Source organism: Lichenostomus cassidix, chromosome 4, assembly GCF_008360975.1.
Source record: "Lichenostomus cassidix isolate B80296 chromosome 4, HeHo_3.0, whole genome shotgun sequence".
NCBI lineage: Eukaryota > Metazoa > Chordata > Aves > Passeriformes > Meliphagidae > Lichenostomus > Lichenostomus cassidix.
In genome coordinates, this window is record NC_139484.1 from 37,914,827 (window position 1) to 38,203,184 (window position 288,358).

Below are 288,358 nucleotides of genomic sequence, written 5' to 3' on the forward strand. Positions count from 1 at the left end.
AATTAATTTAAAAGAAAAAATAAAACATAAAAATACTTGTTTATTTCCAGTGTTATGGTCCCAAGACTACGTTTCTCTGAGATTCCTTTTATATCTTTAATTCACAACCCTTTTTCAGCTTTTAATAGGTATTGCCTCAAAGTTGTTTATGCTCAATGTTACTAGAATTCTTATCCAGAGCAGGATTTGGGTGATGTGCAGTGTACATGTAGGTCTTCACAAAGAAATTGTATTTTTGTTACATTATATAGTAAGCATGAATTTCCCAGCTTTCATCTTCACTTTCTAGAACTTATCAAGATCCTACTTACACAAGAATAATTCTATCATCTATAGGGATGTAATTCCAGCCTTCAGTGACTATTTTGTCACTTCAGTTTCTACCAAGAAAAGAGAAAGCTACAAAGTTTTATTTGTGGGCATACTTTTGGCCAGTCTACCATTCCACATTGCTGATGTATAATAGTCATAATAATTATGTTAGCACATTTGCAATAATTTTAATTTATTCATAGCTAGACATTGCTATCCACAAACAAAACTTTCATGTCTAATGAACTCAGCTTGTTTACTCCCCATTAGCAAAACACATTTCAATCTCATTTGAAAGTTAAAAAGTTCTTTCCATTTTTTTAGGGAAAATAGGAAAACACCTCTAAAATAAATATTAATTGCAGAATTCCCTTCTAAAAATATTGATTCTTCTGTCTTCTGTACATTTCAGAATAATTAGTATCACACCTACAGAACAATGTATAACATTAATGCATAACATTAAAAGATGATTCCTTAACATGATTTAGGCCTAGAGTATGGAATCTACTAGCTTCATGGGTGTGTATATATATAATGGATAACGGTTTCATTGCTAAATGAAACAAACATATTTACTCTTCATATATAAAGATTTTCACTGAGTATATTAACTTTCTAATGACAATTTCAACTAAATTATTGTTTCATAATTCTACTCTGATGTCGCTGTTGAGCAGCTAGCAGAGTAATGAAAGCACCAGTTCTCAGTGGCAAGAAGGAATGACCTTTATTGTTTTGATTTCATCATATATATAGAGTTCTCAAAAGTCACCCAGATTGGTCAGTCAGAAGCCTTCCCCCAGGCCTGATTGGCCAGGCCTACACTGTCCAAGTTCTGGGACACTGTTCCAATAACATCCAAACTTTATCTTTATTTATAAAACACAAGAAGAATTCTCGTGGGAAAAACCTGTGCTAGCCACACTCTTATTTCTGTCAGATGAGTAGTTGGCCAACCTTTTTATCTTCTTTAGAAGTGCTTCCATTAGTGTGAGGTATCTTTGTATTAGTGTGAGGTATTTTTGTAATTTATTAAATTGAGATAAATTATTAAATTTTATTTAAATATTAAATACAGCTTGTAGCTCATTAGGATAGTAAATGTGAGCTTACATTATATCTGTGTGTCTGTGCTTTTTAAATAAAGCAATTCCATCTTCTTTGTAAACCTTGATGTTTTATGGACCATTCTGTTTCTTCCAGGAGTAAGCACACAAATACAACCAATATAAAAACATAATTAAAGATTAATTGTGTGAGATATCACTAATTGTGTATTTAAGACCATATCCCATAGGAAAACTGTCAGTAAAAGACTAGGCTTTCTGTCTTTACAGCTATCCTAGTGTACTGAAAAACTTGCAACATGATTTCCAAGGGGTTTTTTTCTGTGCTGTTAAAATTGCTTTAAGTCACCTCCCTGGGTGATGCTGGATCAGTGCAAATGCTGTAAATAGATCAGTTATTTTTGCTGTGTGTTAAAAAAATATAGTGGATCTTCTGTTTGATTCATAATTCATATAGTTCATGAAAGGGAAGATGGCAAAATTCAAATTTCCACGCTGGTTCTGATGGAGGTAGTGGCCTTGGATAGGCTTTGAAGGTTACTCATCTTTTAAGTGATTTGAACTTCCCTAAGGAAGTAGAAAATAGAGGAGAGAAACCTTTCAGTTTCTCATGCAGAGGGATACTACTCAGTGGGACTCTGGCATCCATACCTACTTAAATGATGAGCAAGTTCTTTATGCAGCTCACTTTCTGGGTATTTACATTATAAGCACAGCCTACCACTTACTTGAACCCACCTCTTCCTCCACATTAGAATCACAGAAACATAGGATAATTTAAGCCAGAAGGGGACTTTGATGGAGACATTATTGAAAGCAGAGCCAATGGCAATATTTGGTCAAGTAGCTCAAGGTCTTTCCCAATAAAGTTTGTCAGTGTCCAAGAGGGGATATGGCAAAGCCTCTAGGACACCCTGTTCAATCCATACTTAAGGACCCTTACACATATGTTTTGTTTCCTTTTATCTAGTCATGTTTTCCTTTGGTCTTGAGCTGCCGAAATTGGACTTCTGGATATTACTCTCAAGATGCTTCCCTGAATTTTAAGTAAAGGTGATGAGAGTTGCTTTTCAAATCTCATAAAACTCAGACTTTGTCTTATTAAAAGCACTATTCTTGCAGTATTTGTTTCTCAGATATTATCCGGTACTTTCCAGGTGTTATTTGACATTCTTGATTGAAAATAAAAAATATTGCTTATTATTTTGGTGTGTTCTCGCTAATCTTATTCCTTCAAATCATAACTCTGAGACCCTTCGCCCTTCGCGTAACAAAACAGTGTCAGTTTTTACACTGATGATAAAATAACTTCAGAGAGCAAGGACATGTGTATGTATGAGGGGAAAATTATATATGAAAAAATCACATATAAGTATTACGTTATTGTAATCTATTCTGTTAATTGTTGTCTATAGATAAGTAAAGTAATCTGTACATCAGACAGAAGTAAGTTCTGAGAGAAATAATGGAGAGCTATCTCTATTTGTGAAAGATACAACTCATAGACAGGAAAATGTAGAAGAATCAATGTGAATGTTCTATTTATGATCCAGGAAGACATTTCTTGTTTGGCTTTTACTGGTTTGTTTACTTATCAGAAATATTGTTGGCCAAGTCTGAGCCTTAAAGGGTTGTAAATTGGTATAAGCACAACTTTATAGATCTAGGCTATTTCTCTAACAACACTGACACTAGTTGCAGCTTATACTAGTAGTCTTAGAAACTGATTTCCGCTAATCTTAGTACCTCTGTGAGATTCTAGTTAGAATCAGTGGGTCCTGAGTTTCCCATAACACCTGAGCTGGTGCAGACAAGAATGTTCCTTGTCAGGGGAGATAAACTGGCTTTTTAGAAGATGTTACCCAGGCCAGTTTGTCTTGTTAACAAGTATAATGCCTGGATGACCCCAAAAACACTGAGCTTTAAAAATAAGAGAGACTTAACTATGTTGCCAAAGAAAGCCAGAGACACTCTGAGAGTAAAGTGAAACGTGAAGCTTTTCTTCATATGAATTTGTAGCATTTTAGTAATATAATTTCCATGATCCACAGCACACTAATAGCTGGGGAAAGATTATGCAGCACAATATTGCATGATCTGTCTAATGTTCTGAATCCCTCTTATTGGAGAAAACAGGGATTTAAACTACAGCTCATGCAAGTCAATCCAAGTGCAAGCTAAGGAATGTGTTGTATGGGTTTAAAAACTACACTGTTTTAGGCCAAGCAGATTTAAAAAGTATGTATTCCATTGTCCTGATGAAAACACTAACATTTCTGAAGAATCAAGGTTTTATTTTTAGAATCTGTGCATCATTCTAACAATAGATAATAGCAAAAGAAAGATTTGTATATGAAAATTGAAGAAGAAAAGAACTAATTTAAGAACTATGGTCAGAGTGTCATACTGCCCTGCAAGTATGAAGCCTCCATTCTAGTTTAACACAGGTAAAACCTAAATAGGAGAGTATGTTGTACAACAGTGAAGTTATTTACAGTCCCCAGTGATTAAACTGTACTGTGTTAAAACTCTACAAAAGCGATGATGAGGCAAGTATCTGCAATAAAAAATTAAAGGAATTTTACCAGCCTGACATTCCTACTGCCTACACATCTCTTCAATAAAAGATGAGTTAAAAAAAAACTTTCTAGTTCTCAGATCACAGTTGTATAATTCTCTGGATGAGAACTTTCTGCAACAATTTTTACTACCTTGACTCTTCCTACGTCTTGACTTGCTTCAAGAGAGAAAGTCCATGCAAAGTTAGGTGTTTCTGATGGGTTATGGCTTCCATATTAAAAAAAAACCAAAACCTTCAAGTTCCTTAATTTCTTTATAGCAATTCCAATATGGTTTCTCTTTCTAATGGTGGAAATTACCATCAGCTATCCTTCATGCAGTTGAATCACTGCTGGAACTGAGTATTTTAACTCATTACAGTGTGCACAGCGTCCTTAAATCTCTTTCTGTTCTCCTTACCTCGTTACTGGTCTCTGTATCAGACATCCCCTAAAACACCTGATGCAATTTTATGAACAGGAGGAACTGTTTCTGTATGTCTGCCTGAAATTGAATTACATGTATGAGATATCATATGGTAACAAGATAACATACTTGATGTCTTAGATATTTTTTATATCCAACCCTGCCATGGGTAGGGACAGCTTCCATAAGTCCAGGTTGCTTAAAGCTCCATCCAACCTGACACTTCCAGTGAGAAATCCACAACTTCTCTGGGCAGTCCTTGACGTCCTTCTCAAAAGTGCTACACACTTGAGCAAAGATTTTCACTGAACTGAGAAATATAGATGAAGACCATAAGCATAGCTATGTCATGTCCTATGTTTCATTCTCCTTTGGAGAAAGACAAGTTTTGATCTGGAAGGAGAAGTGGAGTTGTGTGTGCACTCATATTGCATGTGAATCTTATCAGAATGTTTTGAATCCTGGTTTTTAAAAGTTTGGTTTGAGAAATAGGAAAGACATGGCATGTTCATTTTCTCTGAAGAACTGAAATGGGAGAGGTGTCAGTATTTTTGTTAGTTCAGTTTTGTTTGAAATTGAAAAGGAAAAGGGAAAAGAGCTTTGTTGCTTTGTTTTCGCAAGGAAAAGTCAGAACTGAGCACATCTGACATGGTGAGAGATCTGCATATCCATACTTCATTGTTTTTCTTGTCTAGCTTATGTTTGCTGGTTTCCATCCAGACACACCTTTAGGGCTGAAAATCTTCCAAATCAGGTTTATGCAAATGCATTTCATTAGTTTTGGACAACAGCTCGGATACTTGTATTTTTCATTGTATTTCAAGATAATTAATTTTAAAACTTACGGGAAATAACTTCAGAAGTTATCACTGTGTACATTAAAATCAGAAGGTTGTTTTTTAAAATTATTATTTTTATTTTTTAATATCCCTCACAGTAGCATTTTACTATTGTGAAAAAATTCAGCAGATGCTTTTTCAACTCTTATCTGCAGGTAGAACCCGATAGCAGGTATTAGACTGTCAGCACATCTCTAAATTTACTTTGATGCAGGCTGGCAGAAGCAATAGGTACAGCAAAACTAATCTTTCCAATAACATATGTCTCCTAGAAAGAGACAGGACTGTATGTATTAAAAATAACTTGACTGAAGGAAAAAATATATTGACTAGGATTTTCTTATCTGATATTTACTTTTATGTACTGGCAACCTACCTTCTTTCTCTCTTCTCTTGTCCCATGAGGAATAAAAAGAGGCCTGTGCTCCTAGTAGATCTTCTTTTATTTTTTATTAATAGTATAAATATGATGTTTTGAAAAAGGAAAAAGAAAGAATTTTTGTTTTTGCTACCCTCTTCTAGTTTTGGAGAACAAAAAGTGAGCTATACTTAATTTTGAAACAATCACACCTCTTTCCTCCTCACTGTTAAATAGTATCTATGTCCAGGGTAATATGGTGAATAGCTCTGTAGAACAAATATTTGATTTACTGTATGTTGTTTTTAATAATTTATTAAATATGTAGTTTAACTTCCAGTTATTGTAATATCCAATTATTTTTCTCCTTTATTAATACGAATAAAGATCTATTTGTGATTATATTTTTAAATAGGCAAATCTTTCTTATATATAGAGGAGGAATTTCCTGGATCAGTTTTTTTTTTTTTTTAAAATACGAAATTTGGCTTCACTAGAAGGGATTTATAAATAAAACGTTGATTGTAATGTAATTATGGAGACAAGTAAAATTTTGGGTTATTAGGGGGACAAAACTTTACTATTTAGGAGTCATCCATTCAATTATATTGTTGAGTTGTGGTGATCTATACTGTAAGCAGGATACTCTTATGAATGTTTCATGTTCAGATACAGATCTTCCAGATTTCCATACCACCCACATCCTGAGCTGTCTGGGTAGGAAGGCATCTCTCTCCTTGATAGTATTTCTGCTATCCAGGTTCCCTTTTAGCTATTAAAAACCAGGGACTCACACACTGAAGGCAGACAGCTGTTTGCCACCCCCTGCAACTCTACCTGTGTTTCCTCCAAAGCTCAGCAAGTCTGATTGTATTTCTTTATGTGTCAGATGGCTCTTGCCTGCTCCAGTTATACTGTCAGCTGAGATTCCCATTTCCATCAAAACAGAAAACATATTAAGTACATGAGACTGGCACTTACTTCTTAAAAATTACTTTCAGAATTTGTTTAATTACTTCTGTGCTTTTGCATCTATTATATATGCTGTAGATGTTGCTGCTGGTGCAGTTGCTGCTGATTCTGCTTTTTTCTTGCTCTGAAGCAATGTAACAAAGTTAAACAATGACAGGCTACTCCGAATGAGTGACCACATTAATTCAACTTCTAAAAATGTTTGTGAAGTAGCAAAATATTTTTCACATATTTAGAGACAAGCACAAGAGAGATAAAGTGACTTGTAATAACATTTGAAACAGGAAAGACACAAGCTCCTGTAATATGTTTCTTGTTTTGTGTGAATAGTTTTTAAGCTCAACTGTTCCCCTTTATGCTGAAGAATTATTCCTATTTTAAAGCAAGTGTCTGTCAGGTGCAGACATCTGTTTAACTTCTTTGCTAGGTAAAACTAAAGAGAAAAGATTGTCTCTCCATTCACGGGTTCTCCAAAGTTGACTGCTTCTCCAAATTAGAAAACAAACTTGGAGAAAATATTATCTTGGAATTCAATTTAAAAAGTGCATTTTGCCCCACTCATGTCTGTACCAGTATGTTAAAGGATTAGCTAAAATATGGAAGAGCATTATGCATACTTCAGGGGGAGGCTGATTGAAAGTTGAGAATAAAAGCCAACACAGTTCTCAATGCTTAGGTCATGAGTATAATTTTCTTAAAATGCCTCCTTTTTATTGCACTCAGTGGAAGCGTCAGTACAAGTATATTCTAGGCTTGTATGTACCTCTGATGGTTGGAATACTTTCCCTGTAACTCAGGCAATGCTTCACTGGAGCATCAGGACTAGGGTCAGATGTTCCTGACATAGGGTATAAAGGCAGTACACACAGTGTGAAGTCTGCTTAAACTCCTCATCTAGTTAATGCTGCAGAGAACAGACCCCTAAAACCCGAGGTTATCAGAGGAATTGAGTCCACCCAAATGCTTTCCTTCTCTAATTTATGCTTGAGTGAGATACTGCCAAGGAGTCTTCTACTGAAAATAGATGGAAGTAACAGGAGTTGTCACTCTCATCTGTCTTCATTTAGATATCCTCTGGGACTGCAACAGGTGTTTTGTTCACTTCATTTTCAGACTAACCTAGCAGCTGGAGCAGAATAACCTGGCATGGGGACCTGAGCTCTGAATGCTTCACAGCCAAGAGCAGACTGAATCCAAATTGCAAGGGAATTCCAAGGAGTGTTACGATTAAAAGCATTTCTGTCCCCTTGCTGAAGCTGAGGCAGGGTAACAAATTTATGGGTCAGGAAGAGAGCAAGCAATTTGGATCCTGATTCTCACTTAACTCAGCTGGAAAGAGAACAAATATCTGTATTTCTTTTAGAAGGGTTTGTTTTTGTGTGTACCTACTTGGTTAACTTCAATGGTAGTGTACTGCAGAGTGTACCAGAAAGCTGAGGCTGAAGCCTCAATTTTACTGCCCCTTGGTTAACACATCTTTGACAGCAGGGAGCAGCCACCATCAGGTCCTCACCAGCAGCTGAGCTCTACCATGATGGAGAGTTACAAGGAGCTTATCCTGGACATGCTGGCCGATATTTATGAGAGGCTTTCAGGCTGAAACCGGGCTCTAGCAGTGGGCAACACATGGTTGACTTTTCACAGGATCAGCCTAAAATCATCTGGTTCATTTTGAGGCTTATATGACCTGCCCACAGTAATGTCCTGGCTTAAATCTTAGCCAGCAAGGTACAGAAGGTGAGTAGTCGCTGGCCATTGCTGTGCCTCAGCTGCGGGACCAGCAGGCTGGTTTAAGGCAGAATTGCTGTGATACCATGGTCATCATCAGCCTGCTGCATTTTGCCACACAAGAACCTGTTCCAGTGATATTATCAGTCCTGGCAGCTGTACAATACTGAATGCAAAGCTCAGAGAGAGAAGTCCCAGGTTAATGCTGAAGGACATGGGGAAGCTTCAGCAGCTGGCCAGCTGTCCTGGTTTCAGGTGGGATGGAGTTAATTTCTTCTCTGTAGGTGTTACAGTGTCATGTTTTGGATTCAGAATGAGAATCATGTTGATAACACACCACTGTTTTGATTTTTTGCTAAGTAGTATTTATCCTAAGTCAAGGATATTTTGTTTTCTTTGTCTCATGCTTCGCCAGAAAGGAGGTACACAAAAGAAGCTGGAAGGGAGTGTGGCTGGGACAGTGATCCAAACTGACCAAAGGGATATTCCACACCAAAGAATGTCATGTCCAGTGTATAAACTCGGGGGAGTTACCTGGAAGGGTGGTCAATCTGGGTTTGGGAAGGGGGTCTGGTATTGGTCAGTGGGTGGTGAGAAATTGTACTCTGCATTACTTGAGCTTTTTCCCCATATTATAATTATTATTATTATTACCCTTATTATTATTATTATTAAATATGATTATTGTTGCTTTTTCAATTATTAAACTGTTCTCATCTCAAAATACACGTTTTACTTCAGTTCCCCTCCCCATTCCACCAGGATGGGTGGGAAAGGAATAGTGGGAGGTTGAGCAAGATGTTACATGGTGTTTCATCTCCAGCTGGGGTTAAAACCATGACACCAGTCATAATTCACTGTTCCTCTACTATGTGCTGTGGATGCCAGAATACACTAAATCACAATCAGAAATTATGTCCCAGATTCCTTGGAGAAGGAATAAAGGCAGCCAAAGAGTACAGGTTTGATCATTGTGCTTGCAACTTATGTATGTTTTAGAAAATATGAGAACTGAACAACAGGATACATTCATGAGGAGTTTTTCTACACAAATTGTCTTAGCAACACTGTTTGGTAGTATACAGCACAGAAAGTTCAGGATAGATAAGTCCCTTATCTTCTGAATACTGTGTTTTAGGATAAAGTTCAATGATTGTGCCAAAAACCTGCCTCAGCACTGTTCATTTAGAGTTTGAGAATGAAGCAGAATTCAGTGATTTGAACACTAGGGCTGGATAGGGATTTTTCACCTAAGCGACACAGAATAAGGAGGTTATTTAGCTTGGATGTTTTTACCTGCTTCTCTGAGACAATGAGCTTCCAAAATACAGGGAATACTTAGGATTTTATAAACTAATGTTTGTAATTGAGTTTGTAAAATGTGTGTTTTAAATATATTTTCTGTTACTAAATATATATAAAAGCCGATACAGATTTGATAGTATGCAAATATTTTCTAGCAAAAAGTAATTGTACCTTCAGCTAGTTGAAAATTACTTATTTTGATGGACAGATTATATATTTAAATATTTTTATATTCTCAATTAAAAAATAACTTCTGTGCATGAATATAGGTGGCAATCTAGTAGAGATGTAATGTCATACTCTCCTGTGCTAGTAACACTGTATACAATATTGAGGCATGTTTATAAAATCACAAAATGGAGTAAGGAAAATTCCTTATATTCAAGTATGTTTTTTTCAAGTCAGTTCTTGTGGTGCTCAAACGTGATTAATTTCATACATTCACAGTTAGCAAGTTGTCTTCTCAGAAGGCAAACACTGGTGTTGGCACAAAGCCCTTCTGACCTCATTACTTAGGCCTGGACTGAAAAACCCAGTTCTCCTCTCTCCCTCCTCTCCCTTCAGGAGGCTTTAGAGCATGTAAAAGGAACACTTTTATGGATGTTTTTTGGCTCAGTTGATGCAGCAATATATTATTAGCTTAGTGTAACTCTCTCAAAATTTTATGAGGCTTCACAGAGTAGTTGAAATGAACATAAGTTTTATGTTCCATACCTAACAGATCATGCAAGTTTCTGTCATTATCAGTTAGGATATGCTTGATCAAGTTCTGACAGTTGACAAACTATGAGGTATTTTTTCTTCACTGTGATATATCTGAAAGTCAATAGATTATTAAGAGGACTGGTTCCCAGTTTAAAAATACAGAGTGATTATTGTTACCAAAGCTAGATACAGTTAAATAGTAGAAAAAAACAATGTGGAAATTCAGAAAGGTATTCAAAACCCAAGTCACGTGATGCAAGAAAACATCCTTAGCGCATTCGCTACTCACAGCTGGCAGGTATGGTGCCTTCAAAGCTAAGTTTTGCATCTTACTACCCATTTTGAGTCTCATTCTGAAATCTGAAGGCACTGAAGTATGTTTTGAATAAACATGCTCATCAACTTTCCTTTTATTTTCTTTTTCTTAGAACTCCTATCCTCAAAAGAGGTAAATGGTATCACTGGAGCATAGGAGGAAGGACCTTGATCCTAGTAAGTGAGATTAGACTAGATTTTTCCAGAGGGAAATTTATGCAAATAAAATAGGTCATGGTGTAATTATTTTGCTTATCATACATCAGTGTGTTTATTTTTAATTCATAAAAATGTTTCTGAATTTTTGATACCCTACATTAGCATTGATTTTTGGGGTGATAGGGTGATAGCTAGCTAGGGAATAAGCTAATCCAGTCCAAGCCAGGTGAGTTGCAAGCTTTAGCAAACTATACTTCTGTACATCCATGTTGCTTTGTGGCTTACTGACAGGAGAGAATGGTTAATTTTTGTTTGGCTGGTCTGTTCCAGAAGATGAAATAGTTCTTTTTTTTTAATAGAAATCAGGAAAGGGACACGTAGGGAATATTAGGTCATAAGATGCTATTTGCATACTAAGATCTTAATTATAGGTAAGTGCAGATTTCAAAAGGGACGTTAATTTCAATTATATGCTCCACTTGGTCCACTTAAGACCCCATTACTTTGTTCACTCAGTTATCACCATCATGAGGATAAAATGAGGTTGTCTTGTGTTGAAGAAACAACTGTAATATGTTCTAGTTTTCTGTGAAGGGATGGAGGAGACCCACTGCCACTTTTGTCATGGAGACTGTAACAGTGGCAGCACTTTGTTCTGTGTTGAAAGTGGAAGTACTCAACTGTGCAACATGAAACAGTGCTAAAACTGTGGTCCCATGTTCTTTTTACACTAAAGCACCATTTTCCACTAGGTGAGTGTACACTAAGGTGGGACTTGCTCACACTACAGGAACTGTACAAGACAGAATGTTATTTACTGAGGATAATTTTTTTTCTTATTGCCTATTCTATATGCCTATTGTTAGTAAAATATAGTAACTAAAAAAACCCTCCCTCTTTTTAATTTCCCTGAGGTTTAAATGCATAATAATGTAATATGAATTAATATATTTAGATTAGTTTGATTGAAGGTAGAATTATTATCTTTTTTTTCAGTCTAGAGCTGGGTTTATACTAAACTTCAGCATAAATGACCTTCCCAAATGTATTAAACATCTGAAGGACTGAAAACAAAATTAATTTTGTCTTGAAAATCTGACTACTTGCATGTCAGTGGCAAACATACCTAAGGCAAATTTATTATGAAAAAGGAAACTCTTATGCCCTTCAGACAAGGTACCCTCCACTACATGCATTTACATGAAGTAAAGCATCCCATGAGGCTTAGGAAACATCCAAGGTAATAATCTTAGTTGTCCTGGCCAATGTATTATTTCTGAGTAAAATAGGAACAAGTAGTTGAGATCTCTTAGTGAATAATATGACCTTCTTTGTTTGTCTACATAATGAATTGCCAAGACATATTTAACTTGGTGAAGTACATGGCAATACTGCAGTAAGCCCAATGTAAAAATGTTTTTTAAGATTCTTCATTTCTTGTGCATTTTAATCAAGACTGCAAAATAATCTTAAAAATTCATTCATAATTTGGTGTTATTTTTCCTTGCTAATATTTTAACAAATATAATTATGGTGTAATGAATTACGGTTTTAAGAGGATAATATTTACAATTTTACACATAAAGGATAATATCATTTCCCTGATAAGCAGTTAAATAGATAGCTTTCTTTTTAATAGCACAATGATACAATCAAATGATGGGTAATTTCTATTACCCTTATAAATAGATAAGAAGTATATAGATGTGAAAGAAGCATTGATGTGGAAAATGTTAAAATAACAAATCTTATTAGATGAAAGAATTTAGAAATAACTTGTCAAGAGGGTAATGACCTCAATTAAATTTTATGTGCAATTATAATTGGCATTTTTAATAAAGGAATGCCATTGCAAATTGCATATTTGATATAATATTACAGGGCATCTTATTTCCTTTGGCTTCCATTTATATTAAATAAAAATCTTTGAGATAATCAAGGAAGATTCATAATTTAGAGTTTTGAGAATCTGCTCAGATGATGGGTTTCAAATAGTTTCAATACAAACAAGAAGTGAGAAAGTTATCTGAGTGTGATCCTTTTGTTCTTTTTACCTAAAAAGTGCTGCTACTCAACATCTTCTGTTGATGTGGTGTATTGTTAGATGTAGTCAAGGTTGTAGCATCTTCAAGAGGTAGTAAAATAGAATCTTTTATTTGAGTCTAGAAAATCTAATTTGAGTCAAGAAAATGTGTGCAAAACTATCTGTATAAGATCCTGAGAAAGTTCTAAAAATGACCCAGTTTTCATCTTTTATGAATGCAGTTACAAGGGAAGTATAATGCCTTACATTATCATTCTGGTCATGTTCTAATTTCTAACCCTCAAAACTAATACTAAAATAGTAACTTCTAAGTAGTTGTGCAAATATAATCAAACTATATGTGTTGTGGAAGAAGAGGGGCTGCCTGTGGAGTCCTCCCTCCAAAACACTACTCAGTATGAGCTTCTTACTGATCTGTATTGTCATGTGGTTTTGTTAATATTCAACCAAGATATAGTTAGTAATACTGGAATAGTGCAAGCTTCAAATCTGGGAAAATACTACAAAGAGAAAAGTCATTTTAAAACATCTCTCAATGTTTAATATTTCTCCTTTGGTTACATATAATGGTAGAAGAGTTGCAGTTATAAATGTAACAGTAGAAGGGATGAATTTAACTGGTGCAAGAAAAAGCAACAAATAAGGAATATTGGCTTGGGGATGACATAGCAAAAAATAAGCTATAATAGTTGTTAGAAAAGTACTTAATAGAAATTCTAAGCAAAAATAAATGAATAAATGGTGTCTGTAGCATTTGCAAATAAGCAGCTGGTACCATTCACAGTCTACCCCAATTACCTTCTGTTAATCTGGCACATCTTTAAAATGAAACACTGTGCATAATTTTTCATGGTTCAAATACTGCAGACTTTTCTTCAGGCACACCAAGAAAAGCCACTATCACAAGTGACCTGTGTAATTGAATGTGAGTTATTTTAGAAACAGATTTCCACAGAGGGAAGGAGAACTGTGGCCATGGGGAATCCTCAGCATTTACTTTTTAAATTCTGAGTTGATACATGAATGTAAAAAGAGATAAACTCATACTGTTGAAAAACAAATGGCTATTCTTTAATGAAAAGTGTCTCATTTGCATACTGTCATATGTATGTAGATATGTTTGTAGATACGCTTGGGATTTCCTGTAACCCAAGGACTAGATGCTGATGTAGTTTTGAAGATGAAATGTTTTATGGATGAAGAGGAGAGTACTGCTCCATCAAAACACATTTCAACAGACAACTCTGGGGAAGGGCTGCCGTAAGTACTTCACAGATTAGGTGAAATTTCGACATTTAAGACCAAAAGCAACCCATAACTCATATGTCTCATCTAGCTTTGAAGCAGTCTAAATTGATCTTAAATCCACATTTTGGACTCCAATTTTTAATTCATCTAAACTTAAGATCCTTTCAATTCTTGAAGTTAATGCTTAGTTCTCATAAAACACACTTGGGATCCAATATGACATTGAGAGCTACCTGGCTTTAGAGTGACCTTCTGATAAAGTCATGAAAGCCACTTGTAACAAGGATGAAATTTATACCAGCCAATCTTGCAGCTGAGTATTCAGTTGGTTTACCTTTTTTCATAAATAGTAATTATATTTAATTCCTTTTCAGAAAGAAGTAATCACTTTTCTCAAAATATTGTCAAAGGGATTAGGTTGTGTTAGCAATCCAGAGGTCTGAACTGATCACCACAGTCCACTGGAAAGTGTATTCTTAAAATTTTACCAGGAGTTTTGTTCCTTCTTTTTTTTCAAGATTGTCCCTGGAGTCCCATTTGAAGTTTTCATGTATTAAACACAGTGTTTGAGACTAAACGTACACTTTTTGCAGCCTATGTTTTTGACAGGTTGTTCTGTTGTGTGGAGTGGTTTTTTTTGTTTGGTTGGTTTTGGGTTTGGTTTTTGCTTTGTTTTGTTTGGGGTTTTTTTTGCTGTGCAAAATTTTCTGAACTTGTCTAGAACAAGCAATCTGTAGAAATCAGTGTTTCTGGAGACAAGTAGTGCTTGAAGTTGCAGGAGACTGAGATTAATAAGACACTTTGAAAGCTGTTCTGTTGCTCAGGGAAACTTTTCTCAGAGCAACAGCAAGCACTTAGTTTTGTGCAAACACAGAACACTGAAAAACTGAGAAGTACCCTTTAAGTTAATATGTTGTGATGTTAATTCAAAAGTATACTTTATCATCAGTTTTTCATATTCAAAATACCTCATGGCAATATTTACTGACTTACTCCATTTTGAAGTTATTTTCATCCAATATATATCTAGGCAGCTTATCACCAAAAAGAGATGTAATATATCCATGTCAGTCAATGCTTGCCTACTTGATTTATGGTATTGTAAAATTAATTATCGCATAACATCAAATAGCACAAGAGAAATAGAGTCAATATTCTAAGTTACATTTGGAAAATTATTCCTCTCCTATATCACCCTCTTTTGTGTCTTAGTGCATTACTGTTAGGTTTTTAAAATACTTTTAATATGACTTGGAATATGAAGCTTACTATAAAAGCCATTTTACAGCCTCATGAGAAACCTGGGATGATGCACTCATGCTGAGTCCCATATGGGAAGAACCAAAGGAAGATACTATTATTGCTCTTAGTCTGGGGTTCTGGGACATTGGTCAATGAGGCCACTGCTTTCTACTAGTCCAGTAAAATACTTGTTTGATGGGTTTAGTGCTTAGAGCAATACATGCTGCTACGACAATTTTGACTGCCCAACAAAATCCTGACAGATGTTACTATAACTGGGAACTCATGGAAGACGATTTAGAATCATCTGAAAGCCAAAAAAAACATTTCAGGCTGAGAAAAGGCCAAAAATTGAAGGGTAGAATTCTAAATCAAGGAGTCTCTTCTTATGTCGTGTTGATCACCAGATTTCAGTTATAATGTAAAAAATTGTTGGGGGAGAGGAAAGTTTGATGATACAAGAACAGTAACATAATTGTACCTCTGTTTATGTGAAAATAATCTGATTTCCAAGTTGCTAAAGTATAAGACCATGGGCTAAGTACTGTAGAACAACACAGTAGCCATGATAGCCAATGTACTTCTAAAATAAATATAATTATTTCATAATAAACAAACTTCTTTTTCATACCCAGATAAAAAGCCCTAAACTCTTGGCCTTTTCTATAGTAACTGCAGTAGACCAGAAATAACTTTTAAACTCTTGACTATTTCATATCCCTGGAGTGTAGACTTTTCATTTTAAGTTTATTGTTAAAAAATATTGCTTCAACCAAAAGAGTACATAATGCTGCCATACCTGGGGATTTTTTCATATACCCCCTCACTTAAATGAAATTCCTCAAGAGAGAATGATTGCCATGATCCACTTATATCCCTAAAACATAATGACCTGGGAGTCATCTTCTAAACAAAGGCCTTTGAGATGATGTACTAAAGGTCAAGTCACTGGCAAGTATGCAGTGCCACAACATTGATGTGCTCTATGGAGAGCCTGAGTGAAGTCTCTAAATTCTTTTCAGTATTCATTACTATTTTAGGTTGTTCTTTTTTCTGTTCTTTCCAATAACATGCTTAGAAATTATACTTGGGGCTTTCTTATTTAATTTTTTTCTGTTGTGTGGTACTCTGTTTTTTCAAGTCTGCAAGGAAACTATGCTAGCAGGACATACACATTATCTAGCCGCGACTAACAAACCTGTAGGATAAGCATTAATATGCTTGCCCCATGTGAGACCTAATGGCTTTGTTTACTATAGGCTGATATTTGAAGCTTCTGAATTTTTGCATTTCTACTCTTTCAGTTCATTTCAGGATTTCATATCTTGTTATATTGGTATTTTTCTTTAATTTTCAGGCAGCTAGACCTGTCTCAACAGTCTAAGTCTCTGCTTGCTATTACCTTTCTTACCCTCTGTGGCTGTTTTCTGTGGACTTTGATAAAGTCCCTCTGCTTAACTAAGTAATTTTCTCAGCCGAGTCTAGAAAAAGTTGGACTATATCAAAAAGACTTAGAATCAGACAGTAAAACCTCTTGGAGGAGAGTTAGAACTAAACTTGTGAATGAACAGTAGCTGGGAGGGGGTAGGAATAGAAATGCTGCTAGAAATAAGAAACCGAGTAATATTTCATAATGAATTTAATGAAGTCATTATGTGAGCTCCACCCAATGCTCAGCTGCAATTGAGCACAGAAAAAAAAAATATTTATAAGACCCTTTGGATTCTCTAGTTAACAAAAAATATGGAGAGGATAGGGGCCACATAAAGAACTTCCTGTACTTAATTCTGTAAAAGTAAATTATAATTTTTGCTATCATAGAGGAGAAAGACAGAATCTATTTCCTTTGTGCTGCTTGAGAATTTATAAAGTAAAAACAGGAAAAGCTTTCCATGGGGAAAAGCCATAAGCTCCACCTTCTATTGTTATTTCATGATCTTCAAACTTGAAGAAGCCCATCTTAAAATTCAGACTTAATGCTAAGTCAAGCTAAACAACCGATTCAGTTTTTATTCCTAATGTGATTTTTTTTTCTCTTCATTGAGTATTTTGCAAAAATATGTCTTGATTTTGTTACTTTGCTTTGTATAATCTTGACCAGTATATATTTCATATGTTCATTCATCACAGTCAAAGGCAACCTTCATGAATCACCTATGGTGTCAATGATGATCACTTATTTTGTAGGCAAGAAGAAATTGGCTACTTTTTCAAGGTAGACATTTCATTAACACTTTATCCTCTGAAACTCTGGATCATTCTCAACACTCTTTAGAATATGTTCCAAAATGTATACCCTCCACAGATTAATTTTCTTTGCAAATTAGAAAAGGTTTTAGTTTTAGAGGTACGCTAACTTTATAACAACAAAGTAATCTTTGCTGCTTTATATAAAAGATTCATATGTTTACGAACAAACCTATTTCTATAGCTGGTTTTGGTAAAGGTTTTATGTTTTGATTACATTTATGTGAAAAAGGTATGCCAGATATCATACTGAAGTTGTGTTGAAAGTAATCTAAGGTTTAGATAGGGCAGAGCTGAGTACAAAGAGTTGATGAGTTAAACAGCATTACGATACGCAGCTATAAAGAAATCATTTATAAGATTGCTGGTTATACTTCAATAAAATATTAAGGGTTCATTTTAATATCAGCTATCTTTCATCCAATCAGAAAATAACAGTCAAGTGTTTGTGAAGAAGTTCTCAGTCAAAACAGAATAGAAAGTGTGGGAGGGAAATTATTATTTAAATGTCTTCTCTTACAATTACCTCTAGGATTATTGCTAAGGTACATTTCAGGCATAAGAAAAGTCAGTTTGATAGAGCTAAAGCATCATATTAACATTAGTAATTTTTCACATTGTCTCTGAACGTATCCTTGGGCTGCTCTTTAACAACTACTTCTCTACTTTTTCTGCAGCTCATAAGCTGTGGTCTGAGATCTGGTTTGTGATCCTTAAAAAAATTGATGTTAGTGAACCACTCAAGATAGAAGGCAGGTATTAAACTATACCTTATGGTATTATCCATCTTCAAAGTCTGACATGGTTGTCATTGATCCACTGATAGACTCCCACTGTCAAATCAGTGTCTATAAATATGGTAGAAGAATTGGTAGTGCAAGTTTCCACACTCTTAATACTGTGTTCCAGTTTTTCAAGGATCAATTAGAAGAATAATCTAGTGGTTTAGTTTTCATCCTTATTCTGCCATTTCTATTCACTAAGGCTACTTGTAAGGAAGAGAATTGCTTTTCCTTGTTCCTTGCCTTTAGGAGCTTAAACTGAGATGATAATCTCCTTTCATCTAATTTTATGACCAATTAGAAAATTTATTTGTTTGGCAGGGTGGGATGGAATTGCTGACTTCTATCCCTGACAATGAAGAACGGTACTGAACTGTCCTTCATACTAAATTGGTCTTTGTTCATGTCTTGTTTCACATTTAATGTGCTATGTGAAAAGAAACACCAAATTTCAGACAATTTAGTTTTTCAATTTGTAACATTTTTTATATTGTGTCTAATTTAAAATGCCTGAGAAATATATAAATAAACAAACAAAATTTGTAGGCCCTTATTCAGTGCATAAGGGTGAAGTACTTTTTTATTCTGCTCAGTTGATTCTGAGACTGGCTCAGGGATGTCAAGAAAATTATCATATTCATGGAGTCACACATACTAGAGCAAAGTTGAGATTTCCTCCCACGCCCCCTTTCCCAGAAAGAAAAAAAGCAAACCCAAACAATTTTTCTTTGTTTGTAACAGGAGAAATACATAGAAAAGTTTTCACAACTTAATTGGTAGAAGATGCTGACTTACACAGAAATGCACATATGTGTATATATCTATATTTTTTTTCTTTTTAAACATTGTTGTAAACCCATAGACTTGAATGAAACTGCTGACATAAATCCATGTTCAATACTTTGATGAATGAGGAGCATAGTAGTATCTTTATTTATGCTGCGCCCTAAAGCTGAGCTTAAATTTATAAAAGACAGAAGATAAAAGAGTTTGAAAATAAAAAATCTTTTTCTTTAGTCACTAGAGAAGCAAGAAATAATATAGTTTGTGAATTATTTTTCTCCAGCTGTTACATAATGTATTTATTTTGTTGTCTGAATCCAACTTTATGTCTGCTGACATATTGAGTGACGTATTTAAACAAAAGTAACATTAGGAGATGTTAAGTTAAAAATGCTTTACTTGAACATACCAAAAAGTTCCACTGTGTCAACAATCCTATCAACAGTGCAGTGTTGGGGCAGAATGTCTGGAAAGCTGCCCAGTAGAATAAAGCCTGGAGGGGCTAGTTGACAGCAGCTGAACATGATCCAGCAGTGTGCCCAGGTGGCCAAGAAGGCCAATGGCTTCCTGGCCTGTATCAAACATAACGTGGCAGCAGGACCAGGGAAGGATCTTCCCTCTGTACTCGACACTGGTGAGGCCACACCTTGAGTGCTGTATTCAGCTCCGGGCCCCTCACTGCAAGGAGGACATTGAGGTGCTGGAGCAGATCCAGAGAAGGGCAGTGGAGCTAATGAAGGGTCTGGAGCACAAGCCTTATGAGGAGTGGCTGAGGGAGCGAGCTGGGGTTGTTTGGCCTGGAGAAAAAAAGATCTTATGGCTCTCTACAACTACCTGAAAGGAGGCTGTAGCCAGGTGGGAGTTGGTCTCTTCTTCCAGGTAACAAGCGATAGCACAAGAGGAAATGGCCTCAAGTTGCACCACAGAAAGTTTAAGCTGGATATTATGAAAAAATTTATTCACTGAAAGAGTTGTCAATCATTGGAACAGTCTGCCCAGGGGAGTGGAGCAATCACCATCCCTGAAAATGTTCAAAAAACATGTAGAGCTGCTATTAAGGGACATCATTTAGTGGTGGGATTGGTGGTGCTGGGTTAAAAGTTGGACTTGATGATCTTAGAGATCTTTTCCAACCATGATGATTCTATGATTCTGTTTTTTTCAAATATCTTTGTTATGTTTGACTGTGACATTTTCAAGATTCCCTGGTTAAAATTAGTATGTTGGTTAGTGTTAGGTAATAGCTTCAAACCTGAAATCCAATAAAAGCTTTTCATATGCCCTTGTGCTGAGTGAAAAAACCCACCCAAAAAACCAAAACAACCCAAAACAAAAAACAAAAAAAACCCACCAAACCAGAAACATTCATAGGAGGTGAATTTGGACATAATCATGTGTAGATCATATTTAGTATGTAATTTTTGCATTATGATCTGCATGATATTTACCAGTAGCCTACATTTCTGAATCATATTTTTCTATGGATGCTTTTTGTTTGGATACTTGTTTTAAGCTAGATGAGCAAATCCTATCTTCTCTGCCCCCATAATAATTTTCTGCATGTTAGTGCTATAGACAGGAATTTATACATACTGTAGCAACTCTCAGTGTAGGTTTTGCCTCTTTGGATATCCTAAAAGATCCATGAATTTTAAAATATGAATCATAAAATAAATATATATACACACATAGATGCATGAAATCGCACTTGCATGTTTTTCATACCTGAATTCTGTGATATTTACCAGTTGTTTTGGTTTATGTTCTGCCATAAAACCACTGAAATGAGAGGCGTGTGAAATACAGTTTTAGAATGAAAAAGAATAATGCTTTCAGCTATATCTATGTTTAGACCTGGAGACCCATCAATAAATTGCAATAAAATGAAATTATGCACACATCTGTATACACAACATTTATTTGAAACAATTTCTAGATGGGACAAAGCAGATAGATCTTTTCAATCCAGTCTTGTACATTTATTGTAGTAATGCCTCATTGAACACAATGAAAGTGTTTGCTGATAGAAAATTAGTCAACATGCAAGTTAAAGCAACTAATATGGATAAAATTTTGAGAAAAAGAAAGGGTGAGGGTACACTCTGGACTTCTATCTTGCTCTGAAGAGAAGTTAACCAGCAGACTATCTAACCATTTTAATGGTTGATTAATATTTTCAGGAAGGATGACACAAAAGGTAGAAGCAAGCTGATAATATTTTATAATAGCACAAATTTGAAGATCTTCCTTGATAAGGAACAGGATTAAAATAATATGCAGGGACAAATGAATGAGTTGAAGAGTTGGATTAACATCTGTGAGAACATAGTAGTTTAGAGTGCACCCTCATGTATATAGGGAAATAAAGGAAGAATTTCTACAGTTTAATAGGTTTTCAACATGTATAAATAAAATAATAGAGAAAAATGTGTATGCTAAGTATAGTCAAGCCATCATGCCATTTTTAGCTAAGAAAAAATAACTGCAGACAAAATATTCCTAGGACAAATGAACAAATGGCCAAGCATTCTTTATAACACTGTCTTGAACAGAAATGTTGGTTATAACAGATGTGAAAGTCTGAACCATTTTTTCAACAGAGGATGTGGAAATATAAAAATCTAGTTACACCTATGGTACAATTTGGCATCAGGGTTGTCAGAGAAGATGCCGTCTGTCTTTTTTCCCCTCCTCTAGTTCAACAGTAACCCTGTGTTACAAGTATGTTTTCTTTCTCAGCTGCAGTTAGAGGGCTGCTATCAGTGTCTGACACCTTCATCCCTGGTTCTCAGTCAAACACTGACAAAAAGTCATTCTGAGTCAGCATGTCAAGAATATTCTGACAAAGACTCAAGTAAGTAAAAGTTACAGGGGAACTGGGAGACAGATTTACAATTGCAGCAAATGGATCTTGTGGATATTTGGTACAAGTATATTTCAATTGAACTAGAAACAGTGCTGGGAACAATGAGGAGAACTGTGAGTGGGTAGGCACAGCTTTTAGGTAGAGACAGTTTAGATCAAAAGAGAAGACATTCATGTGCACAGGAAGGAAAGAGGACTCATAAACTAAATTAGAGCAATTCAGGCATGCTGCTTCCAGGCTGAAGCAGCTTTTCAGCAGAGGATGTGGAAATACCATCCTCCAGCTAACTCACTAACTGTGCTAACTAACAAGACCAGTGAGAACTGAAGGATCTCAAGTAGACACTTTTTGTAAGAGTACAAAAAATAAATACTGTGTTATGATACCAGCTTCTATAGCCTTCTTGTTACATTTTCAAACTATCAAGTCCATGCTTTCTTGCATGGGGGAACTTTCCTATAAATATCCCCACTATATTTACTTGACAATAATTAGGCTGCTAATGTAAAATAATGTATATTAATATCATTTTTTCCCCTCAGACTTCCGGTCTTCCTTTGCACTTTTCCTTGCCTTGTCATATAAAAATTATAATAAAATGCTTTCAAGCCAGCTATTTTTACTCTCTATTGGTCTAGTGCTTGCCAAAGTACAGTTTAGATCCATACTCCAAAATTAAGGTGGGTGCTACTGGGTAAAAAGCACTCATACACATGCAGGCTTAGTTGTTTTGGAGGTTCTGAATTCAGTCTTCAGTGTAGTAATTTTTTATCTTTTCTACAGAATATTTAATACTGCAGAATTTAAATTGAATGTTCTTTCATAAATTAAAGTTTTCCAGAAAAAAAGACTGGTTATTAAAAGAGGTATGCTGAGCAGAGGGCAAAAAATGTGCACTCTTGCAATTTTTGTAATTTCTCCTTTTTCCCATTTTTCTTACTTTTTCTTAACTGGCTTTTTTTTTTTTTTCCAATAGGGATCAAAATGTGTACCACTTGTTTTACCTATGCAAGACTACATTCTGTATCTTTCACTTTAAACACTTGCAGAATTTTTTTAACAATTCTTCATTTTCTAAAATCTAATAGTATTTTAGTGATTTAAGTCACATGTAGAATCAAAACCCTCATATTAAAAAAACTCATAATGTCCATTTGATGCTGTAAATCTTGGAATCAGTAATATTTTACTCTCCTGTATGTATGGTCTCTGACAAATACATAATGTGTTAAGTCTCTTTATTTCAAAATATCATTATATAATATTTCTTACTTAGTTTCCCCTGAAAATGTCCAGCAGAACTTAATTTCATTTACTTATTGACAGCATGTGCAACAGCTTATTTTTTGCTGTTTCCTTAAGACTCTTAGAATGAAATTGGATCCTTTGCAAAGGACTGCACTTGGGCAAGGCAAAGGCATGTGCCTCATCTACGATCTGAAACAAATGATTTAAATAGGTTTTTAGAGGAGTCATAATTACTCTACAAGCTTTCTGCACATAAATGAATATGATTTAGCTGCATATATTTACTTAGAATGTAATTACTTGCCAATCTATTACTGCTCAGCTTTGCTGAGTCTATTTTTAGAATTAAATCGTTATGTTTGATTTTCCTCTCACCGCATGGATCCCATACTAGGATCTCCATGCTACTGAACCACAAAAGACAGCACTCTTGTACAAGGCCTCTGAAGGAAGATGAGCTGGCCACAAGACAGGCTTTAGAATAACTGGAGTGATTTTATACATAAATTGTGTTTTAAGAAATCCTGAGCAAGTATGTTTTGATTACTGAAAGACATATCAGTGTACTAAATAGAGTCTCTAAGAGAAGCTTCCTTAGAAATCAACACGCCAGAATGATGGAGCAGGAAGAACCTTGTATTGGCTCTGTGTAGGTGAAGCCCTTGGCTATGAGATGAGCCATCCCTGTCCTCACTTCAGGCATTTTTTTTTTTTTTTTACTTGTGGAATAACCTATTCACATTCCTAATTTCTAAAAGCAACATATCTTTCAAAATTTTTTGTCTTTAATTTGAGATAATGAAATGTTCAAAATATTTCATGTTTTCGTCTTCACTGCCCTTCTTAAGCTGTAGAAGGTTTCTGTTTGCTTTTGTGCAGCAGTTGATATATTAGCCCACAAGAACAAAATTTTCCTTGCTATAAACACTTGCATTTGTCATTTGACCAACTTAGATTGACACAACTGAGAACATCTTAGGTATCAACATCCCTCTGCTGTATCACTTACTATGAAATTTTTACCATAGTCCTGTCTGCACACTGATTCATCTTCCTCCGTCCCACCATAGATTTTCTGATTATCCAGTCTCAATCCTCCCATATTATTTCAACAATGCTGTTTCTCTCTCTTTTCTTTTTCTTTTCCTAACAACTAAGTTGGAAATCACTTTTTCTTCTCCTTTTTTTTTCCCAGTTTCAGAAACTATATGAAATAACATATTAACCTCAGAAATTCAATGAAAGGGGAACACTACATCTTGTCTAATTCCTTCAGTCTGCTGTGAACAATAAACTATTACTTGTTCAAGCTTTAGTTTTTATTTGGGCAGCTGCCTCAATATGACTGGCTGAAGCATGCATGTTTCATTTTATTGCAATATACTATTTGGGATGTGCCCCAAACCATTCCTTAGCATTTGCCTTGAGAAGCAAAAGTCCAGATATCTGAAAGCTACTGATAACCTCTAGCCAAATGAATAAATCTATGTTTATGAATTTTCTCTGCATATGAATTGCTAAAGAAGAGCACAGCAATTCCAGTTGCTGTCTGCTATAAATGAATAAAGTTAGTGAGTGAATTATTCACAATCTGGTAGGATATCCTGGAAAAGTCTTCATTAACTAATACTTTTCTCCAGTAGAATAACTTAAACTCTGTTTGGAGTCTAGCATAATCAAAATGGATTCTGGTACTTCCCGACTAGGCAAGTATGAAGCCCATTTTTTTTTCAGTATTTCAAAAATAAAAGATGAGAAAAACTTAGGGCAAGGTATATGTAAAGTGACTACATACACCTCTGAGATTAAAGTGACATTCAGTGTTAAATTTTGACATCAAGTGAACTTTGACATAGGAAGTGTATGGTTGATGAAGAAAAATAACAGTTTGGAGGAGATGGTAGAACAGTTTAGAATTGTGAATTCTAAGTCCAGTTGTCTCCCAGAGTGAGATTTTTTTTTTAATAGCTGCTGATTTGGTTTGCTAATTTAATGTGTATGACTTTTAGTCAATTTTCTACCTATACAGAGACTTTGATTTTATAATTTTTTCTCCCCTTTGTCGAGGTGTTGATGTGTGACAATGTTCTCTTGATTAGAAGTATGACTGAGTGTACTTCAGGAAGAAGCAGTGCTTTATGGGAACGATGGAATAATAATATATGCATGCATCTTACAAAAGATGGATTTAAACAGGTGGGAGCCTTATTTTCTGAAGCTGTGAAAGGGTTTAGGTTTTGTTTTTTAATGAGGCCTGATAACTGGAAAAGTCAAGGGCCAGCCATTCCAGTGCCAGTGGTTGCTTCTGTCTGGTAAGGCTGTGCATTCCAATTTCTTTTTTGGTTGTAAATAATGTGCATGAGTGGAATATGCTATAGCCTAGCATTATGTCCTGGGGACCCAAATGTGCTGCAAGATTAGAAAAGCCATTCAGTGGACTTTTTTTATCAGTGTGGTCACCTTAGAAGACCCCAATAGCAGTCCAGGTTGCTTGCTTTTCATTTGTATTGTTCTTTTGATTTCCTTCCTTGTCACTATTCATAAGCCTCCAGGAGGAGTTCCCTGGCTGCCTGCTGGCTCTGAAACTCCCATAATAAGAGCTCAGGGAATTCCTCACCACTCACACTGCGAGCACACAGTGAGCTGCAGTTGTTGAGCTCAGTACTGCTGCCTGTTTATGAGCTGGAGCTGCTCACGTTGCTGTCTGCCTGACACTGCTGGAGCAGAGAATAGCTGTCAAAGAGTGGGGAAAAGGGGGTTGCTTTACATTTGGCCAAATCACAGCAACTGCTTTTTGAGGTTTTGAAATGTGTTTTTCTTTTTGGAGACATGAACAGCATCTTTTGAACATGTTGCAAATCGTGTGTGCAAATGCTGCTTTTAAGTCAAATATATCTCATTTCTGAAGCAGAATGCAGAGTAATCTTTAGCCCTGTCTCTGAGTATTTCAGGTCCCATTGAGATGCTTTTCATATAGATACCAATATTATGATAATATTTTAAAAATAAAGTCAGAAAAATATTTTTTCTGAATAGGATTTCTGTGTGAGTTTTAGATAATACATTTAATTTTTCAGCGTTTGGCACATGGCATGAAAACAAATAGTCTAAAATATTCCAGACAAGGAAAGTTTTCATCAGCTGTATTTAAATATTTTAAGAGGAGGCAATGGATTGGCTACAGGTGCATTCTATGACTGCATTCTTTTCTTTTATATCCTCTTACCTCAAACTTCAATCTGCCTTTTTCTGAATGCTGCAAAAAAACTATATCATGTGAAGCTGTCACTAAGAAAAATTACCTGAGGGCATTCTGACTTTCTGCTTAAGCTTTATTTTGTCATTTATTTCTATTAACAATCATTAAGGAATTTAATAATTATAAGCCTCATTAGCATTTTAATGAGACCAGTGGCCATTGCTAAGTGTAATTAAATTAGTTTTATTTTATGATATTTTGAAGCTGTGATTAAGTTTTACTGTGCTTTGAAGACTAAACCTATAGAGATCACTTTTCAGTAACAATCTTGTTAACTTGTGAGGAGTCTGCAAAATAGACATAGCCAGGAAAAAAGGCAAAATATTTCCCACTGAAGTTAATAATAAAAATAGAGAAATGAAATGTTCCTGCTGCTGCCAGCTCTAAGATTACCAATACATCCTTAGTGACAATAGTAGCTTGTTAAATACCATTCACTGTGAGTAGCTTTTTATAATCTATTTTTAATTTTTCAAAATAGCATCTAAATGATCTGACTAATTGTTCTTTATAAATCAGGGAGACAGCCCTGTAGTTCTTGCTCAGATGAAACTTCTATTGTGTTCAAATGGAATTTCACCTCATTAAGAACTGCAGAGTGTGTAAAACCAAAGTATTATTGATGTTTGTTGTAGTTAACATAGTTTCAGAGAAATAAATTTGCTAGTGAGGAAAGACAGTGAGAAAAGAGATACTACAATCAGAATTGGTTAAATACGTGTGGTCTGTCTATCTGTTAAAATCCTATGTATGGACAAACAAACATAAGATCAGGCATATATCGGTCCATGCCCCACCTCTGTGAAATCTTTAATCGAGCTCACTGTACTAGAACGGGGGAAGCACTGTGGAAACACTGCAAGGTAGTTTGTTCTCACCTATCAACAGCTGCTGTCTGCCTTCCAGCAGTGAGTTCTCATCTTCTCTTGTCATCATGATTGTACCTAAATGTGCTGCCCCATTTAGCTGGACTTCAATATGCATAAAGTTTGTTAACAAGTAAGTTTACATTTGCCCAATTAAGGTTTGATATGTTAAGTATATTTATCATTGCACAACTTTTATCCGTTCTGGAACTATTCAGTCCAAGGCTTAACAAAGTTGAATGCACTGTCTGTCTTAAGATTGGGGTTTTTTTTCTTTTAATTTAGATAATCTGCAGTGGAAGAAATTAGTTTCTCTGTTAAAACAGACAGCTGGGCCTTGCTAACCTTCATGCCTGAATGTTTCAGAGTGGTGTCTTAATTTTGGCCAAGTTTCCTCATGCTAATGTCCTTGAGGTTTGGAATTTCATAAAAATTTCTATATTTTTTTCAGTTTGGAAAAGACCTTTGCATACCTATATAGAATAGCACTTTGTTCCTCTTTGATTATTGCCAAAATTGATGTGTCAAAGGTGTGTTTCAGTTCTTCATAGCTTCAACATCTTAACTTGTATGCCATGTTTCTAGAATGAGGTGGTCTTGTAAAGACCTGCAGTTTCTTCCAGCAATATTATGATGTCATCCCAGAGAGCAGGAGAGAGAACAGCGACATGAAGCAGTGGAAAAATAGCTGGGATAGGGCAAAGAAAACACAAAGCAAAGAACCCAGAGTCGAGCAGAAATAGGTATAGGGCAGAGTCCATGGACTGGATTTTTGAGTAGTAGAGTCTGTAACTCTTAAAGACCATTCCTTGTGTAGGAATCAAATTCAGGGTTCCCGCTAGTTTCATAATTTTTGTTGGAATTATGTTCCCTCTGCCAGTAGTGATTGATTCATATTAAAAAAAAAAAAAAAAGAAAAAGGTCTTTGCAGTGTTAATATGTTAGTTCAAATAGCAGCAGGCAGGGACTCAAATCTAAAGATTCATATATTCTTTATCATCAGTAAGTGTTAAGCACAGTCAAAAGGTTACATTTCTAGGGCATTTTCTTATTTTTCTGATTCAATAGTACTTTATTTATTTTTATTTGATTTTACCCTTGCAAAGCTGAGAACTTAAGGGATTCAGGTCACCCACATGTATGTGTTAGTTGAGGTCAAGACAGTGCTTAGGGTAGTGTGGACAGAGGAAACATAAACAAAGTTGTTATCAGATCAGAGAATTGCAAACTGTAGAAAATTGTAGCAGGAAAGTGACCAAAGAAAAACTGTGCTCGATTGTAATACTAGAAAATTGTTGCCACTTTCAACCTCATTTGCTTTCCTAAAGCAGGTGTATTACATATCTTTTTGTATTTTAACTTATCTGTGTTTAAAGAACTGTTTAGCATCTTTAAATCCTTTTAATGTTGTGATAGCTGAGAGCATATAGACCACAGAGAGGAGTTCTGCCAGTAAGGCAAATGGCTGACTAAATCACAGACCAAACCTAAAAACCATTACATTATAAACCATGAGAAAGCCTTCAGCTTAGAAACATGGGTCCTGGTTACATGAAAATACTCATTTGTGGCTAGTCTCACACATTTAGAGGGTTTTATCCGGGCCTGGAAGAATGATTTCTGTGCTACTTCCATTGGCACTTGTAAGCCAACAGATAAGTCCTCATTCTCTTCCTGTGTCTCTTCTCTTAATGTGCCCTGAAGCTAGTCAGGCTTGTGAATTTAAGTAGAGAAGTGCTTCAGCATTCAGCTCACATGTTAAGGATAAAACATAGTACTCCATTTTTAGCTACATTGTAACTTCTGATGAACTGCAGTTCATCAAAATTAGGGGTACTGCAGTGAGTCTTTTTATAATCACTAGACTGTTCCAGCAGTATTTTTATAATAAAGTAATAGTTCATAGTATATAAAACCACTAAATGTCCTTGGTACCTGTGAGAAGAATATGGGAGATGGAAAGATTTTGCATTGAGAGAAAATGTCTGGATCATTTGTTACTCTTCTCTGACACTGTAAGCTTATTCTCAGAAGGGTGTTATCTAGATATTTCTGTAGTTTTTAATGGCATGAGAAACCATCTTCCGTTTCCTTGGGAGATGTATCCATAAGCCATCCATCAGCACTGAGTGCAGAGGGAATTCCTCCCACTGCAAACTCCAAGCATTCCCTGTAGAATGTTTTTTTCTTTTCCTTTTAGTTACAGATAGTACAGGGTTTAGGAGTTCCATTCCTGTGAAGTTCATTTAGTGTATTCAGCTGCCTGAAGAGGGAACTGCCTCAGCTCCTGATTGCTGTTGTTTGCTCTTAGACCTTGTTTTAACTGATACTGCTGGTATTACAGAATGAAGTTTTGAAATACCCTCAAAAGCATAACAAGGTGGTTGTGTTTTCTGATTAATTGCTTTACAGAGATTGTAAACATGCATTTTACAGGATAGCTATTTTTATACCACAGAAAGCACATGTTTACTTGTGGGAATTGTGTGGTTTTTCTGTAATTATTACAACCTATTGATTGTCTTCCATTATGTTAATGTTTCCAAATTAAGCAATATGAAGCAATTTTCTACCATGTTGTATCTCAGAAGCCTTAGGGAGATTATCTGCAACTTTTACTGCAAGTCTAGAGACCTCTGTGAATAAAACGAATAATTTACTTCATTGTAAATTTTTCTTCTGATTGTAATCAATGAACCTTGTCCTATGGAATAATAATGAGGTGACAAATGAGGAAATAACCCTTCTAAGGTAGGAAAAGGGTGATGATAAAAGGCACAATGAGCGTTCAATTGACTTCTTAAACAATAATACTTTTGCCCTTTCTTTTGAAGACTGGCTACTTTCAGATAATCATAAGCTGTTTGCAGCTCTGACCACCAAAAAAGAATAATTTTAATGATGAGCCATTATCGTAATTGCTTCAGCATTTCCAGAACTAGGTAAGAGAGCTTATTTCTGGCCATATAGTACTTTATTGGCTTTTGATATGCTGTATCATCTGTTCAATTTGTGGAAAACTATCAGAGGTGAATGACTGAATGTTAGAGGTGGAAGAACCAAAAGATTTTTTTCCAATTATTGCCAAGTTCAGCTGCAGTCAAGTTGTCCTGATTTTACTTCTTCAAAACTTACTTCAGAAATATATTCAAGTATAATCTTCTTTCAGATTTGGTTCTAATCTCTTGTAGGATAATTCCTGCCACTTACCATTCCTGTTTTATAGATTAGTATCTTATTGTCATATTTTGTATTATTTAATCCATTCTCAAAATCTTCCAGTTGATTCCACAACTTTTACTTCTTTTTCTATCTTATGTATCTCTACTTTTATTTATGTTTCTTCTTCTCTTTTCTTCCTCGATTTCCTCTTTTCCTTACCATTCTCACAGTTTTATTTTTCTGCTTCTCATTATTCTCTTTTGTTACGTTTTCCATTTCTGCTTTTGTGTACATTTCCTATTTGCTCACAGGAGGTACTTCATATAAGAAAGAATGAAGGTCACAGACATAATTATGAGATGTAAAGGTGGCTTTACATTTCTGCATGACCCTATGTGCTTGGAAAGTTAATGAAATAGAAACATTCAAAGGGGTGTGTGCGTTGGGTTTATTGTTTCTAAATGCAGGTATAAACACATACACCACTATTGCATATTGCTTTTGACAAGGGAAAGAATTATCTCAGCTTCTTAAAGTAGTCAGAGGATAAGTTATAAATGTATTGGTAAATTTGTGGATGTACAAGTCTCTAATTTTACACCAGTTATTCTTAAAGAAGAAAGGTAATGAAAATTTTTGTGCATTCTGAGCCCTTTCTATCAGGTACTTCAAAACCGATAGTTTGCTGAGATGTCAGGAAAAATACGATTTCTTTGTCTTTTTTTCCCAAAGTGATACAAGAGCAAAGGTCATACTCAGAATTCAGAGAATATCCATGTCCTTGGTTTAAGAAATGTAGTAGTAGAAATGTGATTTTATTTATTAAATGAGGTAGTTAGATACCAGTTTCTCCCTTGATTTCTTTTCAGGTGGTAATTGTGGTATTTTTGTTCTCTTTGTTTTTATTTTGCTAACAGATTTTACACATCATCCTTGAGGTTTATTTGTTATGTTTGAACTGAAATGCTCTTTCCCAGTCCAAAGTGAGCTAGGTTTGACAGAAACATGTACCATCAAACTAAGTGGAAAAGGCTGACTCATAGAGATGCACAGGAATATTTTTGCTGCACAGTGGATGTTAGCTCATATGCCTTGGATAGGAGACTTACTTCCCTTAGCTGCTTCTGTGTTTGAAATAGAAAGATAGGCACTTTCACAAAATTAGAAAACAAACAAGAACAAACAAACAAAACACACATACAGGGAAAAAAACCCAAACAATGAAAAAAACCCTCAAACAACAAAGCCAAACATGGTAAAGAGACGGACTGTGTATTCAAAAATGTTTGTGTTTGTACAGGTGAGAATGTAACTTGTAGCCCATAAGAGGCTTGAACCCTGGTTACAAAAAAAATTCTCTTCCTGGAAAACATGCTCACACTGAAGTGGGTATGCTTAGGCAACAGTACTTTATCAAGTCTAAGAAACTTAGGTACCTATTCATGTACATGTGAGAGAGGATTCAGCATGGCTTGTTTAGCTATTGCAAGATAGTTTAGTTGACATGATTGCAGAGAAGCCACCACAGAGCCTGTCCCTGTATTCAGTCCTGTGGTTTATGTTACAGGAATGACACTGAAGTAGATTGCTCTGCTGCCTTTACAGTCTTTGGGCAGACTGAGCTGAGAAGGTGAACACAAAAGGATAATAATTTTGTCTTAGGTCCGTTGTGCACCACCGCAGATTGATGTACCAGGCTGCTTTAGTGACCATTAGTAATATGGACAGGGGGCAAAGTTGTTTCACTCAGCTGGGACAAATGCACTGAGCAGTGTAGACACAGCCTGTATTTACCAGGTCTCTGAGTCCTGAGCAAGACTCTGAATCCTAGTGTCAGTATAAGAATGTTCTGAAGAAGTTCTAGGAGACAGCTGGAATGTATTATTCTTTGGGAAACAATTATAGAACATTAACTGAGCTTTGATGGGTATGAATAAGAACTTCTGGACAGTAAAAGTTTTGCTTAATTGTACTAAATCAAAATTAATTTTTTATTTTCTTTATTGATTCATGCTAGCAGGCTTGGTTTTTACATTGCTTTATCAGGCACTGAAATGGACTAAAGCAGCATACAAGACTGATGTTTGTTTGCTTTTGTAAAGACACTGAATGTAATGACTCTAAGCTATATTACTTAGGAGGAAGTCTTAATAGAGAAAGCAGACTTAAGAGAATGGTAGACCTAATACCAAACAGATGGACTCATCCTGATTCAGATGTTTTTGGGTTTTTTTTTTTTAAATTACCTTCTCTCCATTCAATTTGGCCAGTGAGGGATAGATATTTTTTAAGCATAGTAGTAGGAGTTTTTTTTTAACAAAAGCAATGGTAGGATATGGGATGTGTTTATTCTCCATTTTCACACTCAGGAAGTATAGGAGAATTACCATTTTCTGATACCACAGAATCATAGAATGGTCTGGGTTGGAAGGTTGGTTTGGTTGGAAGAGACCTTTTAAAGATCATCTTCTGATAGCTGATGTTGCTCAGAACTCCTGACCATACAGCAGCCTTCTTGATACCTATATTAAATAGATCTTTCACATTTAAAAGGAAGAAACCGATGTGGACTCCACTTACTATGATTGAGTTCAAAGATTTTGGTATTTTGAAGATTTGCCTTGAAAATGTGATACTTTGGGATATTCCTACTTTCAGTGAGCATCTGAAAATCCTTTTTAGTAAGGTTTTAAGTCTGTACTGATGACCACACTTGCACAGCATTCATGCGTCAGATTCCCTAATCCCTGAGGATTCACAAACTAAACCTCCTGAAGAGGTGTAGCTGCAGCTAAACCATGAGATTAAATAACCATTAATATGTATGAAATCTGGTGAGAGCACCTTTTGGGCTATGCCTGCTAAGGGGTGCATGCAGTTCATTTCAGTGCAATGCTCAAAGAGGGATCTTAAACCACTAATCAGTATGTTTCAGATAGGATACAGGAAGGAGCAGTAACCTGCCTTTCTCTGGATTAATCCACTGCTGCTACATCTTGATGTAAATTCATGCTTCTGAGCATCAGTGTTTCAGTGCACATGATGTGCAGCAGAGCAATTTTTTTTTAGCTCAGCAGAATCCTTTCTGTTCTTTGACAAAACTAATGGGGCAGGTACTCCTAACCTACTGATGTGGAAGCAGTTGGTTGACGTCTTGTGAGTCCAGGATTAGATACCTAAATTGAATGACTCCCCAGACATGACCTCTGTTTGTAAGAAGCTGATGTTCACTAGAACGGCTCCTTGAAAACTTTCAGTCTTTGAACATAAAAGTTGCTTTCAAGTTAATAATTAAGGCATTTAAAAATAAAAAGTAGAATGCATTTGATCTAGCTTTTCATACTTTCTAAGTATGGTAAATAAGAGTGTCTTGAATAAAGCTGCTTAATTCAAAAGGTTGTGAGTGTGAAGTAAAATAGTGCCATCTGGTTTAGAGGAGGAATTCATGCAAGGAAACACTCAGCCAGAATTACTCCAAAGAACTTACACCAAAAGATATAGACTATACTATGTATTGTTTAAATATTTCCTTGCATAAAATAATACTTTTAAAAATTAATAAATAAGGTATTCTCCGTAGTAAAAGACAGTGGTAATAATCACTCATTCTTTTCTCCCAAGATTTGCTAATATTTCTGTAGAAATTAGAGAAGGAAAAATATGAGGGGAAAAAATTGAGAGAGCAAAAGAAATTCTTAGTTTAGGATAAAAATTCTTCCAGGTTTGAAAAAAGACACTTTTGCAGAAAAGGCTTTGTCAAAGGCAGTTTAATTTGCAAAATTTTAAAAGAATTGTTTGCGCTTTGGATAAATGCAAATACAGCATTTAGGAAAATTACTTCTGCATTACTTACTTCATTAATTACCTCCAAAACACCTCTAAAGTACACAATATCATTTCAAATCGTGTTAAATGGACAAAAATTGCAAAGTATTTTTCTAAAGTTCAGGTGTTAGAACTAACATCTTTGGCATATTTTTATTTACTAAAACTGTGCATATGTCTTGAAACTTTCTCATTACAATAATCACTTCATGAATTGTTCACTTACTTACCCAAGTATTTTTTCCATTTTCTCTCTCTTCAGCCTCTGTCTGAAACATAAACTACACACTGTTCTTTAAAAGCAAAATTATTACTTTTATTATAGGGAAGGGAAGTTGGTAAGAATGCAAATAGAGAGTATTTCCATATAATAACAACAAAGTCCCTAGAACTGATCTATCATTTTTCTCTGTAAGCAAAGCCCTCAACTAAAATTATTTCAAGTCCAATCAGAATATGATTGCATAGTGGTTATTAATGGCTGAAGTGGACAACTGAGCCATTATAAAAACTTCGTTCAATCTCAGAAAATATTGAGAGTATCACAAATTTGAATGCATATTAACAGCTTAGTGGTAATGTTTATTCAGGCTGTAAACTGCTATTCATTTTCACTGACATTCACTGTAAACGGAGATTTTCATGATAGATGTAGGAACTGAAGTTACTATAGTTGCAGATGCTAATCTTTTCTCAAACATTAAAAAATAATCATCAGTATCCTTTATTCTTTGACTGGAAACATCTTTGAACCATTTTACCAGCAGTGTTTCATTTTCAAAGGTAAATTCATGCAGTTTTTACAACCATAGAGACTTGGAAATAAGTCTGTTCGGAGTAGTGTATGTAGGAACTAGAAAAAAATCTAGAAAACACTACAGATGTGCAAAAATATAAATGCTAAAAAGAGAAATACTTTTTCTGTGCTAATGGTCAGAGTATGCAAGAGGCAATAATGTATCTTCTGTAACATAAAGGAACATTCACTGGAACTGATATTAAGAAGTGTTCATATAAACTACTTTAGAAAACATACACAAAGGTTTGGGGATTTTGGGGTTTTTTTTGTTTGTTTTTTTCATTTAATCTGACTGGAAGACCAATCTATATTGAATTTTCTGATTGCAATGGACTATTAGCAAGGCAAGTAAGATTAATTTCCTAAGAAATGCGTAATGTAGTCAAGTAAGCAGAGCTAGACATAAAAGAATAAAAGTAGATTATGTGACAACCAATTTAAGCCTCTCTCTAGTAGTGTGTTGATGCAGCATGCAAAAGCTGTGGTCACAAAATGAAAGAAAAGTAGAACTAGTAGCAGGTACAGGTGTAAGGATCATGTTATCTAGAAACACTCAGAATTCTTTTTTCCTCTTTTTTTCCAAACATTTTTATGTACATCTTGGAATAATTTTAGCATATATTTTATTAATGTCTATCCTTGCTATCACTATTGCATACAAAAGGAAAAAAGCTTCCCATGAATACTCAGAATTGTTTGATCAGTAAGACAACCACTTTACAAAATGTAAAACCATTTGAACTGATTTTCTGTATTATACTGACATTTGCAATTATAGTTCTTTTCATCAAGAATCATGAATAAATTCTGAACCCAAGCAATCTGTAGAAAATATTTTTCATTTTATTTTGAACCTCTGAGAGAGGAAAAACTAGGAATCCACTTTCTCCCAATACTTCAGAAAAAGGAAATTTAAACACCGTTGTGTAAGTGACATTGACAGGGAAGCAAAGCCTAAGCTTTTTTTTTTTTTTTTTACTTTGTTTTCCTAACAGTTAAAAAAAGATAGTTAAAATTTCAAAGGTTTGAATTATTTGCAAAATGGAATTTTATTTTGGGAAAATACAAATAGAAGTCAGTCTGTTTCTTTAATTTACAAAAATACAGTGTATTTAGATGAACAAATATGTATTCATGGAGGGAATTTAAGTGCATGACTAATCTAAAGTAAGTCAAAGCCTACATCATAAGCTTCATAAGAAGCTTTCCACGTTACTGTGCACTTCCTTAGTGTTGTCTGTGCATCAAACTTCTCCTAATTATCCTATTGGTAACTCCAGTAGTGCCTGACACCCCAACCTTTCTACATACAAAGCAAAAGAAATGAATGTGATGAGCAATTCTGCAACTTTCCCTGTTCCTACTGTAATTCTTTCCCAACAATAAATTTGCACTTTGTTTAATTGTAAGCCATGCTTCTCATTATTGTCTCCATTTTCTCAGCAAAGCATCTGGAGATAGGCATTAATGTTATTACTTTGGTAATAATTGTGTTAAATAACTGCAGAAAAGCAATAGCACATAACTATTTATTATTATAGTTTTGCTGCTATTGCACTCCAGTGAAGATCAGGGTTGTTGTCTGCTACATAATATAAAAGAACTTGACAGTGTAAATACTCAGGTGAAAAAGGGATTGCTAAAACTAAAAGAATCATTAATAGAGTGAGGATTTAATTATGCTTTTTTTGTTCCTTTTTTATTTTATAAATACTTTGACATCCGGTAATACATGCATGAAAAAAAAAGCCAACTAGAAAAAGCATGATGAAAATAGAATTTAGAAAGTAACTAAAAGATGTGAGAGGAAAAGAGGAGAAAAAAAGTGGAAGCTTGGACAAAAACGCTGTTCCAGATCATTGTTCAAGATTTAAAGTTAATGCTACATCAGAGCAAAAAACATTGTCTCCTAACATGCTCGTAACTGCAGAAGCAATCTCAGCAGCTGCTCTGCTGGTTGCCCTCTGCAGCTGATTTCCATAAGAGTGCCTTTCCCAAAAGATTGGGAAAACTGTTACTCTGTTACAGGAAACAGGCTTACAATAGTAAAATGCTTATTACAACACTAAAAACATCTTTTCAATATGAAGCCACTTGCAAAGCAAATCTGAGCATAAAGCCTCCCTTTCATTTATTTGTGGGGTGCATTTTGTTTTTGCAGGAAGCTTCAGAAGGGTTTCACCTGAGCGGAGTGGTGCAGCCAGGGCAAGGAGGTCAGGCAGGTGTGTGGCGTTAAGGGACAAATGGGTGAGTTTGGAGCAAACAAGACAGAGCAGTGAGAGAGGCAGAGGCAGCAGCAGTGCCAATCAGGGCTGGTTGAGCACACCTGGGCACAGCAGCTCCCAGCACAGCCCTCAGGGCAGCACTGCACTGCACTGCTGGGCTTTGGGACTCTCATAGCTGGAGGAGGAAGGCTGAGCTGCTGTGGAGAGATGGGGTTTATTTGTTTTTATTTAGATGAGACCTGCTCAATTCTGAAAACAAATGAAGTAAAGCAGGATGAGACCGGCTCAATTCTGAAAACAAATGAAGTAAAGCAGGGGCCTTCGTTAGAAAAGGAAGAAAAGCTCTGTGGAGAAGGCGCAAAATGGAGGAGAACCTCAACTAGCAAAGAAGAAAGCACGGAAATTTAGAAGAGTAACTGGAAGAAGTAGGCACTGTATTCTGCTAATTGAAGAACTGTGAGAGTATGTGTTTGTGACCAAGGTGGGAAAAAAACCCTCAATAAGCCTCACTGCTCCTCCTGTAAAGTCAGCAAAAGCCACCAGGGCTACGCATCGTGTGGCCTAGCAGCAGAAAGCCTCTGAGCAGCAAGACTCTTCCACAGGGTGTGGAGCAGAAGACCAGTGAGAACCTGGATGATTCTGGAACTAGGTAGGTGTGGGCCTGGCTGATAAATAGAAGTGCTTGGATACAGTGTTACACTCTGCATGAAGGAAAAAGCTGGAGTTAAATAAGTTTACTTACCTTTTATTTTGTTAAACTTAGTATACAAACCCTGAAGAATCTTGGAGGAAGGATTGAATCCTCCCTTCTTTTTCCCTGTCTCCCCACTAGTCCTGGCAGAGTGGAAGATACTGCTTTTCCAAACTGCAGAAGGACTTGACAAGAAACGTGCTAACAAGTGAGGCATGTCAAGTACAAATGGCTCAGACAGGAACAGTCCAAACACATTCTTGGTTTTGTGTAGTCTGGAACAGGTGATGGAGGTTTGCACTGAAATATTGGGTATGGCAAAGAGTGGACATCGGTGTGGGGAGGAAGGTGAGGTTCTCATAAGTTGTCCTTTGTGGATAGTGTAGTAACTGTTTGCAAGCCTGTTCTATGGAACCAGCAAATGATTTGGGAATAGCAAAGTAGCTGTAAATGAGAACCAGCACAGGCATGTATGCTGCTGGGCCAGTAACAGAAACTAAAGGCCATGTTTTTGCAGCTTGTGCTGGGCTACTCCATGCAGTATTCTTAAAATAATAAACATAGCTCTGAATGAGGGATGCTGCAGGAGTCCTTCCCCAGCTGGGCAGCTCTGTAGAACAGTTCTCTTGTCCCAGAGTGGCAAGCTCTGAGCCTTTATGAATAGATGAAGCATGAGGAGTTTTGCTGCTGTTGCTTGGTTCTTCTACTACTATTACCATGCTTTCTATTCTTGCACTGCATTAAGCTGTGCCCTGTAACATTTACCCTTTTTTCCTGCTGAAACCTAATCTAGTCCATTTTGCTCTTGTTGCTTAACTCTTTCGCTATCCTATATTTAATTTTTCATACACTTTGATGCCTTTCTCATTGAGCACTTTCTCTTTTCAGTGTTCACTTCTGCTTCTGCCTCTCCTTCCAGTTCTATCTGTGTAATTTTCTTTCTACTCCCATTTTCCCACATCTCATCTTCTTGTCTTACCTCATTCTGTTCTTATTATATATCTCTCAATGAGAGTTTGTTAAGGTGAACAGAAAAAGAATGACATACTTTGCCATTTCCCTTCTAAAGGTCTTTCTTCTAATTACTACCAAACCAGTTGTACTTGCTGAAACAAATTACCAAACCACATTTTCTCCTGTGACTCACTTGAAATTCACTTATGTATGAAATGTTAAAGATAGACTGGTTTACAACACAGTCAAGCCTAAGCAAAGAAATCTATTTGAAAGCTTGCAAGAAGCTAGTCTTTTTAACAAGATGTGGTGGTTTTTGTGGGCTGAATTTCCAACTGCAGGTATTCGTATGGAAACTTCAGAATAAGCTAATGTCTCAGTCTGGTAAAAGCCACTTGGCTGACAAATATTTGCCTGGTAGGAGGAAGGCTGAAGTGTGGGGGAAAACCTGAAACAGTGTGAATTAGAAAGCTAACTGTAAATAGGATTTTTATTAAAAGGCAGCTTAAGTGATAAAATTAAATACCAATTCATAGTTATGTCTATGACTTTGGAAGTTATTAAAAACAAGTGGCAGGCACAGAAAGCTGGGTCACACCAATTAGTCTTCCTATAAGAAATCTTGTTTCAGACTCTTTTAAAAGAAAAATCAACTTCCAAAGGCATAGGGACACTTTTGTAAATGTCAGATACATGATAAGTGAAAAGAAATTTCTTTGTGTTCTTTTTTGATGCTTTTAAAAGACGAACTTTCATCTTCTCACTCCTATTTTCCACTAATTATTGCTAACTATAATACTGCTTCTTGTAACCCTATTTTAAATGACACACTATAGATCTACAACCTATACTGTAGAACTTTTTTTCAGAAGTATTATTTAATTATCAATACTTTAAAACTTTCTTTTAAAGTAGTGGTGGGCTGTTTCTTTTTAAAGACAGGGGAAGGGGCAGGGGTGGTTTCTGTGGGAAGCTGCCAGAAGCTTCCCTTATATCTAATGGAGCCACTGCCAACCAGCTCCAAGATGGATCTACTGAGAGAGGAGTGAGAATATGTACAAGAAGCAGCTCAGCAGATGCCAAAGTCGGTGCAGAAGGAGGGGCAGGAGGTGCTCCAGGTGCCAGACTAGAGATTCCCCTATAGCCTGTGGTGAAGGCCAAGACAGCTGTGCCCCTGCAGCCCGTGGAGGTCAAGGATGGTGTAGAGATCCACTTGTAGCCCATGGTAGACCCCCACCAGAGCAGGGGGGTGTCTGAATGAGTCTGTTGCTGTACTAGCTTGAAAACAAACCAGTGGGAGATTGCAAGTCAGAATTATAATTTAATAGGAAAATTAAAAATAAATGCAATAATACAAGAAAAAACACTGACAGAGTCAGATACAACCTGACATCCTGTTAATCAAGGTGCTGGTAGCCGTCCAAGTGAAGTAGCTATGTTGAAGCAGTGGTCCTGTGGAAGGTCTGGTCTCCACCTGAAGGTCCAGTGGCAGCTCTTGTCCTCCGGGAATCCAGTAGACAGGGCTGACTTGTGCAGTGCTAAAGCCAGGTTATATCCATGTGGGAATGCTTGGCTCCTCCCTCCTGGGCAGAGCATCTCAAATAGGATGAGATAATTCCATGAGTCATGCGGTGGGTCCTTGATGGCTCATTGTCTGTTATCAGGGGTGAGTCAGAGCAGGAGATAACAACCTGTGCCCCACCTGCTTTAACAGCTTGTGGAGGTGGTCGTAGAATGCATCTATATTGCAACCTAGGATGGTTACCCTGTGGGAAACCAATGCTGGAGCAGGCTCTTGGCAAACCTTTGGATTCATTAAGAGAAGAACCCTCACTGGAGAAGGCTCCTGGCTGGACTTGTGACCCCATGGGGGATTTGTGGTGGAGCAGTCTCTTCCTGAAGCACTGCACCCCATGGAAGAGACCTATCCTGGAGCAGTTCCTGAAGAACTACAGCCTTGGGGAGAAGTCATTTTGGCGTAGTTCACAGAGGACTGTCTCCTGTGGGAGGGACCCCACACTTGAGTGGGGGAAGAATGTGAGGACTCCTTCCCCTGAGGGAGGAAGGAGTGACAGAGACAATATGTGACCTTATCCCATGACACTTTAATTCTGTTTTATTTCTCCTGTCGAGCAGAGGAAGGAAGTGATAGAGTGCTTTGGTGGGCACCTGGCATCCAGCCAGTGTCAACCCACCACGGGCACTTTAATGGCTCCTTACATTAGAACTGAGCAGGTTCTTTTCATTTACAATCTTTGAAGTCTTGTCCTCTGAAGACTCTTTCTCCTTCTGGGAACAGAGTACTGGTTAAAACATTACACCCCAGGGAAAACAAGCAATAAACTTGGTCCTTACTGTAGTGCATGCACTCTGAATAGCACATGAATACACCATAGATGCGGTTTAGGGGAGAGAGAGGGGAAAAAAGGAAGGGGTACTCTCTGTTGCGGTGCGTTATGATATGTTTACTGGTGCAGGTGGGGTCAAGATTTTATTTGTAGCAGAAACCAAAAAAAACCAAAGAAAGACAGAGCTGTCTACCCCCAAAAAATGATAAGAAAAACCCCCAAACACAAGTCCTCAAAACAAAGAACACCCCAACACAGGGTGATACTATTGATGCCACTCAGTGGAAAATAGTGTGGGTATGTGTGCTGCTGCTGGTTTTAATTCCTGAATCTTGATGATTCTGTGCAGTGCAGCATGATAGGATTATATTGCATAATGATAATACATCTTCCTTAGTGATGTGATGGGCATGCAGTAATATAAGCTTTGTCCCTGAAGTGTAGGATTTGTTAGGTCAGGTACAGTTCTGTACTGAGGTTTTTGTGCTAATGTGACTTGGAAGTCAATAACCTTCAGGAGATGCACTACTCTGCAGTTGGCTGTGTTGTACAAAGGATATACTTTCTGTTCCAAGACCTTTCCTAGATGATAGCTTGCTTCAAAAGTTACGTTTTTCTGTCCAGTTTACTGTTCAGTTTTAGTTGTTCCCATTTGCCAATGTGTATATTTTCAGAAATGCACAGTAAGTGTTTACCCAGTCATTTCTTACTGTCTTTGAGCTTTTGTGAATGAACTGTGACTGAGGGACTGTATTAAATGAGTAGATGTAAAATATGATTGAAGCACAAGTGGAGCTTGTATTGAGTCAGAAATAGAGTGAAATTTTCCTTTCAGTGTCCTATCATAGGAACATACTGCTGCAGATATAAATGTGATAAATTGCCTATGAATAATAAAAAATGTTCACCTCTTTATGATTCACCATATAAAAACTGATTTCTATAGAACTCTTTTTGATGGCTCTTAGGTGTTTTTATTACTGCTTTTTAGGTATAGTTCATCCTTAAATGTTCCTTAAAGCAGTGTTTTTTTCTGCTGTTGTTCTTAAGCGTGCTCATACAATTGTTATGAAAAGAGGTTTCCCAACAGTATAAAATATCTATTCAGAATCAAAGTGAATAAGTAACTCACCATTAATTAACAACTTTGAATTTATATGAATATACTTCTGCTTATTCTGCACGATTTTGTGTGTATGTTTTTACAGCCACAAGTTATGCCCACATGTAAAACAGGTTGCTGGTCAGAAGGTATGCGGCCAGTAAGCTCCTGCCAGTAGCAGACATGAAGAAAGGAATTGATTATTCCATTATTAATTCTTGTAGTTTACAGTGTGTTTCAAGCCTGTCAGAACAGAATGCTGCGTGCACTTTGGTATCTCAAGCCCTGTCAGCCCTTTGTAATTACCAGTCAGTGGCAGACGCTTCCTCCTGCTCCAGTTTCTCTGGTGTCAGCTCTACCCAGCACAGGGAGCTGAAACTTGGAGGAGCGAGTGGGGTGGTTTGTGTGGCACTACTAGGTTTGAGCTAAAGTGGAAGGTATACTTGGCAGGACTTTTCTCAATGCTAGTTACCAGGCTTATAAAATGTAAAAATCAATAAATACTTTTGATATCATTAGGATGAGGTTCTGCTAAAAGTCCTCCCTCTCATCTCCAGGAGTCCACCCTACCCTTGTCAGCAAGGGACAGTGAGGGGTTTCAGTCAGTTTTCCTCTTCTGTCTGCCCAAATCTCATAGATATGTTCAGTCTTATGTTGGTTTCAGTCCTGGAAATAGTCTGGCCATTTAATTAAAATAAACATTGCTTCTGTCTGTTAGAGCAACGCATCATCTCCATTGCCTTGCCAGTAAATAGCTACTTGCTGCATCTGCACCAGCACATTGCAGGTCTAATGTTATACTCTGCATTCCACATTATGTGGTCTGTGAGCAATTTTGATATAACTGTTCAAAAAGAATAAAATGTAGCTCATTACTGACTGGATATGCTAATAATTAATTGCTGATACCTGATCTTCAAAGCAGTCAGACCTCCAATAGTCTCACAGTTTTCTGTTGCAGTTTCCATTGTCATTAGCTGTGAAAGGCAATTATTTTGGAGGATATGCATTTTAAAAATGAGAGTAAATTCTTACCACTCAAACAGTAATTTCCCTTAGTTTGGTTTACTTTTTTTAATTGATGAAATGTTATTTACACGTTTTGTAGGAAATGTCCCATTTTATTTTCTTTCTTTCTCTTTTTTTTTTTTTTTTTTTTGGTAATTTTTCTTTTTAGGGTGTTTTGTGTTGGTTTGTTTGTTTGTTTTTATTGCTAGTGATCACATATACGGATTTATTGCACTGCACTGTAAGATGTGTACAGTTAAGGTTGTTACGTGGGATTAAAAAAAAAAGAAAATTCTTACTCCGAAGTTAAATATTTGATTTTGTTCTAAAAGGTTATTTTTTTGGTTATGTTTTTACCTTGCCTTCCACCTGACTAAAAAGAGAAACACCTATCCACGTCTGTTTATTTAATTTAAAAAACAACAAAAAGGAAGACAACACCTAAGGAACAAAATATGCTGATGACTATCTTTTTTCTTTGAACAGAAAGATCTATAAAATTTATGAAAATAATTCAAAAAAATGAAGTAAATAGTGCATTTCTGATTTAACAGATTTTGATCAGCTATCCTTGAGCTATCAACAAACTTTTTGATGAGTTTACCATTCTGTTTGGTTTGTTGGTTGTTTTTTTTTTGTTTTTTTTTCTTAAAGGGGAAAGGAAAAATGTGGTATTTACAGTCAGCATTGGGAAGAAATAGCAATTACTGTGTGTCAAAAAAGAAAGCGATTTACAGCCACCTATCTTTTCAATATAGCAGCTTAGAAAATTTAGCTTACATAAGTGATCTAGGGGTTTTTTTACTCTCCAGTGTATTTGGAGATTATATAAATTATATTCATCATTATATAAGCCCTTAGATATAATGTAAAAAAAAAGCTAGTTTTAGCTGCAATTCCAAAATCTGTGTACAGATCCTGATGTTTACTCCATTTCATTGTAGCTAAACTTAGTTTTGTCCCTCTGATTGCTTAATGGTTACTTCACTCACCTACATGTAGAACTGAATTTATGCCTCTGGCCAGTAATGTTAAGATAGTCTCTAAAATTTGCACTTCAATTAATAGTGCCCTTGGTGTAGAACTCAAATTTTCTCTGTGAGGGGGAAAACAGGAGTCCAGATGTGGTCACAGAGCAATTGGTTGTGGTTTATATATGTGTGTGTGTATATATATATGTTTATGTTGAGAGGTGCATACAAATCGTCTTTAACATCCACAGAGAGCAAACCACAACTTCCATGCCTTAATTAAAGGGTTTAAAAGGTGAAAGAAGGTAAGCTGGAAATGTGCTAGTACTATGAATTTTGCGAAGTTTGAACAATGGTGAATTACATGTTATGAGTTGGGGGGGTTGGGGCTTTGTTTTTACAGCTCTACACAGAACTGTCACTCTTTGGCAGAGTTTGTGTTTCATAATGACAGAATGAGCTGTGTGATTATTTGAACTGCATACCTTGAGTGGCTGCCACATGAAGTCCTTAGCACTAAGACTGAATTCAAGCTCACCTTTGAGGAAATCTTGATTAATTGCCACTCATGGGTGATGGTCTTCTAGTCCTTGTGTGTAATTTTGTGTTGTTTATAAGATTGTCTAGGTTTTTTTATTAGATTGTGAGGGAATAAACCAGTTCGGCACACATTCTACTTCCCTATTCCTATTTTAAGCTCTATCCTACTTTAACCATGTTTATCATCTAATCAGGCCCTTTGTTCACATGGGGACAGTCACAAGTGGATGCCACTTGAATGCTTTTAAATTATGTTGGATTTGCATGTAGCTTAAAAAATTATTGGCTGTAAGCTTTTTAAATTTTCTTTTGATATAATAAAGTATCTATCTGGGTGACGTAAGTCTATAATGCAGTCCAAAAAGAAATATCATTTCACTCACTGGCCCAGAATTTTCCTGAAACAGACAAACAAGGAAAGCTTAGGCTGTGATTTTCCTAATAAGTAGAGTAAAAGATACTTGCTCTCATGCCTGCTGCAGGTCTGAAGCCTTGTCAGTGTAGGAGTGTAAGCAGAGTTCCATTCTTTCCCTGCCACTGGCTTAGCAGCAGACATGTTCAAAGTTGTCAGCTTTGAACAAGTTGAATTCTGAGTTTAATGTCAAGCATCTTTTCTGGGATAAGCATCTTTGCAAGGTATCTTCTATTCAAGGCAATACACTGATGTTTACTAAAAAGTGTTTTAATTTCCAGATGTCTTTTTTAGCCTCTGCCTAGCACAGTTTTGATGTTACAGTGCTCCTACTCCAGCAGAAAGCTTTTATTTGGGAACAAAGGTTTAAACAAACTAACAAACATAGTTATAAACCAAACCTATTATTTTACCAATGGGTCATATTCAGTTTCTAGGCCTTCTTGTTCTCATTTTTTTAGTAAAGGCTCCTATATATTTATATACATTTTAATTAATATTTTTTAACAGTAGAAATAGGAAATGAGCGAAACCAAAGAGTTCTGTTGCAGGTATTGCTAATACGGAGAACTAAGGCTATTGTTTTTTAACTGACACAGTGAATTAAATCTGGTTCTTGACGCACAACAACAGTTAACTCTGTGAAGTGAGAATATTAAAAGCAAACAAACAGACCCACTAAACTTTGAGACTGACTTTGACCCACTAGACTTTGAGCAACTGTTTATCTCGCATTCAGGCATGTCAACATGTTCTGAAACATCTCCTGTTTTAATGACCTAACAAGTCTGAAAACAGTGATCTTTAAATTGTCCAAGTTGTATGATGTGAATACTACTGAGTAATATTGTAAAATGTGACGTGTTGCATATTATGTGTTTTTCAACCTGTACAAAAAGTAAAAGGTGTCTTCATATCTCCTATGTTTAAGAAGACTACTTTTGCGTAATATTAGCATTTTGGACAAATGCTAATAAATGTGCATAAAAAATGGACAAAATGTGCTTTCACTTTGGAATTTGTTTCTACTTTTTCTTACAGCAAAAAATATATTTAAAGAAAATAGAGGGGTTTATTTCATGTCTTTATTGCTGAGCAATTTATTACTTTTATATAAATCTTATCATGCAACTTTCCCAACAATTGCCCAAAGTTCTGCTTCTCTAAACTTGGTTGCTGTCTTTTATCCAAAGATCTCCTGGTATAATTTATTTTTTCCCCATTTTGATCTGGAGGCCACATAAAATGAAACATGCACTTCTATCTTAATTACCTTCTTGATAAATCTGCAAATAAGGTGTTTCTGTTGCAGGATATCTGTGTCTTGCCTTTAGTATTAAATCTCAATTTTTATGTTGTATAAAGTAAGTGAAATGCTGGTAGCGTTTAAAATAAAACCTAAGTCTACTTAAATAATCATAGAGTTTGTCTGTGGAGAAAGGTGAAAATGGAACAGTACTTGAAACTAAGATGTTTGTATGGTTGCAAATACATATTTACTTTGAAAGATTATTATAATCTGTAATGACAACTTTTTATCTTTTTATTGCTTCTACAATTGTAGGATCTCAATAGCTAGGGGTACATAGGCATGGTATATTCATTCTACTGTAGCATGTAAGGAGTCACACTGAGAATTCAGAGATAACTTCTAATTTTAGGAAACATCTGTGGACTTTACTTTCATGAATCCTAAAGACCTGACATTGTCAATATATGACAATTGACATTATTTGTTATTTCATTTACTAGAAATTGGTATTTCTGTATAGGGAAGAGAAAATACAAGTAGGATTATCTGTAAGAGTGAACAAATCATATAAAAAATGCTTTTTAATTTGGTTTCCTGTTTATTTCTTTCGGCTGTCACAGATCCCTTTTTTATGTCAAAACTAGAATATACCAATGTAAGAAACTATTTTTATGCTATTTAATCACTAGCTGTAGCTGATACTTGAGACTGAACATTGGCAATGTGATCAGATTTACATTTTTCTCAGATCTTGATAAGTCCAGTTGAATAAGTGATAAACTGGAAATACCATTATCTCAGTTTCAATGTATTAAGAAGTCAGCAGAATTATATATAATGTATGTCTTTAGTATCTGGTCCTATTTAATTTGCCAGCTATAAGTGAGTATGTCCATATTGTAGTAATTTGGGTCTACTGCTGGAGTATTAGAATGTGTTAGAGCTTATTTTTCATTCCATTAGGTTTTTGTTTGTGCATATTTTGAATTTGTTTCTATGATCCCAAGGCAGAATTTGTGAGTTCATTCTGTGACAGTGTCTCTATAAAGACATAGTTTCCACTTGTCCTGCATTTGTGATTCTTAATTCATGTGGGGAGAGGAGAGGGATAAAAACATAGACCTTATTGTGGGTATATTTCTTATTTATAGAATGAAAAAATTCTTATTAGCTTCTGCAATTCAAAGTTTATTCTACATTAAATTAATATATTTATGTTGTTTTGACTTCTTAACAGGCAATAACTTCGAACTATAGCTTCATGCTTTCATTCAGAACAGAGATTCTACTGCCAGGAAGTAACAGTAAGTGCTTAGGTGTTATAATTTCTTTCTAATGAAGAAGTTTTCTTTTTAAGTCTTTGATATTTACTTTAAATGTATTGTGGGGAGCCGTTATTGCCACCCACTATATAGCCAGTGCTGAAATATGCAAGTAGGTTGTCTCCATGGATCAGATGGCTCTGGCTCAGAATATTTCGTTATCTTCACAAGGAGAACCAAATTGGAGTAAAGGCCTACATTTCAGTTTGCTATAGTTCCCAGTGTTTTCACTGAATGGCATAATTGTGGTTATGAAACAATTTTTTGAAGTTATTAAAATTATTAGAAACTGAAGTGGAAGAGTTGCTATACCTTTACGGAGAGTTTTATTATATTTTAATGGATAACAGGAGACCAGAAAAGCAGAAAATTAATATGTTAGATGGAGAACGAGTCAGCCTTCTGAGAGACTGAACAAAGGTACAAAAGTAGTTCACAATAGGCTATTTCTAGGTTATTGCTTTGGGTTTTTGTAGCCGGGGTTAAAAATAAGTGGCTCTATGCCATCAGCAATAATTTTTAAAAAAAGACTTTGTGGTCTTTCATAAAGACGCTGCTCTTCTTAACAGCTTTTAACAGTCTCCATGCAAAACAATGCAATGTGAAATTGCTATTCACATTAAGGCTTTATGTCCTTTGTAAATGAATTTTGAACACAGACCTGTTGTAAGATTGAATATAAAAGTAAATTTATATCAGTTCCTGTGTTTATTACCAAGGGATTGATTTAGGAAGGTTATGTCTTTTATTAGCTTCCAGTTTGCCTTCAGTTTTCATTAGATACTGAATAAGGATTGTTGGAGGGAGACAGGCAGTCTTGCACTCAGAAGCAGAGTGTGATGCTGCTAGAGGGCTTTTATGACCTCAGGACATCATAGCTTGGGGCAATGTCTGATCAAGATCAGAAGAGTAAACCCTGTAGCATTTGGAGGGGTCTGTAACAATCAGTGTCGTTACAAAGCTGTATAAAGACTAGTTTTGGCCATTTGTTTTTGAGCATAGTATTAAGTCAGTACTTCCTTTCCTAAATTCATCTCTACCTGTGAATTATCAAAAACAATTATACGCATCTTCCACCTCTACAAGCTGTGGTACAGTGAACTGAGATCTAACTAAATTTTTTAAGAGATAAACTGAGTATTCTCAAATCAACTTACCTCCAGTAATTTTGGTGTGTATACAAGTTGACACAGATGTTGAATTTTTTCACTATTCTTTTAAGTAAAGGGAGAGTTGGTGATCTTGAAGGGAGAATCAGCTTTAATTTGTAAAATGAAGATCTTGGGCTGGGTAGTATGCAGCATTTTAGGAAATGCTTTATAACCTTTCCTTGGTCAATTTCTTTTTATAAGGTTTTTTTTTAAAGCTTTTTATTTATTGCTAGTGGTCTGTTACACTTGAAAGCACTTGAAGGGTTCTATATAAATGTTTACATAAATGCAAACTACATCTCTCCTGATCATCATAAAATTTAAACTTCTTCCTGATGACAGTCTGGTCTCTATGGGGAAAAATGGTTGCTCTTCATCACATGATGCTATTTTTTGAAATATGTTGAGGGTGCTCAGGTTTGGGGTTTTTGAGTTTGTTCAATTGAAATGAGACTGGGGCTGGAGGAATAGTTGAGTGTCTTCCAAAGAAAACTTGGGATTTGATTTCTAGAGAAATCAATAGGGAGAATTGGGCTTTCATCTTCAAGCTCTGTGGTAAACTGTTTTGTTTTGTTTTGTTTTTATTTTTTCCTTGATATCTGCTTCTATCTTTAATTGGTCAATCTGTTTGCCCTCACATGCTATGATATTATTGAGCCAATGCATGTAATTTGCTTCTCAAGTAAGCAGTGAAGAAATGTCAAAGAAGTTAGTATCAGCTAGAAGTACAGATGATATTTTGTTCCAACATAGGGGCAAATGAATTTTAAAGGTTCGCTGTACTTGCTTAAGAGGCAGTATTTGGTCTTGCAAAGAAAGATCCATTTTCTGTTTAATCACTTGCAGCTCTATCAATTGGATAAAAAGGGAGGATTCCATTGCTATCCTAAATATAATACTAAAATATGTTTGTTTCACTACCAATAAAGAAATAGTTTAAAAAAACCAAAAAAACAACTTATTATTCATTAGTATTTTTGGTGACTTTTCAGGAACATATTCTAATGTCCATCCCATAGTCCAAAATAATAGATAGTGAATAAATAGTGGAACTAGTCAGACCAATTCTGATTACATCTAGAGGCCCATGTGTACCTTATCCTGAAAGCTCAGCTATTCTAACACATGTTGTTTAAAAGCTGTTTTGAGAGGTGCTCAGCTGGTTAGGGGTAGCTTTTATTTGTGTTTTCTGTGTTCAGCTATATTTCTTGCCGTTGTGGAAATACCCTATGGCTTGAAGGAGATGAAGAGCAGCAGGGAGCCCGTTATCTGGGCATCTCTATAGATGGACCATGCTTATGCACTGAAGAAGGCTTATTACCAGATGTGATATTGCATTTTCATTATATTACACAAGACTGTAAATAGTTGGTTTTGATTGAATTTGTAGCCTTTTATTTAAATATGAAGGGAAAGCAATAGACTATACTGTGATCAAAAGTCTCCAAATACCAGTGGGTTTTAGATGCCTTCTTGGAAGTTTGATCAGTAAAAGACCTTAAAAAAAATTAATAAGAAAAATAACTATATTCCCTGGAAAGGGAAACATTAAAGTTCAGAATTTTGATAGAAACATCTTTAAAAAGAGTGCAGTTTATCATTACTGCAATATGTTAGTAAAATAATTCAGTACGCTTTATTTCATCTTGTATCTTCTGTGTTTTGAAGTTCTGTCTGTTCTGATAATTCTAATGGCTGTTGTTACTTTTTTTCTTTTTCTTTTTTTTTTTTTTTGTGTGTGTGTATGTGTGTCCAGTTCTGTTTGTGAAGTTTTGGTTTTTTGTTTGGTTTGCTCATCCTGAGTTAAAGCATGAAAAAATAACTTTTGTGGGATTTCTGTTTTTTTTAAAAATACTTATTGGTTTCCAATAAGAAATTACAAAGATTATTTTAAGGATGGAGAGTCATAATATGAAAGTCACAGTGTTGACATGAATGTGCTTTTTTACATCTCTAAAATATTAGGAAACTGAATGATCTGATGTTTTCAGAGTGCTTTTTTCCGCTGTATTCCAGTACTGTGCTTGTACAGTTCAAAAACCTGTTGATACAGGTAGACCCAGACTGCAGAAACCCAATTCCTTAATTAGAATCTGCTATATTTAAATTAAGACTTCCTAAATTACAGGAAATTAAGTAATTTTTGAGACCGCTTTTTATTTTACTTCCAGACATAAAGTAATTGGTGTACTCTTAATTCACATAGATGAGTAAACTAGTAACTGAAAAAGAGTCTATCATGCTATTCAACCAGATGAGTTTTGAGATAAGTGCATGATGCTTGTGGATTTGGGGAGTCTAGCCCTCTTTTGCATAAAGAAGCATTGTTAGCATGTAATCAAAATGATGATGACTGCCTGGGAAACATGCTTTCAAGGGTTACTTCCATAAATGAGTCGTAAGTAAAAGCTCTTCAACTAGCACAGAATGCATTAAGCTAGAAGAACAAACAAAAAGCTTGTTGGTAGATCAAAGAAAATGAAAGCATAAAAGATACTCTTAGAAGATCAGTTGGTCTAAATATCAGAATTGTAATAATATCTTTTCTGTCTTATTCTCCTCTGGTTTACCACTTTCATGTATACCTTGATTAGTTTAGCCACTGGTATAGTTTTCTTCAAAAAGCTGCTCATTTGCTGCAACTTTAATGGGATAGAGAATAAAGTGTTAGCAGTCGTAGGACAACTGAGTCCATGTGCTAATGGGAATAAAATTTTTGCCCAGTTCTCTGGTACTTTGTTCAGTTAACTCTAGCAAAAGTAAACCAAACACTGAGGACTGCATCTGGCATGTATAAAACGTACTTTGTATATCTATCTAGATAGATAGATAGATAGATATGGCATACGAGAGTTGTTGGAGATGAAATGTCTTCCTGTCTAGTCAGAATGTATTTTTACAAATCACTCAGCAATCATAAAAGAGTTCATGTTGTAAGTTAAAATATTTCAGGTGTGGTTACTTCTAGATTACATGGTTCTCTTGACCCTTTTTTTCCTCTTTTTTTCTTCTTTGCTTTAAAACTGAACTTATTTCAAATAGACAGGGAGTGAGATAAATTGTTCTTAAAGCTCATTCTTCTGTAAGCATTTTTCATTTTTTATTTGACTGAAAGTAGGTCCACTTCACAAGCAAAGTAGTCCACCATGTAAACACTTCTGTATCTTTTGATGTTCTGATGAATTCACTTTTGACTAGTGGTGCCACTGCTTTCTGCAGGTGGCTTGGGCTAGATTCCAGCCCCTTAGTTAGGGACAAATGTCTTAAGAGGACAACTCTCTAACTCTGTAAGTGAACAAATAAGCTTTGGTTTTTACACCTGCCCTTCTGCTCACAAAAGAGATGAGGGTTCAGGCTTGAAGCTTAAATGTGCCTCTGAGGGTATCTGTGTCTAGGTCTTGTCTAAAGCTGACCAGTAACTCTAACAACAAGGAAACCTTTTCCTACCTGCCACAGGGAAATTGTGTGAAATAGACTGAAGTGAAATATAATAATAAGGCTTTTTATCTTTACATAAGGTGGAATGAAGCTCCTACAGATCTTATATATAGCAAATAAAAAAATCTTTTTTAGTGACCTAGTGTTACAGTAGAGAGAAACAGCAGGAGAGAAAAGCACTGGTCACTAAATCAGGTAGGTAAATAATAGTGAATTCATATATTGAATGTTCTTACTCATAGCTTTATATATAAAAGCAATTTGCTATTACAAATGAACTTGTTCTGGTTTAGCATAAAATATCTTCCATTATCATGGAAAGGGAGACTGGGACATATAAATCAGTGGGAACTTTCCAAAGACATTGTTTTGGGAAGGGCTACATGTTGTACCAACAAAGTCACTGCTGGCTGGGAAATTGAATGGGACACAAATGTATTGCTTTCATAATATTAGCTGTAAAATCTGAAATTAATACCAGTTTCTGCTTCTGTTACCATGTGCTGATTAGCATAAAAGAAACTTTGCCCTACAAGCTGTGAGGTAATTAACACAAAATTCAAAACCAAAAAACATTACAAAATCAGAAAAGGCTCTAAATGAAAATGACTGTTGGGAAACCACTGAGGCAAGAATGATATATATTTTCTGATATCTACTTCCCAGGCATCTACTTTAGGCCAAATTGCAGGGAGGGGGAGAGGATAATTTGCTGGGCAATGCAGACCTTTGATTCACTGCACATGACTATTACCACTGGAAAAAAACCCAAAAGAATATTATTTCAGGTTGCTCTAGTAAAAATGTATATAAAATGCTGCTTCCCTTCTGGAAGCCCTTTGTTATAGAGTGACAATTATGGGAATCATACTACAGTGTATTAGTTGTCATTTCTAATGCTCAGCCATTAGCCACAATGTTGAGTTAGATTGAGATTTTGATCTCTTCAGATCATCTGACAGTGCTTTCCCTGATGCATGCCAACAGTTATATGCAAAACAGTCTACCATTTTTCAGCCTTGTTCAGAATGGGGAATGTTTTGGTGGCCTTAAACTGGTGGAGTGCACTTTACCTTTTAGCATGTGTCAGATGGATGGAGAAATGTATGAAGTCAAGGGATCAGAAAAGATGGTTGCCTTGACGTTGAATAGTACAAAGCATGTGATGTGGAGTCCAAAGCAGTGTCTTCGCCTGCAGTTGGTCTGCACCGAGGTCCTTAACTTCACTAGGAAGCACAAGCAGTCACTAGCAACTGATTAATTTATTATTTATTTATTCATTTGAAAAACTAGCTCAGTAGCTGGACTTCTTAGAAACTATTTGATACTTTCCCCAGTGTTAGTAACAGGAAGCACTGCTTGTGAAACCTTCACATGTGGTCGACTTCCTTGTTCACAGTATGTAGTTTTAAAGGTAACTTCAGCAAATATCCAATATGCAGTTCCAGTGATTAGTATTAAATATAGCATATTTCAAAATAAATCAGTATAATGCTGCATCAGCATTTCAAAGTGTCTTCATGATTGCTAGTGCCACAGAGGGGAGAATAAAGTTTGGAGAAGGTAATTAGAATGACCTTGCATTATGGAGCTGGTTAGTGGTACTGAATTTTGTCCACAAGTAATGGAGTTTTTCATAAGATGCTGCTTATCAACAGCTTGTGCATGCAGATATCAATGAACGTTAATGTGAATATCTACACATGAATGTAAATTGCAAACCAAGTACACCTATATTTTCCAAAAGCATTACAGTTTTAGCTGACCTAATTCAAGAAGTATTTTTTTTTCTTTTTCTTATTAACTTAAAGTTTTTAGCACACTAAAAATTATTTCTAGAACATTCCATAATTACTGGTATGTTTTTTATATTGACAGTGGTTTACATCAGGCAGTCTGCCTTTTCTAACAGTTAATGCAGTATTTGGGATTACCTTGCAGCAGTATGTGTTTAGTTTAGTAATGGTTTATAATTTGCCTGAAAACTTCTTCAGAGGCTACACTAGATACTAGGTTATCTTTACAATACATTGTTTATTAATACACATAACTTCCAAATGTGTTAAATCTGTTTTGCCTCTTTGCATTTTGGTTTTAGAGCTAAGAAATGTGTCTTAAGACCGTTAGAAAAGTAGACGACAGAATGCTGACAGTCTTCTAAAATATATGTAGAGGAACAGCAGTTTTTGCTGAACATCAAATTGAGTTTTATTTTTACAATATTTCTGCCACTGTCACTTACTGTAATTATGGTAAACTAGGCTGAACTCACTGTAAGATGGTCTGTTCAGACTGTGCCGATTTGTCTTTCAGCACTCTGGGGACACAAATTTTTAACTTTTGCAACTACATAAATTACTGCATCAACATTTACCCAGAGCATGAAGTGAAAGTATGCTGTATAAAATTGTCTTTTGATAATTGTCTGAATGGAAATTTATGTGACCTCTGGTATGTGATTTTTAAACTTCATAGAACAGGTTAAATAGACGAAGTTTCCCCCTTTTGTTACTTTCTCTTCATACAAAGGGATCCACAACAGCCCATTTCCTACCAAATACTTCACAGTCTGTGAGAGATCAGCAATGTAATGCCTATTATATGATTTTATGGTATAGCTGTTTACTTCATATCCATGAACTTTCAATATTTTGTATGTTGACTAATAAGGTCTTTCTGAGTTGACGAAGATCCATGTATACCAAATAACTTAAAAATAATATCCCAGTGGAAAAGCTAACAAACTCCCAATGCAAAACAATAGGAGTTACAAAGAACATAAAACTACTTCAGCTTCAGTGAGGGAAAAGCTAATTGTCAGGCAGAGGGAAAAGGTCTCAGGAGACAAAGATGTTGCTAAAAGGTAGGATTTTCACCCCAAGTATCTGGAATTCTGTGGAGGATTAATGTAAAAAGTGGATAATTGAGGCACTCTTACCTGTTTCCCTGCTTAGCAAAACATTAAATGGGAAAGATTTCTTTACAAAAGATTTCTTTGTTGTCTGAGGATGACAGTTTTAATGTCCAAGTTTAACTAAGCTCCACTGATGCAATTAAAAAACAAAAATATACTCTAGGTTCTCTACATAACGAGCTAAGCTAAAAATGAAGCCTACTGAAATATGAGGTCACTGTCATAGAGTGATTTTATCCTGTGCTGGTAAAGTTTAGAGGAAAGGGAAAAGATTAGCAAACAGCTCAGCTTTTCTTTTGCAAATATGGAGAAAATGCTTCATTTTGACAGTCTTCTGATTTTATGCTGAATGAAATGTTCACTTGGAATTTATCATCCAGTTTAAAAGATTTACAGGCTTACTGGGAAAAAAAGCCTAAACAAACATACCCCACTTACTGCAGAAATAAATGAGTCATTTTCAGATAAAGTGAAAAGTAATATGTGGGTATTTGGTATTTGAACTCTTACAAGTTCCATTACACATCCACTGGAGTTATCTTTGTTTCATCTATCTTACTGGTCAATTGGTGTGCTGAACATGAAAATTGATCATGTGTACATCTCTGATCTAAAACCTGTTTATGAGGGTGATGTTTGCAATACAGCAAATGTAGGCCTTTTTCCAAAGTTGTCACTAAAATATTGTGAATGTGTTTTTGATACTTTAAGTGGAAATGCCTAGGCTTTCAAGTGATGTATAGGGCAATCTGTTTCTTGGTCCTTATGGTAAACAAGGTGGCATTATGGTTTGGCAAGGCAGTGGCTTTATACAGATAAAGAATCTTGAGGTGATAGTAGAATCTGAAGGGGACGCATCTCTGGTAGCAGTTATCTCTTAAATGTGGCTTGTCATCATTTTCATACTTATTCTTTTAGCTGGTGTTGTCCAGTCCTAGTTATAGCATCAGCTTACATGATCGTGGAGGCTCAACCAGCAAAATTTTCTTAAATGGTGCTTCAGCTGTGACTTGAACCCCTATTGAAATGTTTCTGGGTATATGTCCGTGCTCCCAGATTTGTTACATTTTGCACTGCAAAAACACTAGATTTATACTTATGAAAAATCTAGTGTATTAATTCAGGGATTTGTGATGAAAGAAATGTCAGCATTTAAACACATTTTATTTAATTAGTTAGATTTTTGTAGAAGACATGCACAAAGGATAATTCCCCAAAACAAATTTGTTTCTTCCATGTACATAGACTTCTAGTTTACTCAAAACTGTGAAACTACAAAAGTTATTTGTTTCTACTGTCTACATGTAGCTTTTACTTAAAGTCAAGTTGGAAGCAAAATAATGATTAAAACTTGAATTGAGTTTCTTTAAAATCATTTCAAATCTCCAGGCTGCCTGGGGCTCTAGTACTTGAAGAAAACTATAATAGGATATATGGTATTGTTTAGTGGCAGGCAAGTTGCAAAATCAGATACCTGTACCTGTAACAAAAGAGAGAAATGTTTTAACCTATTATAGAGTAAGGCAAGTATTATAAAGATTATTAGTAGAAATACAACATAAATTTCTTCCAGATGCTTTGTACTTCAGGTATTTTTTTAAAATTATATTTTGTTCTAGGTTACTAATCTGAGTTATAGTATTTTCCTCTAAAATCAGGAAAACACTTTTCTTGAGGTTTAAGCTTTAAAAATCATCTATATTCTGTGCTTGTGCACTCCCATGTTCATGTTTATTATACAAGATTAAATGAGTGCATCCTTTTGTAATATTGTTTGACACATTCAAGGATTTTCAACAATCATTTCACTCTACTATACTTTGAAGCATGTCTTGCAATGTAGCATATTCAAAGAGGCATGAAAAGAAATGTTTTCCAGAACTATTCAAAACTACATTTAGATGAGAAAACTAAGTGGTGTAATATAGTGCAGGTTTGCTTCTCATGGGAGTAGAGCTTTTTTCTGTATCAGACTAAGTATTCTGGGAACCTAAGGTTAACTATATATACTAGTAGAAATGATTCAAGGACCAACGAGGCACATATTCATAAATAATTGCTGTCTCAGTTTTAAATTATTTCACAAAAATTCCCCAAGGAGTTGTATTGCTCTTCATAGTTCTTATGCTGAAGTGATCCTTTTTAAGGAAAGATTTATAAGTATAGATAAATTAGACTTCTTCCTTCTATTTCTGACTTGTTTCATATACGAGACTTTAACTTTTTTGTTGTCTCAAAAGATTCCAAGCTTGCATGACAAAAAAAAGTATTAGAATTTACTATTTTGTGTATAGTATTAGTTTTCTCTTTCTTGCATTCATTCTCTATTCTTCTTTATGTCCAGTAAACTCTGAAAATGGGATCTATAGGTCCCTCATCTATAGGATGAGGAGGGGAAGTGCTGATTCTAGGATTCTGCAACTTGTTTCTAAAGGCTGTAAGGGATACATAAGGAACTGGTTAAAAAAACTCTCCTCCACGAACTAAAAAAAGTATTACATCAGAGCAGTTTCGCAGAAGAATCCATTTAAAGAAGCTATGTAAAGAATCACAGCTTTTCTAGCAGAGACTGGCTTTCTCTTCCAACAAGTCAATTATCTTCTCTGGCCACGACTGTCTTAATGGCTGGAGATGGATATGGCAGTGTTGCAACCTGGTCAATTTGAAATGAAGGAAAAATAATGATAAAGTTTTATTCAGTCTCTCTGTGTAGCAGCTCTACCACTGATCTTCTATCCATCACAGTTCCAAAGTCACTGAAGTCTTTGGTGTCTCCAGTTCACTTTTTCACTCCTGAGGGGACTTCAGAGTATATTATTACAGATTACTACTTGGGGTATATTACTTGAAGACTTGTGGTGGATATCTTCACCCAACCCAGAGGTTTCCTCTTCCACTTAAACCTTTCAGCTATGCAGCAGCCCTGTTGCTTGAAAACCTCTGGGATTTACAGGAGAGTAGTCTTGTCCGTTACAGAGATTGCACTGAAAAAATACAGGATATGCAGTATTTCATATCAAGTGATTAAAATTTTCAGAGGTTCTGTTCTCTGATACGAAAGTAGACTCAGCATACTGAAATCAGTTATTACACAAAGTAGGATTTTTTTGGAAATAGATACAAAGCTTGTAGGACCATATTATATGTTAAAATTTGTGATCCTTTGCAAGCCAAGGTAAGCTTGGGAATTCTCTTCATTAAAATGCTCTCCTTATTTGTTTCACTGAATAGATCGGGCAGATTTCTAGTAACTTTCTTAAAATTTAATTGTACTTTGAAACTGATTCCACTAAATGGGACTAAAATATGTTTTGTCTTAAGCTTGTTAAAGTAAGAACAGGTAAGTAGGACCATGGAGGTACTACTAAATTCCTAGTATTCAAGCTGAGAACAATCAGCACGTAAATTATTCAGCTGTCATGTTAAATGAAGCTGAATATTTTTAAGTGATTCACATGCAGATTGTTATAAAAGACACAGACTGCATTATCAAACATTAGGAGCTCAAGTTAGGGCTCATTACTTTTCAAAATTAAGGGAACAATAAGAACTAATTTTTGTAACTTAGCTATGCAGAAAGTGTGTTAGGCTGATTCTCTCTTTCTGACAACAGAGTAAGTTCTGTAGAAATATCTGTTAAAGAGTATTTTCATGCTTTTCATATATTCAATTGCTTATAATTTCATTAGTCATTAATCTACATCCATATAGTTCTTAATATTACTATCATATGTAAAAGCATAAATTTTTGCAAAATAAAATTTGTAAGTACCTTGTTGATTGTGCTTTTTGATGATGAACTAAATAGTTAATAATGCTGACACGTCTTTAAGTGTGTAGGTGAAATAGGCTCATTATGTAGAGATGAATGCAGCTCTTTCCATCTTAAAGCTATTGTGCCAGACTTTCTGCAGAGCAGCTTTTATATTTAAGGATTTTGTCAACGTGAAGACTGAGTCTAAAAATAAAGAATTTAAGAGAAGTAACAAGCACAGAAAATATTTTAATATAGGAGGGTTGCTGGTGATGCGTACGTACTCATACAAGTTGCTTCAGACTTCTCATAAGAGAATGGGGTCACTTTATTGCTGTAACAGTATAAACTTCTTCTATACCATGTGTTATCAACAGGAGGAGGGGGGACAGGGAGAAGTCTTAAATTGAAAAGAAATTAAATTTAGTTGACATTATCGGAGGTTATGCTAAACAGAGGTCTGCCTCAACCTCTGTGCTAATGACTATTTCCGCTTCATGTGCAGTGGAGTCTGTCTAGACATACAACATTATTCCTTAAAACTGTCATTCTTCTGACTGCTGGGATTGGTCTTTGCAGTATTTCAAATGCAGTTGTGTGAAGGCTTTTTCTTTTTTTTTCCTTTCTCCTCAATTTTTCACTTTCCCTAGTCAAATATAATAAATACTGATTCACCTTAAAGATAAGTATATAATAGTAATCTGGTTTTAGAGACTTGGATCTGTATGTACCACACATAATCAAACCATAACAGCTTAATGAGCTCCAAGGTTTAACCTGCTGTAGTAGGTGTGGATGTGCCTGAGAGAGATTTCTATTGGACAGAAAAGTGAATTTCAGAATACATTTGGTCAGAAATGTCTGACAAGTTTGAACTAACATTTCTTGTTATGCTGTGAAACTAATGGTGTTTGATTAGGTTCTTGAGCTTTGCTGTCAGTCTTGCTTTGGGAAAATCACTTCTGCTCTGTGTTTGTTTGCAAACAAATTGTGTAAAACACCATTACTATCTACTTCCTTTCAACTGTTGATAAGTTTGAGGAAATACAAGGTTTTCATTGAAGCTTCAACCTCTATCTGGAGTCCTTTATTATGAAACTGCCCTTTCCCTACTTTGTTGTAGGTAACCTGCTCTTTTAGGGAGATTGGGATGTTCCCAAGAGTGTTGCTTGTCAAAAGTGCTGCATGGCAACACATGAATTCAACCTGCAGTTCTCAAAATTCATGGAAAGGTTTTTTTGAATACACTGGCCATAGCAGGTAGGGACTTTGCCTCAGGGGGAATTAATTATTCTGGGACCTTGCATGGTGTTAGTATCACAGGGAATACTAGTAATTGCTCACAAAATAAAAGTGATTCTGGGAGCTGTTTCAGCCACCAGAACAGAGTATTGGTATCAAAAACAGAAGCAAGTTAAATGTGAGTCGATAAGTGTATTTCGGGAAAAAATGTACCAATTCCAAATTGGGATCATGTCCTTTAAAATGACTAGTGGAAAATTTATTGTATTAAGAAACTGCTCTTACTTTATGGTTGCTTTGTCCCAGGCTTCCCACTCCATGTGTGGGCACAAAAGTATGTGCAAAAGTATGCCTATTCTAAATGTAATAGCTAAGTACTGTAATTGGGGTAATGTGATCCTGTTTTGCTGCAAAATTTAACTCCCTCAAAAAAAAAAAATTACACCTTGAAAAGACAAAATTTAGTTTCTCATTGTGATATTATTCCTTTAATCCATGGTTCTCAGATGAATTATGTTACATTTTAACTGAACTAGGGCCTTTGGCTGGCTGGGACTTGGTTTAGTCTCTATTTTGGTACTGATTTAAAGCCCATGTATACTACCTGAAATATAATCAAATTACTCAGATCATCTCTGCTCCTACCCTTTGAAAGCATTTGTACTTTTGAAATGAAGTGCTATAAAAAATTGACATTTCTTTCTAGTATATGTAAGATAAGCTTATTCACAGCTTTGTGTGTGAATCTATGGAATTTTAAAAAAGAATTCTCAGGGCTAGCTGTAGGATCTGTGACATTTAAAAAGGAAAGGGTATCTTCCTTTTTGATAAAGCACACCGGTAGTTAGTGTCATGAAAAGCAACTGTTTTGTGGGGTGTAATAAATGTTAATTTGTTTACGGCTTTCTTAGCCTAAGTTTCTGCAGAGCTAAATATTCAGGCTAAATTAGGTACATTGCTGTAGCTCAGGAAAACCAAGCAGTAAAACAATTCTATATACTCTTTACCTGTGAAATTACCTGAAACATGCTTTCTGTTAGCACAAATTAAGAGCTAGAAGAAGTAAGTCATTCCTTCTGTTAAAGCCTTGGTTTTCTGTGGGATTTGGTCTCAGTGTATGGCAGGCAGAAAAAAAAGCCTCACCCAAGCAAGCCACAGCTTAGCCCTGCGCTCCAGCTGGGTGGGATAAGCTGTTCCCAGGCCACAGTTCAACAGCAGACTGAATCTGGCTTTAGGGCTCCTGATTCTAATCAAGAACGTTGCAGCTACATGATGGTAAGCAATGATCCAGTACAAACATACTCTGCTAACTCAACAGTTTTCTGGGAATTTTGACAACTCAACATTATTGTCAGGCTTTATGCCAGATTGACTATTATCTGTTCTACTATAGCTGTCATGTAACCACTGTAGAGCATAAAGCTATCACAGAGGCTGTATTGTCTGCACCATCTAATTTGAGGGGAAAATGCGGTTATGTTCTCATGTCTAATACAAATCAAATCTGTATTGCTGTGCACAGATCAAATATTAATGGTTATGGAACTGTAGCTTGAGAACACACTTTCTTGACTTTTTTGCCTCCTGGCTAGGTGTAGGCAGGATGAGCATAGATCTTTGCAAAAGACCTTCAGCACTTCAGGCGCTTGCGTACATACATACATGGTATAAAAGCATGGGGATAACATAACATAACATTCTGGAAACGTGAGTGGGACAGAGTGACTGGTGTCTGGTGTTCTTTGTAATTCACTGCTTTTTATCCTGTGCTCTTTCTATATTCATCCCACCAGTCCACTTTACATACATGCCATATGTGCATAGTCACAAAAAAGATGGGTAAACATAAGAACGAAAGTATGGTCATTGATTTCAGTAGAGTTTGGAAATTAATACTCTGGAACTGTTGGGTTCCCTCTATTACTAATGAACTCTTGGGAATAGGCAACTTTTATGTTGAAAAATATTATTTTTTCTATCAATGTAGCATAACAGTGCTTGGATAATACCGTGAAAATCAGTTAATGGAAAATGCGTACCTTTGGCTGGGATTTATTATGGTTGATCTAAAGGACAGTATGCTTTCCCTTCTGTTTACACTCAATTTATTTCTGCTTGTGTTGTAGACAACATTACAGCTGTAATGCAGTGTTGTGTTTTCTATCTGAAATGATACACACCTGTACAACATGTCAGACTGAGTGATTTTTAGAACATCAAATTGAATCAAACATTACCAGCCTTGTTTTTCTCAGGTAGCAGTGTAATTTACTGAATGGTGAAGAGTTTTGCTTCAGAAGTTGTATACAAAGAAACTAGTAGTGATGACTAAGTAAATGCTGTAAAGAGGATTTGTCAAAGCAAATATTATGTGCGGTGAGCCCATGAGTATAGCATTGTTCTATGGAAAGTGCTATTAAAATCTGCATTTATAATTTCTTGTGAGTACAACATGATTGTAGGAAGTGATGTCCAGATCTTGGAGATGATGAAGAGCTTTATTTTCTCCATCTCTCCCTAGCACTTCTGAGACATCAGATATGCTTTCAGCTTTAATAACATTATATCCCCACATCATCCCCTCCACAGTCCCTCCTCCTTTTTTTTTTTTCCTTTTTTTTTTTTTCCCAAGAAAAGGTCCCAGAATGAAATCAGGTCTCTGTAATTTTTCCACTTTTTGCTTTCCTCTGTAGCATAACCATGGTTTACTTGCAGTTTAATCTTTTTCTCTCCATGGTTCACTTTCTTCTAATTTGGGGGACAGGGGTGTATGAAGAATGGCAGCAAATGGGGAATTGAACAGTTATGAGACCTCCTGAATGTCCAGTGGAAATTACAGAGACTGAGTTCTGCAGCCTTCTAGCAGTCATTTTCATTATCTTGGTGCTCTTGCTTTCAATTCTCCTTGACTGAAAAAGGAACAAAACATCCAAGTACTATCAAATTATAAGCAGGCATTAAATGCACTTGCATACACCCATGCATGTGCACAGTGGATGTATACAGACACACACACCAGTACGTAGAAATTAATTTTCTTCTATTGTTTGAGACTCCATTTTTATCATCTTTTATGTACTTTAGCATTGGTAATCATGCAAATCATAAAATCACTGCATTTTTTTCTCTCTCACTACCTAAATTTATTTCATTCTTATTTATAATCATTGAATATCAGCTGCATTTTGCTTAACTTACTTTAACCAAAATTCATATATTATCTGTAACGGTGCTTTGGCAGAAGTAGAGTGTTTGTATTTTATGTGACAGGTCCAGATATTTTCACTTGGTTAAACGTTGGAAAGGTATCAGTATCCATTTTATCTATCTGGAATAGGAACTGCTACAGTTTGACTAAAAGGTGCAATACTAGTACATGTATTTCTCATTTCCCTAGTGTATTTTGTGAAGTGCAAATTATACTGATTTGCAGAATATTCTGAGTTGGGACCTGCTGAGTCCAACTCAAGTGACTGGCTTGTACAAGGTTAGAACCCACAAACCCTGGGCATTATTAGCACCATGCTCTGACCACCTGAGCTAATCTCAGGGTCAAAGCAAGAGTCATCTTTAAAATTGCCAGTGTTAAGGTTTCATGATGAAGTACGGGAGCTTCCAAAAACTGTGGTGTAAAGTTGATGATAACTTCAATACTCTTTTTTGGGTTTTTATTTCATGTTATGAGCAGTTGATTTTTTTTTTTTTATTGGCAAACTGTGAATTAAACAGGAATTTATTTTCAGAAACCCATTATCTCTTGCTGAGAAAATTAGAGGTTGTCATCTTAAAGGTCTGTAACATGCTCTTTGGTTAAAAGACCTACAGTAAATATCAGGGTTATATTCTTCCAGTTTGTGCTAGAGGGCATAAATTTATAGAGTGAGGACACACTTTCAGTGGCAGGTGGTTTTTTATATATTAGAAAAAATACTGTCTACCAAAGTTATATGCACAGAACTCTAGGATGACTTTTTTTTTCATTGCAATGCCTCCATTCCAAAGCCAGGGTACCCTTAAATAAGTGATCTTGAATACCTTGCAAAGTGGTTAATACCCTTAGAAACAAGAGGAAAATACACTGTTAAAAGACAAAAAAAGGCTTCCCCTGAACCAAAGGTAATAAATAAAAAAAAATTATTTAAGAAGCAAGTACATGGAAAAATCATGGACACAAATGTTTGACATTAACTGTGAAAAGGATTTTGTCCATTTCTTTGTTGTAATACCATTGCAGCGAGCAAACATATATACATAAATGTCTCATGTGTGCATTTATGAAAGAATGGGAGAAATAAAATATATGTCAAAGCAGCATGCATCAATGAGTCTTGCTTCCTGATTCTAACAATATTTACTCTGAACTTTGAGATTCAGTGGTATTCAACATAATGAAGCTATTTGCTTCATCTTTTGCAGCATCAATCAGTGGGAAAAATATGAAGACTCTGATATGTTGCAAGCATATCTACATGCTTCCACCTGCAACTTTTAGAGTCTTATTCCATTGTACCTGTTTCAAACAAGTTCTAATATAACCAAGATAAAATTTTATTTTGCATGTACTTGTGTAATTCATTTGTACAGTAGACAGATGTCAGCATTCTTTGCTGTGTTTTAAACAGTAACTATGTTAGATGTGGTGTTTGAAGGTATTGCAAACTTGCATCTGTAGGTCTTCGTATCAAATATATGCTGACTGTAATTTCAGAACTTGATCATCCCTAATCTTTTGACATATTTATGTGGAATTTTAAGCACTTGGTATTGCTTACATTGTGGTTTAGCCTAATACAGGCTATATTGGTAGGAACATTATTAAAGAAAGCAGTATTCCTCCTGAGTTCTATATTAGTAGCAGAGCGAACAGATATATAGAATTTTAATCAAATATTTTTCTTGTATGTTTTGCTATATTTTTTTTTTTTTGCTGGTGCTGAATACACAGGGGTGGTGAGTATTTGAAATAATGCATGTTCAAAATACTATGTTACTCTTTACTCTTACATTTGGTTCTTTACTAGTAATGCTATCTTGACAGATTGTGGTTTTAAATTTAAAACAAACAGGCCTTTTGTTTGGATACTAAATGTGCTCTGACATTTCTGTACTATTAGGGTATTCTGCCTTCTACTGTCTGTGTATTATGACAGTTGGTTTCTCTTCGGGAACCTGAAAATACTACTCTGCAATGTTTTCGTATGTTCAAACTCAGATCCTGTAATCGGATTTGATGCATAAAGCCTTGAGTCTCTTGAGAGAAGCATTGTGTTTATCTGTATTGGTCAGTGTGTGTTATCAAGGTCCTTACCTGTATATTTGCTGTAGTTCTTAATGGTGGAAGATATTTTATAATATAGGTTGGTTTTTTCCTAAGAAAAATCCTCAGTTGTGACAATGCAGAGGGATGTAAATATTGACTAGAAGTCCAGCCTCTCATAATTTCCAAGTGTGAGAATTATGAAATGAACCATATTAAAAATGCAAAGTTTTAAGATATCAGTATTACTATCAGTAGCTCGGAACAGAGTAGAAAAAGAGGTAAATACTTGAATGTCCTAATTAAAATTACTAATTGTGTAGTATATGAAGTTATCTGATAGTAGTAGTCAAATCTCTGACTCTTAGCCCATTGCTCTCCCAGATTCTCTTTCAAATATACCTTTTAAGCATGTGTTTAAATACATGTGTATGTTCTCTTTGGTGGTCTTTTTGTGGTGGGTTTTTGTCTTTTTGTTTGGGTTTGGTTGTTGTTGTTTGTTTTTGTTGCTGTGGTTTGGACTTCTTTCTTTTTTAATGCAGCTATCATTATTGCCTTATCTGGAGAGTTTTTTCAATAAATGCTGACTCTTATATAGAAGTACTCCAAGCTGACAAAAAGGGCTATTGTTTCCAAATTATTGTTTCACCCTTGGGAAAATGTCTTCAGATTTTTTTTTTTCTTTTATCGTGTGTATTAAACCTGATGTTGGTATGAGCCAGATTAGTGCAAAGTGTGTTAGGCGATAGAGATTAATATACTATATCCATGTAATTCAAGATGTTTTCAACAAATACACAGATAAGGCAGCTTTTACTTCAGTTGCATTTGTTTTTCCTGAAATATTACATTTTAGCACTATTTCTAACAAAGCTACATCTGCTTTATATTCAGAGTGTTCAGAAATGCCAGCAAAATTGCTTTTTGTAATCCTCTAAAATACTGATGCTTGTGCTAAACCCCCGTCTGTTTGTTTACTGGAGATTCATCAGGCCAGGTACAGATGCTGGTTCTCCAAGATCTTCCCTAGAGTGGAGTTTTAATTAAAACAACTCTTTTTACCCCAGCTGTCAGTGCAACCCATATGAAAAGCAGGAAGCTTGTTTTTAGAGAAGAGTTGATTGTTTTGCTTGTTCTAAAGTCTATAACCACAAAATAAAGCTTTGAATTTTCTGCTTCTCTAGTTTTCTCCCTTACCAGTTTGCACTGACTTTGTCTGTTTTCAGAAGTCACTTTAACACTTTCTAAAGCTTGCTTTTTTTATAAATTGTTCACAATGCACATTAATTCCATTCAACTGGAAAATATTTAGCAGGAAATTTTTTAAGACTGTTTTAATCTAACCCGTGGTTTACAGATAGCTGAAGTTTTATGGCACCTTCTACAACAATTTTTTTTTTTTGACTTCTTGCTGTAGGGAGTAATATCTCAAATTATTATTTTTATTGAGTCAAACCTTCCTTCAAGCTGGAAGGTAGTTGAATATCAACTTAAAAATACACCATAAAAAGTGGAAGATGCCTTGAGGAAAAAAGAAGAAAACAAAAAAACCCTGGTTTCTAGGTAATGCAAATTTAAATTCTTATTTACCTGCCCTCAGTATTACTTAATGGAGAGGCCGGAGTTGAAAAGTGTTTTGTGAGCTGAACCTGCGGTTTAATTCCAGCTGACGACTAAGCACCACCCATCTGCTTTTACATTCCTCTGCCTCACCATGATGGGAGGGGAAATTGGAGTAGAATCAGAAAAGTGAGAACAAGTGGTTTGAGATAAAGACAGTTTAATAGGGAAAGCAAAATCTGCTCACACAAGAAAACCAGAACAAAGCATTCATTAAGCCCTTCCCATGGGCAGGCAGCTGTTCAGCCATCCCCAGGAAAGCAGGGCTTCACCATGCATAACAATGACTTGGGAAGGCAAATGCCATAATTCCAAATGTCCCCCTTTCCTCCTTTTGGACCTTCATATGCTGAGCATGAGGTCAGAGAGTATAGAACATACCTTGGACAGGGTAAGTCAGATGTCCCGGTGCTGTCCTCTCACAACGTCTTGTGTACCCTTAGTCTTCTCACTGGTGGGGTGATGCAAAAATCAGAAAAGATGTTGACACTCTGTAAGCATCTCTCAGTAATAACAAAAACATTTATTTTTTAGTGACAGTGTTTTCAGGACAAATCCAAAGCCTAGGTCCATACTAATACCGTGAAGAAAATTAACCCTACCCCAGCTAAAATCAGCATGTGAACCTAGGTAGCCCAAATTCCTAAAGTCCCTCATTTCCCAAATTCTATCTGATCTTTTGCCCCTCTTATTAATGCTAGCCTTCTGCTTGCTCAATCCCAGCAGTTAAGCATGACAGGTGAACTTGTCCTCAAAAATGTTTACCACAAAAATGGATTACTGCAATGCTACTGAATACCTGTGTTCCCTGTCATCTTTCAACTGCTTTTACAGTGTTGTCTTCAATTCTAAAAAAGAATGTATGAAAAAATTTCTAGTTACCTCATCATTAACTGAAGTCCACTTCAGAAGTTACAGACGTTAAACAGTTTCTGCTTCAACGTCAGTTTTTATGCTTTGACTGTAGGCTGTGAGTCTGCCTAGTGCATTTTTTTTTTCTTTTTTTTTTTTTTTTTTTTGTAGGGAGCAGGGGGTGGCTAGTGGTGAAGTTAGTTTGAAAAATCCTTCCCCCTCTTCCCAAATGTTTCATGCTATTCTACTGAAACTCATACCTGTCCTGTTGTATTAGCAATGGATCTGTATTTCCTTTGTAACTACTGTTCCAGGAATCCTTTGACTGCTGTCTGCCTTTAGTCTTTTAACCAGAGATGAATGGGAGTTGTGTGTGTCATCTATAAATGTTTTTCTGCTCCTGTGCTTAGCCTTAGTTGCTTTATGGCACTGAGTTGACAGGTACCTTAAAAGCCATGCTAAGCATATTTTCAAATTAATTATTTATTTTATTATTCCTGTTTGTAATTGCTGTGCTGAAATATCATGCCCTTATGAGCCCACAAGGCTTAATGCAAAGGAAGAAAGTGTAGGATGGAACTGCTGCAGCTTTTGCACTCCTTAAACTGCCATAGAGTCATCCCTGTGTTCAGCACTGTGTTTTAACAGTGAATAGTAATCTGGTTCAAAATACTGGGCTTGGGGTTTTTTGTTCATTAGTTGGGTTTTTTTATTTGAACTTGTAAGCTGGATAATGAAAGAAACTCATGCATAGCTGTAGCAGATGATTGAACAATAAGCTGTGGCATTGAAGATTGATTTACAGTAACTGAAAGCCAAAATATTGTGCAAAAACTGGTTTCCCCTTTTCTTTTGAAAAGGAAGACAAGAGCGATGGACTTCAAAATTTTTAGTGAAGTGAGGTTTTTTGTGGTATATGTTACTTGGAAAAGCTGCTCAATATTTGATCCCTACATGTGGTCAGGGTCTGGCGCCTTGCCTTATTGAACCTCATGCAATTGGCCTTGGCCTGGCATTCCACAGTCCTAGACTAGAGCATTATTGTTGTCATCTAGTTGTGAAGGTCATCCTTGGTGCAGGAGGAAACTGGTATTTGTCCTTGCTTTCAATATTTGCACTTCATTTGATGATTCAAATGAAAAATGTTTGCAATCACTGTGTTTGTGCCAATTATTTAAAAATCCTGAAAACAGAGCTGAACAAGAATCCAAAGCTCTTAAACATGTACAGCACTTACAGTCCTAAATAAGTTTTCATGGATAGAACTTGAGATCCTGCAGACCCCTGATCACACAAGAATGTAAGCGATTGTGCTGTCTGACATCTCCTAAGGAGTATTGTAACAGGTTGTTCAGGAGGTATTTATGTTCTCCCCCAGTTCCTCCTATAACTGACAAGTTTTGACTTCTTCAAAATTAGAAAATTTCTTTTTCATGCAGCATAACTGGATGCATTTATCTAATGTGTAGGAAATACAGTATTTTATTCAAATTTATCTCTTTTATTTTAGTTTCTGAGTAGCTATGCTGAGAGCCATTCCTCAGATGCTTGAGATCATTTAAAGAAAATGTGGGGGTTTTTTTGTTTGTTTTGTTTTGTTAGGTTTTTTTTTTCGCTTTAAATTTGAAAAGAATGTATTTTTCAGCTCTTCTGCACTTGTGGAACAGAATCACTCTTTGTATGCAATGCCTTTAAAACCATTAATGCAAATCAGATTGCAAGAAAATTCCTGAATATTTTTTTATTAGGAAGTTTTTTAGTTTCTTTGCATTTTGCATCAGCAAATACCACTTGTTAATTTTTTTTTCAAAGCAGGATTCTTACACTAGAAACATAGGGAAATACACTTCCACCCACACACTCCAGTAAGTTTTGCGTAATTCCTCAAGTGAGAGTGAAGTGGAGGTTATGAACCCTCTTAAGTACTGCCCAGTGCATAATTTTTCAGATTTTAAATACTAAAGGTAGTTTAATTGCTTATTAAAAACATTTTAAACTGCCTGATTAATTCCCATTATAAAGAAATTATCTAAAATTATTTTTCATAGAACCAAAAATGCAGTAATTATTTACTGCAGACTATAGAGTGATCACTAGAGAAGGTTTCTGAGCAGACGTTATCTACAGGGAAGTTGCTTGGTTCTTTACGTAAGCTTTTTTTAACACAGAATCTTCAAGATGTCTAAAGCATTGTCTTTGCTGTGTAGACCAGACTCTGAACAGACACACTGCAAACACTAAGGTATAAGAGTTGATGTGATCATTTTGCTTCACTTCTAGGTGTGTTATTCTCTAGAGAAACTTGGGAGGAAAAATAAATTTGGGGCAGTAGTTACTGGAAGCAGAGCTAGTAATACCTGGCATTTTTAATGTGTTCTGGTTCTCTGGTGGCTTCAGGGACCGATTTTGCCTTCAATATCCATTTTGGTGTTACTAAATTACTTTATTATTGAAGATTGCTCTTTCCCTTTAATTACGGGCAGAAACACATGCTGCAGTAAGTCCAGATCCTATCCACAGCTCTAAAACCCCTTAGAAATATTTTCACAGCAGCTTCAGGGTCCTACCCTTGCACTTGGTAAATTCCTGCCAGCATGTTAACCTGATTCCCTTACCACTCCTCAGCCAGGTAGGTGAGGGAAAACATATTCTTAAGCTGCTTAGGGATCCTGTAGACTAACCAGCAACTTAAGCACCAGAGCTATGTTCCTTAGTAGAGGCTGCCTGTTCAGCTGGTGATGTGGGAAATTAATTATAAATATTCAGTATTTATTAAAAAAGGGGCAAGAGGTTCTAAACAGCTGTGGAGAAGTTCATATAGAATGACTGTAAAAGCCTCACTGCAACAGTTTAGAAATCCCAACTCTGAAGTAGCATACAATACAGCCTGTATTTTTCCAACTCAGTCTTTTTAATAGTAGGTATGCCATAAGTATATATAAATAAATATGTTTAAATCTACCACTAATGCAATCACCAAGTTGCATCATGTATATGTTTTAGAGACAAGATTTCATTTCAGAAGAGTGAAGATCTTTGAAAGGAATCTTTAGTACACTGTAATAAGTATTCCACATTGGGGCTATTTCAGAGATCCACCAGAATTAATTGTATGAAATCCTGTTTAAAGGTATGTAGACCAATCCAGGCATTTTGGGGGGGAAAAGGCAAAATAATTTATGAAGCTGTAAAACAAAGATCTGCCTAGAAACCGTTAGGTGAGTAATGTAAGTAATTTTCAAAGCAATGTCTTCCTAAGGATTGGTTCTTTCTAGATATTATATCCATTGCTGCTAATGGCATCTGCTTTTTTTCTGATTTCTGGCTACACAAAGCTTCCAACTGTTGGAGAAACTGGAAAAATCAACTTAAAAGGCCCTTTTATTTGCAGTTTGCAGACTTATATTTACTTTGCACTTATTTTTTAGTTTGGTATTCTTTTTCAAAAGGACAGGAAGTTTGCATGAGGTAACAGCACTTCTAGAATATGCAGTGGTAGTCTACAGATAAAGTACTTTTAATATACTTAAATATTGTTAGAAAGTTATGGTTAATAAGGTCATTTTAAGGAATTTTAAGTGGTTCCAGCAAAATAAATTAGTGGTTACAAGAATGAGTTTACATCATGTTTTAATGCATTTTAATGATGATATTTATACAAAAACTGCCCTAAAAAAATTTTGTTTCTGACTTGAAACTTAATTTTCACACACTGTGAAACAACTATGTTTTTGGATAACTGAAAGGCTTTTACAGAAACAATGATCCTGTATTTTGGAATTGCAATACAACATTCAAAGTTATTAGATTTTGTAACTGTGAGGAGGGAACAGAAGATTTGTATACAAGCTCCTTTTAAGTAGCACAGTAGTCTGCTTTTCAAGGTCAGTTTACTGAGAAGACAGTCATACTATAGCAAAATAGGAAAATCTAAATGTTGCGTAAATGAGTTGGTAAAATCGAGAATGTAATGTTCTCTTAATTTCAATTCTAAGCTGACCATTTCCAATTTCTCATTCATACATTCTCCACAGTGGAGTTGAACTGAATATTTCAAGATGATTTTTTTGTATGTTTGATTTATTTCCTTACTTTTGCACTCTGGCCAGATTTTTTTTTCGTTGGTTAATGGTTTGCTTGTGTAATTTGGGGTGGACTTTTAGTTCTTTGCTTTGTTCATGGTTTGTGGTTTTTTGGTTTGTTTTGTTATGAGATTGGTTTATGTATTTTGATATATATATTTTTTTTTTTCTGTAATGCAAGTTTTTCTAATGGTGTTTCTGCATATCATGGCACCATTTATCTTGATCAGCCGTCCTACTTTGTGTCATGAGAAAATACAAAGAACTTATTAGGGGAATCTGATAATAGCTATTTATGAAGACATAAACTGAGACTTCTAAATCTGAGTAGCTAAGGCTGTGTCTATGGGTGTGTGTACATCAGCATTTCCAGGCATGTGCTTGTGAACCTTTTCATTTAAGACATCTCAATTAAACTAGTATATGTCTTTGAAATGTTTTGTACTCTCTTACTATAATGCTGTCAGGAACCACTGCTAGAAAGCTGAGGCACAGAACAATTATTAATTTCCTTTAGCATACATTTCTTTGTGGCTTACCTTTAGACTTGGTGTAGAGCTGGATAGCTTTGAATGGGAAGCAGACGTCAGTGTAGGCCAGGAACACACATTTGTACAAGATTCGCCAGTAATTGGATATGGTGGCATAAATCTGTTCAGTGAGTTTGATTGCTGTTTCATGGGCTGCTTAACGCAAAATTCCTTAAGTGCGTGTGTGAGGGAATTGGTCACAGGTAAACTTTATTTTCTTCCTTACTGAGAAAATAGTGGCTTTCATTTACTGGGGCACAACTTTGATGGAAGAATTTTGCTCACATTACTGCCTTTCCTAAAATTAATCTCAAGCTTTGTTAGGATTACAGAAGGGGTCTTAAAGTTCAGCAGTAGTGGGGAACTGAATCAGGAGTGCTGCATGAAAATTGTCATGGCCCATAATCATTAAAAGAAAGCACCATCCATGTATTGGAAGTGAGTTTAAAACAAGCTGGTAGCAGGTGAATTCTGCAGCAATGTTAAGAGGGTTCAGCTTCTATTAAAACTTAGCTTAGCAGACCTGTCATCCAAGTCCTGGAAGACCGTATAGATTCAAATGAACCTGGGACTGTGTCACCTCCATTAGCTCTGTCTGTGTGTTCAGGCCCACTTGAAATAGCTGGACACTCTGACAGTGGCTGGTTTAATGTCTGCCACTGAAATAATTCTAGAAGTGTTTCACTGGGTCGTTGGAGATTTGGCACCAGCTCCAAACTGGAATGCACTGACGGCAAGGATGGGATGCTGGCTGCTACCAGTTCACTGTCAGGCTGCAGTGGAACTCCAGCTTGGTCCAAGTTTTAGGTGTGAAATTCATTTACAGGTCTGGATTTATCTGTCTCTGTCAGGTGGAATCTTGTAGAATAAAAACCTAAGCAAACTACAAAACCAAGCCCAACCCCAGTGTCTTCCCACCACTGACTCTTCCCCCCAAAAGCCAAAGTTTAGCAATTCACACAGTTATCATCAGATTGGGATTCAAATAGTTCATAAGCCTACAGAGGTGCAGCTCCCCACCACCCTGTGCTCCCACATGGCAGATATCTCCTTGCCTCACAGGACATGTGGGCCACAATCACACAACCTTTTCTGGAGCTGAAATTTTCCCTATTTGCACATGCCTCATGTTGGAGGTGGATGCTTTCTGTGTGCTCATGTTGCCCTACAAGACACATGCTGGTGAGGAAACACCCAAGCCGTCTCATATACAGGTAATGGGATGAGGATATCCTCATTTTGTTGCACTGTATGTTGTCACTCCATCTGCTGGATGCTGTCCCAGTGCCTGAAGGGAAAGGTGAATCTAAGTGGAGGTGACAAGGTCAGTGATTTGTCTTTGACAGAATTCAAACCAGGCTTTTTCTTCTAATGAACCTTTTTCTTTTGTCCCTAGTATTGAAAATATTAATTATTCCTTTATGTTTTTTTTAGAAATGACTCCTTAAAACCTTAGTATAGTTCCTGGTGGATGTTTAATCTGACATCATGGGTTGTAGTCTTCTCTATCAATATAATTTTTTGGCAAATGTGCTGATAGGCAGTTCTGGATGATCCTTTCACGTGCTTTTTATGCTCTCATCCCTGCTACATCAGCTGCTGTTACCCAGACCACATGGATACCTCCATAGTGGAAGGCTTTGTGATTTGAATTATCCAAATGTCAGAGAACAGACTGAGCTATAAGGATAACACCAAAGGCATGCGAAAAAAAATGCAGAGCAAGACCTCTGTTTTTCAGCAGTGGAGATGTTTTAGGCCTTTTTTTTTTTTTTTTCTGTACTGCGCCCTGAGGCCCAAGTCATCGTTTGGTCTTGGTTTTATATACTGCTATCTACCTCTACTTTTTTTTTTTTAAAAATTTGAACTTGCAACTTATTTAATTAATAATTTAATCAGCTCTAGCCATTTTTCTTCCTTGGAGCTATTTGGTCAGTTTGAAACTTTATATAAAAGTTGCAATATGTAAGACAATTGAAAACATTCTTCTTACTTGCCAAGGGGCCTTTGAATAAAGTCCTTCTTTTCAGTTTTCTAATACGTTTTCAACCAGTTTTTGATTTTTTTTTTTAAATACAGAAAACCCTGCATTCTTCCATGAGAAAATAAAAAAAAAGACAACTATTCATAATATTGATTTCATTAAGGTGAAAAAATGCAGAGTCTTAATGCTGTCTTAAAAGCAACCTAGGGATTTTAGCAGTTTTGGGGGAGGTAGGAGAGGAGACAATGAGGAGCTTGTTGCATAGAAACAAATGACTGAGTTAGAAGTTAATTTAACTCTCCAGTGGACCTTATTATTTAATGTTTATAATGTGTCAGAGTACTCTGAAGACTGAAATCTTCAAGCTCTCAGGTGACATTTATCTCATTTGTATATATCTTTATGAATGCATCTGTTTTTTTGTTGCTGTCTCTCTGTCAGGAGGAGGAAGGCAATAAACCCCAAATCTGCAGGTTTTCTCATAGAAAACCACTTGAATGTATTACTATATAATCTTAGGATAGCCTGAGATGTTTACATTACTGAGAAGAGGTTTCTGTTCGCTTAAGAGACTTAAGCAAGAGATGTTGGTCCATGGAAGGAGAGAAGATACCAGTTCTTTATACACTAACATTAGCTCAATTCCATATGCTGCATATCTTGCTCTTCATCCTCCTCTCAATTCACCAAACATTTGGAACATGGGAAAACTAGAAACAGTTTTACACAGTATTTATGTCTGAGTAACAGAAAGCTTACTACATTTAAAATGTTTGGAGAAATTATCAACCATTACACCTCTCTGTGTGGAACTTGAGGGATTTTAGGGAGAAACGGGGAGCTTCAAGAGAAGATGGATTTAATTTTTTCATTCAGTTTTGTGTGGAGTTCAACAAATCTGTCCAGCTGTGAAACAAGTAGGCATCTCACGGGGGGTTTTTTTAAATGTTGTTTAATTATTATATTTAAAGAATAAGTCTGTTCCCCACACGTAAATATTTCTGGAAATGGGCTGGAGTGTCTTTATTTTGTTCAGGAATGTGTGAAGGCTGATAGTTCCATAAAATACTCAAAAATGAAAGATTAAGATTTGGAAAAATTAATAAGCATCTGGAGGAAAAAAACAAACAAAAACAAAGTTAAAGCCCAAATTTGCCCACTTTTAAAGCCAATTATGCAAGATAAGTGAAATGGAGTAAGAGTTACATGTGTGCACGTAATTGTGGTTCATAATAAACCAGAAAATAGCAATTGGTTTACTGAATTAAAACTTACATATAAATAGCAATAACTTCATTTAGTTATATATTTAGATGTATTGTTCAGTAGGGCTTTTCAAATTATTTACCAAGTAAAAAAGGACACTTTTGAATGCATTTGAATAAATAAACCTAGATTTGACAACAAAATGTTTAAACAAAAAGTACTAATAAACTGTCTGTCACTGACGTGGCTTGAAAGTTTTCCAATACCTGTTTTTGATCTGACATACCTGTTCACATTGGTTTTTATCTATTCATTTCTCACTTCAGTATTTTTGCTTTTATCAATGTTATTTCATAAGAAATTCACGAAAACATCAGTTTTTCAAAAGATTTGGAGGACATACATCATTATTATTTTGTGAGATTGTGGTATGGTTTTAGATAAATCATAGCTGATATGCACAATGCTTGACATTTTTACTGATGGGGGGGTTGTTTTGTTGTTTTTCCTTCTGTGACACAAGTTAAAATAAAAAAGCAATGGAAGTATTTCTACCCAGCCTTTTCCAGCCGCTTGAAGTGACTCTTTACATTTACAGTTCCTGATAAGCCTCATTAAGGCGTTTTTGGTCCCAATGCCCCAGTTGTTCTTCAGGGACTTGGTGTAGTATTTTAAAATGCTCTGAGTTTTCCACTTCTATGAAATTTCTGATCATTCACTGAGCACAAGTGGAGTCATATTGCCCCCAGCAGGGAAAACACAGAACATAACTTCATTCCTTTATATCAAGGCTAAAACACAGTGCTGGATTCAAGTAGTGTGTGTTCTATCTATATAAATATATATTTGCTGATATATACATAACTTATAAAAAAATAATCTGAATTTATCATGTTGTAATAAACAAATGTCTTTTTTTCCCTGTGTTTTGAAAACAAAACTTGATTAGTATGTACAGCAGTATTTCACACAGTAAAAAAACCCCAACTTTTTTTGCTTTCTAAAATCTATTTTCAAGGTTGGTCAGATATATTGGTAATGGGGTTTTTTACACTTATTTTGATAAACTTAGGAATTAGTTAGCAAAATTCCTTTTTACCATAATGGCCAGAGTACTTCCTACAGAGCAAAAAAAATGTAAATGGTAATATAAGGTTTGTTTGGTTGTTGTTGGGTTTTCTTTTTAAATAAAATAATTTTATATATAGAAGGAAGCAGAAATATCCTGATAGTGTACCATTTATTAAAGAACTGTGGAGATGACTGATTTAGTTCACTTATGATTTTTGTTATTGCTGAGTACACTCAGTGTTGTGTGTAGAAATTCAGCCACTTTGGTCATTAAATAAAGTTACATTTACTTTACCCTCTACTGAAATCCTGTTCAGAATCACTGTGCCTTGATTAAAAAAACTACTTTTTTAAAAACACATGATGCATGGCATGATTTTTTTTTGCTTGATTATCTTTTGATATGATTTTTTTTTCATTGTTGCTTTTTGAATTTAAAATAGTTCACACAGATAAGTCCTCTGACATACCACTTTGGTACTGGCCCATTTTAAACCTTAATAAGAAAGTTACTGCCAAATATTGAAAGTATGTCACTTTAAATTATAAGATTCTTTAAATCATGTGTATCTTCTTTGGACTTTAATATATTAAAGATATTTGATGTCTGATAAGGTATTTGAGATTAAACATTCCTTAGTATTAACATTAAAATTGTTACATCCGTAAAAAGGACTTTTTAAGTCTTCTTAGATAACAGCTTAGATCTAAAAAATTATTTTAGTATAGATGAGTGGACTGAAAACTTGGTGTGTTTCATGTCAGGGTGAGGTCGATTTTTGTCTTGCTTATGTTAACAGACAGGAACAGCTTGGTCATTTTTGAGAACATAGCTAAAAAAGACTGCTGATTTTGTACATTTGAAAAATTTGATGCCGCTTTCTTTCTGACTGCCTATAGTCCTTGTTATTTAGTAGGAATTTCAAAGTTAGCACAGTGCTGGGGTTAGTGTCCACTGTGTGTCTTGCCATTTTATTGCTCTAAGAGTTGAGAAAGGAGATCATAGTTTGAACATGTTCTCTTGGCATGTCACTGGGACAGCAATGAGACAGAAAACTTCTTGCAATTAAAAGTACTTATAAATCTTACTGCTGGGTAGTTGAAGCATGAACTCTTCCATTCGATCATGGCATGGGGTCAGCTGCAGTATGTGCTAACCCAACACCTGGTTTTCCTTGAAAATATCTTAATCCATGTTGTGTTCACTTAGGATTTGGTACTGTGGGTCTCTGCAGGGCATGGTCAAAAAGCAGAAGTAATATCTCATATTCTAAATCTCTCTTAAGATCTCAGTAGCTTTTTTAGCTCTTGTCAAAATGAAGAACTTGAATTGCTTCATGCAAGAGTTACGAGGCAACATGATTGGAAAGACGTGAAGCTGGAATGGTTTGTTTTGGTGGCTAATCCAGGTGAAGGATTCGTTGCAAAAATTGAAATAAGTTATCAAATTGCACTGCAACAACTGTGGGAAAATACAGGAATCAGATAATTTTCAAGGAGTGATTTGCAGTTCAACATTCAGCACAAAGGAATAATTGAATGACAAGACTGTAGTACAGTGTCTGCAAATTAATTGGCAAGGAACTCAGGTTCCATAGTTTTCTTCTTGTTCTTCAAAAAACTGTGACCTAATCTCACTTTATAGTTAGTACTTGCCAGCATACAAGTACTTGAAATTGTGTTTGCTAGTGCTCTTTTGAACTTGAGTTTCATGAAACAGTAAGAATACACATTTAAAAGAGAAAATTTTATAATAAAGAATATTTGTGTTTTTCCTCTGTCTGTGGTTGTAGTGCTTAGACTGAAACTGCAGAGCACTTATCTACACATGACTTAAGTGAGCTCAGTTGCTGATATGAAAGACACTGATTTCTCCAAGTTTGTACCTGGCCATATGGGACCAAATTACACACAGACCATTGCAGTTAGATGCAACTTACTTTAAAACTTAATTTCTGCAGTTCCTGACTAAGCAAAAGTTTCAAGAAGGTTTAACTACAGACATTATAAAATTGCAAATAGAAATTGCTTCTGCGCAAATGCAATAAGCAAAAATGTATTAGAGAGTCTGGAACTGCAAATTGGAAAATTTTTAATCTGGTACTTGTCCAATACTTTAATAGCACCTGGAAATGATAGAAAAATTGAGAAGCCTCCACAATTTAGATGTATTTTACTGATTTATACATGCTAAAAAAAATTAGAAGGCCCAATTTCAATTGTGATGTTTTTCTTTCCTCCTAAATAGGTGCAAAAAAAACCCCAACAAAATAAAATAAGTATAAATACGCCTAATAAATAGCCTAAATAGATTCACTGTGCTGAACAGCTGAACCTTTCTATTAGAGCTAATCATCATAAATCAATTATTTAAGCAGAGATTCAGAAATATAGACAATCTTATGTCATAATACTTTTCCAAGAATAGTAATTTCAGAGCAGCAGAGGGGAAATCACTCTATATAATACATGATATTTAAAATAATTTTTTAAAAAAAGAGAAAAAAATAATGCCCATTTTCAAAATATTAGTCTCGAAAATGTACTGATCTGTAAATAAGCATGCAGCATGAGGTATTTTACACAGAAGTTTAATAACTGATATGTGAGTAAAATATTCTTAAGACACTAAAATATAGTGGAAAAAACAAGGCTTAGTGGCATGCTGAGGTATTAAATATTAAGAAACAGTTAATCATTCTAATGGGGGGCAACAAAAAAAAACCAACAAAAAGCTCAAAAAAAGTTTCTGTCTTGGAGATTGCTGTCATGCATAGAAGTAAACAGAATTGATTGAAATGTGTTTATCCTAACTTAGGAGACCTCTCAATATCTGCTCTAAATATGATTGCAAAAGTGGAAAAGCTGCTATTTGGGCTGAAAAGGCTGGTTTCTTTGAACTTTGTTCTTTACTCAGAACTGACACAGAAGATTTTAGAAAATATTAAATTGAACAAATGGCTCAGGTCAGATTTCTGCATGCAATTCTTAAAAATTTATTTAAATAAAAATACTTCATGCTTCATTTGTTTTTCTCAATTATGTTTTTTGTTGTGGTACTTGTAAATTTATTTTGTTCAGAAATTAAATGTCCTGAAGTGGGAAGTAATGCAACTTCAGTATGCTTGAATTCTCAAAAATTATGCAGAGCCTTAGCATTTCAAGTAGCAATCATGTACTGCAATCCAGTTATTAAAATTAAAAAAAAAAAAAAAGATAAATGGCTCACTTTGGAGAACTAATAATTGGACAAGAACATATTTTAATTATACTTTGAGAGCAACGACTGTACAAGACAATATCTTGTACCTTCTAGATTGGCCAATTCCATTACATTCCTTAGCACCTAATCTTTGCAACTTCTTGATCTTTCAAAGGTTGAAAAAAATTTCCCCCCAAACCCTATGAAAGTTTCAGAGACCCCCATATGCCCCAAATTTTTAAACCATAAAAAAAACCTAAAAATACCAAAACAAAGGAACAAAACCCAAATAGCCCTGTCTTCTGTTCTTTGAAACCTGGTCGAAGGTATTATTCATTTATCGGTAAGCATTCTAATAATTTTAGTTTCTATTTTCTGTATGTCAGATCAAATTGTGATAACACATATGTTGTCTAACTGTATTGGCATCATGCACTTCACTGTCCAGACTGTTCATCCAAAGAGTGACAACTTGACACCAAAAGAAGTTTTATAAAAGATGGTGGGATTTGTATAACAATTAATAAGTACTTCTATAAGTTTTTCTCTTACACTTTTCATGAGTGCCAAGCAGGGAATGAGATTTTTGCCTGACTGGTCCTCCCAGTACTGGCCATTCATCACTTATGCTCTCACTTTGTTCTGAGGCCCCTTACTGGGCTGGGTGGGGTGGAGAATCCTACCATAAACCTTCAGTGTCTCATGTACAACTCCTTGAGGAGTTGCAAAATTAAATCTTAGATAAATGCAAAATTAAATCTTAGATAAAAATTAAAGTCTTGGCTTTTGTTACCAAATTATGTGCATATCCTCAGTTTTAATGACCCTCAGCATTGGTGAAACTGCATTCTGATTTCACTGAATGTAAGTAGGTTTGGCTGTTAAATATATTCAGGAAAATATTTTCCCTATAGAGTTAAGCAAGAACAACTTTTTAAAAATTAACCTGGAAAAGTATTAGTCGACAGAAATCTAATATATTGACTCATTGTACTTTGTGGAATCTAGAAGCAAAATGAGGGGACAAAATACTGAAGTATATATTATTTACTGCGAATCAATGTTATTAAAGGAATAAAAGTAATCTCAAGTTTTACATCCTATTCATTCCCCCAGGCAAACATGTAGTGAAAGCAGAGTAGTTTTCTTGATTTTTATCCAGTTTCTTGACTTTTACTTGGAACTATAGATTCTGAATATTTCCAAGGCCTTAGAGGCTTCATTTAATGTAGAAGGATTTTAAAGTTTTATGGATATCGTAACAATATTCAAGATAAAATTTAATGTGCTGTCCAGGTTTATTTGTATAGGATAGAAGGATAAAATACTGCTAGTAGTGAGGGACTAGTTTTAAGTATCTAATGAGCATCATCCTAAAATATTAGCCTGACACTGACCACTCACTTGAAAAATATGGATCTAATTTAAACAGTGGTTTTAACAGTAATAACAATTGTATAATAAAATTCTGTAGTTTAGCTGCATGTAGTAATATGTTTTCTTTATTTTTTCTTTTTTTCCTTCCTATCATGCTTTTCTTTACTCCTCTACTATTCTTTCTTTGCCATCATTTCTAGTAAAGATTAGGAATAAACAGGTACTTCTAAAAATATTTTCTAGAAGAAGTTTCATAGAAATTCAACAGTTTTGTTATAAAAAGGGAACAGAAGAAAAACTTTATTTACTTAAACTGGTGCTTAAGCTGCAACGATCTCAGTCAATCCTGATTTTTGTTTGGCTGAAGACAATGAGAATACTCTGTGCAGGAAGTTGCATTTGTCAGTCCTCTGAAGCCAGCGGAAAACTCCTCAAAACACACAAAGCTCATGAGTAATGTGGTTATGGAGGGAGAAAATAAAAGGAAGAGCACATTTTTGCTGAATTTGGCAAGCAAAACACTGAGTTACATAAAAACACCATGGTTTTATTCCGCATTAAATTTCTTGTCTCATGGGGATGAACTGAAACTTTGGGTTTGATTCTATAGTTATCTGTATGTGGAGAAAGAAGTGGTGCCAAAGGATTTTAGTAACATTGGCCTGGTTTTTTCCTTGTATCCAAGCAAGTCTCTCTCTTTCTTTTCTAAACTTTTAAGAAGCTGTTTGATTTGGTTTTGCTTTTACCACACTTTTGAAATGTTGTATAAGATAAAGCTAAATTTATGTTATGTTCTAACAGATCTTAAATGACCACATGTTTTGCATGCTATTTTAAATCACTCAAGTAGAGTATCAGTAAAAATAGATAAAGTATTTATTAGCCTCTTTTTGACTAGCTATATTTCACAGCAGTGGTGATTTGCCTGATTAAGAGATTAGTTTCTCAGAAGAACATATTTGAATGAGAATTAACTCCAAATGCTCAGTGGTGCCAAGTAGATTATTTTCCATATGATAGGGGTGGTTCTAATTATTTGCATGTACTTTTATTGCTATATTGTATATTACTTTTCAGGTTGCCGTATTATTGACAAAATGTGCTGCTGTGGCAGCAAAAACAAAGTTGTATTACACAGAGAGGAGCAGAGATGCAGGCCAAATGGGGAAGTATCATGGGAATTTTAAAGGATCATATGAGTTGTATGCTAGCTCCTGAAGTGAAAGAATCTACAGGCATGGTGACAGCATATACACTGAGAATTATAAATCAATGTTCAAAATGTTGTGAAATCTAGAACAAAAATTCGGCCTTTTTAATGCATGAACAGTAATTAGGTACTTTCTTACATTGCCAGTTGTTTTAATACTCCCAAAGAGAATGCTTCTCTTGGGGGGGTTTAATGACACAATATTGCTCACAATGGATGGTGTGTGTCATAGATAGCCCAGGGAAGCCTGAAAAGTGCCATGTGGCTGGCAGAGCTCCTTGGTCTCTGGACCAAAACTAGCATGTTGGTATCCATGCAAAAAGGCTTTACTAATGCCATGTGGCATCAAATTAGTAACAATAATTTATATTTGTGTCTCAGTTGCCCTAGGAAGACCTCCAGTAGAATTTATTTAAACTTGCATAATCTTTTATTTCCTAAGGATAATATATGGAAAGAAAACAGTTCTTCCTCCTTTCATAACATTGGAATTAGATTTTTAATGTAATCCTGAGGAGCATTCTCTCTTTATCTTAGATCTTCTGCATGGTGGGAACTTCTGAAGGAAAAATCTTTCTTTTCTTACAACACCCCTTCAGTCTGAACTCCAGCAGCAACCAAACAATAATCTTCTGATTTATAGAATAGCATGGTGTAGAATGTCCTGTGAGAGCAGAATTAATATGAAGCAAGTTAACATTAAATCCGTATTTTACAGACTGTGTGTGTGGTTAAGTGGTTAAGTGGTAGAAGCAGCATGCAAAATGGTATCAACTGTCTCCCCGAACCAAAACTGGATGGCTGTGTCAGCACAGCCCTATCCCTACACTAATTACTAACAGGAGTGTGCTTTGAGATTTGTTGTAGGACAAGAATACAGAGAAAAGCTTGGGAAATGTGACATTAATAATACTAGGTTGCACAGTGCTGCCTAAGTAAAAATTCTTGCTGAATCTATCGGTCACACTGCAGTATAGCCTCTACAGAGTAGTGGAAACCTTCAGGTGTAAGAAATGTAGTTCCCTGCCTAATGTTGTTATCTAGTGTTGACAAGTAGGCTGGTACTACACCACAATGTGCAAACCCACTGAAAATCATTGTATCCAGTCTCTCCAAGCTATTGGCTCTATATGACTGTGCTGGTTTAAAACTCTGCTGGAAAACTAAACCCGTTCAAGCTGTTCCCTTTCCAGCACCCCCTTCCAATAATGGAGGAAACATTAGGAGAGATTAGAAGTTGGAATAACAATGTACTGAAAACAGCAATAACTGCACCAAAATTAATAACAAGGAGTGTACAACAGAGAGAGACATTTTTCTACCTGCAAACAAGGTATTCACTACTGAAGGTTCCTCCCAGGCAGCACTTCATATGGTTGCCAAAAAGGACAAAAACTGGCGAAAGGAGAACTTCCACAGCTTAGCTTTTTCCCAACCTCTCAGCCTGCAAAGAAAAACAATGGAAAGCAGGGACATAACAAAAACTCAGAAACTAATTCATCTGAACAGGGAGTTGTGCTGCTAAAATGCCAGCTGTGGTGGTCCTAGTGCCAGGGCTCTCCCTTGGATGCCATGGTGGAAGCGGTGGCACAGCAGGGCTCTCCCTTGGTGAGGCAGCACAGCCCTGAGCCCTGGTCCCACACAACCTCTGGCATGAGCCAAGCTGACAAAATGGCAAACTTTATTTCCAGCCTTGGCTTCTTCCTGCTGAGACCATGTCCCCAGTCATGGGGCAGATGGTATTGAATAGACAGTGCTCCACCCCCTTGCTCTGTAACCATGAGAATGACTTACTCTAGGAGCAGGAAAGAGACCTGTGGGAAGTGCATTGCTCTGGCAGTAGGCCCTGATGTGTCCCAAAATCATGCAGATGACTGTCCAGGTTTGTGCAGAATGAGGGGTTGGGACTGTGTCTATGTGTATCTGACTGCCCCATTGAGGCATTTGTCTTATCTGTCCTTCCTTTGTCCTTGACTTCTTTTTTTAATTCTGAGTTTTCTGTACTGTGTCTGATGGGTGAAGGTGTTATTTTTTAATTTGATCAGTATTCTATATCAAATGGTGTTTACCATAAAATATAGTGACACTTAATGTCTAATTAGCTGAAGTTTAATCTCAGAAGCTTGATGAGGAAGAGACCATGTTTTTCTAGTGTTGCCTGTGTAGTTCTGAATTTAAAAATGCCTCTTTCTTTCACTGCCCCTTTCAGATTTCCTTTCTTTTTTTTTCCCCTATAGCAAGACCAGTGATTATTTAAAGGGCTTTAAAAACAACTGAAAATATATGGTTATGTGTTGCTTGCTGTGATCATGTTTTTGCTTTTGTATGGTTATGACATAGCAAGATTAATGCAAGTGTAAGTCAATGTATACACTAAGTCAATTTTCTGTGCATAAAAGGAATCTAAATTAAAATGGCAGCTTGTAAACTCAATACAGCATGTGACAAGTTGACAAATGGTAAATAAAGCCTAGTAAAAAAAACCAATTAATTTCAAGTCTGCAAATTTGTTCAGGTAGTTGACCTGGCAAACAAAGTTATTGTCTAATCCTCAGAAAATAAGAGATTAATCAGAAAATTACCCAGATAAATATCATTTATCCCTGATCAATTTTGAGGGAAAAAAAGTATGTACTGTTACTGTAAGAAAACTGGTTTATATATTTGAATTTGCAATTTCTTTTCAGAGAGTTTCAAATTTAAAAAAAATCAAGCTTTTCTTAATTGATTTACGATGAATACTCAGAGTTGCTAGCTAATCCTCTATTCCTTGAAATTAATTCTTAAATTAGAAGAGTAATGTCTGGACCTTCCTGTCCATTGAGGCATAGTAATGAGCACTTAAGATCAAACCCCTTTTCCTTATACGGTAAATGCCTACATATGTGGTCTGCAACCACTTAGATTTATTTTCTGTTTTGATCTTCAGTTGTTTCAGTTTGCTCGACAGAGCACAAACACACTGTAAGTGCAGTAGATGAAGCATCCCTCTCATTTATTACTGTAGCTGGATTTGCAATTGCTTTTCCTTTTGGGAATTCTTCTTCAAAGTGTTGTAAATATTTATTCAAAGAGTGATCTCGCATGTCACGTATTTCTTTGGACACATAACCATAACAAGTGATTTTATGTTATTCTTTTACTTGAAAATAACCTCACAAGGGGAAGAGGAGAAGACCCTGTGTCTTATAGAAATACATCAATTTTTGTTGAATTATTAATTTGGTGTAAATGTATTTGTGTATTTTAGAAGATTAACAAAGCAAGTGTATATCTGTATTTTTTGGGCAGTAGCACCTGAAAATTTCTGGTTTTGAGTCCTGCAATGTATAAATATATATATATTTCCCATTTAAATACAATATGATGACTCATTCTAATATAAAGCTAGGTGAAAGATGCAAATTGGTTGCAGATGTTAAACCATGTACTATTACTGTTGGTAATTGATAGAAGCAATGCTTCCCCTTAATATTTTAAATATTATATAGTACCTTCTGACTTGATTAACTGCCAGGCATAAGAGTATCAAGGCAAATATTAGATATTACGCGTAGACATAAGTTGCATTTAGTGGGTTTTTTTTTCGTCGTTTAAAAATTACTGGGTTTGTATATGTCATGCAGATTGAGTTTTCCAAAAGCTCCATTCTGTTTTAAACTACCCTGGGTAGCAAAGCTTATGGAGGATGAGAAGAAATGTGCACAGGAAAGCCTGACGAATGCTGCACTACTGCAAAAGCAAACAAAACCCTCCCCAAAATCTTCACACAAACATACACCCACACCCTCAATATATGATGTTAAAAAGTGGTGTATTAAAGTAAGCAATACTAATGTATATGATGCTTAAAATAAAAATATAAAAGCTCTGAGTTATGTATTTTGAATTTCAACCTTGTCAAATATAAAATTTCAAGAGGCTTGATGACAAATTTATATTAATGATTCGAAATTATCTGACTGAGGTTTGAGATTAAATAAAGCATTCAAAATATTACAGTAATTCCCAGCTTCTTCATGTTAAGATGCTCTATGACGATGGACTTTGGATTTTATTAATCTTATATGTTCTTCTCCTTTCCTGTTACTGACAAATGTTAATAAAAGGCAGCCCTTGAGAGGTTAAAACTCGATGTACAATTGTTCAGGAACAATCCTGTTGTATACTATATGCTCTAACACAATGGCTAGTGCTCGCCTACAATTTACTGTTAGATATCCAAGTATTTACGCTATTATTCAGCAAAAGAAGTATTTGTTTTTTCTGATGCTCTGTAGAATTACCAAGTGCTCTAAGATCTCAATAGCTGTAATTATGAAAAAAGGTTTTGTTTTATTCTCAATCTTAACCCTAATTTGAACAGTTATAATACATTTCTCGTCTGCACTTATCCTTTTTATTTTAATTTTCAACTTCGGAGTTAGTGTCTGCTGTTCAAGACTCCTGCATGATGCTATGTTCAGAACCCAGTGAGATTCTGGTGATTCCAGTGAGACACAATTTCATAAATAGAGAGCTGCCATGCTAAAAGTAATACCAACCAGTTTCATATGCTTTTCTTCTAAGTTAAACTTTTTAAACATTGGCCAGGGGAAAAAATATAAATATTCCTCCATGGTTCAACAACAGAAAAACAGCTCACAGAAATTGCAGGCATAAATTTCTGACATTGGCTTGGTCTGTTGCTATTTTCTTATGTGTCAGGAGGTGGCGATGAAAGGCAGTGTAGGAGCTGGGAGAAAGTCGCACAAACGAAGTCAAGTGAAAAAATAATGCTTGGGAAGAATCTGTTTTGCTTTCTGTGCTGTATGAGGCTTTGTTCTTCGGAGCATCTTTAGGTTACGTTAATTTTATTTCTATTTTATTAGCAAGTGGTTCTTTTGTCTTTTGCAGCCCATGAATAATGTCTTTCTGTAAAATGCAGATCACTGCCACAGGTGCACTGGTTTTATGACAAATATGACAATAAAGAATATGCAGGTAACCTGGTGAAAGATGAGAATGGTGTATGTGTTTGTGAACAGAATAGTTAAAGTAATAGGGACGGTGAACTCATTCCTGTGATGCTCACCACAAATCCATTAAGAAATAGTTCAAGAAAACCAACAGAATTCCTTCCCAGACTAAGGAAGGATTTACACGGTAAAAATAACAGAGTAGTGGTGCCATCTAGGGATTAATTTTCTTAGTGCTCTGTCACTATTCTTGCTCTGGGTGTGGGCAGCATGTGAAAAATGAGCAATGCTTTTAAAGTCGTTTTGCCAATAAGTAACACTCCTGCCTTATGTGCTGTTTTGGAATGATATATGCTGGAAAGTGTCATCAGTTCCATTTAGGATAGGATGAAGCACTTAATTTCTTCTAAACCTTGTCTTTTTTTTCTCTCTTTTTTTGGCCAGAGGCATTTCAAGAAGTCACTAAGTAGATGCAGTGGAGTTTGGGATGCTGTTGGCAAGACAGCGTGTGCTGTTGGTACAATACTTAATTATACAATTGAGTAATATTTTCTTTTCAAATGCTGTTCCATTGTAAATCTTGAGCAGAAACTCCCAGCTGGGGTCCCACTCTCTTCAAACTTTGTATGAGGTTTATGGAAACTAATCAAATATGAGAAAAATAAATAAGGTCCTTCCTCTTTCTTACACTCTACATTATTTTAAGGTCAGTGGTATTGCATGGGAGTGTTTTGTTCAGTGGCAAGAGTGCGACCTTATGTTGGGTAATGTGAACACAGAGGAGAGAACTGAGTGTTATCTAAGTTTTAATGGCTGGAATATGAATGTATATATCATACGGGTTTAGTTGTTTGGGTTTTTTTCTGAAAAAATTATAAATGGAGCTATGAGATTTATTGTCCCAGGTAATATAAAACATGGCTCAAATTAATACCTGAAAAAATGAATTTTCTCTCTCTATACTGAATTTCATTACATTTTCTTTAGTTGCTTATGTGCTTTATTTGCTTGAAGTGCATTGCTTACAAATGAGCAGGTATGTTGTGGAGATTGTGGCTTGCTCACTGTCAGCTCAAGCCTGACAGTACATGTGGTTACCTACTTTTATCTCCTGTTTTTTAAATGGTGGAAGTCTCAAAAGATAGAAGACAACAGGTGGGCTTTACTGTGAATTAAGAGGTGATTTTTGTGTTCTGTAATTTGAATAGATCTGCACTGGCCCAGCAAGTAATCCTAGGTGCTTCACCATTTCAGCAGTTTTAGCCTCACTCATGCTGTGTGGAATATTCATTCTTGGAGTGTGGCAGCCAACAGTTATCAAATTGCCAACACTTTCCAAAAGGAAAGGAGTTCTTCAGAAATGAAGAGTTTGTACAACCTGATGAAGGAGCTGTTCTTACATGCAGTTCATTTTCTCTCAGTAAAGAGAAGTATATATTCTGCTACCCTGGGATGAAATATAATTTAAAATAAATAATTTTTAGTAAAAATTTTTTTCTCCTCTTTTCATTTCTTCTGATATAGATTTCCTGTGGAGTTTTTCCAGACTTTTATCTAACATCAGCAGCTAGCCAAAATGTTGTTGGATACCTATAGATGGTCACAGCCTGACAGTTCATGTCACTTGTTTTGCTAAGAAATTCTCTGTGTTATTTGTGAATACATGCATGTTGCAAACCATTGGAGATACAAATAATACAGAAATAAGGTTTTTTTCAAATATTTTTGGGTTTAGTTTTCCTGGACAGTTGGAGGTGCTCTGAACAGTCTAAGTGTCTATGTAGAAATCAAAACTTTTTTTTTGAAGAGATGGGAAGATGAGGAAGCTATTAAGTGGAGATGAAGAAATACTAAACATCTATAATTAAAAGAAAATAATTTAAAGAAGCTTGCTAATTTATAGTTTAAAAAATATTAAAAATTGTTATATGCAAGCTTTTTCTTAACTCAGGGATTCATTCTAGTAAATACTTGAAGGACTGTGTGTTAGCACTCAACTGTTGTATCAATTACTATGTCATATTTTGAAGGGAACTTAATACACCAATTCTTACCCCATATCTTATACTTTAAAGAATTGTTAAGAATCCCAGCTGCACATCAACCACACTTCTCATGAAACACGTGTTATCTACTTTAGCACTCTTGACCTTATCAGATGGTAATTTTCTAGCTTTTAAGAAGTAATTTTTGAGATTTTCAGAGGTACTCCCAGATTCTTCCTAAGGTGCTTTTACTGTCTTAAGTAGTCTTTAAATGATTTACTTCTAGTACTTTCATTTTATATTTTATATGTTGATTGCTTGCTGAACTCTTGCCTTGATGTATGAATAGTAAACGAAGATATAAAAAGCTTTAAACTCAATTTGAATCAGCTTCTAAAGTCAGACTATTTCATCTGGTAAATATGAGTTTCCTTATCTTTACTCCTACATAAATTAAAGAGAAGAGTTAATGAAATTAAAAATAACTCAAATACTTTGCTACTTAACATATATTGAGAAGGCTTTGGGTTACCAATGATTTCATTGAAAATTATTCTTCAGTTTGCTTGGATGATTTATATGTAAATAATTTCCCAGCAAGACAGAAAATGTGTATTTCTTTTTTATGCTTTACCAACCTTATCAGCTTTGTGTTTAATAGTTTTTAAGGTTTTCAAAAAATTTGAAGAAGGCATCTCAGCCTTTAAAAAAACAAAACATGAACAACAGCAAAACTTTCACTGAGGTGATTAATATTTAGAATTTTAACATATTTTAAAGTGCTTATTACTGTTTTCTTAAAAAAATCATATAATTAACATAATTATATAAGGCTTACAACTTGAAATTTCCATTGGATAGGAATATTTTCAATAAGCACAGTTTCTTGCATGGCAGCATTTTCAATGAGCCCAGTAAGAGCCATATAGTCATAAAATCATGTAGGTTCAAAGGAACCTATGGTTGCTGTTGGGAAGAAAGGGTTAAAAGCAGGAGGATAGGAGATTCTCTAAAGTGACCTTGCAGCTGGGAATGCTGAGGCCTGGAGAATAACAGTGAGGGAAACCCCATATATTATGCTTTCTGTTGTTTATCCTCTGTGTTTTGAGAAGTAGAATGTCTAGAGATAACATAGATTCGTACAGCAGTTGGAGGCACTCTCACAGACATGCTTGAGCTGCCTGTCTTGGGAGAGAGATCAAAGCTCAGAGTTCATAGAAAGCCCAGGGAGATCACAGTATGGGGAGAAACTACATGTGTGTGGACCCTCGGTGAATAGGTGCACCCAGAGGCCCCACCATGTGCTGGGGTGGACTGAGCCTTAGAGTGCCTGTGTTGTTTTGGGATCCCCTGGTTAGCAAGGTAATGAAATAAATTTATTATTGACATTTCAGCAGTGGTTTCTGGTTGTTCTGGCTGCCTGCCTGTGTCTACTCCCACAAATGCCATGTAGTGTAACCTCATACTCATTGTAGGACCAGTTGGGTTAAGTTGTTCAAGGCTTTGCACAATTGGATATTTGAATGTCTCCAAGGATGGATGTTGCACAGTTATCTTTTAGCTCCTGTTCCATGTTCAGAATTTGATTCAAGCAATTCACTGAAGGTATGTTCTGTTTTATGGCTGAATCCTGTTGACCATAAAGGCTCAACAAACAGGTGTTAGGTCCCATGTGTCTTGCAGATATCAAAATCTAAAAAATTCTTCAGTGTCATGTGGCCAGCTTTTAGGAGATTGGACATTACCATACTGCAGTGGCAAGTTTTCATTAGAGGCACTGTCTGCTCTGGGTATAAGTCTTGCAGTCTTATATTTCAAATTGTTTTCTAATCCCCCTTCTTTAATTTTTATAAATTTTTTTTGCAAAGAAAAGTGTCTAAGTAGTAGTTTAGATAAAAATATTCTCTCATGTCCTTTAGGTCCCTGAATCTTCCCCATAAACACAATTAAATTTTTGTGTCTGTGATGATTTTCCTTAAATACATCATTCACTTTCAGAATAAAGAAAAAAAAACCTGCCAATACCCTCATAACCATCTCCAAAAGCAGTTATCAGATTCAGCCAAACACAGTAAATGATACTTAATTGAATCACATTTATTACGGGTCTTCTAGACAACTGCTGTCCCACAATTGATCAAAATTAATTTAAAAATGTCTATAAATAAAATCAGAACTTCAGCTTTTACTGCATGTGAATTGTGATTATTTTTAGCAACTAAAATATGAAAAGAGAGCTAGAAAATGTTCTAAATCAATATGTTTAGAAGTTGTTTTAAAATATTAGTGAACAGTCCACTTTTTTTTTTTTTAAAGTAATCTACAATTTCTCACTTTGCAATTTGATAAAATGTTTCCGATACTTGTGGAAGTGTAACAAAATATGGTTTCCTTTACAACATCTACTAAACCTGGTCTTGTTCTTCCAAAGCAGTTCCAGCTATGAGCTTAGCATAATGCAGGACCAGTTTTCCAGAATTCATAGGGTTTCAAAGTACTTAAAATCATTCCGGGAACTTCTGCTTAAGATTCCTAACTGGCTTATTCTTTTTGTACTGATATAGCTCTCCTAAAGTATAGAAATCTACCACATAGTCCATTTTGGCTCTTCACTGTAACAAAGTTCCTTCTGTGCCATTTGCTTAGCAAGGATTGTTGTTCTGCTTTCCCCATTTCGAATTCCTCATTCTGTCCATAAAAATACTTTTAAGATTGTTTTAAGGAGTGACAGCTCTGATGTACCTTCATGCTCTTTTTGGGATAAACACTGTAAGAGAGGAAAGTAACTCATTCTCACAGGAACCCCATCTGAGGTTTCCAGTTGAATAAAAAACAGAACACACACAAAAAAAGAAATAATTACTACCCTACTTCAAAAACACTACAAACCTTTCATGTTGTGCAGTAAACATGCTAGAAATGTCTGTGGTTTCAGCAGGAAAGAAAACTTACACAGACTACTGTTGCAAGATATTTGGGCAACTAATGAATTTAATTCCAAGAAATAGAACTGGTTGTTACTGACCACTCAATATTATTAAATCCATCCCACTGTCTTTACCTAACATTTTTTCAATTAGACAAGGGTTTCGCAAAAAGTTGAGTGGTGTTTCTGAAAAGATACAGATCTCTAGCTACTGTTGCAGAGTTAAAGGAAAGGGCTGATGTGCCCTAAAATAGCAGCTTACAAGAAGAGCAGAATCATTGATGATTTTTATTTCTTTTCAAAAGGAAATATGTTATTTCCTGACCAACTCTTAACAGGAATTTTATAAAAGAAGCAAAACCATTGTGCATGTCCACTGGCAGTTCACTTATAAACCTCATGTTTTGTAGTCCTTTGTTACTGTATTGTTATTGTCCATAGAAGTCCCTGACAGCCACTCACACAGAAAGCGTGACAATACAAAGGAGGAAATAAAGAAAGAAATAACTGTCTTAAATTTGTCTACCCTTTAAATAAAGTTGCCATTTTCCCCACAATCTGTCATAAAGTAATTGTTTTGCTATCTAGCTGTAGCAAATTTTAACAGCAAGAAACTCATTATTTAAAGGGCTTTTAAATTTCAAATTTTATCTCATTCAACAGTAATCTTTCAAATTCTGTTCCTTTATTCTGCTAATACCACTGGCTAAATTGCTAGCAGTGTATTATTTCTCATTTGGGTTGATGTTCAATGCTGAAGAAAGCTGTAGTTCCAACATGTTCGTTTTTTGGTTTTGTGGCATTCTTAGTGTAATATTCCTGAATACGTTTCACATAAATTGTCTTGGAGAGCTGAGCCTTTCTGTGAAGGAAGGAGAGAACAAAAGGTTTGCAAGTTTAGGTACAGGGCTGTGTTAAAAAGCTATCTTTCCTGCATTCAAGTTTGAAAATTTCAATTTTTATTTTTTTTTTTTAACTTACCTGGAAGGTCCACATTCTTCTGGAATAAAATTAGAAATGGAAAAACTGTGGATGTGTGGCACATGTGAGGCAATAGACTACTTTCTTCCTCTATATGTTGTAGTTAGACAATAATCATCATTAAAACCCTAATATTTTCAAATTCTAAAGTAAATAATATTATTGTATGACGTATGTACAGTGGTATACATATTTATATTCACCTGGGAAAAATAGATTTAATACAGCTATAATTTTATGTGTGGGGATCTGTCTAGTGATGAACAGTTCAAACATTGCCCTCAGATCTTGGCTAAATATGCGTAAATACCTTTTCTAATACTTTACGCACTTGTAAAATAAACACTTATTAATCTATACATCTATCTTGTATTATTCACTTATTTTGGTGAGCTTTAGAAACAATATATCTTTAAAAAAATAAGTTCCTGATTTCTAGGTTAAGGCTCAGAATTATTAGAATTCTGTTGAGCTAAGTAAATGTCTTATTATATGTAAATTTTTCTTAATGACTTCTAGCTTCTGTTGAGAGCAAATAATTCATTTTGCTAAACAGTAAGATTTTTGGCACAATTTTATATACCATCCTACAGTTATTTACAAAGCAATTAAATAACCTTATGGTATCAGTAATGTGTTTCTCATTAAACATTCACATGATGAAGGATAACATATGAAAAAAAGCTGAAGTATTTCAGCTTTGCTATTTTATTTATTCGATGCAGTTGTATCTGCCTGTATTTTCACTGTCATCAATGTGCCCTTATAATAAAGACTAAAATCTGTCCAAGCCATTGAATTTGTATTAAGACGACTTGTCCTATGGTTAATCATTAGAAAGATTTGACTTTATCTTTAGACATTGGGGGTTTCATGCCTTTTTCATCATTAGGTATGGGTTACTGTCTCAGTAGCAAGACTTATATTAAGATTTCAACCTCCTCTTCCTCCCTGTTGACAGTAAATGAATTCTTTTAAACACTCAATATTCGTTCCCTGAGAACTGAATAGGGTTCTGAAATGTGCTGCTCATAAGGATCTAAAGGTATTTTGAAGCTGGGAGCATGTAGAACTCAGTTCCTTGGAGTTTTTATTCTTTTACATGAAACCAAAATCTGATCTTAGGTGTTTTATGTGGGGAGTTCTGTACTGAATTTTTCTGAGAAATATATTTTAAACAAATCACCTAGTGTTATTCTCAGAAGGGGCTGACCTACCAGACTCTGGGTCAGAAGGGGGCAGAAGAGACTAAGTGAAGTTCTGAGATAACATTTATAACAAAAATAGGAGAAATTTACATTCTAGAACAACATTATTGTGAGGTTTAAAACTGTTAATCAAAAGTGATAACCTTGTGCTTTTTCTTCTTGGTTCAGAAAGATAGTCAACAGGCTGTAGCCTTTGTATGGCAAATTAGACACAAATGCCCTTTGCTGAAAAATTACAGTTTTTGTCCAGATTTATCTTTGCTATATGCAGGAGTTTATTTGTCAACTTAATTAAAGAAAAAAAGCCCCAAATTATCAGTAAGGCATAATTTACTTACACATTAACCTTGCTAGGATGTACGTTCTGATATGTTTAGCTGCTCTGTTAGGTGATTGTTCATGTAGTTTATGCTTAGGCAGTTTATATTTTGAACATGCATGTGTAATGTAGCTATGAAACCTTAGGCAGAATATGCTGCAGTATCATCCCTTCAAGGTGACTTTCTTTCACGCTTTGGTGCTTCTTACATTTCCATTCGTCTATGTGCCATATCTCGCTTCATATCCAGCTGGATTACACAGAAATTGATCGTGATTTTTAAGATAGAGCCAAAACTCCCAGGAGATCATCTTTATGCAAATCACATACTCGAGAGGAGTGAATAGATGCTTAGAATAAAGGAAAAGTGGATAATTACCTGTTGGGTGGTAAATAATTATATGCCTAAAAGAGGACAGAAAAATAAGCACTGTGTGTGTTTGTCTTTGATATTTTTCCCTTTGATATAATTTAAGATTCTTGGCACAGTGCTTAATACTTAGAGAAAAAATGTCATTTTGCAGACAGAAGAATTTAATTTGGTTATATTTTGCTTGCTCTATTGCACATCCTTCATTTGTTTCTCAATCTCTTTGTATATTATATCTCTGTAAAAGTACTTTTTTGTTGGGGGTGGTGGTGGTGGTTCTTGGTTATGTTTTTTAAGAAAAATATATATATTTCAAACTTAAAACAGTATGAGATTGGAAAATCCTGTCGGTCAGATAAGTGTTGTGGTTTGCTGGATTTTTTTGTTGGGATTTTTTTGGAGGTTGTTTTGCTTGTGTAATGTTTTTTTAAAAAGCAAACCCAGCCACAAAAGATTTATTTTGAAAGCTTATGAAAAAATTAGTTTCTAATCAAATTATAAATGCTATATATACACACTGACTCTACTTCTAATGATAAAAAGAAAAATATTAAAATTACTTCTAAAATTTCTCTTCTGTTATGAAGGGACTACAAAGGGTTTTTGTGTATATAAATTGTAATTGTGTGTAATACTTGAAAGATAGAATTTATAATATGAGGCAGGGTTTCAGTTAGGTGCTTTAGAGTAAATATGTACATTTTAGCCTCAAGGAAAACACTTTTGTGATTTGCACACTGACCATTCTTCAAGTGTCATGAGCATGTACGAGAGGAATAGCAGTCTTAGAAGGTGCAAATAAAAGTGAAATGTATAAGCTAAGTTGACTGATTTTAGTAGTTTGTAGTGAAAAATATAGACCTGAGTCATGAAAAAAAATGTTACCAGTTGCCCATATCTCTGTCCATATGCCTAATACATGTGTATATGCATATATATGTATTCCTAGTATGGTTACTTAGATATTGGAAGGATTATTCCTATGCTTCAACTTAAGAAATCAATTCTTTTTGCAATCAGAGCCCTTCTACTACCTAGAGAAGCTTGTTAATAAAGTATTTATGAAAACAATATTCAGTCATTTGTGTAAGCTCTAAACAAATCTTTGAAGCTGTTAGAATTTTGCAGTGGGGTTTTTTTACTGATTGTTGTTATGCTGCTATTCCTAGCTGCTTTTTGTTACTTTTGTTTGCTTAGAAACAACTAAAAACTTGTCAAATACCTAGCTAATGTGAATTCATTATTATGCCAACTGTCTTAGTAAGTTATACAGATTCTTCTTGTGATATGCTGGAATGGTAGCTGCATAAAGGGAAAAATAGGTACTATTAAATAAAGGTAAATCATATTTTTTCTTTCGAGTATGTAAAATATTTCTCCCCCTAAAATAATGGTCACTCTCTGCTGATAATTAATTAAATCCTAACTTCCACCATAAGGTTCCTCTTGACAGGTTTCACAACCAACTGATAATTATGTTAATGAGCTTTTCAGTTCTCAGACAAACAAACTCATTGTTCTCATTTGTAAAGACAGTATTACAGAATCACAGAGTGGTTGAGGTTGGCAGGGACTCTGGAGGTCATCTGGTTCCACACCTCTACCCAGGCAGGGCCATCTAGAGCAGGTTGTTCATGATCATTTCCAGATGTCTTTTGAGTATCTCCAGTGGTGGAGACTCCACAGCCCTTTTGCTGAGGGATGTATTCCAGTCCTCAGAATGACGAAATGTTTCCATATATTCAGAGAGACTCCCCTGTGTTTCAGTTTGTCGCTATTGCCTCTGGTCCTATCACTAAGCACCACTGGAAAGAGCTTGGCTCTGTTCTCTTTGCACACTCTTTTCAGGTGTTTATACACACTGATGCGATATCACTGAGCCTTCTTTTTTCAAGCTGAAGCCCAACTCTCTCAGCTTTCCTTAATCATCTTTGGAAGTCTGTGAAAGTCCCTTAATCATCTCTCAGTGGCCCTTTGCTGGACTATGCCAGTAGCTGCATTGTGATCAGGAGCCCAGAACTGGACCCAGCATCTGAGAAGTGGTCTGAGTAGGGGGGAAGGCTCAGTTCCCTTGACCTCGTGGCAGTACTTTGCCTCATTCAGCCCAGGATCTCATTTACCTTCTTTTAGGCAAGGGAGGTTGCTGGTTCATGTTTAACTCGTCCATGGGGGCCCAATAATACCTACTTACAGCCTTAAGTGAATTTGAATTTCCTAGAAATTTTTCCACAAATGTAGTCAAGACTTACTTATCTGTAACGTTTCCTTAGGGGGAGGAAATAAAATTAGGGGGAGTTAGTTAAAACCTGCAAAATTGTATCTTTTGGGATTCATGACTCCATGCTGTTATATTTTGCCTTTACAGTAATTCTGGTTCTGTACTGAAATGCTAACTAGATTATTGTGTCAGACATTATACAAAATTCAGGTTTTCTCTCATATAGATTAATATAATTTTCAAATAATATTAAATGGAGTACAGTGTCTTTTTGGCAAGATATCAGAAATGGTATTTATTACTATTTTAGAATATTTCCCAGAGCAGAAAGAACTTTTATGGTAGCTAGAACTACCGTAAAAATCAAGCAGATTGCGTAAATCATTAATGTGTTGAACCCTAGCGCATATTGATAAACACTTTACAGATAATTACATTCTATTGATCTGCTGTTCAGTGTGAAGAGGCTAATAGGGCACAACCCTCAATGCACTTCCAGGTGTATCTCAATGATAAAATTGTTGACAGAAAAGACAACTGAGAATATGTTATGATGGATAACTAATCCACAACATAATGTGACCACACTGAAGTGACATAGGTAAGAATATTATCAACTTGTTCTTTAGAAATATTTGCCAAACACTGAAGAGAATTATGTTCAATAAAGTGAACTTCACACTGCACTGTGTGTTTTACATATAGCCCAGGACCACCTTCTCTGACATACAGCTAGAATCACAGCTGTCTGGGTCACAGCTCACTGTTGACACATACCATGTAATTTTTCACAAGTTCTTTGAGCAGCAGTCAAAAAATGTTGTTGGTCTTCAATTCTCCAGTTCCAGCCTCACCTTCTGATCTCTTATATGTTCTGTGCATACATCTTACCAACACTCAGTGCCCTTCCCTATAGGATTCTGTACAAATGTTTGCATTCTAATCCTGTAGACTTACAAACATTTTTACTGAGGGAAGATGGTAATTAAAATGTAGAAAATGTGTTTCCTCCTTTCTGGGTCTCCATCAGCTGATCTAAAAGGGGGCAGCCTTGAAGAAGTGGGCAGTGTGTTTTTCTTTTCTACAGTAGTTATCACTTCGTTTCCTATGAGGGTGCCAAGATGTGATAAGATAAAAGAAATGAAGCTTTAAGTTATCTTTTTAATCCTCATTCCTAAGATTACTTTTAAAGAAGGTATTTTCTCCTATCTCAAGGGATGCTCTAGTGTAACTTCGACTAACATTTATTCTGGAAAAACGTGTTTTTTGTAGAGATTGCAAAAATAACACTAACACAAAAATTCATATCACAGGTGATAGTTATGCAGAATAATACAAATGTAGTATATTTTTGTCAAACCTTAGTTTTTCAGAGAAAAAAGTTGGTGTTTTTTTCAGAGAGGTTTTTCCTAGCAAACGTAATACTTTACCCTTCTTTCTTAAATTTCATCTAAAGCAATATTTTGCCACCATGAAGGTCATCTGATAGTCCATCATTTATCTTGTACCAAGCAACATTAGATTTATCCTATGTTTTTTAATATTTCATAGTTATTAATCAAAAAGGGACATTTTATTGCAGGAAAGGATAGGATCCCAAGCATCAGAATTATGTATCAGAGTCTTTAGCTTTAGACAGGAAAAGGTTGAATTAGACAGTTGATACAGCCTGACTGTACCTTGAAAAGGAAGGCCTCATAATAAAGAGGGGAAAAAAGTCATATTAAGAGCTGAGAAATATGGAATTAAGGGCCAAGGAAGCACTCAAAAATCCTAGGTAAAGGAACTGCTTAATGTCTGGAGTCAAACTCTGCCCAGTTTGAGAATCTACATGTATTTTCCTTTGTGGAAGCAACTATGAAAAGCAACTGTGTTTATGTTATTTTTAGATAAGTTATGCTTTAGCCACTTTTAAAGCATAAAGTAGACTTCTGATGCATTTTCTTATATTGGATTTATATACTATAAAATTCTGTGCAGCTATTTCCAAGCATAATTTACTGCTTTGAGTAGAGTATGACCAAGATTTATTATATTTGTGTTGTTACTTGAAGAGGGACACTCTGAACTGAACTTTTTTCCCATGGAAAGAAATATGGAGATGTGTCTTTATCTTATCAGGAGGGCTTGTCCAATACAAGATTTAACTAATGCTAAATCTTATCCTTTCAACTTTTATTACTTCCCTTTTAAATATTTCGAATTGAACTATAACAAAGCTCTAAAATTCTCTTACTACAAAATCATTGTTATTTAATAAGAAGCCATTTGCTAGTTAGATGTTTGAAAGCTAGTTGAATGCTATTTTTATTTATCCAATATTTCATATTAAAAATGCACAAATGCACCAGGGGTTTTTTTGGTGTAATATAAAGAAACACAAAGAAAGGTGTTCCTTTGCAGCAATTTTATAGAATACCTTCAATCTCTTTAATTAAATAGAAACCTGTCCATTATCAAAAAGGAGTGACATGCTATAGCAGCATGTGTGACTGAAGGTTAAAGCAGTAGCAGAAAAAGATAGGAAATATTATTGTAATAAAATTGCCATTTACAGTTCAATGAGAAAGCACATAAACTAGCAAAACTGCTAACAAAACTGATTATTAACAGTAGTTCAGAAGCAACAAAGGAAATTAGCATTATTTTATAGTATTTAGAACTTTAGAAAATGGGTCTTATCTTCTGTTTGGTTCATCATTAAGGTGTGGTATTTTCTTTATATTTCTTTTGTTGACTTCATCATATTTCCGTAGTGAAAGGTTATCTTGAGTAATGGCAGGAACATTATTTCAAATTATAGAATAATGTCTGCTTTTGGGAGTCTAGTTACTTCTAGTTTTGTTTCATCAGGTGTTTTGCACTCTTCATTCCTACTTGTTAGTTTGACAAATTTAATCCTGTTTACCACATTAAGTTGGTCTTTTCTATCTTTCTCTTTTTGACATCTTCTCTTTTAAAAATATAATTGTATTTTGATGAAACATTTTTTTTTAAAAAATGAGAAGACTGAATATAAATAAAGTTGGCTTCTACAGGACTGCTTTTTTTGTTTTGTGTTTTTTGAGGTTTAACAGGGAGGTTGCTTTGGGATTTTTTTTTTTTGGGCTGTTTTGGGTTTTTCTTTTCCTCTCACCTTCACAACATGTTGGGAAAACTGTGGGCAACTTGGATATGTTTTGTGCCGGGAGGAAGTCATCCTTACCAAATGTGATGAGTCTGTTACCTCTTTGCTGGAATAATTTCTGCAGTCTGACTTTTAAGTATGTGAAGACAGAGCAGCTAAATATGTAAACCAGTGCTGGTCTTAAAAGATGAGCAGGCAGGAGAGAAGCATGGGTGGCGGTGGGGAGGCAGTGCTAGAGATACAATCATGCCCTGGCTCTGTAGTGCCATGGTGGTGCTGATGCCTGCCAGAGACATCAGCAGTGCTGGGGAGGTTTGAAGGATTGCTCATATCAAATGGCAAGCGCCAGTTCTGAGGGTTTCCTCTGAGGAGTGGTGTGTTTTTTCTTCCTGTTAACACGCTGAGGAAGCCAGCTTATTAATGATCCTTCCTTTTATGGGACATTCAAAAGGGACAGGGATTTGCAAGGTGCATTTGGATGCTAGGGAGCAAACAGAACTCGCATATGCATAATATGAGCAGTGTGCAGATTTTGTCTTTCATATGTGTATGCTATTAAACACCAACTGGTTCTGTTATTTTAAAAATATTTTTTAAATCCTTGCAAAGTCTTTTTTGAGATTTTCTTTATGTTTTGAAGCAAACATTCCTCCAAGCTAATCATGTTCAGCATTTTAAAACTTTGGCTATTTTTATGGGAGGTCAGAAGAATTTTGTAGCTGCCTTTTAGATGAAAGAAGCAACCTGTGATTGGCAATGCCTGGGGTTTGCATCTGTACATTGCAGATGGTCCACCAGATTTAATAAGGATTTAGCAGTAATGACAAAATCTTCTATTGAATTTAGATAAGTATTGCATTTTTAAATTATGTAATTACAAAAGATGGTCTTTTAAGAGGGTCGGCTGAGAGGCTAGGTGAGTTGTATTGTTAGATGATGATACTTGGGTGTTAGGTCTAAAGGTCAGGAGGTCATTAGACTCTACTAGGAAAACAGTGATGCAGTTTCAATTGTATAAAGAAATTACTTTTAATTTGTTCACTGAAGTACTCAGTGTAAAACATAAAACTGCTGTATTTATCTAAGTATGTCATGCATATGAAATAATTCAGACAGTGTTTTTCACTTGTGTCACAATCTGTGGCTTCCTAACACATCTAATACAGACAAATTGTTCACACAGATTTTACAAGTGTATTTTCTGGTAAGCTTTCTGGTCAGTGCACAGAATAGATTTGAGTTTGAAATTTATATTTTTAGATATGTCCTTCAGCAACTTTTTAAAAAATTTCTCAGTTTTTGCTCATTTTTTTAGCATATAAATTAAATTTCATACTTTATCTCTTCCTGTATTTAGAGATTGTGTCTTTCTATGCTGTGAAGGCTTTCTTTGTGTGTTAGATCTGTCTTTTTTAAAGCTTATCTTGATTCTAGGGAGTAAACAGAAAACATATTGATTCAATAGATGAAGTTTTGTCATGCAGGAATCATTAATAAATAATACAGTATTGCTGTAAGAAAAGAAGGGGGGCAAAGAGGATTGGTTGAACCGTGAGGGTTATCACACAGCAGCCCATTAGACGAATTCAATTAAAGATTATACATATATGTGTGTGTATGTACATATAAATATTTGGTAGTTTTCTTACAAAGAACTTTAATCCTTGATAGAGGAAAAAAATTGTACTGAGTATTCTGTGATTGCATGAAAAATTCTGTGATACTCATTTATTCATGAGAAATCCAAGTTTCTTATTTGTTACCTGGTTTTGTTCCTTTCCTTATTGACAATAGTAAGTAAGTAATTGGCAAGAGATCTCAGCTTCAGAGGAAAAAAAGCAAATTGGTCTCTGAATAAAAAAAAAAATCCTTCATTTAGGAACATAGCTACTACTTTTGCAATCTTAAAGGGCAGATGTCCTTTTCATTTAAAGGACAATCATAAGAAATATGTGGTATAAATTGCATTCATCTCTATAGTAGCTAATAAACCCCCTTAGCACCATTTGTTAGCTATTCTTTTCCATGCAGACAGCAATTCAAAAATGCCGAAATTACTACTTTTTTAATGTAAACTGTTTCTAAAAAATGTAATTTTACAAGATTTTTTTTTTCCTTATTTTGATTTTTAAACTTCTGGTTTGTGTTTTATATTTAAAAAATATTTCTTACAAAGTGTAATTTCTAGTTTTATTTTGTGACTTTTTGGAGAATAGTTGATCAAAGCACTGTTTTTCTTAAAAAAAAAACCCAAAACAAACACAAACAAAAAGGCCCCACAAAACCCAGAGAAACTAGATCAGTAAACAAAAAAAGCCATCCCAAATTAATAATCTATAATCAGTTTATTGATTTCTGATAACTACAATCTTTATTTCTGGCTGGTGGAGCAGATTTTCTGTTACCATTATCTGTATACATTCTTCGCCCAAACATGTTGTATTTCATCTCAAGATGTAAATTACTAACATAGTAAGCTCAATTACTGATTAATATTAGTACTTAACATTATGTAAACAGTATACATTGCTCTTGGCAAACAAATGGGAAGGCAAAAGTCCCTGCCTAGAAGAGCTTACGGTTAACAAGATTCAAAATGGGTATGATCTGTGTACAAAAATCTGACATATTTATGAATATATGTGTCTGCATTAGTCTAATGTGTGCAACTATAGGTGCATGAAACACTTGGCATTCTTTTCATAATCTTGTAGAAACTGTAATTTTGGTCTAGTTATTTGTACAATTAACTACTAATACAATTTTTCTTATTGCATTTAGTCTTGTTGTGGCAGGAACAGAGTTTTTGCCAAGGAATATTGGATGCAATAGGCATATTAGAAGCAACCATCTTGAGTATGGTAATTCTACTTGTGATACCTAAAAAGGGCATGCATGCATGCATATATATCTAGATAGATAGGTATTGTGTCCCAGAGGTATTTTCATATGCAGTCAACATGATTTTGTACTAAATGGGTTTGTTTCAACCTATTATCCTAATTTCTACAGCTTTGAATGTATGTGTGTATGCTTGCATGTGCTGTGTTTAGTTTTCTTGTGTATATAGGGGCATTAAGGGACAAAGTACCATATGCAAAGTATCGACTCTCTTTGAGGTTGTATTTGTAACTTTGAGGTTGCCGTTTGTGGTGCCATGCTTTCTATACAAATGCTTTAAATCTTAAATTCAGTTTGTCCCATTCGTGTATAAAGATTTTGAGAGATTCTTATTTAGAGAGCTCTATTAAAGTTGTGGCCTTTGTCTCAGCCTTACTTCAAGCCAGCCTCAGGCCATAATTGTCTTTCTCCTTTTTGTTCCTCTCATCTGCAGCTGTGGTTCTTTTCTCTCCTCCATTCCATGCTAGATGAGTTGCACACCTTCAGAATGACTTCTTCATGCAGTCAGCCTGCAATATAATGTAAAATAGTCATCTGTATATTAATGGTAGCAATGAATTTAAAAGTATAAATTCTGAAACATTATATTTGCATCATTTTGTCCCCATATTTTTAGTTTTCTCCCGTTTCTCTTTCTATATTCTGTCGTGTCTTCTTGCAGTAACAAGAATTAATTCTTTCTTTATGTCTGAGTTTTTACAGTTTGTATTCCCACCCATGCCATCTCTGGGGCTGGAGCCTGGATGGCAACAGACTTGCTTACCTCCATGTTTTGTGCTTATGACAAGACACATTCATTTCATGATGTGGTGACTATAACTAGGCAAAGCCTCTCATTTCTGCAAGTGATGTACAAATCACAGCCCCTGTACAGAGACCTTCATATGCACTGGTCTTGTCATGAGCCCCTTAAAGATCGGGGGATATGAGCACTGCCTGTCTCCTGTACTCCGCTCTACCCTGTGCAAAATCTTTTTTGGGAGAAATCTGACAGACTGCCTTTCTCCTGGAAAACCAGTACCTGACAATAACTGCTCAAATTGCATCTCAAATCACAAGATACTGCATTTGGTGTATCCCATTAATCACAGCTTCTGGTGTCTCTAATTTACCAGAGGATTTCTTCAGGGGAAGGCTCTTCTCCCCTGATCCAGTTGGGGTGTCAGAACTAAAGGCACTTGCAACAATGGAGACAAAGATATTCCATGAACCATACAAACTCACTCAGCAGACAATGAATGTCAGCTATATGATGGTACCTTGGGGCTCATCTGACATGTGAGAAATTTGCTCTGGTCTCTTTCCTACCATGCATAGCTGCTGTAGCCACTGCTTTGCCTCGCTGAATGGCAGTAGTATTATTTTAGTATTTGCTCTTTACTGTTAGTTCACTTTTTTCATTACGCTAGACTAAGGAATTGTTGTTGCTTATTACTTGCCTTTTTCTTTCTTTCCCCATTATTTATGAAATAATTTTCCACTTCTCAATTTGTGAATTTTTACAATGTGCCTGTTAATTAAGGAAAGCAGGAAAACTAGATCAGTGCTGTAGGAAGAAAGCCTACCAACCAATGGTTTGGTATACTGTATGAAATCCTATAGCAGCACAATTCATTAACACTCTACCTTTTCAGTAGTGCTGTTTATTAGAGGTAGTACTACGTTAATTTCAATGATTATGGTTTCTATGACTGGTGCAAAGCCTACAGATGTTCTGCCAATATAATCCCATAGAGGTGTCACAAATGTCAGCAGGTTTTGTTTAGAGAATTAAGCTGCAGAGAATTAGTTAGGATTAACCCTTTTTCTGTAGGGAGAGGGACTTCTGGGTCCAAAGCCATGAAAATATGAGGAGAGATTGTACAACTGCTGGAGATGGGTGCTTCAGCTCTCAAGAAAAAGATGAGCAATCTTGGGAGTGATGCTGGCAGGAGGCAATAGCTAAGCCAAGAACCTTCAAGGATTTCATTAACTGAATGTGGTGAATTGAACAAAGCAACTTTTAGCACAATCTCAATTTGAAGTTTTGTCAGTGCCTTGAGATGGAAAAAATCAGCATTCAGTAGCAGATTGAAAGGTAAATTGATTTAAGCTCTGTACTTCAGAAGTGAAATGTTACAGCAGTCAGGATCAGGATGGCCTCAAATTAGATATTTCTGCAGGCAAGTCCAAGTTCTGAACTATCCATGCAAGTTTTAATTCTGGTACCTTTAAGAATCACCTTGCTCTCTTCAGCCCACCACTCAATTGTTGTAAGTTTGCATCCACTATAGTTATTTACCCACGAGGGCCTTTGCTCTGCTTCAAGGCTACCCTGAGGCATCCTGATTCCTACCCATGTCATGGTACCATAAAGCAGCTTCAAAGTGCGAAGCCTTGAGGCTTCCTGGAGCACAGCAGAATGAGCTCTAGCTGGCTGAATAAAAAACTCTGCAAATTTCCCAAATTTTGGTGCCTTGGGCAGAACACCCTGTTTATTTTTCTGTTATTCCCCTTCAAGGTTGGCTTTGAAGGAACCAATGCTATGCCAGGCATCAGCTACAAGGAACAATGGTACTACATGTCTTGCCAGATCTGAAGATTTTTTAAGTGCTGAGAGGATTGATCTTGAGCTTGATGTTTCAAGGGCTGAGCATGTGCATAAATCAGTGAAAGCATTTGTAATTGAGACAGTAAGAGCAATTTGGAATGACACTCCTTTAATACCAATTGAATGAGAGGCAGTAGGTATATATTTTGTTTACCTACACCAATGACCAACAGGCAGACCATAGTACCTGAAGCATAATTTTTTAGTTTTTCTTTTTGAACCTGAACAATTTGATATTAAAGACATTCTAAAGTAGCCAAAATATAGGACATCAAAAGCCAAAACAACAAAAAAAATCCCCATCTACCTGATTGCACGTTGCAATATGTGAGGCTAAAATATCTGCACATTGCTATAACTACAGTAAACTCATTATTGGAATGACAATGAAGTTAATTAAAAATTATTTGCAGGCATATTCTCGCTACAGAATTACAGAATTCATCATAAGCAGTAAAATCCAGCTAAGAAACAGTACATATTTGGATAGCTAGTCCATCTTGAGTCTATGTTTAATTACATTGTTGACTCGAACTTGGAAGTGCAAACTGAAGAACTGACATACCCCTAAGCTGATTAAATTGCTAACAGCCACTAAAACATGTTCCATGGCCATGCCACTCCTGCCTGCAGCTTCTTGCTTCTCTTAGACTGACTTAGGCTGCATCCATTTTAGCCGAATGAGTGAGTCAAATCAACACAAAGAGGAAGGAACCAAACAATGGAAGGAAGGGAAAGAAAGGGGAGGAGGAATAGTTTTAATTGTTTTAAATTCCTGAACTGTTTCTAGTTCAGGAAGGATCTGGTGCTGATGCAGAGGAGGGAAGCATATGGGAACAATCTGAGCTTGTGAGCTTGCTTTTTGAGTAACAGCTTGCATGTACCAGCATGGCTGTAGTATGAATTGTATTTGAGTTTGTTTTAACTTCATTATGCTTACAGCGTAGCCATGATGCTGGCTGCAGTAGACACATGCAGATACACTTGGGAAAAAGATCAGATTTAAATTCAGTTCATTTTCCACTGCTTTTTTAAAGGGCCCACTTCTTTTACTAGATAGTGACTTGAGTTGACAGCACACTCCAGGTCTACATTTACAATGCTTAACGCACATTTATTCTTCATTCCTGCTTCCCTGAAAAAGGAAATATATTTTGCCTTTATCACTAAGCACTATGACACTGATATACCCAGAAAGAACGTGAATTTTCTTCTGTGTATTACTAAGTCTGCAGGCAAAGGATTTTGTTCCATTCCAAGTAAATGGTGCATGGGGTTGTATAGCACAAACAGCAACCTTGAGTGCTATTTGATATCACAGCGAAAGATTTCTTGAGAGTACAAGAAATCTTATAAATTATCTCCTGTACGTTGCTAGTACTGGATTCCCTGCTAAGCCAGAGTAAACACAAAGGATGTAAAAACAACTGAAGAAGAGACTTCAGTTTGGAATCCAACTATAGCATTTCATCAGAATCCCAGTTTACTTTGAACATTAAGGACCTCAGTAGGTAAATGTACAATCTGTAAACTGAAACCTAATCAATGAAAAATTGGGGTTAAGGAGCATGAATTCTTTATCTGCATTTTTAGATGAAGAAAACAGCAGAGAATGAATGCCACATTTCAGATATTCAAGAAAAAATACATCTTATTCTCATCCCATTTCCTTGAACATGATATTAATAGTCAAGGCTTTGTCCTAAATAATATTGCAAAACTGGTCCTATGTTTTTTTCCAGAACTCTTTGTCATCTAAAGCTTCTATGGACTTTGTCTCTAACCTAAATTATTCTTATGATTCTATGCATGTTTAACACTCTTGAAATCAGGTCCATAATAGCTGCATCTTTCTGAACTGCTGGTATTATTTTAGAAATCCTTTTAGAGAGATTGTCTATAAGGAAATTACAAATTCAGACACTTCCCTGAGAAAAATGTCACCAATTATGTTTCTTTCTCAGTCTGTATTAAAAATCATAGCAATATTTTTATTTCCTGCATTCTGTATACACACATGTATATAAATATATACAAAGATGCAAGACTCAAGCTGTGCAAATAATGGATTTTTAGTCTACCTCCCAAACAATGTAAAAGACCCAAAGAACCCTCAAATGATTTATTCTTACTAAGTCTGATTTTTCTTTCAAAATCCATCATGAAGGGATGAGTTGAAAAATGGTCTTCTATGGAAAGAAGCCTCTTTTAAATTAAAAAGTAACATATGTGAGGGAGTGTTGGTTTTCTAATTTAGAGAAGATGGATGGTATTTTTTAAAGTAACAGAACTGAAGGTTTTAAAAATGAGAAAAATGCAATTACATATAATCAGTTTTAATGAAGTAAATAATTGTGGAAAAACCCTCAACTGTTGTACATTGTTACAGAGAAAGGAATAACAGCTGAAATAGCTTTATCAAGAGTAATTCATACTAAACCATATGATGTTGAATTTGTTTCAGAATAATGGGCTTTTTGGATTCACACATGATGGTGGATGTCACGTATATTAAATTTATTAAAGTAGTTGATAACTGTCTCAGATGAGATTCTTGTAAGCAAGCTAGGAGATGGTAGTTTAGATAAAACCAAGGTAAGGTAAGTGCAAAACTGTTTGGGAAAGAGGGTGTTTTTGGAAAGGTTAGATAGTACCTGCCTTCTAGTTTGATAGTATCTGCTCTTAGAAGGGATGTAGGTTACCAGATTGACTTTTTATAATCCCTTCTGGTCCAATTTTCTGTTTGTGTATAGTTCTGTCACACATACAGTGATGACATTTATAATACAAAAAAACTCTATAAAGACATATTCAAATGACTAAAAATATTCCAGTATTCTCAGGTAGCTCAAGAGAATGGAAAGTTAAATTTTCATTCCAGTTCTAAAATTAAATCCAGCCACAGTTAATAAAATTGTAACTTCCCTTCACCTTCCACCTGTGCTGTAATTAGGTTCACTGGCTGTTACTGCAGTAGATTTTTCTCTGTAAGGCTTACACTGTGGAAAGGTAGGTCAAACATCACCAAATTCAAGGGAAAAAACAAACCAGCAGACTGAGTAGAAAATTTTATTACCTTTCCATGTCACCAAGAATTTCACCAGCCTTTTTTCATAAGGTGTTATTTTTTTGTATCACATTAGGAAAAGGAAAGATGTGCATTGCATAGCATTTATTTTTAATTCAGAAAAATATTAATTTATCTCATTCATTATTCAGCATGTGTTTTTACTAATTTTATTTCATCTTTCATGGTTTTTCAAAGTATTTAAATTTTTTATTGATGCCATACCTTATAAATACTGAATTGACGCCTTAAGATATATCTATACATATATATAGATAGATATAGAAATATATATATCTTTGTAATCTGTAGTCCTGACCATGATAGAAGCATCAAAACCAGTAAACTATATTTAAAAAAAAAAAAAAAAAAAGCAAAAACAATTACTTGCTTATAAATCTGCATGATGTCATGGCTGGTGTGCTGCACCTTTTGGCTTCTGTCTCACTTCCCTCACTTGTCTGGAAAACATTAAAAAGAAATCTAGATGAGCACTGATGTTTAATTTCCCCATGCTAAGTTTCAGATTTCTTCACAAAGAGGTTCAGCTGCTGAGAGTAAGAAGGAAATATTAGATTTTTGATTGTCTGTTCCAAGCACCAGAGGGCCAGGATTCCACTAAGTGACCTTTCGAACCTTCCTCACACAAAAAGTGTTCAAGCTCTCCCTTGCGGCTGAAATGCACTTTGCACTACGCTTGGAGTTTATTTTCAGGAATTTAATAGAGCAGGTGCCAGACACGGGCTTGTTTTACAGATCTATTTTATTTCAAATTCATTTGTCCAGTTATGGTTGAGTATCTCTTTCTTTACATGAGCTGGTAGAAGTTCCTGCATGCTTTCATCAGCCGTTTGATGATTTGCGCTTCTGATTCCAAAGCTGGAATCTTACAAGCTGTTTCTGAAAGGACAATGTACCTACCTGCAGTGTAATCTCTAGGTGCTTATCCTTAATAATCGCTGCTTTCTTTATCAATGTCTTAACATTTTCACCTCTTTGATTCCCAAGTTTTGTACCAAGTATTCTCACACCTTTTTTTATTGGTTCCAATTCCCCTCAAAACAGTTTTAATATTCTTTAAATTATGATTTTCTGTACTAGAGATGGAGATCCAGAATCCAATTATCTGATTCTTACATGGAATAAAATATTTAGGACACATTTTATAGTAGTAGTACATGTTTTCCCAATGTTTTCCAAATAAATAAACTAATTACTTTTACAGTTTCTTGTTTATTTAACTACTGCTGCTCTTTGACATCTCTAAATCCAACATAAGAATTAACCCTGAAAACTTGGAATCATGGAAAATATTCCTTTGTTGCTAACTATGTGTCATTAGTCAACAAAAATTGATGATTTTTCAGTGGTGGCTTTTCAAACTAAAAGGCGATGACTAAATCTGTCAGCAAAATGTCAGAGGCTCTTTAATGTCCTGTGAAATTGTTTAATTCCATCCTACGAGCAGTTCAAATTAAAATATATCTAAATATATAAGTGGTAATTTTATATATTATAGATATACTTAAAATTTTACATATAATTTTAAATCAACCCACCCTTGTAAGTACGTTTATATTATTCCTCTGTTATTGCTCCTTTTTTTCACTTGAAGGAAACAGCACTTCTGACTGCCAGCTGAATCGGGTGAAAACATATGTCTTGAAGTCTGTGTAATCTATCAACATATTTGATTCTCTTAACCAACAACAGTCGTATGTCTTGTAAGTGTAATATATTTAATTTGTATCACTAAAGAGGAGCACTGCTGTTTTTGAGAGGAGGAGTGAACCTTGAAGCTGTGCATACAATCCATGCAGGGGTCTAGAATCAGAAAATAACCTCACATCTTTCTAATTAAGAAACCCTTTCTGCTTGTAAATGGTGTTTGATTCTTGCCAAAAGGCACTATTAATGTGTTAGTACGCAGTGCACTTAGATTCCTGTATTTGAAAACACTTTGTACTTGGAGTACTATTTTAATTTTATTGTCACCATTGTTGTGCAAGATTTTCTGCCTTTCAATAGCACATTTGCTGAGTTGTCATTCCTTGTGGCCCATAAATTCCAAATTTTTGTGTCCATATCCAGTGATGCATTCTTCTCCCCCAGCTTTGTTAACCTCTCCCTAGGTCTGAGATAACACCTGGACAACAGAACCACCTTTATCTTATCTCAAGTTCCTGCAGCAGTGGCTTAACTTTTAGTCCAAGTTTCAGATCATATTTGGGGTGGAGGGCACTTCAGTGGTCATTGGTGGTCGCAGCCAGATCTCACCTCTGCCAGTCCTGAAGTCAGTGCCATCCTATCTCTCTGTTCTGTGCTTATCTCACAGCAAAGTCTTTCTGTGGCCTTAGCAGTGTTTGAGACTGGCAGCTGTGTTCTTTAGTCCTCACAGTAGGCTGGGCTAAACATGTGTAGGTTGTACAAATCAAACTGCTTAAAAGCAGAATTCTGAAATGCCTGAATGAACTGCTATTGTATGTTCTTTTACCTTAATTAAAAATTGACAAAGCCTTTGTGAGCTATTTAGGCTGTTGGTAATAGGTATACAGGGGCATTAGTGTGAAATGAGGAAGTTTGCTATACTCAAGCCTAATAAACAATATGAAGCACATATTCAGATGGCTTCATCTGTTCGCATAGGTAATAGAGTTTGATGTCCATGGAAGAGGGTTTCAGGTATCTAACAAGGATCTAGGAAACTGCAGTGAAACTGCTGTGCAAATATGGAAAATGAGATTTCATACAAACTGAAACTGGGTTCTGCTGGATCCCAGATTTCATTGGATTAACAGGCTGTCTTTTTTTCCCTGAGAAGTGCCCTGTACGGCAAGAGAATATTTTCGGAGCATCTAAATCTCAAAGGTTAAACATAATATTTTTGTACTCCTCCTACATAACACATAAGAAGGATAGCTCTTTCTAATAAAGAGCTTCTACCCTAAGAAATTTGTCATGCATAACATAATATGGAAAGAAATACTGCATTTCCTCTGATAAAGTATTCTGAAAGCTTTCTGAACGTATTGTTGCATTTTAAGTTAATTAAGTCTGTTCTGCCATTAGGAAAACTATGATATGAGTGAAAAACGTTCTACAAAAATGAATATATATATAGTGCCAAGTCTAGCATGAACATTGTACTCTTACTAAAAGATTTTATCACCATAATAAACTTACTTCAATTTCTAATGTTTTCTAATGTCTACTACTCTTGATATTATTGCAAAATAGCAAAGGGTTAGTTTGCTTGTAGTTTCTTTATCATTAAAACTCTCACCCCTACTTAATCACTTCTTTCCCTACTAAACACTGAAATCTGTGAAAGGTAAAAGTAAATCTCTGATGAGTGACCCTGATTTTACTGGGACAGATATAATGAGATATCTTGGCTTATTTTTTAACGTCACATAGCTGCTTTTGATTTCTGCTGTGGCATTTTCATTAAACTTTCTTTGTTGTTAGAGCTGGTGAAGAATATAAAAATAAGGAGAAGATATGATATCCAGCTGTGCAGGCAGAGGATCAGTTAATCATTCAGGGAGGTTCTTTACGTCATTGTGGATTTTCATGTCCAAAAACTAAGTTTATACATACAACATAGTAATATAAAGCTTATGCATTGAGAGTCCTATTGAAGCCTTTTAATTTTCAGGGCAGGGCATCAAATTATCCCCTTTCCTTGTGTGTGCAGGAAAAAAGGTAAGTAAGGTGTATTTTTCTCTGTTCCTAAAACTAGAGTGGTCTGCTTAGGGATTGACATTACAGTGAGAAACAGGGTATAAAGGGAGGGCACTAGACATGCACTGCATATTTGAGGTCTCTTAGTCCTGCTGAGAAATTAGAAGTGTACCCTTACAGACACTAAATAGTGCATGGTACTCAATAACAATTTAAAGTGAGTAACACAGCTGTACCCTGGGGGAAAAAAACCATAGATTCTGTACCCGAGGCCTATATGCCCTTTCCACAGTGCACTTCACTGTGTGTTTTGTCTTTTTTTATACTGTCCTGTTGGGTAGTTCAAGACCAAATAAGATTCCCCCTTATCTTTCTTTCCCTAAGGCGAAACAATCCCAGTTCTGTCAGCCTCTCTTTGTACACTGTGCTCCAGCCACATAATCATCCTGGTGCTTCGCTGCTGGACTTACAGAAGGAAATCAAAACTCCCAGTAGAAAGCAAAAAAATAGAAAATCTTTCTGTAGGTAACACAATAAGAAACATTTACCATTGTACCTTGGGGCAAATGGAATTACCAGTTGAATGTCTGAAGGTGTTTTTCCTAAAACCTCAGAAATTTGAATAGATGTGAATTATGATTACCTTAATAAAATCTGAACAAATTGACTAAATCTTACATTTTCTTCTTCTTAATTAAGCAATTTTTATGTAGAGTTAATTTTTTTCAAATTTCAGATTGTAATGGACTATTTAAATAAAGCCCATTCTAAGTGATGCAAAGCACTGTGTCTTCCTCATGAGTAAAAAGACATTATCATTCTCTGTTTGCCACATGATTTCAGTGTCTCTGAGAGATGTAGCAGTGAAAGGAACAGTGAGTACAGCAAGAAGAGTGCATACAGTGTTATCTTCACATATAGGACATGTAACGAGGAGAACTTGTAGTTATTCATGATGATGTTTCTTAACATTTTGAACCCAAAAATCCATGGCGTTTAACAAATGCAGAGCTTTTGAAAGCAATGAATCAGCAAGAATATGTTTGTGTTTACAGTCTTGGTTTTACCTAAGTCTGAATCAATCCATTGTGAAAAATAGCGCTAGCAAGCTTTTTCTTAAATATTTTGGTATGTTCACTGCTTTTGTCTTAAATTTATTTTCCTTTGTGTTCTTTGCATAGATTAATCAATACAATTGTATTAATGGGTATGCCTATCCTTGAACACTCAGCATATTTTAGTCAAAATCATTCAATTTATTGAAACCAAAGAAGGGGGAGGGGACGAGGGTATGGGTTAGACTCCTGGATTGTTGCCTAATAAAGTGTCATAATGTGATCAGTTTGTTGAAAGTAGAAATTAATATAGTTGATTCTGATTCATGAGTTGAGCTTAGTATTTTCCTCTGGAAAGGGATCAAAAAAATCCACAAACAAGCAAGGTTCTAGACAAATGGATATTGAACTGAATGAAAAGTGGTTGCAGTTAGGCTTCATCTGCAAGTTTGTGAAGTTTAATAATCTTCTGCCTTTTTATTTGTACACTTTTTATCCAATGTTAATAAGCACATAATAGCTAAAAGCAGCATTGCAAGCTGGTGGAGTTCATATTTAGAAGTAACTTAGTGATTACTATCAGAATTATAATTTCTTCTTAGATACCCACAGGAACCTAATGAATAGAAGCATCTCAGAGGGGACATAGTTTAGGTTTCTTTATTGATTTTCACCTTTATCAACATTCTAATGCTTATAAACTGAAGTAAGTCTCGCACACCTCAAAGAGACTGCTCTCCACCTTCTAAGGGTGATTATTTCTTATTTGAGCCTTCTATTTTTATATTATCAATCTTTCCATCTGAATGAAGATCAGCATGTAGGCTTGGTTTTGAATAATTTAAAAACAGCTACTGTTAATATTAACAAAATAATCTGTCTTGATCGCCTTTAAGGTAACTTGAAACTTACTTTTAATATTAACTGAAATCCTAACAGAATTGTAAGCGTTCAGATTAATTCTATAAACACTGATTTCTTTCCAACAGCATTTGACTATTTGAACTGAGCCTTTAATTCGAGATGGTAGTTTAGATTTAGAATCATTAAAAAAAGTCTTATATGTTTAAAAGATTCAATTTGATGATAAATAATCATCACCTGTCATCCAAACTAGTTGTTTTATATAAAATTAATACATGTTGTGCTAATTTTAAAATAGTAATGATATGAAAAGTTCTTTTTTAATAATTGGGATTCAGCCCCCAGTCTTGCCAAGAAAGATGCATGTTTTTCTTCGGATGGTTATAGTATATCACCTCATAATTCAAGAGCAATTGATGAATATTTGTCTTTACACAAATAAATACTATTTCGTGAGTAACTCTGAATGTTGGCAGGTAATTGTCTTTGTTGCATCCCAGGAAGTAGCCAAACACAGTCACTCACTCACTCCCTCACCAGCAGGATCAGAGAGAAAACTCAAAGGGTAAAAGCCAGAGAAGTCGTTGGTTGAGGTAAAGACTGTTTAACAGGAAAAGCAAAAGCCACAAACACAAAGCAAAACAAGGAATTAATTCCATGCTTCCCATGGGTATGCAGGGCTTCAGCCATCTCCAGGAGAGCAGGGCTCCATCACATGCAACATCTACATGGGAAGACAAATGGTGTCACTGTATATGTCACTCCAGCTTATATACTGAGCATGATGCCATATAGTCTGGAATATCCCTTTAGTCAGTTTGGGTCACCTGTTCCGGCTGTGTCTCCTCCCAGCCTTCCATGAGCCCCCAGCCTTCTCACCAGCATGGCAGTAAGAAAAGCCTTGGCTCTGTGTAAGCCCTGCTCAACAGTAACACAAACATCTCTGTTATCAGCCCTGTATTCAGCACAAACCTAAACCACAGCCCCTTACCAGCCCCTGTGAGGGGAATTAACTGCACCCCGGCGAAAACTAACATAGTAATGAATCTTCTTTGTATTTTTCCATAACTTTGGTCTCTTGAAGTTTATACTTTTGCTTCATGATTATTCTTGATTTTGTGTAGTAGAATGATAGTATCTTGGAAGTGATGTAAAAGATCATCCAGTTCCAACGCCTTGCCATGGACAGGGAAACCTTCTACTAGACCAGGCTGCTCAAAGCCTTATCCAGCTTGGCCTTGGACACTTCTAGGGACAGGGGGGCATCCATGACTTCCTGGGCAACCTGTTTCTGTGCCTCACCACCTTCACAATTAAGAATTTCTTCTTTATATCTGATCTAAATCTGTTCACAGTTTAATGCCATAAGCCTTTTTTCTATCATAATATATCCTTGTAAATAGACTGTCTCCATCTTTCTTGTAGGCTCCCTTCAGGTACTGGAAGGTCACAGTTACGTCACCATCTTTGTAATCACCTTATCATCTTGGTGGCCATCCTTTGGGCTTGCTCCAACAGGTCAATGTCCTTCCTTTGTTGAGGGTCCCAGATGCATTTTTTGCCATCCATAGACGAGCTGTTTTTAACAGTTCATTCCTTCCAATAGATAGAATAGCCTTTGAAATACCTAGCACATTGTGCAGGAGGTTATGTAGAAAAGCGAGTTTTGTGACTTACTGCTTAGAAGATTTTTTCAGAAGGAGCTAGAGATACATGTTTAAGACGCATGAGGTTACAAATATTTTCAGATAAACATCAAGTTAGAAGTCAAACTGCTGCCAGTGTTGTCTAGATTAAATAACTTGAATATTTATCAGTGACGTGTGGCTGCATATAGAATAATGTCTATAGAATAATGCCTGTAAAGCAGTAAGTACTCTCGGGTTCCCTTTTAATCAGCCATGCTGAATTCACAGTAACTAAAGAAAAAATGCATTTCCTCTCCTTGCTTAAGTGTGGTAAGAAAATTCTTTTTAAGTTCTGTATTTTGCTTTAGAGGTAGAATTGCATAAAGCAAGTAAATTCCCTTATCTACGAAAGTCTTAGTAAATATATTCTTTTCCTAATAGAAAAGGATTTAAGTTATTTTGATGCAATTTACATAATAATAGAGAGACTTTCAATATGAAATTCTGCAAAAACATAAATAAGAAATAACTCCTTGCCTGCAAGTATGTAGAACATTCGGATGCCAACAAATGATAAATCAGAAGTTAGTTAAAAAAAAGCCCAAAACCAAACTGTGTTGGTAGCAAGAAAATGTTCATATGCAGAAAACAGCATCCTGACCAGTGCCCTCAGGTATATCAGAAGTAAATATAGAACTGAAGACTACTTTGTGTTTAAATACTTATTCTATAGAATACATTGCATATTTAGATTTTGAATTAGATAAAATATTTCTCAGTTTGGTTTATTACTAAAACTAATGTATCTTCTTTTGCATCTTAGAAATAGTCAAAAAATGTTATTCCTGAAAAACATAGGATAAAGTAAAAAAGGAGCCAGCCATTTGATCGGAGGAAATTGAAATAAGATTGTAAAAGACACAAAAACTGGAACTACATGTATGATTTACTCACCCTCGTTAATGAGGCTTAGAAATTATCTCATTTTATAGTCTAGTGAGACAGCTGAGCAATATCCAGAATTTCTGATATAAATATAGGAGCAAAAATGTATTTGCTTTAAAGCAAGCCTGCTGGATGGGAATAACCATTACAGTCAACAATGAGGCAATGAATCTGTGCCTAAAGCAGCATAGTAAGGCTTTTCATAACTTTTTGTATGCATAGTAAAGAGTAAATTTGCAGGAACATCCACAGAGATTTAAATTAATTTCAGAAAGAAAATTATTACATTAATTTGTTTTCTACAAATATAATTTTGAATTAGTTATTCAGTATGGGTTTTCCCAGTTGCCTTTAATAAAATGATAGAGATGGGCTTATGGGGAGAATCTTAATTGTTCAGCTTTCCGTTTCTGTTTGAGTCATTTTCAAACTTAGTTATTAGTGGGAAATAGCTGAAGTAAATGAGTGTTTGTGAACTCTAGTGCCTGATTCTAAGCTTTTGCTTGCACTTATTCAAAGGATAGTAGATGTTTAAGAACACAGAACATTTTATTTTCATTCAAAGTAGTGTCCTCCATGGAGCTCTGCTTTGGGAAGGATTTCACTGTGCATAAGGTTGCAAAGTCACAGTTTAAAGTAGAGTTTATAATTCTTTTGACCTTACAAGTATAGTGTGTTAATTTAAAACAGCATGTTGTAGCTTCTGTTCCTATGACTCAGTTATGAGTAATAGTACTTAATATTTTTCCATAGTATATCTCAATTACAGTGATTAAAATAGGCAGAGCTCATGGTGCAGAAAAGAGTAAATGAAAAATGGTCAGTTGTCAAATACAAAGGAAGAATCAGGATAATTTTTAAAAGATTATTTTTCATTAATAATTTTCACCTGAAGGACATAATTTTACAGACCACTGATATGATAATTTCTCGTTCCTTCAACAGATTAAATTTTTTAAATTAATTTGCTTCATGAGGAAACAGTGTTTCTTTAAAGGTTAAGTTTGTACAATTGGAGAGAGGAAAATTGAATGCAGAAAATTATGGTATCAACACAATATAACAGTATTCCTATGATGAAAAAGGGTCATATAGAACTGTAACTGCAATTCTGTCTGTGTATTGATATTTGTGGGTATAGAAAGAAAATTTGATTATTGCATTGTTCATATGATTATTCTTCCTAATGCTTCTGATTCATCATGAAAGAAGTTACATACAGAAAGTTACTCCAACCTGGTAAATAAGAGGATTAAACAGAAGGATTATATAAAAAATTATAATTACAATTATTTATAAATACGCTTTTATTTTATTCTTCTTTCCTGACATGACTGTTCAGAACAGCACTGCATGGTTTCAGCTAAGTTTACAGACTTTTGTACAAAGAATATACATTTTTGCACTGTTCTTGAGACAGACTTGAGCAGGGAATACTTTCTGGGATTTGAAACCCGCTTCTCTCCTTTCATTCCCACTAAAGAAAGAAAGAAGTGATAGATATCTTCTGCTTTTTGAGTCCTTCCAAATGCATGAAAGAGAGAGAGCGCTGAGCATGGCACCTCTGTTAACTTCTCAACAGCCCAATGGCAGGATACTCACTTGGCATGTGTAATCTGGGTTGGTACTGAGTTGGGCATAGTTTTCGGTTTTGTTGTTAATCTTTACCAAAACCAAGAAAAAAACCCCATAAAACCTACTTACTGGAACTAGCTGACTCTTACCCATATCATAGAGTCCATATTCCCATTCTCAATTTGGTTGAACCATATACACGAAGTTTCCTTGAGATTCAGCATAGGATCTCAGTTTTTAGATGGGATTAGCTTTTTTAGCTGTGTAGTACACAAGACCCGTGGTTTCTCACTTCACAGGCTTGCTAGACAAGTTTTGTTGTGTGCAGGCTCTGCCAAATGGCTCTGTCTTGCTGACTGCTGTGGAACACTGGTGCAGGAGACTCGGGGTGCAGCTGCAGTGCAAGCTGTGGGTTCAGCCCTGGGGGTGAGAGCCTCAGGCAAGAGGCTGTGAGCTGCAAACCCTTTGCACAACAAGGGCCCAGGGACCTGGGATGTGGCCAGGTATCAGATACTAGGTTTTCCTTTGTTCAGGGCCCCATCTCAGAGCTACCAGTTCAAGATGTTGTATTTCACTGCTTGTAGTAAATTAGCCAGCTTTGGGCTGCTGATTGGATGCACAGTAGTGGGAGGATATATTTAGTCATTCAAGGAAAGACGTAATAGTTCCAGCCTCTCTAGAGTTGGGACTGATAAAGCTTAATTCTCGCTTACATTTAGGGCAGATTTGCAGATGAAGGTCTTTACACAGATTGGAAATAAAGTTTCAGAAGAAAAGGGAATCAACCTGTTGTCATGCTAAAGGTTACTGTTTCTCTAATTATAGTTGGTATGCAATATGAACACTTTGTTCAATGATATTTAATTCAAATCAAGATGCTGAAGATAGAATTACATATTGAGAAAATTCATTAGAAGTTTTTAAAGTAAGCTGAGTAAATGTGCCTCAAATTGTATTTCATGAATCTGTTCAGGTATTTAAATTAGATCTGTAAATTATTATGAAAAATCCACAAGGGATGCACAATTAGGTAAATAAGCTGTTCCAGGTCAAGAGCTATCGAACATTTATTGTACGGTGCTTTCTTGTATACTGTTTATGGAAAATATGTGAATGGGGGAAAAAAAAATGTAGAAAAAAAGTAGCACCTATGCAAAGTTTGAAAGAAAGTTAGCAGAGATGCTGGCTGGAATAACAATAATAATAAATAGTTCCCTCATAATTAGTTTTCCAGTCTGTGCCTACCCATTGTCACTATACGACTGAAGTAATTAAATGTAGAACAAATGATTGCTTAATGTAAGTGTATTTTATAAAGCATGTCATTTATTGACCTTTTGAGTTTGCCCATTCATAATCTGGTTGTCTTTTCCTGAAATGTGCATTGGCCTTTCTGACTCCACAGCAATATATAAACGTAACGTTATAATAGTTTAATTGGGAGCGTCGCTATCTGTAAGCGTACACCATTTTAAGAAGGCTATTCTCATTTTTGCATAATTCATGTGATATTTAAGTATGCCAAAGATATGTTTACAATAGTTGAAGCAGGGTGCATGTATTATGTTTCTTTTGTCAGAGTTGCGGTGGGTGTTACGAGACTTGCTGCTTACCTGTTCTCTCATTCTTTTTTCGATAGGCTTCCCGCTGAACATACCTGCATACATTTTCTGTGCTGATGCAGCATAAGTAGGCATAGCCAAGCTACCCTTGTGGTAGTTAATTCATGCAACATAGGATACAGCACAGGGTGGTACAAGGTCCATCTGTCTTTCAATACTGAGCATCCTTGCTAGGACAGTATGCCATATCCCGTGCTGCTGCTTTTTTGCAGTCTTTGCTATGAAGCTAACCAGAAAGATGCTGGATTTTATGCCTACCTATCTGGAGTCATACCTGCTCAGTCTAATAGAGACGTAACTTGTGGCATTTTCCCTGATTTCTGTTCACACCTGTCCATCTGTGGTTAGCCATGCCATTATACATCATTAGAGCTTGAGTAGTTTAAGTAATTACATAATTCATAGCATTCATGGTTCTAGTTATTTTTCAGGCACTTAACAGCTGAAAATATATTAAACTGTGAAGCTGAAAGGTCTCAATGTTAATTTTACATCCTGTAAATTTATTTTTTCAATTGTTTTTAGAGAGATGTATTTATTTTTCCAATTGCTATTATCACCTAATAGACAATGTGAACAGACTTAAAAGCAAACCGAACAGAGTTTGTAGTGTAAATTCTCTTCCTGGAGATTAGTAATTTTTAACAGATTATCAACCAAATGCATCTGAAGACTTTCCTTGGGCCGGACTGTACCTACACTTCTCTGGTAGGAATGGTTGTTCTAATCTTAAAATCCTGTCTTTCCCTAGGGAGCCACTCCTATTTCCTTTCATGCAATAGAGGTAGCAATCCACCTGCCTCAGTGAATCAGCAGTATCCACTTAACCTCTTCTCAGCAGGATAAGCACCTGCTAACAGCATGGGGTATCGCTGGGAAAATTATGAGCGTGCTACCTTATATGTTAACAGTGATTAATATTTGGTATTACTGTTTCAATATGTAGGAGGCATTACTACTATTGAGAAACTGCCTTAACCCCAGCTGCTGTTCTACAGAGATCCCTCTCTCTTAGAAGATGCAGTTATGGGCTGCCTCTGCCAAGAAGGGAAACGGAAGTATCTTTTGTGGCTTAAACAACAGGGAGATAGTTAAAATACTGTGTGCTATAGTTTAAAGAAGAAACAAAACAAACAAACAAAATCAACAAACCAAACAAAACCAAAACCCCAAAAACTCCAGGATTCAAATTTACATACTGTCTTTGTGAAATATCAAAAGTTAGGGACTTCTTGTTATCTAAAGTGTTAAGGAAAGGGGTTGTTAATACTAGTCTCATTTTCCAGAGATTAAAGTTTTGTGATACTCCGTGGAAATACTAATTTTTGTTTCAGGAGTACAAGCGCACTGAGAACATGTTTTCATCATAAACTCTGTTTTCATCACAACACATGTTTTTCTAAATTAAAATATAACACTGCTGTTTCCTTAAGTTTTATGTAAATGCATGAGATTCCTGTACAGTCTTGGCCATTATTTTATAAACTGGTTTCATATTGCTACTGATCAATCCAGTTTTTAGGAACAATTAGTTTGACTGTATAGTTTATAAACAATGGGTCGCAACCAGAAGCCGTGGAAATATATAAAGATTTGTGGTTTTTTCTTTTAACCTTTTGGCTAATACTGTGAGCCCTTCTAATGGAATTTTAATATCTGCATCTGAAAATATTATCAAAACTTACAGGAAAACTGCAAAACTGGAATTGTATCTGCCCTTATTACATTTACAAAAATAATTACAGTTTAATCAAGCTTCAAAATTATTTTGTTAATTTTATGTAGATGCCTTAAGAGGACATTACTGCAAACAAAAAGAATATGTTAGTAAATTTTTAGGCTTTATTTGTTCTAGCAAATTACTGTGCATATTTTTGTGAATCTTTATCTGTTACAAATAAGTGCAACTCCATTTGTATCCACCCTTTTTTATTTGTGTCTTTAATTTCCATAATGCTAGGCAGTCTGTATCACCTCTTTTCATCCTTCCCTTAAGTCTTCTTTAACTATATATTTTGGTAACATAATAATTAGTAATACAGTCTTATTGTTATCTTGAATATTCTGTAAGCACCGCATAAAAAGTAATGATTATGTAAAATTATACAAAAATCTTTAGATGGATTCCTACATTGTTACCAAAAAAATCCCCTACATTCATATTAATCAGCTAGATAAGTTTGAAATATTATTACATTTTTTAAAATATCATCATGCACCATCTTTGAAATGTGGCAGGATGATTTCGTTTTCCCCATGAATTTCAGATTTTGTTGGCTGCCAGAGACAGAATGATACTAACATATCATTTCCTGGCACTTCTGACATGGATATTTTGTTTGATTGTCAGTCTAGAAGTATGCCTCTCCTTTAATGGATTTTTTGTGACTGGGAGGCTGCAATGTGAAGAAACACCACCAAATATATAATGGTTTTAATAAATTAAACTGCCACTACCATTTTAATCATTATAGGATCTGAGGACAAAGCTGCGTTTAGAATGCCCGTTGACCACCAAGGTAGATGGTGGATGCTGTGCTGATTTCAGCTTAGTTGAAATGCTCTGGCTTCTTTATCTTAACTCATCACTTCACCTTAAAGCCCATGCTTCTGTAAAGACATTCACTTCTGGCTACTCTGAAGCTTCTAAATCTATATAAGATGTAAAACTTAGACTGTGTCTAAGTATTTATTTAAGAGGACAAGTAACGTCACGAGATACAGTGCAGTTCTCACACTTTGACATCTTGCAGAAAACACTATAGGTCTTGCGATTTTATAAACCAGCAAACAAAACCAAAGCAACCCCACCCCAAAACCTCTGCTAACTTAAAGCTAAAGGGTATTTTCCTGTACTATTAACTTCAGTACTTGGCAAAGGAATATAGTTTGTCAGAATGGCTAGACAAAGAAAATTTTATTTGTTATTAGTTTATAGGGTATAAAGTCAGCGTGTACTTTTAGATTGCTCGATGGGCTGAATATAATAAAACCTGCTGTCTAGCTAGGATTACAACAGCTACTGTGGAGAGAGTGGAAATGTGTACTTTTGGATACTTTAAATTATATTAATTAAATATATATATAATAACCAAGAAAGGGGACTTTTTGGGGACAAATTTAGTTTGTTATGAATTTTCTTTGAAATATTTCTGTAAAAATGATTTGCTATTTTTCTGTTTCACAACTGAATTCTTCTCAAAGCTATCCTTCATTTGTAGCTGTATTGAAAATACATGAAATCTCAAAAATAAATCTTTTTGCATTAAAAGTTATTAAAAACTAAGCTGCTGCAGTAAAAGATAGTTGGTCATTATTATTATTCTGATACCACTCTATATTTAGATATGCCAATTGTATTATACACTGTTAGCCAAGAGGTGGCAATGATGTGGATCCAGTTTCAAAATTATCATATTTAAAATATTCTAATATTCTCTGCCAAGATTTCTGAGAAACAGAAGTAGAAATAAGGAAAAAATGACCATTTTTAACAGAAAAATGCTTATTTTATACAAATTTTTCCAAATAAATAATAATAAAAATTTTGTCAAACATTAAGGCTTTGCTAGGCCTTTATTTCAGAAGGCTTTTTCACAAAGGGAAAAAGGTGACTTTAAGAAGAAATCCCCACACCCTTACATTAAAGTGTGCTGCCAAACTGTGCTTACTGCTGGTCAATAAACCTGACTACCAGTAAGATTCTCTGGTTCACTTCTTTTGCTTGCTTCTATGGGTGTAACTTTCAGAGAGCTACTGTAAGTCTGCTAAAAACATTTAAATAAGTTCTTTTACAGGAAGTTTACTATAAGGGGTTAAGGTATTGTCTCTTCAGGTATTTTTTTTCCTGAGAAGGAACTTGAGACATATAAATGCAGATCTTAGTGGCTCCCTATATGAAACAGGTGTTCAGCACTGTGTAATTTCCCTTGGTGATACACAATATTACTGCAATAAATATGGAATATATACATACACATAAGCACTATTTGCTGGTACACTACTAATTAATTTCTTATGTATAGACGGAGCACTCTTGAAACATGCTCTAGGAATTGCATTTTGTCCCTTTTTTCATCCTATTGTGTCTAAATACTTTGCATACTTTTCCATTATATGGAGTGTGTATTCCTTCAGCAGAAGTGTCTGGCAGTTGCAGACTTAGAATGTAGGTAGCTTCTAGCCAAGAACAATGAAATTCAATTATTATTCATATTAAGATGGGTTATCTTAAAAAGGCAATTTTTTTTTAATAGGAAGGACTGAATTTTAATTGTAAAGTTGCTGATGGTGGTGTATGTATATGTATCTCATTAACAAAATCCAGGTACATAATTTTATAAAATACATGATTCTGTTCCGTTTACCTGCAGCACCATATTGTGAATGTACATGGAATTCACTCAGATGCTCACCTTGGGACAGTTTAATTTAATTCTGGTAATTAACTGACTAGAAAAAGTATTTCCTCTTTAAATCTATGGTAGATTTTGAAAAGATTCCTGTGAGTGCAAGTTGTTTGCACACACAATGAAACCTGATTTTGGTTCACATTAGCACTTGTACCCTAACTTCTTTTGTTTACTTTTAGTTAGTCTGGGAAGCAGTTTTGGTCATCTTAGTGTTGTCCCAGTGCTATAATTTCTTATTAGCATTGTAAGGTTTCAAAATCCATGAAGTCTGATACGGTGAAATATAGAGCACTCTGCACTTTAGAACCTGGCTTACTGGTCTTTTTTGCTCATCTGTCTTAAGTCCTGACATTAGGGCACTATTGATAGACTGTGAAGGACTGTGAAGTCAGTTTGTATCAGCTCAATATGATTTTTGATAAATCATAATGCATTTGAAACTAGAATATGCTGATTTATAGTAAGAGGATTCTAAAAAGTTTAGAACGGGTAGCAGCTGTACTGAAAAAGGATCATCTTAAGTTTCAGCTTACTGAGTTAGTACTTGCGAATAAAAGGCTTCATCTCCCTAAGGAAAGTGAAATATGTAAGGGAGCCTTTAAGACATAGTGTTCCTTTTGTAAGTTACAGAGTAGTTCATATGTCATGCTAAGGAAAGAAAAGTATAAAATAGTGTCACTATAAGTATGGTTGGTTTCCTCTGACTTTGTCCTCTTGCCATTTATTAGCCTTGTCAAAAAAGCATATGATATGTTTTTACATCAAAATTTTAAAGCACTGTTTTCTGATCATCAGACTGGTAGGAATAATATAGTTTCTTTACCACTTCTGACAAAGAATTCCTGTTATACATGACATGGAGATTGGATTCAAAATACTGCCATTTAACAATTTGCAATTTGAGGAACCTGTATGCCATCAAATAGACAGTCCTGAACAAAGTGTGAAGACAGGAGAATTGGACACAACTACACGTATCTTGTCTTTCACCTTCTTTTCATGGAAGATGAGAATACTGGGCTCTTTCTCAAGTACATAAGGATAATCAAAGACTGAAAAAGGTCTAAGTAGTACATAATTTACTTGGAGTGGCATTCCCAGATGGTTAAAGTTGCAAGCTCATTCAAATGTGAGCAGGAGGATATGAGCTGCATGAAGACATTATAGCAATAAAACTTCCTTAATGTCTAACACAGTGGGCTAAATGATTTTTTAGCATGATGGGAATATACATCTAATCGTTACTTTGGGAAAACTTGTATTGGACCAAGAAAAAAAGACAGTGAACAAGCCTATTAAAATGTCTGCAACAATAGGCATGTAAAGGCATTTTACATAACTGTTTGATTTGAAATTGAAAACTTAAAGAGAATAATATATTGAAATTCTAATGCAACAAAAGTTCCTTTTTCTTTCTTTTCATTTTTTAAAAAATTATTTCATCAAGCATTGAGAGAAGAATCAGCAGCTTTCTCTTAATTTTAGGTGCATGGATTTTGTAAATTTCTTTTTGCACTGCTGTCACATGCTTTTCTCAGCTAAGGTTTGAAGACATAAAAATAATATGATCTTATTCTGCATAGGCATTTGAGTGAATTAATTGCTTGTAAAACTGAAAAATTGAACCTTTAAAAGTCAAATAGATGACTTAATATAAGGACTTTATAAGTTTCTTGTACAATGCCAACACTATTTGATTAGAAATAATAAAATTTACATGCCTATTTAGCACCTAGTAGTTTAGAGTCACCAAGAGAAGCTGCACTTAATTACAGGTTTGCTAATCATCTCTGTAGCAGTGATCTGGATCCACATTCTTCTCCCTCAATGAATTCAAAACGTCATGGATGAAAAAATGTTTTATGATTGTTTGATCCATCAGGAGCCAGTGCTATATCAGCTGTAACCAATTATTTCATGTGTAAAGATTGCCATTAATAACAATAGGCATCATTCAGTTTCAAGTATTTGCCACAAAAGCAGAATTAAAGATTGCTGCTGTTAGGTAGACACCCAGAACAGGCACTTGCTTAGGGACATACCTCCAAATCTGTATGCAAAGTGAAGGAGAGTAAAATGAAAAGATGTTAGCCCTCAATGTTATTATTTGTAGCTGACCATACCTCATCACAAGGCAATAGTTTATACTAATCTAGAAAACTCTTTCCAGTAGAAAACTAATTATGAGAGATAACTTTAAAATTATGGTAATTAAATTAATTACCTGTATTTAGCATTTAGACCATTGTGTGTTCTGATAGATGCAGTGCATAGCAAGTTTATTGCAACAATGGAGGATGCTTATTTAGATGGTGATGGGTAAAATGTTTTTTTCTGTAAAGTTGTGTGATGCCTATGCAGTTTGTAGCAAATAACTTAGCAAGCTTGCAGTATGCTCCTGCATGCAAGAATACATTTCTACATTTCTTGTTGTTAGTGACAAGGCTGAAAAAACTCCTTTTCTCTTAACATTAAAATAAAAATAAGACTTAAACATGAAGTGGCAACTTTGCTTCAAAAGTTCACAAAATTCTGGTATAGCCTGTCCTGAGTGAATATGACCTGCAAAGTCATAGAGCAGTTAGGTTGATCAGAAGCAATTTCCCTAGCCAGTGTTATCAAATGAAATGCTATGACAGGTGTCGCACGAAGCCAGCTTTGAATACTCAACTCAAATGGCCATTTGCAGCTGGATCAAAAGGCTGACACCATCTGTGCAAGTTCAGGAAAAAGCTATGAAATCAAATTTCAAAATCCTTAACGTGACTCTGAGCCTACCTGTTATTTTGCGGGGGCAATCTGCTCACCTGAGGTGCAGTGTGGAATCAAAAGACTCTTCCACTCACCCAGAAGAACTGAAAATCTGCTGAAAGTGACTGTAAGTGTGTTTGTCCTTTCAGAACAAAGGAAAAAAAACATTCGCTGCATGTTTGAGAAAGGTCACTGCTACCAGTGTTTCTAGGTCATTTTGCACTTCCTCCAGTACCCTTTAATGGATACTTCCTAACCTGTAAGGACAGTCAGTAGTTTTTGCCTTTGTTGAGAAAGAAGAAATGCTAAATTGGAGGATTTCAAATTTGTTTTAATATATGATAACACTGTGTAGTTGTGGACATAGAAAAACCAGTTTCTAATAGTTCTTCCTCATTTCCCCAAGCACAGTTTATGCTTTAAAAGTATTTGAAACTAGCTTTGAAAGGATCTTGCTGACCAGCAGTTTTACGACTTGATTTGTTTTAAAGCCTAAATGGCTTAAGGAAATGTTTTACAGAAGATACAATCCATCCACATGGAATAAAGCCTTGAAAATTAGGTGGCATAAACCTAAAATATAAACTACATTCTCATGACTTTGCACTTAAGCTGTTGCTTACAGAACTAATTTAGGAGTGCCAATGTATTGTTTATTACCTATAATTACATTTTTTAGAAGTTGGAAGTTTTTAAAAAGTGCTTTATTCAAAAACCTCTATTAATAATTCTTTGATCTGGTGGTTAGAATTTCTCTGCTATGCAACTTTGATCAGCGTATGGAATAGCTGTGAAGTCAGTAACAGTGTAGCCATATTTCCTTGAGTAATGACTTCATGGACAGTGCTGTAAAATTATATTTATCTGTCTTGTTGATTCCTTCTTTTATAAATTGACTCCAAATTACTTCACTGATGACTTTGCCTTTTTTTTATCAGACACAGAAACCTTTACACACCTGTGTAAGGGAGGATATTTGGGATTTTTATATTTGGAGTGCATCATAACCTACTGATTATAACAAACACTTTTTTGTGTATTTTTAAATAAGAACCTGGTTATGTATAAGTTAACAGTGCAGCTTTTTGTGGACTCTCAACTCCTGAATCTAACCAATGCCAGTGTTGATTTTAGACAGTAATGCATATTCACAAATTGAGTATTTTAGGTTACTGATGTGCATCGATATATATTTCCACTACTTTTTATATACTGATACTCTTAGTGCTGGAATGATGACAGGGGAGATACAAACCATGGAGAATTAAACACTTATTTGATAGAGATATTGAACAGCTGCATCTGTATTGACAGGACCTATAAAATCAAAGTGTTTAGAAGTAGTCTTTTCCTGATGTTTTTCTAGATTTGTACTTAGCTGATTTGAGAAGTAGCTAGGATTATTGTTAGTAAAGGTAAGGGAACTGAGGGTTGCCAGACCCCTAAATATATTTTTAATGGAAGTACAACTAGAACACAGTGGTATAGCAGGCAGCAAAAGTTATAAAACCTGCCAGTTGTGGTATTGTCTATTTGATTATCTGTCTTGAATATTTAGTGGGCTACTTCTCTATTTTATTTTGTAGAAAGTAATATAATCATTTAAAAATTGTTTTGATGGCTATTGTACAACTGTTTTAATTTAATTAGATGGGAAGGTTTAATGGATTTGTAGTAAACGCTTGATATTTATATTGCTTTCTATTGATATAAAGACTGTTGTCTTTCTCCTGCATTTTCAGTGGTATATCCAGGTACAAAACATGTTTTTTTTGCTTTAAACCTAATTGAACTGATATGTAAGCATTTATTATTGACAACTAGCAAAGAAATCTGTTACATTGCAAACACTTTGCTCTCTATGCGTGTTCTTGAGCAATGTATATTCCATATTTAATGTGGATATTATTTTGGTGGTTACTTTACTGCACATACCGGGAGCATCTTAGAGATATTGTTGTAGTTTAACCCCAGCAGGCAACTAAGTCCCCCACAGCTGCTCCCTCAGTCCCTCCCCAGTTGGGTGGGCAAGAGAATTAGAAAAGTAAAAGTGAGAAAACTGGTGGGTTGTGATAAATACAGTAATTAAATTAAATTAGTTTAAAAGAAATAATAGTAAAAATAATTGAAAAACGTAAGGAAAAGAGAAAAAAAATAATGTGATTAAAATAAGCCCCAAGAAAACAAGGAACAGATAAAAGGTATTGGTCACCACCAACTGACCCATGCCAGCCAGTGTCCACTCATCAGTGTCTCCCCCACTAACCTTCCTTTTGGGATGGGATGGGATGGGATGGGATGGGATGGGATGGGATGGGATGGGATGGGATGGAGTGGAATATCTCTTGGTCAGTGGGATCAGGTGTCCTGGCTGTGTCTGCTCCCAACTCCTTGTGCACTCCCAGCCCCCTCACTGCTAGAGTGAAGTGTGGGGCAGGAAAGGTCTTGACTCTGTGCAAGTGCTGCTCAGCAGTAGTAAAACCATCTCTGTGTTAACAACATTGTTTCCAGCACAAATCCAAAACACAGCCTCATGCCAGCTACTGTGAAGAAATTTAACTCGGTCCTAGCCAAAATGAGTAGAGCTATATAACAAAAGCTGTTGTAAGGCCTGTGATCAATAAAACCATTCCAGAAGTTCAGCTGCTCATGCTGCCTAGGATCAGTCTTTTTGGAATGACTGCCTGCAATCAGATTTTGGGTTTGGGTGATATGCTGTGTTTGAAAGTAAATTCAAAAATCTTACAACAAAATTTATCAACTACCTTTGTTCTTCTGATAGAAAATAGTTTTGGGGGTTTCCTGAAAAATGCATAACCACTGAGTAGTTTGTATGAAAAACATATTGCTGTATTGCAAAGGCAGTAAAATGAGGTGTGAATCTCTTTTTCTTAGCTCTTTGTTTGAAATTTGCTTTCTTTGGATATTTTTTGGTTTTTTAATATTGATTCAAATCAGATTTTTTTTTCTTTAAAAAAATCATGAAAGAGATCACCCTCTGTATCAGTATAGCGCTCTTGTTCCAAGTGTTTTACTTTTTGCTCAATTTTTTTTTATCCTGAGTTTTAAAAAGTGCTTTATCTGAGATGTGCAGTTGTCTTAGTATGCCATGAATGGGTGACCCAGTTATTCCGGTAGTTAATTCTGGACTGTTTGAAGTCCAGATATTTTAAATACTTTATAAAAGAAATAAACAAAAGCTAAACCACACCCCCCCCCCCGAAATATGCTATAATTTGTCAGTTGTCCTTATTTAAAATTTTCAGGGGCTGTTGTCAAAATAACCAGAGAAGACTGACTTGTTATATGTAATAAAAATACAAGGCGTATTGGCATTTCCAATCAACATGGCAACATTAAATAATTTAGCAAAAGATATTTGGCTATAGTAATTAGTATTATCTAGGGAAAGAGTAAGTAATATGGTCCTTTAAAGCACAAAATTTTTCATGAAATTACTTAAAATGTATAATTGTGTTTCAAATTTAGCAGTGCTGTCTAAAAATATTTACATTCATATTGATTGTACTAACGTTATTTAAAATTAATATAATTATTTGCTATCTGCTTACATATCGCTGTTGCCTTTTTTGGTCAAACATACATGCACATGGATAAATTTGAGAAGCACTTCGCAATTATAACAACTTCCACGAGGTGGTGCTCAAGCAATAAATTTTAAACTGCTAATGTAATAACTATTACCGGTAACAAGCTGAATTTGAAAACATGGCTGTCAAACAGATGTTCTTCTCTTTGATGCTATATCTAACTTAAAGGTGGGAATGATGAGGTCAGGAAGGCTAATGAATTTATTATGTGGTGGAAAAGTTATCTCCTTGCCCAAAGACAGAAATAGTTTTGTTTTTTTTTTTTTTGTTTGTTTGTTTTAAACAGCATAATACCAGGGAGTTGTGTTCATTTTGACATGGAATTCTCATAATCTTTTTCATATCTCATACTTTGGTTATTCTTTATATGCTGTCCACTACTGGTTATGAGCTAAGGAACTAGTATTCATAAAGATATTACAGTAGTTGCCCTAAGCAAAATGTTAGTGAGTTCAATATGTTTAAATAAATCTGTCAGAGAAAAATACACTAGGTGCTGATTCACTGATCATTCAACAGTAAATAAAAAATGTAGACAGTACGATAATGCAAGAAGGCAGATGATGTGAGAGAATGGCAATGACTATAAACAAAGCAGACAGTTTGGCATAAGTGGTTTTCTCACTTTGATCAAATAGAGCATCCTTAGCTGTTTTGCTTGCCAAGGTGCTGCATTTTTTTTAACATCCTCTGCAAAATCCTTATTCATCTTCTCTTTCAAATTATACAGACCATTTATAATTTAAAGTTCACTGTGACTATCTCTGAACAAGAGTCAATAATTAACACTGCAAGCATAGTTGTTGTTTTGTTCCTAACCATCAAAATGGCAAGAAGCAAATCTGCAATGAAAGTTTGTTTCTTCCTTCCACTGTTGTTTCTTTCCTTAGCTGTTTTGTTGCTTGGTGCGGTTTTTGGTTTTTTTTTTTTTTTAATTTCTTTTTGATTTGTGCCCTTTTTCTTTATTTCAACTTAAATGATCAACACAAGTTGTACCAAAAGCACTATTGGCATTACTTCCACTGCAGGCATTGCTTTTGGCCAGCTGGTAACAGCAGTAATGCATTTAAAATACACTGTGCTTTCTTTTTTTGTTCACTGCTTCTAATTTCAGAGATGTAAAACACAATTTGTACATTCTTCTGGAAAGAAAACTATTTTAAAGAGCAAACAGGTCTCTCCTAGATATTTTACTTCCTGACAGCTGATAGAGCAGTAATCATCGTATTTGAATAAACTTGAAGGGTCTGTGAATAAGGAAGTCTCATATACTTCGTTATGCAGACGGTTGGGATTAAAGTGATGACAGATCTGTGAAAAACAAATCAACCTTACCCTTCTACTTTTATTTAGATATTGCACATGGAGGCTGCCTGCTCCTGGAAGGTATTTAGTCACCCAACTCCTACACACATATGTTTGAGGATCTGAGTCCAAGTTCAGTGATGGTCCATTTTATAGATATTTGGTTCAGCCAATTAGAAAAAATATAGTTATTTGCAAGATTTCTGTCCACAGCCAGAACACTTTCATTGGTGTAACTAGCTGTATTCCATATGTAGTTTTTTTTACCTTTGTTACCAAATTGTCTGTTTATTCAATGCATCTTTGTACAGGTACATTTAATAAGGATTTTTATTTTGCATGAAAAAATCCCTTCTGCTATTAACTGAACTGAAATACTAATTTTTTTTTTTTTCCAGCATATTTACACTGAGTAACTGACAAACAGAATTGACTAAATTTTTATCTACAAATCAATAAATACACGGAATAGTGAAAAAATCATACTTTAATATCCTTGTAATCCATTGTGAACATACTACAAATATCTATTATATGTATAATTCTACCTGGTTTGTCCATGGTATTTGAAAATAGCAATCACTTGTTCTTTCTTGTTAAGAGTCCCATTAGAGCTTCTGGCTAATGTTTGTCATTCTAAAGCTCTGCAATTCCTTTTGTCATGGTAGTGAGAGGGAAAGGTTTTATATACATACTTTGATGGTCATGAATGTAAGTTTAAGGGTCCCTTCCATTTTTTTTTTCTTTTTCACAACAATTTTTGCTAATCCTTAATGAGTCTGTACTTGTGCACTTTTGTGGATGAGAGAGCAATATGGACTGTGTGTGAGTAAATTAATTTCATCAGAATTCATCTCTTTAGTAGTGGCTTATTCTGTCTTCTAATTCCACAGTATTGTACAAAGGTAGAATTACAGTTTTCCCACTGGTACTGTTAAATTGCTTCATTACAGGCTCCTTTCAACATTTTAACAGCTCAAAAATTGGTTTCTTTCATTTATTATCCCATGCTCTGCATAAACTGACTTCCCATTTCTTTTGCCCATTTTAGCTTTGAGTATTTGTATTTTCTTTCATCTTTTTTCCTTTTCTTTTGGGCATCTGCTTTTACTATCATGAGTAGTTGAAGTATATGCAAAATTTAGTTGCCAACTGGATTCAAAAAGGCTGTATGTGTATATAGGCTTTGAGCACAACCCAGCAAGAACTTGAGAGTGTCATTCTAAAATCTCAGATATCTGTTGTACAAAGCCAATAGCTCTGACTGAGCATTTAACTATTACATTTAGTGAGCAGCCTACTCAGAATCAGTAAAACTTGTCCTTAATTGCAGGTGAGAAAAGGTTAAAGGATCATTAATTTATTCTTTAGATGGAAGAAAATAGCCAGAGGAAAAAGAGTGCAAAAACTTTCTAGATTGTACACTGTGGTCTGTAATTCTTTTTGATTCACGAGTGCTTAAGTGTGAAAGCAGACGGAATAGAAAACATGATTATCAATGTAAAGACTGGGGCCTATGCTTTTGTTTACTAAAATAGCTTTAGCACCTGTATTTCAAATAATTAAACATTGTGGTCATTTTGATTATCTTATTTAGGTCTTGGGGTTTTATAATTATTAAAATAATGTGAAAGTACTAATAAAATAGTTAATATAGCCGAGATTCACTGTAAAGTACATGCTGGGACTCTCCAATCTGAGAGTGTAACAGTTCTCAAGGCCACTTGATTTTCTTAGAAAAGCTTGGATAAAATCAGTGGTGTTAACACTACATCTTCTGAAGGCCAGAATACACTAAAGGGTAACTCCTCAGGCCTTGGTAAGGCTGACACAAGGGTTTGAGTCCCCAGCAAAAGGCCGGCAGTGTGGCAGAGGAGGGGGTTACCCTTTCAAGGTCCTCACCTCTGAGAGAGCTGGTACTAATTCTTCTGGAAGAAGCAGAGCAAAACTTTCTGTTTGCAGCTTCTAATTGACTACTATATGTGAATTGGTTATGGGTATATGGGTGGGGAGGTTCATTCCTGTTCCTGGTATTTCTCCTGGAATTCTTGACTGCTGTTGTTATTGTTTATGCACTGCAAAGGAGCTTGTTGAAGTGTTTCATTTAGATGGTGATTTAAGTAAACTAGCAGAGTCAAGGCAACCTGAGGAAAAATTTCCCATTTTTTCTCTATGTGAGACTGTCGCTGTTCACAAGAGTGAAAATGTGTCAAGAGCTTTAAATTACACATTACCTTGAGAGCATCTCTTAGTGCAAATATAAATGTTCTCTCGTTGTTAGTCCAGTTTTTTCCACTGTATTACATTTTTGCAAGAAGTACAAAACTATTTATTAAAATATTTATTTATGTGTTTTAGTATTCAGTTGATTCCCTGTACTGTTTTAACAGGAACTAGCTTTGAAAAGGATCATATCCTATCACATTTCAAAATGCATATGTAGACATATATATAAAATCAATGTTAATTTGAATGTAATTAGTTGCATTTTTGTCTTGTACAGTAGGCCTCTTCCCAGCATGTTTAGCAGAAAGCTTTTAACACTCCTTTGTTTAACAGTGCTCAAAATAAATAAATAAATCTGCAATTCAAACATGAGGGCCTTGTAAGAAACACAATCCCCTTGTCTTGGCAGCCTGAATGCTCCTTGACTTCAGACGCAGAGTGCCCAATTCACATGCCGAGCCCAGCTTTGTTCCTGACACTGCACAGAGACTCAGAGGCTGCTCACAGGAGATCCATACCTAACCTGCTTGTACACTGACAGTTGACTTGAAAGGGCATGATTGTTCAAGAATGTTCAACATGCTGTTAATTCCTTTCTCAAACATTGTAAATCCTGTAGAACTTTAAAGACTGCATTAGTTTTAAATTGTTTACCAAACAGCAGCCTGTGTTACTTAATGTTTCTGACCCAAATATGTCATGATAACAAATATATCATAAAAAGACATAGCAAATCACAATCATTAACTGGTGTGTGAGGCTCAAATAATTTTTCCTTTCAACAATTTAAAGACATCTCTACTTTAGTATGAAAAACAAGCTGAAACTGCTGGTTGTCATGTTGACAGATTGTTCGTTACACTGTTGTCATTTTTAATTTGTAGATTAACAATTTTCTCAGACAAAAGTTGTGCCTTAAATTTACCTTTTACTTTCATGTTTTCTCTTCTTAGTCACTCTGCTAAGTCCCTCGTAAATTACACAAAATTACAACTCACAGATGCTTCTATGAAAGCCACCTCTGAATTGACCTTTTTAAATCTGCTCAGAGCTTTACTGCAGCATCCCACTTAAAGGAAAGTCATGTGGCTTTTCAGCATTCCCCCTTCTCTTTTACAGTTTCATTTTAGTCATGGGTTATTACCACAAAAGTTTCTTTGCTAAAGCCTTCACTAAGATAAACTCAATTCTGTCATTTAAAACATGTAAACATTACAGAAAGCAAATTTATTGATGAAACACTGGCCTTAGGGCTCAAAAAATCCTGCATTCACTTTTATCCTTTTGCAGAAGTAATTTTGAAACCAAACCAAAATTTTAAATGTGTGGAAGGCCAGAGGCCCCAGATGTGTCTGTTAGCTTCTGTTATTCACATGTTTGTTTAATTTCTGTCTTAACTCTTTTTCAGTTTTTTGGGATTTATTGGAGTTGTTAAACACTGAAATAGGGCAAAGTTATTGTTCTACTCTGTATTGTACATGGGAGAAATGAAGACCATGAAAAATGCTGAATCCATTTTACTTAAAATATGATGCATATCTATGCAGCTATTTCTCTTATATTCGACATTATTTCCTAAATGTTAGAATGGAATGTAGATACATCTTTCTAAACTAAAAACATAATCCTCAATTTTTCCCTTAAAATTTCAACAAGTTAAACTCCTGCACATTTAACTGTGCTCTTTACCTCAGGCAACCCTACATGAGGCTATGCATGCTGAGTCAGCTAAATCCCATATTTTGTGCTGAAATAATCACTTAAGAAGGCAAATCTTTGCATTCTTTCTAGAGAAGCATAATTATATTCCTTTTAGGAGGAAGATTAGAAATGCTAATTCTATAAGTAGGTAGTCATTATTTTATCATTTAGTATTAGCTATAATAATGTTAGTCATGATGAACTAATGTGGTATTAATATGGATTTCATATGTACTCTCTTAGGAATGTAATTGCAATTTACCATTTCATTCATGTTCAGTCATTTTGAAGTGTTGCAGAATTAACAGATCACTACCCACCTCATTTTATATCAATGAAAACTTTTGCTTATGAAAATATTGGGCCACTAATTAAATTGGGCTGGAACAAAGCGATTGCAAGCATTTAAACAAAACCAGAAAGCAAACTAATAGCTGGGGGAAAGCATGGTTGATTTTTCTAGCCCTTTTGCTGGGATGAAGTGAAACAGTAGATGCTTTGCAAAGAGCAGCTGGTCTTAGAATGCTCATTAGTCAAAGAAGAATCTAGAAGACTCTGGAGGTAGCTGTAGTCAAGAAGGAATGACTGAAATAAGAGCAGCTTGAGTGCAGGAGATACATGAACCTTGTTTCCTTGGGTTCCTGCAGGGAACGCCCTGTTCTTTCTATTGTTAACAGACACTGGAATACCAAAGTCAGAGGGTCCAGATGAAAGATTGCTTGCTAATGGAAGAAAGTCTTTCTCTTCTAAAACATTAAATTTTATTGCTATTCTGTGATTAAGACACTATTCTTGTGTGTTTATGAGGTCTTCATTCATTTTCACTCAGAGGTTTTTTTGTAGTACAAGTTGAATATACTTAAATGTAAATGGGTGAGTTTTTTGTTGTAGGTTTATAAAACCCAGTAGAACCAGCTCCAAATGCCATTGAGCTGTAAGCAATTTTGTGCTAGAACTATTTGGCTCATATTCTCTGTAACTGTAAAGAATTTTTGAGGAGACGTCAAATGCTGAGATATTAAGGACAGCAGCAGCTGCTGCTTGACAAGCCTAAGTCACAGTTCAGAGCTCATTAGAGCCTCAGAATTTCCCTATATCATTGTCTTTATTAAAATTTAAGAGAAAGATCGTTGTTATTAAGAATGAGACATAACTGAGGTAAAAAGACACACATAGAATGGAAGGACAACACGTTGAAGTCACTGCATAGAAAAAACCCAGTGTCAGCAAGACCTGATGGTCTGAAGATCAATTTTTGATGTAATGCTTTTGGTTCAGGGGCTAATATAATATTTGACTGCATGGACAAAATACATTAATTTAACCAGTCATGTTGAGAAATGAAACATTGTTTTAAACGTAGATCTTCTCTAGCAGATTATCAGGAAATATGGTAAAACCCCCACAGTGTTTTGTAACCAATAGTCCAATTGAGATTTTCCTAGAAGTCACGCCATTAGTGCAGGAAGCACAGAGTAAATTCTATAGTTTATGCTTGAAGTCTGATGAGATCCTTATAATAACACTTTTTAGATTAATAAACTAACATTAGGAGGGTTTTTTACTATTTGATTTGGCTTTTTTTTACGTTTTGATAAATATTATCAGTTTCAAGTTCTGGATGATTTTGTAGTTTCAACTTTTTTAAAAGCTTTGCAATATTCAGGCGTTAAGAATATTGGAGTATTTTAAAGCACTTAACACATCCAATAAATGTGTAAGTAGGTACTGCAATAACTGACATTACACACTTGGTACTATCTGAGTGCAGAATTAAGAATCCAGATTTGTGCTATAAAGAATTAGAATTTAAGAGGATGAAATGTCTCCAGGTTAAATAAAGAGCCTTTAAGAGCTAGTGAGTAGGAAATGCTTTGACTTGGAGACTGTATCCCAGGTTCAAAGTTACTTTTGACATGAATGGATCCTAGGTTCATGTTCTTCTTCATTTTGCCACTTTTTTTGCTGCCCAGTTTTAATAGTCAACACATAATAGAGCCTTGAAACTAAACATTCCAAAAAGTGACAAAAACATTTAAAATTTAATTTTCTCCCGAAGAAGATCCTAATGAGAATCAGGATGTATTAAGTTCTTTCTGGATCAAATTAAGTTTTTTCCACAGTGGTGCCTTCAAAGTAAAGGCATAAATAGCAAACTTGTGTTTGTCAGAAAAACCTAGGTCGGTGCACCTGAAAGCACTTGAAAACTATTATTTTCTTTGGAAAGATACTGTTCAGAATCAAACTCCTTTAAATACTTGGGCAAAAATTTTTAAATTCATTATATGGAGACAAAACTGTATTGTGAACCAAGACTTATCATTTCCCTTTATTTTAGCAATACAGCTGTTTTGAACAACAGTAATTTGAGTTCAAATGTTTTTAAATGAATCATAGCATTTCTTTCTGGTTACACAAATCCTCATGGATCTGCTCTAACAGGTTCTTGCTACGAGAGGTATATCATCATTCAACTTTGTACTGTGAAGTTTTTCAGCATCTGTTATTTTACTTCAAAATGGAGTTGCCACTACTTATAACTGCCTGCCAGTGTGGTGGTTTTTTCTCTCTCTTGGCTTTTTCTTGTGGGGGGTTTTTTGGTTTGGGATATTTTTTTAATTTGGGTTTCAGGGGTTTTTTTTGGAGGGGGGAGTGGTTTGGTTTGCTTTGTTTTACTTTTGGTGTTTTGGGTTTTGTTTTTTGTTTTTTTTTAAAGCAAGCCATTGACTGCAGCAGTAATTGTCACGTGATTTTATTCTAAATGCTACCAGTAATAAGATTTTGTACTAATACTTCACTGAACTGCACTGAAATAGAGAAAGAATTGTGAGGGAGCTCATCCTTAGCTGTGGTTCATAAAGTCAAGCCCTACTGTGTCTGGGCTTTAGCTAAATGCAGCACAGTACAGTATGTTACATGAACTGGAGTGGGGCATACAGATACATTATAGCCTATGAGCAAAATGGGAAACATAAACTAGCTACTAGAAGAATAAGCACCCAGTTTCCTTTGCATAAGCAAAGGCAACTTAACACTGAATTTATTTTGACACGACAAGCCAGTTTCACGTGGTCTTGCAAAATGTTAGTGCATATTTTTGCCGTTTTCTTCTTAATTATGTGTTTAGCTTAAAAAATTACAACAAAGCCACAAAACTAATTACCTTCAGGCTTATGATACATCTGCTAATATTTTAGAATGTTTAGTTGTTTACAATTTAGTGGAAATTTGCTTTTAGACTTCCTGTTTAAAAAAAAAAAAAAAACCTCTATGAAATAGTCTACCAGTATTTTATTAGACAAGTTAGGTTTTCATCAGTGAATTTTTCTACCCTCAGTTTCAATGGGAACATCTGGCTCTTTTCCAATAATCAATATAATCTCTTGAGTTCAATTTCAAAAATCAGCTGCAGAGAGTAACAATTAGACATTAGTAGACTTGATAGATTTTATAAGAAGCAATTATGTCATTAACAAATTATCAAGTTATCAAGCTGTCTTACAGAGATAATACAGAAAAAAGCTAAAAGCTGCTGATTGTACAGAAAAGAGATGTGTCTGTGATAGGAAGAGCATGTTATTAATTAAAGTGAGCTATACAGACTTAACCTTTGGAGCTTTAGTGATGCTGGGAGTCAAATAATTAACTTAATAATAAATTTTAAAAGCTGGAAATACAGATCCTATTTTGTTACCTAAGCAAGAGTTTAGGTGGACTACAGGAATCTAAATCTAGCATTTATGTATAGAAACCCCCTGGTTTGCTATTGTCTGACAATTACTATTTTAGGAACTGATGCACAGCAAGTTCCATCTGAATATGTGGAAGAATTTCTTTACTGTGCAGTGACCAAGCACTGGAACAGATTGCCCAGAGAGGCCGTGGAGTCTCCCTCACTGGAGATATCCAAGAGCTGTCTGGACACAATCCTGTGCCATGTGCTCCATGCTTCAAGAAGGAATCCCTTCCAGCATTACCTGTTCCACGATTCTGTGATAATTTTTTACAATCCGGAACCTTCTGTGGATTTGCAGATTCTGAGCTATGGGTTACTTATCTGTCTTAAATAAATAGTGTTCAGACTCCATGCTGGGATTTTCTATGGCCAATGGATCATGAGATGTCTGAGGGGTTTTCATTCATGCTGACATAATGCCTCTTGAAGGACTTGGGAATGCTGGTTGTCTTGGGGGAGGAGTGTCACCCAATGGCACATTTTGACTGATATTTTGGTAGGTCTTTTCATCTTGTCTCTCAATTATCCATAAATCAGTCACTAACCGCCTGAAAACCTGGATATGGTGCTCTCTGAGGAGATAGAACCTGGATTTAAGCCTTTGAGTTACAGCAAAGATTTTGCAGTTCCACTTTGAGTAATGTTCCAGCTGCTATTCTAAAGGTCAGCACCTCAACTGAAAGTACCCACATTGTAAATTAGGAAAATAAGACCTGTTCAGTTCTTTAAAATAGAAGAGTGCAGGTATGCTTGCATTTGAGAGATTAGTTCCCAAGTGGTTGAATATGTCTCCCTAAAATCCTGAATAATGCTGTTAAGATGAAGGAGTAGCAGATGGTCTCTGTCCCTAAAACAATCCTCTGGGCTATCCTCGATGGCTCTTCAAGTAGCTTTTCCCCAAATTTGCTCTGCATGCCGTTTGCTTGTATTCTGTCCACAGGTGTCTACCTTTCCCACTTGCAAGTGGATGGAAAAACCTTTCTAAATTTTGGATTAAACCCCTAATTTTACTGTTACATCCCTTTCCCAATGAAGTTATTAAATGGTGACACGTTTTTTAAGGAAAGGGAACAAATGGAATCACCATTGTATTCACTATGCCAGAAATAAGCTAGAAGAGCCAAGCTGACTTTATTTTATTCATTTCTGCCTTCTCTCACACAAGTTTTTTCATTTTTTTAAAGCCACCAACAAAATTTTCAGTCTCATTTTGTATGTGAGAAGCTGTTGAGATGCTAATAACAGTTTAGATGCAAGAGAATCCCCTGCAAGAAACAGGAAATTTTAATATTTGATTTTTCTAACTAGTTTGCTCACTTTTTCAGAAATATGTAAAGTCTTAATTTTTTTGGCCACCAGACTGTTTATGCAACTAATATATTCACAGAGAATGCACTGCCACTGGGATCCAGTTGAAACAACCTGCCTATTTTTATAGAAGAAAATGAACTTTTTCTTCACCTTCTAGGGTATAAATTGGAAAGGTGTGCAAAATAATCTAACAAGTTATGCAAAAAGTTAAAAAAAACCAAACAAACAACCAGTAAACCACTCTCCTATTCTTTATACAGTGCAAGAGATATGATGCAGCATCAGATGCTTGGAGTTAATTTTTGGGTATTTAACCATTACTCTAAAGTGTCCATTGAACTAGTGTGGTTCCTAATAACTCTCTACATGCAAATCAAATTGGTCAAAAAATTAGAAATTTTTGTACCATATATAGCAAAAGTCATAGAGGAACATAAAAATACAGAAGTATAATATAAAGGCTGTTTTAACTTGACTGTTTTGGAGTAAGATATATTGCTTTGACTAAGGAGAATTGACTAAAGCTGTATATTCACTCTACAAATTCATGCACGTTAATGAGCATGGTAGGTTCTTCAGTCTCTATCAACAGCAGAAATTAAATCAGTTTCAGGTACAGTATGGAAAAATAAATCATGTGTGTGTCATACTTCTTTATATCCCAAGATGTGTATGTCATGTCATGCCATTAAAAATAAAATGCAGACATCTATAATCAGAGCTGTGTTAAGCTATGTAATAGAATTCGTAGGTAGCTTTAAAGGTAAAGGGAGAAGGAAATCACACCGATATCATTTATACCATGGGAAGTTCCAGTTTCTAGCCCAGGACAGATCACAAAGAAGGAGAAAGAAAATAGGGAAATCCGTTTAAGGTATAAAAGGAACAAGATGCTGAAAATACCTGGTTTAAATAGCTAACATCATTTAAGCAGCTGAAGCAGGAAAATTGTGTCTTTAAAAGTTCTGTGTCAAAAGTGGGGTAAATTACAGGGGCAAGCTAAAAAATGGCTGAGGTGCTACTTCTTACAGCCAAGAAATGCATTTGCTCATTTTTGTACTTTTGAAATTTTGTTTCATTATCTAAGGTTGTGTAATCCATGGATGTAACAGAATAATTGATTATATAACCATTCCTATGGATTTGGCAATTCTTATAATTCAGGTTCTGAGTAGTTGAAGCAGATGGCTGAGTGTTGAAAGACTAAAGGTATCCATGGCAAACCTGGATGCTTCTCTATTGAACTTCATTGATCTTAATTCTAAAACCTGGTAATGGAACTCACTAAATGTAGAAGAGATGGTCTAAATGAGTATCGAAGGATAATTCTTCAGTGTACTCAAGAAAAGTGTAATTCTTGTCCAGAGCCCAGATTCCCCATAAGGAAACAGTGTTTTGCAGTTCATTATTTCTGTCTTTCTCATTTCTAATTAAACTCAATTCCATAGCACTACACACAAGATCTTATGGATGTTTTTACTTATCACTGCGGGTTTTTTTTACATGTACTTAATTGGGTTTTTCCCTTATTTTTAAAAATATTATCATTACTTCTAATTTTAATATATTAGAGCTTCTAAAAATTTTCCAGTATTACTATATATGTGTTCTCTCGGTTTTTTAAATGATTCATTCAAGGCAAATATGTGTTACAGCTAATGTGCAGTAAAATTACAACTATTTATCTAACTTTGAAAAGTATTAAGGCTACTTAATCTTTGAGTGACATCAACATGGACCCAATTAGCACAGTTTTCAGCCACTTCATAATTCAAAAGAATGTGATCATTCAGCTGTAAGCATATTTGACAGAAACTCCATAGTCATGAAGGTAAAAGCTTGCAAGATCACCCAGTAGGATGGAGAAGCTGTCATTCTCTCATCAGTGCTGTTGAATACTAATGTCAAGGTCAGAAGAGTGTAATTTTAGGCTGCCAAAATATTGTTGAATTTGATCTGCTAGCAATGTTTAAAAAGAAAGTAACAACATAAAAATTTATATACAACTTTTATACGATAGCTACAAAGTTTCAGGTGCTACCCCTCTGCAAAGATTATGAGTTATGCACTGCTTTGATTGTCATTCTCATATGCATTTTTTCTGATTCTAACATTTTCCTTAAATATCATCCTCCTTGTCTAACATAAAAATTACAACTGATACGTATTTTACAAATTCTGCATATAATTTTAAATGCTAATGTGGGTGACTTTGTGTTCAAAATATATCACAATTGGAGCAAAGATTTCGAAGCAAAAATATCTGAGTGCTTATTTTAGACAAAACAAATTGTCATGTATAATAAAAGGATAGATTTGTCTTGACTCACAATTTTCATTTACATAGCATGATCCTGCTAAATGGAGATTCTTACTGCTGGCTCCATCTAATGAACACATATATAAAGGATCGACCCAGGTTGTTCTGAGAGTATCTTCTGAATCATAAAAGCAGGAAAGGCAATGACCACAGTTTTCAACAAGGCATATTTCTACTAAAAATTAGGAGTAAACAGTTTCACAGTGAGGACAGTTAAAAATTGCACTAGGCTGTTCAGAGATGCTATTAATTTTTTATCCCTGGAGGTACTCAGAACCCAGTTAAGTGTTTGTTCACAAAGTGCCTTAAGCAACCAGACCTAAGCTTTCTCTGCTCTGTTAGGTTCGGTTTGATGACCTCCAGACTTGCCTTCTTCCTTCCAACCTCCAGCACTGCATCACTCTCTCATTTCCATTTTGATAAAACAGTTGTTTATGCAATTGATGTAAGATTTTTAAAGGTATCAAATAAGAGTATATTTTTCAAAATACTTGGAGGCTTTGTAATCCTTAGTTTTTGAAAGGTGTTTAGGAACTTGAAAGTCACCACTTCTGTGAAAGAATAAATCTCTTCCATGTCACACTTCAGGAAGATGAGCTTGAGTTCTCAAGTTGGCACTACATCCTTACTCCTACCAACAGCTGCTCATTATTATTGGCTTCACTTCCTCCTCTATCCAAATAGAGGAGTTTCCAAAGGAACAAGTGAAATCTATACATTGATACTGTTGTAGTAGTTTTTTCTTTTTTAGAAAGTTATAAATTTGGTTGCTGAACTTTCTTAACAGAGAGGATATAGAAAAACAAAACAAAGCAACCTCCGATTTTCATATCAAGTAGGTAGCTTTTCTTTTTTTAAAGTTCAGTTCTGGGTTTATATTTAAAGGCTTTTTGGCTTTGATTGATTTTACATCACATGAATATGTCAATGAGCACTGGCAAAAAAATGCCTCAGTAGGATTGCTTTTCATATCCAGATACATCTTTGAAAGATGTCTAAAATGACATGTTTGCAGTAAAATATACATGGCCGGGTGAACTTTTCTGGTCTTATCTTGCGCCTCAGTAATTTTAAAACAGAAACCAAAGCCTTTGTTCTGATAAACTAGACATCTTTCTAAAATATATTTATTAAATGAAATATTCAAAGATTCCAAAGAGCAAGTATACATACAGTAAATGTGTTCTTTTTCTCCTGTGCATGGTTAACTTTCATTCATATTAATGGGGTTACGAACATGCTTCAAGCAGAGAAGACTATAATTTTTAAAACCTGTCTGTTGAATATTTGGTTTAGTTAAATTTATGTTGTCTATTTACTACAGTAGGGAAAAATATATTTTGGAAGATAGTGTTTCTTTAGAGTTTAACTCTTTTATGAATATCCTTATCTCTGAATTCACTAGTGATTATTTTGAGGAACAGTTTAGAGCCTTGATAATGTTTGAGAAAAGATAACTATATAGCATTTTCATAATTGAAGTACTTTTTTTTAGTGGTATTCTGAATATTGGATAGGAATCAAGGTAATTGTCAGTGACAGCCACTCTATCAGAAAGACAAATTCTCACATGATTTGTGAGACAGTCTCAGAAGTATGTGTTTGTAACACCCAATGCAAATGTGTTACTGCTTTCAAATGCACTTAGATGTTTAGAGGAGTTGAGGGATAAGAAAACTATGACTCAAAGGACTTTGTTTTGTTGAAAATGTAATAGAATTGCTATATCCACATACTTTCAATTCACAGTATCTTAAAAGGATTCTATAATTACTCTAAATTCCTTATTTTCTGCAGTAAAGTGCTTTTGTACAAAGAAATTACTTTAAAAAAGCCTGGCACCATGAAGTGGCCTTTTTTTAGTTCAAGAATCCTAGCTGATCTCAGAAATGGTGATACTCCAGAGTAAGAAACTTATTGTAATAACTTAGAAGTGTACCTCATTTGTATTAATTTAGTGCTTTCGTTCTAAGTGGTTATTAATAAAATAATCTCTGTACTGAACAAACAATAATCTAAATGTATACAATCATTGCAGGATAAGTTCTGAAATTTTCCAGTGTTCATGCAATTTTTACACTCTGTGAATGAAATACTTTTACAGAGTGCTTGATAGCAAACTGTTCATACATTTTAATGGTTAAAAACATGCCCTTGAGCTCTGTGGTGCATGTCTGAAATCTGTGGCATACATGCATTTCCTTTATGAATCTAGTTGGCGTGCACATGTGTCTATCTTAAACATTTGTGTAAATGCACATAGTTTTCACTGTTCACATGTGTTTTCATATATTTGGCTCACCTTTTCATTCCCTTGGGAAAGAAGTATGATTTAAGATTTTGTTCTGATTTTGGAGATTAACATTTATCAAAAAGATTTCATTGATTTCACTGTGTTTTCAGTAATTTAAGCTTGCTGTTACCTTCTTGAAAATGTGAGGTGGTTAAATAGACAGCATGGATGATGCATACCACGACCCTTTGGCACAGAACAACTGGTAGTGGCTGTTTATATGTGCAATAAAATCGTGATCAATCTCTGACACTTACTACAGACTTCCTGCTGCTTAGAAATGTGTACTGTAATAGCATTTATATGTTTTCTGTTCCCTTAAGAGTTCAGTATGCTGCTTCACAGGAGCAAAGAAAATTAGAAATAACGTCACAGACACTGTGATAGGAATAAATAAAGTAGCAATTTGTAAACTCTTCCAGACAGATCTTTACATATAAATGCAGGAGTCTCTATGTATAGGTATAAAGTAAATATAACTTCTGTAGGGCTTATGTTTTATCTGTTGTGGTTATAAACATAGTTATTTTGTTTTATACATTACTGTTTAAATTGTAAGAACCTGACCCTTCTCTCTCTTACCAATAACTAGACCACAAGAGACACCACTTAGTACAGTAGTTGAAGTTGAAATTAATATCTTTAAATTTTAGGAGGCTGGTTTGTTTTTTGAGGTTTTTTTTTTTTTCTATTTTAGGTGTTTGAGTTGGAAAACTAAAATTCATTAACCATTTTTTGAAAGATAACTTTCTGAATTTTAATAGGACAGTAATGGTTAAAACCAAACAGATTGTCATTGATTTTACCTTTTTGTTGTGGCAGACAGTTAATACTTTTCTGGAATATGTGAACATTAAAAAAAATACAGATGTAGAGAGTCTACAACCATATTATCAGTTTAGAAGAACAGAAAAAAAAACAAACCGCCATATTCTAGTATCAGTAGAACTGAAACTACAAGGAGCCATGTGTAAGGTTTCCATACTCTGTGTAGCATCATCTACTTTTCCTGACATTTCACTGAGATACAAAGCTGGTTATATACACTGTAGAAAGGCATATAATTCTTTACTTAAGTCTTTTAAATAGAAGGTTTAATTTCTGTTCTTGCTAATAGGCTATGTCTGAAATACTAATAAAATCTGAGTTACTTGAAGCTTCAATTTCTTTTTAATGGGTAGAGGATTTGCCTATGTCAAATATAACATGGGTGTTCAAGGAATATCTAATGATTCTATCTAGTTTCACATCCAATCTGAAAACTGTGGATGTTTGTGGGGAAGAGTTTCATATTCATGGTGCAGGTGAAGAACTGCTGCAATGCTATACACACTATTTTTTCTTATGTTTTGGTCTCATAATTGCCTTTTTTTTCCTTTAGCTAACACGTTCTTTGAAAGTTATATCTGTTTAAATCCGTAGAAAATTTAAAGTATGTGCACAAAATACCATTCCAAGGAATGATGCCAATATTTTAGTTGTAAATAAGTGTTCACCTAGTTAGTTAGCTGCTATAATTAATTATGATGAACAGGTATGCAATTTGAAACTGAGTAAGCTTTTAAGTATAGACAATGTTGCTGCAGTAATTCCTTCATGCAATTTATTTTAGTCAGTATATGCTGTGCTCCAGTGAGGTAGACAAAAAGAGCCATTTAGGAAATATAATTTATACTTTCTCCATCCTAACAGTTATTTCCATGCAACTGAAGTTTAAAACACAGCTTAGTTCCATAGCTTAAAAGAGAAGTTTGTATATGGAGCCTCTTCTTTGCTTTATCCTTTTTAAATCTCCCTTTCAATGCCATGCTTCGTTAAACTGCCCAATTATCATGTTCTCGAACCTAAAAATTAAAATCATCATAATATGAAATATTAACCAACCTCTACTAAAAAGCAATTTAACTGCATGAATCCAATGCACATAGAATTGTGGAATACAAGCATTAAGGTTGTAGACCCCTAAGATCACCATGCCAACCTGCACCACAAAGTACCATATCCAGTCTTGTTTGACCACTTCCAGGCGTGGTGACTTTACCACTTCCCTGGGGAGTGCATTCCAGTGCTTGAACACCCTTTCAGTGAAGAATGTGTTTCTTAGATCCAACCTGAACCTTGCCTTGTGCTACAAGAGGTCATTTCCCCTTGTCCTGTCACTGGTTACCAGGTAGAAGAGGCTGATCCCCAACTCACTATAATCTTCTTTCAGGTGGTTGTAGAGACCAATAAGATCTCCCCTGGGCCTTCTTTTCTCCAGGCTAAGTAACCACCATCCCTCAGACCCTTCACCAGCTTCATTACCCTTTTCTAACTTTCTCTAACACCTCAATGTCTTTCTTGTATTGAGGGGCCCAGGACTGGCCACAGCGCTGGAACTGTGACCTCACCAGTACTGAGTACAGGGGGACAATCATGCCCTAGTCCTGGCAAGACTATTACCAAAATGAACCAGGATGCCATTGGCCCTCTTGGCCACCTGGACACACTGCTGGTTCATGTTCAGCTGCTGTCAACCAGCACCCCCAGATCCTTTGCCACCAGGCCTCTTTCCAGACACTTCTCCCCAGGCCTTTAACGTTGCATGAAGACAAATGTTCCCTGGACTGTACTGTAATGTTTCTCAGTTTCTCTGTAGTACACTGTAGGACTCATTTACAAATAAAAAGTAAATAAAACACTAATACATCATAATCTAATATTTTATTAGTCCTACCCCCCAAGATTATAATTTACTAAATCCTCATGAGTAGTATCAGCAGTGGGAAAAGGTGTTTCTACTGTAGGTTGTTGCTGTTGCTACAGGTTATTGCTGAAGACCCAACTGCACATCATACATTTAAAGAAATTTGAAAGTGTTGCAGGTACCCTACCAGAGAAATTTGAATTATAAAAACCTGTCAAAACGCAGCCACCACCACCAAAAAAACCCACAAACAAACAAAAAACCCCCCCAAAAACAAAAAAAAAAAAACCAAACAAAAAAACCCAAAACCAAAAAACCAACAACAAGCAAAAAAAACCCCTCGCAGCTTTAATAAAGTAATTTTTCCTACAGTACTTTCAACACTGGATGTGGTACTACTGTTGGTTAAGCAGTGTATGTGTAACAAACAAGCACCATCCTTTATATTTCTGGGAACTAATTCACAAGTCCTAGGCTTCTAGTTGCTTTTAGTTTAGTGGCTCATTTCTGTGCTAATTTAGTTTTACCATTTATATTGTAGTTTTTGAGGCTGTTTTCAACTCCCTTTTCTATGCCAGGTTAAGGGAAATTTGCTTTTGGTACTGGTAAAGGCTTCACTGAATACTGAGTTTCTCTGTTTCGCTCCCACTCAGGTCTTTGTGTCTTGGAGGTGGGTTATTTTTTGTTTGGTTTAGACTTCTGATGAATATCTTCAAGTTCTGAGAGAGAGTAATGAAGGAGAATCCAGAGGAATCTGCTATCAAAATATTTAGATGTAAAATGAACATGCATAATATTTAAGTTTCCAGTAATTACTAGGATATTTATCAAGGCCTTAAATGGTACTTTATGAGCAGATGGATTAGAAGGCTAAAAAAAGAAGAAAAAAATATGCCCTACTATTTGCTTTATTAAAGGAGGCAAAGCGTGCACCTTCGCTATTAGATGTATGGAGCCCATGGGCAATCATTTAATTATTCATATGAAAGTCAAATTCATTCCTTGTTTCTATACATTTGAAGTATTTCTGAACTCTTATTGTTTTCCATTCCTGCTTTATGAGGAAGGGGAAGTTACCTTTTTCTGATACAAACCTAATTATTGGCATCCCTGACTGATCATGTTCTACTCTTACTAAAGTATTATAATGCATTCTGGAGAGGTTCCTAGAGTAAAACAGCCATACATTCCCATGTTGCCTTTGTTTTATTTATTAAGTAACACTTTACAAAGTGCCTTGTACCATTCCACTTTAGCACTGGTTTCCAGGCTTTCAGGGGGTAGGAGGTTGCTCGTGGTAACAAATATTTCTTTGTTTAAAATAAATATAAAGCAACTATGTGCAGAGACAGAACCTGAAGGTTGCACTTGCTAATTTAAGGTTATCAAATTAAAATGTGCATGTCTCGTAATAGCTTTTACCTACAATTGTTTCCAGAAAGACAGTGAAATTCTTCCAAACTGTATTATTTGCCCTTGCAACAATGGGTCTACTTGAATGTATTAACTGTAAACTGTCACTGCAGTTAATTTAAAAGTAGCAAAGTTAGATGAAAGTAGAAAAATGGTTAAATCCAGAATTAATTTATGAACTGAATTACAGAAGTGAATCAGGCCCATTTCATTCAATGAAAAAGCTATTAAAAATAATCAGCTCACATGTTGAAGGGGAAGGCAAATCTCACTTGAATCTGCATCTCTTCTTCTTTCCTGTGAGTACCTTAATTGTAACACCTTCAGATATTGCCTTTGTTGGTATATTTCCACTTTCTATGCAATATATAAATATTCATTAGCATAGTAATTAGAACTTGGGTTTCCCAGGTAAATTGCTTCAACAAACAGGGAATAGAATAATTTTTACTGTCTCTGGCTCATTGAGTATATGAATATTTATTAAAAGTAGTAAAAAGTTTCATCAGGAGAAACAGAAACATACTTATCAACAAGCTGCCTATAGTAATATAGATAAGAGAATTCCTGGAAAATAGGGGTTAAATAGCCTACAGGTAAAACTGAAATGCAAAGGTAAGGTTTCCATATAATTGCTGATTGTTCAGAGAACTCTGTTATTAAGCAAAAAGTGAAGAACACATTACTGGAATCTTTATTTGTCCTTCTTTTCTGTGTTTGGTATCAGTGTTAAAGTTTACCATGTCAAAAGAAGAAATGAGAAAAAAGAAATGTTTAATTGATTTTCTTTCACATATGAAAAAATTTGTAAAATCATTTGCACAGTTCCCCCTCATTTTTTGCTAATAGATATTGGCTTCCCTAGTTCTTTGTAGGGCATATTCCTCTGTGAAGTAAAAAACAGAGCATATATTAAGTTGGAAAATTTAAGGTAATAGGTAACAGAAGGTATCTTATATACTGCCACAGCATCAGAAATTAATATCACAAGCTTTTAAACAAAATTGGTCTTAATATTGTGGATAGCCTTTCAAAAGTAGGGACTGTTGTGAGATTGTTTTTATGCTACAGTATTCCTATCCCATGTTATTTAACATAGTTTAGGCCAATTGTATTGGCAGCAAACTGCATAAAGCAGTTTCTTTTTTTTCTATAGCTTTTTAGACTGAGGTAAGATCAGCTATGTGGGAGTGTTTTACTTTTTTCTGGACCCTTTATTTTTTGGGTTGAGTTATGGGTGGAACTTCGTGTAGCACTTTGAAGATATAAAAAACCATGTGATTATGTTCTTGATCAACAAGCAATAGATAGAGGAAACTCAAAAAAGGGAAAAGAGGACAAAGAGAATTTCGTATTTCTGGAGAAATGTATTGTACATTTTTCTTTTATATATGTACAATAATTGGAAAGATGACTTCTGATAGCTCATGGGTCATATACCTGAAAGCAATGGTTGCAACTAAGTCAAAAATCTGGCAAGGTCTTTCCTTTGGCAGGAAGAGACATTTTCCCCTAAAAATAAAAAAAAAAAAAAACCAAAAGAAAAGTAAAAGTATGAGTACTTACAGAGGAACATTCAAAAGCACTTTTAAAGTCCTGGGGGAGAAAAAGATCTGTAAAGATGATAAATGATTATCAGGCATAAAATAAGTGTTTTTAAGCTCTGTCAACTTCGCTATTCTAATGAGGACTTAACTGCTCCCCAACTAAAGCCTTTATCCAAGCTGTGTTTTGTATTTCATTTAATCAATGATTTGTATAGAGACAGTTACCAACATCATAACCTTTCAGTTCTTGTGTTTTGGCATCTCACAGATTTTGTATGCAAGCTGGGGGCTCAAGGGAAGCACATTTAACTGAAATGTCCAAGTACAATTTAATGTGTGATGCAGGGTTATAGAACTCCTCTCAGACTTGGTTATTGTTGCAGAGAGCCTTTGTAATTACTGGGGGATTATGGCAGAATGTGAAAGACCTTGAAAGCGGCTTTCTTGAAGATCAGGAATGTGTTCTGCACAACCTCTGAAACAATCAGCTAGAGTAGTGAAGCAGAAGTATATTAAAATGTGAAGAGTTCACTGAAAAGGTCCTGATAGAAACACCCAATTAAAGAAATAAAAACTGATATTTAAGGTTGTGAAAGAATCTCACTTTGGTGAGAAGAAAGAGCCTTAGGAGGACTGGAAATGAGATGACAACACGAATACAGTGGCTTTTTTTCCCTCAGCAACAAAAGTAACAAAAATTGAGTTTAATGGTACATAATTAATACTGGAATGGGAGTTAGTTGTACTGGTGCATTGCCTAAATTAATATGCAAGATTAAGAGACCAATAACCCAGGTACAGTTGACTTTCTTTCTGTATATATATATATATAAATTAGTGAAAAAATTTGGATAAGAGCATGCTGCAATGTAGCACCAAACTGTCTATTATATTAGCTTTTGGTTTTTGATTAGGTAATTTATTTCTCTATTTTAGTCACAAAGGAGGACTGTAGGGGTTTTTAACTAATTTCTAACCAAAAAGGTCTACATATATTGTTTTTTACTGAGCCATAAATTGTCCTTTTCTATTTCAAAGTTAAAAAACAACATAGCAACAAAATATGTGCTAAAACTAGTCTCCCTAAGTGTTGTTGATGTGATTTTTGTTGGTGGGGGGGGCTTTTATTTCTGGTAAAATACTGCTCTCAATCCTGATCATGGAAGATTCAGCCTTTCTTTCAACTTTCAACTTTCTTTTCTGTGATGGAAGCTGCATTGCCTTGCATTGAGTTTTCCGTGAATGCTTTTTTTCTCAGTGATGCTGAAGTTAAAGCAAGTTTAGCTGAATTATTATCCAGTAGCGAGCAGGTAGGAAAATCATACAGTGCTTTTGGAAAATTATATCAGTAAATTTAACAAATGCAGTTGTGAACTGAGCTTTTTACAAATGTAATTAGCAAAACCTGAATCTTTTTCCAGTTCACTTACATTATGAATGCATTAAGATAGCTTCACTTTACGAGTATTTCTGAATAACACGATGAAAAACATTTTTTGGTTTAATTCGGTTTGTTTGGGTTTTTTTCCTACAATTTGATCCATAACATAGTAAAAAATATTTGAAGCCCACTTGGCAATATTTTTCTTTTGTGAAGTACTTCTTATGTGGTTGAAACACAAAATTCTGCAAATGTATCAGGTTATCCTTTATGTGAAAGTACCTCACACCACTGTATATTTATCAGCAGCCTGGTACAATAGCCGATAAAATCCAAATAACAATTCCCACTATTACCAACACTGGCACCTACTCCAGCCGGCAGTCATAAGAAAATGAACTTCCCCACGATATCTAATGTTTCTCATTGAATCATTATCCCATGAATAAATCTGAGATAAAAACAACATTCATGCTATTAGCATACATCACTTAGCAATAATTCTTCATTTTACATTACAGATCTAAAGTAGTCTCATAAAGAAGGTTTATCTTAAGTTTTATTTTTTTTTAGTCAGTTGAAAATTGGGAATTTCCAATGCTAAAACTTTATTCGCCCTACCCCAAGATATTTAATTAAAAAATGTATGAACTTCTTAACTGGAAAAGATGTTTCACTTTGTTGGAAATGCTGGGGGGAGAATGTAACATGGGAATCATAAAAAGTTAGACTTCCCATGAGAAGCAAAATTTATGCAAATGAGCATGTTCATTGGCAAAAAGCTAGGTTAAAAAATATATAATTTACTCTTGTTGTTAGCTAGCAAATTTGAAAATATTTTATTATCTTTGCATGCACTCAAAAAAGTGCTGTGTGAAAGCAGCAGCATATTCTTGCATGCTTATTAAGAACTAAATAGTGACTGTGTGTTTTTAGAGACCAGCAGGCAATAATACTGTGTAGGAGTGGCCTAAGAATAAACATTTCTTAATATCTAGCATTTATATATTCAGCAAATTAATTATTGGAGTAATTGTATTAAGCTGAAAATGTTTCTTTATCCAAAGCTGTGTTCTATTTTTGTTAACATTTCAACTTCCCCAGCCTTTTGCTCTTGAAATCCACTTTGTGTTTGAAAGATTCTTATCCCTGGACTGCTGAATGCCATCAGAAAAACATGAAGGTTTTAGGAAAGGAATATTGACAATGAAGGAAAAATAGGATTTAAATACTGTAAGTGTTTTATACTTTGTTCAACTCTAAACAACAACAAAGATCTTTATCTAATGTCCAGATAAGTAAATGAATTCTCAGATCAGTGGTAATGGCCAGTATTCAGGAATTCAGGTTTACTTTTCTGTTATTCAATATAATTATTAAGTTTCTCATAAAACAGATTCAATGTGTGTTTGGAGGCACTATATAATAAATGAAATATGAAATGCCACACTAAATAGGAGAATTACAACCATGATATAAGAAAATGGAAGATAGTACTTCCATATTAACTATACTGAATTCTTTTGTGTCCTGATATGATCGCAAAAAAAAAAAAAAGCATGATCATTCCTTTCTCATAAAAAGTCTGATGAATATACCCTGCACAATTTAAAATGTTAAGACAGCTTCTACTATAATATTTCCATCTGGTCCCACAGAATTTTAGAATATAATTCGTAGAATAGCTCTTAAATAGCAGTTAATCCTAACTCCACAAGAATTACTCTGTATATGCACACTATATGTACAGGGCAGCTTCATACATGCAAAAAAAAATTAATGCAATCTTTGTGATTCTGATCTTAGCTTGCATGGGAGACAATGTGATTCTGCATTAACTATGTGAACATACTTCTAGTGAATAAACTGGTCACTAAAAGTTTAAAAAGCTGTCAAAATTCAGACTGAATTTGTAGTGGCTTTTTTTTTTTTTTTTGGAAGGGAAATATATTCACAAAAGAAGTAGTGAAGAGACAACAACTGTTTCTCTTCTTCATCTTACCCTCTCCACCCACTCACCTCTACCTCCACAAAGCTGAAGATCTCACCATATGTTTTTTAATGCAATAACTCCTATATATAGAAGACTAGGCTTCAACTCCTCCCCCCTGACTGAGAATTAAAGCTTTATTTTATACCTTCCAGGGGAATCACCTAACCACTGGATATTCTGCAGTGGTATGCTCTCACCTGAACTATTTGAACTGCTACTTTGACCGAGCTCTGTGCCTCCCAAGTGAATTCTTTAACCACCAGACCAAAGAGTCATTCTCTCTCTTTGACTCAGTATTTAAATAATCCATGCAGAACAGCTTTTTCCATGGGGATCGAGAGAAGCCAATTATAGATTTCTCACTGGTTTAAGAACTCTTTTGGGAAAGTGAAAATGTGGGTTCAAGAATGTGCAGACAAGGTCCTGAACCTGATTGTCCCACATTGTATATCAGATGAGGCCCTAACCGCAGAGCTATTGAATAAGTGAAGAGAGGGGGGGATTCTCTTTACTTCCATGAATGATTTACAAAGAGTGTGTAAACCTAATCTTTCATTTCCAGTTCTTTAGTTTTGTGTTTAAATAGCTTCTGCAGAGTTGCCTATGACTCTGGCAAGTATACACATTAATGATTGGATAAAAACGCTACTTCTGGGAATGTAGAAGGATAATTCTTCTCCACATTTTTTGGTCCTAAATATTTCCTGAATATTTCTGTCAGTTCCAAATGAAATCAAAGTATGGTTTTCTTTGTCACTACATGCATCATTTTAGTTCAGTTTTGGGGGTGTCGTAGAGGAGGGGGAAGATGACTGGATTTTTTTAATACCCTTTTTGTTAAAGCATCGAACCAAAAATTATTTACTTAATACATAAAGCCCTCCTGCATATACTTTCATGTTTCCTAATGCTCCTTAATTCAAGAACCTGTACTGAGCTGAACTAACATGCTTGTATCAAGAAGGAGTAGTAGAACTTGCTGGCCATGAATGTTTATTTCAATTCAGACACAAAGATAATGCAAAAGTAACACTGCCCATTTATGACATCTGAGTACTTTTTCTCTACCTTTTATATAGCCAACCGATGTGAGGAAAATCCAGAACAAAGTATAGGTTGTTTTTGGGTTTTTTTTAATGAGGAAAAAAACAATTAAGCAAAATCCTACCTGCAAAGGTGAGCTGTTGATCTCTTGCAGAAAAATGCCTTAGTAGTACTGTACAGATACAGAATAAGTTGTCATATATTGCAAATCTGTACAGAGTCACACAGAAGTTTTGCTGGTACCAGTTGTGAAACTCAGAGCTCCTGAGTTTTAATTTGGTGAATGATTTTTTCTTCCTTTAGAGCTGTAGTAAAGACAAGAACGGTAATGTGCCATTCCCTACCTAGAAAGAGATCTTGGTGTTAATCTTGATTTCTGCATACTTGCCAGTTAAGCTTTTACTTTATATCAGTAGGGTAATGGTCAAGAACATAGAGCCCTTCCTTCTCCAAGAGATGTATACAAGAATGATCCAGACACAAGCCAAATAACCAAGTCAAACTTCTTAAACCTTCGTGACTAGGTTTCTTCAGCTCTCCCTTTCAGAAGTTTGCCCAGGAAAATGAAGAAATTTTTTCCTTTTTTGGTTACATGTATTCACAGAGATCCATCATGCATTCCATGGGGGAAGGGAATATTCTCTTTACATGAGTGTCCTAGGAGGTGGTTATACCACAGTAGGTGTTTAGGCAGCCCTGATGCATTCACTTTAAATCAGAAGACTGAAGTTTGAAATATCTAATAGTTTTGTGGTGCTTTTACTTTTTTATTAAATGCTGATAGGAAATGAACTCAGAGTTGTTCATATGTGTCAGTTCTCCCAAAATAATACATTTTTCTGGAAGACTTTGAATCAGAATGTCAAAAGATATCAATATTATTTCTGGAAGAGTCAAGTGTATTTGCTAACTGTTACTTTATTGCTTGTTGACCTTTTTGCGAAAAGATATAGTGCATTGTTCAAGCAAAAGTTTTTGCTAAGAGAACATTCTGAATTCTATTTTTATCTAATCATCTGTTTTTCTTGATAATGCTGGATCATAATAAAAAAACTAGTTTCCATTCTGGAGATTTTTTTTTTTCTCAGCATGTCTCTCAAGATATCCCACAGTTAACTCCTACCTGGTACACAGTTTGTAATGTGTATCAAATCCATCTCCTCCAACTGAAATCATATGCTGTCATTGTTAAGGTAAAACCTTCAGTAACGCTTGCCACCCAAAATTGTTTTCTTATTTTGTCTCAAATCAGAAAACTAAAATTGATACTCAGGAATTATTTGTAAAATAAAAAAAGCAAACCAAAAATAAAACCCTAAACAAGTCCCAGAGTGAAACCCTTACAAACATGGGAACATTTCCCGGGTTATTTTTCTCAGAACGAAGTAAAATCTCAAGAATAAAAAATGAAAATATGAAATAATAAATAAAATATGCTTTCTTCACAAAAAATTATGTCAAGCACATACAAATTTATAATTACTTGTTCTTCATTAGTAAGAAAGATTTAAAAAAATTATTATGTGTTTTAGAATTAGATGCTCAGGTGCCTCTACTTTTTTGCTTCAGGGCCTATGTTGTGGATGTTATGAAGCCTTATGTATTTCTCTGGTTTTGTAGCATTTAATAGATAAAGTTATTCTACAATTAAAGGAATGATGCTTTCCAAAATGATTTTTCAATCCCATAAATATTTAACAGTTGGAATAATAACAGGAATAATAACACTCAGTGCTTGAGTTAGATAACTTTTCATTTGTGGACTACTAAAGAACATTGAAGTACACAGATCTTTATTTTGTGTGAAATTATCCTTAGATTCTACAGGATGTACTTTCACCTAAGTCTTGCTCAAACAGTAAATTGTTTAGGTCTCAAACAAGAAAGCGGGATTTTATAACAAATGCCACTTTAATAAAATATTTCTAACTAGACCTTTTTAAGTGGTTTATATAAAGCACACAAGTACTCTTTCTAGAACTGATATACTGCAGTTAAAATCATGGAGTATTTTTCTTTTGTATTTGAACTTCGTTTTTATTTTTCCTATAAAAGTGGGGCAAAATCCACATTCACCTCGAGTGTAGAACTGAATCTTTGTATTGCATATTCTCTGCCTGGATGTCACACTAAGGCCATTTAAGTCACTTCAGCACCAGTCAGAGATGTTCAGAAACACTTCTTCTGAGTACTTTAATTGTTCATCAAGACCTAACCCTTTGAACATTGCTTTAAGGCATTTTGGCTCTGCTCTTGAGTCACTGAAGCAAAATTGGAGCATCTGGATGCAGTGTCAAAATAGCCCAGGGAGCTCCAGTGCAGCCCCCAAGTGGATAATCTCAACACAGAATACAAACACTGCATTAGCGATTGCCGGAAGGCTACAGTTCATCTTCCTCTGAAATACAATACAAGAAAAGTTAAAGGATGATACTTTTTTCTTTGTATCTTCTGTTGTGTGAACAAAGAATCAAGCTGTGTTTTGATGTTTTGTCAAGTGTTTGGCAGCATTTTCAATCCTTGTTTGCCCTACTAATCCACTGACTTTTCTTTTCTTTGGACAAAGCAATGAATGTTTTTTACAGTTTATGTTGTATTAGATATGTTAGTGCAAAATAAGGAATCCAGTTGATAGTTGCCTTTGAATCAAAGTATTGAATCAAAGAAGAGGGAGAATAAGTATGATAATATTTCAGTTGCCTATTAGTATTATAACATCTAATTATACTCTCTTAACTTATAATTCTGTATATAATTCTGTGACCTCTGTGAATTACATTTCTTTTGCTTTGTTTATTTTCACAGAGGGCAGCAAAAGTGCATTCCATTGATTGAAAAGAGCATTGTAAGTAACGGTTCTTGTTTCTCCTGCTGAATTAGGCTTCACATTTTATTTTTCAGAATCCACTAAAATTTTATCTTATGGATAAAACTGTTTTCTTCCTTGAAAACTAGTGCACAATTAATACTCTGTGAGAGCCCGTGAGACATCTGGCATGTGGCTACAGATACAATTCCCAAGCCAGATTTCTTTTGCCATCGGCAAGAATAGTTTATGTAAGGCTTAGGCCAAGAGGTCAAGAAATATAAATGCAGAAGCATGCTAAACATACCACCTGACATCAGGCTTTGCCTGGAACATGGTTGATCTGTAGAGTGCACACCAGAATGAATACTGGAGTGCAAAACTGGGGCACAGCAGCATATACTGTCTGTTTCCTGACTTTCTATTTTTCTGATCGTGCATCTAGGATTTTATTCTTTTATGTATATAAATGAAACTAGATACAAACAGAAGCATAAGATTGTTTGAAGATTTACTATATTTACTTGATTCAGGTAATGCATTCAGATTGTATAATATATATGTGTATCGAAGCCCAACATGCAATAAAATCATTAGCTCTTCAATGATACTAAAAAAACCCTCTGCTAAACACTCTGCTTCACACTTCTATTCAAGCTATTCACACTGCTCTTCCAAATACGTTAACAAAATATATTCCGTTTGGAGCATGTCAAGTAAATGGGTAACACCTTTTCTAGCATGTCTAGCTGCCATTAATTTAGTTAGTATTCATTGTAATTACACTCATCATAATGAATTCATTTAGTATTAATGTGAATATTATACAACTTTTTAGACACTCCATTATAATTCAGCAATAATTCATGTGCATATTAAATGAAGTGTTACTACTTAATGCTACGATAAAGCCATGTTGTTTCATTTGAAAAGCTTTAGAGGAAGTTGTGTTTAATCTCATTGGTATTCCAATTGTTGCCAGGAGATATTCTTCAATGGCAAAGGGCAATTCTCATTGGGAGACTTGTTAACTTTTCAGAGAGATTCCATGTTTGCACTTGTCTACTGATTCACTTATACTAGCATTTGAAGCAAGATAATTCCTGGACATGATAATGCAAAAGAATCATTGAACTACCCTAAAAGCAGGAAAAATTTCTGACAGTTCAGACATTGTCCAATAAAAGATGCCTGCTTTTATGAGTGAAGTTCTGTAGCACTTACATTTTATGATTGTTCTTCCCTTCTACCCTCCCAGAGTAATCCAAAACTGAGAACGAAGTCTTTTAAGTGTATCACACATCAACAGGATTAGGTACCTCAAAGGCATCCATGCCCACTTCAGGGAGCCGCCTAAAAGTAATGACATGGGGAAACATAGCAAAAGAAGAATGCCCATATTGCATTAGGATAAGATCTGTCTGGACAGCACCCTGTCTCTGGGCAGTGATTATAAATATATGCCCAGGGAAGAGTAGCAATAAGAATTAGATTCTCCAGCCTCCAGCAGTTTTAGCTGATGAAATTTCATCAAGTGTATGTGGTTTCCAAAGATTAAGATTTTGTTGGGATTTTGTTCCATGAATCTATTCTCATAAATCTGTTTAAGTCTTAGAATAGTTACGAGTTGCATGGGTTTACTACCTTGTTCATTTTAAAGAAATGTGTATAAAGAACTTTTTTTTTTGTTATTTCAAATGTGATTTCTTCTGTCTTAATTTGAATCTACATTGCATTGGATTTGATAAAGCTGTAAACAGTCCGTTCCCTTTATGCCACCAGTGATTTGTGAGCCTCATCTATATCCTTCTGTGGAGATCTTTTCAAGAGAAGAATCCTGCTCTGATCACTGTATGAAAGCTGTCCCATCTTTGTTGCCCTGTTTTGGATTTTGCATACTACTTGTGGCTTTCAAAGTGTGTGAAATTCTCAGGTTTATATTATTTCAAAATCAGTCCCTCAGCTTTTCCTTCTTAGTTTCTTACTGAATACCAATATTCAGTATGGTTGTACAACTATGGGCTCATTTCTCTGTGGTGACTGTCAACTTGAAGCCCACTATGTTAAATTTCCCACCTTTCCTCACCTTCTCTTGTGCATCACTTTACATTTATTTGCAGGGCATTTATTCTGCCATTGTTTTGCCTCGTCACTCAGGCTTGTGAGTACAGAACTTCTGGAATTCTATGCTGTCTGTCCTTGTCCTGGTTAACCCAAATAACTGATCAGGAATATTTCTCAACAACTCTCATCTCTCTTCCCACATCATTTATGAATGTTGAACATCACAGGCCATAGAAAAACTGTGAAAAAGTCCAGCAGCAATGTTTGTTGATTCCAGGAATTGGATCTTTACTTCTAACTCTCTGCTACTTGGCTTTTAAAGTCTCACTTATGCATTCCTGCCTTCTTATCTGCTTACTTTTTATAATAGCCTTTATTGAGAAACTTTAGGAAAAACCTCCTGCAAATCCAGGGTAGACTCCTACCAAGCTACTCCAGGCAACCAAATCACTCATATTTATGTGTCAGTTGATTGATAAAAAGTGCTTCAGTAGGTCTACAAAGTATTAATTTCCTTTACAAAAGCCATCTTCACTTGTCCAAAATATAGCATATTTATCAGAGGTCCACTCTTGAGTTTTGTATTATAGTTTATACTAACTTGACCAATATGGACTTCAGTATATTTAAGTCTGACAAAAAAACCAGTCTTATCTTTATATCCAGTATTTAACTTTCCATTAAAATTTATTTTCACTGTAGTTTCTGTCTTCTAATGCTCAATAGCTTTGCAATTTTACGTGAGAGAAAAATGCACCCTCACTAGTCAATAAGATGTATCATTTAGGTATTATTGTCTAACTGTTGAGTGAATACTATCTTTCTAATAATTTGTTACTATTCACTTTCTCATCACTTCCTTTCTCCTTCAAGTGGATGTTCCCACTGAGAGTTATTAGGATACATTATTCCACAGCAAGCAATCTTTACCTGTAGTTTTACAAAATATGTCAGTGTAATGCTAATTAATAAGACTTCAGCTAATCTATGAACTTCTGACTTCGCTTCTGCTGGTATGTTTGACCTTGGGCTTAACCTGTGCACTTCTTTATTGTTTCCCTTCCTGTTGAATTCAACAGATTATATGTAGGCTGGGTATTCTTATTTATTGTTTCACACTAAAATGAATTAAGTTTTGGAGTAGAGTAGCACATCAATAAAACAAATGTTCATTGTTATGAAATAGTTGCCCCTATGAGAGAGAGAATCAGAAACTATTTTGAACCACCCTAGATTTTAAAAAAGCTCTTTAATTGTTTCAGAAAAATAAAATATTAAAACAAATGTTTTAGTATGCTACCTTTTTTTCAATTGATGTATTAATATGAACTCAATCTCTTTAAAGTAAATCAGCACAGTCACTGCAAGCACTGCCCCCTGTTGATCTCAGCAATTGCCACTTGTGAAGTGTTAATGAAATTTTGTCCTCTTTTTGTATTGCAAACTTTTCTGTCTTTCCAGTGTTGAAGTATCCCTCTCCCTTTCTCAGGCAAAATCCATTCATCCAGTAGCTAGCTTCCTGCTTCTGTATAGAGGAGACTACAGCATTAAACTTTAAATAGTTCCTGTCAGGTCTAATTATGCTCAGATACATAATGTTTAAGTTAACATGTTGAAGGCTTGGTTTACTCTAGTAAACCAGGTAAGCTCATTCTCAGTACTACTTTTGCTATTGTTTATACCATTCAGGTTTCAGTGTCATCAAGCTCTTTTCTGTTTAGATATGATCATAGGCTCCGTGGAGGTCTACTAATTGTTTCTTATAGGCTAGTGATACTTTTTAGTTAATTAGTGATGCTTATTTGTGGCACAAAGAGAAGTGCAATCTAGGCTCACTCCTACCTTTCTGGTATAGACTAAATGAGACATATAATGAGAAGGTCTCTCTGTTTAATCTGATGAGTTAATCTGTATTTTTTCCAGGCAATAATGCTCTTTTATTTTTAAGAGATACATGGTATTTGCTCATCTTGTTTCCATACATTTTCAGTTTGGCTGTCATTCTAGAATTTGTTCAATTGGTAAATTTTTCTTTCAACTTTTATAATGTTTTAAGGTCTTAGTACTTATTCACAGTTTTTCTTTTCATTACTAATATTGATGTTTCCCTTTCTAAGTACCTGCATGGTGGCTGTTCTGGAGCTGTCCTTGGGGCGAATGGGATTAATTCAGTGTAGATTGGTCTCTCAGTGGTACAGCTGGTTCTTCTTTTACAATAGAAAGATGGAGAAGTGCCTACATGTGAATACTCATGAAGAGTTTTCTCATGGAAATATATGAAATCAGCTATTAATCCAAATAAAATATCTTTAAACTGTGGTAGTCTTTAATCAATTTAATTTAAAAATTTTTAAGGAACTAGATTCTGACTGGGATCCCAGCAAGGAGGATCAGATTGCAGGTTGCATGTTGTGTGCCTAGTGCTTGAGCATTCTTAGGGATTCTGTCCCATTGCTTTCACTTAAACTTTGCTTTTCAAGATTAGGACCTATCTCAGTAAAGGAATTAAAAAATGAGTGCCTAAAGACACACATTTCTAAGAGATATGCAATATTCCACACTTTAGCCCAGAGCCCTTTTCTGTAGTGTTGTTTAAGCTCTCAGAAAAATAGTATTTACAATGAAAACCTTTAAGAACCTTTTACCATGTTTGCTGGCAGGCACTGATTTAATGCTAATGTGACAGCTAAGATTTTAGTGAGAGACCGTTTTATTTCTCTAAGAGAAGTGTTACACATTCTGAAAACCAGACAGATTTTTCTGGCCAGTGTCTCCTCACATTTGTGCCAGTAGGGATTTGCTGACTACTCAAATTAGCTTTCACAGGATAGCACATGTCTATCTTATATAGAAATGTTTATCTTTCTTTTTGACATTTGTCTAAATAGTCATAGTTTTTTTGAGAATTAAAACAGACTTTGTTGTTGTTAATAAAAGGCTACATAATGTTCCTCCCAAAAACTGCCAGACGTATAATGCAAGACATCAATTTAGGACGAGCTTGCATTCTAGCAAATCAAATTATATTTCTTAAAAAATACATTCTCAATTAGCAGTAGACTCTTCTCTGGAGGAAAAAAAAAAAGTGAAAATACAATATGAGAATCCTAATAACATTTATAATGTTAGAAGAAGTGCTGATACATTAAATTAAGCTTGGTTGTATTTCAGCTATGAATCTGCATGAAAAGTTCTTTATTTTTCATTTGTTCTAGTAAGGCCTATTTCTATACCTATACATATAAGCTATGTTATTTAACCACGCCTGTGATCAGTTAGAAAATGTTATCTTTCACACCAGATCTGTACTTTTTCTCTAGTTCATCCTAATACCGATTTTCAGATCTGAAACCTTAATCCTTTTAATTTTTACTTAATTTTGTATTTTTGAAATGCAAAATTGTACTTATTTTATGTCTTTGCTATTTCTTTAACCTATGCTTTGGTAGTTTCATATGATGATAACTGTATAGTAGAGGAAATCTTGATGTAGATTATGAGTAGAAGAAAATGGAAAAAGTAGAAGAAAGAGAGTGCGAATATCTTTCTGACTTTATTGAACATGAAGTGTAGATTTGTTTCTTGGTTTGTGTGTTTCAAAGGTCATGTATTTAGGTCAAAGCAGAATTTGCTAGCAGTAAATTCTGGGACTTGGGGGCAAAATTCCAAAATCTTCTCCATTTTCCACACTCCTTTAAATGTCTTAATTGAGTAAATTGAACTTTTAAATGTTTTTTATTGTATGCTGATACATTCACCAATCATATTAATGTCTTTTTATTAAAAGTGATTAGTTCATCTCATATTTAGATGTCAGTTAGAAGTCAGTTATAGGACCACAGAAGTATATGGTGCATTACAGTTTATCCCTAGATATTTACAGGTAGAGCAATTTGTTATTATGAATTAGAATCCATTTATATTTTCAAAGTTCTTGCAACTATAAGAGGTGTAGATTAAATTTCCCCTTTGAATGATACTGGGATTTGGAAGTCCAAATCTTTATTTCTCCTTAAAATGATTTTAAGTTAGGCAGTGATGTGTGCATGGCTCTTTTATGTTAAGGTTTTCAGACACAGTAAATAATTTTCTGGTTTACTATTTGAGTCAGAGAAGACAGATTATTCCTAATATTTTCATCAATATCATCTATATAACATTTCAATTCCTCAATCCAGTGTATAAAGTCAGTTACCTTGAAAAGTGAGATAAAGTACTCTTCTCTGTGATAATTGTGACTCAAAACCAGCATGTTTCCTGTGTTTAACCACTCTGCCCATTTATCTATTTTGAAATTTTAAGAATTGTTCATTCAGATAAACATTTTCAATAGCGGTAATGATGGAAGTAATACATTGATCTGGGAATGGCTTTGGTTCTTCCCTGTTTTCTCATTATGTTTCTAACCAGGAGATACTGTGAGAGCAAATATTTCATTTGGTTTCAAATTCCCCCATTATTAACCTGTTACAACACTACTTATAAAATTCCCCCATTACTAAATTGTTATAACACTACTAATTCAAGTCCCAGGTCATTATCAAACTGTTACTATTACCTTGATGAGATAGGGTATCCTGAGCTATGGATACAGTAAAATTCCTATTAGTATTACAACTTGCTTTCGTCGTCTGAAAGGCATTTTTTTTACACTTATGTTTAGCTTATCTAGTATTGTGATTTGGAAATAAAAAGATCTACCAGAATTTTTAACCTATGAAACAAGTTCAGTGACTACAAATATAACCTAGAAAATTCTGCCAGCTTCCTCAGGTTAGCAGTATTCATACTTGCTTATTGTTTTTTGTTTCAAGTGATGCATTTGTTTTTGGAACTATTAGGATTCAGTTGAAACAGATATTTCAGATGTGCCCAATACATGAGATGTTGCTCTACCACTCCTTGATTAATGCATAGTTGTGTGCTCAAGCATAGCCCTCAGTTAGAAGTACTGTGGAGTGGAGTCTGCCCTGTGGAAACACTGGAAAATGTAAAACTGCCCAGAGGTTTGAAGCTTACAGCAGTTATTAGCCTTCAAGCAGCCTCTGCCTCAGACTAGGGTACAAAAGAAGTGGTTGGTGGTACAGTATTGTTTTGCTTTGAATCCTCTAGCCTAAGTTCATATATTTTTTCTTCTTTCATGTGTTAAGTAGAGGCATGTACAAGATTTTTGCAGTAGAAAGAACAAGCACAGAAAAGCCTTCTTGCAGTCAGCTTTGCAAACCTTACAGAAAACTCATTTCTGATGTACATCATCCTTTCATGCTTCCCCTGTTGAGACTGCTTTAAACACCAGTTTCATTTATACCCTAACAAACTTCCACACAAATTCACAACATAACTAAATTAGACCCAGGAGTTCATTCACCGAGCTGTCCGTTTTCAGAACTATCAAAAGTAAAACATTTCAAGAAAGATTTCTGGGTTTATAACTATTTTTTTCTAGAGACAAAAGAAAACACAAACCTCTTTCTAGTTAGCTTTGTATTTATAACAGTTCAAATCACTTTCTTCCTGAAATAAGTATCCTGAAGATGGACTGAATGTCTCAAGAAATATAAACATATATATATACAGTTAACACATTAAAATAACTTATACCATTTTCTGTATTGTGCTCTAAGCCTGATGTCAAAAGATAAAAAGAAAAAGGATAAAATTTCTAGATCATCACTGAAGTACTTCCTTTTCTTCTGAGAGGTAGGAAATAAGCAACTAGATTTAACAGATGAGGGAGCTTCTGTTATATGTTATTAATTCGTTTTTATTGAATCACTAAAATGTGAGACTAGTAAAGCAATAACTGACCACATAACTAAAGTGAAATTCGCTGCCTTCTAAACTTTGGCAAATTCAGTTTAATTTCTTTTAAATCACAGTTACATGAAAACTTACGCAAAATGTGTGGATAATAAATCTGACGTAGAAAAAAACTGTTTTCTGCAGGGTTCTCCCCTTTATAAGGATTCTAGATTCTAATTACGCTTCTGCTCAGTAATGGTAATAGAAAAGACAAATACAGTAGGAAAATTATTTCTTACAAAGTGAAATGCATATATAGTGGACGTTAGGTTTCAGTTACTTTACCCACAGGGAGAATTTAACCTTCTCCATCTTATTCTTGTTGAGTAAAGCTACTAGTGATGAAAGGATCTGAAAGAAATAGAAGAGCTCAAAGGAAGACTTTCTATCCAGTGTTCTTTCTTTTCCAGAAAACATCAAACTGTTGTCTGAAACTGTTTCCCTGCATGTTTCTGAAGATAAAGTAATATACCACAAATTGCTCTAAACTATGTCCAGAGATAACTAATTTGTAAAAATTCTTTAAAAGTTGTCAGTTCCAAAAAAATAACTTCTAACTGAATATTCTTCACAGCAACGTAAACTTGGTGCAAATGTTTTTGCTCTCCTATAGCAACTGAGATGTAATAATGCACATTGCTGAGTGTGCACCTACACAGAGAGTTAATTCTTGATTTTTATTAAGCCTGTTCTCATTTGCTGGCAAGAATTTACTTGCATGTATTTAACTCAATATATGTCAGACCCCATTTGTATTTAATGCCTAGTTAACTGTGAAGACACTTGGACTTCAATATTATGCTTTAAAATTAACTCCAGTGAACTGTGACTGAAAATTACTTTATAGTTTATTAGGTATAATCTGAAAAAAGAAGCACTTAATCTATATTATGTTCCTTTTACTGCAGTGGACTGAAAGATTGATTAGGAATGAGTGCCAGTTTTCTTACATTTGTTTACAAGTTACATGCACAAACCATGTAGGCAAAGGGGAAAATATCAATACCTCTTATAATCTCATATATATATATCTAAGTTTCAATAGAAATACTGTAAGGAGATGATTAATTTTGTACATGAAACTTTCATTGCATTGAAATCTACTTGAGCATCTGCTTTAAGAAATTTGCAGGCTACATGCTAGAACAACTACTAGCCCATCTAATCCCATACATAGATTCATGTGGTTATAAACCGATCTCTACAAAGCCTATCGCTGCCTATCACTGGCTTGAAAGTGTGATGCTCAGCAGGTTTTATTTCACCTTGGTCTTGATTTCCACATTTTTATCTCCTGTCCTTTCTTTGTCTTCGTCTTCAGCAGTAAAGGTCATTTGCAACAAATTGTTCCTGAGAGCAGTAACAAATTAATTTTATAAAGCATTGTCAGCACCACTGCAAATCTCTGACTCTACCAAACTCTGCAGAGATGCTAGCAGTTCATCATTTCTGATCTAGATAACTTCCAAAGTTCTACAAAATACATTCCCTGGTTTACATTCTTCTTTATGCTTCGCTCTTTGCCTAGGACCTCAACATGTTACTTTTTTTTTTAAGTTTTGATCTATTAATTTACTCTCCAAAGCAAAATTTAGTAATCTGCATAAATATAGCTGCTTGTAAATTGATCACGATCAGTTCCTGATTCAGATGTGTTGGAGCACTTTCAAAGAAGAGAACAATATTTATGAAGGGTATAAAGCACAGGTGTGATGAGGAGTGGCTGAGGGAGCTGGGATTGTTCAGTGTGGAGAAGAGGCTTAGTGGGGACCTTATCACTCTCTACAGCTACCCAAAAGAAGGTTGTGGTGAGGTGGGAGTTGGTCTCTTCTCCCAAGTAACAAAGGATTGAACAAGAAATGGCATCAAGTTGTCCCATGAAAAGTTTAGATTGGGTACTAGGAAATGTTTTTTCACCAAAATGGTTTTCAGGCAGGCTGCCTAGGGAAGTGGTGAAGTCACCATCCCTTGAGATATGTAAAAGATGTGTAGATGGGCTGCTTTGGAACATGGTTTAGTTATGAGCTTGGCAGTGCTGGGTTAATGGTTGGATTTGGTGATATTAGAGGTCTTTTCCAACCTAAAAGATTCTATGAATTGCTCATCATCTGTATTATCATAATACACACGATTTTTTTTTCTTTTTAATACATAGGAAACCAGCTCTCCAGAGACATTTTCAGCAAAATGTGAAGACATAAACTGAAAATGTAATTAACAGGTCTGATAGAAAAGGGAAATATTTTAAAGATACTCAGTTGCTTCAAGACAACTGCTCAGACTTCACGTAACATGTTTTACAAATAGCAATGTACAAATATTCTAGTTAGGGGTTAGAACTCTTAAGGCTTAGTGCCTATATTCCCTTCTACTTTAAACCAAATCCACCTTATGAGCCAAGTTCTGCTAACAGTGTGCCCTTTTAGGGCACTCTTTAATGCCTTCCTGTGCAAATTCTCTTGCTTCTCACTACATTTGGATGCAGCTGAGGTAGAAATTCATCATTTTCTTCCACCAGTGATTCTGTGGAATCAGAATAGCCATATATAGGACATAAGAGAACTACTTTCCAGAGGGAAGCCATGTTGGAAAAATTGTTATCTCCACCACAGTATGATTAGCTGGCACTGCAAGTGCAGTGGAGAGCAAAGAGTGTGGCTAACCCAATTCATGCTACTACATGCTGCTGTTGTAAATACTGTGCTACTTAAAGAAAATTGATCAGTGAATGCAAGTGGCAATTTAGAAAACAACTACTATGAAAAAGGAGTAAAATCATAGCTCCATTAAAGTAAACAACGTAACTCCCACTGATTTCGTCCCAAAGACTCAGCAGCTTGTGAGCAGCATTGGTTTATACTGTCTCAGAATACAGGTTTTTTATAGCTCCTTGTGTTTCTGCTGTTATTAGAAGTGAAGCTTTTCTTTAATGCTGGGGTTTTTTCGTATATTTTGAAGTATTTTTGCTTAAATATACTGAATAGTAGGTAGTTTGTAATCTTCATTTTCAGATATTAGCAAATAGACTAAAGGAAAATAACTACCAAAACAACTACTCTCAGTGCGTATATTCTTTAAGAATTCAATTGGAATTAATTGAGTCTCAGGGGATTGATTTTATTTTAGGCCTAACTAAAAAATATTATAATACTTCAGGTTTGTAAAAGTAGTCTTTTCTACCAATATTTAGCTTTATCAGTATTAGGAAGTGTTTTAAAACTAGGGTCACTTTCATCCTAGTGTAAGCTATACACACTTACGGATTTTCAGGTAACATGCCCCAGATAGAGCTCTTCCTTCACAGAGGAGAAGCTTTAGTGCTGTCAGTTGCAGTGTTCCAAAATCCAGTGGGAGATTGACCAAAAAATTTCTGTCTTCGAAACCTCCCATTGCAGTATAGCCGTGGCTGTCTGCATGTGCACGTGTGCATATATGCATGTGTGACAATCAGTGCTGCTGACTCATCTAAATGCATTTAGAATTACCAGTTTTTCTTTGTTACAAAAGCTCTCTCCTCCTCCTTAGCCTCCTGTGCTTTGCCTAGCTTAGTTATCTATATGCCTAGTTGTTTATTCCTATCCTTAAATTCCAAATCAGCCTAGTCTGCTCCACCTCCACATGACTTCTACCTTTACCCAGCTCAACTACTCAGCCTACCATCAGTCTTAATATCTGCCCCGACTGTGTCTAAATTCCCCCTCCCTTCTGTCACTGCCAGCTTTTTTTGTGGCCAGAGTGCTGCACCAGCCTGCCAGCTGAGTTGTCACCCTTCCTTTTCCATTTGTTGTCTCTTCATGTGCAACATGCCTGGTAGGGAGCTGAGATACTGGGCCAGTAGAAAAAGATAAAGAGCATGGCCTATACTAAACTAACAGGTTTCACAGCAGTATAATGGAATATCAGTAGTCTGACAGAGTAAGAGCAAAGCCCCACCTGCTTTCTGCACTGGCTAAGATGGCAGGTGAATAGCTGGGCAGAAAACCTATTATCAGTCAAGACTAAAATACGTTAGATAACCTTAGCTTCATTTGTGACACACTAAATATTGTAATTTGTTAAAAAAAACAAAAAAAAAATTAGGATGTCTTCATAGGAGATATTTTTTCTACTGATATGAATTAATAGGTCAGCTGTGAAGGGCAGAGATTTTGCCAGGAAATACTAAAAATTTTTCAGTTTCCATTTTTTATTGAAATATGTGCTACCTAAAGCCACTGTTAATTAATCTACATGTATAAAATATCCTTAATGATTTCTTCTTGCTTTCCAGTGTGTAGTTTCTGATTTAAATCTATTAAAAATGTCCTCTGTGTTTTAAGTACACCTAAATTCTTAAAATGCATGATCAACAATATCAGAAATGCATTATGTTGTAGTAAAAAGGCTCACTATGTAATAAAAATGACAACTCTTTCACAGGAGCAACAGGAAAAAGAGAGGGCTGTCTGCAACTCTACTTTATAATTTCCAAGCAGGATATAAACTTAAGTCCTGCAGAGTTGTTAAATCTCACTTATCTTGGTTATTATGGGGTATTAGAATAGTAGATGGTTCTACATTTGGACATCCCCTGCAGGAAAATTCTTCTATTTCCTCTAAAAACTAAATACTTTGAAATTATAGGAAAACAATTCATATTAAGATAGAACCTTTTTCATTGCACTGTAACGTAATATACTGTTTATGTTGCTAGAGCATTTTCAGTCATTTGTGGACACTGCTGCTATTGTGCTTGTTCACCTGAACTGTGTTTTTGCTGCCCTTGTATAAAAACAGTGAACATACAGAGAAGTCAGTAGGGAATACAGACAAATTCTGACTCTTTTTTCAATCCTTGCCTCTTTTTTGCCTTTTGCAGTAAGGCACTACATAATAAAGTTTATTTTAGACCTTTGCCTTTTAGTCTAGTATAAGTGAGAATGGAAAAAAACCCAGGAGTAATCCTTAAGGAAATATAAAATAAAATCTAAAAATGAACTAGCAGCACTAATTAAAAGAAAAAAGTCAACAAAACAAACACAACATACATCGAACTGTATTATTGTGATAACCAAAACTTACAGTTATCTCAAACTCTGGTGTGTCTGTCGGGACTGCTTCGAGACATCTGTTTTATTGTGTTTAAAATATTGTGTACAGAAATGTCTGAGCCTGCAGAGTTTGCTTGTTTCTCAGAAGAAAGACTCTGCAGGAGAGAGTTTCCATCCTGTGGAGCTTACAGACTCTGCAGGATCTTTTGCTCAATGACCCTAGTTTATCAACAATTCATTTGTGTGACTGAATCTTATGTCTCCCAGATAAACGAGTTTCAGATCATTAAGGCTGTACTGTCCTTGTTAGCAAGAATATATTATTGGTCATAGGAATGCCAAAATATCCTTTTCCACAACACAGGAAAATAATGATTATAGAATTTGTTTTCAGTTTTGTTTACAACTAACTTACAAGCTGTTTCTTGTCCCATCTCAAGAATAAATTATTGATTCGGTTTCCCAATTCTGGACAGATTTTTTTTTTCTACTATTTTTTAAAATTGTCTTTGATGTTAAAGAATTTGCTTTTATGAAGTATGGGTTGAATTTGGATGTCGACTAAACCTTAATAAGAAGAAAGATAATGGATAGCAATAATATCTATATAGGTGTGCAGTTGTAATGATTTGGAAATTATAAAACCCACCCAACATATAAAAAAAAGAAATTTCTGCTATCTAATGTATTACCTGTTTAATGTATAAAAACTACAGTCTGGAAAAAAATTAAGAAACTAAAAGGAAAGCTTTGTGGCAGAGAAAAATATGATCTTTTTCTTTTTTGGTTTTTTTTTACTTTTGCATCTTATGGTATCTTTGTCATATATCAGAAAGACTTTTTTTTTTTTAATTTGCTAAGATTAAAAATAAATCTTCGCTCAAATAAAAGAAATAGTAAATTCTAGAAAAATAGATTTTCTGGAAATCCATTGTGTCAAATATATATTAGAGCCATATATCTCAAAATAAATAAATCATCAATAGTTTTATCAAATAGAATATTGAACAGCAGCAAGATTTGAAAATACTGTTTTCAATGAGTGAACTATCTGATATATCAGTGTAATACTCAATCTGTATGGTCATAATAGTTCTGTAATTGGTGTTATGTATTCATTAATATGTAAGTGAATTTATTTCGCATTAACTTTGAGTAGAAGTCATAGACCAGGTTTTGTTTGATTACTAATTATAATGTGCGAATCTAAATTCTACTATTGTCATTGTGTCATATTAGAACTAAATATAAAAGAGACACTGATTCTATTCTAAAATTTGCCTAATTGTTAGTACAATGAGCTGCAAAGAAAATGACCTGCATAAATAATCAGGTTATGCACCTATTCCAATAAAATATTTGGAAGTAAAACAATCATACAACTATAGAAGCAACACAAAAACTCTCCAGAACAATTTCACTGGTACTGATGCACTTTCAGCTTGATTACGCATATTTTTTTGGTTTCCCTGCTTTAGATGATTGGCTTCAGCTTAGGTATTCCATGTTTAGATATTTTAAGAAATATTCATGTTTAAAATTACATACATGAGCATTAAATTACTGTCATAAATAATCATTTTCTTCTCTTTGTAATAGTCATGTGGATATCTAGCACAACCAACTTAAACCAAAATGCAAGCTGTTAAAAAATATGGTATTCTGGAATTATGAAGAGCAAAGGAGTGTAGAGGATAATTCTTTAGTGTAAGATTTCATCTTTTAGATCTCAGATTTACCATGTGTTTGGAATGATACAGAAAAGCAAGTTTTCAGACATGCAATATATTGCCCTTAACTGAATGATCATTGCATTTTTCATTCACTGTGATATTTTTCTTGACTTGTGCTGCTTCATGTCACTTACCCTTTATTTCGAACAATGTAATAGCAATTAGCATATATGTGCTACTACATTTTAAGAGCTTCCTTAAAAAAATTCTAATTTTTGGCTTTTGCACACTTTTTCCTTTTCCATTTCTTGGCATGCACTATTGCAAATACAGTTGAAATGTCAATCAGCTTATGCCCTTACATTCTTCCCTTCCTGTCTTTGATGAAAAAAATCCCGGACACTGACTTTAGGTTCACTAGCAATACCTTCTCAGTGTTTCTGTGACACAAAACAAGAGTTAGGCGATGGTAATAGCAGAATAAGATTTTCTAATGGAAAAATAATAGAAAGTAGGTTTTCTCCTGACTTTCTGAGCTCGATGTTTTTCCTCTCTTTTTAAAAAAAAAAATTGTTCACAATTACTTCTGAGTTTTTTATGTGCTTCATATGCATATTGCTGCCCAGCAGATGCATCTCTGTTTCTAAATGACATTTTACACTTCAAGGAAGTCAGCTTTCAGTGAAGTGTCACCCTTTGGTATGCGTGTGCTCGTTCATCAGAAATGAAACACGTGGAGGAGGCATGTCAGCTCCTATACATTCCTGCTGAAAGGTAGGAAGCTTCAAGTGGCAGCCTGTCTGGTTTGCTGTCAGCTTACACGGCAGCGCTCCCTGGTCAGCCAGAGGGCCCAGCAGCCACCTGACTGCTCGCAGCAGCCTGACAGGGACTGCCCTGTGCTCTGAGGCCCATCGTTTTCTCCTGGTTTGTGTTTTTTTTAAGTTAAAGAATTGACTTGTGGTCCACTAAGGCTCCAGGTAAAACTCTTCAAGCTGGAGTGAGTGAAAGGCTGTTAGGTTTTAAGATCTCAGCTGTCCCGCCTTGGCCCTGGCCGTTCCCCTCAGCGCTCAGTGTCCTGTCCCACCATGGCGTGAGGCTCTGCCGGCTCCCTCAGTTCCCAGCGGGGCAGGGAACACCAGGGGCTGGCCGGCTGGAGTTGCCCTGGCTGCAGGCACCTGCCTGGGACTGCTCTGTCCTCTTGGCCTGCCCTTCTGCAAAGTTCTTTGTGTCTGGCCACAGCGGCAGACATTTGCAGGTGAGTGATAGCAGGGGCATATAAGGGGGAAAAAATGTCACTGTTCTCAGCCCTGTGTCAAACTACCACCCCATCCATCCTGTAACTGTTCATACAGAGTGGTTTATCTTTACGTTCCAAAACTTAGTGTACGCTCAGTATGAGCTCTGCATTTCACCCCTGTGACCAAAACATTAGGAATTAATCATAAAATCATAGAATTATTAGGGTTGGAATAAAACTCTTAAGACCATCAGGCCCAACCGTTAACCCAGCCCTTCCATCTTCACCACTAAATCATGTTTCTAAGCACCATATCTTGATATTTTCTGAACATTTCCAGGGACAGTGACTCCATCACTCTCCTGGGCATCCTGTTTCAATGCTTGACCACCCTTTTAGTGAATAAACTTTTCTTAATATCCAATCTAAACCTCCCCTGGTGCAGCTTGAAGCCATTTCCTCTTGTTCTGATGATTGTTACCTGGGAGCAAAGACTGACCCCCGGCTTGCTACAATTTCCTTTCAGGTAGTACTAGAGGGCAATAAGATATCATCTCAGCCTCCTTTTCTCCTGGCTGAACAACCTCAGCTCCCTCAGCTGCTCCTCGTAAGACTTGTCATACCCCACTATGGCACACAAATTTTACCCTTTACTATTGAGAATTAAATAAACAAGTTTAACATTATATATATTTTGAAAGAAGTGGAATTACAACAGAATTCTTACTTCCATCATTTTCTGGTTTATGTCATGGTGATTCAGGTAGCTGAAATTCTTTCTGCATATTGTGTTTCATCAGCCGTGTTGGCAGCCTGTCAGTCTTGATAAAGATTATAGTAGCTAATAAACAACTTTAGGAGTGATTTTTAACATAGATTTCATCAAATTCCAAAAAGGTGAAGGACTAGGGCTTAGTCTGAAATTAACTTGATTTATTTCTGAAAATAAAAAGATACAGTAGGAGTCTTGTTGTGTCATCCTTTGTGTGGCAATTCCTCTCGTGTCCTGTACAGTCAGTTTTCATGTCAGTCTGCACAGATGTGCATTCTTTAAAAATTGAAAGAGGAAGGACTGCTTAGTTAATTTTGACAAGGCACAGGTGCTACTATATGTGTTAAAAAACTTGATATGTTTTATGAATTATGAATAAATAGGTATTTAAGTGTATAAATCAGCAAATTGATTATGAGGTTTTATTTTACTTCTAAGGCACCTATAATTTAATAGTAAAATGTTCTGTCATGTTTTATAGACACTTTCAAAATAAGGAAAATGAATACTTACTTATAGCTAATGTGTTGGTGCACTACCATTTTCTCATAATGATAATAAGACCCACTTCATACAATAATCCTATTTATTTCTCTTTATAGTTAGACAGTATAAAATATTTTAAAACATGTTGTGAAGTTTGGGGTAGTCACTTGATTTTCTTGGGTCTTATATCTTAATATTTCTAGAAACTAACAGAATTATTTGTATATCTCCTATGTGTGTATGTTCGTGTGAATACAGATATACAGAAATATACTGCATATTCTTTGAGGAAGTCATGTATACATTCTTACAGCGGTGCATGTTTATGCCTCACAACTTCAAACAAGGAAGATTTCCATTTCAGTATCCACAGGGGGCTCTGTCTAACCCGTTCCTTCAGTTTGCTCGGGTTTGGCATGCCAAATGGAACATCACCACCACTTCAACTGCTATCTTCCTGTTTGCCTACCCTACTGAGACAGAATCCTTCTACTTCTGTTGTATCTCGCTACCTTTCCTTCTTCTTTAGCATTTGGTGACTTCTCTAAAGGCCTTTTTGGCTGTGTCTTATCTGGGACAATCACATCCCACTTCAGCCTATTTTGTGGGAGTTTGTGCTGCCTCAGTATCTCATAGCCAAAACCCTGCCTGTGGTTCAAGCCTTGGGCAAGGGGATCAGCTCTTGAGCTTGTTTCTTTAGCAACCTCAGAGGTTTCATCTGATGTCAGAACCAGACAGTTGCTCTAGTGCAGCCAAACTGCATTCATCTCTCAGGCCCTGATGCCTCGAAGGGCTATCAGAACTGTAGGAAAATGATCAGTTCTGATTAGATACCTGTTTTCTTTTTCCCTTCTCTGCATCATGCTGCAAGAATGGAGCTTTCCAGGGCCATGCAGTTACTGTGAGGAATGAGGCAATCCTCTTGATACCATTTCATCTGACTAAGCTGAAGATAATGAGATATAAAATCCATCATCTTGCTCTCCAGTGGCACTGGGTTATCATGTGAAGACTGATTTGACACTGTCTCCTTTACCAGTAGTTGTGCCTTTTCTTCTGTTCTTCATACAATAGCATTTATTATCTGGGCCTGTGCCCAAAGGTACAGTTATGTCAATCATTCATGCTGTGTCCTGGGAATAGGAGGATTTCAATGTCAAGCTAAGTGTCTTCTCCTCTGTCTTATCTACCATGATGTTGCCTCCTGGAGAGGGCCTGATCTGCAGATACTCTATATCTGTGCGTTTCATTCTTGATGACAGAGAAGGTAATCTCTGTTTGACCCATATTCTTCTAGGACCAGGAATGAACATGAACCAAGTTGCACAGAATATGAGAAAAGCTTTTAAGACCCTATGAGAAGTGTGAGTCAGGACACAGAATCATAGAAAGTGTTGGAAGGGGACTTTGAAGATCATCTGATTCCAACCCCCTGCTGTGGGCAGGGATGCCTTCAAATAGAGCAGGTTGCTCAAAGCCCCAGCCTGGCCTTGAACACCTCCAGGGACGGTATATCCACAACTTTCCTGGGAAACCTATTCCAGTGCCTCGCCACCCTCACAGGAAAGAATTTTTTCCTAGACGGGAAATAAAGACCTTTTCCAGAGTAGGGGCTGACACATTGGTAATTCCCAGGGTCATTCTTTCTTCCCTTCTTAAATATAGGTACTGTGTTTCCCTTTTTTCAGACACTGAAGTTCATCCCCTTCAGAGGAATGCCTAAAGTTTGTCACTTTCTTATGGGTATCTGTCACTGTTTTATTTCCTCCAAAGTTTCTCTCTCCTTTAGAGAAGTCTTGTTGGAGTGAGTATATCTAGTGTTGAAATTGTATTCATCCCCTTATCAAGTAGCAAAGATAGTGGACTGCAGGAAGATAGAATACTCACATGGGCTCCACTGTCCCTTTTTGTATTTGCATCTACCGTCCCTTTTCATTGTAGCTGACAGCCAGAAATATGCTGCTTTCTCTCAGTTAAAGAATGACAGAACGAGAAGAATTTGGGCTGGAGGGGTCTTTAACACAGTTCTGGTCATGTATTGTTTGGTTGTGGTTTTTTTCCTAACTGGAATTTTGTGTGCTTTTCCTCAAAATTCATATTTCCCTGTCAGTTGACCCCTCTCAAGTCTCAAGTCTTTTCTTGTTCCCTCCCAGCTGGTTTTATAACTAAACTAGAAGTAACCTCCATAGACCATGAAAATACAAGGTGTAAGCAAACTGTCTTTACTGTATTGCTTACCTAGTAAGTAAGAAGTCCAAATGTAAGAAGCAGTAGTTGAAATTTCATTGCAAAATGAATAGCCCATATGAAGTTTTTGTCTTATAAAAACATTGTGTTCATTATATTTTTTAATCCACTAGTGAAATAGGTGCTGTTGTGACAACTCTTTTTGTATAAGACATTTTCTAAACTAATTAAGCACTATTAAATCCTGTTCAGAAACACAGGTATGCATGCAATCTCTCTCTTTGCATATAGTTAATGTGCAGCTCATAGTTTTTTATACACAGTCTTAATCATGTAGTATTTTTTTTTTTAAATAAGAAGCTGTAAATCGTAATTAAGTTGTCGGTTCTGAAATGTTTATTTCAGTTTACAGACTACATCAGGATGGGACATGACAGTGTCTGTTAAAATCTACAGAGGCCAAAACTTGGATTAAAGGAGATATTCTGAGTGACTAGAATTGGAGTTGCCAGAAACTCCTCAATTTGATTTGCTATTATAGTTGGAGAGAAGAAATTTGGATATCATAGTGGGAAATAGAATAATGAGAAGCCATATTAAGTCCTTGTTGCCTGTCATAAGGAGCAATGATTCTTCCCTCTTTTACCACTTTTTTCTAAATCTACAACCTATGGGAAACAGAGCAAAGCCTCTGCTTTGTTAGAATTCTCTCTTTAGAGGTATCTAAAACCCAGCAGTTTTCTTTCTTAGTCCTTTGCATCTGATGTGGTCTTTGCACCTCAGGCAGAAGCATTCCTGTTCCTATTTCTCCTTCATAAATTCTAATTCAGTGTTTTAAGTTTCTTTGCTTTTAAACATTTGGGGGCTCTTTTTAAGCTGAAACATATTTTAAGACTTTGAAAAAAGTTAGTGCTTTTTCTGGTTAGTTTAGTTACTGTTACTTGTCTGTAAGGTAAGCCTAGAATTCTTTTCCATAATTGCATTGGGGATCATTTACTCTTGTACTGTAGGAACATTAGGTGAAAGGACTACTATAACTATATAGGTAATATCAGTAAATACAGATTTTTTTTTCTTTATTTTAGAATAAATTAAAGTCCTCTTTAAAGTATGTTATAAATTTGTCTGACCATCTATCATGGTTTCACAAAAGCTTCTAAAATAGAATATGTAATTCTAAAGCAGAATTACATACACAAATAATTCTAACCTCCATTTTACTGATGTTATAAGCAATAAGTAGTCACTAAAATTGTATTTTGTAAAGTGAAATGAAGGTAGAAATTCTAATGGAGGAAAATTTTCAGTAATTGCTGTAATTAAATATATTTTGTGGTTGATTTTGCCTGCTTCTTTTTTTTTCCCCCAACTGAAGTGACATTGAAATTAAAGTAAAATGACTTTATTGAAGCTAAATAATATTATAAAGTTGCCATTTGGAAGGCTGGTCAGCAATAAAACAGCAAATCTTTTCAATTTGTGGCATACACTTGGTGCTTATCACAATTAAGCACTAGACTTGCTATTTCCATGTCTTTTAATTGTATGGACTACATCAGGTATATATTGTAGAATTTCTTAAGAGGCAATTCATGAGGGAAAACTGGTGATTTCCCACAGAGCTAAAAACAGACCTGTTACAGGGATGCAAATATGTGATGCAAAACGTATTTACCACCATTCTTATAGATAGAGTTACATTTTATCAGTAATTAATTGGAAGAGTGCTTTAATTATACATTGAGATGGGCTTTATGTAATAACTTATTACTTAAGGAACTTGGGTTATAAATGAAGTGTTATATATTTAAAACTATAGATATCTGGATTAAAGTTATTAATTGCACTTTCCCCCCTTGAAAATAACTATTACACATATATTAATTGTAGTAGTAACATAAAACTGAAGTGAAATTATATTTTTGGTAGTCAGACTAATGTCTTACTGTTTTTCCCATATATCTAAAGTGCCAACTTAAAGTAACACATCTTTCAAGAAAAAAGCCTATGTGCCTTTTTTTCACTAGTACCTATGAATAGTCTAGTGGCTAGTTCTGCAAAACATACCCAAAGTAATTTGTGGGCTATGATCTTGTGCAATATAGACATGTTGATCTAACTGCAATTTCCTGCAATCATTATCCAATTTGTACTGAAATATTTAACTTTTCATCTTCCAAAATTGTCACTGCTTTTAAGGGAAATAAATAAGCAGTTAAATATAACTGATATCAGAAAACTCATGGATCCTACATTTCTGAAAGTTTTGAACCTGAATTTTATTCAGATTTGTTCTATCACTCTTGATGTTTCACATGACTACTTCCAGTATTATGCTACCTATGTCCTGCACTCTGGTGTAATCTTCATGGCTACAGAATAAAAATTACTGTCTTCCTCAAAAAATCACAGACTGCCAACAACACAACATAGAACAGTGCTCACCTGGGTTGTAATTTTTTCTCTGAAACAGTAATAATATCCAGTGAGACCTGAACTTAGAGAGACAGGAAATTAGTAACTAGATTAAAACCAAAATGCCAATAATGGAGAAAAATAAGCTGAATCAAGTCAAATTTTCTCTCTTGTATGACCATTTGTAATTATTTTTTCAGTTGACTTTCACTTTGCCTTTTTACAAGAGTATTGGTAATGCAAAAAAATAGTATCATCTTTCCAATTATGACAGAGAATTTTTAAGTGATTTCTGAATTTTGTCAGTTTTATAGCAAGAAAGAGGTGGTTAGAACATGTTTGTTTATGCACTCTTTTTACATCATTCATATATAAACACACATATACACATAAAAAGACATCAAGGTAATGCTGTGAAAAAGTTTGCACAAAGCAATACAATAGCAATGTAAACCAAAGGAAATATATGAAACAAGTCAGATAAAAGTGCCAAAGGAACTCATAAAATTATTTTCAGTGTTTCCCCCACTATTTGTTAGAACTGGAATTTATTACTTGATAAAACATGGTAATTATGTCCTCAATTTCTTCTTTAATTTAGCAATTTTATTCTCTTTCCATGAAAGATGACTACTTAGTGCTCATGTTCTAGGTAATTTTGGTATTGTTTGAGAAAAAGAAGCTTTGTAAAATATTTTAAGCGTTAAAATGAGCAAACAATCACAAAGTAGTGTTTGAGTTAGAGATGGTCTGGAAGGATTCATGATGCAGATGCAAAATTGTTCCATTTAAAATCTCAGAATACAGGATGGATGGCTTGTTTGGGCCAGAATTAAATCTTACTTCTATGACTTTCCCAAATAAAGAGTCAATTCTATGCTGGATTTTGCATTAGTGGTAAAATTGTTGTTGGATTTACCGTAAAAGAAAGATCTATGAATAAAGCATTCAATGTCAGAGTAAAATTTTCCTCCGTTTTAATTGTATAGAATCAATAAATGTTTCAAAGAAAAAGTCATCTAGAAATCTAATAAAACTATCTTGAAAATACTTGGTAGAAACAATATTTTTGGCAGTTTTAAGGGGCAAAAACTGATTGTTGAAGGATCACATGAAATAGAATTTAGTAACAACAAAAATCAATGGTTGTTTTTGCAGAATGAATGGTATTTTACCTGACTTTAGGAAAGCAATTAATTAGCTCTTAATTCCTATGTGTCATTTTTCCTCACTTAAAATAGTTTGTTTTTCTCATTTTGTTCAAAGCGTCTTTGTGTGATCTAGTTTGAAAGAAAAACCAGAGGAGGAGAATTACAGCAAGTATACTGCAGAGATAACAAATGCTGTTGGATCAGTTATGGGCTTTGGTCGGGCTCTGCTGTAGGGAACCTGCAGAGGTAGCACAGCTTTTTTCTAATCAGAGGCTAGAGAACATTTTGTCATAGAGTGAAAGAAGGAAGAAAGGAGGGGGAAAGGACATGTCTTAATTTCTGTACAGAATCTGCTCATGAAAACGTAGTTTTGGATGGACCTCAAAGCCTTTGGAGGGCATTCCTTTCACTGCGTGCTTTCAGATTTGATGTACACAATGCAACTTCTATTATTCTACATTTTCGGGTGTTTTAATCAGAATTATTGAGATTTTTTTTAGAGTTTCTTAGTGTTACTGCACAGGTGTAGTGATAATTTTGGAAAGCATTGTCTTTCTATAAATGTGAAAAAAATCCATTTTTTATTACAAATTGCACAGGAAATCATTATGGCTGGATGACGGTTGGTAAAATACCCCTATTTAATATAGTAAAAGAAAAACAGCTAATTTACTTTCTGATTTAAATTACTGATAAGCACATCACACTTACTTTTCAATAGTGCTTCTATTTCATGTATCAAATCCTGATAAACAGAACCCAAAAATTTACCAAAAGACAACTGCATTTAAATGTAAATAAAGCATATGAAAAAATCTCAAAGAACAAGCTGAAAAGAAGAATAGCATATTTTATTTTTCTAGTAATATAATTTCAATGGCATAATACGATTAAACACTTGTTTATTATTCATATATTTAAGGTAACATATACAGCAAGAGCTTTTAAGGACATATGCTAAGATTACATCATGAGAAGTAAATGAAAGTTTACTAGGAGTGGTTTCAATCTCAAGCAGCTTAAGAGGCAATGTTTAATCAGAATCAGAAAATCAGAATTAGTAACAGGTAGAGCACAATTTGTCCACAAATGTAACAATATTTTTCTAAACCATCAAAAAGAAATTTTAAAGCGTAATAGAAATCTCCAAGTTGTCAGAATGGTCACACAAATTTTCTCAAAAGAAAGCTCAGAGAACATCAGTTATTTCGGTTTGAGGGCTGAAGTTTTGAGTGCACTAGGCTTAATTTTCTTTTTGGCAGTTATAAGCAGGTTTCATCTGCCAGCACATCTCTTATACTCAGAGAATACTGAGTTCTTTACTTACATGGAATTTATATTCAAGGAAGAAGAATTAAAAATTATAATAAATGGAGATACTACTTAGGTTTGGCTGCCAAGTAAATAAGAAAGAAAGTGAAAAATTGTAAGGAAGGTTTAATGAGATATTCATGATTGTCATAAGAGAGCCTGAGAGTCTGTTAACTCACAGCTTAAGCAAATCAGATTTCTGAAATAAAATAGGCATTGCTGTTGCAGAGTCTGTAAGATAATGAAACACTGAAAATCCTCAGCATTAGCAGGGTTTGAGCGGAGTGATTGAATTATTCCATCTCCAGAATAGGTGTGTAATTCCCAAATCAAAAGAGGTTATTCAAAATTAAAGTCTTGGCATAGTCGCTGAGTTGGTTGCCCTGGTCAGTACGCTTTATATTTCTGTTGTGGTTTCATTATTTGTGTGGTTGAAAATTATATTCAGTGAATACAGCAAAATGAAAATGAATTTACTCAAATGTGCTGAAAAGTAATGAGTGTGAACTCTGAGGGGAACTAAGAAAAATTATTACAGAGTGGCTACTGGCAGTGCCCCCTTACTGTTTTCATAATTATATGTAGAAAATTCTAGATTTCAGCAAAGTATTGGAGATAGTAGCTTTTTTACACATAGCATAGCTGCTGTCAGTGAAAAAGATGATTTTTCTACCCTTTGGAAGGTACTTGGGTCCCAGCACTTCTGAAGACTTTGTTTCTTTATTTGTATGCAGACAATGATGTTGCTGTGTACTCACTGATGCTCCTATGCCAAAGGCAGTGCAGAACAGAATATGAAAAAATCCTGAAGGGCAAAACTGTTGTATTTTTTAAATCAGCTTATGCTATTGGTGGTGTCTTATTGTTGTCCATAACTGTGCTATCTTACAGCATTAAAGGAGTCTCCCAAAAGTCTAAAAGAAGTTTCCCAAAAAAATTAGCTGGTACAAAAATTAATCTTCCTGATTCAGCAAATGTCATTCTTCCATCTGGGTCGGTATTGAGCTAGTTCTATACCCATGACTTTAGGTCACAGTGTTGTTGAAGATAGATTTGAGATAAGATATAAAGTTGAAAACATTATATTGATTATTTGATTTTCAACCTTGAGGTAAAGGCATGTAGGGAACCTATGTAATCTTTACAGAATATTTCACTGTTCCTGTTCTGTCTACATCATCTGATGTCTGGCCACACTTTCCAGAAGTTTTAAATCACTGAAAAATAAAGATAAAACAGAAAAGTTACTTCAAGAATGAAACAGAAATAGTTGCATTCTGACATCAATAATGTCAAGTTAAAGAAATTAAGAATTTACCTATATGTTAGTAATTTAAATTTAAATTTCTTTCTATATTATTTTAACTTAATCCAAATTGAAACATCATAAATGAACATCTTCAGCAAAAGGCAGAAGCTTATTCTACATTTAGATTTAATAGTAACTTCTGTCAAATATTTGTGCAAACACTGGGGAATATGCTATTTCGTACTTTTAATAGTTATAAATTTATAGCAAAACCCTACAGGAGCAACATTTTTTTCTATTTGGTTTAATTTTTTTTTTTTAAACTTTAAGAACTTGAAGGGATTTAAAGGAAAAAAAAAAATACTCTCCCGAACTGTACATTTAAAAAGAAATAAAACTATTGTCAAGTTGGTATATCATGTAGCAAAATATTTTGCTGACATGTAGACACTGAATACTTCTACAAATAATATCATTAGACTGTTCAGGTTTCCTGCATTAAATCTTTTAGAAATTGTAGAAATCCACTGAGGTAGAATCTATTTTGTTTGTTCTTCTAATCCAGCCTCTAGAGACACTGTTTTATGAACATCTTACCCACTAGCTTAAGAAGACCATTCTTGCTGTTTCATGTGTATTGTATTTAGGCCATCAACAGCAAACATGAAAATTGTATTTTGAAGCCCTCCAGGGAAGTAGAGACTTGATAAGTATCCACCAAGTGCACTTACTTCAAGTGATAAATTAAAACAGCAGTGGAAAATACAGGAGCCACAAAATTATATTGTCAGTCTGAAAATCTACACCAAGTTGAAATGCTAGTTGACAAGAAAGTTGATCAACAGACTGATCTTAGGCCTCTTGGGATCAATTTGGAAATGGAAAAGAGGAACAGAAATGATAAATTGCATTAAAACAATATCTGCTAGGAGTACTGTATATAGTGTTGGCATTTCTATTAAAAATCAGTATCTTCAGGGAGGTCTCAGTGTGACCCAGAATGGTGAGGTGTTTATAATTATTCTTTTTTTTGTTTGTTTGTTTGTTTGGGGTTTTTTTGGTTTTGGGAGTTTTTTTGTTTGTTTATTGGCTGATGTTCTCTATTTTTTTCTTTATATATTTGCAAGAGAGGAAAAATAAAAAATACTGCTTGTATTTTTAAGCTGTAAAGAAACTTTAGCATATAAAGTTCTTAATTTGTTTCCCTGATTCACCACTGAATTGAAGGTTTTGCAGACATTTAGTCTTTTGTGTAAATGAGCTAGTGTACATATATATTGCTAAAGAAAATTAGGATAATTCTGGTTTTATATCTTTAGCATTTGATTTCTTTATTCCATTGAATAATGTAATGTTGTGATTTCTAAAATGTAATTTTTTTGCACCACAGCCATTTGAAGACTAAAGCAGCTATCTCTACTGCAGATAGCTGTCCAAATATTTTTGCTGACCCTCTGATAACATATTCTGTGAAATTACCAATGTTTTTATTACTATTTTAAAGTAGGTATGAGAAGGGACTCCTGATCTTTTGTGTTTTAAATTTCTTCTATGCCTCATCTTAAAAAGACACATGTGTATGTTTATAGTCACTGTTTCATTTTGAAATTATAATTTAGATGAGATTACAAAAAAATGGAAACAAAAAAGCAGAAAACTGAAGTGCATCAGAAGAATTACATTAGTTTCATTGTTTTATCATATTAAAAATATAATTAATTTCCTAGCCTAGCATAGTGGTTGTTATTTATCAAAATAAATATTGAACTTGTATAGTGCATGACAACAGTATACACCTCTCTTTATTTTTCTATATATTTATGTGTATGTATAAGTATCTATATAAACAAGAGAATATCCTGAGAATTCAGTGTCTACAAGGAGAATAAAACGCTGTTTGCACAGCATCCCAATACAAAGGAGTCTCCAAAACTCACATCATAACTGCCTGTAGAGTCTGTCATAGAACCACATGCAGCTACTGGAAAAATACCTTCTTCCTTGCTGCAAAGTGGTGAGATGAAGTAGCAATTAAGAATAGCAGGATAGTTTTGTTCACCTTCATGGCTGGGCATATTTTTTTTTTTTTCCCCTTTTGTGAATACTCAGAAAATGCTCATAGAATGGTTCTTACAGTGTTGATTCTGGTTAGTTCTGCATGCCCCTTAATAACAGTAAGTGTATCTCCTGTCGTATGTTTTGGGAATATTTTTAGTGTCTGTGTCTTATATTTTTTGGTTTTATACCAGTTTTGAAAGACTGGAATGAATTATGTGTAAGCTTTTTTTTAAAGAAAACCTGGTGTTTGACAAATGCTCATTGAAGCAATGTGAAGAATTACCAAGAGCATTGTTTACTGTGCAACAAATGCAGGCACTTCATCAGCAGAATACAAACTCTGCTGTCTTTTTGTGGTGCTTTTAGTGTTGCAAAATACAATTAAGAATAGAAGTAGAATATTTCTCTGTGTATTAAATCTAAAGATGTTATGTCTGGCTCAGAGGAAATTCCTAATATGTGGGTTGCCATTTCCCATGGAGAGTAGGACTATGAAGTTTTTCTTTGTGTGCTGTGTTTTTATGCTGCTCTACTCCAGGCACATCATCAGCCACTGCCGGAGGCAACATAGTGACTATACAAACCTTTATGAAATATAAACCCACCTTTATATTTCATAGAATTTTGAAATTTTAATTCACTTCATTGCCAAATTTCAGATCTAAATAATTTGGACAGCTCCTTAGAGCTGTGAAACTTGTCCTTTGGGGTTCTCTGTAACCTGGCATACTATGCAATGTTCACTTTTGCATCCTATATCTTGGTGATTAAAAAATAAGAAGAAAACTTGTTGGGAACTATTTCATTATAGATACGGTTTCTAAATTCAGGTTTCCAAAGTACTTGGTTGAATTGGAATGTTCTTTTCAAAAAAGGTATTGTTAAAGAGTTAACACTTCTGGCTGATAAATGCCTGGCTGATTACATGGCTTTTTTTGCTACCATACATAGTTAGAGAAGTGTTTACCCTCATTTGTCACAGATCTCATTGATTGCACATGTCAGAGCTCTCTAAATGGCTCTTTCAATGGCCAATCTCTCTTTCATATGCCCACAGAGCATATGCCTTTTTTTTGCGTATGGCTACATTTTGGCATAGACCTTTGCACACAATACATCCTATTTACATAACACTGTTCCATACCATGTGAGAGTTACTGGATGCTCTGTTAAATTAATTTAACCTGGCATTCAAACAAAGTTTCTAAGTTATGGTAGAAAGCATGTTGTATTGGAATTAAGTGATTATAAGACAGAAGTTTTGTAGAAATTAATGTTACTTTTTATACATGTGCATTTTCCATTAACAATATTCTATGCTACATGTGTGCATCAAAGAATAATTCTGGATTAGGAAAAGTGCACAGAGGACAAAATGAATTTCAGCAAATAATTTTCTAAAGGCTTATTCTCTACCCTGACACCATGTGAACGTTTTTCTTTTTTTTTTTTTTTCCTTTCTTATTTTGACCTGGTTTTGTTTTGTTTTTTTCCTTCAGAATTTATCACTGGTACTAAGAACTGAGGTTCTTGTTAATAGATTCCTTGGAGTGACTTACAGTGAAACAACACTGAATGAGCAGTGTGTGCCTATATGTATATATATGTGTGTGAGTATATTTTAGAACAATTTGGTTGCAATGGAAAGGAGGTATGCAGCTGCTTTCATTATTATCATCTATAGTAACATCATAATATACAAGCATAAAGCTATCGCTTAAGAAATATATGAAGAAAAGATTTGTGTTAGAACCTCACTAGGAAGCCATATGGTTATTCAGACTGTAGCTAGATTAGAAAGTGTTTCCTTTTCTTGATTTTTGATTGGAACATGTGTATGAATATTTAGTGAGTCCAGAGGAGGGCCCAAAGATGATCAGAGAACTGGAGCACCTGTCCTGTGAGGTTGAGAGTGTTGAGATTGTTCAGCCTGCAGAAGAGAAGGCTCCCAGGAGATCTCTTAGCAGACATCGATTATCTAAAGTGAGCTTATAGGAGAGCTGGAGAGAGACTTTTTACAGGAGCTTGTAATGAAAGGGACAGGGGAAATGTAAGAGAGCAGATTTAGATTAGATATGAGTAAAAAAATTCTTTCCTGTGACAGTGGTGAGGCACTGAACAGGTTGTCTAGAGAAGTGGTAGATGTCCCGTCACTGGAGGTGTTAAAGGCCAGGTTGATGGGGCTTTGAGGAACATGGTCCAGTGAAAGGCCCATGGCCAAAGGTTAGACTAGATGACCTTTAACTCCCCTTCCAATTCAAACTATAATTCTATATTTCTATTATTCTAAATCATTCTATAATTCTATTATTCTAATACACTCAACAATTTATTGAAAAATGTTGGGAGGAATCAAACCAACAGCAATGACTGAAGACTGATTTTGTAATTGTGCACTTTATTTGTGAGAGAGGTATCATTCCTTTTCAGCTGTATATTTCTTTCCATTTTAACTAGAAAAAAAAGGCTAATTTTGAGTATTTTATGAGAGAAGATAGGCTGGTAAGTTTATGAGAAAAAAGCTGGCAAAAAGTAGACTATATGTGAAAAACTATGCAATTAATGAATGCTTAATTTTTCTTCCCACAATACTTTTTGTTTGGGGGAAAGTTCAAATATTGCATTATTTTTAGTACATAGGCATGGAGTTCTGATGAAACATTTTGTTTAAAAGACCTCTGTTATCTATCTTTCAAACTGTCTTGTAATTTCTTACAGAAACTGACCACACTAAAACTAATGGTTATCTCTGCACTATGACTAGAAGGTTGTAACAGATGTTTTGTCGTTTCCAACATCAGCATATTGGTGGCCTGTTTGTAATTACGGAATCACAGAATGGGCCAGACTGAAAGGGACCACAGTGAGTCATGAGGTCCAACCTCCCTGCTCAAGCAGGATCATCCTAGAGCACATGGCACAGGATTGTGTCCAGATGATTCTGGAGTATCTCCAGTGAGGGAGACTCCACAGCCTCTCTGGGCAATCCGTTCCAGTGTTTGATCACCTTCACAGCAAAGAAGTTTGTCCTCATGTTCAGTTGGAGCTTCCTGTGCATCGGTTTCTGCCCTTTGCCTGTTGTCCTATTGCTTGGCACCACTGAGAAGAGCTTGCCTCCATCCTTCTGACATCTTCCCTTCAGTTACTTCTATACATTGATGAGGTCCATAATTATTTGCATTATATTCAATGTTTCTTATACCCTTTCCTTACAGTATTCTTTTGCGTATTAAATACAGTGGGTGGCTTTAGCTTTTTTTCATCATTTTTGAACAGCTGAATCTTGTAAGCCTTTATCCTAGAACATTTTTTTTCCCCCAAAAAGTCTGGAACAAGCACACTATATTGTATATTTATGAATTAATATGTTTGAAAATTTATATTTTAGTATTTCTTTGTTTACACACAGGGTACCAAAACATTTATCAACGAAAAGCAATTTCAGTCATTCCTGTAACTATTCAGGCTTGATTTTAGAAAGTGTTTTCTTTTGTATACAGAAGAAACCTGCCTATTAGTGTGCATAATAACCTGCGTTATAATCTTCTTTCTTCCTTCAGAAAACCAGTTTTTGAAAGCTCTTTTCTGTACTTGTCTTTTTCCTTGTTTATTTGCAAAGTACAGGTGTAATATTTCATCTTTATTATTCTTAGATATTGGAATAGATATTTTGTGTTGCTAGCAGAGTGAAAGTGCAGAGCTTCTTCAACTCAACAAAATTAAAACTGTCTTGAAGATGCAAGATAACATATTTTCTGTATCATAACAACCCTGCTCATCCTTTTCTGTTGATAAATGACAGATTAAAGAAATTTCAGATTGGGGGTGTCTGTGTGTGCATGTGTTTGTTGTATGGTATGAAATATAGACAATACATATGACCTGCAAAAAAGATATTCATTGTAGAACTGGAAAAGGGCTTTTGGTTATTATTTGATTTCTTTGTTTACTTCAAGTAAGCGAACTATAAAACAACAGCAGAAAATGAAGTAGCTTCTTGTATTTGACTTCAAAAAAGTGTCTTAGGAATTATAGATGGCAAAAACTTATAAGGTCATTTTGCCAATCCTTCTGTCAGTAGGAGATTTTCCCCTGGGGTATATTAAGAGTTTTATAACTTTCCACAAGATTTTATGAGTTCCCCAGGAGAGGATTTTGGTCTATTGAGAGTGCTAGATGAGAAGCTCTTTTACTGTATTTTACAGCCGGCAAACCTATCTTTTATTGACAGCTGGCATTGACGCTAGGCTGAGGAGCGCAGTGAGGCTGTATGTTTCCATAGATGTGAGAGTTTGGCAGAAGCATTAGATGGGGTGACTTAAGTTTGATTGTAAAACCAGGGAAGCTGAAGTTAGAGATTTTTCTCTGCAACTCCAGTTAGCTATATTAAGAGATGATCTTATTGATGCACAGGGATACTTTTTACAATACCCAGGTTTAGCAACAGGCACTTTAAATGGTCCCCACTGCCATGTATCACATAGAATGGAAAGGATTAAATATTTCTGTAGTCATAATTCCAAAACCTATATTGAGTAATATTTATATTACACAAACTATTGTTCATTTGAAACAGTTTACTTATATTGTTGTGCAAATGCACAACCTAGATGAATATGCTTTACCTTTTGAGAAGGCTTAGTGTCACTGAATGTAAGAGATTGCTTACTTGAATCAGTGAGCAGGTCAAGATGTCTTCAGGATCAGTGACAAACTTACTAATTTATTTCAGATCTTTGAACAATTTTGTGCTATAAACTTACATGTTTCACCTGCTTTCTAAGAAGGACAGTTATATAGTGAAGAATTTTCACATTTTTTAATATTTTTGCTATGTACATATTTTATTAAGACAATATATTTAATGAAAGTGGAAGAAACGAAAAGTTGTAATATATATGCTGCTAACCCAAAGCCTTACCGTTGCTTATGCAAGGCATCCTTCTTTTGTGTTATTTTGGCAGATCCTTTATAGCACAGTTCCAATGTAGCAATGCAGTCAGGAACTTTCCTACCCTAAAGCTGTCCTAAGAATTAGAGTTCGAAGTTTTGCTGGCTAAATAACAGTGAAAGACATTGCTAAATGGAGCTGATGGGAGTGCATCTTCTGATTGCTTGCCTTAATCAGTTTTCCCTTTTCTGGAAGGTTGCGTAGATCTCCCAGGAATACTTTACTCCCACTCTGCATCTGGAAGTAGAGTTGATGCTACAGAGGTATGAAGTTATGTATGTAGGGAGTTACAGAATTTGATCAGGGCCAATGAATTTCATGGAGAACGTATACTGAGTGCTTACAAATGTCAACTTGGGCTGTTTGGCCTGGAGTATGAAATTTTAGCCATACGTATATCAGGAGTATTTAGCTTTAAATACAGCGATGCTTCATGAGAACAAATTTAATTTTGCAGTTTCCTCTGAATGGCTAAATATGTAGACTGTTATCTTCCTTTCACCTGAGGCAAAAAAAAAGTATAGAAGAGAATATTCTACATCTCATACCGAGATGAAACAGCAGCAATCATTTCTTGGGTATTCTCTCCTTTGATTGCAGTGCCCTCGGCTCTTAGCTCTCAAACATTCCTTCAGGTAGCTAAGAGAACTAATTGAAACCTAGTACAATGTTGGTCAAGAACAGAGTCTTGTTATTCATTTTCATGAGGTGGATCCTTACTAAATGTCTTGCTCTAAGGTCTCAAAATTCAAATCACATTGAATAGCCCTCTGATTTCTTCCTTTTTTTTTTTGTATCAGCTATGCTATAAATAGCAAAAGTATGTCAGAACTGAGAAGACATGAAGTATAATCCATTGTATTCTGTTAGCAAAAAATATGCCATTTATTTCTGCCTACCTTCTTATGCCTATCCCTTACACAATAAATTCTTCTTTTAGGAGCTTTGAAAGTTTACCCATTTTATCCTTAATAGAAATTACTATGTCTGTACTTTCATTCTTAATTAGTAGAATGCAATATAAGTTTTCTTTTTGCCTCATGAAACACTCCAATCACCATAACAATACAAAACATCCACAGTAAACTACTATCTTTGTTCATGAAACACTGGTAGTTTCATCTGTGTCAGTATTTTTCATCATGGACTTCCCTATCATTAAATGTTCCATAAATATTCCACATTAAACTCCTTTTAGCTTTTTACACTTTAGAAGTGAAATTGAAAGCCACATTTCCAGAGAAATAATTATCTGTTTCTGAATGTGCCTTGTTAAGCTGATTTTGTTTAATAAGAGTTGTATTTTTAGTGATATATGTTATGTTTTTTCTTGGTAGAAAAAAACCTAAATTAGCTGTGTCAATGAAGTGATGAACCAACTAGTACAATTAGCAATATTAAACTTTCAGACTTTAAACCACAACATAGATTTTGTCTCTTTAACACATGAACGAGTCCATAAGTAGTTCTGTAATGAACTGATTAGGAAATAAACCAACTGAAAGTAATCGTCCACACATCAGACCTATTGATGTGGTCTGAATTTGCCGTTGTAAGGTACACTGTTGACAGAACTGGGGGGGAATTCTGCCTTTTTTTTTTTTTGAGAGAGAGAGAAAATAGTGTAATAGAATAAAGTGTTTAAATAGAGTAATCTAATTTCTTGGTGGAATAGGTTTGGAGATGTTACATTCATTTCACTGAATGTGCATGTTGTGTGGAAAAGTGAATTCAGTCCTCTTGCAAATGAATGGTTTTTCTTTAGGATAAAGGATATTTCTTTCTGTTTTTTAATTTTCTAGCTTCTTATGTTGGTGTCAGGTTTTTTTCAAGTAAGGGATCAGTTTATAACAGAGTATGAGTAAAAGATTAATTTTACATCATTTTGGTGATGCTAAAACTGTAAATAATTCCATTACTGAGGTTCTGTAAGTGCCTCATGGGTTACTCTCTCTGTTGGAATAGCCTTCAGAAGCTGGATTGTTCTGGATGATCTGGTTCCAGAGGCAGGGGATGGAAGTTATTAGCACAGTGTGGGTGTGACCACAGTGTTTATTCCACAATACTCACATCATCGCTGGGGGTGTTGTTTCAGCAGGAAATGTCAGATGTCAGTAAAACACCTTCTCTTTTGTATACTTTTGCTATTAATACTGTTGTTGTTGTTGTGCTTTTAGTAAATTGTTATTTCAACTCATAATCCCTCATTTATTGTTCTTTCCTTACCCAAAGGGGTGGAGGAAGGGGAGTGGCTTATTTGTAGTTCAGTTTCCCCGCTGTGGTTAAAACAGTGCACTGGAATAAATTTAAAGCCCTTGGTATAACATGAAGCTTGTTAAATTTCCCCCTGGATATTACATGCTTGTTTGGACTGTTAGAGTTTATACATGCTTTCAAAGCTAGATTATGTAGCATCGAGAATGGTTTGCCTTGTACAAATGTACATTTCTGAAAAACATCTCTGAGTGATACTTGAATTGTATCAGCTGGAAAGAGATTTGATTAAGGATTGAAAGTGTCTGCAGATGTCAGAAGGAGTTACCTGAGGCAATTTTTTTAATAAACCTAGGAACTATATATAGATCATGTTGAAACAACCACAGTGGTATGCTACCTTCTTTGATGTTTGCTACCAAATACCCTATAAAGTCACATTGGCATTATGCATGAACTGTTACTCTGTACTTCACACAAGGTAAAGATTTCTAGAAAGAATGCATACTATCACACTCTTCCAGCCCAATGGAAATGTAATTTTTAATATTTAAAATGGAAATTCTTTACCAGACTCACGAATGACGTGATGGTATTAAATTCATGCTCTCCTCTCAGTAACACCAATCCACTAACCGTTCCTTTGTATTGGAAGTCAGAAATGTTTATTGCCACCTAAAGACTATGTTCACTTTCTGTATGTACCCAGATAGCATTCAGTTATAAAATATATTTAATTTCTTTAAAATAACAGAATAATTAAAATTCATAAGGTATGCAGGTGTTCAATATATGTAATGCCTATCTTGCCTGTAAATCTCAGAGCCACTGTTTATTGGCAAAATCATATGAGTACCTGGGTGAAGACTTCAAAGCTTCTCAATTTCTTTGAATGAGTCCCAAGTAAAAGGTTGCAATTACTTGGTAAAATTTGAAAGAGATACTTGGGAAAAAGAAAATTCATTGAAACTACTGAGATGGCATCTCTAATTAGATACCACTTGCAAAATAGCAGCTCTGAAGCTTTTGTGCTTTTTAACTTATAAGCAAGAACCTATTTTGTATGGTCACTTTCAGTTTTATCACTGCACTGCTTTGGAACATATTGGTAGAAATACAGTTTTAAGTGAGCAGGATTTGCTTGCAAGGTACTCAAGGTTTTTGAGTTCTTTTGGGTTTTTTTTAAACTGCCAACCTGATTAAGATAGTGCTTAATTTCTTTACTTTGTTTCTATTTTAAGGGTGATTCATGATCTTTTTATTTTTTTTGTTTTTAGAGTTCCAATCTGAGGGTTGCCTTTTTCCTGTTATAGTTGCTAGGATTTGGGGTTTTTTTCTAAGAATAATGTAAAACCAGTTCAGTTCACAAACACTTCCCTCTAAATTGGAATTTACCTTGAAGAAATTAAAAATTTGAAAGTACCAACCACTCTTCCAGCAAATACTTAAGTGCATGCAAAAGGTTAGGATGTGAGCCATCCTATGCATTCCAATATATGCCTTGGGTATATGTTATATGTTTGTTTATGTTTTTGCAGGATTGTGAGCCTTAAGATATTCCTTGCATTTTAAAGAAGAGAAATCTATTGACAGTATTCTACCTAATGCAAAGCATTGACTACCATGAAATAGACATTTGAATTTTTAAAAATCATATAATAAATTTGAAAACAAACAGTACGTTAAAACCACAAGAGTTCAATTGTTTGAGATCTTTAACTTCCTCTGACTGCAGTGAAGTTTGTTAGCCAGTAGTCATCAAAAACTTTATTTTAAGATTGGAAAAGCAATGAATTTTGATTTGAACAGTTTTCTCATCCTCTGAAATATCTCAGAATATCTCAATTGAAGGATGATTTATTAAAAGAATGACAAAATACGCATTAAGCAAACAAAGTCATGTACTTAATGATTTGCCATTTCTTAAAGATTTTTCTACTTTCCTTTGAATTCATGTTTTGTCTTTCTAGGGTATATTTGCGTGATTTTCTTTTTTCATTTCTTTTTTTAACAAATCTTTCTGTGGAACACAAGAACTGATTCAAATCTTTTCACATCAGAACCCTTTAAGAAATTAATTGGTAATCCTTTGCTAAGTTAAAAGGGGCATTCAGTTCCTTAAATTATACCTGAATAAATCTCTCTCTGAAAAAGTCTTTTATAGCATTAATGAATTTCTAGACTGAATTTCAGGGAGAATATTTTGTATTGATGCAATTTAAGTTCCTATAGAAACTATAATTTTAAGAACATGAGTTTAAATCAACAGATACATACATATGGTAACTGCAGAATTGACAGGAGTCCAGCACACAGTATAAAATTTGCTTGTAAGTATTATGATTGATTAATCAAATTGCATGGATGTATGTTCCATTTTTAATTTTTTAAGCATGATTCCTATAAGTAACTCAGTTGTGTTTAGCAGGCCTGCTCACATATAAAAATTTGAGCATGTAGCAGTGTGTTGCTGTGTAGCAGACACAAGTCACTAACAATACTGTATGCTTAACATGCTGAATATTTGCAAGTGGTTGAAAGTAGTTGCACATCCAAATTACATATATTTAATTATATTTGTACCTATACAATTGTCAGCCAGCTCTGGTTGATAGCCCAGGGGTCTTAATGTATTCTCAGCATGGCAGACCTCTGCCCATCCACTGTGGTGTTCCTCTGTGTGTTTGCTGGCAATTTTACCACATGCAAAGCACATTGTATTTAGAATGTAAGTATTCACCACCATTGCAGCATGTATGCAAGTCTGACACATACTGTGCTAGGAGATACCAGCACTTCCCAGTATGCTGCCAAATTTATTTTTCTAGTATTATAATATTGATACAAATGAAAATTACAGGGTTGTCTGCACTTTGTCGTATCTAGTGTTACAAAAATATGTATTTTACAATATCTTTTTCTTTATAATTATGTAATTGTATTTTAGTAGTACAGTATTTCTTACACATAATGACTGTCATTGTAGGAAGGTAGTATTAGGAATTATAAAACTGAGCAAACCAATTCTGGTTTACGTTAGTATTACAAAACATAGAGTTCTTGGGGCATACTTGTTTGGCTTTATGATAATACTAAATATAATAACATTTTTAGAGGCCTTTTTGTATGATTTGTATAATGCCACAAGATCAGCAGTAATTCTTTAAGTCTTTCTATTATAGAGAACTCTAATATTTCAAAGCAATATGGAGAAAATGTGCACAGGTGTGACTTTCAGGATTAAGCATGAGCAATTTTCGTTTAAAGACAAAGACGGTACTTAAAATATTTTTACAACTTGGAAACCTGCTTCTTTCTCCTCTGTTGTTTCTGTTTTGCTGCCAAACAGCAAGCTGAAGATCCTCTTGTTGAATAAATTTATAGCTGCATTTGATTTCATTGGAAGATTTGTGCTAGCGAAACTTCTAACACATAAAACAAAATAGATTTCCAAATAAAGGTATGAGGGTGACAGGGCTGAAATTTAAAAATTGCAGCATCAAGCTGGGAATGTTTTGCACTTTAAATGGGTTACAGCATGCTTTTATTAACCCTCTGTTAACTTGTTAAGAAAGTAGATACTGCGTTTCAGTCCCATCTTGAAGCTTAGTAAAAGGATTCTTTGTTACTGTTGGAAGACTCCTTTGTCCTAATTTCTTGTGTGGAAGATTCAGAATTCAAGTATTACCCTTGGTGGTGACCTAATGAGAACTTCATTGTTGGTTTTGAAGAAGGATTTACATAATTTCTTAGGATGTTAACTGCTTCAGTTTGGGTTCTTTGCCCATGTAAATGCAACTGTACTACTGGTGGTAGTGTAACAAACTAATTTACCAAGTAGGTATTTGAAACAGTTTCAAAAAATCAGTTCTCGCAAAGTAAGCTATGTAGATGATATTGCTGAAACATTATCAGGAAATTCTTCTGGCATGACTATATTTGGTTAGGAATCATGAGGGCTATGTAGTGCATACCAACTTTCCTTCTCATACAGTGAGGGAATAGACTACTGTTGTGAACAGTTTCCTGCCAGTGGGAGCATGGAAGAGCACCATAGATGGGTCACGCCTGAAATGTCACATTCATGAATGCGGGCTATTGTTTTCCCATATTTGACAATTCTAGATCAGTAGGATTAAGTAGGGCAACTACACAGTTTTCTTAAAGTGATGTGAAAGTGGCCAGTCTGAGAAAATTGCTAATAGCAGAACAGTTCAGTGGTTTTAAAGGCTGCTTTGTTTTTTAGTCTGTTATCTGAGCTTCTATGGGCCCCCTTTGCAAAAACAAAATTATTAACTATTTATATGCTTTATAAGCAGCTATGAAGAAAAAGAAAATCCTCTTTCTCAGATATTGCTAACACTTATTGCTAACACTTACAGCTAAACTGAAAAGGGGTCATTGGTTTATTTGGAAAATACTTCCTTACTGGAAGATAAGTCAGTAGATGTTCAAAGGAAGAAAATTGATGCTTTTCCTGGCAGCTAAGCTAGCTTACACTCAGGTTTTTAAAGTCACTTAAAAATGGCAAGCAAGAACGAAATTGGCTATATTTTTTGTCTCCTCTTCCCATCCGTTAACACTTCAGAGATACTAGTAACAGACTTGAAAACAGCAGACTGATCTGAAAGTCAGTCTAGATATCCTGTGTTTTTTTACTGTGATGTGTCATTAGATTTTAGACAGTGCTTTAAAAATTGGAAACTGGAGTTGAAAGGTACCAGATAAATAAAACTGTAATGCAGTGAATGTTGTTTTCTACCTGGGAGAAGAAAACTGCATTTGATTCTTTTTGTCAGTCAGTATAGACTTTAAAATGCACAGTTATTTCATTTCATTTTCAAGTGAAGCCATCTCACACCTTGAAATCACACATTAAATGCTAGAAAATTTGTTAGGAGCTAACCCTAAATGTATCTGTCTGGGGAGGGGGAAAGGGGAGTTAAGGGAGTTAGCACTGAAGTGACACCTTCCTAAAATATTCTTTCATCCATCTAATACTTCAAAAACCAAAGGGCTAAATACGGCTCAGGAAGCAAAAATGAAACTTTTAAGATACTAATATTTTTAATTCTGTCTTGAAAAGCTTTGTTTGCCAAGTTGATTTTTGAAGTGCAATCTATCATCAGTCACAGTAAGGCAGTACTGTTTGCTTTCAGATTTACTCCTAGTGGTAAAATATCAACAAATAGCATCTCGTTATGATGTCACTGGTATCTCCTACTCCTGACCTCTGGTAATAGATACTTTTCTGTTGACATCACAGGAAATAGAACAATAAGCCTCACAGTTGAACGCTGCTGTTTACTGAAGCAACAGTTAGTAGGAAATTAGGGTATTTAACTTTATTTTAGTAAATTTTAATGTAAATTGATGGGGTTTTGAATATATGAAAAATCAAGATTTTTTTTTTAATCTCAATCGTCTCAAAATGTTTTTTTACACAAGACGAAAAAATGGCTGTATTCGGTTTGATCGAAGCACCTCCTAGTCTGATGCACTGTCTCTAATAGTGGCCAGTCAAAAATGTCTAGGAAAAATAAGAACAGATCAAGCATAAAATGAAACTTTCTGGCATGTGGCAGTCCACAGCTCAGGGATTTCCCAAGCTGAAGATTATATTTTGAAGGCTTTATTCCATGAATTTCTGATAAGTTTTCAAACCTATCAGTAACAAACCTATCAGATCTTTTGATGATCCTGTATTTTCTTTACTTTTTTCCCCTTAAGGAATGTTTGTAAAGCTTAAGAGAGAAGTAGTTTTAAATTGCACAGCTACTTTCTATCTAGTCTTCACTACAAGGGTCATTTTCAAGAGATTTTAGAATCTGTAGTCCTAGAGTAAAATATATTAGTGAAACAAATAAAGTGTTTTTAAAAAGGCACAATAATTTGACACACTGATTAAGTAAATTGGTATTTCCAGAAGCTTTGGAACAATGTGTTCATACATAGCATAATATGGTAATTATTCCTGTTACGTTTGGTAGGATGGGCAGAGATTTTGGCCAAAGTAAGAAAGAGCATTTAGGGGAATTTAATCCTTTACTTTCAAAACCAGAAAGTCTTGGATTTTGAGGATGAAAAAAGTATTGAAACAAATTTTCACACTATGCAGATAAAAAGGAAATAACACAGGATAGGGTGTTAGGAAAAAATTGTAATTATCCTAGGAGCAGATTTTGCCTCTGATTTGATGGTTTTTTTGCATCTAGGAAGGATCTCTCTCCAAGGTGCCAGTTTTAAAGTAGACTCATAGAAATCCCATCCACATCTTAATGCGGCATTCCATGCAAAATTTTAAAATATCAGGGTTGTCAACTTTAGGCTCAGGGCATCATATTTATCACAAAAGAAGTGAAAAAGTTGATCTCAGCCTTTTCATGCATTCTGTAAGACAGGTGAGGAGTGTAAGTGAGATGACTTGGGAGTTGAGGTTCTGGAAGCTGGCTTTTTTAAGTTTGGTGAAAGGAAAGTTGAGGGGCAATCTGACAAAAACTTACGGCTGTTTCATGGGCAGCTTCAATGCTGGGGGAGCTAGGCAATTCCCTGTAGTGGCGAACTGTGAGGAATGATGATCACTGTGTGCCCCTTGTGAGCATCAGAATAGATCACTAGAAAGCTCTTCTCCCTTAGAAGGATAGTGCAGTACTGGCCAATTTCTCTACTTTTTATGCATCAAATAATGAAATGAAAGCAAAAGGTAGAAAATTAGATGACAAATCACTTTGTGAGACATGAGACATGATAGAGCCTGCCTCCTCAGTAGAGATTCTGTAGACCACTGCAGAAAACTGTGAACAGACAGGACTGTCCTCATTTTAATTAGGCTTCTCCAAAAGTGCAGTGATGCTCTTTTCTGAAGAAGTTCCTATCCAAGTTTCTTTGACTACTCAGTTTAATTCTAAACTTCTTTTTCAGTCCAGAGAGTGATTTTATACCAGATTGTTGTGGTTAGCGAGTCAACATTTACAGTTTTCATTTTCTTTTCATAGTATTTCACACAACAAGGAAATACATTTTCATACATGTGTGCACTGTATACTATTGCTTGTTCTATGACCCTTTCAGGAGCCTGCACAGTCATTGTTTCTCTGTATATTAAAGAACAGCTACAAAGATTATACTGAAGAAATATAATCTTCATAATGATTATATATCATTATGAATAATGATATATATAATGAAATAATGATATATATAATGAAATAATAATGGTTCTTTAGCCACATTCAGTGTCACAGCCAGCATAGCAGTGGGAATAAGCTTGTATTGGTTGTTGGGTGTGTAGTGATAGTGCTTTTTGCCCCCTTTCAGGAATACACACACTCAGTTCTATTCAGAGTAAAGCCCCAGAGTGACGGCAGTGCTGTTCATCTCCAGCACAGACAGGGCTGATTCACTTCCTCATCTTTGTTCTTTCTGATTTCTAGTACGGTTTTTGAGATCACTTCCAATGATTTCTAATTCTGTTGATTTTTTTTTTTTTTTTTTTAGATTTCCATGCCATAGGTCATCCATGACCATTACCATGCAAGGATAAGGGTAGAAGAGGAAAAGGACAGAGTGATGCATGAGGTTAGTGTAAATTATGCCATGCTCAACATGAGTATACCTTTTTGGTAGAAAAATCCACACTCTAAAATTCTTTGTATGCATTTTTTCAAAGGGGACAGACAGGTAATGAAGCCGATGAAATTTTATGCCAAAAAATAGCATCTCTGGTTAAAATGTTATGACATAATTAAATCGTCACACATTGCCAGATGATGCCATGGAGGCTAGAATCATAGATGTATTTAAAAAAGGATTAGTCTAATTTCTATCTTAGGAGTTTCTGTGCTATAGATGGCATAAGCTTGAAAGGCATGTAAGGGAAGAATGACCGTATAGATTCTTCTATATGCATCAATTAATATCCACTGTCAGATGTAGAAATCAGGATAAACTGAGCCTCAATTCAGACTTTTCTGTGTTTGTGTGAGAAATATGTGTTAAAAATAGAATAAAAACTTGAGTTCTACTGTACCAGGAAAATTTTAAAATGCCACTGTGACAGCTGACACAGCAACATGGACCCAGAAGTAGAGATGAAATGTCTAAAAAGGCAAAGCCCTACCATTCAGACAGTAAAGAAAAGTTTTCATTTCTTAAGTATTCATTACGGTAATCCTAGTGCTATAATGGTAAGGTGTTAAAAGACATTCTTAGTCATGGCACAGCCTGCATTTGAAAATTAGATTTTGTGATATCCAAAGAAGAAAATTGAAAAACTGTCCAGTAGCTACAGATATTTTACAGATACTGTCCCACTATTACAGAGCAGCAAAAATATGCAAATTTTCATGGTACATAAGTCAGTACTAAAATGCTGGATGGATATGTTTCCCATTTGGAATAGAAGAGTCAGACAAACTAAATACATTTCTTGGGGTTATTAGAGGTGAAAATACAAAAGCATAAAAGTTAAGACCAAGAAGTAATCAGATAAACTTAGAAAACCTGTTGTATTCACTGGGGACATTGCATTTCACTTGGAATATCCTGACTGTAGATAAAAATCTACTTAATGCAAAACATACTTGACTTTTAGCATCTTTGTTTAGCAGTAGAAAAGACATTACTATTCTGCCCACAAAGCTAGGATTTTACTGTCTTCTGTATCCCATAAAAAAGGATGAGAACCTTAGCTACCCATTTCTGGGCACACAGTGGTTTTCTCTGTTAATATCATGAGCTAACAATAACCACATTCACACATTTTCAGCACTAGGAATCTGGGTTAGATTTTTGAAATTTTAAGGTGTTTAGAAGGGTTAGTAGTAGTTTTTGTGTGCTTCATTGTGTCTGTAAAGCATGTTAATAAGAATAATTTCAAGTTTCAGAATAGCTGCTATTTGAAAATTGTCAGAAATTAAGGTTTCAATAGGAATTTTTTTTCTTCTTAACTTGCTGGCACTCTTTAACCTTCCTAGCTGTTTAGGTAAGAAACATAGTGATCTGTTAAGCAATTAGCAAATGGAACTCTAAATGTAATAGGACTATGGTCAGTGTTTCAAAGACATATGCCTAAACCGTCAGTCTCTGAGGAATGTCAATGGGCAGAATCATGCATGGTTTTTAAAATAAAAAACTGCTTAATTTTGAATCAGAGCAAAATGTCAGAATAGGATGAAATTTTCTCCTGACAGCTACATAGAATCATAGAATCATTTAGGTTGGAAAAAACCTTCAATATCATAAAGTCCAAAACTAACCCAGCACTCCCATCTTCACCGTTAAACCAGGTGTCCAAGTCTACAGCTTTTTGAACAACTGCAGGAATCAGTTCCCTGTACTGCCTGTTCCAATACCTAACCATCCTTTCAGAGAATTAATTTTTCCTTACATCTGTTCTAATCCTCCCCTCATACAAATTGAGACCATTTCTTCTCATCCTGTTGCCTCATTACCTGGTAGAAAAGACTGACACCCACATCACTACAGTCTCCTTTTAGGTAATTGTAGAGAGTGATAAAGTCTCCCTCAAGCCTCCTTTTCTCCAGGCTAAACAACCCCAGCTCCCTCAGCCACTCCTGATAACAACACTCATGCTACAGACCCTTCACCAACTTTGTTTCATTTCTCTGGACTTTCTCCACCAGCTCAATGTCCTTTCTGAATTGAGTGGCCAGAACTGGATGCTGAACTTGAGGTACAGCCTCACCAGTGCTGAGTACAGGGGAAGAATCACTTGCCTGATTCTGCTGGCCACACTTTTTCTGATACAACCCAGGATGCCATTGGCCCTCCTGGCCACTTGGACACACTGCTGGCTCATGTTCAGCTGCTGTCAAACAGCACCCCCAGATCCTTCTCTACTGGGTCACTTTCCAGACACATTCCCCCCAGCCTGTAGTGCTGCATGGGTTTGTTGTGACCCAAGTGCAGGACTTGGCACAGCAATAATAAAAGCAACATGGGAAGAAACCCACTTTTATGCAGATTATCTTGTCAAAGACAGAGAGAAATGTTCTGTTCACAGTGTTATACTTTGGAAAGGATCAAACAAGTTTGGTTGTTAATAATATCTTCCTTCACAAAAACAAATATGGTTTTGATTCCTGTGTTATGAAAAATTTCTGCAAGCCATGTCAGTGGATTTATCTGGCATTAAAGAATATTGAGTTTATAGCTGGGGCAGTAAAACTGAGTATTTATTTAGAAATAGTGTTCTGTAAAATCTAGTTTAAATTTGTACTTACAGCAAATAGCTTAGGGAGCTTCATTATTGCAACCTGAGACAAAACCCAAAACGGGTTTTTGGTATTGCCTATTTTTTTTCCATTTCTTTTCCTTTCAGCCTGTATTTTTTCAATGGATCTTAAAAATTCTGTATTTCTCTGTCCCTCTGGAATTCATTAGCTCTGGAGTATAAAGGGGATAGTTTGATGTAAGAATGTTTGTGTTATTTCCATTTTAAACTGAGATATCCAATCAACACTTGCAGACTGTGTCTGCATTAGTTTACTCCGCATGCTGCCTAGGAAGTATAGTTTAATGATGGTTTTGATTGAGTAAACATTTTCAAGCAAGATTTTATTGTATATATTCTCAGTGCTAAATGAACAAAACAAATTAATCACCCTGGCACCCCTTTTCTTGTGAAACTAACTTGTTCTGAATTTTGTTAACTTATTTTTCACGCTTTATAGTTAGATCTCTGCTATTCAGTCTGTTCAGAACCACATACACGTTTATAGGTAAAGCGGATTATTTTTTGATATTTTAGCTATAAAGCACTTCTATCTAAAAATAAGTTTCATCTAAACATATTGTGATGGCATTGTCCCTATAAATGTGAGCATTGATATTTATGAATCTTGTACATAGCAAAGATTATAAGAGTTCTCACCAGGTATGTATTATAGACTTTTTTATAAAATGTTACAAAAAAGTACCCATTTTGTTAGATGAAACCATTTCAAACTTCTTTCATTACTTGAAGACATAACATTGTCTTTACAGATCATTTGAAGGTAGGATTTTTTTAGATGGTTGAAAAAATTCTTCCAATATTTGAAAAGATCAACTAAAAGAGATGGCTGGTAATAGAACTTCAGGGCAAACCCCAAGAGGGTTTTGATCCACAATCCCTTAAGGTGATGTACATTTGTGTTTTCATTCATACCAGTGCCTTCAAATACTTGCCAAGTTTGAAAAATATTTTTTTTTTTTATTTCACACTAAAGGTCTCATTCAGAGAGGCACTGTACAACAGTATATCCTCTTTATGTCGCTCTTCTTGGGAGTCAAGAAATGGTACAGCCTAATGAGGTACTACATAGGTTATCAACAGGATTGTAGGATGCACATCAATAGCTTTACATCAGAGGCAGACTTAAAAGAGTTAAAAGAAAAAAATTAGGTGAAGAGTTAGTGCCCCATGATACCATTTTCCAGGAAGAGAAAGTTCAATAACAAGACCAAATAAAAATACCAAGTAACAAAACTAAATTCTTAATGAGGTATTGTGTTTTTTCTGGTTCATTTATGATTACTGAAGTAATGATTTAATCTATTAAATATTCTGATATTTCTCTAATCTTTAGAGATAACAACTATTTTTAAGAAACTTCATTTGAAGTAGGATATATGACTATTTTCAAAAGACCCAAGGAAAATAGTAGCGTTTATGAAAAGAAATAAACACATATTTAATGTTTCATGCTATATTGATCAAGCCAAAACTGATTACGTGTAATATATGATGTTTATTGTCACTCTGCATATTCCTCAACATTATTTCTTTATTTCTGTGGAACACAAATATCGTTATTCTTGCTTATATGACTCAGACACTTCTGAATTAATTGGAGTTAGTCTGTAACTTTGGAATATGATTTTCTAATGCTTTTAATTAGTCTTTAATACTGTGTATCCTTAGGTGACATATCAATTTAAGATGGAGCTTAGTCTGGTAGGTTGAAATCAAATGTGATCTTTTCTTTTATAATGAATATATATTTAGGTAGAGGAAAAAGTAACAAGGATTAATAAATCATAAGGTTCCTTTTAATGTTAAACAAATCCAATCACTCATAGCTTTTAGACCTAATACTTGATGAAGTCTTACATTGTGAAATATATATTGAGGCAGATTGGTTTACAATTAAATGCCTGAGATGATATAATGAGATATGACAAGTTAATGTATAATTTTCGCCATATCCCTATCCTCTCTTGCTATTGGAAATTTTTCTCTGAATTATTTGATTTTAAAAGTAATGGAAAAATTGAATTCTGAGTATGCAGTTTAGGCCAAATCTGATGTTTCAAATACTACATCTGAAAACACAGATATGATGAAAATACAGAGTGGTTTGGTAAAAAATGTACTTGCATTCTGTCAGGGTAGCAGGAGGACTGTGTCTCCCCTGATATATCTTTGCAGTTTAGCTATAGGAAAAGCTGAGGTGTACAGCATAAACACATGAAAAACTTAGAGTACTGAGAACAGATCAAAGCTCTGTCTTGCACAATATTGTGTTTGATCAATTATGAATACCTATGGAATAGTATGGAAACAGGCAAGTATATATTGATAGCTCCATATCTCCTTCCTCTAGGTGTCTGAATCCACTTCCAAATCCACTGCTAACTATTTTTCTATTAATGGATCTAATTAATTCACAGTCTAATTTTTTGTGTGATAAAATTTTTGGTTGTTTTGAGTGTGTGACCCCCTAACTTCATTTGCAATCCCCTAATCTTTGTATTGGAAAAGGCAATGAATTAATTATTGTCAAATTACTTTCTCCATATCACATATGAATTTCTAGATACCCATCAAGCAGACTCCAGACCTAGCATTCCCAGGCTTATGAGTTCTGACAAACATAGTCTGTCTGATGCATTTGAGTTACAGGAAGTATATGGCATCTGAATTGGAAATAGCCTATGATAGTGACTGAGACCATAAAAACTAACTTGAAAATCTTCATGGAGTCATAGAATCATAGAAGTAGTTTGGGTTGGAAGGGACTTTTAAAAGTCATTTAGTCCAACACTCCTAAAATAAGCAGGGATGTCTTCAGATAGATTTGGTTGCTCAAAGTCCCATCAACTTGGCCTTTAACACTTCCAGGGATGGGATCTAGCACCTCTCTGGGCAACTTTTTCTAGTGCTTCACCACCCTCACAAAGGTTTCTTTCTAATATTGAACCTAAATCTGCCCTTTTACAATTTAAAGCCATTTCCCCCATGTCCTCTCATTACAAGCCCTTATGAAAAGTCCCTGTCCAGCTCTCCTATAAACCCACTTTAGATGCTAGAAGGCTGCCATAAGGTCTCCTGAGAGCCTTCTCTTCTCCAGGTTGAACAATCTCAACTCTCTCAGTCTGTCCTCTTGGGAGAGGTGCTCCTTCCCTCAGATCATTGTTGTGTTCTTCCTCTGGATCTGGCTCCAGCATGTCCATGTCTTGTGTGTGCTGGGTATTCAGAGCCGGGTGCAGAATTCCATGTGGTGTCTCACAAGGGCAGAGCAGAGGGGCAGAATTACCTCCCTCAACCTGCAGGTCACTTCTTTTGATGCAGCCCAGGGTGTGATTGGGTTTCTGAAAGTGCAAGTGCACACTGCTGGATCATGTGCAGCTTTCCATCCACCAGCACCCTGGAGTCCTTCTCAGCAGGGCTACTCTCCACCCCACTACTGCTAGCTGTGCTACTTTTCTAGGAGATGTTGGGGTGGTTGAAGTCCCCCAGCAGGAAGAGGGCCTTCGAGCCTGGTGCCTCCTGTAGCTGAGTGGGAAGGCATCATCAATAATCATCTTTATCTGGTGACCTGTAATAGACATCAGCTGCAAAGTTCCCTTTGTTGCCTGTCTCCAATTCTTACCCAATCAGAAATACTGATTCGGTTCAGTTTCTTTGCAAAGTATTTCACCTTGACTGAGTTCACATCTAATCAGGTTTAAAAGAAATTTCTCTAAATAATGATTTCCTGTGAAAGATTGTTTTGTAAACCATACTCTGGTAAAATGAAAAATGTTCAAAGGGAAATTTTTGACAAACCAGAAGAGATTTGGAAGTTTCCAACGGGTTTCAGATATAAAGAAAAAAGAGACATCTCTTTCCCTTACGGAGGGACAGTCCTATTGTACAGCAGGACTGCAGTACAGATGTACAGACCCTGAGGTATTGATCACAAAGACAAACTATGACAGGAACACTCCAACTCCATGTTGAATGTTGAATGCACAGTTATATTCAAAAGAATTATTGGCATTTTACATGCATTCATATGCATGCATTTTTTAATGTTTGTATCCATATATAAATATGTAAGTTGGATGTTAAATCTATTTTGTGATTACCCTTAGAAATTCAAATTTAACTTAAAAAGGACCATTTCTCACCTACTTGTAGAAAAAGCCATCCTTAAATTTTTTTTATAATGTTTGATAATGTGCTGGCTTTGAAGCTTGATATAATCTCAGAAGAACACATGCAATGCCATGCTTTATCACTTGTGGAAGTTAACTTCATCCCTGGTTCTTGGAAAGCTTTTCAGAGCAATGCTTCACATTTCCTCTACATGATAAATGTTTTAAATATAATCATGTATTTAGTGATTAATGTAATTTGCTGTTAGAAATATACTTGTATTTCCAATTTTAAATATTATATGATTATATTTAGGAATTAATAAATTAATTTTTATCTTTTATATATATAAATTTAAGGAAAAGGTCATTAGGGATGTTTTGTTTCTTTCTGCATTTATCTTAATGAATAAGCAAGTTAGTTTAAGGGTACACGTGTTTTGATTCCATTTCAGTGCAGCTGTACAATCAGAAGAAACTGCTTTTGAGTTGCTGTGCATGGCTTATGATGCTAATCTCACTGCTGTCTCTCTAGCTGGGAGTACTCATAAACCACGCAGACTGTAGTAAGAAGAGAAAGTTGGAGACGTTAGAAATCCAGAGAAAATTGGCAGATGTGATAGATTATATGAAATTACAGCAGTCAGAAGATTTTATATGAAAGAGAATGTCATGCATTTGCAATATATGTTGGCATGTGTTGCCCTTAGCAGGTGTGTACCACATGCTACATACACAGAGTATTTTTTAATTATTATCTGATAACTTTGATAATCATATAATAGAAAAATTTTAGATGCAAGTTCGCCCAGATCTTAAATAAGTTCTTCTTATAGGAAAAGATGGATTTTTTCAATCTGAGTTCATCCATAAGAGGGAAAGAATCTGATACCCTGTGTGCTAACACATGGTTACAAATGGTCTTGTACTTGACTAAAAGAACTCACAGGTGATCTCAATGAATAAACTGTGAGTTCTGTGCTTTGAACACCCTATGAAGCCATAAAAAGTGAATCTGTGCACATCTATTGTGCATTGAAGGTGTGTGATCCAGCACCATGTTTACAAACTAAAACCCAAGAAATACCTTGATAATTCTTATCTTCCGAATACACTAGAAAATATGGTTTGGGGTTTTTTTTCGTACAAGAAATAATGATCAAGCTGCATGTGTAGCTGACTGAAGAATTTAGTGATCTGTCTTAATTTCATCATCAACATCTAAAGCATATTTTAAAAGCTCTGAATTATCTTGTGTGCACTAATTATTCAAAGGAATTCTTTAAAGTATTTGAGCAAAAAATTCTTGCATTGTATCCCATTTATATTTTCTTCAAAATACTGAGTTTTCATTCTGTGTTGGATTGCAATTGTCCTAATTCAACATACATAAGCATTTCTCACCTTTCATTGAATTAAGAAAGCCATTATATTATCAAGCTCCTATGCATACATTATTTTATTAAAATGAGAAATCCATTTTCATGGTTATTATATAAAATATAAAAAGAAGAAGTAGCTCAAGAAACTATATAAAATTAAGAATGCTAATATAAATTTTGCTGATTATAGAGATGCATATGTGAATGAGCTACAGAGAAATTCAGCTGCATGTATGGTATGGAATTGAACTTAATCATCTCTATGTAAAAAATTGTATAAACCATATGAACTCTTTTTGTACTTTCAAGATTTTGTTCTTAACACTATCTTGCTCATATATAACCTAGCCATTAGGTTAAAATACTACACTGTGCACATTTCTTCCTTGATTGAGGGCCGTGATGTATATTCAAGCTATCATGAAAAGCAAAAATTAAAATATATATGAGACTGAAAACTATATATGAGATTGAAACACTGCAGTGTTGTGGGCCCTAATTGTCTAAGCACAGATACAGTATACAATTCTGTAAAACTGTCTTAAAAGTTCTGGTTTTCATTAAAGTTGGATTCAACTCTGCATTTGCTGAACTGAAATATTTTGATGATATGCACCCACATCACAGAATTAAAGAATCTTTTTTCTTGAAAGTGCTTTTTTATTTTAAAACTGTAGCAAAAGGAAGCGCTGATAACATAGGTGTATGTCTCAGTTTGCACATGGAACTTTTCTACCTTCGAAATCAGAATTGGAGTGGTTAGATATATTTTTCAGTTTACTGACATATGTGGTTATTTGGCAGTCTCTTTTTGTTGCCCTTTCTTTCTTTCTTTCTTTCTTTCTTTCTTTCTTTCTTTCTCTCTCTCTCTCTCTCTCTCTTTCTCTCTCTCTCTCTCTCTCTCTCTCTTTCCCTCTTTCTCTCTTTCTCTCTTTCTCTCTTTCTCGCCACAAAAACCAAACATTTGTTACTGCTTTACGGAGAACTTCCTTGCCACAGCACTGCACAGAAAGACATTTCAACATCAGCTGGGAAACAGGAGACAGGAACATCAGATGTTTAGTACTTAGAATGCAAGAAACAAAGAAAACAAAAACTAGTAGAATGTTAGAGTTCTAGTGTAAATTGGTCTATGTACTAATTATTTATTTCCTCTATTGTGGCATTAAAGGAATGCAATACTTGAACTAGGTTCTCTGGTACTTGTATTGGCTAAATAATTCAATAATTACATAAAATCTTGCTAGAGCTCATGCAAAACTACCACTGATCTCAGATTTCTGTGTATAAGCAGCATCCACACAGAGTGCTTCAAAAATATAGCATTCTACATTGAAATCAAATTCTTTTAATAATCCCTAGTGTTTCATCCTGATGCCATCTTTCAGCTGTCTCTAATTCAGAAAAAAAAATTTCAACCAGCACAGACTACTTTAAAATACTTCTTACACTTAGTTTAATAATGAGATGTTAATTTTCAAATATGTATTAGTCAAAAGAAAAGCAGATGTTGAAAATTAGTAACTTAGGGGTTCGTTCAAAACTTGTAATTTTACAGTCATTTGTATCACATGAAATTACCTCTTCCATGGATATTGCTGTGCTGAATGAGAATGTGTAACTAATAGGTAGCAGTTAATCCTTTTTACAGACAACACTAAGTTGTTTGGGAGTGTTGATCTGCTGAGTGCTAGAAGGGCTCTGAAAAATGCTTAGGACGGGCTGGATCAATGCGCCAAGGTCAATTGTATGAGATCCAATAAGGCCAGGTGCCCTATATTATGTTTAACCTGGAGAAAAGGAGTCTCAGGAAGATCTTATCATTCTCTACAGCTATATGAAAGGAAGTTGTAGTAGAGTGGGTGTCTGTGTCTTCTCCCAGGTAACAAGCAACAGAATGAGAAAAAATATCCTCATGTTGCACCAGGGAAGGTGTAGATTGGATATTAGGATAATTTTTTTCAGGGAGAGTTGTAAAGCATTGGAACAGGCTGCCCAGGGAAGTGGTGGAGTCATCATCCCTATAATTTAAAAAAAAAACTGTGGATATGGCACATGAGTTCGTGGTTTGATGGTGAACATGATGCTGGTGGTTCTAAGCTGATGGCTGGACTTGATGATCTTAAAGGTCTTTTCCAGCCTTAACAGTTCTATGATTCTAATGCTGTGAGTGCAGGTGATGAGGTGACTGGTGATTAGACATCCTATTGCCTTCTGCTTTCTCAAGATTTTAAGTTACATATGGGAGTACTCCTAAACTAATGCTAAGACATGTTTTTATATTCCTTATTGTGTATTGGTTTGGTACAATACAGTTAAGCACATATTCTTTTTGACCAGCAGCAAAGTAATACTGTAAAGTGAAACACAGACCAATAGACACTAAATCACAGATGCAAATCCTGGAATACACAAAGGTCAAGTCATGAGTGTAAAATAATTATGCAAAGTAGAATAATGGATTGTGAGCTGATGCTCAAGGCTAGTCCCACACTGGCTGCTCCTGTGCAATGCACACTGAGTCCAAAAGGCACTATAGAACATCCACTCTATATGCTTCTATTCATCATGGGTCACAGAGCTCTTTCCAACCCTTACAAAGAAAGCTTTCACTAAAAGCCTCACTCTGTATGATGTTTGTTTCCAATTATCACATAGAACATAACATGAAATTATGACAAGTGTATTACACTTAAAATGTGTCAATAAATTTTATGCTGCATAAAATTGAGCATATGCATACCTAAAACAAAATGGCAAACTGAAGTGAAAACAAAATGAATGCCAAAATAATGCCAGTGAGCATCTCCACCATATGTAAACCTGAGCAAGTTATTTTCTGGAAATATTCTAAAAAGAAAATGTGTTTACCATGATCTGTGATCAATTTCAACTTGTGCTTGTAACTAATCCAGTCGTACTGCAGCCAGTCTTATGTTCTTAGTGACTAAGCAGTGACTAAGAACTTTATTTACATTCAAACCTGTTCTATCACCTAAGCGCCTAAACAACATAATGAGCTTGTAGCATTTTTATGAGCAGATACATAGTTCTGCTTTATGTTTATTCCCTGGGTACAATTTAAAATTGGTTTAAATCCAGAAATTCTCATTCACTCAAATATGAACATGTTGCATTTAGGATAAAAAAAATATCCTATGCAGTACAAGAAATAAATGTTAAGAAGCCAAATTTCAAAGGAGATAACTTTATCAATATATGTCCTAGGCATCTAGTTGGTGAGTTTAGAAGATCTAAAGTATTAAACATCCAGTCCTTAAAACAAAGTATGAATGCATTATGCAGCAAGGTTAAGATTAGAATCTAAGAATTTTATTCTTTGTTGATTGTCTGGGACTTGCATATTTTTATGAAGAGGTTTCTAAACATCTGTTGTTTGCTAAATGATTGACCATTCGATTTCAAGAAATTAGAACAGTTATAGCATAGTAGATCTAGGTAATATGTAAAAATGCTGGGATATAGGAACAGAGGTCTAACTTCTGTAAAATTAGAAATTAAAACAAACTGCTTTAAAAAAATCACTGAAAGAGCTGTAGGAGATCTCAATTTTTTTTATTAGTTGCAACTCAAGAAATTCACCTATTTCTGAATTCAAGTGTAAAATATTATGTGTTTTAATTTAGGACATACAGTAATTCTTTATGCTAACATATTTTCAATAAAAATATTAGCATTCCAGTAAAAAACATGACAATTTTAAAAGGTGTTCCATTTTCTCCATAATTTTCTCTGGTCTTAATTCTGTATACGAAGATATTTCAGAATTCATCATTTTTGCTGTGGTCCTATTTACATGAGCATTTAACAAGGAATTCTAAGAGCATGCAAAAACGAACATAAAGTTCTTGCTGGTGTGAAGTGTTTGCCTGTAATAACTGTGTCAGTTGCCTCTGCTGTTCTTAAGCACTGAGTTTGACAGGTATGCTCTGTGCGGTGAGTGGCTTGCTCTGAACTGTGTAAAGGCAAAACTGCCAGGGTAATTTGTTTCAAAGAACTTCCAAATTTGGTTGCAAAACCCCCAATATATCCAGAGGAAAAGATACTGCAATTGTGAACATCATTTAAGAACAGCACTGCTTATTGATATATTTTCAGGAGAAAAAATACAAACGTTTCTTTTCTGTATATTCCTTCTGTAAGTTGTTTTCTCATTTTGCTATATTGTGAATATGAGAATGAATAGCAGTGTAGAGACTCAATGTGCAGGAATCTTTTACAATTGATTTTTACCATTTGAAGAAAATTTATATACACAGGGTAGATTTCAGCTAAGTATGACTCAGACTTCTGGCTGAGTTTATTTGGCCTTTTTCAGACAAAGACTTGAAAATTCTGCTGGTAAAATGAAGTGGGTCCATTCTTACCCCATTCTCTATCTCTTGGGTACAGGACAGCAGCAGAAATTAAGGGTCACAGAGCTCCTACACAACTAGTAGGGAAGGGTTATTCATAAGAGAATGTCAAACCAAAGAAAGCATTAAATACGTCAAGATATGATAGGAATGAGTTACTTTGACAAAGGCTTTGGTTTTTCTGCCAAATGTTATCAGTTTTGTCTTTGTTTTTGAGGCAAAAGGAGCAGCAGACTTTCTGCACTCTTAATTTGCAATTCCTTCTGAAGAAATGTTTGCTTAATAGAATCTCTATAAAATCATCAGGAAAATTTCACTTCTCCTTCATATCATTAATAGTTACTTTCAATACTCCAGTTTTATATAGAAACAGAATTGTCAGAAAAGAAGTAACTTTTCCCTTTCCTACTCTAAACTTGTTTGCAAGATCTTGAACCTAGTAGCTGGATTAAGTGCACAAAAATTAATCTCGGGTCTATTATATAGGTTATCTATTTTCCTCATTAGCTTCTACTAATATATCATGTAAATAAATACTAATTTAAATTTTCAAGTACTTCAGATAATTTCTAATATTTAAGAGTTTTGGGGAGGCCATCATACTGCCCACATCCATAAGGGGTAAAAAAACGAAGTAAAATACTTGGAATTTTTTTGAGTTATTTTGTGATTACTACCTGATATGGAACACTAAAATCTACTGATATGGGGGATTGAACCTGTTTATAAGTTTATGCTTGTATTTTTCATATTTTTATTTATCAAGCTTATCATTTGATAGCAAATTTCACTGAAGAATTCTTCACTTTTCTGTTTTAATCTCTGCTTTAAGTCTATCATATAAATTTATATTTTGTCATTATTACAGAATATATGATCTAAGAGTACAGTCAAGAAGCCACATATCTGTATTAATCTAAATAATCAAGACACTGGAATAAAATAGAGGAGCATTCCAGTCTCCAAAAACTTTAGATTTGGATGCATGATAGGTTTTTACTATGTTTGGAAAATTGTCTTAGGATATGGAAATCAAGCTATGTTGGAAAAGAGAGAACAGGTGAAATACTCTGCCTTGCTCTTCTCTTTGAAGTCATAATTGGGTTTACATTCACTTACTCCCTCTTCTGAAATAGCAGGACCTCCTACCAAATTACGAAGGCAACATTTGCCAACAGTTTTATCTACATAACACTGAGCTACTGGATCAAAACTGTGTCTTGGAGAGTTTTGCTATAGATATCCTAATTTTCTACCCAAGTGAGGTATTAGTTTTATGGCATGTGAGAGGTAGGTGTCTAAAAGCATCAGTGTCATTTGAAGAAATAAATTACTTGCATTAACCTCCTATTTGGCAATGATGTAAAAGGCAAATTTTTTCTCCATTGAAAAAGGTGTCTGAGGTCTTCAAGATATGTAAGAATGAACTATATGTCTATATAACATCACTGTCATTGTAGCAGCATACAAGTGGAAAAAGTTTGAATATTTTTTTAATTTATCACAGCTCTTTGAATAATTTTAGCTTGGAGGGGAAGAAGGACAATGTAAATGTATTGCATTTTAACTTTACTGTATTGTAAAGATTGTAAACATTTGTGTTCCCAAATGTTATAAAAATGACTTCAGCTTCTGTTTAGGAAAAAGAAATCAATGAAGGAAGTCAGACATAACAAATGAGAGTTTCAGGTCCAGTGACAGTAGATAGACCTGGGTGCCTTATATTCACACTTTTCAATCAAGTAATATGTCTACTGCAGGGAATAAACTGAAGACACTCTAGCAGCCACGTAGACTTTGATCACTTTTGTTCATAAATGTGACTCGTATTTCAGTACCCTCTTTTTTTCTAAGCTACTGATCTTCCCTAAACTTTACAGTGAGTGCTCAGTGAACTTAAAGAAGCCTTTACTCATTCTGCAAACAGACTTTAAATATTCATGCTGGGTCACATCGTTTTTTTCTTAAAATATTAGGTACTCTTTGTTGCAGTTTCGTTTGTTTGTTTTTTTGTTAATTTTTTTTGTCCAATGTCCTTCACATTCTACAGAACAAATTGTGGTGAATGACGAGTTACTTTTGCAATCACAGTGCTTTCATTAATTCAGTTTTACAGCAGTAAGGAAGTTTGAAAATACTAATTTGCCTACGTTTGTTTTATTTAATGGTTTTTGTTGATTCACCTTTCTTGTTGATTACTCCTATGCTTTCTGTGGATTGTGTGGCACATTAAAAATAAAGATGAAAAATACACTGTCATAAATCTCCCTAATTTACTGAAGGGAAGTCTAAGAAGAGTTCGCTTTTTCCTAATTAGGCTACAAGTATACAGAAGGCATAGAAGGCATTGCCTCATTTGTTTGATTGTTTGTAACGATAGACCACGCCCATGTAAAGAGCACACTGGTAGAAATATATGACATAACCTTTGGTCATGCTGCTCTTGTGCCAGTGTGGTATCTTACTAGATCTAAGATATGACCATTATTTATTATGAATTTTGTCCAGATTGGAGCATAATGGATTTGCTCTATGCAATCTGTGAAAGTTGTATGTTGCGTATTCTGGGTGTGAAATGAAGGCATGTGGGAATCTGAGTGTTTCCAACCTGCTGATGTAATGTGAGACAACTACAGAAAACAGAGAGGGTCAACCTTGGTCCACTGTTCTCTGCATTGCCTGTGCAGCATGACTTCTAGAATGGGATGTGCCCTATGCTGCGCTGGGTTTTATATTAAAGAAAACAAAACCAAAAAACCTAGAAAAGAAATAACATCTGACATGAAGAGGTATTACTTGAACTCAAAGCTCTAGTTTGCTCCTGCTATATCTGCTTTGTCATTGCCTTTTCCAGTTGAGCTAACTGGATCCTTTTTCTACCTCCCTACTAGCCAGAACTGTTGTTGACCCATGCAGAACACATACTGTGCTTCCCCCTCCAAGGATGAAAAGCAGCTTTGTTAGCAGTGTTGTCTCAGGTCTCCCAGAGGCATCATAACTATCAGAGGCAGAGTGCTACCCAGAAGTTGTGGGAGTAGTGCTTCCTTGCTACACTTTTTTTTTTTTTAATGCTACAAGAATTGTAAATAACTTTACTTAGAACATCTCAATCTTTAGTCCCTCTAGGGAAAAACCCTAAAAAATACATTTCATATGGTCATTTATAGCCAGAAGTACCGGTTTTAAAAAAACAGCATAGAGAAAACAGGTGAAATCTGAAGCTTTTTCCTTTCAACAGAGTGGGATACTGAAAATCATTCTAAAAGAGATATTAAAAAAAAAAGGTTTAGATTGTAAGGTCTCTAGGAAGTCACCTTAGAGATGACTTTCTGAAACACTGTCGTGTCTCCTTCCTCCTTTAAGTTAATTTTGTGTGATAATCCCTGGGATTCAAATCTAAGGAGATATAGTTTCTATTTCCTTTTATATTCATTTTAAATCATTAATTGCATCAGCACTTGCTCCTTTCATGGCAACATCAAAAATATGTATTGCAATCAATCATTACAATGTTTTACAGCAATAGTCATCACAGAAAATTAGCATTCTGTGCATTATCAGATTTTTTTAAAAATTGAAAGGTTGTGAATATTTACAATTATTTGGATTAATGAAACAGAGTTGCCAAGAAAATGCAAATACTTAAGTAAGTATTTAATTTTTAGGGGATATATAAATAATGATTTTAAGAGACCAGGAGTGCTTTCTGCTTTGTTCATATTTTGATAGTATACTTCTCTTTGCTCTTTCAGTAATTAAGTCTTATGACATTCCAGAAAGCCTAAGTCCTGCTGAGATGTTTAGGTTTGGTGCAAGCTATTGATGTACAAACAAAGTAAAAAAAAAATTAAAAAATACAGCCAGGATCATAACAAGCTGTTTTGCTTTTACCTTTGAAAGAAAATTGAATGGTAAAGTAGTATGGTCTACTGAAACTGTTCTAGCCTTGTTGTTAACTAGAACCTCCTTTTGAAATTCATTGCCTTCAATTACATTTTTAAAAGAATTTTAATTATGTGCCTGAAAAGAATAAAGATGCTTCAGGCTCCATTTGTTTATCGTGGAAGGCCTAAAAAAATGAGGACAGAGCTTCCCAGCTCATGCAGGGGTTGCAGAGAGAGAGAGATGACTTTTAATTCGACAAGTTCAGAGAGATTTTTTAGTTTGACGCGCACAGCAGGGGGTCTTTGAGTGCCTGGCAATACTTCAGCATTCTGAGCTTTGAAAGTCTTTCCCTGCAGCAGAAATTGTATCAAAAGCCAGTGATAATATTCCCTGCAAGGTAAAGGACCCTATTGAAGATTTCTAGAGCTGTTTATTTATTCATCACAGTTTTTTCTTTTAGGACGTATAAGACGTATAGGTAATAATTCGCACAGACGCTAAGAAAATGAAATAAGTAAAAAAATAAATAGGGATCTTTCATTAATCCTTCAATTTTCGCTTAAGTTTTCCGTAGGCCATGTTCAGCTATAGCTACATTCACCTATAAAATTTCCTGTCATTCCCTGTGATGTATTCTGCATTCAGTCTTCACTTCAAATCTCAGCTTTTCCTCATTTTTATCAGAATTGTAATTTTGTCTGCCTTCCACCACCAGCTGAGCACATAAGATGTTTATGGCCATTTCTTTCCACTAAACCCTTAAAGTGATTGATTAATTTTATGGAAGAACATTCGCTTTCTTAGGGGGCTTTTTAAATCTTATTTTTAAAGTAGATTTGAGATAGCTATTTCAAAGCCAAGAATAAAGTGTTATTTATATTCCAGAGATCCAAGTTTTAATGTTTTGACATTATTTTTATTTGAAAAATATACACGTATGTTTTTATTTCTGATTTTGTTTTGTTTTGTTTCTGCAGCAGAGCTGGGACTGTGAGACTACGACAACCTTCCCTTGTGTAATGTCAATGTCGGCTATCACTTTGGCAGAATCACCCAGCTCAGTGAAGACAGAAAACCCCTCCTTTCCTCCTGTTTTTTCATCTGCTGGTGGCATTCCAAGTGACCTTCCCTCATAAATATTGGTGAGTGACCACATGGGGAAAGCAGTTCCTTGGTGCAGAGAAACTTGTTTCAAAACGCTGTGTTGACCTGAGGGGTTTCCATTTTTTCAAAGTTTAAAAAAAACAGACATATATGCAGGTGTTGCTTGTTTTTTTTTTTTTTTTCTTCTCATAATAAGTTATTTAACATCACTTATTTCTCCAGACATAAGCATTTATAGAACACTACCATGTGCTAACTATTCAAACTGTAAGAACCAGTCTTTCAAAATACTGTTTTACAGGGAGAAATATTTCCTGAGAGCACACAACAATCTCTCCTCTCTTCCTATTACTTTCCAATGTCTAAGTGGTCTGGAATTCTACAAATTTATGATAACACACCAAATATAGCATGATGAAAGTTTCCCAAGTGTAGGAATTAAGATAATTAGAGGCTGTGTTCTGGGACCCTTCTGGTTTGGGAAGTATGCCTAAAGTGAAATCACAGCACTGAAGAAATTCTGATACCTTCAGGGCAGTCCAGAAATGCTGTTGTAGTTCCATAACGCTTTCTAAGTTTTATAGTTCAGTACTGAAAAAAACTTTTCAGGTCATTTGAGGCTATCACAGCAGATTTATTCTGCTTGAGACGAAGAGGTTTTCAGTCAGAAACCAGATGGGTAGATAGTGAAACAGCCACCCATGGCTCAGGAATATTTACAGTACCTTAAAACATAACAATATAAAGTATATGCACAGATACAAAAAATATTTAACCTTGCTTGGAACAGTTTGGAAGCGTTAACTATGTGCAGGATCTAAGACTGCAAATTATTTAAGTGTTGGTTACATGTATTAAAACTAAGACAATGGACAAGAAGAGTCATTTAGACAGCTGCCATTCAGTATTCATTATGTTATTGCAATTATCTCCTATTCAGACAACAGTCAGAGAACTGTGATGTATCATTTATGATTATATGGTAAGTAATATTTGATTTTTTTTTTATTAATCATATGTGTACTTGAAGTATATCAGTTTAAAGGACCAGAGCACCTTCAAAAGAAATATTAATAAAAGCATTATGGCACCAGCCTAATAAAATAATGCCTTTTCATAAATGAAACACTTCCAGGAAAAAAAAGGCTGACATACCTACTAAATCTATCCCTCTGCTTAAAGACTGAATGGCGTGGTGGTGCTATTTATAAGTTCCTCAACTATGTGTTAAAATTGTCACTTAATTTCTGTGACTATTAGTAGTCAGGGGACAGAGTAAAGAAAGTAGAGGGGAAAAATTAGTAGAAGTGCATAAATGTCTGTGCTCTATCAATGTTCTTTCTTCGTTTCTGTATCAACTATGTGATGGAGTTGTGGCTACTTAGTCTTTTGGGGGTTTGAATTTGGGTACACAGGTAAATCAGTATCAGCACTGGTTCTGAGGATTTGTGTGAATCTCTTAGAACTGAAATAGGTCTTCAGTCTGGGATGGGATCATTGTAATAAGTTTCAAAAAAATAAGCGTATAAGTACATTTTCTACAGCTTTTCATCTTGTAACATTTTGGTATTCAAACCCACAAGGTTTGAGTACCATCATAGGTTGGTGATGTGTGATCGTAAGGTTGCGTATCATCAAAAACATGAAGCAATGAGCACACTCATCTTTTGAAAAAGGCCTTCTTTAACTGTGTTTCCATTTTAATTTCTCTGTCAACTCATTTTTTTTATCTTTAGAGGATGCTTCATAAATTTACAGTAGCTTTATGGAATAACTTGCTGTTTGATCATGCTATGATATTTTGCATATGTAGATGATTTCTTTTAAAATGGACAGGACAGAACTGTACACAGTCCAACAATTAAAGACTCTGATTTTCTGCTTCTTTCCATTCCATATTCCAAGTATAGGCATATGGTTCACATCTCATTATTTGAAGTTATAATGACATTTTTTGAAAATTTGCAAGAGCAGCTGGTACACTAATAACAGGTAATTGGGTGATCGTAAGTGCTGTTGGTAGCACGGCAACTGCTTTATCCTCAATAAGAGAGTGAGGCAGCTTTGTGGAAGTTAAGATGTTACCGGAAAGGATCAAATATAATCATTACCATTTATCAGTGCATAACATATCTGCCTGATCAAAAAAGATAGCTTTTTTACTTTTGGCTACATCTATGTTAGAAAGAAGTGACCAAGTATGGCAATAATTTGTAATATGACATTTTCCTGTTTTATTTTCTCTTTCATACATCCATGTACTTCAGTGTGATCTACCAGATGGTTCTAGATTCAGTAATACGCTGCCTCTATTGCATGTTGCACATATTTGATATTTTGTTCAAATTTGACATTTTACAAGCATAAGGGGGCTAAATTGAAAAGAAATGAGAGGCATAAATTGGTAAATAAATATATTAAATATTGGGTAAATGCAAATATTCCCTCTGTGTGAAGAAAATGAGATTAAACCCATTTTTGGTTTTAACCTTTTGTGTCAGATTGGGATTAATCCCCCTCAGATTATTTTATTGGATGTTCTTAAAAACCCCACTATTTATCAGGAGTTTGGTAAAAAATCCAGTGTAAGTTCTAACACAGAACTTTTAAAGGCAAATTTACTCCTTGGAAGACTGTAGCTCTGAACCACATACGAAGCTCTATGAGGACACTTCCTTGCAACTAAGTTCAGATATCAATTGACTGTGCACAGTGCATTAACTTCCAGAAGTATAAACTTTCATTAGTCTCAAATAGTGTTGCTCTCCCCTAAGTAAATGATTTTTCTGTAAAAGAATGTACATTTTTCTTTGAATATATATGGTTTTTCTTTATTTTTATTTTTCTTGTATCTAAACTCTTAGAAATCTGATGAAACTGGAAAAATAGAAAAATTGCAAAGTCTTCCAACTAGCAGAAACACGATGCTTAAGGAGGTAGAACTAATAAAGCTAGCTTTCCTCTGGAAATCTTGTTTTCTTTATACTCTAAGGTCACCAATTTCAACTGCAACCTTGATTTCCCTATTCCCCTTATTACCCTCTTTGCCTGAGAAACAATAGAGCTGTGCTTAGTCTGCACCTCCCTGAATGCTGAGTAGCCCAGCCATCTCCTACCCACACTCCTGTCTCTGGGGATATTAATTTAGATCTCCATCCTTGAAACTTGTAAGGGTCTTAATTATCTTTAAGATTTGCTTTTTGTCTCCAATTTGCTTAACACTTGACAATCACCCAGCTAAAAAATTGCAAATTGAAGGGAGAGAGGACATAAATACAGACTGAAATTTTAGCCTTAGGTAAGGCTAAAATATGCAGGCATTTTAAAAGATACAATAGCTGGAATCCCCATGCTGCCATTGAGGTTAAGAGACACCTCAATTTAAAAAAAAAAACCTTTCCACAAATGTTTGGGTTTCTAAAAATTAAACAGCAAATTTTTTTGAACAATACTATGATTCTTAATTCCTTTTTGTATCTTTTCTTTATTCAAACAGCAGATAAAACAAAATGATTCTCCCTGACCAAGGTTTTAAAATTAAAAAAAATATTAAAGTGAATTACTGATGCTTACTTGAGATTTTATGGTGATTATTTAGCTAGGTCATCCCAAATGCTCATATGCAAGTCTAATTAACCAATAAGAATTGAGAAGACTAGCTAGTGATTGTTTACATGAAATGTTCAAAGATGAAAGAAATCAATAAATAATTCAGAGTAATCAAAATATTAATATAAAATTACAAAAATGCTGGTAAATACTTGAATAACACATGTCTGCAATTCCTCAGATGTGTCATAAAAATTAATTTTAGCACAGTGCAAACAAAATACAAGAAATTATATGCACACATAGAAATCATGAAGATAAGTTATTCCTTTTCTTAGGTAAGTGTAATTTTGTTATATGATTTGTTTGAGTACAGAAAACCTTTAAAATATGAATGGTGTTGTTATTTGCTCTGTGAAAGTATGAGACAATCTAAGTTTACTCCTGTGTACAGGAAGTAAATGAGAGGGCTCAGAAGAGATGCCAAAAACCATTTGAGTGACAGCATTTAGGAAGCACAAGCTATTCATGTGGTAATACTTTCAGGTAATTCAGTAGCTGTCTGATCTGCTATTCAAACATCCAGGTCGAAGATATTATGCATATATTCTTGTTACTTGGTTACAATTACACAGCAAAGTTGAAATAAAGTTGTCGTTATTCAGCTGTCATATTGCAAGAGGAGGGAAGAAAAAATATTTCATAAATTTGTTTTGTTTTCTGTTGTTTGTTCCTCTTTTTTATCTGTATCAAATTTGGTTCTCATTTTAAGTTTAGTTCAGATTAGATGCATTTTTAACTAAGTATTTGTACTTATGAAACTGTGAATTTTATGATTTTGTGGTGACTTTACTAAGGGACTTGTGTATGAGTACCACAGAGAATGATGACATCACTTAGGTTTCAAGTATCTGGTACTTGGACTGTCACCCTACTCCATATTGTGTGCTGAGAAGTGACAAGTTTCAGCATAAGCTGCTAAAAGGAGTTGTGCCCTAAGTGTGGGAATAATAGATATGCCAGAAATCTCATATTTTTGAGCTACAAGGAGGCATCTTTGTCAGAGCAGGAGTTGCAGCTGACTGGGAGTAAATGTGAAAACATTCACAAGGTTGAGGTGCCCATATTAATAACTAAACAAACTGTAGCTCGGTTGCCATTCGTAGCCTTAGAATTCTGTCCTTGCTATGTCAGTCTGTGTCTCTGGTGGCAGGCATTGGCCATCCCACCATGAGGACTGTAAGGGAATCAAGCTTCTGAACAAGTTCCATCTGGACACCCAGTCTAGACACCATTCTTAAGGAAGTCTCCTGTGTTCATCACTAATGTTGAGAAGCTTTAGAAAATGAAAGGGAATAGAAGGATCAGAAGGAACACAACTGCAGCCTTGTGGTTAGTACAGTCTCCATAGAGAAGAAAGCAGAGGTCCCAGTCTCAGTTTTAAGGAGAGTTCATGCATTTTTTACTGAGTAGTCATTGGAAAAAGACCTTTCAACTTAGGAGATTGATTTTTTGCAACAGAGAAACCATTGAATTAAGAAAGGTTACCTAGAACTTGCATAAAATAGAATTAATATTTTATTTGTTTTTTTATGTTATGGGTACAAGCCTTTGGAAGCAAATACACTTTTTCAACTTTTTTTTTTTTTAATCTTCACTGGTAAGGGAAAAAGTATATCTTCTATATTCTACAGTGTACTTTGCTTCACATGAATCCAGGGATTCATGTCAGGAACATGAATCATTCAATTAGGGCATTTTTTCTTCGGTACACAATCTCTTTCTGTATGGTATACAGCTTTTCTATTCATGTTTTTCTCTTTGCTTTGCAAAAGTATGATTCAAAGGTGTTCTGGACCCTTGACTATGTAAGACTTAGATAAAGAAACTTTACATGTATATTATCAAAGTGGACAGGCAGTAGTCAGATTTGCTGTGAAGTAATTCCTGTGACTCTTTGGTGTAAATGATATTCTTCTGATTTTGAATGTATGCTAGTTTTCCATACCAAAACAACAAAAATATATAAACTATAGAATGCTGTTAATAGGCAAAAGTGAGGAATTTAAGGCCAAGGAGTTGGGGGTTTTTTGCAATACCAGTTGTTGCTTTTATTCCTGAAAACTTGCGATTGACATAGCCATTGCATTACTGTTAAACCGAAATGAATAGAGCATCAGTTGCACTGTTTGCAGTTAGACTTTTGAATCATCAGTGAGCTGTGACCAACTGACAGCAACCAGCAACCAAACTGAAGGTTTGCCAGCCAGCCAGCTACATCTACATTGATGAGCTTCTTGCACAGCTAAATATTCAAGCAGTCTAAAGCATATATCAGAGATGAGGATACTTTTAAAGAATTATATTCTTTTAGTGCCCCACTTCAGCCACTTGCAAGGTTTTCATGGTTCACAGTTTTGTTCATCTCTATCTCTGTTAGACTATACAAAATTGTGTAACCACATTTTACAATCCTAGCTCAGGAACTAAATATAAGATGAGTTGAGGCAACATTAGCACTTGCAGACACAGTAGACTAAATTAGCACTTGCTGACATAAAGGACTAAATCATAAACATTTTCTTCTCTTATGTGTCCACAGCAATACATGCTAACAATTTTTTCCCCCAGTAATTTAAAGCATGAATTTAAGCATATCTGAAAATCTGATTTGCCCTCAACCAAATTCTCTCTTCTAGTGCTAGATTTCTCTTATCTCCAATGCAATCCAGTTTGTGTGTGCTTGCCCACAAACTGTGGGCTGCTATAAAAGACAAATTCAGACAGACACAACAGGAGCCAGATTCCATCTTCAGGGCCAAGTGATAGGAGAAGGGGGAATGGCTTTAAAGAGGTTAGGTTTGGATTACATACTAGGAAGAAGTTCTTTACAGTGAGGGTGGTGAGGCACTTCAATAAGTTGCCCAGAGGTTGCCCTCCGCATCCCTGGAGGTGTTCAAGGCCAGACTGGATTGGGCTCTGAGTAACCTGGTGTAGTGGAAAGTGTCCCTGTTCACAGCAGAGGGGTTTGAACAAGATGATTTTAAGGTCCCTTCCAACCCAAACACATTTCTGAACCTTAGGAAAACAAATTGCTGTTTTCCTCTCAGTCAATTTTTAAATATACCCACGTGCCAGGTAAATAAAAATTCAAAATACATTCATACTAAAGGTCGTTATTGGATTAGCAAAGAAAACTGGTGCTTTAGCTGATGTGGTCTGATCTACTAATCAGCACCATGTATGGTTATAGACACACTTTATGCTTTATTATTTTCTGATGCCAGTCTGAATAGTGCTTTTAAATACACGATGGATTTCTGTGTCAGCATAAAATTCTGGAATTAAATGTGTATATCATTCAATTAAAATGACAAGAACAGAGCAATTAAATGGATAATTTTATGTCTTCAGGGCTAAATGAGCTATCAGTCTGGTTTAAAATTTTGAAAACTATATATAACAAATTTGAACATGACTTTGAACACTAAGGACTTTTGAACATTATGGTTTATTTGTTTTCAGATTTGAAAATTCACCTAGCTCCATGAAAAGTCTCAAAACTATTGTCAAGTTTTTGCCTGAGATGATTCATTAGTGAAAGTTACATTCATAGCAAACTAAGGTCCCAATCTTGAAGCTATCCTGATTCCTTAAAAACTTCCATGCAGGCAAAGTAGTTTTCGACTTGTGGATGGTTCTAAAAGCAAGGCCTTTGCTCTGTTGAGAAGTGCCCTCACTGTGCTCGGGCAGAGCTGGACCAGGGGAATACTGAGGTCAAACTAGCTTCAGGCATTCAGAAATGCTAAGTTACCAGGAGATGAACACTTGGAGGATGTATTTTCCCATCCAGGTGGTTCTTTACCTTCTAACAAGAGAGAAACTGGATTCAAATGAATGCACATCTTTTTTCTTAAAAAAAAAAAAAATTAAATAATGCAAAGGCCCACAAAAAATATTCTTTCTCTGAAAAACTCCATAAATGTTTTATTTAACTGACCAGTTCTTACTATCTCCTTTAAAAAAGAAATTAGCTGCTAATATCCTGGGAAATATTTATGTTAAAGGTCATATTAAACAAAAGTCAAATCTAGACTATCTGAGGAGTCTGGAGAAGATGTTTAATGCAAATTTTTTGTGGAAAAAAGATGTATGTCACTGCAGGTCATCTCTGAATATTCTTGTTGGGGTTTCTCTGTTGGATATGCAATCTCAGCTAAATGTTTTGAAGAGGAGGAATCAAATAAATTGCCCTATTTTGGGTCTTTCTCATCTGTATACAGTTGTGCAGCTCTAGTAGACCTGAAAATTGCCCAGAGACAAACTTAAAAAATAGAGTGCTTTTGAGGCAGAAAATTGCTTTTCTGCAGCATGGTCTAAGGGACAGGATGTGACAGGAGGACAAGGAGTTGTCACTATGTAGTGATATTGTAAGGCATATCTTACATAACAAAAAGGATTATTTGTCTCTTTTTTTCTTTCATTTTAGACTACAAGAGAATTAATTGGAAGAGTTGAAGGTATCACCCCTAGACCAAGAACAAGGCATTATAATTTACAATTAAAACTGAAAGTTCCTCCCTTAATCTACTTGTAATAGCTATTCATTGCAGATGCATGTGGGATGGATGCCTGTCCACTCCTTCAGAAGCCTTATTCTCAAAAGAAAGAGGAAAAAAAAAAACCACCTCATTGTACATGCATGTCAAATATTAGCATGATTCTTGTAGTATAATAAGAAGAGAAGTGGTTTGTGCTTTTGATTAGCCTCTTGATGTTTCAGAGTGGTTTTGTATGGCTTAATTTTCCTGTTTATGGCAGCTTGTACATATAAAACAAAATGAGGAAAGCAGGGGAGGGGGAAAGAAATGTGCCATTTATATACCTAGGATATGAGGCCTCCTTTGGGCCCATTATACATTAATGGGTCAGCTGAGATTTATTAGGATATGTATATTAATCTTTATACACATTCACATACTATAATTGTTCCTTTGGTAATATAATGTGATTAGCTGTGAATTTGTGCAATATTAACAATAATATGGATTTCCATATTACAGAACAGTAATAACAAATGGTTATTAAAAATGCATATAAAGTATGGGATGTGAAAGCACTTCTAAATTCTCAGTAATCCGATTATGTTCTGTTGTTTTTAAATACCAAAATGGTTAAGTCTTTACTGTAAAGTAAAATCTTGTATGAAAAAAATCAAAACTTTTAACACAAAAGTGAACAAATGAATCTAAAGCTGTCTTAAAGAAAGATTAGTGTCTGTTTCTCATAGAGAGCTGAGATGTGGATTTTTGCTTTACTATTATTTGAATATATAGCAAAAATAGAATAGAGAAGGTAACAGAAAATTCAGCATTGATCAGATCTTTGGTCTGATTCAGCACTGACCATTGATCTTTCTACATCAGAACTGAAGGGATCTTCCCTCCTCATGTCTGTTTTGGTATGAAAATAATTCCACATATAAGGCAATCATTTTGTGCTATATAGTATAGTAGGTATTTAGAAAAGAGGAACTAATAATTTTAATTTTATGAAGTCAATTTTTTTTATTTCTGTAGAGCTAATTATTTTTTAATTTCTTAAATGGTATAAAATAGAGCAGCCTCTTTGATTTCAGATAGTTTGTGTCAGTAGCTCTGTGGGGCGCAGGGCTGTATACCCACACCTGTTCCTGTCCTTTTGTTTTGCAGTTGGTTAGAGCATGGTCCTGCTAACACCAAGGGTGTGGATTCAATCCTTATATGGGCTATTCATTTAAGTGTTGGGCTCCTTGATCCTTGTGGGTCCCTTCCAACTCAGAATGTTCTGTGATCTGTGATCTGGAAGTTCCTGAACCTGGCTTTGAGAGAAACAGAAAGAACATTGAGAGCTCCTTGTATTCTTCTCATAGAATGCATACTCCTTCCTCAAAAAGTTGGAAGCTTTTCTCTCAAGTTATTTTCATAAGGTAGTGGTATTTTTTGAGTAAAGGTTTGTTTACCCTCCCTTCATGATCCCATAGTGGGAAGGTGTCTTCTTTGACCCCTCTCTCCTGAATCATAAATTTCTTTCTTTACCTTCTGTGTATCAGTGGGACTACAAGGAATTTCTTTATTATACCTTCCACCATTTGCTATGTAGACTTAAGATTCAGTCTTTGATGATTTCCAAAGGGCTTACTATTATCACAGTTCCCACTTTTCTTTCATCTGATCTGAGTTTTAAGATTTATTAATAGGTTGCATATTGTAAAATCTGACCATAATGGCTCATTTTTATCTTCATCTTTTAGAAATGCTTCTTTCCCAGCTTCAATATTTTTTGGTCCTACAGGCCCCCAATTTCCTAATAGGATGTGCCCTTGATGAACACAGGGTAAAACACATTTTATTTTTTGCTGTGCATTTAAAAGGTATTATTTAGACTTTCCTTATTTCAGTCATTTTATTTTATTTCTGAATACCGCTTCCCCATATTTCTATTTTATGCTCCAATATTCAAAAATCCTATGAAATAAACAATGTTAAGTAAGTTAGGTGTAGGATTTCTAACTGTTTTATTTTTATACAAACTGTGGAAAAAAGCCATCTACCTTATTCCTGCTCATGGTATTATGCAATTTAAGTAGAGGGACTTTTGTCATGCATTTTACATGAAGATGATGAGTATTCCATTGTATTCAAATGCTTGTGGAATTGCTGTAAAATGACATACAGCAGGTGGGCCAATGTCATTTGTGAAAGTATCTCTCAGCTGCAACTTGAGCTGCTGCTATTTCTAGTATGGCATACATACAGCTTCGAGGCAACTATTCTTCTCTTGCTTAGCTATTGTATTTCATTTTTCTGTAAATCAATCCCTTATTTTCAGTTCCTATTTGTTCTGTTATTTGCTTCTGCTTACTAATTACTTACTAATAACTTGTGACTGCAAAAGGAAACAAGTAAAAGGCAACCATTAAAAGTACAGTTCTCTGCAGTTTAGTTTCAACAGCAAGGGCAGGGTACTCCACAGTTTCTCTTCAAAGTGTCTTCTCTCATGTTTTTTTGGACTTGAAGGATTTTCTTCTAATTTTGTGGTAACCTAACGAAATGGTTTTTGTATTTTAGCTATGTCGTAGCTAACGCTGTTGTAGCCTAGCTATAGCTGTTGCAAAGTCAATATTTTACAGTGCTTTCTCATAATTTTAATGGCCACTCTGGGAACATGTATAGCCAGGTACTGGATCAATATTGTTACTTACATACCATTATGGATTAAAAGCTAATAATCGAAATTATTTTAAACTCTAAGAGTAAATGTGCATATTCATTAACAAATATATAGGTTAAGAATATTTGAGCTGTTTACCTAACTGACATAATTAGTATTGAAAAAAAAAATCCAGCCATTATATATAATGAAATTACACAACCTGCTTTTTTGATTTAAACAAGTTTTCATTGTCTGTTTTATTTAAATTTTCAGTTATCTAAACTGGAGAAGACCATTTTATAATTATGAACATACTGTTTTAAATAAAATTAAATCGAAGATTAAAACTTCTCATGTTACAGCATTGATTACCAAATTATATTTGTGTCATGCTCTTCTCTTCAACTGTGTAATTTTAAGCTAAGTTATTCTTTCAGAAACTTTATGGAACTTACATTTCCAGAAATTAGAAAAGTATATATTCAACTGTCTCTGGTAGTTTTGTTACTCTGACCTAAATGAGCACCATTAGTTTTGATTCCCTTGTTTGCTGTCTATAAATATCTCATACTTGTTTTGAAATTACGAAACCGGTCATAATACCTCTGAAACTAAGCCATTTTCTTTTCCCTGGATGGGAACACACCAAAGGCTCTGCAAGCAGTGCAGGATGTATTGGCTTAGTTCTCCAGTGAAAATCCATTGCTTCACACTTATACAGCAATTTCAGCAGGAATGTTTTTACATGACTGATCTTTGCTTTTGAACAGGTTATTAATCTTAAATTCTATTATATTTCATAATCATTATGGATAATAGTAGCAATATTAATACTAGCATTGTCATATTTTGAAAGTACCTCTTTGTCTCCTGACAAATTTATTTCCCAATGTTGCGGCAGACTTTTATCCGTTCAGTTGCCATTTCCCAGGAAAGGGAAGTGACATTTCTGAATTATCTGGAGAAATTAGCTCATAAATGTTCATCCAGTATTAGAGATCATACTCAACCAATTGCACTTACATTGTATTTCACTGTCTGACGGTGTGGTTAGTAAGTCACAACTTTCTTTTATAGTAATTTTCAAGGTAATGGGGTACACATTGGGGTACATCTTCCTGTGGCATGTGCTACAGATCTCTGCTGATTATCTAACATAAATTTGGATATTACTTAAGGCTTCCCAAGCTGTGTTGTGTGCTGGTACAGCTGCTCAGGAAACGTCAGTCCAGAAGAGTGATACTTAATGTATCCTGAGATGTCCTAGGCCAGGAAGAAGCTTCAGTTACTGGTAGCTGGACGTAGAGATACTCTGTTTCTTCTGATCTCAGAACAGTCTGGCACACCACTTGCACTTGGCAAACAGACCTCCTGTTTTAATGGTATTCACTGTGTGTGAGGACTTACGTGTTTTACATAGACCCTTTGCAATAGCAGACCCACATTCAATTACTATTAAAATTCACAGCAGTCACCCACTGATGCTTGTGACACATAATTTATACAATGATCCTCTTTTAAAATGTGTGAACTTTCCTTGATGACAAAATTATAGTTTCTCAGTATTCTTAACAATACTGTAAATAGGTAGAATTATATAAAACATAGCTGGAAAATTCCTATGCATTATTTGTATAGTAATGTAATTTGAAAATGTGACTTCTCTTTTGTAAAATAATGGGGTTTTTTTAATTTTCAGAACTCACTGCAGGTGTTGAAGCATCTGATTGAGTTCAAAACAGGTTAAAATTAAGCCATACACTGAAAACTTACAATGCTTATCTCTGACTTTTATATCCGCAGTTGTGACTGTATGCAGCAAATGAATCAAACTGCAACAGCCCTGCTACAGAATTTAGGTCTGATAGTTGCACAGCTTAGGTAGAGAGGAGAGAAAAAGGATCAAAATTCAGCGTATGTAAATACATAAACATTTCCACTGACCAAATCTAATGCATCGCATCTTAATAACTCAGAAGGTTTACTTTGCCATGCTGTTAAGAATACTTCTTGTTTTCTCTACCTTCCCTGCTTCTTCTTTAGTCACTCCACTTTTTCCTTTGGCTTAGATTATTTTGTTTTTAAAACACTGACAGTTGCTGACCACTACAACAATAGGAAGAAGTCAATTTTATGCTTCTAATGGGCCAGATTTTCTGAGGCAGTGATCTATCATAGTTCACAATACAGATTTAGGGAATTACTTTTCAGGAAACATATACACATTCAAAGTAACAGTAAAACAATCAGAGTCTTTTATGTGACAAGATGTGTTAATTTACTTTCAACTGAAATAATATGTGATCTCTATCAAGACTGTTTAATACTGGTATTTTTCTGCATATATTTGGTAATTTGTCCTGTTTTTACCTAGTTGCCAGGTAATATCTCCTACTTGCCACTAAAATAACTTACTTCATGACCGAAAACTAAAGGATACATCTTTCCATATTTACATCTATAAATTCCTTCTTTGGCATTAAGAATTTAAGCACAGATACATTTAACTTTGTGAGTTATTTTCAAAATTTTCCAAATACTGTAATTTATTCTTTTTCTTCTAGCCTCTTGTGGTCTTCTATCCTAATTTAATTTTTTTAAAGCATTTGTATTATTTATAGAAAAGAACAGAGCATAATGTATTTAGCAGAGAACTGTAGGCTCTCAGGGTGAACAAAAGAAAGATAAAATGTCTCTTGGTTTTTCAACTCTTTTCTGTCAGAATAAAATTTGACTCAGTGTGGAGACAACCTACACGCAGCCTTTCTCCACCCGCCTACCAACCCAATGGAGTTTTCTTTTGACTCAGCTGGATATTGCTGCTGCTTTCAGATACAGAATGATTTTCTTTGATTTTGTACTGTATTACCAGATAAAGAGCAGGGAGGGAGAGATGAGGTACATAGTAACTACATTATTGTCACATTCATGGTTTGACCATAATCTTGTGGACACAATTGCCATTTTTGTTTATAATTAAGAAGAAAAGCCACTTAAATACCTCTTAATAATATTGAGTGATTTAAAAAGGTTATAGACTATGAAATCTAAAGCATCTATATCTAAAGTATGATTTCAAACTGATCAAAATCTGAATTGACCTTCAACTCAGAAAGGAAAGAACAGATTGTGCTTTGCCCCTATGAATGAAGTAGTTCTGACCTTCTCTACCACTTTGCAAATGATATATATATAATCATTGCAAGACTCAATTTACTTTGTGATGTGTGTGTTTAAGATTCCTTGAGGTTTTTAGGAATACTATACTATAAGCCATAGTACCTAAATATAAGTACCTATATTATTCAGTTTTCATAATAATATAATTTCATTTTATACAACTGTTCATTGTTTTTGTTGCCTGGACAGCAGAAATTTGAAGAGAAGCTACATGAGGCCTCTCCAATGTTTGGGCATCAGAATATCCATGGACAAATACAGTTTCCTCATGTAGTGGAGCAAAGATAATTCTTTTTTACAGTTTCTCTAGGGACGCATTGACTCCTTTAATCCATGGGTCCCAAAAAGGTGTCCTTGGAATACAAGAAGGTACCTCATTTTCTTGAGGTAACGGCAGACTCTTCTTGATTTACCAGAGGTATCAAAGACAGTCTTGTGTCAAATGAGGCTGTTCTCACATATCACTGTTGTGTCTATAATTTGTGAGCATTTCCAGTAGTTTTTTTACTGTGAGCATGTAGTACCTTCAAATACCAACAGAAGTGCTGATAATATGCATGTTATGAATAGGAGTTCTTTTAGCCCTTAAAAAAAGCACTCAGTGAAAATCAAATTCACCCACTGTGTATTGTGCTAAAGACAATACAACAACCTAATTAGGAATAAAAGGGTTATTGTTTTAGTAGTGCCATCCCGACAAATATTTGAGTTTTAAAGGAAATAACAAATAAAATAAAAATCTACCAGAGGAGAAATTGGTTGTTCTGGTTATTGTCCACAGTTGCATGTTTTTGAATTATTTCATTTCTTTCCTTTACCCAATCCACCTGCAAAAGTGAACAGAAAAACGAAATGTTTCCTTTTTTCCCTGATCTCTATGCAGAAGGACCAAGCTTCCTGTAATTTTAGTGGTTGAAGAGGGAGAAGAAGAAAGTAATTTTTTACCTAAATGTTTCTGTAGTTTTAAAGAGGGGAAATAACCCTTCTTATATGAGTGTTTGCTGCAGGACAAAAAAAAAAAAAAAAAAAAAAGGAAAACAAAATGAGAGGTTTCATTTAAAACTGTTTCTGCAGTTTATATGTTTATATGTTGTCTTTTAGCAATGGCTATAAGTCCCAGTTCAGTCTGTCTTTCATTGGAAAAGAAATAAAACAACAAAAAATATCAACCATAACTTAGTAGAAGCTTACATCTACTCCTTTAAAGAAGCTGCTACAGAATTAGAACAAACATTTTGTGAAGAACCGAAAAAATGGGATTTGCTTTGGTAGTTTCAAGTGCTGTAAAAATTCGTATACATGCACCAGAATGAACTCTGTTAAATAAAGGCCAGTAAGTACATGTACTTAATTCTTGTACTTTTACCCTGCAGTACAAGAGGTGTTAATTAGCAAGATCATCAAAACTTGAGTGATTTTCCCAGTACTGCAATTTAGATAGTCAATAAAAAGTAGAACCTGAAATGTTTAACAGTGAAGGAAATTGAATCACCTTGCTAAAAACTTCTCACCCTTTAATAATAATGTCTGAACAAGTATGAAATCCAAATACAGTAGGACACCTTCATGACATATTAAGGTTCATCAGACCAAAAATACTTGTTTTTCAGGCAGCTGTAGGCAAAATTTGTATATAACACATGCTTTCATGTGTTTCATACCTAACACAGGCATTCCATAGCTTGTAATGCCACTTGTTATGTATCTCTCTGTCGTTCTGCACTTTTTCCTAATACTGTCTGCATAACGCTTCCCTGATCAAACAGCAGCTGTGAATTTATATCTTTTAAATTACTTAAATCTCTTTAAACATGTTACTTTTATACAGTTTCAAATAAAAGCTACCTACCTATATTAATCCCTTTTTATATGAATTCATAATTTAGTGATAATAAATTAAAAATCCTTGACACTAAAAATGGCTTCTGCAGTGCTCTATATCATGTTGTTTACAACTTTCCTTAGAAGTCATTCTGTCTTAGTTGCATTTTTCCTGCTAACAAGTTGCTTGCAACCTTAAGAAAATCTCTTTGTTTCACTGTTCTTTCATTATGTAGTAACAAAGATAAGTTTTACAAGAACGTCCCATATTATTAATGAAAAAATATTTTTAAAATTACATGTATTTCTTTTTCTTACTATTGTATGCATTGGTTGATGTTCCATGTCATAATCATTGCTTTCAGAATTCAACCTGAGGCAAAGAAAGGATGTAATGATTCCTTGTCACACCATTGTCACTGGTCTTGGGTTTTGTGTCAACTCCATCATACTTTTCACAAGTCAGCTCATCAACATGCTCTCCAAAATTCCAGATGTGCATTATAGCACAGATTTGGTTCAGCCCAGTCCCCTGTGTGTTTTTCATTTTAAATGAGTTTTGATTTTTCTCTCAATTAACTGTGTTGCTATTTCTGAATGTCATATAGATATTGCTTTTATAGAACCTAAAAAAAAAATTTAGAAAGTGTAATTAATAATTTACAAACAATTGCAAACACTTGCCTTCCTACAATCTGTACAAACACCATAAACTGGTTATGGCATTTTGATATATGTAGTTTAAATGCTGTATAAAGTCTTTATTTTCCTTTTTTTTTTTTTTTTACAAGTTGCTCAATGAGAGCATTAGTTTTGCTTGCTTTGAAAAGGTTAGCTACTTTCTCAGCAGGATTTATTTGTTATGGTATGTGATCTTAAAGCCTTATGTTTTCAGAATCACAAAGATATGCGCAATTTTATGAATAAAATATTTTAACTTTTTTATAATTTAACTTACAATTGTGTTTTGCCAAGTGTTACTATGACAAATTGTTTATGTGATACGTGTAGGAAAGAAAGGAATGAACTCTTGAACAAAATCAGACATCTGGAAGGATGTTTTTATACATATGATTAGTTAAGACAAAACATGGGAATACCTCTCTTGTGGGAAACAACTGTGATGACAAATTACCTAAATTTTACAGTACTTATGTTTGCTGAAACTGGACTCTGGGCAGCACTATCGTAGTCATATTGTGGAGCTTTTATGTAAGCTGTATCCACAAGGGAACATTTTAAAGCCATGTGCTTTTGTATACTGTCCACATAATGAACAGAGCTTCTGTTTCAGCTTAATTCCTCTCAGTGCTTGGCCAGATCAGAGCTTTTTTTCTTGTGATTATTGAAGTCTGCTCTAGTCCGCCGCTTCTTTGTAGCACCTTGATGATTCTGCATTAGCTACCTGCCTTTCCATCAGTCTTGCACATTTCTTTTCCTATCTTGGCTTTTAAACCCAACTAAATTCCTAGCTTCATGCATGAATCTTTGATGATGTGTGTCTTTGAAGCCCTCCTCCCCAAAAGTCTGCTCCAATTTCTTTGAAGAAATCAGAGAAAATAATGCTGTCTATTGACCCATTCTCTTAACTCTGTCATGCCATCTTTAGAATAGGACATGAAGAGATGTTGGCATCTGAGCCACTTCGAAAGCCACATGAAGCTCCTCAGTTGAGTTGTGGGCACGTGGAAGGAAGTACCATAGCATCATGTGTTAAACTCAGCTTGCTTTAGTAGCAGTACACCCTTGTAATTCTTCTGGGACCACAAAATTCCTCCAAAGGAAATCTAAGATCACCCCAGTGCATATAAGTTATATTCCCCCTGCACGCAAGCACACACTGGATGTTTTTTGTCAATATGCATGGCCTAAAAATTTAGCAGTGCTGATGAAGATGCTATTTGTTCATCTGCCACTAAATCATCTGTCCACAACTGATGTAGAAATGGAGTTGAGGGACTCATTCCTTACACCTTTCCTCCTCCTCTATTTCTGTGTCTTGAAGTAGAGCAGGCTGCCAGTCTGAGAACCCTGAGGAACTCAGGTCTTAAACACAAGAAAAATACAAGCCCTTACAAGAACAGAAGGGTTCATTCTTCCTTAAGCTTTGCTTGGAGTAAGTTCTTACCACTTCTTTTTTCCTTTATAAATAAAACCATTCGTCTGAAAACAGAAATATCAATGCTCTCCTGAATGCAGGATAGGCCATTTTGTAAAGCCCAGGTTCCTTTTGGGCTATATCTAAAAGAAAAGATAGATTAAACCAGCAGAAAATGCAGACATTTTATTTCTTTGTTCTCTACAGTAAGCTCGTGCTGTAGGAAGAAGTAAGCTAACCTATTTCTTTCAGGGGTTGTAAAAAAAAATTGTGTGTTTCTAGAGTAATTTTGCTTTTCTTTTTGATTCATTTCAATTCCATGTTGGCAATGCGTCTGCTAATTAGAAAAATAAAAGTTACTATTCCAAATAGGTTCTTTTCAGATCTTGTCTTACCAGCTTTCAGGAGACACCTTGATTTTGTACTACTTTAAAGTAAATTTGTCTCTAGGACACCAGTTCAGGATATATTCAATGCTTTTGACACTGCTGTGTGATCTGTAGTGGCAGCACTTGCTCTGAGAAGACCCTCCCTCAGAACATGTTACTCTGGGTAAAATGTCTTCGTTTAACACCCAACAGATCTATGTTCTACCATGCTCTCTACTCCAAGATCTTCTGAGATGTTCCCACCAAGAACAACCATTTCCCTTAGATTACATCTATATGGCCTCTAGCTCTTCTGATATAAACTCCACCCAGGCAAAGCAATCAGAATTCCAATGTTAAATAACTAAGGTTAGTGTCAAGTGTCCCCTGGCACCTATGATATCAGTACTACAAAGTGTCTTAAATTTAAAAAATGTATAAAAATACACTGGAGAACTCTACCTTCTCCCTTCCTATAGAAAAAAAAAAAAAAAAAACCAAACCCACATTATTTTCTCTTTTTAGAGCATTCTTCAGGTTTTCAATTTGCTAGTCAAAATTGCAGTGCCTGTGGAAGCCTAGTATATCTGTCAGACAGGCTTTGTGTAGTGTACCCCACAGCTACACAGTCCAAATTCCGGACATGCTATCATCTCAGAGACTCTTTTCACAATATTTACTTCAGACCAGATACAATCTTAACTGTATTAAGAGGTTATAGAACCAAGTCCCTTAAGACATAATAGAAGTTTTATGACAACAGCTTTATGTATATTTGCAAAAAAAAAAATTTCATGCTGAATCCCTATATAAAATATAAGAATCTAAATGCTTAAACTGAAGTTCAGTAACCCCCTTGCTTCCACAAGGGAGATTGCTTTGCAGCTCGCACTCTGCAGGATGTTCCATCACTCAGTTTTCACATCAGAAATCCCTGCAAATCATGCTAGGCTACTAATAGTTGGCCTATTGTCAAAGATGAACAATTCATGTCCTTTATCTTCTGATGTGACAGCCTTTTGAATCTTTTGAATGCTGTCTTCTGCATTTATCTCTGAAAACAGTCTTTATGATCTCTCCTCTGCAACAAGGACAGCTGAGATTCAAACTCTTACAGTTAATTCCTTTGCACTGTTTTCCATAAGGACAAGTGGTAGAATCCATCTGAAGCTTTTACCCAAAGAGAATTCTGACTTTCATGTACTGAAGGAAGTTAACTTACCTCTATTCTTTCTTAAACTTCACACTTTGTCTCTGGAAACAAATCTCCAAAAATTATATGTTGTAATGAGGACATGACCTTACAAGAACAGTCTTTTTTCATCAGAAGCTGAAAGATTCAAGGAACTACCAGTCCCCTCTCAAAGATGTCTGGTGTGTAAGGGAACACCATCACTAACTCTCTTTTTCTTATGAAAAGTCCACTTAGCTGCAATTCAAGCAGAAACAAAGACTTTCCCCTGAAGTTTCTCGTATTTAACATTTGCCATACAGCCACCTGGAGCTCCTTTCACACTTTTGCTTGATATTATGCACTTCCTGAAGTGTCAAGAAATTTTATAGTCTTTGAGAAGTCCATCTCTGAGTATTTACTTAACTGAGTCTGTAAAGAACTCTTCTAGTTCATTGCAAGGGGTTTTACTTGGAATTGTTATTGTGTAAGTTTAAAAATAATAATTTGTCACCTGAACTGGTGTTCTTTAAGATGTTTGTGTATATACTCAAAGATTTCTCACATCACTGTCCATTTCAAAACCTTATATAACTTCTTAGATACATCCTTTTAGAGAAACTGAGAATTGGGAATCTGGTTACCTCTTTTATTCCTGTGTGGATAGAAAAGGGCATGGGCAAGTGTCTTAATAGAAATTGCTAAATTTAAAACACTTGGAGTACCAATGCTAGTAACTGCGTTGATAATCAGCTGGTAATTGTAGTGTGAACTAATGTATATTAAGTAAAAATTGCAGCATGATCTGTCTTCATATCCTATTAATTATTCCTGTGAGCCAGTGCTATATACAGTTGTTGACAAGATCATGTGCCATCTTTAAAAGAAGGTAATGTAGTCTTAATACTCTTCTAATAAAGGTATTGATAAAGTCCTATCACCTTTTTGGTAGCCAGACCAAGCATAGGTATTTTCCTTTAGTAGCAGAATTTTCTGCCGGCATCTTTCCAGTTTGCAGTCTTCAAATTTCCAGACCAAAGTTCTTTCCCTAGAAACAGTTCTCAAAGCAGTTGGATATATTTTACCTATTGTATTTTAATGTTTATACTGATCTATAGATCAGATTTAAACATCAAGTGAAGTACTGAATTAGTCTATGGCTCATAATCCAAGAGTCCACTTCTGACTCTATTTCCAGCATCAGATACTTCAACATATTTTGTAATATCCATGCAAAGTAATGTGTAAGTCTGCCAAGTTTGCCAGTTAAACTCAGATACAAATTTCTGTCAAATTCCAATTCATAGTATTTGGTAGTAGCAGTAGTTTTGTGGGGATTTTTTTGTTGGTTTATTTCTTTGGTTTTGGTCTGTCTTCTTTGTGAACCTGGGTGGTATGTTTAGTATTTGCTTGTCATATGGCTGATTAATATTTTTAAGTTTAGAGAAATGGTGCTTTTTGGCTCCCAAGATTTTATATGTGAAAATACAATTATATTAGATTCCAGCTGAATTGTATCTCTTACAAATACGAAGTAAAGCACATAATACTACTTGGTGCCATGTTTTATTTCTACGAAGGAGGTATAAGTAAGATATTGAAACCTAGAAAAGTGCTTATTTTTAAGTTAGTGGTTACTACTTTGTTCATCATGAAAATGCATCAAAGGGTGAATTCACTGAAATTGGAGGAGCAAATGTTAATAATAGAAATGACTAATCATTATTTACAGGAATTATACCTAAATCATTGCTTCAAAACAGTTTTCACAGATGTTTTCCAAACCTGAAATAACCCATGGTTACATACTACACAGAACAATTCGCTTTTAGAGGTGCACATTTAGTTTATAGGTCTTAAGTTTTAAACAAGTCTCTGTGCTTGTTTGTGTAGGCTTCATGGATGTGGATTCTCACTTCCTAAATGGAGATCTTAAAATTTGTATTTAATTGTAATGATTGTCTGCTTTTTTGTGTGTGTGTTATTTTATTTGTTTGTTTAAGGACATACATATTTGTATGTAATTCTCCACACTATCTGTGTTAGAAGCCACATGATAAATCTGTAAAATTGTATTACATTATTGTTTATTATACTATTCTTCTCACATATATTAAAACTGAATTGCAAACTTCCCTCTGAATTGCCAAAAGTGATGACCTTGCTTTAATATGTTCATCACTAAATACCCCTACAAATTCTTACTTGTTTCTGACTCAAATCTGGTCAAGAATAACACCTCTGCTGGTGTCAGAAGTCATGCATGGATTATCAAAAATATGAGGAAGTGTTAAAATTATTTTTCCTCACCGTGTTACTGCTTTCATTGAAAGATTGTGAAACACTTTTTTTTTTTCTCATGGTTTACATGCAAAGAGCAAAAATTCCTTTAATATTTAAACTTTTGACATTACTGTGCTTTCACTGGGAAAATATATAAAGCCTTTTGCATATATCTTTTCATTTTCTTGGTGATCATAAATAGCTTCTGTATGACTTGACAGCTTGGATGTTCCCTTCTGAATTAAGTTCAGGCCATTTGTTGAGTAGCAAGGGGAAACTCATATGACAGATGCCTACACTGGGAAGCCTAGAAAAGTTCTAACAGCACAGTAGTTGCTCTTCAGGAATTACTCCTCTGTTAACAAAAGTCCATTTCCCCCAGACAATTTAAAGAGTATTTATTAGTCTAGTTCTGAAGTTATTTTTAGATAAGGTGTAATACAAAAGCTGTCCAAATAGACTTGCATTTTAAAATATTTCTGTATAAGTATTTTGATTTTTGTGTGGATTTATGTATTTTCAAAAGTAATAGTGTACTTTCATGACATCCACTCAAAAATGCAATTTAACAAAGCATAAGCCTGGACTACATGATTTACAAATGCAAAACTGTACACACTTCTGTTATTGCCCATAGGTTCAGGAATTTATTTTTTTTAAAAAATGTAAAGCCCTTATCTCATATAATCTATAAGAATAATCTTTTTCTGAACTGTCTCAAAAAATGAATATGTATGCTAAGCAACATAAAAAGGTTTTCAGTTTTCTTGACTTTTAAAGTTGCCTTTAAAATTTTGACAGTGTTGTCCATATCAAATATTGCTTCTCAATTAAAATGAAAATATAAACATTTTAAAAAATGTATAGGAAAAATTGACCAAATCCTTCCATGCTTATTTTCACAGAAATAGAAAATGATTTACATAATGCCTTCCATTCCTATTCTCACAGAACTGAATGGCAGAGCTTAAAAAATGCCCTTTCCCTGTATGGACTCATAATTACTCCTGTATCAGCTGAAACTGCACTCCTGTATTAAAAGCTGCGACACTCCCTGACTCCATTATTGACATGCTGGAGTCTAGATTGCATTTCTGTATTCGAAGCTGCTTGGTAAAAGAACAGGCTGTGAAAGAGGCTACACTGCTAAGGAAAACTAAAGCTTTAAAATGAGAGGAGGGTGGCCTAGGTCAGATGAGTTCTTTGTGAAAACCAGAGAGCAAAATGGTTCAGTGAGGGATGGAACAAAGCCATAAACAAATGCAGTTTGCTCATATAAATGCACAACACCTACCTCTAAGTAAAACTTTAAGTCCATAACATCAATGTATGTTTTAAACAGCCTGTGTTCTTATTTTTATATATATTTATTATTTATTTATTTTACACACACACAGACACGTGCACACACACACACACACAATCTGTATGTATATATAAATTCATATAGAAAAAATACATATTTTGAGCTAGAGGAACTGCTACTGATACATTATACATATTGTAGCCTGCTCACTTCAGTGGTACCTAGAAGCTCATCTGTTCTGTGCTCATGTGCTCAGTTTCTGACAGTGTTCATCTAGCACGAATGAAAAAAGCTGCTGTATAATTTTTTCCCCTATGAATTGATGACATCTTCCTCAGCAGCAGGAAATCTCTGTCCCTAAGTTTCAGTGAATAGATAGATTGCATGTGCATTTTTCCTTTCCATAGGACCAGCCTGTCTCCTCATGTTTCACTCTGAATCTTGTTTGAGGCACAAAGAAAACAGGAAAAAGGAGTTCATTTTTTCCATGCCACATATCCACTGCTCAAGAAAATATGAAAAGATAACTCTTTCGTCTTAAATTTTCTCTGTTCTACAGTGATCTATTAATTTATTCCAAATACTCTGCTTGGTTATGTCATTGCTTGGTTTTGGGAGGGAGGGGTTGGAGTAAGATTTTTCCTCAGTAGCTTCTGATAATTTATTAAGGTTCTAATCTGTTGTCCTGTTTCCTATCTCATTCACTATCCCTCTTATGTGCCATCTTGTTTTTTCATTGTGTTTACCTTAAGTTCTTTGTCTGGGAATAGTCATAGAAGCAGAAATAGGTGGTATTTTTATCAGCATGCTTTAAGAACTATTTTGACAAACTTCAGAACTAATGAGGTTGAAGTTTGCTGCCCTGAAATTCAGGGCATTTATATCCATTCAGCAGAAACGTGTTCCAAAGACTGAGTTGTATAGAAAGTGTCTAAAAGAGTAAAGAACTAAAATGTAGTCCGATGTGTTCTTTTCTTACTATTTTACTGGAAGATATTTCCTTCAAATAACACTGAGAGTTTTTGCTGTTGCTGCTTTCAGACATAAACATTCAGATAAAAGGCAACGTGGGATCATTTTGAGGCAGTCAAGTTGAAATCAGAGAGAATTTTCAACAAGCTAGCAATCCTTACGTCTGACTAGATCCAAAAGCCAAAAGTTTGCCTGTCATTTGAATTAGAAGGTTTCTGTATCTCAGTAAATAATTTGGTAATACTTCTTCCCTTTCACCCCGTTACCCTGCATCTCCAATCACATAGGTGAAAACTGAATTTAGGAATTTAGGAATTTTGTTATCCTGCAGGTGGTATGGTACACAGGATATAAAAAGAGAGAAAAACAGTGATTTTACTACATGGATTTCTACCCTAGTAGGAAGAGCTGCAGCCAAATAATCATATTTCATTTAACACAGTTTGACAGAATTGTCTCTTCCTACTGTGGAGAGACCTAGATCTGAGTTGGTGAAAGGTCTGAACTGGCTCTCCAAATTACAGAGAGTCTTTGCCTCCAGATGAGTATTAGTGACATAATTTGCAGTGCATTATGAGGAAGCTGCTTTGTAGCTTTTTATACAAGACCAAACTCATCAATTAATGGAATATCAGTTTTCCAGTCTTTACATAGTTGAGGTAATTTTAAAAATAGGACAATTCTTATACATGAGCATTTGGCATTTAATAGCAGATATTGTGTGTATGTGTGCCTGGTTTTTGCCTGCTAGATGTGATCTCAGCATTCCTGTAAGTTTTCTGTGTTGCCTTCAGGTGGGAACAAATGCAGGTCTTCAGTAAGTGTGTTCTTTCCAGTTAGATTTGTATTAAAATCTATTAAACATGCCTTCATGTTTTTAAAGGTGTTTCCTTTTGTTGTAATAATTCAATGTCATATATTGTAGAGACAAGACTGAGGCACATTTGTATGTGGGTGGTTTTTTTTTTTTATTTTCTCCAAATTTCAGTCCTTATTGTAAATGGAAGTATGATTACATATTATTATGTTATTTAATTTTTCAATATCAGTGAGTCAGGTATCTAGTAAAAAAGCACCTTTAATTGATTTATCTCATCATTATGTAGTTGTACACTATTCTACAAGTATTGAGTAGAACCCAAAAAAGAATCTAATGTGTTATTTGGACTGTGAACTAACACTTCAGATAATCAAGATCCACAATCAATCCAGCAGAAACAATGATTTGAATTTATTATAATTTTTGAAATATTAAATGGAATTTTCCAGTTTACTCATGAAAGAAAAGAAACCAGAAAAAATTGGGTTTTTTTAACAATTTTGTACATTTTCAGTTATGTGAATTATCTTGAGAGGGATCACTTACTTCAGAGATGCAAACCAACTGCAATTCAGTTCATTGTGGAAGCACATAGTAATTACCACTGCTTTTCAGCTGATTGCTTACTCCCAACTGCTGAAGCTTTTTCTTCATTGTGAGCCAATAGACATAGCTTTACATCATGTGTTTTAAGAGAAGTTGTGGCTCTTTTTTTCCTGGCCTGTTTCCTGCATTTGGTTTGGTTTTTTTTTTAATTAAAGCAATTTGCTCTGTTATCGAGCTCGCAAGATGGGAAAACCAAAACTAGTTCACTACAGACTAAAAGAAAATCCAGGCTAGATCAAATAGAGTAAAATGTCTGTTGGACTTTATTTTGATTTCAGTATTCATTCCAAATGAAAGGATTAAAGAAATGCCTCACTGAGGGCACTTGCACAACTTGCAGACTTTTCAGGTGCTAGGAGTTTATTTGAAAAAATTAAACTGTCAAATCCCTGAATTTGGAAGTGAACCGTGAAAAGAACGTATTTCTTCACAAATTTTAGTATTCTTCCTACGTGTGGAAACCAGCTGGCTAATGTTGCTTTCTCATTTACAAGTTTCCCCTTCAGTCTTACATGGCACAGGAACTTCTTACAGGAGTATGCATTTTCATGCTGTTGTGTGTGTATGTGAATTGTGTGCATCTCCTCCCACTGTTACACAGAGATCTCCACACTGTGAGAAATCGGCTCTGTGTAGACAAATCCTGTTACCGCTGTGAAACCACATGTTCTATCTCCAGACTAAGGAAGTGTGTTTCTTGCCAATTGCACAGGGCAGCAGTTGTGATATGGCAGTTCTTCAGAAAGGGTAACTTTCTCAAACAGTAGAACTGTCCTTCTAATCAGTATTACTATGAAATCGATAGGATGTCAAATGCAATGAAGTCTTGATGGAAGGGAAGGAAGGCCACCTCACATGGAAGCTCAGAGGTAATGTGGGTCCCTGGCCTTTTACAAAATATCATACCCAGGAGCCTTCTATCTCTCAGACACTTCAGAGAAAAAGATTAACCAAGCTCTCATGGGATATTTTGAACCTCCAAAAATTAAGCAGTAGAAATATTCCTTTCACTGTTTTCAAGAATCATTCACTAGTTCTGACCTGGTTAATTTTGATAGCTTAGCTTCTCATGGGCAGCCATGCTTCTTCCCAGGAGTTTAATTTTGCTTGACAAGTTGGGATCTTAATATTTGTTAATTAAAAGTTCATTCTCTCATCAAAACTGCTGAGCTCACAGATCAGTGGCTAGTATGTCCCTCAAGTTGTGCCATACATAATTGTTGCACCTGTTACAGTGTCTTGGGGCCTGCAAGTCCATGGAATTCAGTTCATTCTGTGCTTTTTTCTTTTCTCTGCTTAATAAATTCTTAGCATCAGTGTTCCACAAGTCATTCCACTGCACCTCAGTTGTCATAGGCCAGTATCAATTTTCTGATAGAACTGAATTTTTATGAGGGTACAGAAGTCTATTGTCAATGAATTAATTAGGGTTGTACTGTAATCTTGTTATTCAACTCTTCGAAGAATCTGAAGATGTCATTCATTTATTAGTGCCATGTTCCTCAATCTGATTGATATATTTTCATAGATACTGAAAAAAAACTTTTTACATGATTGTGTGTGCAAGGTTTCTGATTATTTTCAGTTACAAAAATGTAGTTATAGGAATGTAGTTATAACATCTTAAGTTATGCAGTAACAGTTTCCTTCTGACCATACAAAGTAAACATTATAAATGAATGAAGCCCTAGTTGAATTTGCAAAGGTTATATTAGTTAGAATATGTATAAGGAATGAATGAATACTCTGAAGTTGATTTTAATGGCAGCTTATAATGTAATTTACTATCAAGCAGTATGGTATAGAATCCCCCTGTTCTAGCTGCCAGGTTTTTAACTAACTCCATTCAGAAGCACCTAGATATAGCAAAAAAAAGTAAATTCTGGTGAGAAAGGAGTTAGCTTTGTTTGATTCATGCTGATTTATAGCACAGATGTGGTATTTGTCTATGTTTCCCATTTTTGCTTGCAGAATGATGCCTCCATCTTTGATCTGACTCACTTTGTAGATGGGTATACCTATAGGAGCTCCCCTTGCTCATTATTCTGGAAGAAACACATTCTACAGTTCAATTGCCTGATACAGCTAAGAAAAGGGTGGGAAGAAATTTGTACTCACTAGCAAAAAGACCCAATAGTCTCAAACAATGAAACAAAAGGTGATTTATAAGGTTAAAATTTACTCTTAATGCTTATGCCTGCAATCCCTATTCAATGCTATCACTGCAATCACAGTTGTCCAACAGAGTGAGATGTCAACAGAGTGAGATGTATATAATTAAATTTGAGAAGTGTGTGATTCAGAATTTGTGAATCACAAAGTGTTTCTAACAAATAAACCACAGTAATAGTAAGAAGACATGGTACCAACCTCTTGGAGATTCACAAAAGTTACATGATGTACTGAGCCAGCTGTCCTTACAAAAATAAAAAAGAAATCTTAAGGTTTTTTAATAGATTTTTCATTGATGAAGACTAAAGTCTTGAAACTGTAGGCTATAGGATGCCTTAGGCAGCCAAGCATATCAAAATATGGTGCATGGAGGGACTTTTACTACTCCTGCTATTTAAAGTCCTATTTTCATGAGCTTATTAGCTACTAGTGATCCCTAAGGAAAAATACAATTAAAACTTAATCATACCAAAAGCTGAGGTTCTTCTGATTCAAGGAACTTGTAATCTTGTATATTTAGTAGTTTACTTGTAAATGTCTTAGTGCTGAGGGTGTAAGATGTATCAATTAGTTTGCTTGCAATAATGCTGCTCCTCCAAATTCAGGTGGCAGATTTTGCTGTGTCTGAAGATGCTGAGGGATTCTGACTCGCAGCATTATTTATTTATTTTTTACATCAGAGCAGCACCTTTGTCCCCTTTAACAATCAAATTGTATAACCTCCCCATACCCAGTCCTGTTCTCCACAGAAGAGTCACTTAAGAGAAGGTAAGTGTGCAGAATACTAACAGCTTTAGAAGACAGTCTGTGCATACAGTTGTGAAAATAACTTTTTTTTTCAACTGAAAACTAAGTGAAAATAATTTGAAATAGATCTTTTCAAGTTTTAATAGCTGGGTGAAATCTGATGGAATAAAGAATGTTTATTTTGAGGAAAATAGAGCTTTCATTTAAAAATAGGAAAGTCGAATATTTCTAATGACAAAAAATCATATTCAGTTCAATGTGAGTACTTTTGTTAACATTTTTAATGCTCTTTTGAGTCAGAAAATTTTTGCAGAAAAGTGTTTCACATGTCTCTTCTGTGATATGACTGAATTGTGGAATGGATGCAAACATCCAAGAAAGAATTTTGCAATGTTATTTCATTGTGACACAGGACACAAATCCCCTTTGCATAGCTTGGCTTGTTTTCAACTAAACTCTAAAGACAACCTGTGGCAAAGCCTCCTTCTGCTATTGCTTTGATAACACAGTAGATTAAAAAACAAAAACCACATGGAACGTGTAACATACACATTAATTAATAACTCTGTGTTTCATTCCCAGGTGAAATCCAGAAAAGTAATGTCACAAGTTACACTATTCTAATCTGAATCTGTGAATTTCTGAGTCATTACGTCAGATAATCTACTGTTATTTATGACTGCTTAAATTAAGAAATTATGAAATTTACCAGTTAAGTAAGGTATTTCACTTACTCTGAAAAGTTCTTGTTTCAAACAAAGGCACTTTTTAATGTAATTGACAACTTTTCTAACTGGAATAGGAATATATTTGATGTCTCAATTTACTTTCTTTATGATTTTTCCTTAAATCGTGGTCTGTTGATTTCACACTGCTTGGATTTCCATGTTCAGTCTCAGTAGTGAGCCAGCATAAACAATCATATTCAGAATCAAATTAGCAGTTTTACAAAGAGGCTTTTCAAGAAATAATTCTGACAGGCTCTGTTTTCAAGCTACAAAAGATCCATGCCTTTTAACAAGACCAAAATTCCAGGAGCAGAGTTTGATTTTGTTAATGAAGAGAGCTGTTAACTTTTTAAAAAACTAAAATTTTAAAAACAGTTAGGGAAAACAGTAGTTCAAAGAAAAATAACACTTTTTTTCATGGTTGGAGTTTAGAATAGCATCCTTACTAGCCACTCTCTAGGAAGAAATACAATTAAAAGACTCAGAGAGAGTCTTTTACCTTTAGTAATTTTAATCAGTGATACATTTCCATAAACACATTTTTTCTGTAAACAATTTGCAAGGGAATGTATTTCATGCTGTTTTAACATGCTGAGACCAACTTTATTCTGATACATGCAGGTCTTTTAAAACAACTGAAATAGGACCCATTCTGTGCTTGCTGGAGGGCACCATGTCACAAAGATTATAAAACTATAAACTGCTTTCTCCCTGTGACTGGCCTTGAGATATCAAAAATTACTTATTATTAGACAGTTCGCAAATAACCCTTTCAAATCTTTCTTCTCATTAAGGCTGTACGTTGTTAGTTACCAAACAAGCTGTGCAAGACAGTTTATCCAATGTTAAATAATGTTCTGAATTTTTCTGCTGGTATGACAATACAGTTTTTGTAACTGGTTTGAAATTTAAATTTGAGTCTTGCTGTACTGTGCATGGTCTAATCTTAAACTTTATGTGTATGATCACAGAGGTCGGAGTTGTTCTGATATGCATGAAAATTTGGTTTTCCCAGCCTAATCAACAGGCACATTCTTCCCAGTCAAAAGAGAATGTTCTCAGCTATAGAAAGATCCTTCTGTCAAGGTTTTTCTGTTCTTCATCAGACATATTCATAGCTGTTTATCAAGGTGTTTAATAACACTGTTTTTTTCAAAGCCCTTTGATAGGAAAACAGAAAAAATTTTAAAAATCATGGGGAAATATGTCATTCAAGATTGTGTCCATATAGAGAATTTCAGCTCTGGTGATGATAGAAAAGAGTTCTTTTGTACAGGAATGAAATTGCCAGTTCCTTTTGGCATTTAGACCTTCAACTCTTTGTCCAAAATAATGGTCCTACAATTTCTAGTAAGTGATACACCTCCTAAAATAGTATCTACAAAACAGATGCACTTTCACAAATTTATACACAGTTAATTTTATGTTGTTGTTCTGGCAACAGAGCCTGATGTTCTATAATCTTTGATTAAATCCTAAAGCACTACTTTATCATAACAAGTCACATGTAGGTTGTGCTCTGGCACTAGAAACAACCTGAACCTCCCTGACTTACAGGCAAATAAAGAGAGCAAGAAGTGGGACTAAGTTGCTAAATCAATCTGGTGATTTAAGATTTTCAAGACTCTTTCAGATGCAAAGAACAATCTAGTTTCATAATGGCATGAGCATTTTTCTATTCTCTGTGTATCACACAGGCATCAGAAAAGATAGAAATGCAGACGTATAACAGATAAAAGGATTGATAGCCCAGGTACACAGAGCAGTCGGATCCTTTCCATAAAGGAAACCCCCAGCCCTCCCTAGGAGGAATATTGTTTCCTGGGCCACATGAACTTGCAATATGAGTGAAATGTGCTAATGATTGTCACTTGTTGCGCATCTGCCAAGAAGTTTCAACTGCTCTTCTTGCTTAAGGGCAGTTAACCAGCATTATATATTTCTTTCCTGTCTCCTATTTGTATTGGATTTAAGTATTCTATGACTTCCAATTACAATAATTTACATCTCTTAATTTATTTGCACGGTTTTTTGGCATAAACTTGTTTAGATTGTCATGAAATTCAGTTGGTGATAATACCTTGCTGTTGTTCTGGCTTTCATTAAACTAACCTAAACTAAACTAAACTACCAACAATATTTTGTCTCATTCTGTGTCTTAAAGGACCATGGACAAGTCAGCATAGTTCCTGCTTTTTTCTATCAAATCCACCAGTTTCTACACCTTCATCTCCCCTATTGTTCTATAGGTTATGAGAAATCCCATTGCCTATACATGCACTTAGATAGAGACATATGTATAAAGGATATTCAAGGTAATTCCTGGTTTTTGTACCAAGTTTAATCAATGAATGTTTACAAAGAGAAGAAACAAAATTAAAGGAGCTTTTTAAAATAGGAATTGTTAATTTCAATAACTTTTCTGTAGTTGTCTATACAAGTATCCACAGAATATAAAAAAACTAAATTCATTCAAGTGTTAGTCTTAATGTTCTGTGAGCCATATTTTGTAGAAATTCTACATTTCACAGACTTACCTTGTGCCAAAATGTTATCCTCTGCATAATTTGTGCTAGGAGGTAGGGCTTTTTATTTGTTTGACTTCTTTGCTGTTACAAGACTGCAATGATATTTTGTATCAAGCTTGACTTTTTGCCTTGCTTTCTATGTCTTTCTATGACTGCATGGAAAATGTATGTGTAAGTATTAATAAAATACATTATGTATTTTTAAAGCAATGCAGGAGTAACAGTTAGAAGAATATTTAAGACAAATGAAAATCAAGAAATACCTTAACATAATACAGTCCTTCCAGTTTCATGTTAATGTATACAACTGTTTAATGTGTATGAGGACAGCAGTGACAGGTATTTCTATTAATTTATTTTGGTCCATTGCCATGTTTGTTCAACAGCAGAGAAGAATCACTAAGTAGCAGCGGTGAGGAAGAAAAATAAACTTGGAAATAAAATTTTTCATTGCTTTTTATAGAATTAGTGACTTTGCTATTGTCATGGAACTGACTAAGCTCCACTAGGGCACAAGCTATTTCACTTCAAAACAACCTGATTGGAATGATTCTTTTTTGTTACACTGCTTGATGTGACCTTGTGTCCCAACGGATTGTTATGTTCTGTGTGACTGACTTCCTCCTCTCCCTTTGTGCACGTGTGCATAGTTAGTGATTCTGTCTATTAGACCAACCAAGTAAACATTGCTTGCCTTTTGGGAGCAGAAAGATGACACTGGCAGTGGTCTGCAGTTGCTCCCTGTCACTGTCTTTTTGGGGTCATTTTTTCCTGTTTTTCTCCCTAATGTTTCTTTTGTTTCACACAGGAAAACGTTTTGTGCCTGAAGTAAGGTGTAATAAGGCAACAGTTATACAACTTGTTTTAATAATCTATTTTAATTAGGATCATAGTTACAAAAGCTAGATTTTCTTTTTCTAATAATGTTTTTAGCTTATTAGTTAATTTGCTGCATTTTCACATTCAGTGAAAATGCTGACAGAAAAACTTTTACTATCTTTTTCTTTATATGAATACTGCATTTTCTTACTAACTATAGGTATGCCATGAGTTTTCTGTGGACCTTAGGAATTTAGGTATGTTCTTCCTGACAAGCAAATCTCTCTCCCAAGGGTTTTTGGGTTGCTGTAAAACCCTTGCTCTGGTCCACATCCTTCTGATCTTAGCTCTACAGGAGCACATGAGTCTGCTCTGGTTACTTCTGAATTTCACAGAAATGTATCTTAGATTTAGACATTTGCTAAGACTATTACTCTTCTGCAGTCTGTTAGGTGACAGACACGAAAAGATGAAAATTACCCCTGGCAATGTGCCATTGTCCTTTAACCTTAATTAACCTCAATTGTCCTCATTAACTTAAGCTTGGATGCTTTGCCCAAGATACATCTTCCTCTTATTTCTCTGCCTCTACTTGCTAACCACCCCACTCTTCTGATGGAAAGATAAGGGCTAAAATTACTGAAAAGCTTCTTTGACTTCTTAAATGCATCAGTTTTGTTTATTCCCCTAAGGAAAACAGGATTTCTCATTGTCCCTATTTTCATACCTGGCACAGTTTTGTGGAGGTGAATGAAATTATTTTACTCTCTTCTACCATTCTCCTTTATATCTGGTAATCAATATTTCGTTTGAATTGCCTCCCCCATCTCCTTATTGTCAGGCTGCTTGTCTTCTAAAGGCTGCTGAATGTAGTCTTTTTACTGGATTCGTAACAAATCTGATTATAAAGCATCATTTAAAGACAAAATAATATTTGTAAATGAGGAAGGTAGAAATTCTGTGTTTAATGAGATCTTTTTCCCCCTGCACTCTTGATTTTCCTGTTCCCTTTTCAGATAGTATAGCCCAACACCATCATAAACCGTCTCTCTGCAATTTAAATCATTCACTCTACCTTTATTTTCTGTCATTTGATTCAAGGTGCTTTCCTGTGGTCATTATCTGTCCAACTTCTGTCATTCAATATTCATTTTAAAAAGCTTGTATTTTCCTCAGTATCTCTCATATGTGTTTGTTAATGTATCACATTTTTATAAATCAGTTCAATTCATTAATAATTACATTATTGTTCATGAAGTGAAAGCTTCTTTATTGCTATCCTACTGTTTATATATTTCAGAAGGCTGACGACGATTAAAACATAATCACTCTACATTGAAATGCAATCCTATTTAAAAGGGTAGCTTTCAAAAAAACACAGAATAGTCATAAAACCATAGATTTTAAAAAAATATATAAACATTATACTTTTTATTTTACATATTAATGCCAAATAATGTCATTAAAAATAAACAAGGAAAGGAAGGAAATATTTTCAATAGCACTGTCTGTTCTTATGGAGAGAATTCCTGTCAAGCAATATTTGATTAGTTATTTAAAGAAAGCTATGTCTTTACTTGTTAAGAAAGATCAATTTACTTGTTTCCTCTCTCCCATTGTAAAGTATCCTATTTATATCACTCATAGTAAATATAGTATTTAAGCCACATGCACTACACATTCATACAAGAAATATTTTTATTTTTCTATGCTTGTACATACTGACACACAGAGAAGTCTTAGGATGTCCCTATCACATATAGAGACCTGTAAAGTGGGCAGTCTAGCTTCTTAAATATGTGTTCTTTTATAAAAAACTTTGCTGTTGCCCAATTCCTAAATGTTTCTTTGTTTGTTTATTTGTTTTCTTTGTGCTTTAAAATAGTTAAAGCTTTGTGTGTGTGTTGAATATATTTTGTACTAGGGGAGGGAAGTGAAATAAAAATCCTACATACAAAGAAGTTTTCACAACAGTTGGAATGTAAATGAAGTACTTTTGGATTTGACATATGAACAGCTTATCAGTAGATTTTCTGCTTGCAAATATTGTGCAAATATGTTTAGAAATTGGTGTGCTATGCTAAAATAGACAAAGAAAACTAATTGTCAATTAAAAAAAAGAAGTAAAAAGGTGCTATACTTAAAAATGTATAGGATGAAAAAGAGACTGATGACAAGATCCATCCTTCTTAAAACTAATTTTTTCCCTAAAGCATCAAAATTAGGATTTTTTCACTCTTCATCAAAAACTCTCAAAAATAGAGATGTTTCCCATTGGAAATCACGCAACTTTAAAAAAAAAGAAAAATAATTATTTCTCTGTTCACTCGTATTGTTTTCAACTAAAATTCTGAACTGTCTTTTCTAGTCACTTTGTGGCTTTTTTGCCCCAAAATTAGATATTCAAAAAAATTTATTGTTTTTGACCAATGCCAGAACCATTACTGAGAGTGTAAAATTAATGCCCACATCACTAGAATTTGAATATATTCAATAATTTTTCTAACTGACATGTAGTACACAAAAGAAGTAAACATTGATAAATTAAATATCTAAGAAAAATTCTAGTGCTAAGCGTGGAGTAAGAGGCTTGTTCCCCCATCTGTGAGGTAAAAGCTGAAGTAGTTCACCAAGAATTAAATATAAATATTTAGATTTGTGTAAGATGGGAGATTGGTTTTGCATAAGTTATGAGAGATATATTGATCATTTTGCTTCAGGATATGAAATAATTGCCTCTAGAGACTGTTCCATTATCATGGTACAGTACTATAGGTACATGTTAGTCTTTTCTCTTTGGAGAAACCAGTTAAAGGTCACTGCCTGAGGCAAGGTGACAACTGGAATTGATGGGCCATCATCATTTTCAGTAATGTGCTCTGATTTAGCACAAAAGTATTATCTGCAGTGAAGAAAGATCACAGTAAACCATTAATCAGTTATTTTTTATTTATATCATTTGTGTTCTTTAACCTTACTAAAATAATTCTGGTCCTTGAGTTGGTTTATGGACCGAAAGCAAGGAGATGGAGCAATCCAAAATAGAACTGCTAAATGTGAATCTCTCAAATCTCCTACAGATATATGAGCACTTTTATTTGGAATTTCAATAATGGTAAAGTCATGGGATTGGCTTAAAAGAAAACACTTCATCCACTACTTTGCATGTATTCCCACTGTCCCCTTAAGAGAAGAACTGCTTTTTGTCTGCTGAGACAGATATAAGGCAGCTCTACATGTCATCCGTAGCTTGAGAGGAAATAGTCTGTCTTTTCTCTCTGCCCAAGGAGCAGACTTTGATTTTGGTTCTCAAAAATGGTCTTGCAATGTACCTGCACTGAAATTCCCAACACCCAGACAGATTGGTTTTGGTCTTCTGCATAAGTTCCAGATTGATTCCTCATTCTCATAATAATGGCAGAAAGATGACCCAGTACAAATAGTTAATGGTGAAAGATGATCTAGTACAAATCATAGCAATTTGCAGTTTATGATTTTTTTTTATTTTCACTTTTGAAGGTTCTATGATTCATTTTGTGAAGACAAAACCTGTAAGAAATGAAATAAATGGCCTTGAAGGAAGTATTTATTGCCTCATGTAATACCTAGTTGTTACTTAGTAAACAACACTACTATTATCACTATTTTATCTTTCTTCCCCTGTGTCTTAACCCCCATCATTCATGTTCAGAGGGTTACATGAAAATTAAGAGTGGAATTATCAGGTTGATTAGATTTTATAGGAATAAAGACAATGAAATTGGACTTTTTTTCATAACCTATATACTTTGTATGGTTATAGCAGTACCGGTACTCCATTGAGTCTTTTTCATCATCCCTTCAAATTTTGCATGTATAAATATATATTAATGGTATTAAAGAATATGAATATAGGAACCAAATAATTAAATACAGGAACTAAGTGTTAAAGGTTCAGCATACTGACTTACACTATCTGTGAATAATCCCTGGTTCTGGAAATGGTTTTTACAAGATCATTAACTCCCCATCAAACAGTTGTCAGTACTCCTATTGATTCTACAAAGAAAATGTCAATGTCATTTATTAAAAAAAAAGTGTGCAGATTTAGTGATAGTGGATGTATTCTAGAATTCACTACTTCCTATCATCTTGTTTTTTGAGAAGGAGCTGCTGATTTATAGACCATTTATAGAACCACCAAAAAAAACCCTACTTTGTTCCTTATTGATATTACATATTAGAAAATTTTATCAGTACTGCTGCATTATTATTTCTTCTAACTCATTAGTGGCTGAAACAACTGAAAAAGGCTGCAGTGCACTTTTGAACCAAAGAATAAGTTTTCTGTTGCTAAAAGCAGTTCTTATTTTCTTACTGTTGTTTTATTTTACTTTGGTTTTATGTCTGTGCTCTCTACAGTTTTATGGAGCAGCTGTGCATGGTTTCTGAACTGTTGTGCTATATTCTTGTGCCTGCTGGTGTATAACTTTAATTTCCATCCACTCAAAACATAAATAAACTTAGTGGTTATTATTTTACTTCTTATCAGAAAACATTTTAATTGTCTAAATTACTTTTATGGAAGAATTGTTGAATCCATTTTCTACAGTATTCTTTTTCACTTAAGAATCCTAGGAATTCACTTAGGTGAATCCTAGGAGTTCACTTAAGGAACTGCTATGGTCTGGATTTTTCTGAACATACCAAATGGCATTATAATTTCATACTTTTAGCAAATTATGAAGTTAGTCAATTGTCAAGGTAATATTTTTAAAAATGTGAAGATTGGGAGAGTCATATATCATTTTAGATTGTTAGTAAAATACTCAACTATACATGCATTCTTTTAGAAGGATTTGTTTAAACCTTTTGGTGTTACCAATGAAGCTAATTTTGAGTAGTGTTAGAGGAAGGAATCAGGTCAGTCTCTAAAAACTATGTGGAAATTTCATAATTTTTTGCAGTCAGTTAGTGACAGAAGTTAAGAGAACTCAAATGATTTCTTTCCATCCGTTATGAAACTTATAGTAGAATGCAAATATTGGCCATAAGTGTATCAAAAATCAGACATGCAATAACACATTAGAGTCATATCTTTCTCTAGAAACATAGATCTATTTATTTTTTAGATTAATAGGTTTTTTAATTATTAGGGAGCATGAACTGGAGTTATTGTTTTCCTGGATTTTCTCTGGAACTCTGAAAAGTTAACAGAAATATAACAACTACACTGCAAATCTAGAGTGAGTTTGTGCTTTCCAACAAAAGCTCCAGCTTTGTCTCAGGAATTTTTGAACACTCATTCCCTTTTAATTAAAGTTTTCATTTCCTTACCTTTTCCAAATAAGAAACTCCAGGGAGCATTTTCAAGAAATTTCATTTACTACATATTCCGTTACCAACCCCAGTCAGACTGAATAAAAGGCACAGAGCTGGGTTTGGATTTCATTAATTAATATAATCACAACTGACATTCGGTGGAAGCTCTTCTTTTGACAGTCTTTGCTAAAACATTATTTCAATACTGTTTATGAACCACATTCTGTTTCATGCATCCCTCTTTTTGAATCACAGTTTATTATGAGTTTATTTGAATCATGTCTGTGGTCTCTGTGTGCACTGGACTGTCATGCCTTGTCTTGAGCCAGGGACTTGGACAAGGTGACCTTCAGACAGCCCTTCCAGCCACAGCCATTCTGCGATTTTGATAGTCAGCACAAGACAGTAAGCAACAAGTTGGCATCTTCTATTGGAGCTCCCACATTTATAGACATTTACTTTATTTAGATGGATTAATACTCTTTACTCAGCACTCTCTACTTAGTGCTGTTAAGTTAGATTGTGTGTACATCCTTCTTTGTGCACGTATCACAAAGAGCTTTATGCTGCTTCCATGTCCTCTGTGAAGTTTGGGATGAATATTTGGGATCCAGGCTGTTGTGAAAGAGTGCCATAGCTTTGGAGTTTTAGTTTATGTTTAAGTTATGTTATGGTTTGAAGTGCCATTCACTTCAAATAAATATTCAAGGTGCATGGTACTTTAATTTACAGTGATCCAATAGATAGATAGGTAGATAGATAGATAGATAGACAGACAGACAGACAGACAGACTACAATTAGTCTAGTTGTCTGAAGGGTAAATCAGAGAGTCTTCTCTCCTTATCTCTGTGCAGAAATTTGCTGCATGTGCTTTCCTGATTCAGTTGCCAGGAATTTAGTCCTAGTGCACATTTTTTATCGCAGGATCAGACTGAGAATAGGAGCTCTCTTGCTTCGAATATAACCACTTAAGGAATCCTTCAGGGTTACAATCAGCTGGAATCCACTTTGCTCATTTCCCTCTTCTCTTGCTAAAGCACATGTTCACTTCTAATTCATTCAGAAAATAGCCACGTAGTCTGCTTTTGAAGGTACAAAAGTTAGTTTGCCAAACTTATTTCACCTTTTGTGCTTTATGTATCAATTTGACTTAAGAGGTTAAATTGCACACCAAACTGAATGCTTGTGGCTTTTGAATGTCTCAGTCTACTGACCCTGTATTTCTTACCTATCTCTACTTCAGCAAGTATGTCTGACAAAATATCTAATTTTGATTAATACCTGAAATTCATTATGACTGAAACTGGATATGATGGCCTCCAGGGGAAAATGGTTAGCGTATTATGAGGTATTATATTCCAAAAATTCATCATTTAAAGGCGTTAGCTTCACCATTTAGCAAGGCGGTGTATTCAGATTGTTTGACCAGCTGGCCATTTGCAACAGCAGATACGTATAGGTATTCAAAAAGATTTGGGACCTTTGGAAATAAAAACATAAGGCAGCCTAAAAACAATATTAGTTCCAAGTAATAAAGTCAGAGTTAGAAAAACTATAAAAAATCACATTAGGAATCAAGGAAGTAAATGGAAAAAAAAAATAAAACAACAGAAAAAACACCAGTTGAATGATTTACAAAAATACTTCTTTGCCATACTCTGGGGCTATGTAATTCCAAGGCATGGCCAATGCATGGCAGATGTAATATCTGAATCACTTTAAATGCAGCATGCTTTTTTTGAAAGGATAAAAACCATCAAGCAAACTAATGGCAGAGTTAAAATTCATTGAAATAGAAGTACCAGTTTATGAACACTAGCAAATAAGAACACTTGTGTTCACATGCACACTGAAAAAAAAACTCACCAAGAAGTCAGGGAAATCAAATGGACTGCAGAAGTCGAAAAACTATGAGCGTTCTTGTTGCTCTTCTGGGTAAAAGGAATTTCAGTCTGATTAAACCTAACCTCATTGTTTTACCCACCAGCTTTCATGTACTAATTTTTGAAAATCACCTGGCAATTTGGTTCCTCCAGCCTTCATTTTTTTTAACCTTTAATTTTGGAGGCATTTTTACACTTTATCAGACAACAATGCACGATCTGACAGACATGCAGATGTGCCAACTGCAGTAAGGTACGATTTAAAAATATTTAAACTTCATTGCTTTAAAAAAGTCTTGATATTCAGCAATAATACTGAAGCAGGCTGGAATCATCAGGAAATATTGGTGCTTATAGACTGACAGATGCTTCAGAGTACCACAGAACCAATTTCATTGATTTTTACTGCCATGAGTGTATGACATGTATGCACATTATGGCATTTTTTCTTTCAGTAGTCCCCTCTGTTTCAATCTCTGCACCACTGGCTTCTCAGGATATTTCATAAGTCTACTTGAAAATATTCACACACAAAGGAAAAATTATTTGGGTGCATGAATGTTTTCTATTTTTAAAAGCAGTATTTCTTTCAAGTGTTTTACAAAAACAGCAACAACTGAGAACACCTACCCTTTTCTTGATGCTCATTCAGGTTTTGAGCAAAGGCAGGGTGGTTTTTTCATTGAGTCTATCAAACAAACCTGTTCATATAGCACTCAGCCACAGATATTTAGGAAAAGAACAGAACTACTTTCTTCAGCTTCCAGAAATCTACAGCCTAGGGAAAAATTAGAGTTAGAAGTTGTATGTTTGAATTTACTAGTCTTTTATCAATTTCTATTAATTTTCCCATGTAAGATTATATGTTCTTAGTATTTTACAGGTGTGTCGTGCAAATTTGGAGTGTAGCAGTTACTTTCAATCTTGTTGTTTTTATTGGCCTACTTTTAGTATTTGTGTTGTAGTTACAGTTTCAGTTCCTGGTTTAGTGCACATTTATAAGATACTGTACTTTTTATTTTGAAGTAAAAGGGGAGCAAGAAAAACTGTTAGCATCCGGCAACCACACCTTGATGCATTATAGCCCCCAGAGTCTTGGTATGGTGCATTAATTTTTCAGTTTGTAATTTGCCAGATGCATTTAATGGAACCAATTTTCATTACATCTGTTCTATGGTTCAAAGAGCTCTTTCAGTTGCCAAAGGGAGCCAGCTTCACACAGATTCAGAGAGGGTGCTAATGCACTGTATCTTGAAGTATTAGATAACTAGGGATGGTTTTATAGCAAACAGGTTATTTTTTAGAGAGGCAAATTCTATATTCATGACTTGCCACTCTTAGAATTCAAATTTAAACTGCTCAAGTCTGTTCCTCAGGAACCATATATTGATTTTCATGTAATTTTCTTCATAATACTCTCAAATTACTTATCTTTTGAAGCAATAATATATTTCTGTTTATTGGTAAAAGAGGATATAGTTATACATAGGTAAATACTGATTTTAAACTAAAAATAGCTTAGTTAAGCTTTCTCATGAAATACTAAAAGATGTGAGAAATAACTTTTTGTAGTTTTCAGCTCTAAGACAAATGATGTATTATACTGAAACAAACTTACATTACCAGGATAACTGTACATGCTGTGCATAATTTTAATCTTCATAAAATGTGTAACAGTTGTATGGTATTAAATTCAAGATTTCACTTGACAGCAACTTTCAATGAAAAGGTTTTTCCTCATGGGCTGAAGAAAATTTGAAATGTTCTACTGCACTTTGAAGTTCTAAAGCATCAGCCATATGAGAATTATAAAGCATTAATCCTGAAGAGTTTCCACCTGACAGTCATGAAATAGCATACCTGTGTGAAAAGTGACTCAGTTTTACTTCCTCAGGCAATACTTTCCTTTTTTTTCTGCTGCTTCAGAAATATCATGCATCATGTCGTAGTGAGAAGATGGCCTTGGAATGACTGGATCTTTTTGAAATGACTGAAGTCTACAGTATCACTGCATTTATCTAAGACATTTCAATGACATTTATAAAAGTTGTTTATACTAGGAGTTTTATTTTAGTTTGATAAGCCATGTGTAAAAGTTGTTCCAAAAGACTAATCAAAAACTAACTTTCACTGCAACACTTTGTGTTGTTCTAAAGTATTGTTGTTTGTAAACATAAAATTCTAATAGAAGGAGCAAATCTTTTAGTAAAAGTTCATATGCAATTTAAGAACATTAAACATCTCCCAGCCACAGGTAAGATCATTCACAGGCTTGCCATGTGGCTTACATTTAGGTTTACATTGGTCTTTTTTTTTTTTTTTTTTTTTTTGTAAAGTCCACTTTTTTGGGCCTTGGGTGCTAAACAGATGAGATCTTTCTCCACTTTGGAGGGAAAAGATGCCCACAAAAAGCAGTGCTCCAAGAATTCTAATCTTTTGTCTCCTCTCATTACATGGAAGCATAAGAAAAGGAATCTTAGCTTTTTTATGTGCTCTGGCAAACAGCAGGACTGTGATGTTTCCCTCTTCTGCTGTCTGCCATGGTTTATATTACATACTAAGCTAATGACCACATTTACATTTTCTTGAAGTAAAACAAGTCCTTATAGTGGTGGTATTTTTTGTCACTGAGACTGACTGAAAGGGGAATTGAATTTGAATTAGCCATTATGAGGTAAAAATGCATGGAAAAAGGAAGGGGCTAAGGAGAGGGGTGAGGGAGAACATTCACTCCAGGTCTGCATTTCAAACTGCATGATTTGGTGTCATGGAATTTATACACCAAGAACACAGAAAGAGCAAGAACAGCCACAGAAGGGTAATGAAGAGTTCTCAAGTATTTTCATATTGCATTAATTTTTATAGAAGAATACTTAATACTCACTTAAATCAAAATTCACAACAAAAGAAACAGCTGGAGGTGTCTGTTACCCTGTGCATTGCCAAAACTGGAGACTTACAAAATAGCAAAGGCTTAAAAAACATGATTATGTAAAATAAAGCCATTTGGGCTTTTCTGTAAACAAATGTGTTCTAATTTCCTTTCCACCTTACTGTACTTCCTATTTTCATTTCCTAGATATTTTTGTATTTAGATGCCTTTGGAATTAGGTGTTTTTATGCAATAAGACTCATAGTATTTCAATTGCAAAGACACAAAAATAGCTGTAGGTGTAAATTTATGCTTGAAACTGAAAGAATATATCACATTTCAAAATAATCCACTTATAGTCAGTAAGCTATAGTCATTTGTTCTGCTTTTTTTTTTCCTTTTTTTCATTTCTGCTACTAAACAGAACCTGTGTACTTGGTAACATCAAAATTCTGACAACTCATTTTTGCTTGAGATGTGTCTGTGCTACCAATAAGCTCACCATACACAGTTTTTGCCAGTGTTCTACTGTGTTTTGGGTTTTTTTCTGATTTCCCGACTGAGAACTGCTTTTGCATCAGCCATTGAGAAGATCCCAAGTCAGACTTTCCCTGGAATCCTATAATAGTTGATAATAAAACTGTATTTTTAGCCAGAAAGTAATAGCAACTATAGTGGGACAGCCTCTATCATCCCAAGTTTGAAACTGCAACCAGTGAGATGGAAAGCAGATGGACCTGAATTTGCTCATCAGTGCATTAAAACTGACATATTTCAATCCTTAAATTCAGCTTCACCTAATGTCGTATTCTGGGAAAATAATATTTTAAAGAATAGCAATTCCTTTAAGGATATCTCATTGAATCCAAATTCAATGTAAAACCTTTTTTCAAAAAAAAAAAAAAAAGTTAGTTAATAGTGTTTAAATTGTATTTAGCCATTTTCCTGCACTTTATGTAAGCAGGGATGACCCTTGATGCACAGCAGGTTATAAAGTTAAACATTACTAGTGATATACAAGTATTTTTAGGAGTCTTCGTGAGAAAACATGAAAAGAATAGAAATATTTTCTCTTGATAGTACTACTTGCTGCTAGGAAAAATTAGGTGTTCCAGATGCATAAATAAACTGAGACTAAGGACTGAAAATACTCCTGTGAGACTGGTGTGTAAATCACATGAAATCTTGCTTTTGTTTTACTGTTCTGTCTTTTGTTCTTTTCAGAGGTTACCTCATGTGTCTGTAGACATATTCCTGTTTAATTTATGAGTGAGAAAAAGTAACGTCATCCAGAGAGGACTTCTCTATTCTTGTGGAGACCACATCCTTCTCACTGTGTGTTTGTGATGTCATGCTTCTGTATGTGCTTAGGTTACTTTTCCAAAGCACATAACTTGTAAATATACATACTTTTCCAAAATTCACTGCTGCTTTCTTTATAATGCAGACGTGGCCTTCTGCTGTGCATGGCTTAGCCAACATACTGAGTTTTCGTGGCCTATCTTTTGATTATAGTTGAACTCGTGATTTTAAATATGGAACAAGGCTGTTTTCAAAATAAAGACAGTGAAAGTTGAAAGAAATTATTAAAAATAACTTACATGCCTATCTGATGATGCTAACAAATCAAGCAGTTGCAACAGATTTTACCAATGGATGTTGTAAATTTAATACCTTTTTGTCATTAACTGGATTCAGGGACATAATGACAGGTACTAGATACAATCAAGAATTTAGGAACCTACAAGGCAGACCTGAATTTTAAGTTCTACTTCCTCTCTTGTGCTGCAATGCAAACTCCTAACATACATCAACATGTTTGTCCTGTGTCTGCCTTTACTTTCTGGCCTCATCCATTCCATCCTCCAACATGCAGATAGCTTTGATGGCGGTGACAGGACTAGAGAAAAGCACATTTGAGATTTTTAGGCTCTAAATTAAATACCCAGATCATAATATATTTATTATTACACTAGGCTTTTTGTAAATAATGTGAGTAAGTGATGTGGGGGTGGACAGGTGGAAGCGCTGTTTATCCCCTTTGTGACAGACCTCAAGATATTTTATGTTTTCTGTTTTGACCAGTTCACTAGTTTCAAATCTTTAAATAATGACCTAAATTTTGCAGTTTGTGAAGATGGGTCACAAATTAAGTCCTGACATTTTCAGGACAGGGTATGTTCTAAGTATGTATAAAAATATGCCCACCACATATTTGCATTCAGTAGCATTTTAGCACTTTTGTGTATTCATGGCATCTCTGGACATTTTAACTTTAGTTTTAGAACTAAAATGCACATATTCCAATTCTCATCCCACTTGAGGTGCCTAGACTTTTTCACTTTGCCAAAGCTTAATATATTGTCACTGTAGAGATTTCAAAAATTTCTCAAAATAATATGTTATGTGGTAAAAACATAGCACCTATACTGTACATTTTATAAAAAGAGTCAGACTTGATTTAAGTTTGTAGTGGGATCAAACCAACATTTTGACTCCAGTTCTTTTGGATATGTGTTAGTGACATAAAATGTACATGCTATGGGATCCACATCCCTGTCAGATATGATTGTGATAGGAGTATGCTTGCTTATAGAAGGGGGGTTTTGTTGCTTTTCAGCCCTTTCCTCAGCATTGGTCTTTATTTTCTTCTAAGAAGCTGTAATCACTTTCGGCTTGAAATTGTACAGGAAATTAGCTATTGTAGTCTGTGCGCCTTTGACTTCAAAAGAACCAGTCTGCTAGCAAAGAGTAATCTCTCTTAGTGGGCACAGAGCTGTTCAACAGGAGCTTCATGAACTTCGTATTTTTTTTAGCTAGAATCAAATTATTTAGTCCCTAATCTGTGTGTATTTACTCTGCTATGTTTTCAGATCATTCTTTTTTGCATTCATATTTCTGTGACAGATCTGCAGCATGACATCATTATGCCATGCGATTCTGATTTTCATCTTATGGAGTACCACAGGGAAGATTGTTTTACATACATCACCAACATAAAATTTTAAGCCTCTCTAATTATTTTTCTAAAAATTTCCTTGAGAAAAAAATTTACTTAGTTTTGCATAATTGTTTTATATAAGTCCATATCATTTATTCTTTTTACTTTTATCTAGGTTAATCTTAAAAATATTTCATTGTCCTGGCAATTTCCTAGACATTGAAAGCAGATACACTGTTCCTAAATAAATAGTTTTTGCTTTTTTTCCCCAGTAGTACATGCCTTCATGTACCATTTACTCTTCTGATATTTCATGTAACTGCTAAACATTAGGATACTGCTAAAGCTTTTTAGCACAATAGGTTGAATGTTTTGTCTCTGCTATTTCTAATATATTTTAGTTATAAAAAGTCTTTAATTTACTGTCCTTTCCAAGGCTTTCTCTTTACTCCATTTCTACAATTGTTAGAATCTATTTTCCATTATGATTTTCAGTGGAGACTGAAACAAAAGCTCTCTTTTAGAAATCCTTCTTCCATTTAGTGAGTTACTTTCCCTATTTCATCTTGGCTTTCATTGTGCAACCCTTGCTCTTTGTCTGCCCAAATGCAGCCTGGTGCGACTCCATTTCCTTTGGAATACACCCTTTTGTACCTTATTTGACACAATAGTTGGCTTTTGTTAAAGGGTATGGTCTTATTTAAATACTCTTTGGTTATCTGTGTTTCTTTTCTAGCTAATTTCTTTGCCATTTTGAGTTGGTCTGCCAGCACAGAGACCACATTATAAAGTCTTAAAGGCGAGATATTGCCTGATTTATGACTAGGAAGTACATCATTGATGCTACTATTACTAGTTGCTGTTTATGTTTCCTTTGTGTGTATGAAATAAAGTACATTTTTCGGCAATATCCAAGAGACCTGACAAAATTACTACCGTGAATTTCTCTTCTGTTAATTTTTTTCATAAAAAATTTAAATTTCGCATGAGCATATTTAAATGGTAATGAAAGCAGTCATGTTTCTATATTTTTATTTATGAGTAGTACATTTGCCTGTAAACAACTATAATAATTATGACCAAATATGCAACAAATTCACTTCTGCATAGTAATACCCTGAGAATCCCATTGACTTCAGGCAGTTAAAATTGTATGACAACCCAGAATCTGACCAATTAAAAATTAATTAGATTACTGATAATATAGTTGAATAATGTTTCATATAAGGAATGCAGAATTTAATAAAAAAATTGAATCATTGTATTGTTTAAAAAAATTAAATTCCCTCCTATTTCATGGCACAGTATGTAAATGTTGTTTTGCAATATTTTGGTTCAGTTAAATGTCTCCTTAAGAAAAACAAACATCCTGACTTATTATCACTTTGCAGAGTAAACTTTAATGAGTGAAATTTCACTAATGATTAAAACCCATTTTCTAAAGTATATTTTTTCTTTTATGGAGGCTGAGTGCCTTTGTATTAGGCATGTTTAGGTTTAAAATTGTTATTGCTCCTATATCAGTTACTATTTAGTTTATATTAGAAGAATATTTGAGTGAAATTTAAAGAATTATTCTTTATTTTTAACATATTAATTATGCTATATATTTGAAGTATTTTTAAAACTGTTGGATGGACTGCTTCCCTACAGCAGGAAGTAGCTTCCCCATATAGTGCATTTTAGTTAAATAATCCACATTTATACACATTTATGTCAGCTGAAAATTTCCAAGTTATTTGGACTTGACACAATGCTAAAAGAAATGTAGAACTCACATTTTTTGCCATACTGACTCAAGGCATTTGCATATGTGTTTTGATATTTATTCTTAACATGAGCTATCACACATTCTTTTCCCCAGAAACAAATATATATGTATATACGCATAATAATATATGTAATTTATTTATATGTGTGTGTGTGTGTTATATATAATACATATCTATCTATATAATACAGATATCTCTTTATTCTGATAGAATACACCCCTGTCATTGAGGCAATGCATTCTACAATTTAGACCAAGGACACATGCAAAGGAAAGCTTTTCACACCATCTAGAAAAGAGGAATATTCAAATTTGCAGGCTAATTCCATCAATTTCCCCCTGTAATTTACTGTTTTCACTGTAATGGGTACTGGTTTTAAGAGTCATGAGGGAGAGAAACACGGTGAGACTCTTTCAAATTCTCATCTGTGTTACTGTTAAGACAAGTTTTTAGTTATAGGGAGAACAGCATTGAGGTTAACTGTCTTCAATTGCCTTAGTTTCATTTCCTTGTAATTTATGACAATTTAAAATTGTTTGGCCACAAGTTGTCTAGTCCAACCTATTAAAATCAGGAGGCAGATAATTAATACTTAAGAAAGAGGAAATATTTTATTGCACATTCTATATATGGAATAGACTATTCTCTAGTCTATTTTCTGAATGATTTAGATATCCAAGTTGCAAATGATTCTATCATATAAAAGGTATTCGGTTTTATCATGAGTTTAAATGCATTAATAAGTGTTTACATATTAGTCTTTATTTCTTGGCATTGGCAGTTGTGGGGGCTTTGACATAACTGTGATGAAGTTAAAGGAATTTTGCATTTGGTTTCTATTTCTCTGACATAACAGGTATTATACTGGCATCATAAGACACTGTGATTGGACAATACAAAATATATAGCAAAATAAAAAGCAGGGTAGCTTTATGAGGAAAACAAAAGCAGGGAATAAGAGAACTGAAAAATATCTCAGTAATTCTAGTCTATTTTTCACCAATATATCTACTTATATCCAGCTACTAATTTTACTTACACTGTGAAGAAACAGATGATATGGATATAAAGGCTGAGGTACGTAAATAGGAACAAGAGAAAAAAAAGGAAAGGCACAACTTGAGATAGATGCACACCTTATGTTGAGAGCTATAGGGGGAAGATATAACAAGGGGACAAGATATAACAAGGCATCACCAAAAATGTGTGAGGGCAAGTGTCATGGGAAAAAGAATAAGGGGAAGACATCTCTGTAACACCTACACATCCCTTGTCTTTCAGCATCTGTTTTGTGAGATTGATGAGGCAGAAGGATCTGCTTTACTGTCCTAAAACACCAGTTCCTTTCCTATCAGCACAGTAGCAAGATTCAGGAAGTAGTGGAAGGACTCTTCAGGAAAGCACCTAAGCAGAATAGAAAATGCCCCCAAAAAAAGTCTCTAAATTTTAAGTTCTTAATCAGTAATATTTAGAATTTCTAAAAAATTTTATTGGATGTGATTTCTGCCAGCTGAAAGCTGCTCATAGTTTTTTCATGCTGGTGAAGTCTGTTGGTGTTGAAGGCTCACAGGTTTTCTTCATTGTCTACTTTAAATCCTGCAGCTCATATGCCTGCAAGAGATGTACTGTAAGGAGTCTCTAGGGTTTGTTTGGTGAATCTGCTCATTTGCCATGGTAGGTGATAGATAACTGCCTGTCAATGTCAGTGCCAGCATCTTGTTGATTGAAATTAATATTTACATTTAGCTTTTTCTCAAATTCAGTATCATAATTCTCAACAGTGCCATTTCCCATTATTTTCCCAAAAGATGCTATTATTTTTCTATTTCCTTTGACATTATATTAAACACCATTTAAAGGAGATTGCCATTCTCATTGATACCTTTCAAATAAAACTTGGAGAAAAATGTGAACAAGTCTTTAAAAATGGATCCATTCCAGGCATTTGGAATGAAAACTAACATTTGCACTTTTTTTTTTTTTTTTATTTTTCAGCAATATGTTTTCCTGTTTCTACAGATTATAGCTACTTAAGAAGAACTTGTTTATACTATCTAGTTTGCAAAGTCTGGGACAAAATACAGGGATTTTGTAAAAAAAATCATAGGATTCAATAAGAAGGAGTCTTATTTTGAAGGACAAATAATAGCAATACTTGTATGGAATTTCCTAGTCATTAAGAGAATAATGGCTACTCACATTTCCCAAATGCAGTCATCCAATGTTTAGAGAAATCTTTATGAAGAAAATGACCAGACATAAAAAGTCCTTCTCTTGTAAGTGCAGGCACTTAATTGACTGCTCTGATCATTAAAATAAATTAGACTACATTCTCCACAACTCCCCATGGAACTTTTATCTCAAGAGAGAATTGTAAAACAATTCACTGTTGCAATGCAAAACAGAAAACCATGTTTTCTATACAGTAGCTGTGCCAAAGTATGCACATTTCTTTTTTCCATTGTCTTTGCTCTGTCGTCCCTTAAACGAGATTACCTAAACTGTGTTCACTTCCTTTCTCTCTCTCTCTCTCTCTCACTGTCTCTCTCTCTCTCTCAACCCTTCTTGACAAGACAGAGTTCAATGTCTGCTTCAATCCTGATACAGTATTTCTGAAGTTTCAGCAAAATATTATTTATTGAAGTAGTCTAACTTTTTCATGTGGTTCCAGAGCCATAGGTGGAGGTAGCAATTCTAGTAAACTTAGCTTCCAAGATACCACATCTTTTGTTTAATTAATTTTGCATTCTACATGCTAATATTCTCTTTCTTCTGTTCAATGTCTGTTATAGTAATACAGTATAACTCCTTTTATCATCACAGAAAATACAGTAATTGTTGAGGTAACCCTTATACTTCTATTGGGTTTTCTACCTTTTTTTTTCTTTTTTCTTCCTTTTCTTTTTTCTTTTTTTTTTTTTTTTTTTCTGTACTTATTATCAAGGATTCCATGTCTTCAGTTTCCTTTAATTTACTTTTCTAAGGTGATCGTAAAAACTTTCTATTCACTTTCTAGGTGCTGTATAAATCTTAGAAAGCAGGGCCTGAAGATATCTCAAGAGGTCATTTAATCTTCTGCCAAAGGCAGAATCTGCTCTGCTTATGTCGTTCCTGTCAAACATTTTTTAACCTGCTTCTAAAGACCTCTAACCTCCTCAGACAAATTTTTATGATGCCTTTCTATAATCATAGTTTGAAGGCTTTTTGATAGCATATAATTTGAGCCTTTCTTGTTGCAGTTTAAATTCAATAAATCCTACCCTGTTCAACAAGAATATGAAGAATATTTCTTTTCCCCTCATTCATGTATCCTTTATCAGTCTGTTTTCCTAAATCCATGCTTCCTATAGTTTTTTGAGTTGCATCTTCTTCAAAGCTGCATTCCTAAAATTGCACCCAGTAAGCACCTGGTGTGTTCCCAGTGACAGAGAGAATGAAAGTCTGATTTCAAATGTCTTGCAAGCTACTTTTTATTATAGTTCCCAATCTGCATTTTTCATAGCAGTAAAATATATTTTGACTTGTGTGAATGTGTGATCCTCTGTAACCCCATATTTCCTTCTACAGAATTATCAGCAAAATAATCTCTGTCGTGGTTGGTCATTCGTGCCTAAGTGGTGTACCCTCAATCAAAGGATTTGATCAGCTACTTGATCTCATTGCCTCTGCTCTGAGACATTTAAATAACCACAGATCCGCTTAGTATGTAATCCTAGGACTTCTACAGAATATAATCATATGTTCTCAGCCACTGCCATTTTTGTAATTCACAGATTGTTCTGGAAACTGTGTTTAATAATTTCTGGTGGTTTTCAGACATTGGAAGTTTCATTGAGACTTGTAAATAGATATGTTTATCTTTAGGAATATATATATCTGTACACAGACACCCCCACACATTATTGTTTGTTAGATCCTTGTCCCACAAGTCACTTTAAAAAGACACAGAAAAAATGATAGCATTGCCATGTTGTCAGATTTCTTAAAAGACTGATTATCAAGCATCAACTTCATTCTTTTTCTTTTCATAACTTAATTATTTTTCTCTTCATTACAGTTCTATTTGGGTTTTTTTTGTAGGTTATTCGTTTACTCTCTGAAATTCATCTACTAACTTTTGTACATTTCATAAAAAGATAATGCTTCTTTGTATCATTGCAAATTAATTACATGAGGAATTAAACGCAGGATATGCAAAGACAAAACCCCACAGATCTATATGATTATGTAAAAATGGTAATCATAGGAATACAGAAATGTGCCTTTTCAATGGCATAGTGATTTTTTTTAAATCAAAGTATCTTTTAAGATTTGTAACACACTGTGGAGATCAATGAGTAGCTTTAAGATACTCCTTCACCTTCCCTCTCTTCATGAATTTCATCTCCTGACAAAGATCTCAATTAAAGAGTTTTATCATTTTCACTAGGAAGGAGAAAGAATGACTCATATTGGATTCTTCAAAGGTAGTAAACTGCATTTAACTATAAATTGACCTCCTAAATAATTATGTCATTGTTTTGTTTTTGAGGATCTGAAGTTGTAATCCAAGACAATTTGTCACATTTTGGCTGTGATCTGTTCTCTGTTTAAAATAATTCTCCTCATCTCCGAATTACAAACTTGTCTAGGCTGGCATAAACTAAAGAAGCTAGGAAAGTAAAGGTATTTTTAGAAAAATAGGGAGGGGTCTTATGTTCAACCTAAGTGTTATGAACTGTAAACAAGTTTTACAGTTCCTCAGACTATATTCAGCCACACTAAGGTGTGATTGATTCTGAACAGTTTACTTTGGCCCTATCAACATGAAGTTCTGGATTTAAAATATTTAAAACATTTCAGGGGTGGATTTTACATGTATCTCTTCAAATTCATCAGATTTTTTCCTGGAGACTTGCCTAGTAGCCCACCACTTATAAAAATGTGGTTATTCCAATAGTGGTATTTATTGGAAAACCTAATGTTTAAATATAGGTGTTTTCATTACGTGAGTTAAATAAGTATGTGTTTGACAGAACTTTAAAATGGTGCATGTGAGGCAGGTGCCTGTGTTTTTTCCCACCTACAGGTTCTCTCTCCCAAAAAGGAGGGGACATCACTCTTCTCTCTTCTTGCTTTTCTCCCTCACTTGCTTTTTCTTTCCCAGCTTCCATACTGCAACTGTCTGCCCTTCCATTAGCTGTACTATTGCTATGATTCTTCTCTGAGCCATGGAACACTTTAAAAAGGAAGCAAATTATCCAGGTTGTGTTTTGCTGCCATTTTAGGAAATGTTACATGCCTTCAGATGGGCTCAGTGCTAACACAGTACCGAAGAGCGTGGAATACAAGAACAATTTTTAATGACCATGAACTTTTCAGTTGGTTCAGCAGCTTTTTTTGCAGCTATTATCCTACTGAGCTGAATAAAAATGCTGCTTTGTCCCTGAAAGTCTGGTTTTCCTTATCTCCGTAAATGATCATGTCTTCAAAATGATGATTGGCAAAAGGCAACTTTTGTCTAACCTGTTAATCATTCATCCCTAATAAATACTAATCAAGATGTACTTTCTTGTTGTCACAAACAAGATAACGTAATCAAATAATCAAATAGAAGAAGTCATCAGCTAGAAATAATGACTTAGCACTAGAAAATGAATGTTGCTCCTTTTTATGCAACACAGTCTCTTTCTGGAAATTGAAGGAGAGGCAGTCCTTGAGTTTATTTGCACAAACATATAATCCCAAAACACACACAGCTCAAATTTGAATTTAATTCAAAGGTATGACTAAAATTAACATTCATTAAGACCTTTTTTGGTTTTTTTTTTTTTTTTTTAGGTTGTTTGTTTAGCACAATTTTCCTCATTTCCTCTGTTCTTCAGGTGTTTGGCATTTTTTGTTTGTGCATTTTCATGTGGGTTTTTTAGTTCTTTGTGGGGCAGCTGTTCTTGTTTGGCTTTGTATTTGTTCTGATTACTTTTTTTTATTATATTAATCTAAATTTCTGGTTACTACTGATTTCTTCTAGGGATTTGTGCAGCTAATAGCTTTTTTACTTTAAACAGCTGATGTATTTAAAACTGGACATTCCTTTTCAAAATGGAGGCATCATTTTTTGACTTAGTGACAAATGACTGTTGATTTCTGTTCTGTGATCTCAAAGATATGCTAAAAGGAATTGTCATGTAATACACCTGATACAAGTCAAGAATAACAGTAAATGTGATAACTGGTTATCACTGTAATCATTTAACTTCCAGCAGAAAAAAAAACTGTATTTAAGTGGTATTTGTTGTTAATACTGGTATACAAGATATTACCATGGTGACAAAACAGTAATTTTGGCTGCCACTAAAGCACATATATTTTGTTTGGTACCCAAAATAACTCCAAATAAAGCACACACTAAGCCAGTCTGCTAGATTTCAAGGCAAAATGAGGTATTACCGACCAACTGCTTAGTTGCTTTCTTTACCCATGGCAAACTTTTCTAAGGATGAAGATTTTTTTAAAAGAATTATAAATACGTAGTATAAATCTGTAGGTATTAGTATATAGGACTAATTCAAGAGGTTATTTATCAAAATGTGTTTCTTTCAAATGGCCATCCTCCATACTATAATAACAAGTAGCAGTCTTCAGTGAACTTCAAAGAAAAAAAGCATGGAATACAAGCACTGGAGAACAAAGAGGGGAAAATATCTTTCAAAATAAGCACTTGACAGAAATAATGAATATTTGAACTTGATGACTGAATTAGAGTATTGAGCTAACTTAATGGCTACTGACTTGCATTGTTATATAAGATTGAGATTTTGTAGTTGTTTTGAATTCCTACACTCTTGGCAGACTCTGCTGGAAGTTACCACTAAAATGTTATTCTCTATCTCTAAAAATTAGCTGATATTGCTCACAGATTTTCTTCTTTCATAAAAAGCAACAAGAAATCATGAAAATAGGGGTGAGAAATGACTTTTGCTCTGGGAAAAATTGCAATTTAAGAGGTAGTGGAAAAGCTCAAGACTTCACTTAAAATAAATCAGCATTCTGAGTTTATGGCTCAGAGCAGTGAAAACTTTCCATGATACATTTCATACCTTAGCAATAGATTTATTTTGCTTTTTGAACAGATTTTTCAGACCTGTCTAAAAAGTGCACGGAAGTGAACTTGAGCATATGATCATCTGTGTAAATTGCATTAATCGGAACAGTCCACAGTTCTACAGAATTTATCTTGTTTGATGTGACCACAAGGGAAAAAAATCTATAATTCTGGAATAGATAGATATACCTATGATATTAAGATTTATGAAACCTGAAACATCACAGCTATTGTTTATGCTGGAGTGGAATCTGGTTAAGGATGTCAAATGCCATGGAAGGGCTTCTACAGGTGCACAAGCAGCAAAAGGAAGACAAGAGAAATCAGGAGCCAGATGATGGTTGGGGCAGGGGCACAGGTGATAGAGGGTATGGAAAAGGCTGAAGCACTGAATGCCTTCTTTGCCTCAGTCTTTACTTGTAAAAGAGCCTTCAGAAGTACCTGCTGGGAACCAGGGGGTAGGTCTGGAGCAGGAAAGGCATACCTTTAGTGGAGGAGTATCAGTTTAGGGAATACTTAAATAATCTGGACATACATAAATCCATGAGCAGATGCTGGGGTGCATCTGTTAAAGCTGATGGAGGCAGCTGATGTCATTGCAAGTCAGCATTAATTCACAAGGGGAAGTCAGTCATTACCAGCCTGATAACCTTCTGTGATGGAGTGTCTGGCTTGGTAGATGAAGGGAGAGGAGCGGATTTTGTCTGTTTTGATTTCAGTAAGTTTTTCAACACTGTATCCCATAATATTTTCATAGAGAAGCGGTGGAGGTATGAGCTGGATGAGCAGACAGTGAGGTGGGCTTAAAAATAGGGGACTGGTCAAGCCCAGAGGGTTGTGGCTAGTGGCATGAAGTCAGGTTGGAGACCAATAACCCCAGGTGTATCCCATGGGTCAATACTGAATCAAATGCAGTTCAGTATGGTCTGGATGACTGGTTAACTGAAAATGATCAGTAAAATATTTTCTTTAACTTATTACATTGTTCACCTATATTATGTTTGGACAAATACTGGTTTGTGCTTATTTAGCTTTCTGATACAATGGATGCCATAAAGTTAAGAAAAATATAGTTTATTGTGTTTTGATTCAGATGTCTTCTGTCATTTATGTAGGCTGAGACTGGAAAGCAAGCATATCTGACAAACTATTTCCAGATAAGCAAGGGCAAAGACAGCAAAAAGTTGACTGCTGCCTAAAATATTGGAGATTATTAGACTTTAAAGACTCACTTTTATTTTTAGACATACATGATTTTTCCCTTTCCTTTTCCTGTTTCCTTTTCCCTTTCCTTTTTTCCTTTAATGTTTGGTTGTGCAGTGATTTTGCTTGAGCTCATAATGAAGTGCTTTTGATCAGCACTAAAAAAGGTCTACTGGTTGAGTCCTTAAATGCAAAACTTGTGATGAGAATAAACTTCAAGGTCTCAGAATGCACTTATCAGATCTACTGTATGAATAAGTGTCAGGTCCCAGAGCAGATTGCATAAATCTTTCTGGTTGAGCTTGGTGAGTGCAAAGCTTTATACCCACAGGCTTGCAATCTTTTTGAAGGTGATTATAATTCAGCACCAGCTTTGCATCCTGGATGAAGGTTCCCCTTGAACACAAAGTATGTTACATGCTTGTGTGCTAGTGATCAAAATACCCAAAAGGTTGCCAGTCTTGCAATTCTTCAACCTGCAAAATGATGTTAAAATGCTAGATTCAATCAGCTAAGCTGTAAATTCAGTTATTTTAGATTGAAGGCACAGTTCTACCTCCTTTGCCAAAAACTAATTTCAGTCATAATATTTTTTTTTTACCATACTCCATGGTGCAGGTTTATAAATGGTATGTTTAAGATTTTTTTTTTTTTTTTTTGCACATTCAGGCAACAATTACTGCCTGAGGTAGCAATATGTACTTAATTTTCCAAGTAAATATAGGTAGTAGATGTTCATCCATGCTTGTTTAGGATAAATTTGCAGTCATACCATACAGAGGTTGAAGATTTAGTTGTTCATAGGAGCAATATATTGTTTTATGATCTATTTGTTTTTGATTCTTCATTTAGGTAATGGTCTCTAGCGTCTCACTTCCACAATTCTACTAAAAAAAATTTATTGCATTTTTTTAAATCTACCATGAACTAAAACTTTTGTAATATCCATTGTCTCCAGCCTCTTGCTACCAAAATACTGAAGGTAACAGATAATAGATCTTACTGTTCTAACAGTCTCTTGAAAACGCTCTTAAAACTCTATTAACCTCATACAAAATATTTTCTTTATTCAGCTGAGGTACAATGTGATATCAAATGTTATACTACTGAAAATTTCCTCCTACATTTAAGAGTGTAACATAAAGTATAGCTCAAAAAAAAATCATAACATTCTTTTAGTAATTCTTTATTTATGTTGTTCGGTGATTACAAAGTAAAAAACTAATTTGCAAAATTCACTGATTCACATGAAGTCATGCTTCCAACCCTTGATCAAACGTATTTTAAGCCTAGTTTAGATGAACAATTTCATCTTCCTTTGGCAGTAAAGTTTTAAGATCATTTTGTTTCAACCTCAGTACTTTCCTAGAAAAGGAAAATTAGCCTTTTTGCTTGGAAAACAAGTCCATTTGTCATTTCTCTAACCTGTTGGGAGCTATTACAGAAAGCTTATTCCCTGCCTTTGTGGTCACATCCAAAACATGGTTTATAATGTCAAACGAAGAGCAAAATTTGTTATAAATATGTAGACTTAAACTGGTTTATCAGATTAGTGACTGGACTCTCTCTTCCACTAAAAACAAACAAATAAAAATATTCTTAATAGTTCTAAGCTATAGGGATACCTTTGGAGAAGTATAGTAATATGAGTTAGAATGACTCAAAATTTAGCTATATTGTACTATGTCCTGTTTTAATTTTATGTGGATTTCACTGAAGCTATACATTCATTGTTTATAGTAGCATCATGAGCCTGTACTGTATCTGAAACACCAGTGTTACATGGATATTAGGTGCTGTAAGGTAGATAAATAGCCACAAAAGGTTCTTACCCATCACAGTAGTACCGTTATAAGCATTTAAGTTACACTTAAAACCTACAACGTGAAGAATTGAATGATTTTTTTGGGTAAACATCCTAATTAGAACCGATGTTTACATCCTTACTATTTCCTATCTCTCTTTTTATTGACCTATAGATGAGCACACATACACACACAAATATCTACAATGTTATGTACAATGTTTGTGGGTGATGATATGTGCGCAAATATGCTCATGTTTTATTAAATCTTCTCTGGCAATTGTATCTTTTCTGTTGATATGTAGAGTTTGACCAGAGCCTAGGAAAACAATCATCACTGAAGATGAATCAATTCTCCTGTTCTTCAATCTTTTCCTCAAGCTTATATACAGTATAAAGTTGTAGCAGTTAGTTGTAGCCATAGGAGTATTTATATTTGAATTCCATTTGCGATGCTGTATAGATTTCCAGTGAAGTTTATCATAGTTTTCACTCTTGTGTTTGAATTTAAATCAGTATAAAAAATAGTTATACTGGGATAACAGCAGTCAAACCAGGCACTGTAGTAAGAACACTGTTTTCATAAAAAACCTCACCTATTACTCAGTCTGTTAGAACAGTAAAGCTTCTTAAGTCCTGATACCACTATGGAAGTCTTGTTCTCATGCTAACGAGAAGACTGTATTCCAACCTAATCAGCAGCATTGAATAAGTCAGTAATAATCAAAATCTTTCACTACCTCTGTTTCCCTAAATTTCTAAAGTGATATTCAAAGCCAAAAGGACATTTTCCTAGACAGATTCATTTTCCTCAACTAGAGGAAACTATGACATATACAAAGTAAGATATTTTGGGTGTGTTTTTTCATCTTTCGGACAGGGAGATTTCCACATCCTCCCCACCCTGCCCTTTAAATTAGTTTATACTGTCACACTTCTACAATAAAGGATTTTAAAGGTTCTTTTCTTTTACTAAAGGTGAAACTCTATTTCTCCTAAATACGAGGAAACAGTTTTGCAGTTACCAGGACTGCCAAGCATGTAAAATTATGATTTTGGAAACAAGTGAAGCCATTCTTGTATGCAAATTTTTACATTCTGCTGCTTTTTTGAAAATACTTTTATTACATATGCTACGTTATCTCAAGGAGAATCGTAAAAATATACCACAGATTAGAAAAAAAATTTAATTTCCAATGGTAAGAAAAATGAAAAAGCTGGACCAGAGAAATGCATTGCTGTAACAGCCAGTTATAAAAGTTTGGAAGGAAATGCTAGTTGCTTGAGTCCACTGCTATGCTGGCTCTACCACAGGATTCAGGAATAATTAAGGGAAAAACACTGAAATCCTTTTTGAGGTACTTTTTTATTTTCTCTTTTTATTTTATATACAGAAAGCATAACCATTTTGCGGTGGAGGCTCAGGCAACCAGGGCTCCTTTCCATAGAAATGAAATGCTCACTTGACAGTAGTGTCCTTAGAAATGTGAACTGAGATGCTCCACTCTGGTGAGTTAGGAGTTCCTAGGGTCACACAGGGCAGCAGAACTGTAGGTGCTTGCTGTTTCTTGCATTCAGTCTATGGAATGAGATATGATTCTTATGCATAGCTGTCTTGGCTCTGAATATCTAATTTCTACCTGAACAACACTTCATTTTCCCCAATATTTTTCTTGGTTTCTCATCTAGTCAATTAATGAGATCAGAATCTCATTTATTTCCCTATTTCCTATTTCTGTGTAATGTTGCTACTTCCTCTGTTGTGACTTCAGATGCTATTGTTTATAATAAATCTTATGAGTTTTATCTCCTGGTTTCAAAGGGTCTGTCAAAATGTTAGGAAAAGAAACATTAGTAATATGATCTGAAACTGCATTCCCTTTTGAAACACTTGGCACTTTACATCAGAAAGTTAGTAGTATTCTCTATTTATTTTCACAAATATTTTTAAAACATCTCATCCTTTGAGAATGGCCATCAGTATATTTTTTCCCCAGCTGGAGATGGTGTCAGTAAAAGCATAGCACATTTACAGCTAGTGACAAGTTCTTGACTGACTGTGGCCAGCAAGGGGTGCTTACGAATGCAACAGTCAAACTCTTTTCCTGAGAGACTGTGCTCTTGCTTTACAAGGTCCAGCTTCTACTGACTTAGTGATCAATTTGATATCTTGTTTCAGAATCTCTGTTTTGAGCAGGTACATTAGACAACATCAAACTAGCCCCCTTCAAGAAAGCTTGTTATGTATGAATATCCTTGACCTTATGTGAGATGTTATGGATCTGGTTCAGGTAGCATTTTTGTCGTGTTGTGAGGGCAAAATTGTAGTTGAACTTAAAATTCCTGCTGGTTTTTGGAGCATAGGTAATGTACTGCCACTGAGAAAAACACAGAGGGGAAGGCAAAAGGGAATAAATCCCACTGCTTGTAGCTCCTATGTCCTTAAAGCATACAGATCAGTTTGGCTTTGGTTTTTGTGGGGTCTTTTGTTTTGGCTTGCTTTGGGTTTTTTTAATAAATTGAGTATTTCTCACATTTTATAAGAATACTCCACTTATCTTCTTGTAGCAAAATTCACTCTTCTTTCCCCCATCTAACTAGTAAAACTTTTGACTAGTTTTTACAACAGCTAAATAGAACAGATAAAAGAATAAAATCCATAGATGAAGAAAATCCATGCTGATTTACCTATATGTTAGCAAATTAACACCTGTTCACTATAATCCTTCACCACAACTGACTCATGTCTAACTACATATGTCCTCTGGTTGCTGTCTCTGAATATTTGTCTGCCTTCTTTAGGCTGTCTTGAATAACAGTGATTTCAGCCAGAGTGTTTATCTCAAAAGATGCTTTTCCTATTGTGTTCCGCATTAAAAAAAACTATTTAGTGATCCTGATTCTTACACTTAGACTGCTTTTGTTAAATGGGAACCAGATTTATTGTCTGATTTAACACAAAAATACCAAGAACAGTGTTTCCTTACAATATTAGTGATTATACAAATTGGTCAAAATTTGTAAGTAAGAGAAAAGTGTATGATTACTGGTATGCACAGATAGATATCTATTTCTGTGGTAGTCCTTCTGTGCTGATTTTGGTAGGCTGAAGATACCACTTTAGGTAAACGTGGTCAGTCGAAACAATCGGGACTGGATTTTGAATATCTAAATTACTAGAGAATTTTTGGTGACTATAGTAAATATTTTTTTCACTCTGTTAGAGCTAAGTATTTTTATTTAGCTGGTAGTTAAATTCAAATGTGAATGTTACTAAAAATTGCAAAACATTTTCCTATGACAATATGGGAATAAAATCCCTTCAGTGACTTCCATATGTTTGGTCCACATCAAAACAAGGTAGCTTGTAAAAATAATCACTGTGACTGCAAATACTGGTTGATATCTATACCACTTCCTAACATACTTTACTAAAATTACATTGCGTTAAATTGAAAACAACCCTTTATATTTTCCAAGGTTTGATTTTCAAAAATAAGGAAAATTAAAGAGCTTTGTCTTTTAAGACATAAAGATGGAAACTGTAAATAAGCCTAAGATTTGGATTTTAAAATAATTTGAAAGACACGTAGATGCAGTTAGTAAAAGTGTCAAATATTTGGTTTTGTTGGAAGATTAGGATATAATGAATTTTTGAGTAAGAGAAGTAAATTCTTCCCCTCTACCTGATGGCTTGAAAATGATGAGTACTACTGAGGACGTAGAAAAAATGGATTGGAACCAGTCAAGCAGCAATTCTAATAAGCACATGGGTCTGAGACTTCCTTTAAGTAGATTTCTTGTGACAAGTTATTAACATGGCTTAACATGGCAGACCTTGAGGATATCAAGAACAAAGACTGTGAAGTGTGATTGTTGTGAACAGGTTCACATGCTTCTGTAGCAATACTGAAACAGCAGGCATCAAGGAATGTTCAGTATAATTAACATATCAACCTGAAGGATCCTTCATATGTATGTCTGCTTCTTATTATCCAAAATAGAGGATACTCACTATATTTTCTGTGATTACTCTAAGTGATTCATTTCCTACAGATGCACAGTGAGCTCCACTTCTGAATTAATTAGTGTATCTATATATGTGTGTTGTCTCTACAAAAGCAATTCTGTTGGTCAGAAATTACATGAAGTCTTTCCCTAATCTGAAATTAATACATAGTAGTGTTTTATTCACCCCAAAAAACAGATGGGACAAGACAATGACTAATACAATCTGAAGTTCTCAGTATTTAGGCCTTGTGGAAAGTACAGGCAGCCTAAAGTCTAGGGGTAAGAGCCTATAGCTGAGAATACATTATCACTAACTCCAGAATTCATGTTGTTATCATTAACCTTGACAAAGTAAACATGAACTCACCACTAGTGAGTGTTCTCTCCTAGCCTGTCCTGTTTCTATTTTTGTATTATGTAAACTTTAATGGCAATAAAGAACATTTTCCTTTGATTGCAGGCGTCTTTCTCTATCCAGCACATAGTGAGAATTGTTGTGGTTTAGGAATGGTACTCCCCCATCCAGTGTCCCTGTTTGAAGAGTCACTGACACTCTTCAAACCATGCGCCACTCTGTAGCTCCCTGCTTTCCCTTCCCCCTTCCCCCTGTGGCAGGCTGGAGAGGAGAGTTGGAGGTCCAGAAGGTAAAGATCACAGGTTGAGATAAGAACAATTTATTGGAAACAGCAATGACACAAGGAAACACACAGTAACAGCAACAGTACTAATGACAGAGGGTACAAGAAAGAACAGATTCATTTGGGTAGCCCAGGACGACACAAAACACCAGACAGCTCCCTCTGCCACGTTTACTCTACTGGACAAGAACCCCTTCTCCTCACAAGAAAGTCCCTTTCCTCCGCCTCCAGCAATGATATGAGGTGATATAGAATAACCTCTGGGTCCTAGCCATGCCCCCTCCCAGCAATTGTAATGATTAACCCTGTCCTTTCCGGAACCAGGACAGGCATTCAGTGGGAAATAGGGGGCAAAAGCAGAGGAAAGCATTCTGTATATGGCTGGAGGAGCAGCTACCACTTGCTCTGCAGCTGGTGTTTGGCAGGCTAACATGTCTCCTTCAGATTGTCACATCCTTACCTGAGCAGCCTACAGACCTTTGTCTTTACCTTCTGGTCCCAAAGCATATTGTGGTGTGTGGCTTTGGAATCATAGATCCTAAGTCATTGTCCTCTTTGTGAAAATACGTGTTCTTCTGGAGATATATAGATGTATATATAGTAGTCTAATCAGCAAAGTAGAATTTCACTTCTAATTATTTTCTGATTTCTGTGCTGTTTCATGTATCAAGCTGAAACATTGAAATAGTTATCAATAATTTTTGAGATTCATTGTGAAAGCTTAATATTATTATTTGAATTTTTAAAAATATATAATAATAATATAAAGTAAATTATCATTTTCAATACTCCCTCCCCCAATTAATGAATGTTCACTGCTTTTTCAGATCCCCAAAAAGTATACTATGCTTCTAACCTCTAATTTAAAGCATAAAATATAACTTAGTTTTAATATATAAAAGGATGCACTGGAGGCAAGCATATGAAGTATGTGCACTGCAAAGGATATTGGTTTGCAGCCTGTATTTTGAAATATGCCTATTCAGGCATACCGCTAAAAATCAACTTTCATTGTAGCCAGTGGTATTTTGACATGCAGAACATCTCTTAGTAGGAAGTAGGACCTTGCCAGGTCAGTCTCATGAAGAGAAAAAGAAATCTGAAAATAAGATTGGACACTACCTAACAAAAGGCTCCTACAACATTCTTTGTAAGATAAATTAGAATATCCAGTGGTAGGTTGTGACAAAAATGTATATATTTAGCAGTCTTTTAACAACAGCAGTTGATTTTGCAACAGAAAGATAAAGAAGGTCTCCATATGCTGAAGACACTGTCTATACTGAATGCTTCAAAAGTATCACTAAAAGTTTATCTTAAGAAAAATATTTTTGTGGTTAGGAGATATACTAATTATATGTATATCTATGTATTTGTATGTAATTCTGTGTATATATGTTCCAGTGCCATGGTTTAACCTCAGCTAGCAACTAAGTACCATTCAGCTGCTTGCTCATCCCTCTCAACAGCAGGATCAGAGAGAGAATGGAAAGATTGAAAGTAGGAATATGTATGGATTTCTTTCAAATAGTATTAAAAAGTTTTCAGAGGACCATTTTTAAACATACATTACAAGATTTCCCACTTTCTTTTCATATCTCTGCAATGCAATATGATTATGAACAGAAGTAAATGTTAGAGAGTGCAAGGCCGTAATTTTATGTCTTCTGTTCTAGTTCAGAGTATGTATTGATTGTTTTCACATTAACCACTCTAACTCCAACACCATTAAAGGATTAATATATATTCTTAAAATTTCATTTTCCATTATAGCCAAGCAACAAGCACAGACTCTCTAGATGTAGTACCTAAGAGTGGCACAGCATATTCCAGGCAATAAACTGCAAAATTTTATACGATCATATGATTTTACTCTTCAAAAATTGTTCAGACATTCTCAATATAGATGACTTTAAAGTATGTACGTTTCTTAGATTTCTACTATACCATGGTCCCCCGGCAAAGATTTCATGGGGAAAGAATTTTCCTTGGAAGTGGGCAATTAGCTAAAGAAAAAAGAATTAATTTCTTATCACTTAGCCAGAGTTATAGAAGTAACTGTAATCTCTCATATCTATTTTTCATTTAAGTCTCCAAGTTATTTGCTAAGCTGGAGGAGAAGAAGAAAAAAGGGAACAAACTTAAATCCACTGACACTCTTATATCAATGAGAAAGCTTCTGCTTGCTGAAGAAACAAGATTAGTACCTCTAAAAAAAAATTGCACCAAAATCCAACCTATTAAATAGCTGGCCACTGCTATCTAAATAAGGAAAAATATTTACATTAAACATCTGAATCAGCTCACATAGTGGAGTGATTTCATTTAAGGACAAGAGGAATGTGGGTTAAATATTTGAGAAAGATAATTTACTGACGTGTTACATATGTGTGTGTGTTTGTCACTGGAAAATGCACATATGTATGTACATAACATGTAAATACAAAGCTACAAGTAATTAGAACCATTGGAACTCTTCAATAATGGAGCTGTGGTGCAATTGGCTTATGAAGCCTTCATTTGAAGGAATGCTCCGTTTAATTCAGTTTAGGCAATATGTCTTAAGCTCTCATTCTGCAAATTGCAATAATATGGGTAACCTCTTACCCCTGCAAGGAAATGCATCAAGTAATTTGCCATATTGCAGTCATGTCATCTAAGGGTCTGGAGTTATCTTGTAAACACTGTTTCATAGAACCCTAAACACAAAATAAAAGAAACATAATAAGCCCTTTCCTATTGTGGTATCATCCTGCATTTAGTTCAAAGTAGTTCAATTTGTCTAGCAGATTATCAATAGTAGAAATAAGTGCATATTCCTTAATTTGTTTATAAACTGTCCTAAGCATAGTTGTTTTGAATAATAAGGATAAGTAATAAATACCTCAGGATATCACTTCAATAATGGAGCCTATTCAAAATTACAAGTTATTAAAGTAGAAGTCAGCATAATAATTTGAAATAGACGAAAGTACATTCACACCAACATTAGGACATGGCAATGAAATATTTTATTTTGGTAAAAAGTTAACAGAGAAAAGGATTATGGACAGTAAGTCACATTATGAGTGAGCTGATACATTTAGCAAGTTTTTTTGAGGTTTTTTTGTTTAAAACAGGAGCTTAAATAATTTGCTTACCAACCAAACATTTTACAATAAAGAAGTCTCACATTACAAATTTTTAGATGTCTCTTTCTCAATAGAGATAAATTGTATGTATATTTCATTGTATTAAGCGTTAGATATCTGGATTCAATTTAAACATAAATTATTAATAATACCAAATGTATTACAGAATTTGCTTGAGTCATTTGAAATAAAATCAAAAATGTTAGGCGACAAACCCGAGAAACACTCAATAAATAAAACTACATAGTTCTAGTCTACTCAATACGTATTTTCATGCAGAATTGAGTTTGGAGAAGCATTTCATAATTCATTGTTGGAAAAACCCTTGCTGGTTTAGTCAAGCAAGAAAATTACCCCCAAAGCCCACAAGATTTATAATGCTTAGAAAACAAAAAGAAAAAAATGGCAACAAAAGATAAGGGCAATTCAAAACCTAATGAGACATTTTAGGCCTCATTTACATCTCTAACCTGATGCAATTCTTCAAAATGTTTTTCTTATAAATTTGCATACTAAAAGCTTATTCTTCCCTAACCAAAATAATGATGAGATTTCCCACACTATTCTAAAGTTAGCATTAGTTTAAAAGCTACTTATAGTCACTTCCAGACAATGACTAGTGTATTACTTTTAAATTCACACCTCTATTAGAGCTGATAGTTAAACCAAATTTTTTTTTTTTTTTATGTATGATGCATGTAAATTTAAAACAGATGTTTTACAGATCATTACTACAAAGCACGGTAGTTTTATCAGTGAACAGCCTTTTTTGCTAAATAAGTCTATTTTTTAAAATTAAATGTAAGTTAAAAAAATCCAAGTATGTGGGTAAGTGTCTTTTGATTGGGTAAGTATCATCTGGTGAATAGTGTATATATGTATTTCCAAAAGGCTTTCAACGAAAACCCCTTGTCAAAGGCTTTTAGGGAAATCAAGCAGCCATGGCGTACGGAAGGTCCTTGCATGGGTAACTAATTGGTAGAAAGAAACACACTGGGCATATGTTCCCTGTAATCAGTAACACAAATTGAAAAACTAAGGCTCCTTCACCAGAGGATACACATCCTATGGGCTAAGTATGTCCTTGCAAATGTGTGGTTAAAGGATCAGCCTTTTAGTTCTGTTTATATTTTGGTTTAAAATTAGAATTTGAATTTGAATTGAAACTTGATACTTTCAGAAGTGGAATAAATACTGTTGTTAAAATAACAAGAGGAAACAATATCAGTTTATTCTTTATAGCTGTATATGAACTGTTTAATCTGGTTCAAAGTTTAGAATATTTCCTATTAGATTAAATATTTGGGGCTGCAGTGAGTAATGGAAATATTTAATGCAAAGGAGAAATAATATGAATATGGAGCATGTTATCATGTGTTTAAGAAGACACAAACTTTAGGTGCAAATAAGTATGATGAGTGATATCAAATATTATAAAATTATGACAGTTGTAAAATGCACGCACAATATGGATCTAAAAATTCCTTTTAAGGCATAGCCTTTACACAGGAAAGTGCTTTTTAGGATAAATGCTTACCTAAGAATTGTTAAATTTTTTATATGCAGCCCTGAAGTGAGAAATCTGTCACCTGAAATTATCTTTGCTTTGTGTGTTTTCACACTTCTGTTAACAGTGAACTGTTGATTGATATGCACAGGAGACACCACATAAAGCAAGATTTTGGACAACATTCTGCCACTTTATCGATTAAAAAGCTCACAAGGTTTCCTTCAATAACTGATAATAAGTAACTTGTGTTTTTATGTTAGATTTTTACATCATGCTTTGATTACATAAAAACTGTTGATCAATTTTAGACAAATAAAGGAGAGGAATAGGAATCTGAAATAATTTTCTTGAAAGTCCCCTGAAATTGGATGTTTGAGTAGAGGGGAGAGATTCAAAATTACATCCCAGTTCTGTAGAAGGAGTAAAATGAATTTAACTAAATTACTGTAATTCCTTAAATATTAGACAGTTAGAATGATATTTATGATGATTTTTACGGAGGTATCTGTTTCTTAAACAAATGAGACTACAAGTTTTTAGATACCCAGTAACATTAACATCTTAGAAACCTTTGCGAGCTGAATCTGAGCCCTTTGAGAGGTGTGATTACTATCCTAGGTGTATGGAGTATAAGTAGGTGAATACATAATTTTGTCTAACACTTCCCGATGCATATTTCTCAAACTATATTGTATTAAAATATTAGACCAAGGTCTAGAAAATTATTCCTTAGGAAATATTTAGGCTTATGTGTCCATTCCCTATTTCAGAAATTCCTCTCTTAGTTGCTCCCTGACTCTGGAGGGGCCTTAACTCCAAATACACTGGGTTTTTGACCTAAAATAACGACAGCCCATATTTCTTTGCATGAAAAAATGCCTTGATCTTGGCAACTGAGTAATGTTATGTCTAGCTAATTCCTAGGCATGTTTAGGGAGCCTGTGGTTTTGTCCAAGGCCAAAACAACAATCAGTCCAGCAAGGCTTCTAGGGTTACATCTGCCTTAAAGAATACTGCAGATACTAGATGCCACATGCTATTTCTGGATTGAGATGTGTAATTAGAAATTCTTCATCTCCTCCTAAAATTATGCAGAATAGAATTCAAGGCTTTTTGGGCCAGAAAAATGGCAAAAAAACCCCTCAACCTTAAATTTTAACCTCAAAACGAAAACAGTGTGGCTGAAAAAGTTAAAAAAAAAAACCAAAACAAACAACTTGGAACTTACCCCTCTTGTTTTTCTATGCAATAACCACATTGAAGCACTACATGTCAGCACCTTTACGTTCCCTATTTCCTTTGTCTCTCCATGGCAATTCCCCTGAATAAACAGACACACTTTTTCTTCCCAGAACATGCATTAAACAGAAGAGAAATGTATCCTCCTGAAATAGTACTGCAAAATAAATTTAAAAAAAAATTTAAAAAGACTGTGGACTATCCTCTTCCTCAAATTCAGGAAAAAAACCCATGTCTTTTGGCCTCAAGTTTTAAAGATATTCTCAGAGACAAGATGCCAAGTTGAAGGAGGAACCTCATTATATGCTCTGAAATTTTATGCCTTCAAGAGACATTTCAAAGAGTTTTTATTAGATATTGCCCATTGTCCATCTGTAAATACTTGCACAAAGACCCCTAAGTGACCTGCAGCTCAGTCTATTTGCCTTGTGCTTTGTTATAAAAACCAAACTTCGACATCCTGCATGAGAAGCTTTCTTTTAAGGAGTCTGAATTAAATACTGCAAACCAGTTGTCTAAACAGTAATGATACATGATGTAACTTCCAGCTTTGTTAGTCTCCTCTAGCTTTTTTGTTGATCAATGATCACTGTGAAAAATATAAGAAAGATTTTTCATCACTAGTAAGAGCCATGTCCACTGCAGGAAATTCTCCCAGGTCTTGTGGCAGGCAAACATACCTTCTACAGGGATTGCAAAATGTTACTGTTTCACTTAACGTGACAATGAACTTTTGTTATTCTCGTGCTTTATAAACCTCTCTGTCATAGTTATTTTCAGTAATTCTTCACCCTTCTGTTTCTTTCATCACCCGTCTACATTCATGTTGGCATACAGAACTCAAGTTAATTTCTGCCCATATGGTCTCAGTGAGTTAATCCATTTCTAGATTGTTGTACGTCAGTGCTGAGCACTCTTAAATATTTTCTTTTGCATTTCCATCTGAAAGTCAACATCTCACCTCCTGTCTTTCTAATATCTTTTTGTAGCAATTGCATGGATTCCTCAGAGCAAAGGGAAAATTGAAATTGTCCCTTTTTAAATTCTGTTTATTTTGTTTACTGCTTTCTGCAGCACTGGCAGCTACTGCATTATTGTCCCAGGCATTTATTTTTATTTGAATTGCATGTATTAACTAGTGACAATATTTCAAATTAATTTAAAAAAAAAGGTCTGTGGCTGTGTTTTCCTTTAAAAATTATTTTTATTATTGCTAGGTGTTGGATGATTGAGAGAGGACAAACCTATGTATAGGAATCTCTGTTTCACAAATGTGAACATTTCTCATTTATAAATAATATAGGGTCTGCACCTTTTATTCTCCCTTGGTTTTGGTGGTAATATTTTAGTAATTTTCTTATTTAAACAAAACAATTATTTTTAAGACTTCAATATCTTATCATTATCTTAATTTGTTATGCCAAAAAACCAAGCAGTTCTGCTTTCTCCCTTTAAATAAATTTGTCAAATTCATAATCTCTAAATTGCAGTAGTGCTCTTTT

The 288,358-nt window shown here is 34.9% G+C and overlaps 1 long non-coding RNA gene across 1 annotated transcript; it reads left to right on the plus strand.

Moving 5' to 3' along the window:
- The first annotated feature begins 37,694 nt into the window (after window positions 1–37,694).
- LOC146438271 (uncharacterized) lies at window positions 37,695–219,137 on the plus strand. Its single transcript, XR_014851723.1, has 5 exons — window positions 37,695–37,993; window positions 47,860–47,926; window positions 159,393–159,432; window positions 201,491–201,571; window positions 218,978–219,137. It is a non-coding gene; the product is annotated as an uncharacterized LOC146438271 (long non-coding RNA).
- Window positions 219,138–288,358: the final 69,221 nt, after the last annotated feature.